Here is a 272,420-nt window from a genome sequence, read left to right on the forward strand (position 1 = left end):
TGTGTCCCGTCTGCATGGCAGAGCAGGCGCCGTATTTTCTACTTGGCACAAGAAGGCAAAAATGTCCCAATGTCTCAATCTCCACAGCCCAAAGGCCACGTCTGAGGGCTGCCTCGGCAGACTGAGACATCTACGAAAGTTCACTTCCTTTGCTGCACTCAGGAGCCTAGATGCAGAAAATATTTTTTAAATTTCAAAATATAAAGTGTGTGTTAAGTAAAGACATTTCCTTTTATGAACTAGCAAAGAATATCACTAAGGAGATAAAAATGAAGCACGTTGATTTAAAATTTCAAATAGAGTTTATGAAAACAAAGTATTTTATTTCTTCTAACCCAGCAGAATAGATGCCCACACCTGTAGTCATTGGACATGGAATTCTGGGGCACTGGAGATGTGTAATATTAGATGATTACGCCAATAGCTGGACTTTGAACTCCACAGTTATTATTAACATAAAAATTACAGTGTGACTAATAATTAGTACAGTCAATGTGGTAAATACATTAAATTACAAATCTGTACATTTGTACAGCATCATTTTACAAGTCAATGTTTTGAGACGCAACTATCCAACTTGCATCCAAACACTAAATGCTGCTGAACAAAAAAGTCTACAATAAATATTCCCTCAGGTCAGTGGGGGAAATGATTTTACTCTAAGACTCTGTGTTAAAATGAATGAGTATAGGTTTAAACTCCTCATGTGGTTATTGAAACCTTGTATTTTGAAAAAGAAAACTTATATTTTAGACAAAATTTAGTTATTAATTTAAAAGGTAAATGTTCTCATTATGCTAACATTACTCAGGGTTAGGTGACCCGCAAAATCATAACTAGGCTGTTCTCTGCCCCCTCAAATTTACTTAATAGTTAATTTTTAAGTGAACCTTTGATAATTACAATTAGGTATTTTTCTTTGCTTATTTATGTATATATTTCTATTGTACCAAATAAACAACTTCTATGAAAAATGGACACACAGCTCTTTTCTAAACAGTACAGCTGAATTGTCCAGTAAAACATTTTCAGCCCATTTGCAACTTTAAAGTCAAACTGCTGCATATTTTGAATACAAGTAGCATACAGTGAAATGTAATAGTCACTATGTTTACAAAAACCGAAAAAGCCATTCTCTTACTCAGGCGTGCTGGGACTGGAGCCAGGAACCTTACGATGAGAAGGCACCATGTTTTCCTAGCACAGTTCCTTCCTCTGTGACACTGACGAGTGACCAGGGAGAGGTCTCGGGGCTGCACGTGGCACTGGGGCAGGGCTTCCCCGTCTGCCATCCCACTCTGCGGCGGGTTCGTGGCCACAGCCTGTCAGCTGGAGCTGAAGTCGGGACAGCTCTTCCCCGGCAACGGGGGCTCCTGCTGGAGGGGGTAAGCGAAATACTGGGGTGACACCAGGAACCCAGACGGCTGGACCAGGTGGACTGGGTGGCCCGTGGTGTAAGGCGGGGGCGGCGAGGGCGCCAGGCAGCCGGGCTCGGCCCTGGCGAAGGAGAACCTGCGGATGGAGCCCCCGGTGGAGCTGGAACTGGTGGCCGTGCTGGACTGGCGGGAGGGGGCCCTGGGGCTGGTGGAGGTCAGGATCATGGGCAGGGTCTCCGTCTGATAGCTGCGCAGCGAGAAGCGGATCGGCTGCTGCGAGGGCTCCTTGGGTCTCAGGCAGGTGCAGCAGTAAATCGCCACGACGGAGCCCAGGATGATGAAGGCGATGAAGATGGAGCCCACGATCAGGAAGGGCACGTAGACGGGCTCTGAAAGGCAAAAACACACACACAGGTGCTCGGAGGCAGGGCTCCCCAACTCCGAGCTCGGCTCGAGCAGCTGAGGGGCCAGAGGTTGGGTGTGAACACTTGTCAGCTCCTCGGAGCCTGTGACCGGTAACCTCCGAAGCTGCTCCTCGCGGGGAGGACGCAAACTGCCACCGTAGCCTCTGCTAGCAACTCGCCATCATACGGCACAGCTGCAAGTCAGGAAAGAACAGAATCCAGCCTCCTGTTCGTGCACTGGAGGGAAGGGGCGAGTTTTGGGGGTCACTCTAATGCTGGGTTTAAATGCAGGTTTTAGTAGTTATACCGTGGCAGAGGCACCTCGGGCTCTGACCCCTCTCTAGCCTGACAATCCATCTTCCAACCCAGAGTCTCTAATCTGAGCAAAGAGAACCCGGCCTGTTAAATAAGACCCCCAGGATTTTGTAAGACTCCAGAAAGAATAAAAATCCATCGTGGGCCCCAATTCACTGTGTCTCTTACTGCGTCACAAATTGTCAGCTCTGGGATGCTTCCTTCCCTTACTCTTCCACACCTGTCTCTCAACTGCCACCCCAGGTCTGGGAAGGGTAGAGAGATCATGACGCAGCTCTGGGGGTTGGTGGCCCCAACTTTCTGCGAGAGCGTCCCTCAGACAGAGCCCACGCCAGTTTCCTTCCCTCTCTACGAGCCAGAGGTACAACTTCCCGCCCCAGAGGTGACCCCTGGGCTGTTCTCCAGGTCTGTCCCCTGGAGAGCCACGCAGGGATGTCGCCGCCAGCGTGGAGGGAGAAGAAATGTCCTCCTGCGCTGACCAGGGCTCCACCGTGCGCCTGGCTCTTATTCGTAACTGTTTCAAGTCTCGGGGAGGTCCTGCAAGGCGGGCATGGTAGCTCCACTTTCCAGACGTGGAAAGCCATCAGGGAGGCTCTGACTTTCCCAGGGACAGGGGCCGCCGAGTGACAGGTAACCGTCAGCACCTTCTCCCCCGTTGCCCACGCCAGCGTGGAAGACAAGAACGTGGGGAACGAGCCCCATCCACTCGCCCTGTGCGAGCTGCTACAGAATTGAGAGGCCCAGAGCAGTGACTGGCCCCAGGTTACACCAGGGGCGCGTCCCCGCGGAGACTGCCCCTCGCCCACGCCGTCCTTGGCACCAGAGCAGAGCAGGGCCCGGGAAGGGGTCCCCGCTGCAGACCGCGCGCGACCACACTCACTCCGCACAGGGCAACCGGGCGGCGCAGTGAAGCGTCTGTGATTGTCTGACAGGCCAGGACGAGAGTTCCCTACTTTCCACCTAGTAGTGTCTTTTCTCCAGAAACTACTTCTCGAATCTTCTAGCTCGGATCAAATACCTCGAGAGTCTAATGAGTACTAATGAAAATACAGCCCCCTCTCCTCTGGTTATCAGTGTGCTGGGAGGGGACATTCGGGCACCTCTGAAGATCCCTCCAGCCCCCCTCGCCTATCCTGGGGACGGTCCTTGGCCGGGGAGGGTGATTCGATGCAGAGAAATGAAAGGAAGTTGGAGAACAGGGCAGCGGCTTAGAAACGCTACCAAAGCCCCCCCCCCCCCCAAAAAAAAGGGGCAGAAGTTCCTTAGCCTTGGGGGACTACAGACAAACGCAAACGAGAGTCGCATTCCCCAGCCGTCGCACTTCCCGAAGCCCCCGAAGTGACCAGGGCACCCTCGCCGCCCCTAAAAATCCATATTTAGCCTGGCGCTGCCCCCACGCCCTTCTCCCGGGAGGTCCAGTGTCCTCCCCAAGGCCACCAGGTGCAGGTCCCACACTCCTCGCTCTCCCTGGCAAACTTTCCCTTGGGCCGACCCGCGGAGACCGCCTGTGGCGGGAAGAGGGACTGCAAAGGAACAGGGGGTCCTGCCCTGAAACGCGACCACCCGCTCCTCCCCATCCCCCTAGACCCGGACAGGCCTGGCGCGCCCTCCCGCGCGCACACAGCTGCGGGCGGCGGCGGGGCTCTGCGCTCACGGGCCGCACTTACGCGCCGGGACGCCGGGGTGCTCCAGCTCGCCGCGGTCGTTGGTGCAGCCGCCCTGCTCCAGCCTGGCGTCGGCCGCGGCGCAGCAGTAGCGGAGCGCGCAGGAGCCGCAGCAGATGGTGGCGTCCAGCGTGTCGAAGTCCTCTGGGCACTGGAAGCCCTCGTGGTAGTGGCCCTGCACGTCCACCCAGCCGTGGCAGTACTCCCCCGACTGCTGGGCGCCCGCCGGGCCCCAGCGCGGCCAGCCCAGGAGGACGCAGAGCGCCAGCAGCACCCGCATCTCCGCGGGGCGCGCGGGCGGGGACGCGGCGGGAGGGAAGGGCCGGGGCGCGGCTCCCGGCGCACCGCGATTCCGCCTCCCCGGGGCGCGGCGCGGGCAGCTGGCCCCCGCAGCCGAAGCCACTCCCGTGCGAGTTAGCAGGGACCGGGGCGCCGACAGGGGCTGCGCTGCAGGCGCCGCAGGCCGGGGCTCAGCATGGTGCGCAGGGGCGAGCTGGCGAGGGTCCGCGGGAGGCGCCGAGTCTGCTGCCGGGGCCGCCGCTGCCGCCCTCCGCCCGGCTCATAGCGCTCCCCGCGCCAGGGGCGCGCGGAACCCCCGGCCACCGCCCGCCGCGGTCCTCGCGGGGGCCATCGCTCTCAGGGCTGCCGGCTCCGGGGCCGCACAGCGTCCCAACGCGTGGCCGTCGCCGGGTCTCGAGAGGAGCCCGAAGAAAGAAGAATTTGCTCCCCACGTGCGGGTCCCCGGGACCCGCGGCCGCTCCGCCCCCGCCCCGTGTGTCGCGGGAGCAGGAGTTTGCCCGGCCGCGGCCAAGTGCAAACGGCCGCCCGTTGCTGACAGCTCTGCCTGCGAGGCGTCCTTTAAAAAGGAAGAGGGAGGAGGAGACCACGAGGTCGAGAAAGAGTCCGCCCTCCCGGCCGCGCCGCCGGCACGAATCACCGCGGGTGCCGCGGTCCCCGCGCCCCGTGTTGGCGCGCCGTCCCCGCCTCTCCGCGGCCACCCCGCCCAACCCGCCGTCGGGGACTGGATTCTAAACCTGAGGGGGCGAGGCCCTGCCCCCACCCCACCCCCAGCTCGCTCACGGCCGGGAGACCCGCAGAGCGAGCTTAGGGGCCGCCAGCTGCCCGCGTCCATCCACGCGCGTCGGCGCGCGAGTGGAGACGCAAGTTTACGTTTTGTGGATTTCACAAGAAATGAGCGCGGTGACTGAAGCTTGTCGAACAAGCTGTCTGCTGCTGCGCAGACCTGGACTTGCTCCCGAAACACCGGTGCCAAAGGCTCGGGACCAATTAATTGCATGATGATTAGGGGGCGCGCACGTTTGCACTGAGCTTTCCGCAGGCGTTTCCACTTTTCCTGGGGGGGCCCAGCACCGTTCCCAAGGACGCACACTGCACCCTCCTCCCCGCCGCCGCTCACCTGCGCGCCGCCGCCGGGGGAAGAGTCGCCCGTCACCCCGCCAGCCGGGCCAGCTCGCAGAACCTCAAAGAGCACGACTTCTGCGTTCACGCCCGCAAAGGAAATAAAAGAACAAAATTAATGATCATTGAGCAGATCTGAACTTCTGTTCGGGCAAAGAAACACATTTATTTAAATGATGTGTCCCCTGGGGGCGATCTGCGGGGCGCAGCGCCTCGAGCGGCCTAAGTGCCTCGTGAAGCCGGTGTTATGCGAAACCGGGCCAGACTCGAGCATTTATTTTTACTGCATCCTGAACTTCCTCCCCTCGGTTACCGGGACGTGCCAGTGTGCTCCGTGTCTCTCGGCCTATCTGTCAAACACGCTGATTTAGACGTTGGCGAGTCGAGTGGAACAAAAGGAACAAAGTGCTCCGAGCACAAGGAATACAAGTGCTTTGATCAAAAGCATTTATCACGCCCGCAGCGTCCTGATGCTCTGGGTCGGTTCTAGAGAAACTTCTATTTTAGCTCTGCATAAAACAATCTCTTTTTTTTAAATCTGAGTTCAAGTATATCCCAAGTAAAGAATGACTTCCGACTTCTAATTTTCATTATTGGGATTATCAAAACAAATGTCCAACATTTCCCACGTTAAGTGAGACTGTGGAAATATTTAACTTCACTGCTCTCTTAGAAATAGGTATTTCTCGGGACAACAATACGCTAGTAAGTAAAACCGAATTAAGTTGGAGCTTTTACCAACAAACAATGGGACAGTTTTTTCTTGACTTAAAAAAATGGAAAATTGTTTTGTAGAAATTTCTTAGGTACTGAGCTTTTATTTACCAAAAAAAAAAAAAAATGTTCTTTCCAGGTTTAAACTTTTTTTTTTAAACTTAGTTGTTTTTTTAAGGAGTGTTGTTTGGATTGTAAAAATATCTTGGGCAATTAAGGGGAAAAATCATTTAGAACCACAGCAAAAATGAGATATGATGATTCTAGTAAGATGATAAAAACTACAATGACATGTTTACTGCTAATAACTTTCCCAGAACCACACCTCTTAATATTATTTTTCTTAAAATGTAGAGGAATTTCATGACATCATAACTGCATAGAGTTCTGCAGCAGCTACAGCAACCTTTGCTGGTCCCCCCAGGGTCAGGCTGCTCTCATTATCCAGCTGTTCTTTGATAGCATTAATATTTTAGGGGGTGATTTGTTGGCGCTTACCTCCCATTAATTACACTGTCCCTGCCACAGTGGAATTCTTTTCCTTGGGACACCAGCAATAATTAATTCCCTCATTCAAAGCCCCTGTCTATTTGACTTATGTAGGGGGCATTTCACCCAAATTTAGTTAGAGGGTACTTACTGACGGAAAGTAACAAAACTTCCGAATTACTTGATCCTCTTCACTCTCTCAAACCCCGGTCCGGGTTCCAGGTGCCTTTAAACCCACTACAACAGGCAGCTCCCGGAGTTTGCGCAGGGGAAAAACGTTTGGTGTCTTGTCACAGAAGATCTCCTCCAACTTTACACTGACAAATTTTAACTTTCAAAGTGATGCTCTGAGAATATGCTCTTTGATGGCGGTGAAAGAATATTCACCTCTTTTTAGGTTCATAAACATCCAAAGTTTCTGTCATTCTGACAATATTTTTAATAAAATAGTAATAAAGGAAGATTTAAAAGTTCTCACAGACCCTCCCCTCAAAGACTCTAGGAGAGGACGTGGAGATAGAAAATAAAGTCTACGGTAACTGGGGTATTATGAAGAGGCTTTAGAAATTCTGTATTTTTCCTTACCTCAGCAACACAAATTTCGTATTTTGGTGAAGAACGCAGTCATAAGAGACCATTTCCCCAGCCTGCACTCTCCTGTGGCCCTGCCTCCAGGAAATTCTGTAGGAAATGAGTTCAATGATATGATGTCTGGGATTTGCTTTAATAAACACCAGCAAGAAGGAGAGAGAAAGAAAAACAGAGACAGAGACAAAGAGAGACAGAAGAGAGAGGGAGAGACGAAGAACGAAAAGAGGAAGGGAGGAGGAAGAAGAGATGGCGTGCAGTGGGGACGAGAAGACGGATCGATGGAACCGAAACAACTGGCAACACGTTGGTAAATGTCGCTGGCTGAATAGAACTGGTAAAATAGAAATGCAACCTTCTCTATTTTTATGCATGAATAAAAATTACACAGTAAAATATTTTTTAAAAAATTGATAGGAATTGGTAGCAGCAGGAAACAAGCACTGGACCATATATACACTTGTCTGCATATATATGTGTATATATATATATATATATTAATTTTTAGTTTTCAGGTACAGGGTCTCACTCTGTCACCCAAGCTGGAGTGCAGCAGTGTGAAATCAGAGCTCAAGCAGCCTCAGACTCCTGGGCTCGTGTGATCCTCCCACCCCAGCCTCCCGAAGCGCTGGGATTACAGGCATGAGCCACCGTGCCCAGCCCTGGTCCATATTTTTAAACTTTATCCTGCTCACTTTTCTCTTCTGTATTCTTTGGAGCACAGCGAATGATTTGAGAAAAACAAAAGCGGAGAAGTGAAGGCAAAAGGAACCACAGGGACACAGCAGAAAGGGCTGGGAACGAAAATGTGCTAAGGAAAGGCGGGTGGGGGTAGAGCAAAGGAATGCAGAAAAAAACGAGAACAAAAAAGGACAATTCCCTTTGACTATGGGAGTCCACTCCAGCTCACTTGCATCGGTCCCAGAAACAAAACAGAAAACAAAAAAGTGTCTCAACCCTTCCTCACGTTCCTCCCTGGAGTGGTCTGTTACCACTAACGTTTCTTTAATTACTTTGCGCATGACTTAATGGAATTCTCCTCCTGGGATCCTGGATCCCTGACCGTGAATCCTATTCCAGGCCCCTGTCAATCTGAGTGACCCCGAGGGTTTTTTCTCAAATTTGCCGTGGCTTATATTCACCCCTAGGGAACAGCAAGGTGCCCAGAAGTGCGCTCTCTGGCCAGGCCCTGCCCCTGCCCGGGACAGCGGTGGCCTTGGTCTCTTCGTTTATCCCAAGAGGGGATTGGACCAGGGCCCTCGGAGCAGGTTGCTCAAAAGGTCACGAAATACGTGGGGACCTTGTTGGAATGCAGGGTCTGCAGTGGGACCCGAGAGTCTGCATGTCTAATGAGCTCCCGGGTGACGCTGAGGCTGGTGGTTGGGGGACCACACTCTGAGCCCCCTGGCCTTCCCCTGCCCTGTCCCCCTCACAGAGGAGGGGGGAGTAGAGCCACAGGGCCGTGCCCCCCAAAGCCCGTGTCCTTTCCGTACTACGCCCTGGGCCCTGGGTCCCAGCACTCCCACCCCAACAGCCCAGAAGTTTACCTTATGGACGCTCTTCCTGGTTGTAAGAGGTTCCAGGCGGGGAGGTGTTTACAAACTTGTCACGGGGCTGCGGTGTCCAAACAGGGATGTGGGAGCCCCCACGAGACACAAGGTGGGTGCAGGGGTGGGGAAGGCGGGCGGGGACGGGGGTCAGACTCAGGCTGGCGGCTTCGCCTTTTCCTGCCCTGGATTGAAGACGTTCGAAGGGACCTGTTTCCCAGCACGTCACGGAGACTCTGTACGTAATCAAAGAGGCGATAAATGAGTGATTGAGTAAATGACAAAGTGGACGTATTTCTCGGTAATTCCGTAGTGTTTAACCACACCTTGTGGTTTTGTGTTCTGGTATCTGTCTGCCCCGCTGGTCTGACCTCCTTTGTCATCATCGCACCCTGGGACCTGGCGGCGTGGCTGGCACACAGTGGGGGCTTAGTAAATGCTGAATAAGTTACTGACTGCGAAGGGTGCGTGACTAGTTGAGCGCTCCTTGTGACCGAGTGACAGCCGTTTCACAACTGCACAGAACTGCGGCAGAGGAGAGCAGAGTGAATTTCCAGGGCAAGGGGTGCGGGAGTGTCAACTGCTGATGGTTTAGCTGTAACAGCTCGTCAAGAACCGTCAGCGCCGCTCGGCGCTCGGCAACACTGCCCGAGTGGGGCAGGCACGGCCTGTCCCCGTGGAAACAGTGGCAACACCTACCTGTCGGAGAGAACAGGGCTGCAACGCAGAGACACCGGCCAGCGCAGGAGAAAGAGCCCTGCGAGGGTGACTCGGGCGAGGCTGGGCTGAAGGACGCCTCTTACCGGCCATGTGACTGTGAATAAGGTCACTTCAGCTTGCTGAGCCTCAGCCTCTGTGTCTCTAAAATGACGGGCGGGAGGGAATAATCCTCACTTGCGCGGATTGAAAGGATTGTAAGGACTGAAAACAAAACACCCGGTAAGGATCCCAAATAAAGCATCTAGTCCGGCCCGAAGTTAACGCTTCACGACCAGTAGGTATGACTGTCACTCACCACCAGCTGATTTGAATCTATAGTTCAGCAATCACAGCTAGTTTCCTGCTAACCAGAATGAGCCTATTCCCTGATTAATTTGAGTAGATTATTTGCAATTCCCCATCTTCATTCCCTCCTTCATTAAAGGTGCCCATTTGTAACCCCTGGCAGTGGAACGTCGATTATTCCTTGTCCCAGGTGTTCTCCTGGGACACGCCCAAAGCCAGGACAAGAGGAGGATGAGGGTGGGTGTCAGACGATCCCGGTGTAGGGACAGGCTCTGCGGGACAGACCTTATGGCAGCTGCTTTTCTCCAAGGTGTAGCCCCAAGCACAGGTGGGCATTTAATAAGTATCCGATTAGTCTGTGAGTCCATATTATGTCAGTAAAGATGTAATTTATTAACGTGGGCTCCTGGCATCCTTCCAGCACATGTATAATAGAATGACATTTTTCATGCAGAAATATAAATTAAATTAATTGGCACCCACATTTAATTGAAACTTCCTTGACAGTAGATGGATTCTCCCCCAACACCACCCCTTTCTCAGCAAGGGGCATTTCCTGCAGCCTGCAGAGAAGCCAACCCCAATTCCCGGGGCTCCCGGGGGAGCTGGCTTTCAGCAGGGTTTAGAGCAGCACGAAAAGTGAGCTGACCCTGGAAAAATGGTAAGTTCCTGCGCATGTGGTCTTTTTTTTTTTGGTAGGGAAAGGATTTTTTAGAGGAGAAGGAATACACAGAGGAACTCCTGTCTTTTGTCTGTCTTCCTACTTCCCTTTTCACCTTTGCCAGCCCTAACAGAATGCTTTGAACATTTTTAAGTCACCTTGAAAGTTTGTTAATCATACAGAATTCTTTCGAAAGCTGCTATGTAATTCCTGTCAAAGGGACCTTTTATTTTAATTTTTCTCCTTCCGAAATAATCTGCGTTTGGTTAGCTCTGTTGGTACCGCCAAGGGCCAAGGAGGCAAAGGTCCTGATTTCCACTCCTGCGTCTCGGGAACCCAGAAGGCGCACTTGACCTTGGCTTGCAAACGCCTGCTGTGGGTTAGTCAAGGGCATCGGCCAAAAGATTTGGATGAAGTAGACACAATCAAACACGCAGGGTGGAAAATGAAGTCGATGTTACGTACTCCCACAGTGAATGGGCGAACAGTGTTAATTCTGCAAACAGTGACGGCAGCACTTAGCATCCAGCGTGCCCGCCATCCTAAGCTCAGAGCTGTGCTTTGGGGATTTTTTATATATTTTTTATTTATATATTTTTAATTTCAGAATATTACAGGGGTACAAATGTTTAGGTTCCATATATTGCCTTTGCCTGCCCGAGTGAGAGCTTCAAGCGTGTCCACCCCCAGACGGTGCGCACCGCACCCATTAGGCGTGAACATACCCATCCCCTCCCCCTCCCACTGGGGGTTCTCCCTGCTTTGTGTGCTCCACCGCCTGACTTTGTGGAACCCCCACTCTGCAATCACCCCCCACTTTGTGCTTCTTTGATGTACTTTTCATAATCAAGGACAGAAAGAGAACTTGTCCTTAGCAACTTTTCTGGCTTCTTTACCTGACTTGGCTTAAAATAGCACCGCAGTCGTGGCCGTCCCCAAGGCGATCGCAGCTCAGCAGCCAAAAGCTGGGACTCAGTAGCTCTGGGGTTTATATGCCACGCACTTCCCCCTGTCTTCCTAAAAGACACAAAAGGTTACAAAGTCTGGTACTACATTCAGGTTACTTTATTGATAAGAGAATGATTTATCCCCCACATGGGGCCTATGTTTCTATATCGATCTACCCCCCGCCAATTTTTCTCCTGGCCTGAGCAGAATTCTTCTCCCCTTATCCTAATAATGGCACCCCAATTGCTCCCATTCCGTGGCCAGCCATGGTGGGGGACGGCCAGCCATGGTGCTCACTCCTGGCCAAGGGCTGGGCCCGAGACTGCACTGGAGCAATAAAATTCCTCACCTCCCTGGACTTTGCGATTGGTGCAGGGGTGAGCACGTGACTCCGGCGACGTCCTTCCACGAGCTTTGTCCTGCGGACAGTGATGAGGGAGGGGAGGGTGTCTCTTCCTTTTACCGTGTGAACTGTGGGCATGTCTGCCCGGGGCGGTCAGCACGCGAGCCTGCCTGGAGACGAGCCCGAGTGGGGACGAGGCCGACTCGGGCAGGCGGAGAAGCAGAAGGGACAGACCCAAAGGTGTGGCCCGGCTGTGATTGCAGGTGGCACCGCCGTGGTCACCCTGTGATCTGACTCCACACTCACCTTTGGCTTCAGCCAGTCTGGGTTGGGTTTTGATCACGTGGAACCGAAAGCACCCGACTGTTATGATAAATATTGTGGGAACAGCTTTAATAAACAACTGCTCCCTGCCGGTGGGGAGGGACCAGTGACAGCATCTGGAACTATCTCAGGAGGGGACAACTGTTTCACTCACCTCATTAGGGCCTGTAGGGCAGAGGGTTGCAAGCTTGGGTCACAACACATCATGAAATCAATTTAGTGGGACAAGAAGGACATTTTTTTAAAAGACTAGAAAATAGAGAGTCCATCACACACAGTAAAGGTAAATTCGATTTCATGACATTTTGTTTCAGACGTATGTGTAAGAAGATATGTTCTTGGTTGTTAAATAAAATATCTTTTTTGCTGAGGGGTATGATCAAAACATTTGAAAGTCACCGTTTAGAACAACACTGCACCACAACATTGAATAGAGCAGAAGGCTCAAAAAATGTAGCACATTGATATTCATATGTTCTAAAAAAACAAAACAAAACTTTTATCCATTAAGTGCTGTTTTGTCCTTACCTGGCTAGGCATTCACGTGTGGGAGAGGGGGATGGGGCTCATGCTTGGAATTGAAGTAGTTAATTAAAGGTGCACCAGACTCTCGTAGTTTAAGATGCTTCTTTGGAGTCATTCGTCCAGGTAGTTCAAAGTCCCTCTCTCTAGCAGGGCTGTTTTGTCCCCTGATCTCCCCCGGGTGTAGGGGTGGGGGGAGAAGCCGCTGACACCACGAGAGGACGGGGCAGGGGTCTGGCCGGCACCTGCTCCTGTCCGGATGCTCACGGTTGCCGGGCGCCCGTCTGACCTGGTTTCTGGGATGAGTCCACTGGAGGAGTCCGTGTCCGTGGACACTGGGTTTATCTTCTAGGTGTGGAAAGAGCCCATGACCTTCCTTCCTCGCTGGCCCGCCGTGGCTCTCGGGGTGGTGCTGTGGATGTCTCCGTCCCCCCAAGCCCCTGCCACAGCTCTAGCTTGTAAGGAGCAGTTGACCCCTGGTCGCTGGCCGCAAGGTGAACCCCACTCGGCCCTGCCGGTCGCACCCCCCGCCGTCTGTCGCACCTGCCCATACAGACAAGGGGACCTTTTAAATCCTTTCGTAAGACACAGGAGCCTGGAGAGTTCCAAAGGGCGGGCTCCGTCTCTCTCTCTGCCCGTCCACCCCTCAGCTTCCCCACCTTGGAGCAGGGCCACACCTCATGGCTGTCCACCCCGAGTCCCCAATAGAGAATGCAGCCAACCCACTCTGCTTTTGACTTTACCCTGAATTCTCTGACACCGTCCCGTCTCACTTGGACTTGGAATAGAGTAACCAGAACACACCTCCCAGTTGCTTCTTAAATGTGTACCCCTCTTTGAGCCATACTCCACCGTGGTCGGCAGGGCAGGCTTTCCCTTTCTTCCCCTGGGTCAGGGACTTCCCTGACATCATTCGCTGCGTTCTCTCTCCCTGTGACTTACCATAAACCCAAAGTCACACAGGCACAGCCCTTAATATAAAAGGCGAGCTTAAGCAATTAGGAAGATTCTCACAACCATCGTCTCTCTATGAACTTAAAAGAGAAATGCCCCCCGGGTAGCCAAAACCTGGGCATTTACCGTTTCTTTCTCTTTCTTTCCTGCTTTAGCAAATCTTGAACACCTAGCGGTAAATGGAAACCCTTGGTTGAATAGAGGGAAGGTTATGAAAATTGAAATGTATTGTTAAAATTATTGACCCAATTTAATAAACATTATTGTTTCACAAGATTCACTTAGGTTAATAATTATCATCACGTGTGGCGGTCACATAGGTGTGAATAAATGCTTAGTGCCTGTGCACATAGACCCACACACGCACACATACACTTGGTATTTCCACCATGAGACGTGGAGACAGTCGTTCACCGTTATTTGTAAGAGTGGGTGTAAGCACAGAAACAGCCCCACCTTTCCGTCCAAAAAAAAAATTTCTAGGCAGAGAACAAATAAAATTTATTCTTCTAGACCAGTAGTCAGTAAACGTCTTCTGCAAAACAGCCAGATTAATAAACATTTTAGGCCTTGCTGTCCATACGGTCTCTGTCACCACTACTCGGCTCTGGGGACACCACGAAAGCGGCCGTAGATGCTACGTTAATGAACGACACGGCTGTGTCTCCACAGAGCTTTATGTCTGGACACTGAAATCTGAATTTCATGTAATTGTCAGTGGTCCCAAAATGTTATCCTTCTTTACATTTTTTTCAACCGTTTAAAAATGTAAAAACCATTCTTCACTTGTGGGTAATACAAAACAGGCAGGAAGCTGGGTTTGGGCCCACAACCCATAGTTTTTGAATCCCTGCCCTAGATCCCTTTTTTAAAATTTGTATATTTTAATTTCTCTCTCCTTCCTGCTTATTTATGACGCAAGTTAACATAGCAACGGTGGCAACCAAGGTCAGGTCTGACAGGCCGACTCTGTCACCACACCCGGCACGCTGGTGCTTAGGGGAGAAACAGCGTCCCCCGCCCGAGAACGTGGCCTGGGCACTTTGAGTGACATCTTCCCAAATATGCAAGAGACATTCAGTGGCCCGAAGAAGCTGGGGAAGACCAGGATCACGGTTCTTTACGCCTCCTCACTGGTCCCCTGAGTTTTCCACCGGCTGAGCCCTGTCCGGCAGAGGCCAGAGCGAGGAGGACGCCTGGTGAATGGCAGGAGGACAAGGTGACCTGAGACGGCCTGCTGAGGCCCCCACCCTCGCAGGGCTGAAGACATTCCCGCCAGAACAACACCTGTGACAGGTAGTTGCAACTAATGTGCTTTTGCAAGATCCGTAAGAAGAAAAGTGAGCCCACGCGTGGCACCGAGGAAATGATTCAAATTCCAAGGCTGAGATCCGATGCTTCAGCCTCCAGGCCACGGAGGGATAAGACAGGATGCATTCAGAAAAGTTTGTGTCGCAATCCATGTAGGAACTGCTTAGTTTAAATTAAAAAAAAGTGTATGATACCATGAGAAAACGTTCCGATCCAGATAGTTACAATATGCATTGTTTGGCTGTCTGGGACCTTCGGCTTTCCAGAACAACCTACTCCCAGCAGGTCTAGGGCAGCCTTATTTTACTGTGAATTTGCCTTCTGGGGGATTTGTCACCGTCCCTGGGAGGACAGGATTTGTGAGAGTCATTTATGGCCGTGTGTGAGGTTCTGCACAACTAATTTCTACATAACACTATTTTTGTTACCCAGAGAAAATTCTAACTAAATAAACCTGTGAAATATAGTTTCCACCAGAATTACCCCAGCCCTCAAACCCCAGGCCGTCGCTCATTTTCACATTACATAATTTAAGTTAATTGAATGAAAATAGTCTAGCATTCGGATGGTATAGCTACACCTCAGAGGTTTCATTATGAGAAAGAAAAATAAGTTATTCACACAAGAAACACTCTTCTTAGGAGAGAACGTCATATAAAATGGCACTAATGAGTGAACATTGAGCATTTTTCTAATTCATTAAAGGTAACTTTGTGACCACTTTTCAAATTTGCATCCGGTCAGGTGGTTTCTGAAGGTTAACAAACCACACAGTGCCCTAAATATAAAGGCCACAAAACGGGAGTTAATTTTATATTACACTCTTTGGTGTGGACGGTCTTTCTGAATCATTTTTAAGTTCGGACTCTGTGTCAGGTACCGTGGTGGGCATTTGCCAGGTGTCACCTTGTCTGATTGTCACGTCACCCTGTGAGAACACTTGAGTGACTTGTCCCTGGTCAAACAGCCAGATCTACTGACCGCACTCTGGAGTCCTCCTCGGCTTCCGTCTGAACCGTCCCCGGGGCTGTCCGTCCGCTACGACACGGCTGCAAATGAGAGCGACAGGGAAATAGTCACTTCATCAATCTGCTGTTTTATTTATGTGATACAAAAATTGCAGTCGAAGGCCGGGCGCGGTGGCTCACGCCTGTAATCCTAGAACTCTGGGAGGCCGAGGCGGGTGGATCGCTCAAGGTCAGGAGTTCGAGACCAGCCTGAGCGAGACCCCGTCTCTACTAAAAATAGAAAGACATTATATGGACAACTAAAAATCTATATAGAAAAAATTAGCCGGGCATGGTGGCGCATGCCTGTAGTCCCAGCTACTCGGGAGGCTGAGGCAGGAGGATCGCTTAAGCCGAGGAGTCTGAGGTTGCTGTGAGCTAAGCTGATGCCACGGCACTCACTCTAGCCCGGGCAACAAAGTGAGACTCTGTCTCAACAACAACAAAAAAAAAAAAAAAAAATTGCAGTCGAAAGGTTTCTCTGAATAAATGATCTTTTCTGTTTTTTACTCAGGAGACCCAACATAGTTGAAGATTTAATATATTGATTAGTTTCCACTTGGGAAGCCCAGGCCCCCACACAGTTTGTGGGTCACTTGAGAGATCTGCAGGAGGCTGAAGACTCGGGATTCTCAAACGGCCCCTTCACGCTGAGCATCACACGCACCTCCGCCCGGCTGGCAGTCCAAGAGTGTTAGTGTTGCAGAGAGAGTCATTCCACAGTTTCTTTTTTTTAATTAAAAAGCTCAGATTTCTGGGATCACGAATTAATTAAGCTTTCATCCTTGGATGGTTCTTTCTGCAATTAAATATAATTTTTTTCAGTAATAGATGGGTTTCTACAGTGTATTAAAATCGACTTTGGGGATTTCTTATTTCATTCCCACTTGTGTAACATTCAGCTTTCACAAATGCTGTGGGTCAAAAACTAATGGGCTTCCAGACCAGAGTCCTTACTTCGGAGAAAGAATACATAGACTTCCAAGCAAAGGGATATGATAGCTTGTAGCTAGCAAGAGATCATTCTGCCCTGGGAGAGGGCAGAGAGCACTCTGAAAAGGCCGTGAGGTTGGTAACGCTGGAGCAAGGGTGCATGGAACACACTGGAAGGAGAGATGAGACCCGTGCACCAGGCTAAGGAATTTCAGTGGTAAATGAGTCACTGGTGAATTGCAGAGTGTGTAACCGGCGATGGAGCCCGGGGAGGGCCCCCATTAAAGAAGGAAGAAAGACGCCCACAAAGACAACTGAAGTGTGTACTCAGGAGAAGAGACGGTGGAGAGAACGGAGAGAGTATCTAACGCATCATTTAAATATTTAGCGATTTACGTGCGTACGTTTGTAAGTTCACAGTGACATTATTCTCAAGAGATTCACCGATAAGCCTACTGGCAAGGTTATTTGCTGTATCAGCCATTCCAGGACCTGAGTAGACCTCACCAGCCTTCCAGAGAGGCCCAGACCAGCCCTGCTTGGCTCTTCCGGAAACCTCAGCGGCCGGGCTCCCGGAGGAAAAGAGAACCAGGAGGGAGCAGGAACTTTGGGATCTACTGTCTTGCTCCGCTGCCCCAGGGCCCGGCCAGCTCACACGCACCTGCTCTCTTGCCTGTGAACAGTCGCATTTATCTGCAGGCTGTTTCCACGTCCAAGTTTCCACAGAAACTTCCTGATGAGACCATTAAAAAAAAAAGTGGCAAATTGTGAGTACCTGAGTGACACTGTGCGTTCGGGCTGTCACCGTGTCTGTGCTGTGCGTGTCTCTCCTGCTGCGGAAGCCGCCAGGCCTCCGTACGACACTGTTGTCTGAAAACACGTCCACTCGCTTCCCAGACCTGCGGGCGAAATAACGGGCGTGGGAAATTATGAACATTACGACCAACTGTACAGAAACTAAGTGTCGTTGGAGTCGCAGCAGGAGCACTGTTTACATGTGGGCCCTCCAGTAAATAGTCTACCCTTGCTGTCTACACACAGTGTCGGGCTGCGTGTTTTCTAGCACACTGCGTGTTCAGGATGGGCCTTGTTGCTTTCGGTCCGAACACACTGCAGCTGCCGCGCGCGGTGTTTGCTCTGTAAGCATCACGCGAGTGCCCCGGTGTGTGCAAAACGTCTTCGTTTTTACTGCCGTGGGGGGATATGGGTATCCCAGGGGTGCGGTCCCCAACCCCCGGGCCGAGGCCGGCACCGGTCCACGGCCTGCTAGGAACCGGGCCGTGCATCACCACCTGAGCTCTGCCTCCCCAACCCACATCCGTGGAAAAATTGTTTTCCATGAAACCGGTCCCTGGTGCCAAAAAGGGTGGGGACCGTTGTCTCGGGGAGCATCAGTGAGCAACTCAACTTCTTACTGCTCACAGCATTTTCATAACGATAACCTGTGGGTATTTTCTTTCTCTTACCTACAAGTCAGTCTCAGTTCCTTTCCTTTCAAGGTCTGACCTAAGGAAAGGGCCTAACTTAGAGTCAGAATTTAGATATTTGCAGTAAATAAATACATATGAACGGGCTTTAATAATTCGGCTATAAAATTTGAAGCAGTAAAGTGTATTCCTGAGGATTTTATTTCTTCTCCTAACCAACACTTGAAATTAAGAATTGGATTTTGCATTAATGTTGTCTCTATATAAACTCAGATGGGAAACAGCATGGTGCCATCTGTGGGTGGACTTGGGGTATTGCTGGTCTCTGCAGGACTTCAGATTTGGAATTTTCATTCATCCATTCCAGTACCTGAAGCACTTATATTCCGAGAGCTACACTAAGTACTATTAAGATTAATAAGACATGATGACCAATCAAAATTTAATGGAAGAAGTTTGCCATTTATGTTCTATTCCAAAATTCTAGAATTTCACGCACTTGTGCTGCAACCCAGATAATTGTCTATATGTCAGGGAACTACGTACAATTCATCGTGTTACTAGTGTTATTCCTAGTAACCCTAAAAACAGATTTGGTAATCCTAGAACACTTTGATCACAAAGATTTTGACATAGGTATTCCTTTAAAATTCTTAGCATTTCTTAATGCTAATGAAGTAAAATTAGAATCTTCCTGTTTGTTAATAGATATTTACAAGGTGATTTATTTAGGCCAAAAACTTAATAGAGAATCCAAAGCCAGTGGCTACTTAAAAAATACGTTTCCCTTAAATGAAGTCTTTCCTTGAACCCTCACATTCCCCGGCAGCCCCCCGACCCTGCTCCTCGGCAAGCCCAGGCGTCTTGCAGGACTAGTCTGTAACTGACGCTCTAATCCTCACCTTTGGCATCAACTCCAGTCCGTTTTCTGTGCTCCCCCCAACGGGTGAAATTAATTTAAATACTATATTTATTAACCCAATATATCGAACGTTCTATCTTTTTAACATGGAATCAATTTTAAAAACTACTAATGAGGTATTTTATCATTTTTGTACTAAGTCATAGAAATCCAGTGTCTATTTTACACTTACAGGACATCTCGGTTGACATGCTACATTTTCATAGGAGATTATCCTGGATCGTCAGGGTGTCCCCAAATCTAATCCCAAGTGTCTTAGAAGAGGGAGGCAGAGATGACACAGGCGTGTAGGAGGCAGCGCGGCCACGGAGGCAGAGATGGGAACGGTGGGACCATGGGTCGAGGACGGCTGACAGCCACCGCAAGTTGGACAAACCAGGGAACGGATTCTCCCCGAAGCCTCCAGAGCCAGAAGGTACCGTGAGACAATGTGTTTTGTTGTTTCAAGCCACCAAGTTTATAGTCACGACAGGAGCCACGGGAAACCACTGCAGCTCGGATGGACAAGGCCACAGGACGCATCCTGAGACGGGGACAGGGTCCGCAGAGCCATCGTGAGCACAGAAAGGCTGGTGTGAGTGACAGCACTTTCAGGGAACTTAGAAAAGACCAGTTTCCACGACACTGGAGCACGGGCAGAGCCGTGGAAGAGACGCTCTTCCTAAGCTGCCTCTTATAATTTCTCCGAATTTCTAAAGAAACACTTAGTTCAAAATTATCAGAAAGCTTGATACAATATGCTGTTTCTACGGCTTTCCTCTATTTGCTTTCTGTGAAATATAAACAAACCACATAAACTAAATATGTAAAAAATAGCAAGTTTAAATCTCATGTATACATTTCTCCTCCACTGAAAGGCAATTTACATAAAACACAAACATAAACAACATCTGTGTATATCTCCAGTAATATATTAAGTGACGATGATGTTCTCTTTAACCAAAAATGTACTTATGCATTCAAAATTACCATTTACATGGAATTTTGGGGGGGAATACGCATTTTTTTCCCCAACGGAAATTACCCTAATGTGTTTTAAAATATGTAAACATGCCCTAGATCTATCAAAGTGGTATTTGTGAAATATCACACATGTTCCAAGCTTACCCAAGTAATTATATTTTATAGCTTTTAAAATGGTACGTATCTCTGAACACACACTCACACACACACCACACACACACACACACACACACACACTCTGCCTGTGTACACTCAGTTCAGAGCTGACAATAATGTTTGTGCAATTCCTTCTTTGGATGATTAAGACATTGAGAATTCCAATCACCTCTTCCAGGAACAAAGCATGCCTCTGTTGCTGGTGGCAAAGTGGCACAGGTTTTGTTACACACTGTCTGAATCCGAGGGACCAAACACCTTACTCGTTCAGGTTTCTGGGGCCCATGTACAGGGATAGCAAAGGAACAGGCTTTGGGACAGCAGTGCCACCACCACCCACAAAGCCATCGTCATGGGGTGAACAGCCTCTATCATGGATGGTATCGAGTTCAAAGGTGAGAGTCTTCTTACCTGCAGTACTCCTCCTGTTTAAACTGGATTTCCTCCATTCTCTTCCATCGCTCTCCACCTACCCTGTCCGAGTAGGCCACCAATACTCTTCTTCTCCAAAGACCGTCTTCTTGGCAGAGGCCGGGCACTGTGAGCTCCCCGGTTAAGCACGTGGGCTCTGAAGCCACCTAGACCTGTGTTCAGGTCCTGGCCTCCACCCTTGTCATTGGGGTGACCTGGGGCAGGTCACTCGCCATGTTGGAGCTTCAGTTTCCTTACCTGTGAAACGCGGAGGGTACTAGAGTGAGACTTGCTCTATGTTGTTATAAGGCTTTAACAAGCCATTAGCACAAAATATGTATGTGGTGTGAGGAAGGGGTCCAGGCGCCTCCCCTCTGTTCCCATGAAGACCCTGTGCTCCATGCAGAACATACCGGCAAGCTCATACATGGCAAAGGGCTCAGGGCGCACCCAGCATGTGGCTGTTCCCTCTGCATCCAGCCCAGAAAGGCACCTTTCCTGGAACTGCTTAGCTGTAACCTCAGTAGCCCTCAGGGCTGCCCCCAGTTTTCTGCCTTTCAAACTCCATGGGACGGGGGTCGGAGCTGGCTGTGGGGAACAGACACGTCGCAAGGGGCTGGACCTTGCGCACACGCTCACTCTAATCTTGCCACTGTCAGTAAATGTTGTGCTAGCTGAGCCTGTCGTGCGTTCTGTCTGTCCCCAGCGGTCTGAATTGTGCACCGGTCTCTTCCCTGGACGGTACTTACCTGCATCTGACCGTGGCCACACTCTGGTATATTCCATGACACACAGCCTGACCACCCACTGAAACGTACAGTGACTATCAAACAAGCGAGAGCTGGTGACGAACTACGTCACATCAAAATGGCATCAGTGACAAGAAATGTCACTGTTTTTGGTGCCACTAATAAAAACATGTCCAATTATGCCATGACATGTCATTGGTTTTAAGACACATTCTGATGTCAGAGATACCAAAATGTGAAAACAATTTGCAGCCTCGAATCCAGGAAATGCAGTATTTTCACAAGAAAAATGGATATGTGCATTGTAAAAGCACTTAGCGCCCTGTATGATTAAATAGGAAAAAAATGTTATTCTATGGATGCAGAAATGCATTTAAATATTGTCTGCATGGGCTTGCAGTTGGCATCGGTTCCGAAAGTCCCTCTAAACTGTCCCTGCGTGGTCACTTCCCACAGTCACTTACTGTCATCTTCATATATTCCCATGTCGTCACTGACTGTTCATACAACCAACATTACATCTCCCTTTGGACACCTTTTATTTAAATAACCTCCACGATTGTGCCCTTCCTTGCTCTACTTCTACACGCACCTTCTTCCTCCTATTTCAGCGGCATTCAAAGACCAGAATCTCATTTAACATAAAAATAAAAATAAATTCTTGCAGTAAACACAAGTCACCAGATGACCAGCTTGTCTCCCAATGCTAGAATTTGTTCCCTGTGATCAATTCCAGGGACTTCAGCCTTCATTCCGGGGGTCTAAGCAGAGTGGACAGGGCCCCCATCTTCCCTTCCCTGTCCCCAGCAGGGTCCCTGCCAGCTTCTCTCGGGGCTGCTTCTTCTCAAAGGCACCCCCTTCGCTAATAGGGGCTTTTCTGGGCAGTGGTTTTGCTTATGATTAATTATCGTGAACCCAGCCTGGACCTTTGGCTTTCTGGCTCTTAGCTGAGTAGCCAAGATATTTCTCTAGACCGAGATAGTTGGCTTCAGTTCTAATTAATGATCAGACGTTATCAGCTTAGTTTAGACTGTTTGCTCTCTGACTTCTTGGCTGGATAGCCTAAACACTTCCCAGATCCAGAGGGCTGGCTAAAATTTATGTCCCCCTTTTTGGCACTGTCTTGATAATGCTGATGCTTTCCCGGATCTGGAAAAAAGATTTTAATTGTTTACGGTCTTGATTAATGGGTTTGCTGTTGCTTTGATAGTCCATCATTTATAATGATAAGAAACCGAAAAAAAAAACAAAAAAAAAAAAACAAATGGGCATTTCATATTGCTCTTCTGGGATGTTTTGGTCAATCCTTTTTAAGGAGTTACTGTTTTGTTTCCTTCCCTGTTACTATTAAGTTAGTAATAATTTCATTCTAATTGAACGTTAAACTACTATTTCTAACTCGTCTCTTCCTGCAGGATTTATCATGCCGTAGAATTTCACACTGTTGTTTCAACCAAGGCCTTGCTCGGAGGCTTCTGGTTGTGTATCTGAAGTCAGCAGCCCACGGAGACAGCTGGGTTTCGGTTTGCTCGCAAACACGGGGCGTTCTTATCGCTTTTGTATCATCTCTCACCGAGCTCAGTGGACCTTGTCTTCTTACTCTCCGTCACATAAATGAATCCCTCTCCCTCCACAATCATTCTTTGGTTAATTACCTCATTTGGCCAAGTAAATCATCCCCATTTAAAATGAAACCCCAAGTTCGTTTTTACTAATAAGTTTTATTTCTGTGTATCCACTGGCTGTCTAAGTTCTAGTTCATGTCAGAGGTTCTTCTCGATACCCAGCTGTTATTTATGAGGCTGTTACTGCTGTGAATTAATACACCACTAACCTAACTAGATGCTTCCAAACACTTCACCTAAATGGAAACCTATCCTTTCTCTGCTACAGTTCTCTGTCTCTGCTTTCTTTGTTACCAAAAAGAATGAAAAAAGAAAAAAACATAGAGTATTTGAGTGAGGTGATAGTGTCGATTTCTTTTCATTTCTAAACTAATTTTTGCTCATCCAGTTTCATGTGACACTTTCTTGACAATGACACCAAAAGCCACAGTTTGCCGCCCGTTAAGTTTGGTGCCTTAAATACACTGAGCCCTGGCCCTGCAGGGGATGGATTTCTGCGTTCTGTTTCAGCTCTGTCTATACATATATTTTCTGTTTGCAGACATTTCACACATGGTAGAAAGCATCTCTCATTAAGTTCACCAACAACTTCCTTTTGGGAGAAACTCTAGGGTTTTTCCCTCCAGTCTGGCTCTTTCTGACCTCTCTGCTGCGACTGGTCCTCCTCACCCACCCTCCCTCCCTCCCGAAGCCGGTTCCTCCCGTGACCTCCACGCCCCTGCGAGGCCCCGGCACCCCTCCCTGTGCGATCGCTCTTGCTCTGCCTCCTCCGCAGGCCCCTCTGCAGCTTCCCGCCCTCCGATCCGAGACCACCCCAAGGCTGTCTCAGCCTGTGGCTACTCTGTCCCCCCACGTCCCCCTCTGGGACGCGGAGCCGTCACAGCTGTGACCAGCACCTCCTACGATCGACTCTGTCACCTCCGAGTTCTCTCCTCCCACCTGAGTTCTGCGTCTCGCTCCTGTTTAGAGAACTTCCTCCTGGATTCCCTGTATCATCTCGTATCTCACTTATTCGCTTATTCAACGGATACTTATTGCATATCTAGGGTGTGCCAAGGACCGTGTCAGGCCCTGCAGATAAAATAATGATAAAAATACGCCGTTTCTGCTCTCAAAGAGCCGGCAACTCAGTGGAACGTAAGGTAAGGACTCTATCAGATTATTTGCAAAGCCAAACAAAACAAACAAACAAAAAAAATAATTAAGAAAAAAATAAATTAGCCAGGTGTAGTGGCTCATACCTGTAGTCCCAGCTACTCGTACGCTGAAGGGGGAGGACTCCCTGAGCCCAGGAGTTCGAGGTTGCAGTGAGCTATGATTGTCATCCAGCCTGGATGACAAAGCAAAACCCTATGTCTTAAAAAAATAATAAAAAATTTTAAAAAAGAGCCAAATGATAAAAGAGCCAAATGACAGAAGAGAAGGAGACCAGCACACACAAGAAAGCAATGGAGCGGCCTGACAGTGCAGCCCACCCTCCGGCTCCAGGGCTTGCGACCCAGCGTCACCCATGGCTCTAAGGCTGGAAGGGTCTGGTCCATCTGCAGACAGAAATCTAAACACAAACTTCAGAAGATGGTACAAGAGGCTTGGACTGCCCCCTCTGAGTCTCACCTTGAACTCTGGTGTTCCTCATTTTCCTCTTCCCTCCACAGTCCTCGAGGTATTCTTGACTCTCCTCCTTCATCCCTGGCTCCTCCTCCTCCTTGTCTGCTTTTTCTCTTTCCTTCACCCTTCCCCATCTTCCTCCTCCTCCTCACTTTGGCTTCCAGCGGGAGTGAAGCTGGAGCAGGGCGCGGCGTGACCTGTGCTTGTGAGACAAGAATGGAAGGAAAAGCACTCGGCTGGTGGACTTCAGGGTGAGCCATCTACGGACAAACAAACCTAATGAAACCGATGTGAACGTCACCCAACATCACATTATTTTAATAAATCAGATTAAGTCTGACTCCCAGGCCCCACGCTCTACGATGGGAGAAATTTAATTAAAACAGTTTAATCAGAACAGTCGAGAAGACGACAACGCAGTCTAAGGGTGCAGCTTTTGAGAATCTGGCTTGATTAAAAGGGCATTTGGAAATTAAGTCAAGGGGATCCTGAGACGCCCTGGGTGACCGGGTCCTGACGGGGGGGGGGGGGGTGGAGGGAGGGGGGCAGACTCCGGCTAGGTGCTGGAGACACGTAAGACAGGACTCGGGGTCCCTGGATCCTCACCGGGTCATGCGGCTCATTCCTGAGCCCGGCCGCCTGGTGCCGGCAGCCACAGTGGAGACTGCGGGTGGGAAGGGACAGCTTGTCATGTCCCTGCAGTACGTGCATCTGCCTGGTGACAAGCTGAGAGGGGTAGACTGGGGAAGAGACCCTGCGCCCCCCCCCCCCCCACTCGCTCCTGGACCACTGGGAAAATCCTCTTCCACCCGGACCTCCAGCTGCTCCTGGCACTCTGAGCTCACCCCGTGGTCACTTGCTGTGTGTTTACACATTTGACAAATTCCTGACGTCCCGCCCTGGTCAGAGTAAAGAGCTGCCCTTTCCTGCTACTCTATAATTAATCTGAAAACTCTTGTCCACACGCGTGCCCACAGAACCACTGGGCTGTCCCACGCGTGATCTTTCAGGACTCTGGCCGAGGGGACGCTACACGACAAAGCCTCTCTCCACCTCCCATTGCACAGAAAACAGTTTTGTTCCCGGGATTTCAGTGGAAGTTGACACGAAATGTAATTCTTCATTTTAAGAGAGGGAAAAAAAATATAAGTAGATTAAGAGCTGACTCATAATTGTGATTTACTTCGGCTTTTTAATTCGAACATTTTAATTGCTTACTTTACAAATTGAGCTTTAAGAAAGTAAAATAATAAAATAAGATTTATAACTTTGCCTCCACCTTCAAAGGGCTGTGCTTGGTGATTTCTCTGAGACAGAGAAGCCATGAGCCGCTCTGCTTCCATTGCTCTTGCCCACCTTCCTCCTCGTCCAGTTCTCTTTTCCATCCTGTGTCGCCCCGAGTGAGCCCTGGAGATCCTGCAGTGACTTTTCATACATGTATCTGAAACAAAATGCAGAGGAGAAGGTACAGGGAGCTGGAGACGGAGGAGTCGGCTCCAACTCCCGACCCGCGGGCAGCTCAGCCAGCAGCCCCCCCCCCCCACCTACCTGAGACGGGGGTTCAGCCCTTCCGGCCTCCAAGACAGAAGCCACCAGCTCCCGCCTGTCACAGCCCCCCCCAGCACCCCGCTCGCTGCCTTCCTCCCACTCACTAAGACTCGCAGCCCTTCCCCAGCCCGACTCCCTGGCTGCCTCCTTCTCAGTTTTCAAGCTTCCCCTCGAATTTCACCTCCTCTAGGAGGCCTCCCTGGCAGCCAGAGGGGTCTGTGTCCCCCACCCGGCTTTTCTCTGCCAACGTCCTGCTGGTTCCCCTCATGGCTCAGGTCCTACTTTTAATTGTCTCATTTATGTTCCAGTCCTTGCTTTTATTTTTTGTCTGTCTGTGTTTTTTCCCTGGCTCTGTCTCCGGCTCTGTGAGGGTAGGGACTGCATGCACGGTTTTGGGGACGATACCTGGAGCACGTCGGCACTTAGTAACACCCGTTTAGTGACGGATGGCTGGGTGGCCGCGCTGTCCTCTCCGGAGAGACCCAGCGTGCCGACTGCTCCAAGAAGCACTTCCCTGCTTCCGTTCCAAATTCTGCTCAGTGAGAGCTCTAGGGACTATTTCTAAGGTCAGATCCAGGGAAGTCGCCCCAAGGAAAACTCAGAAGGACACAGTGAAACAATCCCTGGATTATTTTTCTAATGAAGGGATTGACTTGGACCTCAGACTGAATCAGGTGTCCAACACAGAGAGAGCACAAAGCCAGCCACCCTGTGAACCAAAAAATAAATGACTCACAAGCCACGCATGGGGACCCCACCCACTGGCTTCTGCCCGCACTCGCTGGCCAGTCCTACCCGCAAGGATGGTAAGAAATGTCATCCTTTAGCTGGGCACAGTGCTGCCTTGAATAAAATCAGTGTTCTATCACTATGAAAAGAAGAGGAAAATGGATACTGTGTAACCCAGTGGCTCAGAGCATGCATCAGAATCTTCTGGAGAGCTTACTAAAATACACCAGTCCCCCCTGTACCCAGGGGGATATATTTCAAGACCCCAGTGGATGCCTGAAACCGCAGAGAGCACCAGACCCTGTATACACTATGTTTTTTCCTATGCATACATACCTATGATAAAGTTTAATTTATAAATTAGTCACAATAAAAGACTAAGAATAACTAATCATAAAATAGAATAAGTATAACAATACTCAGAATAGTGCAAGATTTAAAACTTATATTTCTGGAATTTTCCACGTAATATTTCTGGACTGCAGTTGACTGTGGGTAACTAAAACCCCAAATAAGGGGGGACCACTGTATGGATAGCTGCACCCCCAGGGGTTCTGGCTGAGTAGGCCTGGGGAGGACCCTGAGAATTTGCAGGTCTAACCAGCTTCCAGGCCACGCAGGAGCTGCCGGTTTGGGGCCACACCTGGGGGACTTGGAGAACCGCTAGCGTTTCCCTCTAAGCCAGACACACATTTTGCCTGCAAGTGTTGACCATCTATTTATTTTAACTTCAGTATGTTATTTTACTAGCAAAGCCCCAGACTTTTTACGCTACCAAAGAGACCCTTCCCATCAGAGAGGTAGGAGGAGAAAGAAAAGCAGGGTAAGGAAGAGAGGAAATCAAGTTTTGTCACAAGCATCATGGCTAGAAATCCGCTCCTTGCCACCATTTGTGAGCTAGAACGTGTGAATGGTGAGTGGAGTTGAGAAGGGGACGGGGCGTTAGCAGCTTTCAGGATTGATGCTCAAGCGAGGGAAACAACAGCTGAAAACCAACTCCGCGGGAGGTCTCGGAGGATCAGGGACCATCCTGGAGGGCACAGGGCAGGCCTCCCTCTGCCGCTGGTGGTGCTGGATAGCTGGGTGGACTGACCCTTCTGCAGGGAGACAGTGGTATAGACGGGTAGCAGACGGGTGGGAGGAGAGCATGGGGTGGAGGGTGCCAGCGCTGGCAGCCACCCTGGGGTCAGCGTCCGACAGCCTCGGCCCAGACTCCCCTGTGCGGAGGGCTCTGCTCTCCCCAGCCCCATCTCTCCCTTGCTTTCTCCTCGATTTTTGTTTTTCAGAAACTTGCTGAGTGAAGAGAGGAACAGAAAATAATTTTTGTCTGTGCCTCAGCATAGACAAAAAGCAAGCAAGAAAGAGATCTACGAATCCCTGGAGACTGAGTGTGGTAGGGAGAGAGAAAGACAAAGTTAAAGGGACCCGAGGGAGAAGTGAAAACTTGGGCCAAAAAAGGCAGAGGCCACTTACACTGAAGTGCTTGCCCCTCCTGGGGCTGTTTACCACACACGCTCGCTCTTTCTTGTCGTCGGGGGAGTTTCTGCGTTTTATTTTATGGTGTAATTCCCACACAAACCGTGCTCCTGGCGGGGTCTGATTTGAAATGATGCTCTGTAGTTCCACGCTGCTTGGACGTGTGTGTGTGCACGCGCGTGTGTGTGCGTGTGTGTGTGTACATGTGTATGTGTGTGTGTGTGTGCGTGTGTGTACATGTGTATGTGTGTGCGTGTGTGTATGTGTGTGTGTGTGTGTGTGTGTGCGTGTGGGCACATTTCTTTAAAATTGTTCATGGTCAAAAGGAGGGGACAGGGGTCCCTATTCCTGCTTCCTCTTTTTAAGGTTTGGGCCCCCAGAAGGCATTAACTAGCATTTCTAAATTCTACATATTTGGAGAAACACTGCATGGAAAATAGAAACTCAAAACTTATCTTATTTTAATTGAGTTGCAGCGTAATTCAGACCTTGAACTTCTTCCACCCTTCAAAAAGGCCCTTTAAAAGAGGAGTCTTGCAGAACCCAGCGTGAGCTGCAGAGATACGCAACGCGGGCCACAGACGGGACCCTTAGCTCCAACAACGACCGCAGGGGTGGGCGAGGAAGCAGAGCTGGGAGCAGGAAGGGGACTTGGCTGACGGTCACCAGGGGGACTTCCTGTGTCTGTGCTGTGCCACCGGCACGTTTTAACCATCCCTGTTGTGCTCCCACGACGCCACCAGCCTTTTGTAAGTTTCCGTAAAGCTCTGAAATTTCCTAAATGTTTGGGCAGCCTGAGCTGTCCTTTCTAATTGACGGAGACAGTTCCCACTTCGTGTCAGACATGGAGCCGGAGGTCAGGTGAGGAGGACGACGAGTGCAAACGCCATCTGTCCCGTCCACAGGGACCCTTAGTCTGGCATGAGGGGTCCGGGGTGTCCAGAGCTGGGACTCGGGGTATCAGGAGGGGGTCTGGGGAGAGTCGCCCCCACCTGAGAGGAGTGTTCACGGAGGACTTGGCTCTTGGCCCCGTGGAGAGTGACTGGGACGTGACAGTGAGCGGGAGTGACGCGGGGAGACGGCCACCCACGCGGGGACACAGTGCAGGGCGGCTGTGACAGGTTCGTGAGGGACAACAGCGTTCAGCCCACTGCAGACACGATCTGTGCAGGGCATTAGTGACAGAAGCACCTTGCCGGTGGCATTTAGAAGCAAATTTCTTAAAATCAGGAGCACGCATTCGTTTTCTAGAGCTGCCACGACAAAATACCACAGACCAGGGGACTGAAACAACAGAAATTGATCTTCTCACAGCTCTGGGGCCATAATAGCCAGAAATCAAGGTGACAGTGACTCAGTTTCCCCCGAGGCCCCTCCGTGGCCGGCAGGTGGCCGTCTCGCTGTGTCCTCACGTGGCCTTTCCTCTGCACACACGTCCCTGCTGTCCCTTCCTCTCCTTACGGGGACACCAGGCGTGTTGAATGTGGGCTCCCCCCGTCTGGCCCCCCAACCTGGAGCAGCTCCTCCAGACCCTGGCCGCAAACACAGCCACACGCTGGGTACGGGGGCCAGAGCCTCCACACGCAGATTGGGGCAGGACAGAACTCAGCTCACAACAGACCACTGCTCCACACGATCACAAACCGCACACTCCTGCTTTAAGACAGGTAACACTTTTGCAAAAGCTACCAGGCATCGTAAGAAAGCTTGTTAGCACATGTTACACCTTACTGTCCCCCGCGTTTTCTAGGAAGCTTTCGTTCAAGCAGAAAGGTTAAAGGTAGAGATTTAAACACTCCAGACTTGAAGAAAGCAATCCCGCCTTTCTGCTCCAAGGCATTTACCCAGGGGAAATAAAACACGCGTGTCTACGTGGAGACACCCACACAGATGTCCACAGCAGCGTTACTCATAACAGCCAAAGCGTGGAGACAACCCAAACATCTGTTTATCAAATGGTGCACAAAGAAACAGAATGTGGCACATCCACACAGCGGAAGACTGTGGGGCCGTGAAAAGGAACGAAGCGCCTGGAACGCGAAGCTCAAAAAGCCAGAAGGAAAAGACCACACATGATACGGCTCCATTTACGTGAAGTGTCCGGAAAAGGCAAATTTGTGAGACAGGACAGCAGTGGCTGCCTGGGGGCTGCGGGAAGGAATGGAAACTGAGGCACGTGGGCACAGAGGAGACTTTGGGGGTGAAGGAAAATTTCTAAACCCGAATGGTGATGACGGTTGCAGAAGTCTATGAATTCATATCTAATTATACGACTACAGCAGGTGAATTTTGTGGTATGTAAATTGTATGCCAATAAAGCTGGAAAATGTTAATGTAAAGATATATAAGAGGAATGGAAAAATGACAAGAAACTAAAACGAATTTCAGAAATTTCCTGTAATCACAAAGGGGAAGCTCATTCCTTCCGTGTGCAGCCGACAGAAGGAAAAGTCTACGCCGTCCCAAGTGAGTCGCTGGTTTGCTCGGTGCAGGGCAGGAGGAGGGGAAGGTTTGCGGCTCGGGGGTCCTGTGTGCCGATTCCCGGCCACTGACTAATTCCCGGTGAAGTGGGACAAGCGGTAACATCCCGAAACTAACCCTGGCAGGGCCCTCAAGGACCACCTCGTGCAAATCTCTCCCTTAGCTGAAGCTGGAGTGGAGACTCAGGAAGCTTTATGTAACCGACTCGCTCAGGACACGGAATCTGGCGACGGCCAGGTTGAAATCTGTCTCAGGTCTGCCGACTTCTAACCCAGAGTGCTCCACCGGGCTCTGTCCCTGCCTGTCCCAACCTCCGTCAGCCCCGGTTGTCTCGTCTGCAAAATGGGAGCAGTAATACCTGCCCCGGCCTGTTCCACACGCGAAGATCAAATAGGATAAATGACATGGAAATTTTCTGAAAAAGCAGAAAGTCCTGTCCTAACACAGAGCGCTGCTGGAGCGGCATTTACAGGGCAACTGTGAGTCTGTCAAGCCCAGGATCCGGACCCCAATTCTGCACGAATTCGCTTCCAGGGAAACCCCTCGCCTGCCCCGACGTGGACGTCAGGAACCGCTGGCGGAAGCTGCTCCCCGGCAACACAGGGGATGTTGGGGGAAGTCTTGGCACCATTCCCTTCGTTTTCCAGAACATTCCCTCATGCCAGAACACCGTTGTCTTCCTGCTGTCCATCCATGACACTTTAATGAATGTGAAGACAATGAAATGTAGTCTGTGTGCATTCAACTATGAGTCCTCAAGTAACAACGACGAAAATGAAGATTCGGTTTAGATATCTATAACCTTAAACTTATTTATTTTACCCCCCTCCTTTGGAAACTTATCCATCCCTGTTGAGACTCTATAAAGGGCCCTCTGTGTCTAATAACACCTGGAAATCCCCAAGACTGTAAACTAAGTAGATTCTGGAGTGTAGTCATCTCTGCTAAGGGCTCCCCTAGACCTAGCCCCTTCCCGGAGCCCCTCATTCCCGGAGCCCCCCTTCCCGGAGCCCCCCACCACCCACACGGGGCGGGTCTCCCTGGGAGCCCAGCGAGCCCGTCCGGCCCGGGGAAAACACCAGGTGCAGAGCCCAGCCAGAATGTGAACTGGGAAAACACTTATAAATCAAGCAGGTCCCAGGGAGTGAAAGTACAAGTTAGCAAAAAACAGCAACAAAGTAGCTGTGAAATGTTACATCAGACCGACTCAACGCAAGCTAATTACAGCGGCCTCTCCAGAAAGCCAGCAGGGAAGCCTGAATGATGAGTCAGGAGAAGGCTGGACCGGCATCCGGACCCCACTTCCCGTCCCTTGTTACACTATAGGGACATTGGCCCTGCACCCCTGATGTACGCCACCAATGTTTTTCCCCAGTTGTCAGTTGTCTCATGACTTTGTCATGATATTTTTTTTAATTTCCCCTGCAAATATGTCTTGTTTGTATGTAGTTCAAATTGTCAGTCTTGTCTTTTGCTGCCTCCGGATTTGGAGTTGTATTTAGAAAGCATCTCCTCACAACTGTGCTATCGAGAAAGTCACCCAGGTTTTCCCCTTACATTGGGGGTTTCATTCTTGATCCATATGGAGTTTATTCCTGCCTGTGGCCGTCTAGCAGTCCCCACGCCATTTATTTAAAAGTCCATTTCCCCCCACCATGACTGTAGATACCACCTTTAACGTGTACTAAATTTCCACACACATTTGGGTCTATTCTTGGATTTCTAGTCTATTGGTCTGACCATCTATCCATATACCAGTATGACACTTTTAATTATAGAGGCTTTATAGTACGTTATAATATATGTTAGGTAGCTCTTTTTTCCCAGTGCTTTCCCAAATATTCTCGCATGGTTTTTTAATTTTGTTCTGCTTTTTAAAAATGAACTTTAGTATCAGCTTATCTGGCTCCAGAAAAAGGTTTATTGGTATTTTTTCTGGGTCCACATTAACTTAGGAAGAACTGATATCTTTATCATATTTATGATACCAAGTCATTCTATCCAAGAACAGGGATATTTTTCCATATGTTCAAGTCTACTTTTATGCCTTTCAGGAGTGTTTTAAAGTTTGTTTTTCCCCATGTAAAATGTGCACATTTAATGTTAAATTTACTCCAAGGTATTGTATCCTTTTTTCTTTTTTCTAAAATTTTATCCACCATTAAGAGTCCTATGACTAAATATTGTATCTTTTCTGTTCCTGCATCCCATTACTTTTTGAAGCCAAGCTGATCTGCCCACTTGATCTCTGGTTCTAAGTAAAGAATAATATATTCTTTTCCACCCACATTTTGGTTTTCCTTTGCCTGGTCCACTCGTCTCCTTGTCAGGATTTGAGGGTATCTCTAGTGACCATGTTGGAAGAACAAGAGACAATTGCAGGTCTAGGGTTTGAGGCAAGGTGCCATAAGACATGTGGTGAATAAGATCTTCAGGTCTTAGCAAGAAGAAATTTACATACGTCCGGGGGCAAAGATAGGAAGTTACAGGACTCACATATTTTAAAATCTGAAATTGGATTTAACTGGTCTGCTTTTCTCAGTCAAGTAAACTCCATCAATCTTTGTGACACCTGGGACAGTCCCCTAAGTCCTCCCTTCCCTTCTTAGGCCGATATAACACAATATACTTATGAGTAATAGTGTTGAGTTGATGAATCCCTACTATAAATTCTCCTTTCCTAATATTTCCCTAATACTTTCATGATCCAAACTCCACGTGGCCATAAGAACCTCTGATAGATAGTTGTCTGTGAGACCAGGTTAGAGGCAGGCCCTGTGAATCACGACCCACTTCTCAGACTGAACATTTCTGCCCAATTTCAGACTCAGGGGTGTCTAGCCGGTTTACTCAGGTAGTTGGTGCGTGGTCCTACCGAGATCGAGATCACTGGTTGGATTTTACTGCAAACAAGCCGGCTCTCCTCTCCCAATGCCTCTCTTCCTATGGTGCTTTAATCCCTTGGACCCAGAGAGGACTGAGGGAGAAATCTGGGCAGGGCACAGAAAACGCAGTGTTGAAAAAGCAACTGGAGACCTAAAGCAGTTGGAGACTCTCAGCCTTTGGCAGGAATGGGAAGACAGACCCTGGGTCCTTTGCCTGTAAGACCTCTTTCTCCACCAGTTTCCCCGCTGAACTCCTAAACACTCCTCAAGGTCAAGCTTAGCCAGCACCTTTGGTACATAATTTTTCACGAGATCCCTCTACCTCTCAGAGAAGTAACTGCTCCCTCATCTGTTTTCCCATTAAATTTTAAGCATGCTTCTATTATCATTTTAATCACATTTTATTACAGTTCTATCATTATTTGTTTATATCTCCGTCTACCAACGAGGCTTCAGATTCCTGTAGGGCAGAACTGTGTTTCATTCATCTCAGTAACCTCAGGTCTAGCAATTTAATTGAGCTAAATTGACCGGAGGAAGAGATCTGAACTTCTATTTTCTAGTCACCGCTTGAGATCTGTGAGTCACAGCCTCGGCAGGCGGCAGTGGTGTAAGTATCACCCGGTTCACATTTGTCGCAGAGACCCAGGCTAGAGCTCCCTGGTGAGACTGCGGAACGCACCCCACAGCCTCTCTCACTTCCAGCCTATTAGTGAACCCTTAATTAGGAAAATGGGAATTGTTATAAGGATTAAGGAAGACGATGCAACTAAGGCAGCTATTAGTAAAATATTAGTAATGGTGTTACTGCACAGACTGATGAGAAGGGTGGGATGACAGCTAGAGCCACTGAGGCAAAGGCGTTCCCTTGACGGGCTGTCACGCGATCCAGCCACAGTTCTGCACCTTTTTCCCACCACTGCATGTGACACGGGAGATACCGCATGAGGGACACAGGCCCAGGGCCATCGCTCTGGACTGGCAGATTACAGGTAATTTCTGGTGCATTTGCTGGGATTCCCTATCTCCTTCCTGTCTGTCTCGAGAAAGCAAACTGGAACACCCGTGAGTCACAATGTCATGATTAGAAAAACAATACACCTGCTCTTGTCAGTTTTTTAATAAAAAAACTCAGGTTTTCATTATGACTAATGAAAACTCAGTTCTTCATTATTCTCATAAATTACTCCAGCACACCTTTGTGCACAACAGCGTTTTGTAAAAGCCAGTTGCTAAGAGCCACCGTTATAGACCCTGAGGGGTGAAGGCTGACCATTGTCACCCTGTGAGATGTTTGCAAACTCTGCTACTCACCATGACAATTATGAAAAGTGGGCTCTGTCACACGTGCCATCGGAATATTCTCAGGGATCATGGTGACACAGAATGAAGCTGCTCCGTCCCCCGAAGGTGTGCTCAAGCTCAGCGTCCTGGCAGGAAGGAGGTACAAGTTCAGAAGGAGAGATTGGAGAGAGTCTGAGGAAAGGACGATTTATGAAGACAAAGGCTTGGCCAGGACTAAGGAGAACCAGCGAGGGACGGTAACGCGCCCAGGGTCTAGCACCAGCCGGAAGCCGCTCGAACCTGCTTCCCTGGGCTGGGAGGGGAGGACGGTGGCTCAGTGGCCCAGAGAGAGCGGCAGGAGGAGGCTGCCTGGCAGATGACAAAGCCACCGACAAGCCCTAGCCCAGCAGAAAGTGGAATAAAGAGCCAGAGGAATGACACGTCAGGGTCTCTCCCCTCCTGCACGTGCCGCCCACTGGCCACAGCCAGCTGGAGCCCAGAGGGCACAGGTCACAGGTGCAGCTCCTAACGGCCAGTCTTGGACAGAGGGCAGGGTGAGGGACCAACAGAAAACATCCAACACCGACGTCAACTAGCTCTTTTCCTCTGATGTCACGCGCTGGATTCTATCCTATTTTTTATGTACTGGACAAGGTTTGAGTCATTTTACACTTAGTCTAAAGGAGAAAGCTTTTTTTTTTTTTTTTTTAAATCAGCAAAGCTACAGACAACTAGACTCACAAGTGTGCAGCTAAAGCCTGGAACGACACAGCTTCATCCCAAACCTAAGCAGAAGGAGATCTCGTCACACCTTCCCCAGGCCATTTTAATTCAGTTTCTTGGGAAAATTCTGAATGTCTCACTCTGTATGTCTTCATTTTCAGACTATCGATTGGGCAGAAGGTAAAGATAAAACGTAACAGAATTTAAACTGAAGGGGAGGGAAAAAGCCAGAAAAGGAACAGAGATATGATAAGGGGATTTTTCTTCCTACCCTCTTCCTTTTAATTCTTGTGCTCACTCGAGAGGATTCTGATGGTTGACGGAACTGAAAGTCTCGGTACTCACTCTGCTCCAGCTGGAATCTCTCCTGGAGAAATGAGCAGAGGGCGGACTCACCTGCCCCCTCGCTGGGAGGTGGGGCCTCCATTTGCATCCAAAGCTAACTCAGCTGAAATTTTTGCGAGATACCAAATATTTACTTTTTAAAATTACATTTTTGAATGTTAGAATAATGTATACATGTTAATTATAATTTGGAAAATGCAAAAATATAAAAAGAAGAAAATAGAATCCTTGAATATCCTCACCACACAGTGGTAACTGCCCTTAACATTTCATTTTCTTTTACTTTCTCTACACATAGACTTCCCAGGGAGGTATGCCACACTGTGTACGGTTTTGCACCCTCTTTTGTTATAATTAACATTACAGACAAGAGTCTCCATGTCATTAAGTAAATTTCAAAATAATAAAATTTGAAGACTACATGACATGTTACACACGAATTCTATACCCCGATGCATTTAGCCATTCCCTATTATTGAACATTTAGGTTTTTCCCATTTTCTTTATGGTAAATAAAATTGCCGTGAACACCCTCATATGTAATCATTTTTAATGTACAATAAATTTCTTAGAACAAATTTCTAGAAGCAAAGTTACAAAGTTAAACTTTTCCTTTAGATTTTGCAATACTGCTATCCAAAAAGATTATACCAACTTACATTCCCACCCACGGGGCAGAAGAGGGCCTGCTTTTACAGAACTTGGCTGACACTGAGTGCTGGAATTTATTTTTACCTCTGTCAATGGCATTTTGTTGTTAACTGACATGTCTTTGTTCGGTGAAGTTGAATATTTTTTTCACACGTGTAGGCTCTTGAACTCCCTTCCTTGTGAATTGTCCGTTTCTGCAGTTTGGCAGCTAAACTTTCTTCCAAACTTTTGTTCCTCTCCTGAGGATCACAAAACTTTGTACAACTTTATTCCAATTCACTGAGTGTTTTCAGATGGTTGGTTGCTTTTAACAGAGTGAGTTGGTTCCAAAAATGTCATTTTCGTTTGGTTTTTGACAGAGAAAGGCTATATGTTCGGTTGAATGCTGCCCCGACTGTTTTCCAAAACCATAACTAAAGTTATCTTAATTGTCTCTCTGAATATATTAAAATACACAGTAGCCTACAGTTTTCAGTCCATAAATCCAAAGCTCTTGGAAACAAGTTTCTTTTGTGGGCCTCTCTAGGCCTAATTAGGACTATATGATCCTTTTTAGGTACTGGAAGAGTGAGAAAAAACAGTTTGGCCAAGCACAGGCCTTTTGCCGTGAGTTTTCAACTTGATGTGAAGCCCAGAAAAGTCGCTGCAAATGTGTGCTGGAGTGTCTGCCCGCTCTCCCGCTGCTTCTGTGGTGGGTGATGATGAGCCCCTTTCCATGCTTGGGCACACCTTGCTGCGGCTGCTAGAAGCCAGTGATCCCAGAGGACGGACCAGGAGAGTCGGTGGGATTTAAGTGCATGGAATCATTTCCCGTTGCGAGTTGACCAGTAACAGCAACTAGGATCTGTTCAGTGCATTTCACAGAGCACTTTCTCATCCCCAATCCCACTGGATTCAGAGACAGGGTCTTGCCCTGTTGCCCAGGCTGGAGTGCAGTGGCACAATCATAGCTCACTGCAGCCTCTCCACCTCTGAGGCTCAAGTGAGCCTCCTGTCTCAGCCTCCCAAGTAGATGGGACTACAGGCACGAGCCACCACACCTGGCTAATTTTTTATTTTTTGTAGAGATGGGGTCTCACTATGTTGCCCATGCTGGGGTCCAACTCCTGGTTTCAAGTGATCCTCCCACCTCGGCTTCCCAATGTGCTGGGATTACAGACATAAACCACTGCACCCGGCCTAGGTAACGTTTATAGGTAATCAGTGTATATCTCAAGTTCATGATTAAAATTTCCTCAAGTAATTCCAGTTACAGGATTTTAAAAGTTTTTTTTTAATAAAAAACTTTTCTGTACTTTTATTTATCACGATAACATTTCCTTGTTCTGAATAAAATGTTTATGGGGGAAGATGGGGGTTGAGAAGGCCATCTTCATCAATCCAAAAACTGGTTACTTGATTTCCTGGGATTTCTTTCTCTCATCATGCCCGTTTTTAATTTGTAAAAGTTACTGCCTCTACTAAAACATAAATCTCTCCCTCTGATTTACCAATTTCCCCTCAATTTAGTTTTCATCATGCTAATCTGTAATCAAATAGCCTCATTGATATCTCAGTTCATCCAGCTGAGAGAAAAGATGTATTTTAAATCTGCTGACATTGTTTAGCAAAGAAAATATAGCACACCTCTGCACATTTTTTGAAATTCTGAATGATTGTTATAAGTAACACAACATTTCAACTTAATGCCACAAATAACCTATAGATATTAATATAACCACTAATAAATGTGTTTCAAAGATTTGTTAGCAACCAAGCAGACACCATTAGCTTTTTTTGATGAACACACAGAGGTTAAAATGGATTCATTTACTGACCTGTAACACAAAATGTCCTATTCAGAGATTTATAATACTAATGTCAAACCTACATTCATCAAAAAAGTGTTTTGGCACTTCATCTTTACCCAAGCATTGTGCCAAATGCTCATGATTGTCAAAAAGTATGGATTTTTCATCACACATAACAATACGGTGTAGAAATGGTTCTCCTTGGCCGGGCGCGGTGGCTCACGCCTGTAATCCTAGCATTCTGGGAGGCCGAGGCGGGTGGATCGCTCGAGGTCAGGAGTTCGAGACCAGCCTGAGCAAGAGTGAGACCCCGTCTCTACTAAAAATAGAAAGAAATTATATGGACAACTAAAATATATATATACAAAAAATTAGCCGGGCATGGTGGTGCATGCTTGTAGTCCCAGCTACTCGGGAGGCTGAGGCAGGAGGATCGCTTGAACCCAGGAGTTTGAGGTTGCTGTGAGCTAGGCTGACGCCACGGCACTCACTCTAGCCCAGGCAACAGAGTGCGACTCTGTCTCAAAAAAAAAAAAATAAATTAAAAAAAAAATAAAATTATAAAAAAAAAAAAAAGAAATGGTTCTCCTTTATGTCGTGACAGCAAAGAAAGGCAAGCTTCCAGATGATTTCTCTTCTGATGCTCATTGAATTCATGCAGAACCCGTCTATCCAGCTTCTCTACCTCGCCCATTTGTTTCCAATGGTCCAATATTGTTGGAATAGTAACGTCAAACCTTGCTGCGAATTCTCGTGTAGGTTGAGATGGATTCGTTTCCACTACAGCTTTCAGCTCATCATTAACCACCTTGGTCTCAGGTCGCCCACGTGGCTCATTTTCAAGATTAAGATCACCAGAATGGAACTTCTCAAACCATCAAAGTATTGTGTGTTCATTAGCCACATCCTTCCCAAATGCTTTGTTGATATTTCGAGCTGTCTGCACTGCATTGGTTCCACGATGCAACTCATATTCGAAAATAACACACATTTTTGACTTATCCATGGTTTCATAAAAATTGCTCTAAAAAAATTTGAGAGATAATCACAAGCCACAATGTGCACTTGGAAGACTGAGGGTGTACCATCACAATAAAAATAAAACAAGAAGCGGCAAAGTGAAATGTCCGAGATACCAATTGTCAAAGTTGGTACTTAATGAAATTGGACATTTCATACTTAATAACATAAATGTTATAGTAATAATGACCATGATGATAGTAATGACAAAGACGTTTGAGTTCTAAGGCCCTCTGAACCTAAGATAAAGGAAGGTCTAAGAAGTTTCTTGTACCAGGTATATGTCCTCATTTTACTGAGAAAATGCATGGTGAGTGTGTTTGTTTCCTAGCACTGCTATCCTGAGGTGCTGGGTGGCTTAAACACCAGAAATTGATCGTCTCACTGATCCGAGGCCGGAAGTCCAAGGTGAAGGTATCAGTAAGGTTGGTTCCTCCTGAGTGCTGCTGGGGAGAACCTGGTGCAGGCCTCTCCCCGGCTTCCAGTAACTTCTGGCATTCCTTGGACTGACTGCGGATGGCATCGTCCCTGTGTCTTCATGTCATCTTCCCTCTGCACGTGTCTGTCTCTCTGTCCAAACTGTCCCTTTGTCATCGTCATACTGGAATTAGGGTTCAACCTCCGACCTCACTTAACTTGCCCACCAGCTTTCCAAACAAGGTCACGTTCACAGGTACTGGGGGTCCGGACTTCAACACCTTTGGGGGACACAACGCAATATATAACAGTAAGTGAAAAGTGTCACTGAGCGTCTCCCAGGGAAACCCTGGGACAGGCTCCAGGACGGAGAGGGAGAGGACGCCTCAGCCCGGCCAGGTCCGCGGAAGGAGGGCCGGGGCTGTGGTGTAGACACAGGATCAGCGCAGCAGCCCGGGAATGCTCCGTGTGGAGTGGTGGCCGACTCAGGAACTGCGCTTCTCAGAAGTGAGGCAAATCACCCACCATTTCACCCAAACGGATACTCGTGTACTGTAAGCTCTGCACTTTTTTTTCCAGAGTTTGCCTTATTTCAGAACATTAGCTTGCCTCCTGGCCTGAGAAACATACGCGTCTTAAGCAGATATTACCAGTTCTTCTTTCTGGCTATCAGGATCCTGAACGGATCGTCGTATCCTTCGATCCCTACCAGTGGTTTTACAGCACCTGGGGTTTCAGCCATTTCTCCGAACTCCTCAAAGTGAAATGAATTTTATGTCTAGTTAAACGTCTGAAACAAGCACATACGCCTCGCAGCACTTTCGGAGGGTGAGGTCACCATGAAGTCTGACAAATGACGGGAGGGCGTCCCGGTTCTGCCTGAGCTGGGAATCACGCACTGAACAGTGCGCGTGACCTCTGGAAGGAAACCGACTCCCCCTGGCGACCCATTCACAACCGGGAAGCAATTTCTCCACCGGGACGGAAGATCATCGCTCCTGGGGTTCCGCCAGGGCTGTCGTGAGCCCGGCAGGGGGCGAGCTGGGCTCCCTCCCGTGGGCAGAGCTCGCCCGGCTCCCGCCGCAGTTCTGCAGGGGAGATTTCTCTGAAATTAATTTGTCTCATTTCTCAGGATAACGCTTTGACTCTCAAAACATCACAACGGGCTAATTTCATGCAATATTTTAAGCGAGACCAAAGCTCAGGTTTCTAACAAGCCAGTGGATAGAGAAGCCATGAGCAATTGTTGTCCAGCAGCACTAAGATGACAAAGGGTCTCGCCTGGGTCCCTTCTCCCCCTGGCCCGGCCGCCGCCTCCTCACCTGAGCCTCCTCACCCTTCAGGCTCCGCTGAAATGTCTCTTCCCAGAGACACCTTCCTCGGCCACCCCCGTCTTCATTAATCTTGATGACATCATCCTGGTTATGTCCCTCACAGTGTGACTCTGTCTCCGTGATTATTATTTTTATTTGGTCTGTCTTCTTCCCTTGAATATGAGCTTCAGGAGACCAAGGGCCTCGCCGGTCCTCTTCTCGGCCTCAGCCCCAGTTCTGAACCCGCAGCTGGCGCACAGTAGGTGCTCAGGAAACACGTGTCGAGTGACTGACGTTCGAGATGCCCAGGCGGGGACCCTGCGCTGCCGGAGCCCTGGGGGCTGGTGTCGGAGGTTGAACTGAGCAATGAGATGTTGACCCGAATAATACTATTTTCTTGAACATTCACTCTGGCCTAAATAAACAGAAGGAGGTCTGAGGAATGGAGACGCCCTAGTGAGACCACAGGCCCGGAGGGACAAGCAGAGAGACTGCGGTCACCGCACCCTGACGCAGAGCCACCCAGCCTTCAGCAGAGCCCCAGCCAGCCCGTGGGCCTGTGAGCAATAATGACTATTTATTGTCTAAAGCCACAAGGTTTGGAGTGGTTTGTTACGCAGCAATATCAAACCTTCACAGAAGCTGGTACTACAACAAAATCCTAAAATACGTGGATTTGGCTTTGGGCCCAGGAGGCCGACAGAGGCTGAAGTAGCAAAGGAGCCGTTTACAGGCAGCTGGGAGAGTGTGGTTTATGTTACGTGGTGGTAAAGCGTCTGTTAAAACTGTCGCCTGAATTTACCTGGAATCTGGAACCCGTACCGAGGGCACCCGTGGGCCTGGGCGTGCAGCTGCCGGGCAGGAAGTCACAACGGGAAGCCGCCGGCACACGGGACTCGGTAGAGCCTGGGGAAGACCTGGCCAGACCGCAAGCAGCTTTCAGAGGGGACAGAGAGCACCCGAGCGAGCTGGGTTGGAAAACCATAAAGCCGTTTCTATCCCCAGCCTTCCCGGCTGGTAAAAGCTCTCCAGTAAAATACAGCCTGAAGACAAAGACCAAGCCAGCGGTCTGGCCATTAAGATACAACTTGGAGACAACCAAATCCTGGCCACTGCCAGTTAAGCCAAGTCCGAATTCCAGAGGAAACAAACTGGCAACTGGGAAAGTGTTTCTCAAGCTATGGCAACGCTTCAGAATCACCTGCGCCCTGCAGAAGTTGCTTAAAGAACTGGATGACACAGAAAGACCAAATTCCTTCCATTCGCATTGACTTACGTTGAAGGACACAATTTCTCAGCACATGTGTCTGGTATAAACACACAAGAAAATAAAAGAGATAAAATTGAAAAAAAAAAAACACTTTATGAGTTTTCTATGTATCGTATCCCAGTCCGGGCTTGTTAACACAGATACCTGGGCACCACGGCCAGAGAGTCTGATTCAGTAAATCTAGGAAAGGCCCCAGAACTCATACCTTGGACAGGACGGCAGGTGATGCTCTGGCCTGAGAAATCCACCCGCTGGGCGCCAGCCTCCTAGAGCCTCGGGGGCGTGGTCCCACGAGCTGAGAGGTCGTGTCCTTGAATGTGAGTTCACGGGAGTGGAAGGAACCGGGTCCTTCTGTGTCATTCAGCTCCTTAAGCTTCTAAGGGAAATGCTACAGTGATAGAGTGGGCTTTTATCTAAGCCAATTTTCAAAGTTCTATCAATTGAAAACTCAATTAAATCCTATTACAATTTTCTTAAACACGGAGTTAAAAACCATCAGACTTTCATAAAGATTGAACCCAGGGATTATAGTCATTCTCAATGCTTGTAACAGTTTCTAAGAAGACTTTCTCAAGATTTATGCATTAACCACCAACTATACAAATGATGTTTTCACTAAAGCATACTCTGTTCAATCTGACATACTCAGAAAGATGAGGGAAATTAAAATACCAATTTCAATACACTGCTACCAAGATAACATTTGTTATGTACTATAGTTTATATATGCAGGTTTGGTCCAAATCTTGAATTACTTAAATCCCTAAAACTCTCCATAAGGAATGTAACCATAGGAAGGTAAGGGAGAGGTTCCTGTTTGGTCTTTTTGACCACATCTTCGACAATCTTCTTGTATTTAGTCATTAGAAAAAATTCATTCCTGTATGTAAGACAGAGATGTATTTCCTTGCCACCTTTTAATTTTTAGTTTTTGTTTATTTGTAAAACTCAGAGAGTTTGTTGAGCGTAGGATTGGCAAAAACACTTTCTGGCCTTGAGTATCAAGGACTGGGACTGTTTGAAACGTAAACAGACCTCCGAGCCCCCGACTTTCTCCAGGCCGGAGCATCAGGAGAAACTTGCTCCAGACAGTCTTACAGAAAGGGGAGCAGAGTCCAGCCGGGCACGGAGAGGAGGGCGCGGTGGCACCGAAGACCGTGGCAGGCAGAGCGGGGGCTGAGCACGGGCGAAGGCCGGTGCCGAGGGCGGCTCCTGCTCTCAGAACCACACCGAGAGCAACCGGGCCGGGCGTAGCTAGAAACACGGCTCGCAGGACCCTGGACACCACGCCGAGATCTAATCTTATCCCGAGAGCAGCAGGGAGTCACGCCACTGAGCCACTCGGGGACTTCTGCTTTAGAAAGAGCGTTCCTGCCACATTATGGAGACGGACTGGGAGAGAAAACCAGCCTGGAGGCAGGGAGGCCTTGGAGAGGCTGCGGCCAGGGCTGAGGTGTGGGGGGCTCGCGGCTGAGCTAGTCAGTCTTCGTTTGGGCCCCCAGACCCACCCTGTGCTGCCTCTGCCCTACTCTGTGCACGAGGAGGCTGAGCCCAAGGCCTGCGACCCCCGGGCCGCCTTGCCGTCCGGCTGCAGCTGGGTTTGGCCAACAGGAGGTGCAGACAGGAGTCCCTGGCGAGACCAGTTCTCTGCCACACGCTCTCTGCCCACAGCGGCCCCTGGGCAGCCACCGCCCACCGTGGCCTCTTCCCTCGGCTCTGAGCAGGGCTTGGGAACACTCAGCCCTGGGGGTGGTGACGGCCGTCCCTATTCCTGCCGTCCAGGTGCCCGGGTCTCCCTCGCTAACCCCTTGACCCTGACCACACTTGTCACTCAAGTCTCCTCGTTTGAACCGTCTGGTGGGTTTTGTTTCCTACAGGCCTGGCTGGCAGCTGCCCTCACTTGGGTAGAGCTGGTGGGACGGACAGAGGAAAGGGCCGGACAGCCGCTGCCCTGGGGCGATGACTGACAGGGACGGTGGCAGGAAGCTGCGGGTGACCCCGGGGGACCGGCGACGTCCTTCACGACTGAGATGCTGCTTCCTGACCCTGGTGGGCTTGGGACAAACCACGACTGCGGTGACTGTAACTTGAACATTAGTAAAAAAATTGCTTTTTGCTGGCATGCTTCACTTCACTTAAGAACCAGGGACTCTCTAGGCCTATTTAAAAGGTTTCCAGAAACATCTGTCCTCGATTAAACGACAGATACCACTTACAGACCACGTGTGTTTTCGAGCGTTTCGGAGCAGTAATGAATCAGGCAGATGAAAAAGCGCAGACCTCATCTTTTTATCCAATTAAGAGAAACCTCTGCAGGTCGTGGTCACCAAACTGTTTGGTTTCGTTGAAATGCACGGTGATGAGTGACTGGTTTTATATCTTAGAAAGTATCAATATTTACTTTAAACTTACAGTTAAATTAAAGAAAAACAAAACAGATCAGTTAACTGTCACAGAGTAGGAGGAGGCTGCCATTGGGCTGCTACCGCGGGCTCCACAGCGAGGAAAGAGGCGCCATGGACTCCGTGCTGCCCACCGGCGGGGGCGTTGGGGGCTTCCCCTTCGTGCTCTTGCTTCTCCGTCTTCCCTCCGTCCCCACGTGACGGGCTGGTTCCCACCCCTGCGCTTGGCCCGTAAATCCCAGACTGGCTCCTGCCTCCGTGGCCCCTGTCTGTCACTTGCCACCTTAAAAGTATCAGGCCGAACACCGATCCCAGGAAACCCTGCCAGGTGTCGCTGTCTTCCTGCTCTGCTCAGCACCAGGAAGAGCCGTTCGCACACTCAGTGTGAACGAGAAGGATCTTCAGGTAATTGAATCATCGCAGTCTACAAAGTCGGAGGTACACTAGTCGCTGGCCTGTTTTCCAACCGACCTCCATAAGACACCAGGGAGTCACCGAAGCTCGGGCCGGGGGAGGTGGCAGGGGCCACCGAGGCTGAGCCACGGCCTCACCAGCCAGGAGACTGAGGGGCCCAGGGCTGGGTGGAGCCGGAAGCCGAACTTGCCCTTCCAAGCCCTGGGCCGGAGCTCTCTGGAGTTGCCGGGTGGGTCTGCACTTTTGGCCTCTCCTCTGCCTCCTCCTTAGCAGGACAGCTCGGTCGCGAAGAAATCTCGGGGAGTGAAGCGGAGCAAAAACAAAAAATATCATGCCTGCTCAAAGTTCTCCCTAGATAGACTAGAACTGTACTAAAAGAGATAAGTAATCTGAAAACACCCCATAGGAAAACCAAAATCCACTTCCTCCTTCCATACTGTAAAAGCAGCACACACTCACTAAGAAGCGCAGAGAAGAAAATTAAAATAACCCATAATCGCATCACCCACAGGCTTAACATGCCGCTTCATTTCCTCCAAGGAGGTTTTCTGAAATCCATGTGTGGTAAAAAAAAAAAAAAAAAAAAAATTAACTCTATATATAAAGGAAAAAAAGCTTGACATTTCAATTTTGAAAATTCCAAACATTAGAAGCATTATTGTACTCTGCTCAAAAAGTTATAAAATGGAGTGATAGAAAAGAAAAAAATAACATCTCACAGCGTCGGGGACAGGACGTAGGTAAATTGTTGTGACCACTGCAGTGACAATGTGTGTGAAGTGTTTGGCAAAGCACCTGCAGCTTGGGGCGCTGTAACTTCTAGCCATTGCAGTAATGAAGAGTCACCCCCACCCACACACACACACCCTCCATGTCCCCTCCTCGCAAGGCACACGTGCACACACACACACACACACGCACACACGCACACCAGGGTCTCCGAACCTCAGAGAGCGCTGGTGTGTGTGCCAGGCACGCTCATCTTCCCAGAGCAGCCGGCACGGCCCCTCCGTGTGAATCAGAGAACACCCCCCCACCCCCCGCAAATGCAGCCCTGTGGCCAGGCAGGGATCTGAGCCACTTGTCCTCCTGGCCAGGCCATCTCATGGTGGACACCGGCCCGTGTGGCCTGAACGGGGGGATGGAGCCCACGACACGCCCCCTTCACCAGCAACCCCCCCCCGTAGCTACTCCTCCCCCCCTGCAGCCCCTCCTGAAACAGCATCAAGAGCAAAAAGCCTCAGTGCAGCATCAGTCCACGCAAACAGGCGTTTGAGGGGGAGTAAGGAATGTCACCTACGCATTAGAATCATCCAGAATGTCAGCGCCCAGCCAGGATCCACTGTGAATACATGATTATCTCATTTAATCCACCTGGCACCCTTGGGAGTCACTTTTATTATTACCCCCCTTGTAGAGATGGGGACACTAAAGGCCAGAGAGGTTAAGTGACCTACCCAATGTCACACAGAGTAAGTGGTGGAGAACATCAAACCCAGGCATGTTTTACTGCCAAATCTATGTTCATAACCATTAGCCAGGCACGTCACAGCTAATATGATCCAACTTCCCAACGGTTAAAACAAGAGCTGCTCAAAGCAATCAAATATTAAGATGTAATCAGATATTATCATAGTTATACAAAGAATACTGTGAAGTAAATAAAATACGAATCAATATATTTATCAAAAGTGATCAAAGTATAATTAGGATGGGTAATCAAATCAATCAAGTATTAATATGCATTAGCATTTTCAACATCCAATTATAGAGCACATAATCAAAATATAATGGTGACAGGGCTAATAACAGTCACTCTTTAAAACTGCTCATCTAAAACTGTGACATTCTTATCCAAACAGAGGCAAATCCAGACCCTTATAAATCTTATGGGTATCACTCAGAATCCTTCCCTGGTCCCACAAGGACCCCTGTAATGAGAGAGCTCACATAATTTATCTTTTAAATTTTGAGACTGAAAGAGGACTCTATTAATAGTTACATCAGGTTAATAGCTGATGTAACTAGCAAACATAGCTACATATTTACCTGTAATTGTACTTAAGTTACCTATAAGCAGCTCCATTCCCAAATTTTTAAAAATTCAACCCAAATTTTAAAAGATAATTATTAAGTCCACATTTTGTGAACTCATGGTAGATATTAGAAATACAACAGGCAGCAAAACATCACTTCTAGCCTCATATTTCCTATTTGGAAAAACAGACATATAGATATTACAAAATTAAACTACAATGCAATAAGCTCCACATTGGGGGCAAAATAGAATGCTCTGGAAGCAGAGAGAGAATTGTTGCAGTTTTCTATTGCTACATAACACACCACCCCAAAACATAGTGGCATAAAGCAATAACAATTTTATTATAGCTAGTGATTTTGTGGGTCACGAATTCAGACGGGGCTCAGCTGGGCGATTCTTTTGTTAATCATAGCATCAGTGGAAGTCACTCAGTGGTGTGCATTAGATGGGTAAGCAGGTCTGAAGGGGACGCGACAGCCCAGTCATATGTCTCGCACCCCGGCAGAGAGAGCTGGAATGCCGGGTCTGACTGGAACTGCCCACTGGAGCCCCACCTGTGGCCTCTCCAGCATGGTGGCCTTGGGTACTTGGATTTCTTACACAGCAGCTCAGGGCTCCAAAAGCAAGCGGTCCAGCAAACAAGGTGGATATTGCATAACCTTTTATGACCTGGATTTAGAAGTCACAGTTTTACTTCCACCACGAGCAGTCGTGAGCGCACAGGGACTCAAGGAGACATGACAAGATCCCCACTTCTATGGACTGAGGGTCGAATAATTTGCAGCCTTATTTTATTTTATTTTTTTTTTTGAGACAGAGTCTCACTCTGTTGCCCAGGCTAGAGTGAGTGCCGTGGCGTCAGCCTAGCTCACAGCAACCTCAAACTCCTGAGCTCAAGGGATCCTCCTGTCTTAGCCTCCCAAGTAGCTGGGACTACAGGCATGCGCCACCATGCCCGGCTAATTTTTTCTATATATATTTTTAGTTGTCCATATAATTTCTTTCTATTTTTGGTAGAGATGGGGTCTCGCTCTTGCTCAGGCTGGTCTCGAACTCCTGAGCTCAAACGATCTGCCCACCTCGGCCTCCCAGAGTGCTAGGATTACAGGCGTGAGCCACCGCGCCCGGCCTGCAGCCTTATTTTAAAATCACCTCAAGAACCAATGCTAGGCTTTGAGGATAGGGAGAAATATTCTTTAGCTGAAGGCTGAGTAGGAATTAGCTCCCAGAGAAAGGGCAGAAGGATGAATGGAGTTTTGCAAAGGCCCTCAAGACGAAAGAAAGCGTGGATTATTTAGGAAAGTGGAAGTGGAGAAGCAGGGGGTATAAAGAGAGAATGGAGAGAGAATTTGCACTGAACAAATGCACCAGGTGATGCTACTGAATTCAGAATCTAGCTGAATTCAATAGCTTCTGAACCACCCTAGTCTGTCTGGTTCAGAATGTGGCACATGAATCTGTCCAATAAATGTGAATGAATGTGTGAGGTGGGTTGTTTCAGTTCTCAGGTGGATAAAGACTCTCTGAGCTTTGTTCTAGATGGGCTTGGATACTTAGGTAGCTCTAGCAGGCATCCTCGTGGAAGTCCTTTCAGCTTTTGAGAGCAAACCCTACGTCTACCGGGCTAAGGACAGAACAGAACACCGAGGTCACAGAAGACGGGTCCCCTCACCCAGTCTGTAAGAGCCAGGTGAGGTGTGTCGGGAAAACAAGCACCAAAGCTGAGATCTAAAGCATGAAAAACATTAGCCAGGCAAAGCAGTGTGTGTTGGCTTGGGGACTGCGTTCCAGGTGGAAGGGACGGCATGGGTCTGGAAGCGACAGAGAGGGAACAGTGCCCTGGAGAGCTGCAAGTCACTCAGACTGCAGGACAGATCCGAAAAAACCTTGTACATTGTGTGTGCTGAGGAGTCGGGACATTTTCATGAAGGGCAAAGTGGAGCCACTGAAGAACTTTAAGCAGAAAAATAAATCCATGATGTGATGCACATCTTTAGAGGATCTTTCTGGTTGCTGGAGAATGATTTGGGGACGGGCCTGTCTAGAAGCAGGGGACACAGTTATGCCATTTGCAGTGTTGAAGTCACACTGGTTCATTTTTATGTCTTCCTCGCTTCACAATCTGCAAATGTATGGAGTCATAGAACGCAGGGGTTGAAAAGAGCCCTGAAAATCACGCAGACCCGTGCTTGCCCTGCAGAGCATGGCGCAGGCCGACAGACTCACCCTCTCCCTGATCCCGGGCTTGGAGGGAGGGGAGGGGAGGGGAGGGGAGGGAAGGGAAGGGAAGGGAAGGGAAGGGGCGCCCCATCACGGGGCAGGTGGGGGGCAGGGCAGAGCTTGGGAAACAGCCTTCTGGTGCAGCCACCCACCCAAGCGGGGGTCGCCTCCCCTCCACCCTAGTCTGATCCAAGCAAAACACACGCCTTTCAAAACACAGGGAAATGTGGACCCAGAATGTGCTTTAACAACTCAAAAGCCAATTACGGTCCATCCAATCTGACCATAGCCGATTTCCTCAGGTGGCCAAATGCAAGGTCAAATGGCCAGAACACGGCGTTCCCAGCACGTCCCCAGGGCTGGCTGCTCAACCGCCCAAGAGTTAAGCACTCAAATCTTTTAATTTCCCTCCCTCTCCTGGTAATTATAAATATGACACTGCAGTGAACTACAGCAAACTCCCCTGGAGGTGAGGGTTCACTCTCCATTCACAAAGGAAACAAAAGGAAATCCTCTGTATTTCACTTTCCCCACATGTGCGTGATTTTCACTGATGCCGATCTCAAAAAAAAAAAAAAACAAAAAAAAACCGAGGTATTATTGCTGATGAAAAAATCTGCACGTCCACACTCGTCTCTCCGTGTAAATTCCGGCTGCGTTTGCACAAGCTCTGGATTCATGCAGGGTCTGTGAGCGCCCTCTGGAGGAACTTCGTCTCTATTGCGTCTCCCGCAGGTGAAAAGGGCATTATTAGAGCTGCTCTTGCTCCAGCTGAATTCTAAAAAGCATCGGTTTCTCAGGATATGTGTGCAAAATGCAGGTCCATTTTTGGCTTCTCTTTTTATGCATGTGGTTTGCAATTCAGAGCCAAAGCCAGTGCTGCTGGTCAGAGTAAGAGCTGGGCAGGCCGAAGTGTTCTGAGCATCATTAATCATCGAGAGGATGCTGCTCTGGCTGGGGAGACCAGGGCAGAGGACAGCTCAGCCTCCTGGGAAGATTCAACCAGAAAAAAAGCCTCACAAACGCACGGTCCTGGGCTGATGAGAACCATTATTGCCAGGAGGTGAGTCTCTGCGACTCCACAAAACGGCCTCACCGCCCTTTCCCTGAGGTTGCACAACCACTGCAGGCCGCCGATCGATACCATTCGGGCCACCAGCAGCCCACTGTCCCTGGGCAGGTCACGTAACTGCTTAAAACGAAGGCCGAGGAAATCCTGGAAATCCAGGGTCAGCAGTTGTGATTTGAGGGGGACAGAAGCCTGTAATTTCTCGATATAAATGCCCTTGGAGTGCTTTGTTTTCTGCAAACGGGATGCTGGAGATTGAGGACAATTGGGTTACACCAAAGTGTGGAAATTCACTTCAAATAGATGAATAATTCATATGCATGGAGTGGCTAGAAGTATGCCGTATCTTAAAGTCACTCACGTCCTCACAAAAAGTTATTTTTTTATTTACAGAGTATGTGTTTTTTTGGCATATCACACTGAAAATATTTGAAGGAAGCTCCCTAGTGACTCACCTTAATGCAATACTGCGTAAATTCTCATTAAAGTGAATAGAAATTAGTGCGGACAATGAACCTTGAATTAAGTGGGGTGGAATGGTGCAATTTAAAAAAAAAAAATTAGGCATCTAGATGATACAGAGATAGCAGCTGCTTCAAATCATGTCGATCCCGGATCTGACAATGCTCCTTCCTGTGGGTGCAGAGAAATGAGAAGTGCTGGGAGCCAGGAAAACCTGGGTCCACAAACACGAAATGGGGATTTTATTAAGTTTCCTTAGCTGGATTTCTGTAGTGAGCCCCCATGCCACCAGGGGGCGGAAAAGCCACCCGAGTCAGTTCCGGTTCCTTCTGGTTTCTCCACGCTGGCACCTAGTGTAGACGAAGTGGGGTCGCACCCTGCCAGGCTGGCATCTGGTCTTGACTTTTTTTTTTTTTTTTTTTTTTAATGGAAATCTTTGTTTAGAACCACTCTGGATTTTCTGATGGATCAGTGGTTGTATTTAATGCACGTAAAGACAGATCAAAGGCAGTTTCGACTCATGACATTCACTCAGGTATTACTGAGCCCCTCCAGATAACAAGATAAAAACATGATGCATTTGTCTGGGGCATTTTAGCGTCGCCAAACTGTGGTCTTGCACGTGGCAGCGGCGCGTGCAGCGAAGGGGACCCTGGAAGTGCGCTGTGGCCTCGATCTCTGCCTCTGCGCTCGCTGCACCCTCCGAGACCCCCGTGCCCAGCCCGTCCTCAGCCCGAATCCCCCAGGGTCCTTCCGGGAGGGCGGGCTCCCCTTCCGTGGGCTGCTCCCCTCCCGAGCTGCCGAGGCGCCCCAGGTCCAGCTTGGGGACGCACACACCGCCCCTCGGGGTCCCGCCCCACCTGGAATCACAGATCGCCGTGCACTTGGACCCGCACCCCCTAAAACTAGCGGGCTCCTGTTCCCACCTGATCTCTGCCCCTGGCCCACCTGGTCCCTGTCACCCCCACCTGGTCCCTGCCCTCCCCATCCTTGCCCCCCCCACCTGATCCCTGCCCCCCCACCTGGTCCCTGCCCCCCCACCTGGTCCCTGTCCCCCCCAATCTGATCCCTGCCCCCCCACCTGGTCCCTGTCTCCCCCACCTGGTCCCTGCCCCCCCCCCCGTCCCTGTCCCCGCCCACCTGGTCCCTGCCCCCCCACCTGTTCCCTGTCCCCCCCGTCCCTGTCCCCCCCAATCTGATCCCTGCCCCCCCCACCTGGTCCTTGTCCCCCCCCCACCTGATCCCCGCTCCCCCCCTTCCTCGCAGACCCACGATGTCGCCTCGCTGCGGCTCCTTCTCCAACGCCGCTGGGACTGGGGCAGCGGGTTCGCCTCGCCCTGAGGTACCGGGTTTCCTGCACCGAGACCCCCTGGGACCCCCGTAACACCCCGTGCTGAGATCGCGGCTCCACGCGATGCCGGGAATCCAAAGGCTGCAGGAGTCGGTGACGGTCACGAGTAACAGGGAACACCGGGCGGAAGCGCGCACGGCTGCAGCAAAACTGCGAACCCGAGCTCAGCCGCCGACGCCCCCAGCCTCGGTTCCAGAAGGGAAAATGGCGCCGACCACGGAGGGGTGTGTAGAAGGTTAAAGGTTAAAGGTTAAACTCCCAACCGGGCCGCGCCGGGCCCCCGCTCCGTCACCCGGCGCCCTTAGGTAGCAAAGAAAGTAGATCTGCTCTCGGGCGAAGAGAAGGGCAGGAGGAGGAGCGCGAACGACGGACGCCTCCCCGCGCCGCCATGGCCGACAGGCACCCTGGGAAATCTGAGCGAGGGAGGCCGGGAAATGTCGCCGTGTAGCCCGGGGACAAAGGCGCAGAGTGACCGGGCCACACGCAGGACGTTCGTCACCTCAGGAAGCGGGTCCCCGAGGCCTGCTCGGCCACACGGGCGCTGGGATGACGCAGCGACAGCCGCCGGGTCGGGGCGTGGGACACGGAGCCGGACGGGTCCCCAGTGCCTGCTCCTGTCACCTGCGGGGCGCAGGCCCGAGATGGCGCCTCTGTGACCCTCTCCTCTGGGCGGCCTGGCCGCCATCACGAGGCCCCGCCACCCACTCCGCCATGCCCCTTCAGAGCGACACTTCCTGATGTCACCCATCTCTCACGCGCTATCTCGCCCAGCCAATGAGACGATAATTAAAGAATTTCCCAAAGCCCTGTTTCCTGATGTCACGGAGCCATTTGCTTTTCTCGCAGGCATCTATTAGCCTGTTATTTCCATTTAGCCTATTTGTACACAGCACTCCGCTCCTCCAGACTCTCAAATTACTGGTTTTTATGCTTCTTCCTTCGCACTTAATGCAGTTCATAAATTTCACTCTAAAAGTTTAGGCATAAATCACACTAAAAGCCCGAGTTGCTGAAGAAAACCAGCAGCAAATCAGGTTGGGAATATCAAGCCACCGGCATCAGTCCTACATTCACACACTTCAAATTGTGTCCCCCACCATTATTTAAATGTCATTGAAACTTTTCTTATAACTTTCCTGACTTTGTATCAAGCTCCACACCAAAAAGAAAAAAAAAAAAAGGAAATTCAAAATATCACTAGATTTTTTGTTTTGCTTGTTATGCCATACTTTCCCGAGGGTACGCCTACCTCTGTAAGGAAACAAATGAAAAAAGGCGCTCCTAAACAACCAGTGCCTACTCTCAGCCAAGGTAAAAGTCCTAATTTCAAGGTGCTCTGGAAGGAAAAAGAGGTATACAGACAGTGTAGCTCCAGTACTCTGTAAATGAGTGAGGTTGATGTCAGTAGCTTTGAGGTGACATTTGGCTGACAAAAGGCAAAACCGTTTTTTATCATCAGTCCCTCCGGATAAGAGGGCAAACCCCCTGCTGACATAAGGCCCAGATATGGACCTTAACCCTCTTGCCCCAGTTGCATTCCATGATGGAAATTTGGTCCCATCTCTTAGAAACAGATGGATGAGCTTCAAGGAGCTCATTCTATGTGGAAAGATTTTTCTTTATTGGTAAATAAATATTCCACCTGTGAGATGCAGAGCATTAAAATTAAATGTCAGTGACCATTCTGTGGCTCCCTTTAAAAGGCAGGGAATTTCTCTTAGACAACATAATAATAATCATCAGCACTTTTCAGCCTCAAAGCAATTTTTGGACATTAACTAATCAATCTGTCCAACATCCATGTGAGGTGGATGAATAAAGATCATTATTTCCATCGCGGAGGAAGAGACGGAAAAGGTTGAGTGGCTGAGGCTCCGCCGAGGTCAAGACCATCCTGAACTGAGTCAGGAGACCCCCCTTCAAGGCCGTGCTAGCTTTGGGGCCTCAGGCAGCAGAACAGAGGCCACAGAATCAGGAGCCATTGCAGTATTCCGAGTGAGACTTTCGCTCGCCCTCCAATGGTGAAAGTGATAGAAATTAAAGAAGAGTCTGAATACTTTGGAGGACCATCAGGGTAGTAGTCATTTGATGTATTGACTCATTCACTGATTCATTACCTGACTCACTGACTCAGCACCTGGCTGAAGACGTGCTGGCTAAAACAGCAGAATTGATCCGTTTGCCACGTGTTGAGTGTCTGCCAAGAACTGTGTTAGATTTGGGCAACGCTAAATGACAAGGACACAACCCCTGCTCTCGATTTCCTAATCTCTGACCCTGGGATCAGGAGAGCTGCTGGCCGTCCCCGAGACTGTGAACTGGCATGAGTCCCGCCCCGTGGCCCCCTCTCTCCAGTCCATCCCTTCCTCCTTGTCACCACTGCAGCTGCCCTTGCTCGGGTCCTCGTCATTTCTGGCCTCTGGTCTCTGTCCTCAGATCCTGTTTCTGTTTTGTTGCTGGAGTATTTTTCTACACTTCAAGTGATGCGAACATGCTCTTGCTTAAAGGCCTTCAGTTACGGTCCATGTGTTCCAGAATAAAGTCCAAATAAGGCCGTTCGCTGTCAGGCTGACGCCTCTCCCTTTATCTCCTCTTCCTTGCTCCTTACGCTTTGGCCATGGGGAATCGCTTTCCGTTGCCTGAACACAACCTGATGGGTGTTTTGCCTCTCTGACTTCGCACACGTTTTTCTCTCTGCCTAAAATGCCTCCGCTCCACCTCTCTGCCAGGTCGAACTCGAGAACTGTCATCCTGCAGCTCTTATTTGCTCTTCCCTCCTTTCTGGGCCATCGTCCTGGACCTTCCTAGGCAGAAGTCATCACTCCTTGTGACCATATTACCTTATACCCACACCTGTTGAAAGTATGAGTATCCTTTGTCAGATGAGGACTCAACTTATAAATGTCTGCAAATTTTTTCACCTAACAGTCTCTGTCCAAAGCAGAAATCCATCAGAATAAATCTACATATTTAGGCTACATGCGAATGCAGGCAGGAAAGAGCGCAGCGCCCTGCGGTCGTATGTCAGCTGTTCTCCCAAATAAGACCCTACCTCAAACTTTCATTTTTTTCATATCATGCCTTATCACTCTCAGACATCCCACTCTGTGAAGTGAAAATGTCTGCCAAAAATGTGTCAGAGAAAGCAAATGAATGTAAGTTACCTGGAAAAGTCCATACTCAAGCAGTGACAAAGGGTATTGAGAAAGGTGAACACACAAAAGGCCCAACTTGGCCATGGACATATCTCCGTCCACTTTTCCTATGCATGAGTCAATGCAGAAAAATTCTGAAAGTGTTGTTGGTTCTTAAAAGCTTCACTGGACATGACGTGGTATCTTTTCAGGCTAGAGAAATACAGCGTACAGTCAACAGACAGCCACAATCAAAGTGGGATGCATTGAGGCCATGTTCTCTGCAACAGAAGCAAAACGTGCTTCATATCCAGTACTCTTCAGACACTGTAAAGCCATAAGGAGTTCATTAAGTGCTAAAACATTAGACAATTGGTGTTTAAAATGTTTTATATGTATATATATTTTAATATATATGTTAAACCAGAAATCTTTGGTGGCCAATTGCGTAAGTGGTTACAAAGCATGTTGAGAGATTCTTGGAGAAATTGGCTGAGATTTTTGGATGGGTTGCAGACACATTATTTTCTGATTTAAAACAATAGAGCACAGGTTCCCTTACCTGAAAATATGCACTCCAACAGTTTTTAAAGATTAGATTTGGACAAGGATGCCCACCTGTGCTTGCATGGCTGTCTTCCCTTCCTCCCTAGAAGACCGTGAGCTCCCGAGCCAGGGACGTGTGTTTTGTCTATCTTTGTGGCTCCAGATGTAAACGCAGTCACAGCACTCAGCAATGCATTAATACGAGGGATGTGTGGATGGGTGGGTGCTCCATCTGCAATACGACTGGGTGTCCATCCCCCGGAATCCACCAGCGGACTCTCTGCCTCCTTCTGTCCTCACAGCCAAGAACGTGACTTCACTGTCTCCCTCATGACATGACAGTGACGGAAGCAAAGATCTTGGAAGGCTATTTTGAGAGCACATTTACTTAAATGTGTTTATTTACTAAACACATTTATCTAACTGGGCATTAGATAAACGCAAGTGACTTAACAATTGGTGCTGATTGAATGGAAATAGAAGCCAAATCCCACAAACCATCATGCTCACTCTTACTCCTGATTTTTGCCCTTAATGCAGTTTAGAGTGAAAGAGAAATTTTCCAAACTATATCCTCCTCTTCCCAGAAGAAAAATCAACATGGTTCCTTTCCAACCCCCGTTAGGAGAATTCCTCTTTGCAGTATCAATTTCCCAATAGGAAATCACGTTTGCTCTCTGCTCGGGATTGTCTTGTAGTCACCTATAGGTTCTGAGCTCTGTTAATCATGCCTGCAAATCAATAACCACAAAGCCGAGGGCCATGCCACATTCTCCAACAATTGAGTATTTGTAAACAAAAATAACAAGATCCCCCAAGGGATGCTTGGGTTTTTTAAAAAAGTATTCTGTAGGCTTTTTTTTTTTTTTTTTTTTTTTTGTAAGAATCCCTACTCCCTACTATATGAGCTAAGAATCCAGACAACGGCTACTAGGAATCAATATGTACTCAGATTGCTCCATCAATATGCATGTTCATTTATTCCCTTCAAGGTTATCTTGGCTGTTCAGGGCAGATGCTCATTTTCTCTATTATAGTTGTGCCCTATGAGACAGGTGAAAGGAAGACCCTCTCCTACAAGGACATCATCCCGTGTAGTTGTAGCCCTGAGAATTAGGCAGACCTCCCAGTAAGAGGGGTGAGAGCTCATGGCCAGTATCCCACCTGCTTTTCTTGTTTACTGAGGGAATTTAGTCTGTGTTTATTCAGGAGTTTAATCTGTGCGTTCAGGAAGCATAGCCCCTTCCAGGATTTCCCCAGTCATTGAAGCATGGCAGAACAGGCCACCCCACAATACGCCACTTTGGCATGTGGAGTATTTTGAGCTAAGAGCACTTAAAAAACAACAAGGGCAAGAAGGGTGTGCTGACCCTCCCCTTTTTCTTCCTGAAAGCAGAAGACAAAACTCTCATCTGGAAGATATTTTGGATATACCAGGAGAAAATTAACATTCTTATCATTGTACGGCCGAAGATATTTTTCCTTCCCACTCTTCTGAAGCCTCGATCATTTGAGTCTATAAAACAAACTGACAATAGACAGATTGACAAGAGAAAAGGCATAAAAACGCATTATGTGTATAAGCACAGGATTGATACAAAATATGAAAACTCAAAGAAGGGCCACATGACTGAAGGTGTGACAGTAATGGAGCCTGGAGCCCCGGAGGGAGGTGGGGACAGTTAGGGGACGGGAGGGGAGGACACACGTGTTGAGCGAAGGCTGTCCTGTTGCAAGAATGAAGTCTCTCGGGCAGCAGCTCTCCGACAGCAGAGACGGCCGCCTGTGCTAAAGCTGCCCTGTCGGACCTTGTGTCTTCTCTCCCGTGACTTCATCCTTCCTAGATCCAGATAAGAGAACCACAGAGAAAGCCTCTGCTTGCATACCCTGCTTGCTTTACCAGTTCGGGTAGATGTAATTTTTTTTCTTTCTTTAATGAAAGGAGAGTTTTTCAGAGATATTTCTGTCTGCAGTTTCTCTGAATAACCAACTGAAAATATGCCAAAAAAGTATATTTTGGGGTGGCATATTTTGGTTTCCCACATCATCAAGAACAGGAAGTGGAGACCGAAAAAATTCTGCACAAACAGACCTCGTTATAATAACTCTCATCTTCCTTTACCCTCCTCCACATAGTTTTGTTACTTTTCCAAAATCGCATTTCTTTGCTCAAGGGAACATACATGCTTTGCCACTCTCTGGGTCTTCATCTCTTGACAAGCGCTCCCATCACATGTGAAACTTACGTTAAATCAATTTGTTTGCTTTTCTCCTGTTAATCTGTCTTATGTCCGTTTAATTCTCAGGCGCAGCCAAGAAACCCTTAGAGGGCAAAGGTACAATTTTGCCTCGCTAATGTCAAGGCCATCAGCCATGCAGGTGAGGTACAAGCGTAACCATCTTCACCTGTTCTCTATCAGAGGACTTGGCCCCCGTGCACATAATCAGTCAACCGTCACTGCGTGAATGAAGTGCGCTATGTGGAGAGAACCTGGATTCAAAATGAACCTTGCTGTGTGCTAAATGCATGTGACTTGACTTCTCTGAGCCTTCGTTTCCTTATCGTGAAAATGAGGACAATAAAAGCAGCCATATTTGGTTGTAGTGAAGGGTAAATAAAGGAAGTTTAATAACGTACCCACACGGTGCCTGGTAGATAGTCGGCAATAAACCAAACTTTGCAACCCAAAAGATACTTCTTTGGTATATTCTGATACGGCTATTCAGGGATTACAGACAGAAATAGCTTTGAAAAGCTGTCTTCTGGGACGAGGTTTGCATCTGCAGAGGAAATCTACACTCGTGAAGTAAACAGCGATGCCAACAGGCTCCTCTGAGACCATCCTACCTTCCTTATCTGGATCTAGGAAAGACTAACTCACAGGAAAAGAGGACCCGACACTCTTAAAAATCTGGCAGAGAAACTTGTCATCTGTTCTTCCTGAGGGTGGCTCTGAGATTACCTGAGAGATTTTCATCTGCGTAACAAGACAGCCCCTGCCCACCGTGCCTGTCCTCCCGTCTCCCTCCGCAACCTGCAGCCATGCTCCAAGCTCTGCTTCTTTCTGCATGGTATAAAAAGTTTAGTCATCTGGCTTTCCTTTGAGTCTCACATTTTCAGGACTCTTGTGTCCATGTACACACTAATAAATTTGTAAACTTCTTTTCCTGTTACTCTGTCTATTGTCAGTTCATGTCAACAGACTTAGACTCAAACCTTCAGAGGGGGCAGGGATTCTCCCTGCCTCTGCACTGGCCAGGGTGACAGACAGGTTTTAGCCAGAGTGCCAACCAGAACCAACCGTTGGTGACTGGTTAGAGTGCCGGGTCAGGAAGGAACCAGAGGCCATCAGGCCCCTGCACGGAAGTAGCTTTGGTGCTTTGGGCACCAGAAAGGGGGCTGTGGTCCAAGATCCATGCATTCTCTGACCCTGTAGTAGGTGCTCAATAAATGTAAGCTATGATTGTTGGTTATATACATCACCTTACATTTAGAAACAATTTTCTAGGTTGCAGGTCTTGAGGCACAAGGGAGGGATCATAAACTCTTATTTTTACAAAAGAAACAAAGGATCAAAGAGGTTAAGTATTATGAACAATAACTTGATCAAGGTCACCTAGTTCATAAACCATAGAGCCACAGCTACTACTACTACACTACTACTACTACTAATAAGCCATGACAACCCAAAATAAGTGACTGAGGCAAAGATCTCAATCCATGGAGGCTTATGGAGCCAAACTTCGAGGATGAACCCGGGCAAAGCACAAAGCCCAGAAGCATCAGGACCTGCTCTCCTGAGCGGGATGTGGAACTCAGTATTTAAGGAGACAGAGGACACACAGAAAGAAAAAGGAGGAGGGGGTGGGCGGCCAGGCGAATGGTTACATTCTGGTGAGGCCGTAATTAGGGCTCAGTAAGTCTACATTTTACACAAGATGTTTGAAGAGATAAAGGGAGTAAAGGAAGAATCGGTTACGCAGATGTCTCTGGGTGGGTGGAGGAGCGATTGATCTCCTCTTGTCTCTGTTCTGCCCCTGGGAAGAGAAACTCAAAATCGACATCATCAGCCTGGCACCCAATAGACTGTAGTTTTGGCCTACAGACCCGAAGTTCCAGTGTGCATGTCCTTGTTCACAGGAGGCCAGCAAGGAATCTCCTTACCGTCACCTCCCCACGCAGGGTGGGCTCCGCTCTGACTCACTTTCTCTCCCTCATTTTCCTCCTTCCCTAGGAAAATTGAAAGTTGCCTTGATCATAGCTGAGATATATGGATTTCATTTTTGCAGACCTGAATCAAGATTTTGAAGTGAAAAATTACATATAATTAAGGACCTGTGTCTTACACTGAAGGGCAATGCGCAACATGTATCAGAAATCTTTTTAAACCAAATGTTTTTTGTTCCAGCAAATCTACTTCCAGGAATTAACCCTAAAGAAATTATAGCAGGCATAATTTTTTTAAACTAATAAACTTTTTTTAAGAGCAGTTTTAGGTTCATAGCAAAATTGTCCCCCGACTCAGTATGTCCCCTACTGTCCACATCCTAAACCACGTCGGTGCATTGGCTACAATCAATGAACCTATATTGGCATATCATATTCACCTGAAGTCTAGTTTCATATTAGGGTTCGTTCTTGGTGTTGTACATTCTTTGGGTTTTGTATGATGACACGTATTCATCAAGGTAGAATTATACAGAATAATTTCACTGCCCTAAAAATTCTCTGTGCTCTGCCTATTCACCCTCTTCCCCTCATCCTTTTCCTGTCTCCATGGTTTTGCCTTTTCCAGAACATCATACAGCTGGAATCATAATCATACGGCATGTCGTCTTTGCAGATTGGATTCTTTCACTTAGCAATATGCACATAAGGTTTCTTCATGTCTTTTCAGGGCTTGATAATTCATTTCATTTTAGCACTGAATACTATTCCAGTTTTGGGAATTACCACAGTTCATTTATCCATTTTCCTATTGAAGGACATCTTGGTTGCTTCCAAGTTTGGGTAATTATGTATAAAGTTGCTATAAACATCTATGTGCAGGTTTTTGTGTGGATATAAGTTTTCAACTCCGTCTGGGTAAAGACCAAGGAGCTCAGCTGCTGGATTGTATGGTATGTTTAATTTTGTAAGAAACTACCAAATTGTCTTCCAAAATGGCGGTACCATTTTGCGTTCCCACCAGCAATGAATGAGAGTTACTATTGCTTCACATCCTTGCCAGCATTTGGCGTTGTCACTGTTTTGGATTTTGGCCATTCTAATAGATGTGCAGCAGTATCCCACTGTTGTTTTAATTTGCAATTCCCTAGTGACACATGACATTGACCCTCTCTTCACGTGCTCATCTGCCATCTGCGTATCTTCTGTAGTGAAATGTCTGTTCAGGTCTTTTTCACATTTTTTTAAATCGGGTTATTTGTTTTCTTATTGTTGGGTTTTAAGTGTTCTTTGTATATGTTGGGTGACAATCTTTTAACAGATATGTCTTTTGCAAATGTTTTCTCCCAGTTTGTGGCTTGTCTTCTCATTCTCTTGACATTGTCTTTTGGAGAGCAGAAGTTTTTAATTTTAATGCAGTACAACATCAATTCTTTTTTCCATGGATTGTGTCTTTGGTGTTATATCTAAAAAGTCATCTCCATACTCAAGGTTATCTAAGTTTTCTCCTATGTTATTTTCTAGAGGTTCTATAGTTTTTCATCTTACATTTAGCTCAATGATCTATTTTGTGATAATTTTTGTGAAGGATGTAAGGTCTGTGTCTAGATGCATGTTTTTGCACATGGATATCCAGTTGTTCCAGCACTATTTTTGAAAAGACTATATATACTTAAGAGGCCCTAGAGCTTATAATATATATTCACAACTTAAGAGGCCCTAGAGCTTATAATATATATTCACTACTAACCCAAGTCCACTTTCAAATAACACTATGAGGGGTCTTCAAATGTTCACGGAAAATATGTATTATGAAAAAAATTATGCATGTATTTCAATTTTTTTTACACCAAAATAAACTCATACTAACTTTTTATGACACGGCTGAAGAGGATCTAGCTTGAGGCACTAAGAAGGACAGACATCAGTTTGAAAAGAGCCCCCATCACAGCAACGTGAATTCTGCCAACATTGAAGGAAGAACAAACACCAAATTTATGGGGAAGTTTGGGTGGAAGAATGGCAAAATCTCGGATGCTTTATGAAGTCTATGGGGACAATGAAGCAAAGAAACCGGCAGTTTACAAATAGATACTCATTTAAGAAAAGGCGAGACAATGTTGAAGATGAAGCCTGCACCAACAGAACATCCCCATCATTTTCCAAGAAGAAAATTAATCTTGTTCATGCTGTAATGGAGGAGGACTGATGCTTAACAGCAGAAACAAGAGCCAACACCACAGACACCTCAACTGGCTCAGCTTACACAATTCTGACGAAAAATTACAGTTGAGCAAACCTTCCAGTCGCTGGGGGCCACAACCGTTGCACCCAGATCAGCCGCAGACAAGAACAGAGCAGACCTTTCAATGACAACTTTAAACCAGTGGGATCAAGATCCTAAAGCATTTCTTCAAAGAACTGTCACAGGAGACGGAACACGGCTTTACCAGTACGACCCTGAGGACAAAGCACAATCAAAGCAGTGACTGAGCAAAAGGGGACCCGTCAAGAGCAAAGGCCGTAGCAACAGGTTTTTGCGACACTCAAGGCATTTTGCTTATTGACTTTCTGGAAGGCCAAAGAATGACAACATCTGCTTATCATGACAATGTTCTTAGAGAGCTAGTCAAAGCTTTCGCAGAAGAATACCCAGGAAAGCACCACCAGAGAGCCCTTCTCCACCACCACAACGCTCCTGCTCATTCCTCTCACCAAACAAGGCAGTTTTGTGACAGTTTTGATAAACATCATTAGGCATCCACCTTACAGTCCTGATTTGGCATCTTCTGACATTTTATTGTTTCCTAATCTTGAAAAATCTTTAAAGGGCACCAGTTTTTCTTCAGTTAATTTTGTTAAAAAGGCTACACTGATGTGGTTAAACTCCCAGGACCCTCAGTTCTTTAGGGATGGACCCAATGGCTCATTATCATCTCTTACAAAAGTGTCTTGAACTTGGTGGAACTTATGTTGAGAAATAAAGTTTGTATTTTTTATTTTTACCTCTTAATTCCATTTTCCTACAAACTCTTTGATGTCTCATATAACACTTCACAAGTAGTGCAAGTACCTTATAATAACCAAATATTCCTAATTTCTCCCTCTCATCCCTTGTATCACTTCACTTATACATAAGTATGCACACATAAGCATACATAATCATTGTTGCAATTATAATCTTGAACAAACTGTTATCTGTTATACCAATTAAGAAAAATACATGGTTTTTGGTTTTGATTTTTTTTTTTAAGAGACAGAGTCTCACTCTGTTGTCCAGGCTGGAGCCCAGTGGCCCAATAATGGCTCATTGTAAACTTGAACTTCTCAGCTCAAATGATCCTTCTACCTCAGCCTCCTGAGCAGCTAGATCTACAGGTGTGCCCCACCATGTCCGGCTAATTTTTTTTTTCTTAGAGACGGGGTCTCACCATGTTGCCCAGGCTAATCTCCAACTCCTGGTCTCAAGTGATCCTCCTGCCTCAGCCTCCCAAAGTGCTGGGATTACAGGCATGAGCCACCAAACAAAAACAAGAAAAATAAATATTTTTATTTACCTTCCCTTTATTCATTCTGTGATACTTTTACCTTCTTTATGTGCCTCAAAATTTCTGACCTACATTATTTTCCTTCCCACAGAAGAACTTTTAACAATTTCTTGCAAAGGCATACTGGCAATAAATTCCCTCAATTTTTGTTTATCTGGGAAAAAAATATTTCTCCTTCATTTTCGAAGGATAATTTTGTAAGATACAGAATTCTAGGTTGTTGGGTTGTTTTTCCTCAATTCATTAAATATTTCACTTCACTCTTTTCTTGCTTGAATGGTTTCTGAGAAAAAGTCAGATGTAATTCTTATGTTGGCTCTTCTTTAGGTAAATTTTTTCCCCTCTGGCTTCTTTCAAGAAGATGCAGCAACTGAGGCCAGTAGCCCAGGAGCTTGTCCCTGTTTTCAAACACCAGCCTGTGTCTGCAACCTCTTTTTTCCTAGCACATCCTGGGTTCCTGTGAGGGCAAACCCAGACGTCCAGGGAGAGCCAGGATGTGACTTAATCATCAGATGTTCCTCACATCATTGGCTCATGTTGCTATTAAACTTCAGTGTTAGGCCGGGCGCGGTGGCTCACGCCTGTAATCCTAGCACTCTGGGAGGCCGAGGCGGGTGGATTGTTTGAGCTCAGGAGTTCGAGACCAGCCTGAGCAAGAACGAGACCCCATCTCTACTAAACATAGAAAGAAATTATCTGGCCAACTAAAAATATATATAGAAAAAATTAGCCGGGCATGGTGGCGCATGGCTGTAGTCCCAGCTACTCGGGAGGCTGAGGCAGGAGGATCGCTTAAGCCCAGGAGTTTGAGGTTGCTGTGAGCTAGGCTGATGCCACGGCACTCTAGCCCAGGCAACAGAGTGAGACTGTCTCAAAAAAACAAAAACAAACAAAAAAAAACTTCAGTGTTGATGTTAAATATGTTATGCCTGTGTATCTCATCTCCCTAACTAAATTATAATTTCTATGAAATCAGGAGCATATTGATCTTTTTCCTTCTGTGGTAGTTAGCAAAGTGACTTATGAACTTACATGAAAGCTTCACAGTATTTATTGGGTAAAGAAATGAATGAATAGGGAACAAAAAATATTGAATACGAATACCTTCACTCTCGTGACCTGATTGTAATATTGGCACAATTAGAATGGAAAATACTCAATAAAATTTTGAGGAAGTGAATACATTACAAACTCTTCTGTACGCAGCAGGTTTATGTCAACAGTGAGAGTCACACTGTTGAGGACACAGATATAGATTTCACTGAGAAGTAAAACTTGAAGATTAAAGCATAGGAACAAACCAGGCAAAGTTTTTGACAGAAATGAAATCAAATATTATTTGCAAATCTTCTCCAAATCAGCCTGTTTCTTTCCAACATTTTCAACTGAAACTATTAGGATTAGAGTAGGAAACAAGGTTATAAGTCTTGAAGCACATGTTCAAGTCTGACTGCAACTCAGTCATTTCAAATTCTCATTTGTGAAGGACGAGTATAGAATAATGAGACTGATATTTATGAATGGCTTATTACAGAATCAGTTTTGTTGTTCTACAGCTGCACATCACAGTCTCAAAAGATTTTTTTAACTCGAAGCAACGGCAAAGGATCGATATTCAATCAGTCTGTGCAGAATATGATGATGGATTTGAGATCACTAGAGTCTGGAATAGTTTGATGCCAAAAAAGTCAATAAATCTCATTTATTCATTCAACAAACATCTATGGTGTGTTTACTGTGCACTAGGCACTGAAATATAAAGATAGAAGACGTAATTCCTCTCTTGAAGTTGCCACAGCTGTTGGGAACTCAAGTGAGTTACCAGCCAGCGTCCACACAGGGGGTTCAGTGTCATGGCGGAGGTGGTGTCATGAGACCACGCCGGACGGGACCCGTCCCAGACTTTGGGGGTGTCAGGAAAGGCTTCCTTAAAGTGGCGAGAAATGAGGAGCACTTTGAAGGATGGATGACTGGCTAGAGGCGAGAGGAAGAGGAGGAGAAAGCGTGCCCTGGGCAGAAGAGAAAGACACGTGAGAGGACACCAGTCTGCAGTAGGGTGACAGCCACCTCCCTGGAAGGCAGGCAGAGCGCAGGGAAAGTCAGGAGAGAGGAATGAGGAGAAGGCTAAGAAAGTGGGAGGCAGGCCGGGCGCGGTGGCTCACGCCTGTAATCCCAACACTCTGGGAGGCCGAGGCGGGACGATCACTCGAGGTCAGGAGTTCGAGACCAGCCTGAGCAAGAGCAAGACCCCGTCTCTACTAAAAAAATAGAAAGAAATTATCTGGACAACTAAAAATATACAGAAAAAATTAGCCGGGCATGGTGGCGCATGCCTGTAGTCCCAGCTACTCGGGAGGCTGAGGCAGGAGGATTGCTTGAGCCCAGGAGTTGGAGGTTACAGTGAGCTGTGATGACACCACTGCACTCCAGCCTGGGCAACAGAGCAAGAGCCTGTCTCTAAAAAATGGAAGTGAATAAAAGGACAATTACAAGAAATATTTTTCCACCGTATGTTTTTGGCTTCCAGCATAATGTTTCATTTCATTATATTTGATCAATAATTTGTAGAAATAAGATGAATCTGAAGTTAAGACATACAAAAGAGGAATACAAATGCATTTTTTAGAAGGCTGCTGTGTTATATAGAGCTGCATAATTGTGTAATCAAATTTTCATGTTACATAGAGTGACTTTTTAATTTTGTCATTGGGATGCTTGTTTTTCAGGCCATTTTGCTGTCTTGGTGGTAAATTTGCATGCCATTTCATCTGGAACTGCCAGACTTCCTCGGAACAAGATATATCAGGTATGTTAAGACATGATCTAATATATATTGGGGTGCGTTAAACATGTGAGTTCACACACAAATGTACTCACCACTTATTGTACCACTATAGGTTTGTATCCTACAAACACAGGAATTCTGTAAAGTCTATTTCATGAGATTTCCATCAAAAAATGAAAATAGGTGTGCTGTGTTTATAACTGCATCTGTTTTACCATTGCGACTACAACTTAAGTTGCATGAAACTCCTGTTTTGACTGGCATCGCTGAGAACTGAATCCTCTACTTAAATCGAACATATCCAATAATTGGAAGAATTTTCCACAGACTGGTTTCTGGCTCTGAATATTTTAAATCAGTTTTTCCTCCACTAGCCCAACCTACCCATGCTGGGTGCCAGGGGACATGTTCGTATTGCAATTCTACCCCTGGCCCTGGACTTGCATGTCCTGCTACTAGTCAAGCCAGCACAGTGGAGGGGGGAGTAGGAAGTCGTCAAGTCATGTTTTAATTATAGGTGGACCAGTCTATTCGTGTGCTTTTGGACTTGGGGCCAAGTACCAAGGAAGATGGCTTTCCTGAAAAGACATGCCTCTCACTTTCTTTTCTTTTCTTTTTTTATTTTTTTGAGACAGAGTCTCGCTCTGTTGCCCTGGCTGGAGTGCCGTGGTGTCAGCCTAGCTCACAGCAACCTCAGACTCCTGGGCTCAAGCAATTCTCCTGCCTCAGCCTCCCAAGTAGCTGGGACTACAGGCATGCGCCACCATGCCCGGCTTTTTTTTTTTTTTTTTTTTTTTGTAGAGACAGAACCTCACTCTGTTGCCGAGGCTGGTCTTGAACTCCTGGCCTCAAGCAATCCTCCCACCTCAGCCTTCCACAGTACTGGGATTAGAGGTGTGAGCCACTGCGTCTGGCCATGTCCTTTTAAATATTATCCACCACACACACAAAAAACCCTACATGAGGTGATAAGTTCATTAGCTGGTTTGTGGGAATCATTTTACAACATATATTATACACATCTCAAAACATCATGTTGTCTTCAGTACATATATTCCATTTTTATTTGTCAATTTACTTCAATAATATTGTAATTTGTAGTAACTTATTTTGTAATTCTAAATAGATGCTCACTTTCATGCCTAATTTTATATGATTTTGTATTCTTCTTTTTTTTTTTTTTTTTTTTTTTGTTGAGACAGAGTCTCACTTTGTTGCCCAGGCTAGAGTGAGTGCCGTGGCGTCAGCGTAGCTCACAGCAACCTCAAACTCCTGGGCTTAAGCGATCCTACTGCCTCAGCCTCCCGAGTAGCTGGGACTACAGGCATGCGCCACTATGCCCGGCTAATTTTTTCTGTATAGATTTTTAGTTGTCCATATAATGTCTTTCTATTTTTAGTAGAGACGGGGTCTCGCTCTTGCTCAGGCTGGTCTCGAACTCCTGACCTCGAGCGATCCACCCGCCTCGGCCTCCCAGAGTGCTAGGATTACAGGCGTGAGCCACCGCGCCCGGCCTATTTTGTATTCTTTTTTTAAAGACGACTCCCAAATTTCATAAGCTTCAGTTTCCACAAAACTGGGTCTGCTCCTACTATCTAGTTACTGTGATGCTAATTTGTCACATCCAATTTGCTGCTCACATCAATAAATATTTAATAAGTACTTATTATGTGCCAAGCACTGTGTGAAGTGCTTAGAAATATTTGCTTTTCAGAGCTAGTCCCTTATGGAAAACCGTTAGAATATTTTCTTGGTGCATCTGAGCAATGATGCGCACATCTAGAATTCAGTACGTTAGAAATATTTTTAAAACTGTGGATTCCTTGGAAACACTATTAACTACAGGAAAATATAAAGTGGAACTCTGTGGGCTTTCCTTGCGTTTTCCTCAAAGGTGGAATTTTTCTAGGTTGTATTATATGCAAACCCACCTTTTTGCAACTCAGTTTGAATTTGACGGATCATGTCTAATGGCCTAAATTTTCTTGAAAAACTAGATTAATGGAATTCCGGGATTGTGCAAAGGTTAAATATTACATTTTTTTAAAAGAAGTACATGTAATTAATCAGTCAGATATCACTTTCATGCAAAAGAAATTTTAATTAAAAGTTTGACTGTATTTACACATGATAGTGTTTAATAGTGGCAATACAATTAGAACATCTTTTCTTAGTAAAGTTTATGTTTCTTTTTTACATAGAGTCAACCCAGTTTTCAGAATATAGTATTTTCCTCTCTCTCTCTCTCTCTCTCTCTGTGTGTGTGTGTGTGTGCGTGTGCCTCTCGGGGACTTTAGAGGGCTAAGGTGATTTGTCTTGTTCCCTAGTCACCCTTCGTATCTGAGCAGCACCAAGCACGTAGTACACACTCAATAATTACTTGTTGGATGACTAAATGAGCCATTTCATAACTTTCTGTTCAGGAAATAGGAGAGTTTTCCACCCTCCCAGCCAGAAACCTTTGGTTGTTCCAAAACACTAACTACCAGATCTGTCGGACTGTTCGTTTGTTTTCTTCCTGCCTAATGTCAGCTTTCTAAGCATTACTCCGACGCAGGGTGCCTGGGTAATGCATGTGCATTATGATGGTTTTTCACTCTCTGTGGACGTTCAGTTCGCAAATGACAGCCTTGCGGTTTTGTAAACATCCAGCTATTTGCCCCTCCACATGTGTGAGTTTCAGCAAAGCCTCATAATGCAGCATGATAAGTCCTGATTGTGAAATTCCAGCCACACAAATAGTGATGGAGGCTTCAATTGCTTTAACAATGCTAATAGCTCCTTCCTGGGGCTCAGTAGCTTCTGGCTGAAGTACTCAGGGTTTGACTATAGCAGACGATCACGACCTTATCAAGAATCCCCAGGGTCTGCACTGCTTTCCTTCTGGACAGAAAAGATCCCATTAATTCTCAAATCAACCACACCTCATTTTCCTTTCATTTACATGCTTTGTGACTCTTCCTCTGCTTCACGCTTTCCGCATCAGAGCACTGACATAGTGACCGTGTTTCCCGATCCCAAATTTAAATTCATGTTCTGACAAATTATACTTTTGTGAATTTATTTTTAGAAAGCCCCCAATATTAGAAAATTAAATTTTATGAGCTGGGTGTGGTGGCGCATGCCTGTAGTCCCAGCTACTGGGGGAGGCTGAGGCAGGAGGATCACTTGAGGCCAGGAGTTCAAGACTAGCCTGAGCAACATAGTACGACCTCGTCTCTAGAAAAACATTAAAAAAAAAAAAAAAATAGCCCAGTGCAGTAGTGAGCACTTGTAGCCCCAGCTACTCAGGAGGCTGAGGTGGGAGGATCCTTTGAGCCCAGGAGTTCAAGACTAGCCTGGGTGATATAGTGAGATCCTATCTCAAAAACAATTAATTTTATGAGTTTCATATTTAACCATCACCTTTTACTGATAAGAGTAAACATACATAAGAATAAATATAAAATTCTGCAGAAAATTACAGACGGGTTAATACAATTTTCTGGGTTAATACAAGTTTTGTCTTGTCGTTTTCCTCATTCCTGTTGAAGCTGATGGCAGGGTTTTCCACTTTTGTGCTAATTTGTAAAAATCAACTTGTAATGTCAGAATTTGTTCTTTATTTTGTTCAAACATCTCTTGGAAAGTTTGGATTTTATACCAATTTCTTTAGTAATGCCCAAAAGTTGTTAGCAAAAACCATCTGATGACCCAGAGTCATACCAGGTGGTATGAAATATTGGAATAGTAATATTTTTTCCATGAAAATCTTTCTAGAGAATTTTATTTTCTTCTGCTCTTCTTGGTAAGTGTATAAGTAATAATTCAAGATAAGGATCTCATTTTTAAAAGTCTTGATAGTAACAAAAAATAAAATATCCTAGAAATTATTCCATGCCTTCTTCAAATCATCCTTTTTAGGGCCTTTTAGCAAGTATTTTATTGTGGTTTTTTTTTTGTTTTTTGTTTTTTCAAATAAAGCAAAATTGCTAAAGGCTTTTCAATACATGACTCTAACAGTAGGTAATTCAATTTCTATTCCCTTATCAGTTTTGCTAAATTGCCATCAAAATGAATATTTAATATTATTAGCAATTTCCTTCTGAAATTCTTTTATTTTTGGAGTAAAACCATTCCCATTTTTATCTTTCTCTTCAATCCTGATTAAAATGCAAAGATTCACATGGAAAAATATTCTGCCCTCTGTTTTGGAAAAAGTGTCACGGAAAATTGCGATGGCATTGTTTTGATTTAGTTTCTTTGGAAAATGTCTTGACAATGGAACTTTTTCAGCTGATAAAAACCAAGCGTGTGATGGTTGAAGCATTATTAGTATTCTTCTGAGAACAGGCATCTGTATCAGAAATCTCATGTTTGAATAGAACCAAATTTGTCTGTGATAAAATCGCGTGATTATTTCGGTGTCTTCACTCCTACTATAGAAATGTAACAAATTTTGAATAATGTTACAATAACAACTTCTATATCAATTGAAACAATCTGATGAATTATTAATACAATTGTTGCAAATCTCCACCAGGCAACTGATCCCTCCCAAGATTTGATGGTGCCATTATTGGAAAAGAATCTCAAAGCTGCCGTTAGAAATATCGGATGAAAAAAAAAAATATTGGATGACACACTGACAAGATAATCAACAAGCCTGCCGAGGCTTCGCCCAGAAGAAAGACGGTCATTTAATTGGCCACGTGAGTCACCTGGAGAGATGTCATCTTCAAGCATTTTCACACTAATTTCAGTGTTTTCATTGCAATATCTTATTAATTATTTGTGTACCAAGAATTATGTCAGCATATTCAGGAGAGATTTTGTATTGGTAGCACGTGCTGGAGAGGCAGCCTGGCTAGTGTCTGGCTAGTGAGGGAGGACACAGGGTCTGGGATCAACTTACTGGGGTTCAAATCCCAGCTCAGCCGCTTACCGCTCGGGAGATCTCGACCAAGTGACTTCACCACGCTCTGTGTCTCGGTTTCCCCAGCAAGGAGGATGTGGCAACAGTGTCTTTAGAAGGTTACTATGAAAATTAAATAAATTAATATTTGTACAGTGCTAGAACAGCGGTTGGCGCATTTAAACAGCTGTTGAGTACGTTTGTGGCCAGACAGATATATTATGATCCTAAGATCTCATGTCACACCCGATGCTATAATGATTTTTCTTGAGCTTCTAGACTATGGTTTTTTTCCCACAGTTGTTAATCTTGTTATTTGTGCTGATGAAAATCTGGATTTAAACAATATGAAAATTAGCCTAGTTGTACAATCCAAATATCTAAAATTATGATTGTGCCTTGTGATAATGAAAAGCCATGGTAGTTTTTTTTTTTTTAATTCCATTTCAGCAGAATTACAGTTTCAGTAAAAGTAAAGAGCGTGCTGATCTGTGATTGACGGGAGCTTGAGGGAAACAAGCGCTTGAACAGATAAATCCACGGCGGCTGCCGCCGGCATCCGGCATCCGCAAGCAACCGAAGACGACTTTGGGCAGCAGCGAGGAGACACTGGCCGGGCTACATTCGGTGAGCACAGATGTCCCCAGGTCCTTACGTGGGGGATCCCTTAGGTCAGCGACCTTGGGCGTCTGTCTGTCCAGGGTTAGATGCCGCCAGTCATGGGAGACAGCTTGTGAGAAAAGGCTTCTAGTGCCTTCTATCCCAGACAGTTTACCCATCAGCTCCAGCATTGCTCCATACACTGCAAAGCTGCGTCACCCGGCTCTGACATCTGGTTCTAGAAACCATTTGCCAGCAGGCTGCCCATGCCAACTCCTGTTACTTTTCACAGGTTGATCAGGGGATGGCAAACGGTAGCCCACAGGCCACACACAGCCTAGTGCATGTTTTTCTCCCCAGCCCACAAGTTAAGAATGGTTTTTACATTCTCAAATGGCTGAAAAATAATCAAAACAAGAATAATACTTTTGTGACAGGTGAAAAATTATCTGGTGGTCACATCTCAGGGTCCATTTGCTGTTTTATTTGAAGACAGATGGGACAGACAGAATTCTCAGGTGGCCCCGATATTCCCACACCCTGGTTACACTCTGTGTAATCTCTGCTCCCCGCAAATGAGGGCACCACTGTGAACAGGACAGGGTGTCACTTCTGTGATTGCTACCTTGGATAGCCAAGGGGAAGAGGTTTTGCAGATGCAGTTAAAGTCCTTGATCAGTTTACTGTGAGATAACCACAGGAAGATTATCCTGAGTGGGCCTGACCGAATCAGGCGAGCCCCGAAGAGATGGGTTGGGCCCCCCCTGAGCCTCCTGGGGGTCTTGAACACGCAAGCTGCCAGGAGCCACACAGCTGCAAGGAGACGGATTCTGCCGACAGGCCCTTGCGTTTGGAAGACGACCACAAGCATCAGATGAGACTGTCCTTCCCGACGCCTTAGCAGCAGCCGGGTGACACCCTGAGCAGAGGGACCCAGTTACGCAGACTCCCGGCCCACAGAAACTGTAAGATCATAAGCGTCTGTTGTTTTAAGCCACTAAGTTTGTGAAACTTTACTGTACAGCCATAAAAGCCATACAACAGCCACGCTCATTTGCTTAGGAATTATCTATGGCTGCTTTGGGCTACAACGGTGGAGTTGAGCAGCTGTGAAACATATTCAACAGAGCCCATAAAACATAGACTATTTGCCAAAGACGTTTGCAGACACCTAGGTTATACAATCATGACCCAGCATCACACACACAACCATCTCGCACCTGTCTAATCAGCACGTCTGTGGCCGCACACAGTTGGATGAAGGCTGCAGAAATAGCAGATTTATTGCTACAAGCAAAGTTTATCTTACTGATATAGGTACAAAAACCACAGGCAAATTGTGATGCTTCCTCAAGGAGAGAGATGCCTTTAAACAGTCTCAAGAAAAGCCTCCTTTTCTAGTCCCTGTACTCATTTTGAAACAAACCAGAATTTTATAATTAAGTAATTCTGAACTTCAAACACCTTTAAACTACAAACAATAACTACGCTGACGATGCAGGAAACGCTCAGCATTGCTACCACCTCCGGCTGCAGCCGACTGCCCGACGGCCGCCGTGCCGGGGCTGTTCCGTGAGCTCACGTGGAGACGCGAGCTCACACTCCCACACAGCCACGGACACAGTCGCTGCAGCAACCGCCCATGTCCCAGGTCACCGCCCTGCTCCTGCACCCTGCGCCCTCCCCTCCGTGTGACGGTCCAGCCAATGCATTTGTTCAGGAAACATTATGGGATGTCTACTGTCTGCCATATGGGATTCAGCTGTGACCAGGACAGGTGTGGCCGCTGCCACACACTCGTGATCCAGTGGGAACACGCGCGCTCGGTAAGAAATTACAAGTGGAGGAAGGGAGCAAGTGCTGTACGAACGCACCCCCAGGGGCCTGACTCAGCCAGGGCCCTGGACGTCTTCTCTAAGGATGTGCTGTCTACGCTGTGACTTAGGAATCTACGGGAACACTGAGCCGGCCAGTTTCTAACCCAGTGGGAAACCTTTGGCAGCGAGGTTGTGCGTTGGAACCATCTGGGAGAGCTTGTTTGAAATCCTGACACCCAGGCTGTAAAGAGATCAGTTAAAGCAGGATCTTAGGGCTGAGAGCAGGCAACAGCCTACGCATTTGTAATCTTTCCAGTTGATGCCAGTGAGCACCCAAAGTGACAGCCAGGACACAATCCTCTCTTTCTCTTTCCCTCCTGTTATAACGGAGACTCCCTGCCAAGCCAGAGCAAATCCTTCCTAAATATTCTCAATATGCTACCCCCTCCCACCTTCTCAGGAATCTGGTGATGATCTCTCGTCTCCTCCTCCAACTTCTCCTTCCTCTTAGCACTTAATCAGGTGCAGGTCTCACCTACATGGAAAAAAAAATCACCCATCTGCACCCCACCCCGGTCCCACCCACTCCCTTCAGGTACCTCCCTTCCCCTCTTCTCTGTAGCCAGACTTGCTCACAGGATGTCCACACTGTTTGTCTGCTCCCCTGTTGTCAGCCTCCAGCTCCTGCTAGGATTATGGAGGACCTCTTTGTCAATAGAGAGCGTGAATCTTTTTCAGTCTTCGTTGCACAAGATCTCTCTGCGGCATTTGCCACAAACAGGCAGCCCACCCCCTTCTCAGAGCAGCCTCTCCGCTTGGGATTCTCCAAGGGTCTGGACTGGTTCTTCTTTGCCCACCCTCCCCGCCTCTGTTCTTTCCATGATGATCTTATTCCCCAGGAGCAGCAAGTGCTGTCCATGAGCTGCTCAACTGCCCACCTGAGCGTTTGTCAAACTGTGGTCTCTGCAGGGCCTGGGAGCTCAGATACCGGAGCCCAACTCCAGACCTGCTGGATTCGAGTCTCTCAGAGCTGGACTTGGGAATCTGAATTTCTAACAGGCTCCCCCAGACGAGCCTTATGCACCTCGTGTTTCAGACGTCCCGTTCCAGACCCGTCTCTCCAACTGCCTGCGGGATGTTTCTAGCTGGGTATTTTACTGGTATCCTAGATGCACAATCTGTGTGATGCACATTCTCAGTGCTCCCTAATGTCCAGCTGTCCTCCTTCCGGGGCACACACAGGACGACACCTCAAGCATGTCCAGCTGTCCTCCTTCCGGGGCACACACAGGACGACACCTCAAGCCCTGGTGCGGCTGTGCAGTCACATGACCAGCCCTGCAGGGTGGCCCGTGAACAGGAGTGATGCCCCCTTCAAGAGTAAATCCTTTAGGCTGCCTTTGAGCAGCTTTGGCTGCAAGTCAGATAAGAGCAACCTTGAACCGAGTCCGACCTGTCCTTTTCTGCCATTTTCACACCTGATCGGGCCCAGCCCACCTACGCGCCGCCCCCACGTCCCCGGGGCAGGCGTGGCTGGAGGATCGCACTCTGTCCTGAGGGTCAAAGTGCACCCCACAGTCCTTCTCAGCCTGGACTTCGGCGGCCACTGCCACCCAACCAGAGCTGGCAGACGCGTTCCAGCCCATTCGCCAAACCTGCCCGACACCAACTTTTCGGAAACGACTCCGAGTTAAAGGAATCCGAAAAGCATAATCAGTTTGTGCTCCGCTACTTTTCACAGCAGAGAGGGTATGCACTAAAAATGAAGAATATTGCTGGGCATCAGCCCATCTTGCTTAAGGGTTTTATTGTTTCTGTGGTTTTCCGACCTCACATCTCTTGTAAAGTTTCCTCTCTGTTTCCAAAGTGTCCCTGACTCCCCCCTCTCCGGCCCTCCCAGACGGGGCCACCCAGCCCCGGGCCGGCCTCTCCACCGCGAGCTCCTCTCCCCGACCGCAGACCCTGCAGTGCCACTACCCACAGGGCCACGACGGAGCTCAACCTCTGCTAGACGTGGTGATTTACTGTGTGAATTATACGGTTATTAGGACGGGTGTCAGGGAAGCCGCGTGATACATGTCACCTGGCGGCGACGGGCCGGAGGAGCGGGTCTGTCTGGGTGATTTCTGACGCTGCTTTTAACATGTGTCAATTATTCTCACGGCCGATCATTCAAAGCTGCCTATTACCTTCTAATAATAATAACAGTATTTTTCACTTAACGTTGCACCTTTCACCAGAGGATTTCAAAGAGCTTTGCAAACGTTCATTGACACTTTACCAAGTGGGCAGGTCGTATATAAATACCGAGTCTCGTGTCTCCAAATAGCAGCCGTTAATAGTTCCCTTGACATCACACTCGGGTCGGGGCAGAAACTACAAGACACCACATGCATGAAAAGTCACGCGTCATCGTTGCCGGTGTTTACTGGGGACCCCCGGGGCTGCCAGGGATGAGCCTTATTCTACTGTCTCTTCGTGTGGGGGACAGGGCTGTTCCCGCCTCTTGCCACCTCTCCTCGTGTGAGCAAACCCCTCTGCCCAGACATGGTACGAATTCTGGATCCTTTCAGCCTCCTGCTCTTACAATCCCTGCTGAGAGGAGCCTGTCTTTACGGGGGAAACTCTGCTTGTCCTATAGGCAACCCTGAGGCAGGAACCCCTCGCACCTTTACCACCATGCTCGGGACAGGATGGAACAGCTTCCAGCACAAACCCAGGGGCCAGGACAAACACGCGTCAGACCCCGGGTACGGGGAGTTAGGACAATGGGAATGGGCTTGGGGGTGAGCAAGGCCCACCTGAGGGGTCCTAAGATCCAAGGTCGCGGGTGCCCCCGTTGAGCAGCCGGTGGAGAAAGACGGAGGAGGGAGTCGCCCCGAAACCCTGCTGTCCGCAATGTGCCTGCGTTAGAAGATGTAGTTAGCACCGGCACCAACAACCTACTCCGTACGTCCCTCTGCCTCTCTCCGTGAGTGTGGGGAAGGAAGGGACGGCTTCACCGACCCCTGCATCCGACAAACATCTGGTAACCCACTCTGGACCGGTTTCTAGGCGCTGGCGTGGGAAACAGGCAAAAACGTCTGCCCTTACGGAACTTACCTTCAATGGGAAGATACAGACAATAAACAGCAAACATCATTTCAAAGAGTGAATGACACGATGTCTGAGGAGAGACGTGGGAAATGAGAGCAGAACACAGGCGTTCAGAGCCTGGAGGGGAGCGCGTTTGACATGGGGTGGTCAGCATCGTGTCACCGAGCAGGTGACATTGGAGCAGTGACCTGGAGGCCAGGGATCAGCGAGGCAGCCACGGGGACAAGGTCCAGGCAGGGGCAGGGATGAGACGGGTGCGGGAGGAACCGCAGGAGGCCGGGGTGACAAGGGTCCCCACGCCGAGGACGCCGGCCCTCCCCAGCACCCACGGAGCAGTGCCTGTCCATCAGGGCCCATTCAGGGCCTGCCTCCTCCATGAGGCCGTCCCCAAAGACTGCAGTCCACAGGGGTCTCCCCACTCTCGGGGAGGGTTAGGGTTAGGGTTAGGGTTAGGCCCCTGCCCACGGCCGAGGCCACAGTTTGCAAGTCAATTTCCTGACGTGGTCGCTGACGGCAGCAGGCTGGGGTCGGGGGGACGGGAGGGTGCAGGGTGAGGAGGCTCCAGGTGATCACGACTCGTGTGAAAGACGAGAGCTCGAGCCTCAGACACTGGGGGACAGGTTTGTAAAACCCGCACAGGGCAAGACGCAAACAACCCTGGTGCCCCAGGGAAGAAAAACTGGGCAGCAGAGGAAAAAGGAGAAAAGAAGATTTTTGTCAATTTTGTGACTTTGAAATCAGTTTTTAAAGATGAAGGAAAAACAGGCAAGAGAGACTGTCTCAGTAACTAACAAGGGCGGAAGGAACTGACAGATGTTTCCCTCTCGGGTGGGTTCTCCGAAGTCGCAGAGGAAATTAACAGCCCGGACCACCTGCAGCGCTCGTGAGAAGGATGTGGCTTCGCTTTGCAAGTGGACGTCCTCTTCCCCGTCCCCTGCCGCCACCCAGGAAATACACGTGGAGAGTCGGGGAGAGCACCTGCGCTCTCTTCCCCTGCCATCGTCCTTCCCCGGACAGGGTGCGTCTGGCAGGAGCAGGAGAGTCACGGGCCCTATGACCCAGGACGCCGGGCCCCTCTGGGGAGCGGGGCCAGCTTCGGCCTCCCCCTCTCCTTTGCACCTGCCCCGAGATCTGCACGGAACTGCACGGGTGACCGCGTTTCCTCTCCCAGCTGGTGACCAGCCAGACGGAGCCTCCGGCAGGTCTCAGCCTTCCCGGTGTGGGCTGGGAACGGCCAGGTGGGGACCGGGAGGGAGAGGAGGTTCTGTTTTGGAGGCAGGGAGAAGGCCTGGCCACATCCCCAGCCTCACTAGTGACAAAGCTGATCAGCATCTCAACAGGACGAGAACCTGCAGAAGAGAAGCGTGATTAATTAGCACCCTCAGACTTCCAACACAATCCAGTTCTCCCGATAAGAAGGGATCTTACAGAAGTGCCTAAGACATTTAAACATTAAACACATCTGTACCACTGTATCTGGTGATAAAGACGAGAAAGATGAATCTGGAATCGACAACCATTTTTCCAAGAAACGGTGGCAAGTTTTATGGCTCTATTGTTTCATGCAGTAAGATTTTCAAGGAGACTTTTCCAACTAAGAAATATTCCATGTTCTTCATTTTAACAAATGAGAAGTAAAACTATTAAATATATATGTGGATGCCCTTGGACATTTTCAAACTGATGTTGCGCGTTCCCTGCGGTGTGGCGCCGAGGACACGACTTCGTCTCCGTGGTGTTTCCGGCAAAAACGCCTGCCTTGAAACAAATCCTAAGGACACGATCAGACAGACAACGGAGGGACGTCTTACAAAATAAGGGGCCCGTATTCCTCAAAAATGTCACCGTTATGAAACAGAAAGGCCAGTGAATGGCTGGAGAGTAAAGGAAGCTAAAGATACACGACACCCAAATGCAGCCTGGAGTGGAAAAACACAGTCGCCAGAAAGGACACTTTAGGGATAACTGGCAAAATTTGAATATGGACTGTGTATTAGATAACAGCCTAGATCAATGTGAAATTTCCTAGATTTGATAAGTTCACGATGTTGACGCACTTAATGTTCTCAGGAAATATTTGCTGATACCATCGTGATCTCCGTAATTTACTCTCCAAGGGATCAGCAAAAAATAAATAAAGCATATTACAGATCGTGTATCCTATCACAGACATGCACAGATAGAGCAAATGAGGCAAAACACCAGTAACACTTTGCTCTGGATGAAGATAAGATGACCGTTCATTTTATCTCCCTGGCAACTTTTCAGTAGGGCTGAAAATTTCCAAATGAAAGGTAAAATTTTTAAAACAGAATCCTCCCCACCAAGATCCTATAATTATGTATTCTTGAAACTTTGAGAGAGGATTAAATAAGTCTTGAGGATGCCGTAAGAGATAGAAAATAAATCTGTGACAAATCCCTGTGTGTCTCGGCTCACTGAGGTTGTGACTGAGGTCACCGCACACGGGGACGGAACCGTGTGAGCAGCTATTTTCCAATGTGCACGTCACGAACAGGCCCACCCAGCGTGCAGTGGTGGCCCCCAGAGTGACGCTTGCTCCAACCGGCTCCGTTCTGGGGCCACGGGCAGCCTTCCTCACCTTCCATTCCTCCTCTTCCCGTCTCTGTATCCAAAAGACACCTGGGTCTTCAGAATGGCAGAAGAATAAAAAAATAAATATTTAAAAATCATCCCCCACTCAGACTCACCTGGATCACAGATCGTGTCTTTGAAACACGTTCACGCTGCTCTCAGGTCTTTGCCATAGCAACAGACGTGCATAAATCCACTCTACGACAAGGCCTTTTGGTTCTACCAGTTTAAAGATACTTGCTTGAAAAGGGTCCAAGACAGACGCGCCGTGTGCCAAACAGTGTCACGGTGGAGTTCCCATGTGGAATCGTGACCATTTCCTACAACTCAGCCCTATCGTGAATGTCAGGGAACTGGCAAATCCTGTGTTAGCTGAACGGCCACAACACCTTCACCTCCCCCTCCTCCCCCTCCTCCTCCTCCTCCTCCTCCTCCTCCTCCTCCCCCTCCTCCTCCTCCTCTTCCTCCTCCTCCTCCTCCGCCGCCCATTTACGAGCCGAGGCGACCCTTACGGACCCTCAGCCTGGGTCCGGTACTGCGCTCTGTAACCACCGTCTTACTGGGTCCTCACTGCATTACTAGGTATAAGGTATGATGATCTCTATTTGACAGACAAGGAAATTGAGGTGCAAACGGTTAAGTCGCTTGACAAGGACACACAACTTGTTAATAGCAGAGCCAGAACTTGAACCCGGATCCACCTGACTCCACGACCCAGACCTTGGCGTCACTCCACACCTGCGTCCCCTCAACTCCAGGCACCCCTGGATTCCATCAGACCAATACGAGGCCATGCAGAGACCCCAGAACTTCAAGAAAATGCTAGGATGAGCCAAAAAAGAAAACAAGGACATTTCCTATCATAGCAAGAATGAAAGACTCTTCTGTTAAACCCTGACTTTTCTGCCTGGATCACTTGAACTTCACACTCATAGAAGGGAAAAAAAAGGCCAACATATTTTATTTCCATTTGTTCTCTTCCTGAAACTTTCGTGGATCACTCAGGATGATCTTTTGAACCGGAATCAAGTTCTTCTGCAACTCACCCGAAAGTTCAAAATGCCTGTTTCGTACAGACTGCACCAAAACCTTCACAACATAACTCACATGCAAAAAGTACAACACTGAATATGAAAATCTGAAATACATACTACATAAGGAATGCTAGTAAAAAGCCAATGATATTTTAAAGATATTTTAAAGATTTAGTATTTATCATTGTAACACAGCTGTTATGTTTGATGTAGGAAGCTATGAGCTCACTTCTGAATCAACGCTATCTTACCGCTTGCTGTTACATTTATGCAATGTTGCCGTGAACAGAGCGGAGCAGGCCAAGCCTATTCCCAACACAACTTATAAATAATGTAAGTAAATAAACTAAGCAAATCTTCTTGAAGCAATACATTATTTACCATGCCTTGTTGCTGAAATATGAGTTTAAGTTTTGGTTACATATTAATGTAAGAGCTTCGCCTTTCCTAGGTCTCCCTGGGGAGTGAAATCCTAAAGCTTAGCTCAGAGTTAACCTTGCACATCTTCCCAACTGTTAGCCCAAAGCCACGGTCCTCTCCAGAGTCGGGGACCCAAAGCCGGACAGAGGAGGCAACGTCTCCATCAGGGGCCAGGTGTCAACACTCTCCCAGGAAAGGCTGTCAGCACCGCGGTGTGACCGACCCAAGCCTGGATCCCACAGTCTTCGGCCAGTTGGGTTTTGCAAAAAAAAATCACTACGCCAGGAAATTTATCTCACTGATCAAAGCTACTTTCACTCCCATATCTCATACTCCAAGTGGGAATCACTTACCCTTTCTTTAGGTTTAGAGCGTATTTAATGGTTCATTCTCTCATTCAAATGACAGCGACTGGCCCTACCAAGGTGCCGTGTCCCACCCACGCTGGGACATCCCAGTGGAACACGACAGGTCAGAATCTCCTTACAGAGCCGACACTCACGAGAGAGCAGAGAATTAGACAGCAAACAAGTAAACAAACAAACAAGGTGATTTCAGCAGTAATGAGGAAAATACAGCAGGGTGATCTGAAGGGGTCACATTAGAAAGGGAGGTTAGAGAAGAAAGTGACGTTTCAGCGGAAGCCTTCTAAAGTCAGACTCGCACTTGTTTAATGAGAAAGAGTATCATCTCCTTGTTTCCTTTTTGTCTGTTTAGTGACAGCGAAGGTCACTGATACACGGGGAAGAGCAGTATAAACCCCGAGAGGAAACATTCCCGGTTACCCGGGGCGGAGTCATCTTGGAGGAAGGAGACAGGAGCCAAATGCCGCCGCCACCCGCACAGAGAGCAGCGATTCACGGCGATGGCTGGGGACAGACCCAGTGGCAAGAGTTGCAGGAACCATTCTGGGGGGGTGGGTACCAGGGATCATGTCATGGCAGAAATGGGGTGAACTGAGAGACGACTGGCCGAGCAGGGAGAGGCTGACGATGTCCTGCCTTCGAGGCCGACCACGCGGACTGTGTCCCCATCTCCCTTCATCCCTGCGTGATCCCGGCTTGGTCCCTGTGGTCTCACCCTCAGCCCCAGGAGCCGGGGTCGGGCTCCTGTGAGCAGTTTGCCCTCATCTCCTAGCCCTGCTCGGACAGCTTCCAGCTCGGCCGCTCGTGTGCCGCCCCTGACAGGTTTAACTCTCTGGAGTCAAAAGGCCAGAAAAGGTCTCCGAAGGTGCCAGTCAATGTTCCGTCTCTAAAGAGAACAAAGGACCAGAGCGCCGAGGACAGAGAGGAAGCGCTGGGGGAGAGGACCAGGCCCCAACTCGAGTTTGCGAAGAGGGCGAGGTGGACTCTTCACCTGCAGTTCCGGCACGTTCGCTGTGTGCGGTCAGTGGCCTTGTTTTCCTGACGCCTGACACTCATTCCAAGCTGTCTGCACCTGTCCTCCCCATCAGACAAAATACCTGCCCCCTCAGCCAAACATCAGGTAGAAAAGATCGCAATAAATGAACTCTAAGTAGCCAAGGACTCAAAACAGCCTAATATTACTCACGTCCCTTACTGAAGACTCACCCATAGGCTGGAAGCAGGTGGCGGAGGGAGGGGACGGCTGCCCCTGCCAAGGACACTAAATGGGCCATTTAAGGGAAGGGAAGGAGGACACAAGAAACTGACTTTTTTTTTTTTTACTTTTGATTGATATATATAAGAATATTGTGCTAATCATAAGCACACAGGTTGATGAGATTTAAAAAAACTGAACACACTCATGTCCTCGGCTCGTAGATGAAGCAGCTGAGGGTGGCCAGCACACTCCCCTGTTGTGTCCCTTCCCGTCACCCCTGTCCCCAGGGGCAGCCACTTTCCCAAAACCTCTAACGCCATGGACTGGGCCTGCCTGTTTTTGACCCTCGTGTGAAGGAATCACTCGTGCTCTTTCCTGGCTGGCTTCTCTGGCCTCGCGTTGCGCGTGTGAGATTTGTTAGTCATCCATGCTCCTTGCTCTACAGTGTAAGAAGTCATCTTGTAAATGTCCATATTTGACCCTCAGGACTGCATTTCGAGCACGCTCAAAGAGAAAAAAATATGAACTCATCCCCAGAGTAAAATTAACTCCCTGGGCTGAAATCATTTCTATTTTGCTCATTGAGCACCAAGCTCATCGTGCATTCTCTTGGCCTGCCTTATTTAATTTGAAATTTACATCTGAGCTGCTCTCCACACCAGGACGCAGACAGATGCGTTCGAGTCACAACCCTTCCCAGCACCAGAGGAATGAAGCCAAACTGCTCTCTTGCTCCAGTTTTATTTCTTCTATCACAAGTCACTGTGCTTGAAGACACTCCAAGAACAGCTGCCAGAGCCCCGTCCTCCGGGAAAGTCACCCACTCAGCCAGCCAGTCAGTCGCTGGCATTTGTCCACGGGCTGCAGACAACAGACAGCGCTTGTGATCGTCATCTAGACGATTCTAAGCCTTGCAAACACATCACACAGGGGCACAGGCTCCCGCTGCGCTCTGATCCCTAAGTGTACGCTCCGTCCGTTCTGCCAGCTTGGCCTGTCCCAAATAACCCACCTCCGTCACACACCTGGGGAATACTGGCCTTGGACCAAGGGGCTCCCAGCTCTCCCTGGGCTGCAAACCACACCTGAGCTTTGCTTGCGTGACGGCAGGATGTAAAACCAGACGGGGAGAAGTTGGTGTCAGTTTGCCGAGTCCGGCAGGACGTGGTCGTGGTCAGCCTGTGAAAGTTTGTTCACTCTGTGTTTCAAAAGCCAGAGTTTAAAACAGCAGAACATTTTCAGGGTTGTTGATACTTAGGGTTCATTACAATAGCCTGTAAAACCATCAAGCGTCTTCTAAATTGGAACAGGCTCAGCGCCCCTCGCCCACGTGGGTGGAGGAAGAAGGGCCCCAAATTCTACGCTGGAAGACGAGAGGGTCTCCCCACATCTCAGCATCACAGCTGTGACCGGCGTCCCCGATGAGATGCTTGCCAAGCCCATTTCTAGCTGACTGACACCAGGAAAAAATCACCAATGTTTCTGTATTTTCCATATATCTAAACACCTTATCAAAAGCTCTTATCAAAGCTAGTATTTTTTGAGTCTCTTGAGTTGCTGTGTCTGGTCATATCACCTGCAAATACAGCAATTTTATCTCTTTCGATATTTATACCTATTATTTACTTTTCTCATCTTATTGCATTAGCTAGTACCTTCAAATCAATGTAAATAATTACGGTCACAGAGGGGAGCCCTGTTTTATTCCTGATTTAAAACAAAATAACTTCATCATTTGAGTGCTTATGGTATTTCCTTAAAGAATTTGATAATCTCTTCAGGTTTAAGTAAGACTTCCTAGATTACGACTTTGCTTACAGTTTTATCAAGAATGGCTACTTAATTTCACAAAATTATATTATGGCATCTAATGATGTAATCCTATGATTTTCCCCCCTCTTTTAGTTTGTTAATTTGAGGAATTATCTTGTAGATTTTCTGATATTAAAATAACTTTTTTTACAACAATAAATCCTACTTAGTCACGGTGTGTCATTTATTTTATACAGGGCTAGATTCAGTAAACTCATGTTTTAGTTAGACTTTTTGCAGCTGTATTTGTAGGTGAAATCAATATATAATTATCAGATTACTTAGCTTCATACCTAGCTTCATAAAATGAATGCAGGAATGTCCTTTCTTTTCCTATGGCCTGACATTATTCAAATAATACAGGAACTTTCATTTTACTTTATAATAATTTAGAGAGGAATTATTAGATATTATTAGAGAAGGCATTATTCGTGTGCACCTTTTAAGCCTGTCAAGGGGCTGATGTTCAGAAAAGTGCGTAACTGGATTAACGCCAGGCAGCCACCACGGGGCACAGCTGGCGGACACTGCGCTGCTGATTCCCGGTGCGTGGCTGGGTCCACCGTTCACCACGTCACCTCCCCCGGGATGACCCTGAAATCCTGACCTAAACACAGGTGGGCAGAAATGCCCCAGCCGGGAAAACAGAACACAGCCGCCCTTTGGAGGACACACAGCAGGGCGGTCACCAGCCTTGCGAAGACGAGCTGTGAACTGCGATTCGAGATGGCAGGTTCGCAAGCGGCAACCGAGCTGATTGTGAAAGTCTGAAGTGATGACAATTCGTGCACACCTATTCCTTTAGAATTCACAAATAATAAAGTTAGAGACGTTAAATCATTTGTCAAAGGCTTTATCCGAAGGATAATGAACCACCCCGTAAAACCCTTTGAATTATGATCCATAGGTTTCCACCACGGCGTTTATCAGTCTTACTGCGACTGTTTACGTATTTGTGCTACTTTGCTTTGTCTGCTGGCCCCGCGCCCCAGCTGGGACAGAAGCAGCTTGGGAGCACGGGCCACGCTGTATCGTTGTTTTACCCCCAGGCCCGAACACTGTGAAAAGACACGCAAAGCACTTTGTCCTATGATTGAAAAAATAAGTGCCACACACCAGCTCTACCCGAAATGCCCCCTGCTTGACTCCCACGTAGAAAGGCCACCACCCGCCACCCACCCTCCGGCTGGCCCCGTCCCACACGGGTCGGGAGCCGGGCTGTTTGCTGCCGCCGCTCTGAACACAGAACGTGCTGAAGTCTGAGCTCTCCTAGCAATCTCAGACAATCTCTTCATTTGGCACTGACATTCTTTTTAAAGGCAAATCAGTGTGAACTCCCAATATCCCAAATTAGATCAAGCACACAAGTTCGAATGAGTTGGCCGTTAATTACTCGCCACCCCAGGCCTAAGTTTGAAACCACCAGACCCCATTTTTCACGGGGCTGACACATCCTGACGGCAACATTTGTCAGGAGGCCCCCCTTGTATTTCGCCTTTTTCCTCCATTGTTTCACCGAATTAACCAAAGCAATATTAAATAAGTTGCTAAATACAGGTATTAGTTCATTTGTAGCTAATTATTACAGGTAAATGGTGCAGTGAATGAAGCATCCTACACCCTCCCCCTCCTGGCTTCTTTTTTTTTTTTTGTAAGCTTTTGTGATGTTCTCCAGGTAAATTCCATGCATAATGTAAGAGTGGCAATGTTGTTTGCATAATAAGCTATTTTCTACCACAGAAGCAGAAACATTTTATCGCTATAGAGAAAGCTCAAATTATGAATACATTTTCATATAAGTTGATTTATGTGAAAATTACAAATAAATGCAAAGCCAAGCTGCAAGTGAATTGTTTGTTCCCAGTTCAAGGAGTGGTGTTATTTGAAATTAAAAAAGAAAACAACCCCACTGCATCCTGCTAAGAGAAATATTTTTAATGTTATTCAGATTGAAGCACGTACCATGTGGTCCAAGAAGGAAAAGTCTTACCCGGTCTGGCAGCGGGACTTGAGGTTGCAGGAACTCACACAAACTTGTCTGCTGGTTTCTGAAACCATTTTATCTACGATATTATGTATCTATTTTTACTTGAACTTGGACTACGCAGATTCCCAGCAAACTGTATAATTATTTGTTTCATTAGTCGGAGGAAGTTGGGAGAAAACATGGCGGCCCATCGCCACCTCTGCACAAGGAAAAGCTGAATGCGTGCTGAAGGCACGAAAATGGTTTTGTGCAGGACTCAGAGCTTCTCAGACACCTGCACGGCTCACAACGTGGGATGCACATTTCTAGTTCCAGGTGGAAGCTCAGGGAGTAGAGAACTTTCCTCGCTAGAAGCCCCCTGACTGTCGCACCAGGGACACTGTTTGGCATCCAGGTGGCTGATCTGGAACAAGATTCTCCATCTAGCCACAGAGCTCTGGCCAGTGCCTAAGATATGGAGGAAGCAGCTTTGAGGGAAGGGAGACGGTGCCACCTTGGACATAGTCAGATAAATGCACTGTGTTCAGCCACTTGCACAGCACGTGTTCATTGTATCCCTCGCCCTCTAACCCTGCCAGATCGCTCACACCCGGGCTATGACTGCAAGCTGCTGCCCCAGATTCTGCCTACTTGTGCTTGAACTGCTGCCTGCCAATCTCTTATCTTTCAAATTCTCCATTCGCATCTCAGATTTTGCACCCTCCACAGGTCCCAAACTAGCTCCCTGGACTTTGGGGTCTTTTCCAGCTCTTCTCTGCAGCTGCCCAGAATCCGGTGATGCCCAAAGCCTCCAGGGAGACTCTCGTGTCTGCCCAGCCCACGTCGCTGAGCCCCCTCCGAACAGCCCCACCCCACAGGGGAGGCCACGGGAGTGGCGTGGACAGCTCATGTGAATATCGCCTGAGAAGTCTTATCTCCACCGGCTGTTTGTTGTCGATTCGCCGACCTGTCAGGGGAGGTTCCACACGTGGATCTGACTGTTTGCAACCAGTCTCGTCTGTCACCTCTAGACCAGCAAGATCTGCTGCACGTTGTGTGTGTGTGTGTGTGTGTGTGTGTGTGTTTGGCAATTATCTTCCAGTTAAAGCGGAGAAAGAAACCACATAACGTGACCAGGCTTGTCAGATCAGAAAGCAGAGCCGTCCAGTCACTGGGACCCAGACTCAGGTGTCAAACGCCCACCCAGGGTCTCCGTCACACCCATCCTGTTTATATTTCTGATTTGCATGTGGTGGGTTGATTCTGTGCTTTCTCTCCAAGACTTTGCTGGCAGCCTTTGTAAAAATGTGAAGATAAATAATGTTTGGGTAAAACACTGTCTTAATCACATTGTCCTGGATTTTCACGTTCAGGACGCCGACGGGCAGGGAGGAAACACGGGTCCAGTGTTTCTGCACCATCTGAATCTCAGCCTGGCAACAAATCTCACACTGAGGGCTTGAGAGTCAGGAGCCTGACGCACATGATCTGTTCCATCTCCTCCTCGTCCATTAATCTCTGATTCTATAAACAGGCCGAGAATAATCATATTTCTCTTTGAATTAGATGGGAAAAAAAACCTCACTCGAACAAATACCACCACATAAGTCTGTGTCCCTTGCTAATTCAGAAAGATAAAAGATAAAGGCCTTTTAAAAGGACAAATACAGTGTGATTCCACTTATATTGGACACTCAGAGTAGTCAAATTCATGGAGCCAGAAAGGAGAATGGTGGAGGCCAGGGGTAGGGGAGAGGGAAATGGAGAGTTATTTTTTAACAGATACAGAGTTACAGTTTTACAAAATGAAAAGTTCTGTGGACAGAGGGTGGAGACGGCTGTACGACAGTGTGAATGTGCTTAGCGCCACTAAACTGCATGCTTAAAAATGGCTAAAACGCTACATTGTGTTATGTTTATTTTACCATATACAGAAAATAATAATAACAAAAGAGATTGATTGGGCCACATTTTAAAAGAGTAAAAATGTGGCCGGGTGTGGTGGCTCACGCCTGTAATCCCAGCACTCTGGGAGGCCGAGGCGGGCGGATCGTTTGAGCTCAGGAGTTCAGGACCAGCCTGAGCAAGAGCGAGACCCCGTCTCTACTAAAAATAGAAAGATCAGCTGGGCATCATGGTGCAAATCTGTGGTCCCAGATGCTGGGGAGGCCGAAGCAGGAGGATCCCTTGAGCCCAGGAGTTGGAGGCTGCAGAGAGCTGTGATGATGCCACTGCACTCTAGCCCAGGGCAACACAGTGAGTCTGTCTCCCAGAAAAAGAAAAAAAAAGGAAAAAAGAGTAAAAATGTACCTCTTAAAAATATCAGATGTTTAAATTTTAATAGAATGACTATTGAATCATTGCTGTAGCACTGTTAGCACCTACTGTACGCCTTGTCCTCTGGCAGAGTCTGGAGATACCGTATTTATTAGAAGAAACAGACACGTGCTCTACCCTCGTGGAGCTGGGAGCCGGGGGCAGAGAGGGATGAAAACCCGTTATAACGTGATGAGGGTTTTGAAGGAAAAGTGAAGGCTTTACAGGACGGGTTAGCGGACGCCTCTTCTAACAAGATCTGCAGGACTGGGAAAGGCTTTCCTGGGGAAGGGGCGTTTAGGCTTAAGCTTGAGGGATGAAGGAGAGTTCACTAGAAGAGAAGCTTCTCTCGGATTTCTCAGTGTACCATCTCCCTGCCACGGACTGTCCTGGGGTCTCCGTGCTGCTATGATGCTGGTTACTGGCAGCTTCCCGGAGGCCAGACTCCGAGGACAAACGGTATCTGTCCTGTGATTCAGTCCTGGACGCCAAAGGGAGCAGGCTCAGATACTGGGCCAAGGTCAGCAATGAAAGAAACGGCATCTTAATCTCCTGCTCTCCCTTCTCTTCCCATAGCTCTACAGGGAATAACGGAATTCTCTAAGGGCCCAGTAAGTTTTTTTAAAAATAAGGTTAGAAGAAATTCTAAAAAGGCAAAATGCGTTTTAGTCCTTTTAGCCAAAAGTTGGTCATTAGAAGTTCAATAATATGTCACATATTTTCATCTATGTTTCCAGACCCTCATTTCTACCCATCAGCCAGTTGATCTTAGATTGACAGAAATCCCTAATGTCTACGTTATCCCAACAAATGTCTAAGTTTGCAAGCAATCTCCCCCTGCCTCAGCACACACACACACACACACACACACACGCACACACTTCTCCCTTTCCTTTAGCTTGTAAACGTCACAAAGGTGGGGCCAGTTCCGTTTTACTCCCTAATGCATATTCTCAGGGGTTCCTACGACCTCACAGGTGCTCAGCACATGCCTCAACTGGGTCCCCCTCTCGGCCTCGGCGTCTGCAACCCCCGTCACATGCAGCCGCCCTGTTCTCGTACAGCTGAGAACCAGCGTGGGTCCGGGAGTCAGGCAGACCGAGTTCCAATCCCGGCTCTGCCGTTTACTAAAATATGACTTTAGGCCAATGACGTGAATACTCCAAATGTCAGCGTCCACCTCTGTGGAACAGGCACCAGGGCGCCTCTCGGTGACGTCCAAGGAGGCAAACGGTGACGCACGTCCGCGGCACACAGGCACACTGTGGTGACACACAGGCACACTGTGGTGACACACAGGTGTCAGCTCCTCTTGGCAAACGCACAGTGCGGCCACTGAGGTTTAGTGCCTCCCCCTAGGGTGTGGCTCACATGCTCCCTAGGCTTTATTTTAAGAAAACCGAAAAGGTTAACTAGTGGAGTTACTGAGGCTGGGGCTAAATCCTGGTTTATCAGATCAACACAAAGTCCTGCACCTCTGGGAAGGGTCTAAAAATCAAATCCTATAGGACAATAAAAAACAAACCCAGCCATGCTTCTCAAACTTCAGCGTGCACAGGAACCACCCGGGGATTTGGTTAAAACGCAGGTCCAGAATCCCCTGGGGCCTGGGCTTCTGCGATCCTCACGAGCTCCCGGGCGCCCCCGGCTCCTGCTGTCTGCAGACGTACACTTTGAGGAGCAAAGGCTTGAACCGCTATGCGAACCGCGGGGCGTCGTTATGCCAAGGACCACACTATTACTATCATAATGAGGAAGCGTCTCTTTCTGTGCTCCCTGCAATGATCTCCCCCAAGTACGGTGGTTTTCCTCTCATGCCTTTTATTTATTTACTTATTTATTTTTTCAGACAGAGTCTCACTCTGTTGCCCGGGCTAGAGTGAGTGCTGTGGCGTCAGCCTAACTCACAGCAACCTCAGACTCCTGGGCTCAAGCGATCCTCCTGCCTCAGCCTCCCGAGTAGCTGGGACTACAGGCATGTGCCACTGTGCCCGGTTAATGTTTATATATATATTTTTAGCTGTCCAGATCATTTCTTTCTATTTTTAGTAGAGATGGGCTCTCGCTCTTGCTCAGGCTGGTCTCGAACTCCTGACCTCAAGCGATCCTCCCGCCTCGGCCTCCCACAGTGCTAGGATGACAGGCGTGAGCCACCGCGCCCAGCCCTCAATGCCTTTTAGATGCCACAAGATCCTTCTTTGACTCCAATAACGAGCATGATCGATGCATCGGAATCGGGACCCCCAGCCCCTGCCTGGCTCCGTGAGCTCAGCGCCTGGCTGTCTGCAGTTTTCTGCTTTTTCTCCTCCCCAAACCGTGGTCACGTCGGCGAGCCAGACTCACATCAAAGTCAATTTGAATTCATTTCGTACAATCTCAACACATTCTAGTTCAAAAGGCTCTGCTAACTTCAAAAATAATATCCATTACCTGGTCGTTGGAGGAAACCACTCTCAGGGTATCGCGCCCGCCACCCCCTAATTTGGTAATTCTATCAGGAAAAGCAATTAAGTTTGTCTGACATGACTTGTTTTTATAAATCCACGATGCTTACTGCTCTTAATTTAATTCTCCTCTCACCACTTATAATTTCATTCTCATCTGACAGTTCATATTTTCTCTCTGAATGATTTTTCCCCCCTTTATGTTGCTAATCACAGAAAATGCAACGAGTAACATCAGCCTTTGGGTAGAACGGAGACGGGGAAATGACAGGCTTCCCTGGGGAGAGAGGAATCTCGCTCCCCGCGGTTTCCAAAGCCCCAGCGCCGTGTGTGGCACCCAGAGGTACCAAGTAGACACTTGGTGTCCGGCAGCAGGACAAGCACCGCAGAGACAAAGACGACTCCGACCCAGGCCTCCCCCCTGTGGCACACTGGTGGGGAAGCAGACATTTAAAGAAATAATTACAAAGCACCTGGAAATAAATATGATCCTGTAACAGGATTTCCAGAGGCTGCACCTTACAATGTTATTGTATTTTCAACGATGGAAAAACTTCCATTTAAAATGCCATCAGCAGTTTTTGTCATCTTGACCTGGATTGCCGGTGATGATGGACAAGTTTTGGTGGCACAAACGAGGCGCTTGTCGGCCATCCTGGAAGCTGAGGTCGGAGGGACATCGGGGAAGAGAAGTCACCTGGGCGGATCTCGGAGGATGCGCTGGGCTTAGAGACAGGAGGGCAGGGACTCGCTGTCGCTAAGTGTGTCAACAGTGATGGAAGGGATGGGTCCGACGGGGCAAGGCCAGAGGGGACAGGAGATGATCCCAGGGGTCCAGGCGACGGCAACAGGGTCTGGAGCAACGACTACACCAGGAACAGCTGCCACGTGGTGTGTGTGCCATGTGGTGTGTGTGCCACGTGCCGGGCAGGAGCCAACACTCTGCAAAGCACTGACTTGCTGAATTCGGAGATCGAGGGCAACAGAGAGGAAGGTGTTTGAAAGACATAAAGGAGGCGGGATCAATATCCAAAGTGATTGGACGCGGGGAGGGGACAGAGAGAGGAAAGCAGGATGGCTTCCCTGTTTTGTGACTTGTAGATGGCAGTGGGTTTTGTTTTTTTATCAATTTAGGAAATCGGACAGGATATAATTGGAAACTGAAAAGAAAAAAGTTAGGGGAGACTTGAGATGGAATATTTTTGGGGGGGTCAACATGATGAATTCGATTTCAGACATGGGGATGTGAGGGGCTCCCGGGACCGCCAGGCAGAGAGGGACAGCCGGATAGATGGGTCTGGGGCCCGGAGCAGAGTTCCTGGCAGGCGGCAGGTTGGGGGGTTTCCCGCATACAGACGGAGTCAGACGGGGGCCCGGGAGAGACAGTGCAGGAGAAGAGGGCACCAAAGAAGAAATGAAAAATACCAACATTTAACAGGTGGGCAGAGAAGAAGCAAAGAGGCTCAGAAGGCATCTCAGAGCATAATGCCCAGACAGCCACAGGAGAAGGAAGATGTAAAAAGAATGGAACAGTCTACACTGTCCAGTGCTGCTGGCTCGAGGCGTGTTCATTAACTGTATTCTGGGGAAAAAGGCATCATTTATTCAGGCGACACGTGGAGTCTGCCTCCCACGCTGCGATCCTTACCGCACGCGTTCTTGCCCTTCGGAAAATACGGCAACAAGACGAACCGAGAGGCACCCTCTGAAGCTGTGTGTGCAGACACGTTTAGCAGTTAAAGTCTGCAAAACTCAAGAAGTGTCACAGAAATCAGCAGCGTTACGTGAATGCCAGAAATCTGCTCAGACGCACAGCACTTAAGAGAGACGAGGGTCCCCGGGGTGTCCTTTGCTGATTAGGCCACACTTGGGGTTCAGCTCTGAGCGTTGTGCTTTGACAAGGGCGTAAATCACCCAGACACGACCGCCGGAGAGAGACAAAGACGACGGAAGAACTTGAATCTGCAACACGGAGGCAACGGCCGAAAGCGGAACCCCCCAGTCCCTGCGCCTGGGCATCTGCTGTGCCCCACGTAGTTCCAGCTCTTCCTGGGGCCGGCGGACCCTCGGCCCCTCTGCAGGGCCTGGGACAGCCGAAGACCCCGTGCCAGCCAGGCCTGGCCCGGCAGCCTTCACAGGGCGAAGCGCCATCCACACGCAGTGGGGTCTGGGGTCACCTTCATGGTTCCCCAGGGAGGACGCACCTGCTGGGCTGGGACACGCTGACCACAGACAAGGGGACGCTCCACCACCCGGGACATCTGCCCAGGCCACCAGCCAGGGGGCCGAGGAGCTGTTGCTGACGCAGTTTGTACTCCAGGTCCCCAAAGAGCAGCGTGTCACCCGGTGCTGCCACCTAGAGGTGGGGTGCGGGGGAAGGAGACCGGGCAGGGGCTCCACTGAATGTCATTCCAGGGCCTTTCCAGAGCCTCTTCCTTCACGTTGCAGCACACATCCCCAGGCGGCCGCAGAGACCCAGCTCTCCCCCCACATTCTCACTTCAGTTCTCAGAATAACTGCAGAATGTGCTGGAAACACGACATCCTGAGCTAAGGAGGAACTGTCTGGAGCAGCCCGGGGTCTGCTCCTGTCCATCCTAAAACAGGACGTCCCGCAGTGTCTAGCTCAGCAAGTCCTCCAGCCTCCAGGTGTAACCCAGCACGGCCTGCTCTGGGCTCCTTCGGCTGCAGAGTGAGGGGGAGACACGCAGGACGAGATTCCATCTGTCCCGTGCAGGTTTCCTGAGCCTTGAGGGACCAGCTCACCACGAGTCCTACGCTTAGTCTCTTCCAACCGAGAGATGAGGAACAATGAAATGGGAAGAGGAGGCACTTCCTGAAGGGAACAGGACCTCAGTCCCCGCCGTCACGGAATTCGGAAGCCACCGGGTTGCACAGACGTGTGTTGAACGACCAATGTGAAAATACGGGGAGGATCGAATGGGTGACACGTGCACAAGGGTGTTATCAGCTGTAATCAGGACACACGTCACACGTACGGCACGCCAGTATTAGCAGCAGCGATCACGGCATTGTCACAGAGCAGTTCCCGATCCAGACTAACTTCCCCGTAATGAAGAGGCGTAATCTCTCTCTCTGATCATCTGAGTCGCGTCTAAACCGTGTCTGCTTCTAAAAATCATCATTCTGTGCAAGCCCCTGTTTGCCTTCAGCTGTGCACTGATGTTCTAACCCAGCTTGGTCTGTTACATAATCCTCAGCCCCCTGCCCCCATTCTGAACGTCTCTGTTGTTTGCGGCCTTTGGCTTCACCAGAGCTTGTCTCAATGGTCTGGGTCCTTTCAACTGGGCCTCGTCAGAGATCACGCTTATTGGAACTCTCTGCATTTTACAGCTTCCATCTCATTAATGCCAGCACTAATTTGTGGTCCAATCCAACACCACCCCCGTAAGATCTGCATGGATACACACTGGATTTCAATCTGCCATTCAACAAGCATGAAGTCCTTTATGTTCATTATCAGCCAATCACACAGCCCCGGTTTCTTTTCTCTGCATTTTCTCCGTAGCAAAATCATTTGGTGACTATCCTAAAGCAGTTGCTCGGCGGGAAATATTAGAAAACACAGTGATGACAACAACAGCCTCTTCCTTTTCTTTTAGCAAATGCCACCGTCTCAACCTGGAAACTCCAGTTCAAAGTGAGTCACCGACTTGTTTGTTAAAATCTTCCTTCCCTAAAATAGCTCTTAGCCTGGAGTATCTGAAATACCTTGTGGTGTATCATAACATGGGCCTATTTTCTCGCCCTTAAAGGAGCACCAGGACCGTGGAGATGCAAACTCACTTCTGCTCCGGCAGGGAATCGGACCAGGCTGCCAAAGCTAAGCAAAGCGAGAGATCCGACACCACGCGCCAGGGTGACCTTGCTCCAACGCCCGCCATTTTCCTTGCTGAACACTGGGGTGTGGGGTCATTATCACGGAATTCTCCTTTGTTCAATTCACACGGTTAAATGATTTCCCCTTCACATCACTGCAGCCCATGCATCATTACCAAAAGTGCCTCCGTCTGCCGGAATATTCTGCATTTCCTGTTCCAACAGAGGCCGCCTCCTTCAAGTTCCTCACCTAATTTTCTGTTCTGCAACAAATTTCAATCGCAACATTGTTTCCAGCAGGCTTGGCTGTGCACAGTTTGAGGTAAGTTAAAACCAGGGTGAAAGTCGGTAAATAACGGAAATAACAAATGGCAGAACATCCAGTTCAGCAAAAAGATGTCGCGAATGTCCAAACGGGCCATTTTTTGTTTCCCCTTTTAAGGATCAAAGACAGAAAATCTCAAAAGCGAATCTTTTCTCACACAAGAAAGACCTGAGAACCACGTCCTCCCCACCCGCCGCCGGGCCCTAGCTGTGCGTGCTGGACGCTGAGATGACATGTGTGTGCAGAGGTCCTGGGGACTGTCCCCACGAGACTCCGTGGAGGGAGGGGAGGGAGGCGGCAGGGGGAGACACGGGGCTGGGGTGCGTCACGCCAGGTCTCGGCCAAGCCCTCGAGAGGTCTGAGCAGGACGGGCCCTTCAGAGCTGGCCAGGGTCTGGGCAAGGGCTGGGGTTCTACAGCTCAGCGACAGCCAGTCACGGGATGTGGGCCACCCCCAAGAAGGGGGGAGCGAACTTGGCCAGGAGTTCTCTCCATCTGACGGTATCATTAATGCCCGGAGAGAGACAGCAGAACGGCCGACGACGTTCCCAGCAGTTAAGGGTCCTTCAGTCCTAAACCAGGGGGATCTGAGTGATGCAGCACAGCTTCCAAGACTCATGGGGACGTCTATGAAAATACTGATTAGCCTCTTTAAGCTATAACAGGTTCCTTGAGAAGATCTTTTGCCAAAGCTATTTAAACTGTGGCCGGGCACGACAGCTCACACCTGTAATCCCAGCACTCTGGGAGGCCGAGACAGGAGGATCCCTGGAGCTCAGGAGTTCGAGACCAACCTGCGCACAATTAAGACCTCCGTCTCTGCTAAAAATAGAAAAATTAGCCGGGCGTCGTCATGGCGCATGCGTGTACTCCCAGCTACTCGGGGGGCTGAGGCAGGAGGATCGCTGGAGCCCAGGAGTTCGAGGCTGCAGTGAGCTGTGATCAGGCCATCGCTCTCCAGCCTGGGCGACAGGGCAAGACTCTGTCTCTAATAAATCAATCAATTAATTAATGACTTTAAAAAATACAAATTTGGCTCCTCAGTTTCCACCAGAAAAGATCATGTCTATGGCATTGGTTTGTTAGTACTGTGTGGTTCACAAGTGACAGAAATCCAACCGGAACCACAGTAGGAAGACAGGGGGCTTACGGTCAGGTGCCAGGACCAACGCCGGGACCAGCGAAGGCAGACACAGACTCGCCCTCCGCCAGTGCTTAACGTCAACATCCTCAGGACCTTCACCAGCTCTGAGCCGAATAGCCAATGAAGGGAAAGGCTGTAAAATAGGAAGGAAAAGGAGGACGACACCAAAGAACCGAGCAAGACGACCAGGAGCAGAGGAGGCTTCAGCTGCAGGCTGGGAAGGGCGGAGCTGTCATCGCGGAAACGCTGCGAAGCCGGCGACGAGGAGTGTGGGGTCTGCAATGGGAGGAAGATGAAAGCCACTGAGCAGCGTCGGACGGGTCAACTCCCCGAAGCTGGAATCATCGACGACGGTGACAAGCGTGGGGTGACGGGGAAGACGGCTGGCTGTGGACAAAAGTCTCCAGCGCGTAGGAGGAATCGTGGACGTGCTGCGAGGTTAAGGGGCAACCTCTGGCCAGGGCAGCAGCAGGCTGCCCCCCGCCCGCCACGCCGGCCCGCAGCACCGAGGCTCCAGCCGGTCTCCTCTCCTCTCACGCCCGCGAGGCGTCTCGGGAGACAGGCGGTGGCGGGATACAGAGAAACGCAGCGTGGACGTGTCCACCCTGGCTCCAAGTAAGGGGGGCCAGGGAAGTCAGGTTACCATGGGAACACTCCTGACAACTCCTGCTCCCCACGGAAACTCCTCGTCAGGAGACACACGGGCCAGGTACGGCTGCGAGACCTGCCGATGGCGGTGCCCTGCCCGGGAGGGAGAGGGGAGACAGAGACAGAGGGACAGGAGAGGAGAGGAAATGTGCATTACGTCATCACCTACTATGTGCCATGCTCTCAGGCTGCGCGCCATGTACATCTGTGCAGGCTGCACACTGCACAAAGCAACCACACTCAAGTGTAGGGGCCAGGGATTTGCATGTTTATTCCGTCAATTTTCTGGCAGACGGCAGTTAAGTGTTTCATTCTGAACATCAGTATATTAGGACAATTTTCTAACAGGCAGAAGTCAAATCACTTGAGGAAAGGGTGGATGTTTACATTCCCAGAAAGATGCCATTTAGGCCAGCAGGGGCCGGGATGGCCACGATGCCAGATGCTTTCTGTCCCGTTATTGCATTTACTCAATACGCAACGTTATAAAATACTAATAAGAATTTCAAGATGAAGGAAAAGCAGCTCAAAGAACATTCCTGCCGGTTCCGAAATCCACGTTTCCCCTCCACAACGCTGCCTCTCGCTACAAATCTTATCACGTGATTCCGAGCGGGAGGCAACACTAACACTAACACCAGCTGCGCTTTTCTGCTGCCTCAGACACCTTTCTAGAAGCTTCCACACACGACAGTGAGGTAGGTCTCACTAGCTCTGTGCTAACGATGAGGAAACGGGCCCAGGGTTCAGCGAGTCGTCCCCCCACCCCTCACTCTGTGTGGACACGCCTGCTTCCCACGCCCACTCTTCCCAGAGTAAGCACAAAACAGCCGGTCTCCTGTTTACGACACTATGTACATGCCTTTAGCACAATCAACATCATCAAAGATAATTCACAGAGTAAATAAGGTAGCAATTGTCTGATAATGCATGTGCTCCCCAAAAATAAATAAATGGAGATCGAGTCCGAGGTAAGCAACAGCTTCATCGCCCTGAATCAATTTCTAGCTCTTCCTGATGCACATAGTTTTTATTGGATTGACTTGTGAATTTCACCCTAAAGATTAATCTGCCCTCTATAAAGAGGCTAAGAATTAATATTCAGCCACGATATGAATCTTTTTTCATTTTCATTTTAGTGGAAATCAATTTGTTAAACTATTGTCGAGGGCGATTTGTTACTTGCTCACTCCCACGTTTCTGCCCAAGTCGAGGTATTTGGAAGTATCTGCATAAACATTTTCTGCCAACACCGTCAAGATTTATGTGGGCTACTTACTGTAACTGTTATCTCTGGAGCACTATGAATTATGCCTTGGGATGTTGGATTTTATTGAACTTACGTAATGGAGAAGTGATCAGTTAAAAACAAACCCTCACAATGCTTTTTGTCTCCAGCAGGCAGTGTATACAGATGGCGTCTACACTGAAGAGATACAGCCAAACAACTGGATGTGGCCCCCTGAACGTCACCTTGTCTGGTCGGCAGGTTTTTCCTAGGGACGCGGAGCAGAACGCTGCCCTGAGGACACCGCTCGGCCAAACCCTGAGAACCGGGATTTGTCCGCAAGTGTCTGTCTTCAGTCTCTCCCTGTCACTCTGCTGGTTTGCTGGGGCTGCTGGAACCAAGCCCCACAACCGAGTGGCTGAAGCAACAGCCATGTGTGGCCTCACCACGGTTCCGGAAGCCGCTAGCTGGAAGTCGAGGGGTGACCTCTGTTCCGGGCCTCCCTGCTCGCCTCGGCGGTCTGCGGGACTGGCTTTCCCGGGCGGTGGATGCATCACCGCGCTCTGGCTTCCTGTTCCCCGGCCGCTCCCTGTTGGCACGTCCGTGTTCAAGCTTCCGCTTTTATGAAAACTCCATTCGTTCAATGAGGGACCCAACCTAGTCCAGTGTGACCTCATCTTACCCAAGTACACCTGCAAGGACTGTTTCCAAACAAGGTCACATTCTGGGCCACTGGGGGTTAAGATTTCAACATACAAATTTTGGGTGACGCCATTCAACCCAGAACATTCTCATAATCCCTCAATATACGCGCACTCTACCATCTCCCTTCTGATAAATAAAGTCACGAGTTGCTCGACAACAGGGATACGTTCTGAGCGATGCATCCTTAAGTGATTTTGTCACTGTGCAAACATCACAGAGTCCTTGCAGAGCCTAGATGGTACGGCCTGTCAACGCCTAGGCCACGTGGCACAGCCTTCCGCTCCCGGGCTACACACCTGTGCAGCGTGTCGCGGGACTGAATACCACAGGCAACTGCGGCACAGTGGCAAGAGCTTGCGTACCCAGACGTACCTAAACTGAGAACACGCACAGTAAAAATGCAGCGTTACGATCTTATGGGACCCCTGGCATGTATGTGTCCCAGTTTCGATCAGAATGTCATTATACGAAGCACAACTGTAAAAGTAAAAAACAGTAACACTGACTATGACTTGATTCCTTCTTCCCTTTCATAGCCAGCTTCTCCCAGAGAGTGTCGTCTCTCTCTCTCTCTCCACCCTTCATTCCTGAATCCGCTTCAGTCTGGTTGGTGTCACATGTTCTCAGCAACGTCACCGACAACCGCCTAACTTTTAAACCATCTGACTTTTTCATCCCAATCTCGCCAAACCTCTCTGTGGCTTTTGAAACTCACGTCCTCCTTCGGAAACGGCATCGGTCCTCGGGGTCAGCATCACCGGCTCAGATTCCCTCCCCCTCCCTCCCCCTCCCCCTCCTCCTCCTCCTCCTCCTCCCCCCTGCCTCCGAGCCCCTCTGCATGTCCCCGGGAGCCCTCCCGGGACCGTCTCCTGCCACCTCCGTCCACTCAGCCACGCTGGTTCCCACCCGCCGACGTCCCAGGCCCAACAGCCGAGCGCACGCCTCTCCCGCGCGCTCCAGAACACACCGAGGGCTCCACTTCCCAGCTCCTCCGTCTGCCCCGACTCACCTACAGTTCAGAGTGTTTAAGTGGTGACCTTCCTCCCCCACGACCTCTGCATGGGAGATGGTCCCGCCGCTGACCCAGGGGTCCTGGTCAGAAACCGGGGAGTCACCTGGCCTCATGTTCACCCCGAAACAGACTGCCACGCAGAACTCTAACACCTAACACGCCTGCCCACGTGGTGCACGGCGCAGAACAGGTTTGGGGAGGACTCCCTGGGAACCGGAAATTCGGATTGTTCTCGCAAGGACAGACACAGATTAAGCTGCTCACGGCCACCGGAGGACTAGGTGGCCTTGCTGTGTCCTGCCTCCTAGAATCTCACCTCTCCACTGCGGTCCCACCTCCTCCGTCCCTGGCCCCAGACTCAGCCTCCCCCCGGGGCCGCGGCCGACTCCTCCCTGAGGCGCAGTTAGCACCGTGCCTGGGACCAGGGGCCTGTTAGGAGACCGCAAAAATGTTTTAATTCAATTTCTTTTAAAGTCAGAAAAAATGAATACAATCCAGCCTGGATTATACTGATCTATATACCAATGCAATCGTAAAATGCACTTTTGAGGTTTTTTTTTTTTTTTTTTTTTTTTGGAGGAAGGGGCCACCAAAGCCAAAGTGCGTGGGCACAAAGCAGCTGGCTTGGCTGGCCTGGCCCCCAACCGCCACGCCAGGGCCCTTCTCTCAGCCACAGAGACGACACATAAATTAACTCACACGTTCACACGGCAACACCACAGACTGGTCACGTGACCGGGTAGCCGGCCAAGGAAGATTGGCTTCAAATTTGTCTACAGCCAAAAGACAAAGCCCTTTTAAAAAAAATATTGACTCTTCCCTTTTTCGTAAGTGTAAAGAAAATACATGAACGTTGTAGAAATTTCAGAGAACACATAAAAATTTAAAGATAGAAATGAATCACCTACATGCCAGAAATAACCACAATGAACAACTGATGTATTTACTTCTTGTATCTATGCGTGTGTATCTATAATATTTTAACAGCTTTGTTGAGGTATAACTGATACGTATTTTTTCTTAATCAAAATTAAGATCATCTTTGTTTACTTATCGTTTTGTCATGAGCAATTTCCTGTAGCATTAAATATCTGTGATCGTTAATGCCATCATTGACATTTTTATACAAAGATTTCTGTCCATATTTCCAATTATTTCCCTAGGTTAAAGACTTGAAGAGAACCGACTGGATCAAAAGCTATGAACACTTTTAGTTTCTGCTGGACATTGCCACATTGTCTTACCCGAAATGCCACATAACCCTCCGATCCTGGGTCCCAACTTCCCTCTACCTCAGCCAGGACGAGACACCAGGCTCTGTGACCTCTGAGAGTCGGACGTGCAGAAAACCGGGATTTCTTTCCTTCATTATGCATGTATTTGATTACTCATGACATTAAAGGTGTTTTTTTAAATAATTACCAAATAGTTATGCTTCTGTCACCAGGATGGCTCTGGCAAAGCAGATGGAAAAAACTTTAAGTTTCCTTTTTCTGCTCTTTTCTTTCTTTTAATGACTTCTCTTTAGTACTCATCACGAGAAGCACAGCCACTCAAAGACACCAGAAGGCCCAAATGCCGAAAAAGCCACAAGACCCCTGCCGGACGCCACAAGTCCTGACCTGCCCAGTGACCCTCAACTCACCGACGTGTCATCGTGACACTGTAGGTCACACCCAAGGGGGGAATCACCCCCATTTTCTCTATCACTTCTTCAGTGAACTTTCTGTTCCTGAACTTAAATTACGATATTGGGGTGATATTTTCTATTTATAAGGCCTCTCTATATAACACTAACTAAGACACTACCTTTATATAGATTACACATTTTGGTCTAAGTTTATGAATCTTTCAATTGGGTATTATATCTTCAATCATATAGAAGTTCTTAATAAAAATTTAATAAAATCAATCAACCCTTCTAATTTCTGCTTTAGAGTTATGCTTTAAAAGCTCTTTACCATCCTAAGATACTTATTTTTATTTCACTATTTTAGGAATTTTTGTTTTTACATTAAAATCTTAATCCACATAGAATTTATTTTGATGTCAGCAGGGAGGAAATACTTTGTCATTCTTTTTTCCTGAGTAATAAGAAAATTATACAAAAGTTATTTTTTGAATAATCTACCCAGTCACTCCCTCCTTGATTCTGTCTCTCTTTACTAAATCGAAGGTGAGTCCATTTCTTGACCTTCCAGTCTGATTTATCATCTGCTGCCTAATTCCTGGCCAAGCACTGTTTTAATATTTGTAAACTTTCAATGTGCTTTAAAATCCTCTGAGCTAAAACTCCACTTTTTATCCTACTTTTTAAAAATTTTGCTGGTTACCTGTTGCCTTTGTTCCTTCAGAGGAAGCTGGGGCAGTAGAGAGACAGACAGACAGAAACAGAGACACAGACCAAGAGAAGGCAGAGAGAGGACCCCGAAGACGAGATGATTCCAGGCCTATTTCAGTTCTGCCTCGGCTGGATTCTCTCCAGCTGGAGAACTTCAGATCCATCTGCATTTACTGAATCCGCTGGGACCTGAGCACACACTTATAAATATGTAGGTTCCTTCCCCTTTAGTGTCAATACCCAACTTTTACTCAGTTACACATTTTTTATGCTTTAGGGTCCAAAGAATATAGACAAAGCTTCCATGGTTTCGGAACTATGGAATAAATGTATCAGAGCAGTGAGCGCCCTAAGAACCAGTATTCCTAGATTTCTCCACTTGTTGAGAAGGAAAATGTCTTTAACAAACATATAATCAGGAATTCACACCCAGGGACATACCTTGCTGACAAGCACCATTTATATGATCTTATGGAGAACCAAGTCCTGAAGTTCCATTATGTTATTGAAAACAACACATTTCAAGCAGCAAACCCTTCCCCAAAAGAACAGAGAGACGCTGGGCAGTTAGAGTCCCACAGTCCGGAGCATCAGAGACAGTTTCGGTGTGGCTGCCAAATGCTGGGCTTAAGTAGACAGAGGATGTGACATTTGTCTCTTTGCACCTAGATCTAGATTCCGCTTAATCATTCCAGATAAACCTCCGTTCCCATCTGCAAGATGCTCCCTGCAGCAGCCACAGAGCTGGCCGGACGCTGAAAGACACCCCCCCCCCGCCCCCACCCCAGCTCTACAACTTCTTGCTTTATGATGCCAAGTTTCACGTTCTGTAACTCAGTTTCCTTATCTATGAAGGGGATAAAACAACGCTAAGTTTTCGGATTGTTGGAGATTCAAAGAGTAAATGCAGCCAGAATGTTCAGTATGGAGCCCAGCAGGGACTGAGTTTCCTACAAATAATCACATATTTGTCTGCAGTTTTGAGTTTTAAAGGAATACTATTTTTTTTTTTTTTTTTTTTTTGAGACAGTGTCTCGCTCTGTTGCCCGGGCTAGAGTGCCGTGACGTCAGCCTCGCTCACAGCAACCTCAGACTCCTGGGCTCAAGTGATCCTCCTGCCTCAGCCTCCTGAGTAGCTGGGACTACAGGCATGCGCCACCACACCCGGCTAAGTTTTTCTATATTCTATATTCTTTTTTAGTTGTCCGGTTAATTTCTTTCTATTTTTAGTAGAGACAGAGTCTCGCTCTTGCTCAGGCTGGTCTCGAACCCTGACGTCAAACGATCCTCCCGCCTCGGCCTCCCAGAGTGCTGGGATTACAGACGTGAGCTACCGTGCCCGGCCAGGAATAATAATTTTTAAATAAATCACTTTTTAAATTTTTAAATAAGTTACATTTAAAACAGAAGACCCTGCACATCGTTGTCACTCAATAAATGTTGGGCAACAATTTAATAAGACAATAATCCTCCACGATAAAGAATTTAAAAATCCATGAAAACTTCTTACAAAATAGTAATTCTTAAAAATTCACACATTCACCTTTTTTTCCCGTTTACCTAAGTAACACAAAGGGAAAGCAGCAAAAATGACAAGTTCCATTACAAATGGTAAGTACATAAACGGTAATTTGCAATGTATGTTTTTAAACCTCGGCTGTGTGTTACATAGGCCACCCCCGCCCAGACCACACGCCACGTCCCTAACGGATTCTGTTCTCATCCTACTGAAGAGTATTATGAATGCACAGCTAACCCTGGTCTCTGCTCTGTCCTTTCTCTGTCCAGCCAACACAGGACGACGGCCCGGCCGAGTCTCCCCCGCCCTGTCCTGTTTCCATCTTTGTCTCAACAGAGCGACAGTTAAAGATACTCATTTCCTATCACTTTGATTCTTCCACTTTCCACTCATTTTTATAACCATCACAGGCAACATAAAACACAAGTTTGTAAAGCAATGGAAATGTTTCTTTAAAAAAAAAAAACCCATCCAGAAGCCCAATATGCAAAATAGATCAAAATGCAGCTGCCCAGACTGAAGGCAGGTGGGAAACCCGGACCCCTCTAGTGACAGCCACCCCCAGCCCAGCAGCAAGGTCCCTCACCCCTGAGATCTCTCGAATAAAACATAGATCACGTCACATCCTGCTCAGCCCCTCCAGCGGTTCCCATCACACAGAGACTAAAACCCAAAGTGTGCGTTGCTCAGCTTGCTCCGGTCCCCGCCGGCGTCTCCGTCCTTTACATCCTAACTAGTTTCCTCCCAGCAGCCGCCAGCCGTCCCTGCCGCCACCATGACGCCCCCGACCTCTCTGCCTCCAACAGGACAAACATCCTGGTCCCTGAGCCCCTTTGCGTTGGCTGTTCCCTGGGTCTAAAACGCTTCTGCCACAAAACCCCGCGGCTCCCTCTCTCATTTCTTTAGTGTCTCTGAGGTGTCCTTGGCCGCCCAGTCCAAAGCAGAGTGTCCCCAACCCTGTCACTCTATCGCCTCCTGGTTTTTTAACTCAGTACTTACTATTATAACACATCTCTCTATTTAGGTAAATTCCTGCTTCTGGCCTGTGTCTCCCACTTCAGCGTGAGCTCGGGGTACAGTCTGCCTGTCCACCACCAACTCACACGCGGTCTGGGACGCACGGCAGGCGCCCAGCGGACGGACGAAGGAGAGGTGCGCACAGTTCACCAGGCAGCTTCGACCGTCCGTGACGAAGGTGCCAATGTTTGTCCGGGTCAGCACAGGGGCACCTTGTTTCACGGGGCTTCGCTCCACTGCACTCACAGACCCTGTGTCTTCACAGATGGAAGGTTCCAGCAACCGGCCTCCAGCAAGTCTACCAGCGCCATTTTCCAACAGCTTTTCCTCATTTCACATCTGCGACCCATTCTGGTAATTCTTGCAACATTTCAAACTTTTGCATCATTACTATATCTGTTCTGGTGATCTGTGATAGTGATATTTGGTGTTACTACTGTAATTATTTTGGGGTGCCACAAACCACCCCCGTGGAAGACGGAGAACTTAGCCGACTAACGCTGTGTGTGTCCTGACTGCTCCGCTGCCCGGCTGTTCACCCACCCTTCTCTTTCTCCTTCGGCCTCCCGATTCCTTGAGACAACGATATTTGGAATTAGGCTAATTAATACCATTACAGTGCTCCAGTGAAAGGAAGATTCACACATCTCCCACGTTAAAGCAAAAGCTAGAAATGATTAGGATTAGTGAAAAGTCCATGTCAAAAGTCAAGATTGGCAGAAGGTAGACTTCTAGTGCCAAATAGTTAGCAACGCTGCCAATGCAAAGGAAAAGTTCTTGAAGGAAATTAAAAGGGTTACTCCAATGAACATACAAATGACAAGAAAGCAAAGCTGCCTTATTGCTAATATGAAGAAAGTTTTAGTGGTCTGGACAGAAGATCAAACCAGCCACAACATTTCCTTTGCCAAGGCCTAATCCAGAGCAAGACCCAAACCCTCTTCAATTCCGTGAAGGCTGACGGAGGTGAGAAAGCCGCAGAGGAAAGCACAGGTTGGTTCACGAGGTTTGAGGAAAGAAACCGTCTCCATAACCTCAAAGTACAAAGCGAAGCAGCAAGTGCTGATATAGAAGCCGTAGCAAGTTATCCAGAAGATCCAGCTAAGATCATGGATGAAGGTGGCTACACTAACAGCAGATTTTCAATGTACACAAAACAGGCTTCTATGGGAAGAAGACGCCATCTAGGACGTTCATAGCTAGCGAGAAGACGTCAATGTCTGGCTGCAAAGCTTCAAAGGACAGGCTGACTCTCTTGCTAGGGCTCATGTAGCTGGTGACTTTAAGGCAAAGCCAGGGCTCACTGATCATTCCAAAAACCCTGCGGCCCCTAAGAATGGTGCCACGTCTATTCTGCCTGTGCTGTATACATGAAACAACAAAGCCTGCGTGGTAGCCGAGACCGACTGCTCAGAAAAAAACATTCTTTTCACAGTGTTACTGCTCATTGACAACGCACCTGGTCACCCAGGAGCTCCGATGGAGACGTGCAAAAATATTACCGTTATTTTCCTGCTGGCTAACACAGCATCCATTCTCCAGCCCACGGACTAAGGAGGAATTTCGACTTTCAAGTCTTATTGTTTAAGAAACACATTTCCCCAAGACCACAGCTGCCATAAACTAGTGATTCCTCTGATGGATCTGGGCAAGGTGAACTGAAAACCTTCTGGAAAGGATTAGCCATTCTAGATGCCATTAAGAACATCTGTGATTCGTGGGAGGTGGTCAAAATAGCCACATTAACAGGAGCTCAGAAGCAGCTGATTTCAACCCTCACAGATGACTTTGAGGGGTTCAAGACTTCGGTGGAGGAGGCGGCTGCAGATGTGGGTGGTGGAAATAGCCTCCAATTTTGAAAGAAGTTCCACTTTGGGTAAAATGCTACCAAACAGCATTGCACGCTGCAGAGAAAAACTACGGTGCGAAGAAGAGTCAACCAGTGTAGCAAACTGCCTTGTCCTCCCGTGTTAAGAAATTGGCACAGCCGCTTTCAGCAAACACCACCCTGATCAGTCATTAGCCGTCGACGCCGAGGCAAGACCCTCTATCAACAAAAAGATGAGGACTCCCTGAAGGCTCGGGTGATCGTTAGCATTTCTTAGCAATAAAGTTTTTTTGAATTACGGTATATTCATTGGTTTTTAGACATAATGCCATTGCACACTTAACACACTACAGCATAAACACAACTTTCGTGTGCACTGGGAAGCCAAAAAATTCACATAACTTGCTTTAGTGCAATCTCGGCTGCGTTTTGGTGGTCTGAGATATGGCTGTGAAATTCTATAGACAAATGTGGGAACAATGTCAAAACCAGCATTAAAAGGTGACACCGAAGGTATCAGATAGACAATGCCCAAAAGTACAAGTTGCTGGAACATCCAAATTTTGTGTCTCAGGCCTAGATTCAGGAGGAGCAGGGGTGGGTGTGTGGGTATATGATGAAATAGATCCCATAAATGCAGATTATTTCCAACCACAGCTTCAGGAGGACGTGAGAGTGACGGGGACACAGGCTATGCTGGGCGAGTCTTCCTGCATCCCCCAGTGCTGTGTCCTTGGGTACAACAACTCCTCCAGGCCGCAGACCCTCAAACAGAGGAGGCCCCCAGCTTCCTGCTTCTGCCCCGCCCCCTGCCAGACGGGTCACATCACGCGAAGGTCTGGATGTGTGCGTCGTCCCGACATTCACACGCTGAAATCCTGAACTCCAGGTTGATGGTACCAGGAGGTGGGTCCTCTGGGAGGGGACTGGGCCGTGGGGACAAAACTCTCATGAATGGGATGCGTGCCCTTATAAAAGGATCCCAGAGCCGGGCATGGTGGCTCACACCTGTAATCCCAGCACTTTGGGAAGCCAAGGTGGGAGCATTACTTGAGGCCAGGAGCTTAAGACCCATCTGGGCAACACAGCAAGATCCTGTCCCTACAAAAAAAATTTTTTTTTAACTAGCTGGGCATGGTGGTGCATGTCTGTAGTCCCAGCTACTCAGGAGGCTGAGGCAGGAGGATCGCTGGAGCCCAGGAGTTCAAGGCTGCAGTGAGCTATGATGGTGCCACTGCACTCCAGCCTGGGCAACAGAGTGAGACCTTGTCCCCCCAACCCCCCCAGAAAAGAGAGCGAGACCACAGTGAGAAGGCAACAGTCTCTGAACCAGAAAGTGGCCCTCACCAAACACTGATATTGGACTGATATTGGACTTCCCAGCTTCCAGAACTGTGAGAAATAAATGTTTTTGTTTATAAGCCATCTAGTTAATGGAATTTTTTAAATAGCGGCCAAAATGGCCTATAACATGTCAGTTTCCAGAAACAGTTTATGCCCACGAACAGGATATTAATTGTGCTTATCGCCGAGCTGCATCTTCCAGGCCCAACACAGAGTCTCCGGCCTGGAGTTCCTGGGCACCGTTCCTATGCGAGGTCTTTTTCCCTTCACCTGGGCCTCGGGAGCCAGGGTCTCCTTACACCTACACGGGCTTCGCCTGGGCTGACCCAGCCTCCCACAGCACGGCGCTAAGGACCAGTCTGAAACCACACACAGAAACCACAAAACTCCACAGCTTTAGCAAAGGACCAGATTCTAGAAATGATTTAAATCAACCAAACAAAATTAGACACAAAAAAGCTGCTCAACCAGGGAGTCCTGGCGTTCCCGTTAACAGTCACTTAACACACGTTTTTCCCAGAGCAGAAAGCAGGCGGAAAGAACGGGCTATCCTGGACACGGCCACAACCCACGCTTACGGTGGCATTAACGTGCTGGAGTCTGCCGTGTTACTACTGATAAATACAAGCTTAACAATCGTATAGAACTATAGAACCCTGGACGTTAAGAAACTCTGAGTTGTTTCCCCTGCCCGGAACATTCTTCTCCTCTTTACGCCTAGATAACTCCCACTCACCTGGCAGGTCTTAGCTCCTCTGTGTGTCCGTCCTCAGGGAGGCCGTCTCTGGCTCCTCTCGTTGTGGGCGTCCTCCTCCGGCGTCCTCAGTCCTCCCGAGGTGCCACCGTTCCCTCCCTGGACGGTTTCAGAAAACCTGAGCTTTGCCCGCCGTGCTCTTAACTCACCTGGAACCCACGTGCATTTACTGCCCAATATCCGCCTCCCTAGAGATGAGCTGCAGGTGGGAGGAGGCGGTTTCTGTTGCCCCCTGTCCCACCCTCGACGTCTAGCGTGAAGTGACGCTCAGTGGGCTTGGCGAACACAGGCGTGGGTACCCAGCACGCAGCCTGCGCTGTGCCGGCTCCCCCACGGGCACCCACAGGAGCCCGGCTTTGGTAGGTAGCAGGTTCCACTACACAAGAAAGCAGCAGTGGTCCCTGGGGCAGGTGTAAGCCATTTTCTCGAGCCTCCCATTCCCAAACCTCCTTCACGGGATCGTTCAAATTCTTGCAGTAGCAACTGCGGGGTGGGCAGGACCCTGGAATCTTGGCCTTGAGTACTGATCAAAACTTGACCTTAACATTTTTGAAATGGTAGGAATGGTAGAAGTCAGGTCAACTGTGATTCCAAAGCTTCAGACAATCAACAAAAAAACAACCGAAAAGAAAACCCCCAACAGTGCTCTCCCCAGAGCACCGAACGCAGCGGAGCCCTCACCCGCCCCCACCCAGGCTGGCTGAGCGCAGCCCGGTGTCAGGGCTCAGAGCGTTTCCTCTACGTCTCCTTCTGCTGTTTCCTTCTAAGTTTGCCAGGAAATCACTTTGCACGAAGTGACTGGATTTGTGGCAGGTTTCAGTGCCAGGGAAGGGGCAGGACACCGAAGAGGTGACTGTTACCCACCTTGTTTATCTCCCACTTGACCGCAGGCTGATCTCCCCCCCAGGCTCGTTCTCAACTCACCTCTGCCCGGCGTGGAAAGCCCTCAGGACTGCGGGGAGGCAGCGGATGGAGAATGTCAACGTTTTGCCACTGGGGCCCCCACGCGAGCAGCGTTCCTCACGGCGACACTTGTCACTAAGATGCCCCCACGTTCCCCCCCTGGAATCCCCGGCCGACCAAACACAAATAAATAAATCGGCCACAGGAAGGGGGCAGCGAGGTCACCAGGTGGGGACGGGCCAGGGTCAGATGAGAACAGTGTTTCCGGCACCACCTCAAAGACCTGGCACCTGCCAGAGGTGCCACCGTGACAAATATGCAGAGTGTCGTCTGTCACCGCAGGAATCACCCGAGCAGCTAAAAACAGAAACTCGCCCGCACCGTCTCCCTCCTCGGGGACACAGAGCAGAGAGCTGCACGTCCACCTCGCTTCCTTGCCGGGGCGTCATCCTCGGGCCCTCGCGTCCCGAACGCCACGCTTGGCTGACACTCACCCGCTCTGGCTTCTGAAATACGGAATTCCACAGTAATTTTATTTTTTGCCTTTGATCTTCACTGTTTTGCTCATTTATCCATAAACATGAGCTACTGAACCTACTTTAAATTAAATAGCTAAGGGTAAAGTCTGAGGCTCCAGACAGGACTCGCCCAGGAGCCCGGGAAGGAGCTCACTGAGGACATGCGTGAAAACAATAAACAACTTCAACTGTCTGTCTTTGGAGACCTCCCCGTACAAGACTATCTGACGATGGCCCATGACATGATTTATCCTGCTGCTCGGGTTTGGGGACAGAGATTTATCCAACACAGGGATTGTCCCGGGTGTGGACGGTAAAAGGGCGTCTCGTGATGTAAATGTCATAAATGTCCTTCTTCTGTCAAAACACTCTCTCTCAGGATGCGATGTGCATTGGATGTCGGGCCCCGCAGAACCTCACGCTGAAGTTCAGTCCCCAGTGTTGAGGTGGGGCCTGGAGGTGTTGGGGTCACGGGGCCAGACGCCCCACGAATGGCCTGGGGGCCTCCCACGGTGCCGCGTTCATGGCTACGTGAAGCATGAGCATCTTTGCTCACGTCCACTTGGGCAGGTTCTGCCACTGGCTACTAAGAGAGTCCTCGTGACTCTAGGATGCTCTTGGTGGGAAAACCAGTAATGAGATCAAAGACGACTGTCCTTGTCCACTCTTTAAAAGGATGCGTCCATTTCAGAACGGTCCTAGAAACCATCACAGGAAGGAAAGAGAAAACTGTTGTAGATTTCATTCCAAAGACAGAACGAGAGGGCATCAAGCTTCTTCTGAACAGCCCCAAGGGTAGAACAACGGGCATCCTCCTGAATACACCCCGGACACGCCCACTTCCTGCCATGTCCCTGCGGCCACACTGGTCCTGGTGGCCTTGGCTCTCCTCTGGCCCCCGGCCAGCGCCTCCTAAGGTCACTCGCGCACTCAGCAAATGTCATTTGAGCCTCTACCGTGCAGCAGCCAGGCACAACCTTGGGTGCCCCGGACTCAGCGGAGAGCAAAGCGGACACAAAGCCCTGCCCTGCAGGAGGCTGCACCTGGTCAGGGAGGGTAGACAAGAAGCAAATACATGGCATGACAGAGGGGGCAGTGCTAGAAAGGAAAAGACATGAGGCTCATGTGTGCGTGCGTGTGTGTTTGTGTGTGTGCATATGTGTGCATGTGTTTGTGTGCGTATGTGCATGTGTGTGTGTGCATGTGTGTGCATGTGTATGTGTGTGAATGTGTGTGCGTGTGTGTGTGCTGTGTTTGTGTTTGTGTGCACGTGTGTGCATGTGTAGCGGGACAGCCAGGGTCACAGCGGTGAACAGGGCCACCAGCTCAGGCCTCACTGAGAAAGGGACACTTCAGCAAAGACCAGGAGGAGGAGAGGGAGGCGGCTATGCAGGTCTCGGGAAAGGGCATTTCCGGAAGAAAGAACATTGAAAGCAAGAACCCTGGTCCAGGAGACCAGCGAGTCTGAAGCAGGGCAGGGGTGGGGTGGGGAGGCAGCAGAAGGAAGGAGGTCAGAGGGGCCGGGAGGCTGCGAACCGTGAGGGGCCCCAAGTCATTTTACTCTAAGGAGGAGGAAGACCAGGGAGGGCAGAGTGGAGACATGATTATATTTTTAAAAGATTACTCAGCTGTTGTTTTGAAATAAATTGTCTCCCTGCTGCCAATCTGATCCTCTAAAGTCCATTGTCAACAGAGCACAATGAATTTTTTAAAACACTGTGAAATGACCCAGCCATCCGCTCCTGGACATTCATCCCCCAAACTGAAACTTATATCCACATAAAAACATGCACATGACTGTTCGGAGCAGCTGTGTTTGTAACAGCCCAGAACCTGAAACAACCAAAATGTCCTGGAACAGGTAAATGGTTAAGTGACCTGTGGTACATCCACACCACGGAATACTACTCTGCAACAAGACGGAACAAACTATTGATTCGTACACAGTGCGATGGAGCCCAGAGTCATTAAACAAAGAGAAAATCTCAAAAGATCACGCGTTGCACAATTCCATTCTCATAACTGTAGTCACGTGAGGTGCACCCATGGGAGGACACGGACGAGGGTGCCTGGGACGTCTCTGCACCACCTTTGCAACCGCCTACGAATCTGTAATTGTTTCAAAATAAAAAGGATTTTTTTAAAAAGCATTGTATAAAAGAAATTGCGTTTCGGTGGAAAACTACACACTGCCTACCTGTAGCACACCCTGCTCAGTTATCCGATCATCTTGGAACTGTTTTTACAAGTTCTGAGCTCCTACAGTTTGGATAACGGACAGACGCCCACATCGTCCCGCGTGGCGGAGACTCCCCGACCTGCGTCCCCCTGGAAGCCCACTGACACATTCAGTTCAACTTGCCTTTATTCCACACCAATCTGTGGTTTCCTGTGAACACTTCCAGGGCCCTGAGTACGTTCAATAAAATCTTTAACATGTGTTCATTTTCATGTCTGTATGAGAGTCACGATTTTACCTTTTCTGAAAATCTCTTTTAAGAACATAAATCAGCCCTGTCACTTCCCAGATTAACGGCCTCCAATACGAGGCTTCCCATTGCGTTTGGAATAAACCCTAAGCTTTTCCCCAGACGGGCAAGGCCCTGCGCCGCCTGGCCCGGCCTGGCCCCGGGGGCCTCAGCTCCTCACCCTGCTGGTGCCCAGGCACTGCCAGCACCCGCCATCTCTCTGTGCCCGGAACGTCCAGTTTGTGCCCGCCCTGTGGTCTCGAGCCCGCCGTATGGCTCTCCCAGGGGACGGCTTTTCTCCTGAGTGAGCTCTTCGCCCAATTGTGTCACCTCAGAAAGGCCTTCTCAGCTGCTCTAACAAAAGCAACACCCCCAACCCTATTTTCATCACACTTATTTCTATCTGAAATAATATTTTTGTTAGTTACTAGTTTATTCATTTATCTGCTCCCCTCCCCAATTGCATAATAGCAGGACCTTGTAATCTGGTCCACCATACATCCTCAGTGCTCAGAAAGGCACCTGGCGCATAGTAGATGCTCGATAAATACTTGTTCAATAAATACCTGGGTGAATGAAGGGTCTGGAGGTAGCAAGATTCCCAGCACTGGCAGAACTGAAGGCTGGTTTGTGCAACCACTTGGCAGGTCTGCCGAAAAGCTGTGGGCACAGGCTCGGCCCCAGGACTCAAAGACCGCTAAGGTCCTTTTCTGGTTCTATGTGTCTATGATTCTGTGGCCCCCACACCTTTTTTTGTTACGCCGCGGGAAAAGCAAAGGAACGTTCCTTACTCATTTTCCACCAAACGAGAGCCTGCACACGCCTGCTCCCGCCGCAAGATCATCTCAGCATTAAAATGTTGAAGCTAATCAGACATTTAATTTCAAAGTGGAAGGTCATTATCTTGTCACAAAATTTTATTCCAATTACTTTTTTTTTCTATTATACGAAATGAATTAAAAGTAGCACAAAACATTGGGAGATCAAACAGTCAATCAGAAGCTCATTAAACATCATTGAAATTGGTGCAATAAAAAGCATTTCCCATGGTGGAGTTATTATTTAAAAGCTATATTCTGGATGGCTCAAGGAATTGACATGCTGCCAATCAAAAAATCACCCTGTCCATAAATAGCCACTTGGCTTTTAAAAGTTCACCATCTTTTTTTTTTTTTTTAGATAAGAGTAAATAGCGAAAAAGATGTAAAGCTTGGGTGTAATTACCATCCTCTCTGCCCCTATGAGACCCCCAAGAGAAGATATCAGCAAAGTCACCATCTGATTATTTATTAATAGACCATAATTTAGAGCAAGATGCTCACAGACTACTCCCAGTGAGTTTATAAACACTTAAATACATTTACATACAATACTCAGTTAAATACAATCCCAGGTGGGGATTGTGGCCAGTTACAATTTTAAAGTTGCATTCAACTCCATTTTATTTTCAAAGGAGTGATTATTTAAGTACTTCATTTCTCCATGAACTCAGACATAGGTGACTACCCATATGAGGATCTGAAAGCTGATCATTTTAAAATGTCTAGTATTTTCCCTTTGGAACGCATCCCCCCCCCCCTTTTATTTTTTAGCTAAACCACTAATTTGAGCATTCAGTTCTATAGAAATGACCACTTTTTGATGTAAAGGATGATAGGTCCTTTTAGTTGGTTAAAACATCATAACAGAAGTATTGTTCCCAGCCTCTTAAGGTGTCTAAGTGGTGAGGATGATATAGATGAAAAATACATAAGCAGAAGAGAAAGCCGCCAGGTACAGGAAATTATTTCTTCAGTGGAAGAACTGGAGGGTTTCTCTCCTCTAAACTCCCCACACCACCACCCCAATTTCATTTTAAAAGCCAAGACTTATTGGTAAATTATCTGGGAGTAAAGTGGGAGGGAAACAGTTCAGGGCAAAATCCCGCACTGCTTTATAGAAAGGAAAGTGTGGGGAGGTTTGTTATCATTTATTTCCTCCAGTATATCATTCAATTTCAGCTGTCTCCTGTCTCAGAAGTAGCTCCCATTTCTCACTTATGTGCCTGAGAAGCCTCTCCCTGGCATCTCCTTCTCTCTCTGTCTCTCACCAGCATTTCATTATTTCTTAACTGTCCCTCTCAGCCTCGTCTCCCTTTTTCCTAGTGATCCACGTGTCCTCATTTAGCAGTTTTCAGAAGCCAGGGAGAAACGTTGCAAATAATGTTAAATATGATTAATATCTTGAATTCCTTGAAATATGACATGCATGAGTTACAATGAAACCTCTTTTATTTCCCCATGAAATGCTTTTGCATAATGAGAAAGAAAATGTCCTCTATGCCCTAATCAGCCCTGACAGTTCCTGGACTCCCAAATACTTTTATTTATGGCATTATTTATTTCATCTCTAATAAATGGATGGGGGGGGGGGGGACACAGGGCCATCTGAGGAGGCTGCAGCAGAGAGGGAGACAACCCAGGCTGGAGGAACACAGAAGCTGAACCGGCAAAGGAGAGAGAGAAAGCGTCCAAGGGGAGGGAGATCTGAGGAAGGAGAGGCCACAGACCTGAACCCCCAGAAGAATAAAATGGGTCACTTTCTCAAGACCAAAAGGGAAGATCTGAAAAGGAAGCAAACTTCAGAGTGTAGAGATGAGGGTCCTGGCACGGCGAGCACGCAGAGCTCTGACGTGGAGAACAAAGAGTGAAGGCTGGAAACCAAACCTGGGAGCGGGTCTGCTGGTGTTGGTTGGTGCTGGCCCAGAGGAGGCAGGATCTGAGACAAGGAGGAGCAGACAGACCCTCTGCTCCAAGGAGTGGCTGGGAGAGGCCAGGACACCTGGCCCCCATGGGGGACCCTCCACCAAACCGCTGAGATCTTCTCTCATTCAAACAGTCACTGAAACTGTGCGCCCCAGAGACCCTTGCCCGGTGGCGCCAGTTGCAGTGAGCGGGGACTGGGCGATGAAGGGACAGTTCTCAGGTGACCTTGGTCCTGCACGTGCACAAGCATATGCATAAAAAGGCATTATTGGAAGAAATCACCATCCCAAAGGGGGCTGTTAGCTCATTTTCTCCCCTCAATCCCGCAGCACCGAGCTGCCAGAAGTGAGATTTGGATTCAAATAACCTGGACGCATCAGTGCAACTCGGCCACAACCGACTTTGGGCGATGAATTCCCTTCAACCCCACAGAGCCTCGGTTTTTTCATCTGTAGAATAGGGGGAGATGATGTCGTGCGCTTCCTCAGGGCTCCTAGGTGGAACAGACGGAGCAATGCAACAGTTCGGAGCTCTGTGCGCTGTTAGGGTCAGCAGGAGCTCAGGGGCCACAAGCTCGGTCGGAGCAAGACCCCAGCGCCGCGCAAACACCCCGCAGCCACCTGGGCCAAGGCCTCGGAGAGGTTCTTTCCGGAAGGCTGGGGAGCAGTTCCTGACTGGTAGAAAAACTTGCTGTGATGCACACACGCACTCCGGCAACCCTGTCCCAACTACTGCCACCCCCTCTGTGCAACCCCGAGAGTTTGGGGTCCTGCGGGAGACGCCCAGGAGTCCGTCTCTGAAGTTGGACCCCGCCTGCAGCAGCAGAAGCCTCGAGTCCACAAAGCTGCACCGAAGTCTCGCCCCGGTCGGGCCCCTCCCCCCCCCGCCCTGTCCCCACCTTTTTCACCTGTCACCAGGGCGCCTTCCGGGTCCTCGCTCTCCTCCTCCCTCCCCCGCGGAGGCGCGGACCCCGCGGCCAGGCCCCGCCCCCGCCGTCATTAGCAGATATTACCCTAAACACTTGCTCTTTGCCTCCGTGCTCCCTCCAGGCATTGGCGCGGCGGGCTGTCAATCAGCGCTCGGCGGCAGCCCCCCGCGCGGGGGCCCGGCGATGCCAGCCTCGGCGACAGGCGGCGGCGGCGGCGGCGGCCACGGCGCAGACACACGCCCGCCCAGGGGCGCGCACCCGGGCAGAGCCGGCGGGCGGGCGGCGCGGGCACCCTCGGAGCCCGGCGCCCGGCGGGGAGGGCGCGCGGCCCGGGGCACCGGCCCGGAGGCGCCGGATGGAGGAGGAGATGCAGCCGGCGGAGGAGGGGCCCAGCGGCCCCAAAATCTACAAGCAGCGCGGCCCCTACAGCGTGCTCAAGACGTTCCCCGGCAAGAGACCCGCGCTGGCCAAGCGCTACGACAGACCCACCCTGCTGGAGCTGCCGCCCGCGCGGCCGCCGCCCCCGCCGCCCTTCGCGCCGCCCGCCGCCGTCCCCATCAGCAGCAGCGAGCCGCCGCCGCCGCCGTTCCCCGCGCAGAGCCCCTACCCCGCCGCGCCCGGCCGCGCCGCCGCCTCGTCGTCGTCGCCGTCCTGCACGCCCGCCGCGTCCCAGGGCCACCTGAGGACCCCGGCGCCGCCGCCCGCGTCCCCCGCCGCGTCCTCGTCCTCCTCCTTCGCCGCCGTCGTCAGGTACGGCCCAGGCCCGGCGGCCGCGGGCAGCAGCGGCGCGGGCGGCGACGGCACGAGCCTGGAGCTCAGCGCAGGTACCAACTCCGGGCGCAACTTTCCTTCCCGCCGCGGCCGGGGGTCGGGGGGACCCGGGGAGGAGGAGCCGGCGCCGCCGACCGGCTGCCGCGCCCCGCCGGCCGGGAGGGTCGGGTGGGAGCGCCCGGGCCCCGCGCCCCGCGCCCCGCGCGGACGCAACTTTGCGGGATGCGACGGCGCGCGCCTAACAGGTGGCTCCGCGGCGCGGGTTCCGCGCCCAAGACGCGCGGCGGTGGCGGGTCGCGGCGGGGATCGCCCGGGCCAGGGTCGGGGTGGGGGCCCGCGCCCTCGGGTGACAGTCGCGGCCGCGCGGGGAGAAGCCTCCGCGGGGCGCCTCCTTTTACCGTTGGCTGCTTCCCTCTTTTCCTCCGAGTTCTTCTTCCCTTTCTCCTCCTCCTCTCTACTCCTGTGCCTCTGGTCCTCTTTCTCTGCCCCTCTCGGATGCTCTCACGCTGTCGCGGTCCCCGCCGGTGGCTTTCGGGCTGTTTCTTTTTCCTTTCTCTGTGCGCTCGTGCTCCTCGCGCGCTCGCTGCCCCTGCCGTTCCCCGCCCTTCCCCACCCGAGTCCCAGCCATGAGTGTGAGCCACCGGGCCCCTCCGCGCCCGCCTCGCCCCTGCGGTGTCTCCGCGCTGGGACGGCGACATCCCACCCTCCTCCACCCCCTAGAGCCGGGAGCGCTCGGCTCCCGCCGCCCACGTCGCCGCCCTGGCCCGGTCCCTGGGATGCTGAGCACGGTCCTGCCCCTCGCGCGCGTCTCGCCCGCGCCCCGCGGAAACGCCTCGTGGGAGCGCCCACCCGAGGGGCCGAGGCTCTCTCTGTCCCGAGTCCCCAGTCCCTCAACAGCCCCCAAGAGCCGACCTGCTGCCGGTCTGCAGGGAGCAGATGACGGGCTGGTGCGGAGGTCACAGCCTGGGCCTGTGCCCGAGAGTGCTCGGCTCCCCGAGGGCACAGCCAGGGTTGTCGTTCATCAGAACTAAAAGTTCCTGCTCAGGCCTTTTATGGCACTTTGGGGCCCCCAAATTCTGCACATCAGTGAGTCTAAGGCTCCTTTTCCCCCCAAGGAAAACAGAAGAGCGTTGTCTCTAGATGAGTTCTAGGTGCCTCCGCTCTATTCTGTTGTTTGTCAATGTTTTGACACATGAAGGATGGGTTTTGAGAAAGAAAATCTAATCACAGGTTATGGTGAAGGCCGGATCTGCCAGATTCCTCCGATTTGCAGATGCCTGAAGGTCTTGAGTGGGCTCCTCTGTGGGCTTCCTCGTTGTCTGTGGGGTGCGTTTTCCCAGTTGCTCTTGGGCCAACGTTCCATTGTGTTTTCCATTCTTTGTCAGGCTGTGCTCCCCCTTCGTTCCCCTCCTTAGTTTTCTTCCGTCTCCCCCCTTCCTAATGGGGTTCGTGTTCTTTCTCTCTGGGGTCGGGGTCTTGTTTCCTCCTAACCTACTTCTTGTTCATGCCCATGTTTATTCCCAGGCTGAGTTTTATTTTTTTATGTTGATTTCCAGTCATTGCATCCTTTTCCCATTTCCTATATTTCGGTTTCTCCTTTGCATGACCTCAGTTCTACCATGTTCACTGGGTTTTTTCCTTTCTCTGTATCTGCCCAGTGCTGTCTTTGATCTCTTGCTTTCTCCTCAGTCTTGCAGACCGTCTTTCAATCTTTACTTCCCTTTATACACCATAAATCTGCCCCCCAAGCCCAATTTCACCGGTAGTTCCAACCTGCCCTGTCTTCTGCGTTGCTTTTTATCTGCACCAGACACTTGCTGCCCTTCCCTGCCTGGCCTCTCCCTCCGCTCTGGCCGTTCTCTGCCGCCTTGCATTCCCCTGCAGGTCTTTTCCCCTTCTTACCTGGTTCTAAATGTTCTTTCAGTGTTTCTTCTAATGTCCTGTTTATTTTGTCTCTGTCCCCAGGTGGAAATTCTAACATCACTGAACCTAAAGGAGTGAAAGGGGGCTTTGTTGATGCCCCTCAAACTTCCCTGTATTTCCTCTTATTCTCAAGGCTGCTAAAAAAAAAAAAAAAAAAAAAAGAGGCCTTGAGAGGGTAAACTTGGTAACACCCAGGGCTGCGAGGCCTGGATGCCTCGCGCTTGCTGGAAAGATGGGAATGGGACGGAGGGTTTCTTCCATGCAGTGGGGAAAACAGTCTGGGGGCAAAATAAAAAAAAAATTTTTTTTTGGTAGACCTGGACATCTTGTATTGTCGTCTTCATCCTCATCACTGATGGACAAAGCCATCTCCCAACAGGCACGGGGATGTGAGTGGCCATCAGAGGGACAGCCACCTGAAGAGCTGATTGGTTCTTTGAGAAACCTGTGGTTCCACTTCGAGCCAATGAGCACGTGCGCCCAGACCGGGGCCATTTCAGCAGCTGGGTGGGGCCGGGCGGGGGCGGCGCTTTGCTTGTTGCACCCGCAGAGGTGCCACCGCGGTGTCTCGGGCCACCTGGCACACTGGAAATAGTCCCAGCGTCGGTGTGATGACGTGGGTCAAGGAGAGAAGAGGAGACAGTTCTCTGAGTGCCCAGAGTAAATGCAGTGAAGAGATGAAAGGGCTGAAGTGACTCCTATTTGCCCTGAAGGGCCATAAACCACTGAGAACAGAAATATGTGATTAAAAATAGATTTTTTTCAACATTCTTATAAAATCTCATGAAGAGTATAATTTTCCTTAAAAGGGGTAATACACCACGGTTTTAAAAGCATATTTTTCCTCTGTGGGAGGCTTAGAGTTAAAGCCCACGTCGATCTTGATGTGCAGCCTAAATTTGGCATCAGGAAATGGGAAATTGCATCTTTAAGCAGAGTACAATCAAAAATGAATTACAATAAATCCTATATAATTGCATAGGTCATTCTCTTTAATGAGATTTTATTAACCTGACTGTCAAGCTTCTGAGTCAGGCAGATATTTTATCTTCTTCAACTGATAAAAGTGTCAGCTATAAACCACCATATAAATATTCATAAATCTACACATCTGTGGCAGCGTATCAGCATCATTCTTTTGGACATTAAAAGCATTCTAATTACTTTCTGTCTAGCAGAGCTGAAATGCTGCCTGTTATAGTATGTGCTTGGCAGGCATGATTGCTTTTGTTTGCCGTCACAAATAGCAGCATCCTATTTTATATACCGATGGTCCAGAAAATATTCAGGGATTGACTGAGCAGGATGAATATTAGGAAGCACCATCTGGTTTTGATAGCACCGAGTATATTAACTCATCTGTTAATTTTTGACACATCATTGATTTATTTATTTAGAAAAATTGCATCCTGTTTTGCTGTGTTGATGTTTGCCATTATGAAAAAAAAAATTGGATGGCATTTTTTTTTTTAAAAGGCATAGTTCACTGCTTTAAGACAAGGGTGAGATGCTTTCATTTGCTAACTCCTGTTTTCTATGTCATGAAGTCCTCTCTTAAAAAGAAATTAAATTCGTGTTTTAAGGAAATCATCTATTTTGAACTAGTTAGAAATCCTTTGGTAGGTATAATATATGGATATATGATAGTAGGTCACTAAAAAAAAATTTCTGCTTCTGCATTTTTAATGTTAATATATTTCACCCTTCGCTGGGCTAAAATCAAAAGGTTACCACTAATCTTGACTACTGTGATCTCCTTCACAGAAACAGAATTCTCTCGGGGACCTGCCATGATGGGCAAATTCCATTCAAGGCTCTACTTACAAAGAAGGGCTGTAAAGCAGGGAGACTGAGCTTGATTGCTCACTTCCCATCCCTCTTCGGATTCACTTATCAGATTTAGGACGGATTAAACCACTTACATTCAGAAGAATCTCAAGAAATGAATTTTTTAATTAAAAAAAATAATCACGGGTTTAGATTTTGGAGTCGGACGAGGCACAACTTGCAGCATGTCATCTCCCAGTAGGCTGCACAATAAAGCAAAGCGGATGAGGGGGAGTGGTCATTTTAGAGTGCCTTGGGGTTCACTGACAGTCTGTGGTGTTTCACTGCAGAGAAGTTAGGGATGAGGCAGACAGTTTTAAAGCCCTTCTGTAAACTGTTGGCTTTGAATTTCCCTGCCATCGCTGGAGTGTGGCATTCTTTGACTAGAAAAAAACAGTTAAAAAATCAAAATACATGTTCACACTTTGCTCAATTAAGAATCTCGGATCAATAGCCGTTCAATTCTGTTCATACGAAAACAGAACTTTTCTTATTGGTGATAACGGCATCGCGCAGCACTTGCATTTCTGATTATAGTCTGTCTAGGAAGCTGAAGTATTGCCGGCCGCAGTATGTATGAAGTGGAAAGATTTGCTGTTTTCCACCAAGTGTAACGATAGTATTTTTCATTAAACTCTTCCATATATCAGTGTTAAAATACTATTCAAATATTTCAAGATATTAAAAAGAAAAAAATTCAACTTTCAGGGTTACAGCTGCTGTTTTTGTATATGTCAATTCTGAGAACAAATGCAGAATGAAGCATTTAACAAACTGCAGGCAAGAACTATTTGATGATTGCAGCTATTTGCTCATGTTCTGAGTGTACTTTAATAGATTATCTTCATAATGTAGTATATTACATAATGATTTTTTCTCAGCATGTTACGAGTTTATCCTTCAATTAAGGAAACAAATCACACTTGTCCCTAAGTCAGATTTTTTTCCCTTAAAATCTATGCTCTAATGTGATTTATCAATATGATTAAAACTACTGAGTGTTTTGTAGGACACTAAACAAATACATTGGTGTGATTCTTTCCAGGCAATTTTATTTTAGCCTTTCCTTTCATGCTGTGTCCCTTTCATCAAGGTTATGTTAAAGGTGTATAGGCTGTAAATCAATTGGGACTATGCTGATTAAAATGCAAACAGTAAATACAACTCCAGGTCTTGAATGGGATTATAGGATTAAAATGAATGAAAACTGCTGTTGTGCTAGAATTGGAAATTCCCAATCAATATCATCCTTTGATTTTACTTATAAAAGAACAAAAACCAAGAAGTAAAAAAATCAGAGCACAACATCTGAAAACTCCCCCTCGTATGGTTCAACTATTTACTTTCTTGTATATTTGGTTTTGGTCATTGTAAAGAAGTGACACCCCCAAATAGTTGTGGGACTCAGGATAAGAGTCAAATGCAGGCCCACATACTATATATCAAATAATTAAAAAAGATAAATCAAGCTAACAAACTGTCAGGAAAGATAGGTTTTATCCATCTACCTTGACGAATGCACCTTCCTAATGACGAGGTTTGACTTGGGAATTCACAGCCAACCCGCGAAGCGTCATCTTCTGCTTGGGGGGCCCAGTCCAGACTTCAGGCTGGGCACCGTGGTCTGTCTCTGGGCTGACGGGTCAGGAGAGACCAGCGCAGGTCCTCAGAGCAGACTGAGTAGGGAGCTCCTGGACCTTGGGTCCCTTGCTATGGGAAGAGGATGGGTGGGGTAGGTTCAGGCAGGGGTCCTCCCGCTCTTACAGGTGGGGAAGTCCCACCCAAGAAGACGACGGTCCTGTGGACTCTCAGGCTGCCTAGGGGGGTCTATGCTACCCCCTCCCAAGTCAAGTAAATCCAACAATTCTCTGAACTGAGATTCTCTGTGTGCTTACCAGAGTTCCGCCATGTCTGCAGTGGCTGTTTCTTAAGGCAGCAGCTGCCCTCACACTCGGTGCAGTTCACGGTCCCTCCTGGACAGAGGAGATCTGGCTTCTGTGTTCTCACCTGCGGTTTTTCACAGGGATCCGGGAATAGCGGCATTTTGTAGATTTGGGGGATGTGGGAGATGCTTCCTGTGTGCCCCGCTGCGGGCGTTACACACACGTTCTTAGTAGAAAGTTGGAAAAGGGCACTTGGATCCTCGCCCCTCAGTGCCTTCGCTGCCTCATGAAAGAACAGTGAGAAAACAGAACAGGGAGCACCGCGTCCCGCACGCAGGTCTCTCGAATCGCGGTCTCCTGGCTCCCGCGTCCTGGAGTTTCTGGAGGGTTTGTCACTGCGTCTGCATTGGCTCGTTGTGCCCTTGAGCCCCTCACCATTTTCTATTTTAAAAGTTTCTTTTTTCCTCCAGAAAAAAATGCAGCTGGTCAACGTTTTCAGGGAGAGCAGGCAGCGAGCTGCGTTTCCACCGTGAACAACCGTTACTGGCGTCTGCAATCTCCGGTGTCTTGCTTGTGGCCATGATTCTGGGTTGGGGGGAGGAAGTAACAGGCCTCCTCATGCCCCTGCGTAAGCCCCGGAAATACCCCTTTCTGCGGTTACACTGGCCCACTCTGGGGGTAGTCAGGAAGGAAGAGAATCTACCTCCTGACATTTAGCTTTAGGGTGAATTTTCAAGACCCTCAGCCTGACAACATGAAGTCGCATTTCCACAGTTTGGATTTCTTTTCTTCTCCTTTGTTTGTTTTTGCAGTGAGTTGATTGCTTTCTGTTTGCTTTTTGCTTTTCACTGCTTGACAATTAATATGCGTCGGAATTCACGTGTGTGGGCTCAGGGCGCCCACGCCAGGTGCCATTTTCGGAGCCCGGGAGGTCGGGGAGGAGCCGCCGCCGAGCCTGCCGTGAGACTGACACGGGCTGGCCCAGACACTGGCCCTGACAGGGAATCCAAGTTAACAGATAAATTAACAGAAAGCATCGCGCACACGGATGCTCGGCGGCACGTACGGCTGCGTGTTGTGCTCATCCTTTGCCGCAGGCCCAGTCTTTGTTTTACATTAGATTTCCAGTGAGCTCTTCAGAAAGACTTATCTTCCTTCTCCAGTTTGCATCTGGGAGCTACGTACTCGGCAGGGATTGTATCAGCTGATTAATAGCAAGGGCACGAGGGCACTCCAGAAATAGAAGTAATGATTGCTTTAAGCCCTGCTATCAATGAGGAATCGAGTCTGCCGCGGCCGGCTCGATTCATTAGAGTAAAGATATTAATGAGACCGAAGGTGTGAGCTCAGACTTGTGCAGGCCAGCTAATGCCACGGAGAGGGGCTCTCCACACGGTGCCCAAAGTCACAGTCCAGCCACTTCTTAGCGTAAGGGACCGGGGCTGACTCGTCAGGCAGCCCGCCAGGTGCAGAACAGCGAGGAGCTGTGTTCCAGCAACAGTGGAGTCACTGTGTCACCTTGGTTGATGACAGGGAGTAGAAATACACACTTCTAACATGTTTGAGTGTTAAAATTGAGGCCCTTATTTATCCCTTGCCTGTGGCCGTGGGTCCCTGACGTGTCCTTTCGTCTGTTTCAGAGAGTCGCATGATCTTGGACGCCTTTGCCCAGCAGTGCAGCCGGGTCCTTAGCCTCTTAAACTGTGGAGGGAAACTTCTGGACTCCAGCCATTCTCCATCCATGATTTCTTGTGTGAAGCAGGAGGGCTCCGGTTACAGTGACAGACAGGAGCAGTGTCACATTGGGAAGGGGGTCCACAGCCAGACCTCGGACGGTGTAGACGTGGAGATGCAGTATATGCAAAGGAAACAGCAAACTTCTGCCTTTCTGAGGGTTTTCACGGACTCGCTACAAAACTACCTGCTCTCGGGGAGCTTTCCGACCCCAAACCCCTCATCGGGCAGCGAGTACGGCCACCTGGCCGACGTGGACCCCCTGTCCACCTCCCCTGTGCACACGCTCGGTGGCTGGACCTCCCCGGCAACATCTGAGTCCCACGGTCACCCGTCCTCGTCCACACTGCCGGAAGAGGAGGAGGAGGAGGAGGAGGAAGGCTACTGTCCTCGATGCCAAGAGCTGGAGCAGGAGGTCATTTCGCTGCAACAAGAAAACGAGGAGCTCAGGAGGAAACTGGAGAGCATCCCAGGTATCCTGCCGTGTGGCTTGCAAGACCACTGCCGCTCTGAGTCCTGCCGGCTGGGTCTTGTTCTGTCTGTGAGTCTGTACTTACGTGTGCGTACATTTATGTGCATAGTTTTTTTCAGATAGTGATGTAGAAAAGTTGAAAAACAGGTGTGCACAGAGGGTCCCTAGCCTGCCCAGTGCCAGCCAGCATTTCAGGATGAGCGACTGGCCTGTCCTGTTTTAGCGGCAGTGTCCTTGGGTACAGGATGAGGACTGTAGTCCCACTGAAGGATGTCTCCATCAATATAAAAGTAACTCCTAGATGTGGTACATTGGCATTGACATAGGCCAAGTGCTATGAGCTCAAGTTTCCTTCAGAAAGTGGTCTTGATCCTTTAACATGGCTTTTGTGTTTTTAAAACTTTGATGTATGCATTTTATTAGTGATAGAAATGAAAACGAAACGCTACTTTCAGAGGCAGGACCCAAGTAGTACTGAACTAACGGAATGGCCTCTTCTGTCCCATTACTTTTCCTCGCCTCCCTCGTTAAGTTTCAACAGGTGTAGCCTCTTTCTAGCGTGCAAATTCCCCTCCATTAAGTTATTAAGAACCTACAAATTAAAACTAATAGGTCAAAGATAGACTAGTAATTAAGCTGGCCCCAAACTATTTGTGTCCCTGGCTAAAAATGAGGCATTTCCTGCCTCTCGGAGACGCTAGATTTTGAGAATAGCGAAGTCATTCATTTCTATGCCGAGACCACCTCTGGGTTGCAGAGTCGTTTTTTTTACCATTTGGAAAAGTACTGATCTCACTTTTCTCTCTGAATTCATCCCTGTACGTCTGTGGCTTACAAAGGACATCAGGATAATCAGGCAGGACATTATCTTTAAGCCCTTTTAACCACACGGCCCATTGGTAAAAACGTTTTGAGCTTGTACCCACCAATCTACACATTTATTGGTGAATTACATACACTACTATACTAATATATTGTGTTCAAAATAAAACACACATAATAAATTCTAAAAATTTAAGGCTGATACATACATAGCGTAGAAGTTACGTTCTTTTGCTAACTCAGTGTCTTTGTACCACCCGATTTGGCAGCTGATCTAGAGAGACGGAAATGGCGCAGGAACTTACCCACTTGTTTGTCAGTGCACACAGGAGACAAAAGCAGAACCAAGTGCTAAGAATTGCCAGATCAGAAATTAATCTTCTTTTCCTCCTTTCGTTTAAAAGAACTGCCAAAATAGAGCCGAGGTTTGGTTCAGAACTTTCTGGAGTTAGACTGAGTACAGCTGTCCGGTGGGGGAGAAGCGGGAGTTGTGGGGAATCCGTGGTCTCTCTGCCGTGGCGCCCCGGGGCTGGCTGTAGCCGCGTTTCCCGAGTGGGGCCCGGGGGCGCCACGAGCCCAGAGACCGCTGGTTCCGAGTCAGAGCCGGGCTGCGGCTGAGCTCTGGCACCTCGCGGCCCCCACAGCTCTGCGAGCCACGGCCGCTCACGGGCTTTACCTCAAGCGGGTATTTTCTGTGCTTACTCCCTCTCCTCCTCTGTCTCCGGGGCGAGAACAGCATCCTGGAGGTCACCCAGCGGCGGAGACTCACTCAGCCATTCGGAGCCGGCGGAGCAGCCCGGCTTCTGCCGCGCGCAGCAGTGCTGCTCGGCCTCCCCTCGGGCAGGAGTTGCCCCGCGCAAGGACAGGGACACGGACGTCCAGATGATTACTGTCTAATTCCCAGTCCTCCGTATCTGGCAAGCTGTATGTCCTTGCCGTGTGCTAAGCAGAGTGGGGGCTCAGTCCCCTCCCACCTCCTGCCCCTGTCCCAGGCCGGGTGCTGCGTCCCAGACACTCCGCGTGGCCCTGCCCCTGCTCACTGTCCTGCCCGGACAGACAGACAGACATGCCGCCGTTTCTTCAGCCCCCTCGATGATCAGACATTGAATGACATCGGTTCACATCAGGCTAATGGCCAGTCCTGCCACTGTAACTATTCCAGCCTGTTGACAGTCCCTCCCATGAACTTGAACCAACAGCCACTTCACATGGAGAAGCATGATGGCATTAAGCAACACAGATGGAAACCAGTTTCAAAGCCAGTTTATCAATGATGGGTAGAGGAAATAACACAAAATGAAGGAAATCTTAGCTTATGTGTGGTTATTAATCACCTGTGTGCGTGACCTACGGACACCTTAGTATTGGGAAACAGGCTGAAGTGTCACTCGCAGAGGAAGACCTGGTCACAGGGAGACGTCCCTGCCCTCCTGCCTCACCTTCCGACCCCACGTTTGGCTAAACAATAACCCACACCGTGGGTGATCACCCACAAGGCCACCTCTCTCTCATTAGCTGTGCACCTCGGCTGGGGGAGGATCTGTCATTTGTAGACGCCCACTGGAAGGAGAGAGCAGGGAGCGGCGCACTAGCTTTGCTTGTCATGGGAGTGTTCTGTCACGTGGTGACACTCCGGTATGACTGCAGGGGACTTTCCCTAAGCTGGGTCACTCGCGCTGGTCCCAGTAGGCCCCCTTTGTTCTAGAACTCAGTACCTTGGCATGGAAGGACCTGGGCTTTCTTCTGGAAGAACCTACCCTGTGTTGAGGGATCATCTTCTTACAGCCAACAGGACGCTGGGCACAGAAAAGGCCGCGCAGCGGTCAGAGGAGACAAGGTTGAAACGGAGACGGTGCAGGTCACGGCCAGACGCGTCTCCCTGTCCCCGCGGCCTCTCCAGGGGAGCGCTGTGCAGGAACTCCGCGGTTCCCGGTTCACTCTCTGTTCCTGAAACAAAGCCTTTATACCGGGGAGCAACTCTTGCAGTGAGAGTTAAAAGGAATAAGCCCGCCAGTCTACGAGAAAACACAATTTCACCCGAGCAGCTAAGCACGGGAAAGGCAGGTGTCAGACCTTCCCCAAAGGAAAGAAGCTGGGCAGAGGCGTTAGGGCCACGGTTACTGTGTAATTTGTGAAATATTCAGCGGAGTCTTTCTACGATCGGCTCCGTGCAAGCCCGTCTCTAGGTTTTCAGAGTCACTCACAGATGGCGACAGTTCGGTATCTTGTCCCCGGGAAACAGCATTAGCATGTTCTCTTTTCTAGCGGGTCATCACATGAGAAAATGAGAGAGTCTGTTAAAAAGTGACATTTTTTAAAAAGAAAGTGAAAATAGGTTAAAAGAAAAAGGCCACAAAAGGAAAAGACACTTGGATCGGGAACATGAAGGGCTGAGAGGTTGTTAACAGGAGGAAGACAGTGGGCAGAACTTCCCAGTGGATGGACTGTCAGCTCAGCGTGGTCACCTTTATTTGGCAGCTGCCTGTGGCCAACCCTGATTTAGGAGAACTCGTAAAGGAGGGTAGAGAGAAAATACCAGATTTCATCTCATCTAAGATGCCAGTGGATGTAAGACACGCCAATCTTTATGTTCCACCAAGAAAGAAGAACTCACAATGGCACATTATAATTATCTTTGAACACAAAGTCCATAGATATTACATATGAAAAACTGTGAGTCTTAGAATCATAGAATGTAATTTTTAAAAAATTTCCAAAGTATTAATAAATTATAATACATTAAAATAACTTGCAATTTTCCGAGTCCTTAAAAATAGAAGATATATTTATTATTAATATTTTTAATAAGTTTTTTTAAAATTTAAAGTTTACAACATGATGTTATAGGGTATATAGATAGTAAAAAAGTTACTGTAGTGAAGCTAATTAATATACCCATCATCACACACAGTTACCCATTTTTTTGTTTTTGTAGCAAGAGTCGCTAAAAATCTACTCATTTAGCCTGAATCCCCCATACAGCACAGTTTTATCCTTACGTTGTACATGAGATCTCTAGACCTGTTCATCCTACATATTTGCTACTTTGTATCCTGACCTGTATCTCCCCATTTGCCCCACCCCCTGCCCCTGGCAGGTGTTGTTTTGTTCTCTCTCGTATATTCGAATGTTTGTTTTTTTAAGATTCTGTACATGGGTGAGATCTTGCGATATTTTTATTTTTTTGTGTTTGGCCTATTTCACTTAACATACGTCCTCCAGGCTCGTCCATGTGTGGCAATGGCAAGATCTCATGCTTCACTCACTCCTGTTTAGGTCTGACTAATCTTCCAAAACATATGCAGACATATCACGATTTCTTTATTCACCTGTCTGTTGATGGACACCCAGGTTGTTCTGTATCTTGGCTGCTTTGAACAATACTGCAGTGAAAATGCCACTGCAGATAGCTTTATGGGGTGGGGATTTCACTTCCTTTGGGTGTTTGCCCAAAAGAAGGATTGCTAGGTCATGCGAGAGTTCTGTTTTTAATTTTTTTAGCAACCTTTGTACTGTTTCCCATAATGGCTGTATGGGTCTACATTCCCACCAGTAGTGTACGACCTCCCTTTTCTCCACACCTTTGCCAACATTTGTTATCGTTTGACTGTTTGGTAACAGCCATCCTCACGGGTGTGCGGTGGTGTCTCACGGTGGTTTCGATTTGCAATTCCCTGGCGAGAATGAGGTTGGGCAGTTTTTCATATACCTGTTGGCGATTTTTATGTCGTCTTTGGAGAAATGTCTCTTCAGATCTTTTGCCCATTTTTGAAACTGGGTTGTTTTTCTACTATGAGAACTCATACACATAAAGGACGCATACAATCTGAGTTGCATGGGTTCTTTATAGATTTTGGATATTAACCCCTTAGGAGATACATGGTTTGCAGGTATTTTTTACAATCCACAGGTGGCTGTTTCATTTTGTCAATTGCTGTGCGGATGGTTTTTGGTCTTGATGTGGTTCCCTTTATTTACTTTTGCTTTTATGTCCTGAGATTTTGGTGTGATTTCCAAATAACTATCGTCAGGGCCAACGTCTAGAAGCCTTTCCCCTGTGTTCTTTCTCTTCCAGGAATTTTATAGTTTCTCGTCTTACATTTAGGTCTTTTATCCATTTTGAATTGATTTTTGTGTGTGGTGTAAGATAAGGCTCTAATTTCATGCTTTTGCACGTGGAAATCCATCTTTCCCACATCATTAATTAAAGAGTATTGTTGATATTTTTACAGGACCTTGTGTTTTCTAAACAGTACAGTTTTGATCATCTCAATTTATCCTCGTACCTCCATGGGGACACAGCAAATATTAGTATTGTCCCCATTTTACAGACCTGGCCAGCTGAGGTCACCTGCAGACCTGGGGTTGTCATCCAAGCCCTCTGGCTCTGTATCTGGTCTGCCACCCTCCCCTGCAAAATACCCCCGATGCTCGTTCACCGTGGTTATGTTTATAAAGCCACTGTGAACACCGAATCGGCCACCGTGGAGCCAGGACTCCTAGGGGAGATACAGAACCAGGTTCCTGACAGCCCCTGCTCACATTTCATCAGCGATGACACACAACCTTATTTTACGGCTGTTTAAAGAGACCTTATTTCATATTTACTGTTGGTTGACTAACACCGAACTCACCACCCACAGCACCATAACTCATCCCCAGTGACGCTCACCTAACACACCTGTCTTCCCTGTCAGGCGTGTCCCAGCCTTCTTGCCCTTGGGGGCACCAGACTGCACTTCAGCACCACAACTGGGGCCATTTTAAACTGTGAGGTCACCGACAAAAAGCACAGAAGTACGAAAGACGCAGCACTAAGTAGGCTTGACGAGCTGAAAGAGACAGAGCATCACCGAGTTCACCCTCAGCTGAGAGTTTTCGACGCTCTGCGTGTGTCTGTGAATCACGGGGAAGGCGTGACGGATGCTGACTGAAGGTTACCAGTGTACTGAAGAAGTGAGCAAGTTTGCACGTATCGAATTAGGATTGACTCTGCGAGCTCAAGAGGCAACAAGCTGGAGAACTAACCCTGGATCACGCGGTTCTGGTCCTATTAGTCCACAGTTGTCATTTTCTAAGTCAGAAGATTAAGAGAAGATAAGTCCATGGTGTCAGTTTTTAGATAACAGGAGTTTTGCAAGAACAAGAAGCCCAGAGTAGCTGCGGTGTAGACGTGCACTACCACCGCCCCCACCCTCCAGACCCAGACGCACCCGCAGGACCTGCAGACAGACGCCCAGGTTGACTTCAGATCCCAACAAACTCATGGATCGTACTTCACATGGGGGCCCTGAGGTGAATGAAAAGAACTAACTACATTCCGAGTGGAAAATGAGAGCGAGTAACGGGGACAGAGGAATAAAGAACTGGGTTCTTTCACCTGGAACGTGGTGAGTCGTCACCGCTCTTGGCCGTGCGTGGGTGGCACTGAAGGGGACCGAGCCATGCGGGGTGGAGAGAGTGGATTTGCCGTGGACCGGGGCTGGGTTTGCTCCTGCTGTTTGGTGGCTGCGGTTTCTGGCAGATCTCTGTCATCGCTCCGACGCTGCTTCCCCTTCTGTCCGGCGAGGCCAGTAGCACCGCGGGAACGGAGAAAGTACCCTGTGCAGGAGTGGCAACTGCGTGCCGGCAAGGCCTGGCGCGTGATCGGCACACGGCAACTCGAGAAAGAAAGGGAGCCGTCTGTGCCTAGCAGTGCAGGCATCTTCAGCGGCTTCCTGGATGATAAGCGGTGTTACTACCTTGCAGAGAGGTCACCATTCAATTAATTAGTCAGGAAGCTCAGATCCATCCATAACTCATCGCTCGCCCCGCTCCCCATCGGTCTCCACGCCCCTGGGTCCCACCTCCCACCCACCCACCAAGCGGACCCCTCCTCCCTCTCCCCGCACGCCGGCCTGTCTCCTACACCGAACCGTGGCCGGAGCTGCGACATCCCGCCCACACTCCAATCTCCACCCAGACAGCCCGGGGCACCCCCTCCGAACAGCTCTGAGGGCTTCACGTGGTCCGCGGAATAAATTCCAGCACCTCCGTGTGGCACACAGGGTCTCCATACCTGGATCTTTTCCCGTCCGATTTTGGAAACTCGACCCTCAGTGCCCACCAGACACCAAGTGTTCCGGCCCCAATGGACGGCGTGTGATTCTCTGCGCAGCCAGATGCTCCTGTGCCTCTGGTCTTTGTCCGTTGTGCTATCCCTTCCAACCTGAGAACATACTCTCTTCTTCTCCACTTGAGAAACTCCTCTATATCCTTCAATACCCCATTCTGGTGACCCTCCTCTGTAACAAACGTTTCCCCCTGTTCCCAAACAAAATGAACTGCTTTTCATAGTCTATCCTGTTCTGTTACAGTTGCCATTGTAGGAAGTTTTCACTCTTTGTATGTCTGTCTCCTGATGTCCTGATGACAGGCCACGGGAGGTCCCTGAGCGCAGAGACTAAGTCAAAGTCCTTTTGTCTCCCCAGTTCCCAGCCCACTGCCAGGCGTGTTACAGCATCTACACATATTAATTGAACTGAATTAAATGGCAGCAGGACATTGTCATTGTCAAAAGCACAGCCATATCCGTGGGCTGAGTAGTAACTTAAAGCTCATCGTTCATTTCTAGGTATTTACAAGTCAGGAGCTTATACTTTACAGAGTTGGTGTGCACAGGACACTTAGAGATGATTAAGCACACAGATGGCTGTGGTTGTCAGAGGACAGTAAATAATTTCAGTTTTCCTATAAAATTGTATGTGATGTATTCTGAGATGTTTTGAGTCTTTGAAAACAACGGTATAGCAAGGTTGATTAAATAATGATTGATCTCATACTCTGACCTTAAGAAAAAAAATAATTACAATGCTCGAGGACTGAGAAGAGATTTTTATGCAACGATCTACGGTGAGAATTAGGGACCCGAGACCCAGGCATCCTTGGCGTGGGCATAGCCAGGGTCTGAGCACTTTCCTCCGGAAGAGCCCAACTCAGCGACCACTCAGACGGCAAGACAGCCAGGACGCACGGTCCACAGGGCAATTCAGTGGCTTCTGTGAAAACTTTACTAGACTCTTCGTCTTAAAATAACAGCAGCTCACGTTAGGCACTATTTATTGGGTGCCTTCTGCTGAAACGTGCATTGTGTCAGTTAGTCTTCACCGTACCGTAAGCAGCAGGTCATTATCCCAGTCTCACAGGTGAGATAGCGCGGCGCAAAGAGGCTAAAACTTGCCCAGGATCACATAGTTAGAGTCGGCATCAGTACATACGAAGAATTACTTTACCACTAGTTCCCGAGCCTTTGGGTCAGCAGACGGATATATGTATATACCAGTGTGATCCCAGGACGTCTTAAAGGCCCCGTCTGTGTGGAGTCAGCGAAGCTCCCAGGCCCCGATGCGACGGCCGCGCGGCCTGGCCGGGTCTTCCCGGTTTTGAGCAGCACCTTAGTCTAGATCTCTCAGGTCAGCCGTCCCCAGCCTTTCTGGCACCAGGGACTGGTTTCAAGGAAGACAGTTTTTCCATGGACAAGGGGAGTGTGGGCAGTGGGGGTGGTTTCAGGAAGATTCAAGCGCATGACGTTTATGGTGCAGTCAGGCCTCTCTGCTCATGACCTGTATTTGCAGCCGCTCCCAGCACTAGCATCACGGCCCCAGCTCCACCCCAGCCCGTCAGGCATCAGACTCTCACAAGGAGCCGCAGCCTCGATCCCTCCATGCGCAGCTGACAGCAGGGTTTGTGCTCCTGAGGATCTAACGCCGCTGATCCCACAGGAGGCGGAGCTCAGGTGGTGACGCCAGTGACGGGACGGCTGTGAATACAGACGAAGCTTCGCTGGCTCACCTGCCACTCACCTCCTGCTGTGCCGCCCGGTTCCTAAGGTTCCTGACAACCATGCCCGTACACAGCCCCAGGGTTGGGGACCACAGTCTTACGCACTTGATGGAATATTTATAACCCAATCCTCTCAATTTTTTCTTTATTGACACAAAAGATCTTTCTACTTTATTTTTTTCCTCCACTAGGTATTTTATTCTTTCCAGGATTATCTTGTAGGCATTTAAAAATTCTGTTTCATAGAGAGGGAAAGGTTATAAATATCAATGTCAGGATAGATACTAGGTATATTTTGAATACCTTTATAACTTCCCTTCCCTTTTTTCCCCTTTCTGTAGAGATGGGGTCTCACTATGTTGCCCAGGCTAGTCTTGAACTCCCAGCCTCCAGCAGTCCTCCCGCCCCGGCCTCCCGTAAGTGCTGGGATCACAGGTGTGGCCACAGCTACCGGCCCTCCCTTCCCTTTAATGGAAGCTTCTACGGTTTTGGTTCCTCATTCATTTTCTCATTAAGGCTACTGGATTCATCCAACTTTGTTTCGCAGAACGGACAAGGGAATGAGGGAAACCCGCCCACCGGGCCTGGGTGGCAGTTCCTCCACCCACGAGACATTTCGCAGACACACCTGTCTCCATTTCCAGGTTGATGGATTATTGTTTTAACAGAAAGTATTTCACTGGGTTCTGCTGCTTCCCTGCATACATCCAGGCAACTGTGCAAAGAGCCCTGGTCAAGACTGATGGGGTCGGGGTGGGAGGGCTCAGGGGAGGGGCCAGGGAGAGGAGGGGACTCAGAACCCTTGTGACAGTGGCTGCGTCAGGCTTTTTAACAACTGGCCCAATGTGAGCCTTGTCCCCCGTCTTCTGATCATCAGCCTGGTGCCCAGACATCAACGTACAAGACCCACTTGCCTTAAATAGTCTCCTGCAGCCCATAAATGCACATGGAACTCTATTTTCTCCCAGCACACACGTCGGCTGGCTGGGATCACGGCCGAGCTCTGCTGCCTCGAGGCTGAGTGTGCCCAGAGCGGACAGTTGTCCCCGGAGCCCTCTGAGGGTCGTCCAGCCCACCCGGAAGGGTCCACGAGGAAGGGGAGACAACAGTTATGCAGACGTTTTAAGAACAACGTTTCAATCATAAAATTATTACACCCACTGTAGAAACTTTTTACGATACTGGTTTTTATAAGGATGACGAAAGACAAAGGTCATCATAACGACCCTAATCCCACGACTGAAACCGAGTAATTGTTACAGATTATTCTCGTTAACACTGTGGCTTATTTCTTTCCTGTCTCTTTTTTGTGCACGTGATTATTCTTAGCACGGCTGAGGTCATCCTGAGCATTCGGTTTTGTTTGCTGCCTTGTAAGCAGTTTTGTGCTTCATTTAAAAACGTTTTTCATACGCACCTTCATGACTAAAATATAGGTAAGGGACCAGAAGTTGTTCATCCAAGTCTTAGTCGATGGGTGTTGACAAATTTCACTGAAACCTCCAAGCCGGATCAAGGTGACGCCCTGCGCGCGTCACTCGGCAGAGCAGCGCGGGGGACCCGTCGCGTTGCATCCTCACCGTCGACTGTGCAGAACAAAGTGCTGGTTTCCACCCTCATCCTCAGCCCGTGTGAGAGATTCGGACACAGGACTTACAGGAAGTCCCAGAGGTCGGCCGGCGAGTGACAAACGCAGACCTGTCTCCGTCTCCATCAGCTTCTCCAGTCTCCAGCTTCTCCCCAGCAGTTCATGCCGAGTGTCAGAAAATGCATCGCACTCTCTGTGGCCTCAGTTAAGCGGGCTGGTGAGACTGGGGGCACGGGACAGGTTTCAGCAGACTCTGGCGTAAGAACAGGCTGCTTCTAGCGGATACATGTGGGACTTCCCTGGTGACCTGGAGGTTCGGCAAATGCTGCTCCAGTTTAAAGGGCAGATTCGAATGGCCGTGCAAGACAGGCCGGGACACAGCTCTGTAAGGATGGTCACTGAAGAAAACACTTTCGTGGCCAGGAGATTTTCCTAACCTACTTCTACTTCCTGTCATTCAGATTCTTCAAAAGGATGTGGATGTCGTTTCTGGTTTGTTATGTTACCGTGTGATGTCTGCTAAAAAAAGCCCAAAGCTATTAGCAGCACATCAAGATGATAATTTCTGCTTGCTGCCTTAGAAAAAAATGGTGAGAAAAACAAAATGAAGAAAGCTCAATTGGTGATGCTTTAAAATCGGGGCTTAAGTTAAATATTTATTATTTTCTTTACTGTTGCAAATGTATCTTAAGAAAACACCGCTAAGAAAGACAGTGGCAACAATTTTCATCACGACCTTTAAAAGCAATTCGTTAATACTCCTGAAAGGGCTCTAATATAAATCTTAGGATGTGGGCCAGGCACAGTGGCTCACGCCTGTGATCCCAGCACTTTGGGAGGCCAAGGGGGGAGGATCACTTGAGGCCAGGAGTTCGAGACAACCTTGGCAACATAGTGAGACTCTGTCTCTATGAAAAATGTTAAACATATGCGTAGGCATTATTCATGCAATGGTACAAGAGAGGTCAGGCTCTATGATGAGTCTACAAGAAGCAGCCTCAAAAAAAATAGTGCAGTAGTTAATGAAATCTATAACCACAGGGATCAGATCAATTGAGCAGCTTAAGAAGTGAAAAAATGGGAGACTTAGGGTAAGAACTGTGGTCAGGCGTGTTCCTGTTGAGAACCAAGTCTAAATGGTACGGAACTCCTGCTTACCGAAGACCCAGGGATGAATCTGTCACTAAAAAGGAGTATTAGATTATTGATTAAAAGCTATTAAAACAGTAGTTTTCAGTGCTTTAATTTTAAAAAGCATCGTTGGGTGCTAATGCTACCACCCGAGTCAAGCAAGACAGGCCTGTCCCTTCTGAGTTGCTCCTGATCAGTGTTGTTGACCCAGATTCATCCTGGACTGAGTCTCACTTCAAAGTTCTCAGTGAATTGTGCTGAGCCTAAAAATTCTCGCTAAACCATAGCATCTGTTCTGTATTTACAAACTGAAATAACCACGGATGTCAAGTGAAAGAAGATTCTATTTCCTTTAGAAACATGAATCTTTTTTTTTTTTTTAGAAGTTTACATCAACAATCTTTTTAGACAGCAGAGTTTTTTATTTTCCTGTTGCGGACTAGCTAACGTGCAACCGTTGCGCTCTCTCCCGCCCAGTGCCCTGCCAGACGGTCCTGGATTACTTGAAGACGGTCCTGCAGCACCACAACCAGCTCCTGGTCCCGCAGCCGGCCGAGCAGCCCACGGAGGTAGGTCTCCCGGGAAAAGGTAAATGTCGCCCACTTGGGATTTCCCCAAGAGGAAGCCTCTCGATCCCTCGCCTGTATCCACCAGAACAGACTGGCCAGCGAAGCGTGCTTCTGAGTGTCTGAGGTTCACGGGTCCGTGAGCTGTAAGTTTACAATCTCAGCAGAAAGGTCATGTGTGTAACTCAGAGATTTGACTCTGTATTCTGGCTGGCAAAGGAAAGAGAAGATGGCAACTTGAAGAGCCCGGGCAATTCTTCCACCGTTCCTTTGGCACCGAGAGGCCTGAAATGGGAGACACTGACCTGCCACTCCCTGGGGCCGAGCCGGTGTCCCAGACGCCCCTGGCTCTTGGCATCCTCCTCCCTCGTGCTCTCAGCGCTCTGCCCCTGACTCCCTGCAGCGGATTCTTTCTTCTCCATTCTTCACGCTGCAAAGTTCCTTTTCTCAATTACAGACCCAAACGGAACGTCATATGCTCAGGATCCTTTGCTCCCTAGAATTAAGTCCACATTTCTTAACCTGACATTTCTCTCATACAAAAAGTATTAATCCAACTGAAAAGCCCACTTCCTCCAGGAAGCGCTCCTCGATTGCCACTCTCTGCCTTGTGCTCAGGTAGCACATTGCCCGTAAGTCTCATTCGGAACTAGCCTTATTTAATGGTAAACATGCACCTGTGTCTTCCATTTGACTGTAAGTCTGTGAAGACGTGAACTGTGGGTTATTCATCTTGGTTTTTTAAAAGTGACTCAATAGAAGTTCGGAGTTTAATAACCTGTCAGTGGCTATTGGAAGAGACTATGCAATCAGAATCCCACAAAAATATAAAAATAAGGGAACTATCTCCGTTCCCACTGGATAGGAGGCTGTCTAAGCCCTTATTGCCCATCATCATCATCATTACTATGCTATTTTTATTGTCATTTCGGCACATGAGCATTTTCTCACTTTTATTATTTGTCATATTTTATTTCTATTAAGGATGCTAAAACGGGACTATAAATCTCATCCATAGCCCAGAGAGCATTCTGAGTTGTATTTTGGGATGCAAATTACTTTTTTTTTCCTTTTGCTTGATGAAAATTACCTCAAATGGTATTTCCACGTTTTATGAGACCAACATTTTATGTAGAGCTACTGCACTGAGTGGACTTTTCAAGGGTTTTGAGAAAACTTTCTTCACCTGTCAGCCCCTGCTCACGAGCCCCCACCATCCCGGACTCCCCGGCCTCAGGGCCACAGCACAGGGTCGCGTGTGGGTGACTCCGGGCCCACGGACGGGGTGGGAGGGGACTTAGCTCTCTGGTAAACAGCCGTGATCCTGGTTTACCAGGTGAGCTCACACACCTGAGGGAAAGGTTTTTATACAGCGTTAAATAAACAAACGGCTTAAAAACCAGCTGGACACTCCCTTTCTAAGACGGATGAGGGTCCTTCAGGGACCGCAGCTAGAGGGTGACTTTACATTACGGATGCTGCATGTCCCCTCTGCAATGCCTCTCCTGTGATTTTCCCGAAAGTTCTGTAATTTGCCAAGTGATACTTATCAGAAGCTCTTCAGTGTCCCAGGGCCACAGTGGCAGGTGTCTCGCTGCGTCCGTCAGCCGGCAGGTGTGTCCGGTGCTGGCCCTGGCAGTGGGGTTTGCATGAATCCGCCGGAAATCCCGGCCCTATGCGCTTCCCTTCCCGGTGGGAGACGGGTGGTCTCCTCACCACTGACCAGCAAGCCAGGATCTCTGCTTTGACAGGAAGGCGCTGGAGTTTAGAGAAGTTGTCACTGCTCAAGGCGGAACCCAGCGCCCGGGTCCGGGACAGCCTGGTCCCCCTGCCCGTGGGGACGGGAGGCTGAGCGCGCAGAGCATGGGGCAGGCGCCTTGGGCTGGGGCTCGAGAAACGGTGGCCGTTATTATTAAGGCTCTTCCACCAAGTATTGTCAATGGCTGGTGGTTCTGAGCAGCCAGCCCAGGGTCCTCTGGCCCAGACCCTGCCGGCTGCCCCGAGGGCCGCGGGGTTGGGGGGTCGGAGCCCTCAGAAGCCCTTCCCTCCCGGTGCACGGGGATGCTTCTCCCTGCCGCGTCCTCCTTCCTCCCAGCCAGCGCTGCTGTCCTCACCCGTGGGAAAGACCCACCACTCCAGCCGGGAGTCCTCCCGCCCCTGGGTCTCGCACACGCTGGCCGCGGTCGCCTGGCCCGGGTTCCCCGGCTTTGCCACCTCCCAGCACCGCCGGCCCTCTGTACACCCCGCCCCCTCCTCCTGCGGGCGCAGCGGCCTGGGGACCTCCCCTGGGGACCTCCCCTGGGGACCTCGAGGCTCCTGTCCACCTTCGATCGCCGCTTGTCCACAGGGTCCCCCTGCGCACAGAGCCCAGGGCTGGCTCGTGCTCCCGATACTCACGGTTTACGCCGTGATAACTCAGTTCTTCGTATATTACAGATGGGGAGACTTGGGTCTAACAACCTGGGGTGACTGACTCAAGTTAACCTCGTAAGACACGGAACCAAAATTCAGTTCAAACCCAGCCTGACTCTAAACTCAAAGCACAAACCGCGCGCCTCAACTGCTCCCTTAAAAAGGGAAACCAAGTCACACTGTTGCCAGTTCAAGAAAGGACGACTACTGTCGTGACGAGTCCCCATGTGTGTCACCGAGTGACGTTTCCCAGCCAGACCGGCCGCTGCTTTCCTGCTGGCTCCTATGCCGTTTGCCCGGCTCGCTGTTTAACTAAAGAGAGCACTTTTTGAGATAAACCCCTATCAGACCCAAATGGTGCCAAATTTATAACCTGTAGTAAATTTTTCGTTGTAAAACCGAATGAGTTTTCCCTTCGTTGTTTTGTACCCCTTAATTACTGGGGAAGGAGTACATTAAAGCTGAGATCACGGGTTAATTAATTTGTCCTGGACTGTAGAATTTTATGGATACGCAGAACTAAAGTAATGGTTGTGTAGGTGCAATTGATTAAACATGGCTTATAAATTTTACAGAAATCCCCATAATTAGTCCCACTGCAGCTATTTAGCCTGGGAATTTTAGAGCAGACATAAATTATGAAGGTGAAAAGTAAGAAAAATTTTGAGTTGACAGAGTGGCATTTGCAGAAGCTGTAATTCGAGGAAACCTGTTTCACATGATTGTTAATGTTTTTTTCAGTTCTCATGATTCCCCCTTTTTAAGATCTGCTTTTCAGTGGTCTCCATCGTGATTCAATGACTGTCAAGGGTCAGGTGCGTTCAGCAGAAGGAAGGCCTCACTCACACAGACCACCAGCGTCACTTCTAAAAGCACTTAAAAGTAACCAAAGAATGAAGAGACCTGTTTGATCACACTCTTCAAAGCCATTTTTGCATATTTTAATAGACTGCAAAGGCAAGTTGCAGGTTATATTTAAATAGTGCTCCCTGTCATTGGATCTTGACACATTTTAACCCACCTGTTAAAATGCAAGTTATAAATAGCTCCTCTTTCAAAGGTGTTCATTAGACCTCATTGGCTCTTGTGATAGAAAATGCAAATGGAATCTGAACAGTGCCCGTTGGGAGGCTGAGCAATTACCTGTGCTCTTCCATACCTGGTTCCTTGTCAGCATGGCCACTTGGTTGAAAGGCAATGTTTGCCTTTGAAATGGAGATGGTTCCGGCTCCCGGCTGGCTGGCTGGGGAGGTAATGAGGAGGTGTTTTGCTCTTGCAGGGAAGCAAGCAGCTGCTGAACAACTATCCCGTCTACATAACGAGCAAACAGTGGGACGAGGCCGTGAATTCTTCGAAGAAGGACGGGAGGCGGCTCCTCCGATACCTCATCAGATTTGTTTTCACGACCGATGAGCTTAAGTACTCGTGCGGCCTTGGGAAAAGGAAAAGGTCAGTGCAGTCAGGAGAGACAGGTCCCGAAAGACGCCCTCTGGATCCAGTTAAAGTAACATGCCTCCGAGGTACTGCATCCTTCCGCTCAGTGTCCGCCATCCGTGCTCTCATTTCACCGCAGGGCCGCGGCCCCGCTCCAGTGTTCAGCCTCACTGCATTCTGATTCCTTTCCGCTGGGACCCCGTAGGCTTCATGTGGCCCATCCGCTCGGTACCCAGAAGCCCCTGTAAAAGCCTTCGTTTGCTTTCGCCTCCTTGCTCTCACCCGACGGCACATAAGCATCGCATAGCACCTCATGTCTCATGCTTTGAATTCAGCTTTCCTTTGCTGCCAGAGAAGCCCACCTCCGGCAAGACTGGAGCACGGGGGGGCGCTCAGAGGAAGGGAGGATGTGGAATTTCTTTCTTAATTAGTAAAATGAGGTCTCATTTCCACGTCCTGTCCGGGTACCTCCTCAAGAATACTTGGCCCAACTCCTTAAATTTGTTTAGGATTAATTTTCCTTAGTGCCTAAAATACATCTTGCCCAGTAAGCTTTTTTCTTTTGGTTAAAAAAAAAAAAGAGCCTTTGCATTAAAAATGCTGCTTAGATGTTACGCTTGCATCAGCGTTCACAGTGATGACTTTGCAGCCGGGCCGCGAGGCAGCCAGTGGGGGCAGGAGGGCGTCGGGAGGGACCCCGTGACCCCGAAGGGGCAAACAAGCACAGACTCAGACAAGCAGAAACACTACAGTGCCAACACACACACGGTTTGCACCTGAAAACACCATAGCAAGAAGCTCCAGTAGTAATCTATACAGTCCAATAGCAATTCCATTGGTTGGAAAGACTTAATGTTGATTTGCTCTGGGTAGGGATCAAAGCTTTTCCTGGTGAGGAGATCACAGCTAAAAACCAATAGCCATCGAAAAGACCGTGGTTACTGGGAAGATGCTGCAGTTCCGTGCTCCCTCCTGGGGCGCCCGCGGGGACTGTGCACCAGGACACGCCTGAGCTCACACTGGGACTCGTTAGCAGCTGAGGTCCCGGTGCAGCCCGGAGTCTGACCCGGCAGGGCTGCGGGAGGCACACGCTGTTAATCGCTCCTCCTCAGGGGGTCCTGATGCAGGTGGCCCACACGTGCATGTGGAAACCACCGGAAACACAAATGCCAGGGTCAGCTAGGCACGAGTGCTCCCCAGCACCTCCTACTGGCCAGCCCGAAAATCCCGTGTGCTCAGAGTGACAGGGCGGTGGAAGTGTCCAGGGTCGTCTCCATTCCCAGCATCCTCAGAGCTGGCGGGTGTCTCACCAGGAGGCGGGGTCCAGCCTGGATTGTATGATCGCGAGGAAGTTGCCCTGAGGCTTATAAAGGAGCCAAGAGAAGGGGTCTCACCACGGTATTATTTTCTAAAAATTTTTACCCAGCATTTTACATGTTAATAGCAAGTCAGTGAAACTGAGGCATTAAAATACGTCCCAGAGGACCAGGCCCGCTGCTGTGGGAACAGTGCTGGCCGCAGCCGCCCCTGTCACGCTGACGCTCACGCAGCCCAGGCTGCCCGCCCAGGGGTCGCGGTCCCCAGCTCCTTCCTCCCTGGGGCCACAGCCGGCCCTTGGGTGGGGGACACACACGCGAGGAAGGTGACTGGAGGTGCTGGAGGCAGCTGGAACTATCCCCTCTTCCAGGCATGCTCACTGCTTTTTGGTAAAATTAAGTCTTTAGAGATCACATTTAAAAAACACTTGCCAACACCATGTACAGAAATGACAGGAGAAGTAACTATAGCGCATCCGGCAACATTGTGTTAAGAACATGGATAGCTTTTCCCAAGTACACGCAGACGCCTTCTCACTCGGTGAGACTGTTACTGTATCGTACCCCACCTTCGCATCGGTAGCCGGGTGGAGGTAGCCGGGTGGAGGACACCGTGCTAGCGATGCTTGCGGAGCTTCTGGAGATAGGTGACATGTGAGCAGGTAACAACACGGGTTTGAGACCTGCTCCTTAACTTCCACCAGTCATGGAGCATTCCAGGTCGTGCAAACCAAATGTCCCTTTCATTTCAGCAGTAAATGTGCCTTAGAGGGTCACTCTCTCACTCACGCAAGTGTGACTTTTGCCCATGAGAAGGACGTTTGTGTGGCGTGAGCGGGGCTGAACAAGTGGCATCATCATGGCACTGCACTGGGTTTCCCATGACGCGTTCCTGCTAGAGCTTATGTGACGAGGTGTAGGCAGCCTGCCCTGTCGTCTTCTGCAAAAACCAGCTGTTGTTCTCTCTCTCTGTCCTCGTGTGTGTGTTCCCACAGAATTCATTAGGATGCACTGCACCTCCAACCCCGACTGGTGGATGCCCTCGGAGGAGCAGATCAACAAGGTGTTCAGCGACGCGGTGGGTCACGCCCGGCAGGGGCGGGCGGTGGGGACCTTCCTGCACAACGGGGGCTCCTTTTACGAGGGGATCGATCACCAGGCTTCGCAGGATGAGGTCTTCAATAAAGGTTCCCAGGACGGATCCGGGGATTAGAGGACAAAGTCTTCTCGCTGTAGCAGCTGGTCTTCTCGAGAGTTCCAGTTGTGAGTGTCCTGTTACGTCACCCGAGAGTCCAAAGCATGTCACTCTGTCACACTTTATACGTTCCCACCTGCCACAGTTCCCAAATAGAAATCCATTTTAGGGTTGTTTGGGAAGTTCATGGCGCCTGTAACAGACTTTGGGGATATTATAAAAAGAAAACACTACGTTTGATTTTAAATGATGGCTGGCCAGATGGGGAGGGCGAAAGAACAGGTGAGCTCCTCATCTGTGCAAAGTCTCCATGCTCTGCTTCCCGGGCAGAGGTGATCCCCAGGGAGTGTGGGGTCAACATTCCTGCCCACGAGAGACGGTAGTGACATGGCGTTATTGTAAGGGACAAGGGACAAGCTTTCTCTTATTTTAACTCAAATACGTTGTCGTTACGTTTTCCAAAGACTTGAATTCATAGTTCTCAGCAAAGACACAGGACAGACGGTAGTAACATCATGTGCCGTCTCTGCATTAAGTCTCTTATGAAAAAGAAACCAGAGACCAGAGGCCAGCTCAACAGTGATTAATTGGAACTGTTATTTTTATGGCAAAAAAAGCAAAAAACTATCCTACTGAGTTGATCAAGAAGGCACTATCTGATCTCTGCAGTTTACAAACAGTAACGGTTTTTCACTGCGTCAGTCAAGAAACATCCAAAGATCCAAAGCCATTTTCACATGCACAATTCTGTAGGTTCACAGACCCACAGTTTCCATCGCCTTAAACTGGGCTTTGTTGGCGCAGTGCCGAAGTGGTGGGCTGAACAATGAGGATTTCAATCAGTTAGTAGTTTGGAGCACTGAAGACCAAACAAGCGGTGTGACCGATGGTGTTCTCGGAGTTGACCAGATGTTCTGGCGTTGTACACACAGCTTCAAGGCCATTCTGACAACTCTGCAATGGGCTCGTCAGTCGTTTCTGCGAAATTCGAGAGTCTTTCTGTGCTGAGTTGATTTTTAGAATTTGTGTGGAACTTATTTCCCTTTGTCACTGATGGAAACATTTCTTCCCCACTGTGTGTGCCTCCTTCCCCCAAGTTCCCCTGAACTCCAGGCTCTGGCTAAGCTAACACTGTGCCACACCCACCCACGTCCCCTCGTTTAACGCGTTGAGCTCCACACGTGATCTTTTCCTTATCAGCAAATGCTGTAGAGGTGCTGGACTCATCCTATCCACGGGCTTTGGGTTTGGGTGTCAGGGGCAGCTTTCTTGACCAAACGAGTCCAGGTTACTACCTTCTTTGTACAGCAAAGGGCTAAACGGGCAGCGTTTACTGAACGTCCTAATGTCATCCACAGATGCGACTTAGGGGTTTTCAAAATTGGTTGGAGATTCAAGTTTATGAGCATCCATTTGTAATGGTTTTTTTTTTTTTGCCATATTTTGTCAACATAAAATCATAACTTATCCTTTACATTCAGTAAGCTGGTAGCTATATGCAAAGTCCTAGAAATGGGTCCTGTGGCTTTTGTTATGATTATTAGCTTTCATCCATTGAGAAGTTTAACGTTTATGGAGATGGTCGTTTGTCAGATCTGTTCAATGATATAGGAAGAACTGGCATTTCAATCCCATTTTGGGCAAATTAATTAAAATTTAGAATACAAAATGATACAGGCAAATGTGATGTTGCTTATGGCAACCAGGAGATGAGTATCTTTGGCTATTTAGGGAAGAAAAATTCTTCTTGAAGCATTTTTACAGGTCTGGGAAATCAATGTCTTGTGCGATTCTTTGACGACATGAAATCGTTGCCGGAAGAAAAACACCACTGTGGCCTCATCTGTCTTTCCATTTTGCCTTTTTTAAACTTTGCATCGGCCATTAGTTATCCTTGCTAAAAAGAAGTACGTTGTCCTTTTCTTCTGTAGCAGCAACTGACCACTCTTGTAGGAAAAACAAACTTGCAGCCCCCGTCGTCCTCCTGGACGTGTCAGGGTCCCGCGTGTCTCAGCGTCATCCTGGAGCCCCGTGTCCTGCCGTGTTCCCTGAGGTCGGCACTCGTTCTCCGTAGCCGTGCCCGGCACTGCTGGGGGGAGGGGACAGGACCCTGTGGTTTAGGTGTCATTTCATCCACGTGGAAGGTGCTGGGCGAGCCGTGCACACGAGCTTTGTTCCAAAGGCACCTTGCTCTCTTCCTCCCATTCCAGGTGAGTTATTTCTCCATCAGCTCTTTCCTAGTAAGCCACAAATTCGGAATATCAGGACTGTTGACCATCTCTTTTGCACGTGGGGAGACCAAAGCACGCAGGGATGATGTACTCGGCATCACGCGGCCCCTGCCACCGCCCCCCTGGGTGCAGGGCCTCAGAGCCCACCCTCCAGGCAGACGTCCGGTCTGCGTTTCACTGTCCTGTGATCGCTGGGTTCCTCTAGCTGAGCCCCCACCTGGCCCGGCGCTAACAGCCGCGTGGGCTCCGATCCAGCGTCAGCGCAGACACTGCGCCGGCCCCTCCCCTCAGCACACGGCCACGCTGCGCCTGGGCTGCACGGTGCAGGCTGCTGTGTACCTGGGTCCACAGTGGTTGCTTGGACGGTCACCTGAGTTTTAAATCAGGGGCTACAAAGGATGCTCATTTATTTTTCGGTCAGGCCCAAGCAGTCTCTATGTAGCAAGGTTAAAAGCTTGGATTCTGTCATTGTTCTGTGAGCCTCCGGCTGACCCCTTTGGAGACCTGAGATGTTGCTTATCTTCTTGACGGGATTTTCTACATCTTTATCTGGCAAATGGACAAACTGCTTTCATGGTGAGAGACTTAGTCTCGTATCAGCTTTTAGACTCCTCCTTGAGTCACGTAAGCGTCGGTGTGAAGTAGATTGAATTAAAGCAGCCCGGGATGAACCGTGCTCCGTGTCAGGGTGAGGGGAGGCAGGCGCAGGGCGGCCTGACAACAGAGACCAACCGTGGCGCTGCTGTCAGTCACTGGGTGTGGCCCACAAGCCCAGCTGTCAGAAGAGTCTGTACCTACCAAAAGGGACAGTGTCTTGGTGTGTCCTGTGTTTTCCAAATTAAAATCAGGTCGCAAAGGTCATGCTTTTCACAGTGAACTGAAGCCCCAGCCTCAGTTCCAGCGGCTGCAGATGACCCTGGAGTGATGTTTTGGGACTCAGGCCAGGACAGGAACCTGCGAGGGGGAGCAGTTACGAAAGTCGCATTTCTCACTGTCTGGTTTGAACGGTTCATTGTTCAAAATCTCACAGTGTAACCTTAGTGTTCAATGCTTTCAAGAAAAACTATAAACATTTCCATTTTCTTTTTCCTTGAACGTATTTCCTAGTGCCCGTAAGCCCAGGCGTCACTTTCTTGGTGTTCCCTGTTCCACCACGGCATCTGGGTCACTGTCACCATGGTGCCGTGTGAAGCTTCACTAGAAACGTAGACGATAATATTGGAAAATATCAAAATAGTGGAAAATTGCTATCATCCCCTTTGGTGGAGGAATTGAAACATACATGTAGCTACTTCACAGCTGTAATCAGTGGGTGACTTTATATTCCGAGTCGTCCCTTATCCCTTCATCAGGGATAAACTCATTGGCATAAGAGACTTCTTTATCGGGATTCTAAGGAGATATAAATTATAACCATCTATTATTCGATCCAATGCCTCCATGTGGCATCAGCTGATACCGATAATGCTGACTGATAGAGACAGAATGGCTTTTTAAATCCAGCAACTACTCTTGTAATATCAGATGTTTACCCAAAATCTGACACTAGGCCGTTAAACTTGGGAATCTACGAGTCGATGATTTCTACATTTCCCTGCCACTTTTAGTGGCTTGTGCCTCCTTTCTGTGGCTCCCAGAAGGTGTGCAGAGCATCGCGTAAAGATGAGAGGTGCAGTATGTTCAGAAACGCAGACATACATTACCGTCATCTGGACTCGTCATTCAGTATACGCCCTAGAATTCAAACCTAATGCCCACTGGCTGCCTCCTGAGTTTCTTCTTCGATTTCAGTGATTTTTTAAAAATCCCATTCTTGAATAACTTCATTTTTAGAAGAGATTTAAATGTATAACTTTCTCCTCCAGTGCTGTGTCATTTCACAGTACAGATCTGTGTTAATTTTTGACAGCTCTTACATACGAATTTTTAGAAACGGAACAGAAAACGATTTTGCGCATATGGTGCACATCTTGCTGGTGTATGTTTAATGTGGTGACACTTGCCAAAACTGTTGGGCAAAACATGTCAGACGGAATACTGGAGTCAGAACTCCAATGTAAATGTGTCTAAACAGCAGCCTGGATCATGATGATGTATTTTTGTAAACACAGTGATGGCTTCTTTCAGCCATCTGAGTGCTGGATAAAAATACCCACTTCACTTGGAGTAAGGCAGGAAAATGTCGCCCAGCTGACGGCCTCTCAGACTCACTTGCATTGTCGGTCGGCGGCTCTGGTCCTTCTATTTATGCTGGTTTTTTAGAGGCGAGGGAGGCGCTGACATCAGACCCCATGGAGTGCAAAAACAATGACCCACCGATACCTGCCTTCTGAGTGTAAGATGTAAAACTTTACCGGAGCTACTGACATACCAGAGACCACTCTGACCCCCCCCCGCCCCCCACAATATAGTCAATTGCAGGCAACACTGAGAGGACTGGACTTCTCTCATCTAATGCCCAGGTTGGTCAGTTGGACTTCTGAAGGCACGAAATTCCCAAATACTTGCAGTAACTGTCACTTAGATTAATTTTCCTCATAACCATCCATAGCTGGCTGATATAAGGGCTATGTATTTATTAAATCACAATTCCCCAAATTATAATGAAAATGCATCTGCTAGGAACTCATTGAAAACCTTCTCATTCTCAGAATAATTGCACCAGTATAAGGGGCCGGATATGTCCTGGCCACACTGGAAATTACTTGGGCCCATTCAGAACCACTTACTGCAACAATAGTATCTGTAGCTGATACACTTACTGAGTTCTTGTGTGGCAGTTACTCTGATAAGCACTTTAATGCATCCTCTCATTTTAATCCTCACGACTACCCTAATGAAGCTATTATGTTATTATCCCCATTGTATTAAAAAGGAAACTGCCCAGCTAATAAGAGGATCCCTCTGGGCTCAGCGAGCAGAATGAGCAGTCCAGTTTTTCCCAGTAGTCAGAGCACAGTTCTCCAAGCCCATCAACACTTTGGAATGGATTTTTTATTTATGCCATCAATGGGAAGTTAATATGTGTGTCATTAAAAAGTACTTCTAAAGTATGTTGACACTTAAGTAGGAGCGTAAAAACCATGTATCTTCTGGGAACTGCCCAGATTTCTGCGTAAGGCTTGACCTATGTAAGATCCTATGACGAAGACCATAAAACTTTTTAGAGAAGTGGGTAAAGTAAAAGCACTAGTTGATTCACATTTATGTCACAGGTCCCCAGGACAGAAGTGCAGGGACATGAAGGCAAACACTTGAACTCAGTGAAGGGACATCTTCGGGGACTCCTGGATGTCAGAATTGGCTCTGGGCAGTCGTTGGCCAATGTCCCACTCACTTCTCACATTTGTAGTTTTTGTAGCCTTAGCGGTGACACATCTGGTCTGGAAGAGTCTTAATTTTTGATGTCACTGTGAGGACTGTTGTGAAAATGTGGTAGGAAAATACAGTGATCTGTTGATCCTTTCCTGTGGTTTTGGCTTGAACCTCCTTTTGGCTGTGTGTAAGTTCAAGAACATGCCAAGGCCACGCGAGGCCCGGCTTGTGCTTCCTGGGAACAGGGCGTGCCAGGGGTGGGTCATGACACCTGCAAGGTCCCCGGTCCGGCGGGACCCCGCCCCCAGTCTAAGCATTGCCTTCCTGTATCTCCTCTCTCAACTTCATGTAGCAGCCTGACCCTGGGGCCAACTTGCCTTTACTCTGTTTTCTATGATGAATACTTGTGGAGAAACTGTGACAAATCCATTGATCCCAATATTTTTATTGTTGGAGTCTTGTTGATTCTCTATGAATAATTTCTATTTGTACTGTGTAGAGGTAACACCCACTAGGGATATGTTAATAAAACCACAAATGCATAGTGTAACACAGAATAGCAAGATTTTTTTTGTGAACAATTTATATAGAAGAGTAAGTTGTTTTTTAAGTGTTAGGCTCATTTCTTTTAGGAACTTAAAATGTTACAAGAGTTTTTTAAACATTCAATATTTTTAATTATAAGAGACATTTGTTACTAGAGCCAATTATTTCAGGTGTTCTAATTGGAGTATTGATTTTATTACCTCACATACCTCTAGAATGCCACATGTTCTGTTGGAGATAAAATTGCACAATAAATGTCAAGTCTCTGTTAAGTGTTTTAACTTGCTTTTTGCGTCTTTCCAATTCATCATAAGCTTTCCTCGTTTTTTTGTTGTTGACTGATTGATTGATTGATTTGTTTATTTTGGGTAGAGGCCTTTTTCCCTCTGAAGCTAAGGCTTCTCTTGTTGTCTCTGGATGCCAAGAAAATGTTGCATGCTTAATCCAAAATACAAGATACTCCGTTATGTCAGGGAAGTGACCAAAAATCATCCAAAAATTCATTTGACCGGGTGTATGAAAAGTACAGCCAGTGATGATCTGGGAGTGACATGTAATCCAACAGGATTTCTGTCCAAGATTTTGCACATTCACACATAGATACACACACTTTCCACTCATAGTACCATTCCACTGGGAAGAACAAAACCCTCTAACTACTAATCGTGACCTTTAAAAGTGAACAGATACTGATTATGGTTTGTGAACAGATCTGAGTACAAAAGCGAAACAGCTGTGGCTAAATAAGGTGACATGGCTGTGACTTCCCACTTCTAATGATTACACAGAATTTAACGTAACTTATGGATCAGCAAAACTGAATAAATGTTATTTCATAAATCAGACCAAGTAAAAACTAAGACAAACACACTGTTTCATTTTAGGGAAAATATAAAGTTGCCTGATTTTTGCCCTGGAAGATGCAAAGTTTTAGCCAGTAGCTTTGCATGGCAAAGCAATACTTCCATTCAAATAATTTTGGTTAGAATTAGAATATCAGTTAAAATGAAATTAAAGTTATTTTATTACTTCAAAGCATTAAAAGAGGATTATTAAGTAACGAGCTGTTGGATGTTTTGCAGCAAAGCATACACAGGGTAAAGCTACCAATCACAAAAAATGTTAGAAACAAGTTCAGCCAGGCTGCGGGATGTAAGGTCAATGTACAAAAATCAATTATATTTCTATACACTAGCAGTGAACAGTCTGAAAATGATATGAAGAAAACAATTCTATTTACAGTAGCATCAGAAGGAATATAATACTTAGGAATAAATTTAACCAAGTAAATGCCAAACTTGTACACAGAAAACTACAGAATATCGTTGGAGGAAACTTAAGAAGACCTAAGCAATGGAAAGATAGCCCATGACGATGGAACGGAAGACTTAATATTGCTAAGATGCCAGTGATCCCCCAACTGATCTACAGGCTCAATACAATTTTTTTCAAAATCTCAGCTGGCTTCTCTACAGAAATTGACAAACTAATCTTAAAATTCATACGGAAATACAAGGAACCCAGAAAGCCAATAGAAATAAACCCTCACACTTACAGTCAACTGATCTTTAACAAGGATGCCAAGACAATTCAATGGAGAAAGAACAGTCTTTTCCACAAGGGGTGCTGGGACAACAGGACACACCCCCTAATGCAGGTGGACCCCTTCGTGCCTCAACACCACACACAGAAATGACTCAAGATGCGTCACAGACCTAAACCTTCTAGGAGCTAAGACTATAACACTCTAAACACGTTAGGAGTAGATCTTCATGACCTTGCCTTACGCAACGGTTTCTTCAATAGGACACCAAAAGCTTAAGTGACAAAAAATAAATAAATAAATTACACTTCGACAAAATGAAAAACTTCTGTGCTCCAAAGGACACCATGGAAAACGAAAAGCCACGGAATGGGAGAAAACATTTGCAAATCATATATATCTGATAAGAGACTGATAACCAGGATATACCTTTAGAACTCAACAATGAAGACAGACAGCCCAACTAAAAACGCTCCAAGGAATATACACAGATGGCTGGCCAATAAACATGCGAAAAGATGCTCCATGTTAGGGAAACGTAAATCAAACCACAATGAGGTTTCACTTCACTAAATGGCAAAAATGAAACAGACAGATGATAACAAATGGTGAGGATGTGGAGAGACTGACACCCTTAGGCACTGCTGGTAGGAACATGAAGTGATGCAGTCACTCTGGAAAACAGGTTGGCTGCTCCTCCAAAAGTTACTCCTAGAGTTATTATATCACCCAGCAATTCGATTCCTCTTATAGGTATATACCCAAGAGAGTTGAAAACTTGCCTACACAAAAACTTGCACACAGATGTTTACAGGAGCATTATTTATAATAGCCAAAAAGTGGAAACAACCCAATGTCATCAGTTGATGAATGGATACCCACAAAATGCACACCTACATGGTGGAATATTACTCAGCCATGAAAAGGATCATACTACGACGTGGACGAACCTTGAAAACACGCTAAGTAAAAGAAGCCAGACACAGACTATTATATGAAATACACAGAATAGTCAAAATACTATGCAGACTATTCTAGGTAATGCGGTGTACAGTTGACATAATTAAGAAACCAAGTATGGGATGACGTCATCCCTTTTACATTGATTATGCATTCGTGTAATGTCTCTATCAGGAGCCTGTCGTGCCTGGCAGAGCTATCAGGCAACACGGCCCAACACCAAAGTAACACAGCCAATCGCTGGGTAACCACTTGAAGAAAAAAATGACAAAGAGGTATTAATTATGAGAAAATCCCAAGTTCCACTGGGGAACTTGTTCCCCCAAATAAAGCTGTGTTGGAAAAGCTGCATCAGGCATAGAATGAGAGAAACCACATGCAGCTGAGTCTGCCACACAGGACAGTCGATTCGACCATCTCGGCCAAGGACACGCCAGCTCAGAGAAAGACTTATCCACGCGTGGCTGGGTGTCCTTACAGAATCACTTTGTTTCTTCTCTTTGCCTTTGCCCCCTTCTGCTGCTAAGCTGTTGTTCCGACCTCGGCAGACGCCGCCTGGGTGATACACACCAGCCTCTCGGCCGGAGAGAGGAGACGGACGGACGCTGGGTTTGACAAGGGTTTGGCACAGACGGCTGGTACGGAGGAACGGGCAGGGGGAGACTGGAGCCACAAGGAGGATGCAGTGTCGGACCCAGCGCTGGCAGGGTGCTGTCGGCCCGCAGGGGTGAGGAGAACGAGTGGTCGGCGGCGCTGGCGTTACAGGGCTGTGTGGAGAGGGCCCCCTGCCAAGAAACGTGGTCTCCATGTGGGGACATGCCGAGAACCCACAGACTGCAGGGCGGGAGCCGGGGGGGGGGGTCAACGTCCCAGCCTCCCTCTTCTTTCCTCCTCCTCTAGCTGAGCACAGCGGCAAACCAAGGGGCCGGAGACCCCCTGCTATGTGCAGGTCAGCCCCCCGGACACGGGCCGGGTGGGAGGGGATGCAGGGAAGACGTCCATCAGCGCAACTGACGGCGGCACAGGCGGACAGTCCAAAGAGCCCATTTGCTCTGCCTCACTGACATCCTGACAGCTGACTTCTTTACATTGACTCTTGATTCTTAACAATTTGAATAGTCAACAGTTATTAAGTCCTTGTGTTAAGTGCTTTACTATCATTGCATTGATGCTTCTTAACAAGCCTGAGAGGTGAGCCCAAACACTATGCCCACCCTACAGATGGGGAAACTGATGCTTAGAGAGGTGCCCAAGGTCACAGAGCCGGCGTTGGTGATGTGGTGATGCCAGGTACTGACCCAGGCAGTCTGACTCCACAAAGCCTGTGTTCTACCCAACCGTGGGTCTTTGCAGGTAGTATCTACAAGACTTTCAAAACTGAGAAAAAAGTTGCAACAATTAGGCTGATAAAACAGTAACTATCTCTTACGTCTACCCAGCTCTGGCTGACCAGACTATAATTTCACCTCTCAGTTTGGCCTGGGGAGACTGCTGCTCAGAATCCTGGGAAGGCGTACACAGGAATATCAGAGCAATTCCTGGGTCCCCAGGGGAAGCCTGGTTCTGAGTCGGTCCCGACTCCCCAGAGACACAGTTTCAACCCCTGAGCCAGCTGCCTTCTGTGACCACCGGTCCTGATGTTTAAGAAACACACCGGCATTTTGTCAATTAACAAATAATAACGTCATGTGGAAAAAACGAAATATGCTTGTAGCTTTAAATAAATAACTCATATGCAATAAAATATGTCTAAAATAGAATATCTTAGTCCTTGTACTTATCAATGGCCAATTTTTCACAAACTGGGTTAAATTATGGCTTCAGAATACATCTTTAAAATAAACATTCGTTCCCACTTCACAAAAATTTTATGGACTAATTTTTTTTTTTTTTACTTTACTTTCTTTAGTATTAAAAATAAAAACTTGTTGATGCATGAGAATACTGAAGAACAGCACGAATGAAAATGAAATACAGTCAGGCACTACCTACCGATGTTTCAGTAACGACAGACTATATATTCAACAACGGTCCCAGAAGATTATACACTGTATTTTTACTGTACCTTTTCTACGTTTAGATATGTTTAAATACACAAGTACTTACCACTGTGTTACAGTGGCCTGCGGTATTCAGTAAGTAACATGCTGTACAGGTGTGCAGCATGTAGCCTAGGTGTGTGATACGCTGCACCATCCAGATTCAGGTAAGTCCACCCTATGGTGTTTGCATGCAGGTGAAATGGCCTAATGACACATTTCTCAGAAACGTCCTCATCCTTAAGCAACACACGGCTGTATAACAAAGAGGCTACGTGGCTGACTAGAGCAGAGGGACTAGAAAACGTAACTGGAGATACCGGCTTTTGTTAAGCCCAGAGTTCACTTCCCAACTATAAATGAGGGTTAAAACGCTTTCTGCCAGATTATGGGAAGAAACTCAGACTTTGCAAAGATATTGGGAACAGGAGTATAAAAATGTCTTCTGGTCTCTTTTTCTTGTACCAATGACAATGATTCATTCTCCTTCCTGGCAACACAGAAGCATTTTCAATTCAACTGAAAAACAAAGTAATTGTGTTTGATTGTGGCTTGTGTTGTGTTTTCTATTAACATTTTGTGCTAAATAATCACCCATTCAATTTCTGGTATACTTTTGGATGGACTTTTTTTTTTTTTTTTTTTTTTTTTTTTGCAGAAGAATGTCAAAGCCAAAACTAGGCACTCGGTGTGTGAAATATATGATAGCTTTAAAATTGGTAGATTGGGGCTTTTTCTAATCCTTTCACATTTCTCTTTAAGGGTACATAATGGGGAAAGTCCTTATGAATCTATGGGGAACTATAAACATGTGTTTAATGAAGAAGTTTATAATCCTGATGAAAAGTATAAAGGAAGCCATTTCTTTGAAGTATCAGTAATTGACTAAGAAGTTATGGATAGAAGGAATTTAGAGATCTTCTAACTCAGCAGATAATTACTATCACTTAAGGAAAAATAAGGCCTAGAAAATCCTAGTAACCTGCTCAAGTTTATGTAGCGATTTACTAGCAATGCCTGAATGAATATCAAAATAATATTGTCCCCTAGAACCACAAGGTTCTTACAGCCCCTTGCCTAAATTTCTTATTGGTGTCTCCCTTTTTCCCTTGGCTGCCAGGAAGCCCAAAGTTAAGTTATATAAGCTATTTCTCAATTGCAGCTTCCTTTAGCTCAGTTTCTCTGACAAGCTTATTGTCTACCACTATCAGCCACCTTTTCCTGTTCTCATCTTTGCATTTATCTTTAAAAGTTTATTGTAACAGTGATTTCTTATTAGAAGCTACCTGTTTCCACTTGAAAATAGACAAAGTATAGATAAGAAGTTTATCACGATGCGTCCTGGAATACAAATTGTAGTATTCAAATTCCTAAGCTAACCTCAGAAATAAGACGTCTCCCCCATCCCTCCCTGCCACCTACCCCGACCCCCACAAGACACGAACAAAAACATTTCAAATTATTTGTTTCAGCTTTTCTGGAATCTATATTCTGGACTATGCCGTCACTTTCCCACAGGGGTTCTGTTTCTTTGGAATGAGGATAGGAGTCTCATGGGTAAGGAAAAGTGAAGAACTTGCTTCGAGGTGAGGATATGTGACGTTCAGGGGACCTGATCCTTCGCTCCCTGGGGTCCTGGCTGGGAGCCTTTGGGCAGAGCCAGCCCCGAACAAGTCTACGCTGACTGGCAGGAGCTGAAAGGAGAAGTAACAGAGAGTGGGGAACAGCTGTGGCTTTAAGCTACTGAAGTCTCAGGGCTAATTTGTTACTGCAGCATAATTTAGTCCATTTTGGCAAATGTTACAAGAATGATTCTAATCTTTTGGGTCAAGACCAAAACTAGGGAACCTCCCCCTAGATGAACATACACTCAGGAAATTCCAAGAGGTTCTGGAATCTCCTAAAGCTTGTCTATGGTCCTCATGTTAGGAACTCTTAATCCAGAGTTCTCCTCTGTGCAGAATCACTTGTTCCCTGACAGCTTATCTTACAGTTTTTCTTTTCTTCTTATTAGCCCTTCTTGGCTACACAGAAAGGTATCGTAGTCAAATATACTATTGTAATATGTTAAATGAAATGCCCAAATTTTTAGTCTAGAAGGCTGGTATCAGAAAGACAAATGGAAGAGCCTGTTCCAAAAATGAAAGTTCCACTATTAAAAATCCTTATTGAAATGAAGCAGTTTTGCTCTCCCAAATACCCTAAAAACTAATGCATATACCCTCTCAAAATAATGCCAAGTCTTAATCTGGTGTCTTCTTTAATATTAAAAATGATATGCTGAAATTATACTAATGTCTTGATAAGGAAACCGTTTTTAAGGACAATTTTTCCGTGCTGGAAGCAATCCTTCCCACTGTCACCCAGACAAGCCCGCCTGTTTACACTGCAAGCAGGCACATGCCGCAGGCTCCGCCAGGACCCGGTCCCCGCCTGTCCTGCCTCCGCCCCTCCCCTTCGCTGTCATCAGAAAAGCAGACGGAACTGTCTGAGCCTTTGCTCTGTGCAGTGACACCTGCGCAGGGAGCAGATGTCTCTAGTGCCTCGGTACCTAGGTGCCTAATCACAAAAATCCTAAGAGAGAACATTTAAAACGTGGCCACTTAAATTCATTCATAGAATAAAGCAATTTTTACAAACAAGTGACCGTAAAGTAATCCATTGCCTCTGTAAAGTGTCTTTAAAATCACTGTTTTCTTGTCTCGTCCTGCTCTTGTTCTTACCCAACAATGGACAAAAACTAACTTCAGTTCTTTCTCCCTTTTGAGCTACCTGAAGCCAGACGCCTATTTTATTTCTCTCTTTTACAAAACATTTATTGAATGTTTCCTATGCAAGTGGTCAGTCCTGGGCCCTGCCCCCATGTCCCCAGTTCCTTGTCACTGGGGAAACGATGGGACATGTAGGAAAAGTAGTGTGATCTTTGAGAACAAAACTTTCATTCCAGCTGCAGCTGGTCCCGGGGTTCAGACCAAAGGTCTCTGGGTGGAGAATTAGAAACAGCCCCTGTAAGACCAGGCCTGGTGAGACAGGACGTGGTCCTCCAGCTGGTCCCCGGCCTGGCTCCTTCTCCCAGGAACAGCTGGTGGTGAACGTAGGGGCCCTGAGGGTGTCCTTACAGGCTGTGTGTCACACTGCTTACAGCTTATCTTGCAGCTTTTAAAAAAATGATACATACCCATTTTTAAAAATGGTCCACACCCATTTTAAAATGAAGTACCTGAAGTGAAGGTTTTTTTCTGGAGTCTTACGGCTGAAGTCTGTGTTATAAGAAGTAGTTCATAGTAAATCTTCATTTTTAAAAGTCATCATTCTTCAGGCAGTGGAGGAAAGGATGAATAACTTTCAAAATAATTGTAGGTGACAGCCCTTCTTACTCAAAGACTACGCTGGAAATATCTTGTGAAAAACAAATCACTTGTACCAGAAATGAACAAGTGGAATGTGAAATTAAAAATGCAATACCATTTATATTAACAACCCCTCAAAATGAAACACTTAGGTGTAAATCTAACAAAATATGTATAAAGTCTATATGAGGAAAACTACAAATCTCTGCTGAAAGAAATCAAAGAACTAAATAAATGGAGATATATTCTGTGTTCATGGATAGGAAGACTCAATACTGTCAAGGTGCCAGCTCTTCTGAACTTGATCTATAGATTCAATAAAATTCCAATCAAAATCCCAGCAAGTTACTTTGTGGATGTTGACAAACTGATTCTGAAGTTTATATGGAGAGGCAAAACACCCAGAATAGTCAGCTCCATATTGAAGAAGAAAAAAGTGGGAAGATGACACTACTCAACTTCAACACTTACTATAAAGCCGGAGTAATCAAAACAGTGTGGACAAAAGAACAGACAAATAAATCAATAGACAAACAGACCAACAGAGAGCTCTGAAATAGACTCACATAAATACTGTCAACTGATCTTTGGCAAAGGTACAAAGGCAACACAATGGCAAAAAATAAAGTCCTTTCAACAAATGGTGCTGGAACAACTGGACATCCACACGCAAAAGAAATGAATCTAAACACACCTTATGCCCTTCACGAAAATCAACTCGGATCACAGAACTAAATGTCAAACACAAAACTATAAAACTCCTAGAAATAACATGTCCGAACATCTAGATGCTCTTGGGTTTGTTTGGCAATGACTTTTTAGATATGACACCAAAGGCAAGATCCATGAAGGAAAGACTGGATAAGCTGGACTTCATTCCAATTAAAATTTTATGCTCTGTGAAAGACACTGTCAAGAGAACGAAAAGACAAGCCACAAACTGGGAGAAAACATTTGCAAAAGACATAGCTGACAAACATTTGCAAAACAGTGTTATTCAAAATATACAAAGAACTCTTAAAACTGAACTATAAAAAAATACCCAATGTAAAAAATGGGCCAATTTTGCAATTTGGAAAAGAGGAAGTCAAATTATCCCTCCTGCTGATGATACGATCTTACATATGAAAAATTCTAAAGATTCCACCAAAAAAACCTCTTAGATTTGATAAATGAATTCAGTGAAGTTTCAGGATACAAAATCAATGTACAGAAATCAGTAGTGTATCTATACTCCAGTAACAGTCTAGCTGAGAACCAAATCAAGAAGGCAATCCCATTTACAATAGCTAACCAGACAAAAAAAATATGTTTAGCCAAGAAGGTGAAAGATCTCTATACGGAAAACTACAAATCACTGATGAAAGAAGTTGCAGATGGCATAAACAAATGGAAAAAACAGGCCTTGTTCATGGATTCAAATAATTAATATTGTTAAAATTATCACACTTCCCCAAAGCAATGCAGATTCAATGCAATCTCTATCAAAATACCAACATCGTGTTTCAAAGAATTAGAAAAAGCAATTGTAAAATGCATATGGAACCAAAACAGAGCCAAAACAGCCAAAGCAATTCTGAGCGAAACGATTGTATGTATGTACGTATGTTATGTGTGTACTGAAACATCACATTTGTACAATAAATATGTACAATTATGTGTCAGTTAAAAACTAAACTTTAAAACACAGGCAGAGATGACTGTCTTTATTAAGGAAAATGTTAATTCCAGACTTAAGTTTTTAGGAATGTAAATGTTCGAGAGGATTGTAGCTAAGCTTAATTGGATGGGAGATGGGTATTAAGAAATTAAGTAAAGAAAACTGAACTCTAATCTGGAAACACTGCCAAGCCCTGAGGGTCCCGCTGCAGCACAGGCCTGTCCTCAGGACACAGCGGGTCCCAGGCCTCAGAGGGGTGGAGGCCGCTGGACCCCAGGAGGAGCCGTGCAGGGCTGGGCAGTGAGGGACCCATGGAACAGGTGAGGAGGACACAACTTGTGAGAGCGATTTCCTCCCCTCTGGAGGGCCACACTTTCTGCACTTTAGAACACACCGAGAAAGTCTGTATCAGATATAACTGCCTATAAAATTTTAAATTGCTTCAATCTGAGTTTAACAGCCACCTTTCCTTCTCTTACCAAATCATCTTAAAGCTACATCTAAAATTCAATAAGAAAAATTACAATAAAAATGGGTTTTAGAGAGTTTTCTCAGATTTGATATTTCTACTGAGAATGGGTAAGTCACAATTCAGAACTCCGGCAAGAAACAATATCTTGAAGCCACAATTATGAGGAAACAAGTTAAATATACTGAACCACCAGAGACTCTCTATATTCCATTTCGAAATCGGCACGACACTCTTATCCATTGTGATTCTCCAGCTCCAGCAGAAATGTAGCAAAGTGGAATTTATTTCACACTGAGGGCTAGAGGAAATTTGTTTTAACACCAGAGAAAGGGTCCTCAGGAGGAAAATGCAGTCTGATACTCCGGTTAGAGTAGGATTATATTAACATAATCAGACATAGCTGTAGTTATCAATTAAAAAATCAGGAGCCACATACTTGTGTCCTTCCTGTCCCTATTCCCAAGGACACTCTCCACTTCTTTTTCTCTGCACCTGGCCTTAAAAAGGGCCCTTCCTCAGGGAGGTTTCTGCCCTCCCCGCTGCCGAGCCGGCTATGAACTGTCTCAGTGCCCGGTGACACCGGCACTCAAAAAATATGTGTGAGTGAGGGTAACAATTGAAGGCTGTTTTTAAATTTTCTTTTTCAGTTTTGCCATTTAAAAGGAAAACTGTCCTAGTCTTCTCTAACAAACATATTGTTTTTATGATGATCCACAGTGAGAGCAAAAATCATTTCAGATCACATAAACAGAGTTAACCGAAGACCATGCTGAGTTCCCACAACTACACCCTATTACTAGAGTTGGAAATCTCTTAGGGAGACTTTTAAAGTCTAATGGTATTAAACAACAGTTCTAAAATAATATTAAAAAACCTGTTCATCTTCAGTCTTTTCCTTTTAAAACTTTCAGTTCTCATCTCCTTTTGAAAGAATTAAAATTAAGATTCTAATTCAAGGATTCTCATACCTTGGTTTTATGACACTCTAATGTTTTCAGTTATCTCAAGATTGAAGAATTATTTGTTCTTTAACTTTTTTTTAATAAAAGACAAGTTTATTGTAGGAAATCTGTAAATGACAGAAAAAGAGAGAAAAGAAAAATTACCCATGTAAGAACACTGTTAATATTTTGTGTATTTCTTTTCAATCCTTATTCCTATGCAAACAAAACTGAGATTATTCTGAATGTAGTCAGGTATCCCATTTTTTCACTAAAAATGAATCTTAAGCACTTTTTAAAATTAAAAAGCTAGTACCTGTTTACCAACATACGAACCTTAGTAGTCACACCTTAAATTGCTGGGTATGTATTCTGACATTTTCCTCTATCATAAGCATTTTGCCATATTATTAAATATTATGCAACAATGCTGCCAAAGACTGTCCTGTATTCCGCCTTACAAATAGGCCATAGTTTAACCATTCTCCTAAATGTTTTCTAATTTCCTCATACTGAAGCCACTCTACTATTAGGCTATATTCCTAGAAGTGGAATCACTAGGTCAAAGGGCAGGACTATTTTCCAGATTCTTAACACCCACTGCAAAAGCGCCCTCCACGCAGATGGCCCTAATCACACTCCCATCAGCAGCGTATCAGAGTGCCTGTCTTATAAAACTGGGTTTGCTGTGTGAAAATTAATATTAACCCACGTAAACGATAATTTGATACGTACATTATTGCACTGTAATCATTTGTATGGGCCCCTTCTGGCCAACTAACCACACCGCGAGTGCGTCAACAGACTAAGTCTCCGACTTTTTATCTGTATAGTCTCTAGAGACCAGCACCATGCACGGCACGTTCCTTCACTTGTTCTGCAAATATCTGAATGCCGACTGGGCATCCAATGCCGTTCTCGTCTCTGCAGATCCAGCTCTCAGGGAGTTTACACTCTGGTGGAGATAACAGAAAGTGAACGAGGGTAAAATTACGGTATGCCAGGTCGTAAGTGCTATGGCCTGAAATAAAGCAGAAGAGGACTGGGGAGGGGGTGGAGGGACGGGGAGGGTTCGCTGTTTCATACAGGGCGGTGAGCAAAGACCTCACTGATGAGTAACATGGAGCAGATATCTGAAGCACGCTGTCGCAGGCATCCGAAGGGAAGAGTATCTCAGGCAGTGCAAAGGCCCCGAGTCGAGAGCATGCTTAGGATTTATGAAACGCAGAACGGAGTCCCCTGTGGCTGGAAGAGTGAAGGAGAGCAGAGCAGTAGCAGACCATGGGATCAGAGAGTAGGGAGACTCATCGTGGAGGACCTTGTGAGCCTTGTCATTTGTCTGTCATTCTGTGACAAAAAAACCCATAGGAGGTGTTTGAGGAGAGAAATATAACCGGACATCTTTTCGTAAGACCCCAAGCTGCTGTGCTGAAAATACCGCGTGCAGGCTAGGACCATGCAGGAAACCAGTGAAGAGGCTATTTCAATAATTCAGGCAAGAAATGATGATGACTGACATTAAGATAATAGAGATGATGGGAAATGGATTCTGAATATATTTCGGAGGTAGAACCAGTGGATGTTGCTGAGGTCTTGAACGTGCTTTGCATGATAAGCAGAGCAGGCAAGCATGAATCCAAAAGGTTTTGGGCAACTGAAAAGATGAAGAGGCCATCTACTGAGAAGGAAAAGACTGTCGCAGGAAGTTTTGGGAAGGGGAAGTGAGGTAACTGGGAGTTTTGCTTTGGATACGTTGAGTTTGAGTCATCAGTCATCTCCCAAGTCTCAGTGAGGCTCAAACTGCACTGGGTATAGGTTGGTTGCGTTTCTGTTTCACGTGTTTTTTCGTTCAAGGATCTATGCAGAAAGTACAGCCTCTATCTGGACGATGCCATTTTCATAGAAGAGGGAAAACTGCTATGGCAGAATCATGCAACAGCTCTTAGAACGTCCTCTCCGACATGGCAGGTGACACCTGTGCTCACATTCTGTTGACCAAAGCCTGTCGCATGGCTCAGCCAACATCAGTGGGGCACGGAGGCATATTTTACCCACAGGGAGTTACTGCACGTCACGTGGCAACGGGATGATCATACAGCAGGGATGGCCAGTGTTCCCACTAAGGGCAGTGAGTAACTGGGAACAGTCGTGTCATCTTCCACCCCACCCGAGTGGAGATTTCAAGGAGGCAACTGGACATACGAGTCTGAGATTCAAGGTAGAGAATAAAGGTTCCAATAAATTACATTTTTTTAAGTCATGGCATGAATCACTCGGCGAATGAATACAGACGAAGACAAGACAGACCCCTGGGAGAGACACGCCAGTGTCTGCAGGGAAGGAAATGAGGAACGACCCACGGAAGAGACTGAAAAGGAGTGGCCACAGAGGTAGGGGGACCCAGCAAGCCGAGTCCTGGAAGCCAAAGACTGACTGTGTCAACGCTGCCGACAGGTGGAGTGAAGTGAGGATTTAACATCGACCGCCGTACTTAGCAGAGGGGAAGTCCAGGACAGAGTTAGTGGAGAGAGAGTTACAAAAGTCTGACTGGAATGGGCTTCCGAGAAAACGGGAGAAAAGTAAAGAGAGGCAGCAAGTACAGACTCTTTCTTTGAGTTTTGCTGAAAAGGGAAGCTGAGAAATGGGAAAGTAAGCGAAGGCTTTTTTTGTTTTTAGGCTTATTTTGGCGTGTGGTGAGGGAAGGCTGCTGTTTCTTTTAGTCTGTTTTTCTAAGATGGGAGAAACCACACCATGTCTATAAAAATCCCGGAATTCTGTAGATCTTATACATCACCAAACGTAGGAAGCCTAAGTGAACCTGGAAGAGCAGACACAGATTAAGTATGGGCATTGCCCAGGGTACTTCGGTTACTAACAGTGGACTCAAATCAGAATCCCAGCATCTCCTACGCTTGAAATTTCCTGCCCATAGCTGGCCCATGGTGGGTGAACAACTGCTTGGTTCTGATCCAGGTAGGCCTTGATGGTCACAAGAAGGACAGAGGCCACAGCCATGAGTAACTCTGCTGTCCTGGTTATCAGAAGACGCGACGATCAGGTGCGCCCGGAGGTTGGGGACCACAGCCCTAAACAATACAGTCTAACTACTGTTTACACAGCATTTCCATTGCGTTAGATATAAGTAACACAGAGATGACTTACAGTGTATCGGAAGATGTGTGCAGGTTACACGCAACACTAACACCATTTTACATAGGTAACTGAGCATCCTTGGATTCTGTTACCCAAGGGAATCCCGGAATCAATCCTCCCCAGATGCCAAGGAATGATGATATTTTAAAAGCTTTTGACTATTGCCAGTTTCCATATGTTTCCCTAAATTTCTTTCTTACATGGTTCAAATCAATGACTGAACGACTGATTTAGGTGAACTAAATATCATCTTCTGGATGTGTCTGTAAGTAATGATTAAAAGTAAATCTCAGAAGTGACAGACAATGCCCTGTCTTCCGTAAAACCTCGCTGTTCCACGCCCCCACCTCATCCCCCATCCCAAGCAACCCAAGTTAGATCCAGCTAATTGTTCCAACCACTGAAGAGAAGTAATTTGCTCATTTTATAATACAATGAATACTTCGTATCTACTTTCTATACAACGTTACTTCTGTTGGGCTCTTCTGTCTAGCAGAATGCCTGTGAGTTCCAGTCCTGGCTCTGCCCCTACTGAGTGGCCTCAGACACGTTAAACTACTCTTAGTTTCCTCATCTGCAGAAAATGTGAGTAACAGTCCTGCTTTGCTGGCTCTTTGTGAGGATTAAATGTGTTAGGACTGTAAAACAGAACCTGGCATAAAGAGCTCAAGTTATTCTGTTGATAGCTGTTATAATACCAAGAGGTATGTTTTTACTTTTAAGTCTATTTTAAAACCCTTAAAAATGTTTATTGTAAACCCTTAAAGATACACACAATTCTGTATCTTGCTATGCAAATTATAAACTATAGTGCTTCTGTCTTTAAAAGGTTTTCAATTTGGGGAGGGAACTATATCCTCTCAAAACACCAAATTACTTTGGTTTAGTTTCTCACGAAAAAGAAATACAGTTGGAATTCCTACAGGATCAGTATAGAATTCACTATACTTGGATCACAGTGCAGGCTGGCTTCAGGGTGTAGTTTTTGGTGTACCTATGTTTTGTATTTTTCTCTAAATATACTCTGTAGACACTTCTCAAAAGAACTAGCCTAATTAAAATGTTTAACTAGTAATTAAAATGTTTAAGTAATTTAGTTTTGCCAGAATGTCCTAATATATATTACTAAGTGATAGAACTTCTTAGATTTTTGTTTTATCTAACACATGATATATCAACAGCATATTAATAAGCGTTCCCTTTATACTGAAAATTGATTATAAAATGATTAAGAGCAATTATAGCTTGGTTTTGTAAAACCAAAAAAAAAAAAAAAACCCTACAAACTAACAAGCACACTGAATAAAACAGAATTCTGTTCAAAAACATACGCATGATTTTTAGGGTACAATAAATCAGATTATATTGTTTAGTTCTTAGCACATAAGGTAAAATCCCAAATAACTACGTTGCTCTTATTTACATAAGACATTTACTAACGGAAAAAGCATCCTGAGGGACCAGGACCACCTTAACCTGCCAGCGAAATCAGACAGATGAAATATAACGTAATAAACATTTTCTTTTTACATAAAACCACCAAGTCTAGGGATGCAGGTAAACTGGAATGCAAATGCAAAGGCTGTCAGACAATCTTCTACATAAATGCCTTCCACAGTTCCATTTCAGAGACAGGGACGAGGGATTTAGGGGAGACAATCTCTGAATCAACATTTTACCTTCAAGTCTTTGCTTCAGTGACTTCTGACAGTTTGGCAAATTGGGGGTCATCGCGCTCAAAAGAAATGCTGCCAAAGCTCGGCTAACGCCGTCCGAGAGGATGGTATGGATTCCAAAAGCCTGCGCAAATGTCTGCAGTTCCCAGCATCTTGCTTCAAAATGTTATCAGATTGAAAACTTAAGCCATTCTTTAGACGTGTAATTTTAGCAAAGGATTGTCTAAATTATGAGATAATTAAGGTAATACTGAAAATCATATACCAAAAACTCCAGTCTCACGACATCCTGTTGTTCTGGGTGATCTGGGTGGGGGTGTGCAGAGGGGGACGTATACAGGGATTGACTTTGCTTCTAAAACTTTTTGAAAATTTTCCAATCTGATCTTATCTCACATGTTCCCTCCTGCACGTTCAGGAACCCACCTCGTGAGAATTAGACACGAGGCCACCAACACAGTCCACGTAAACACAGATCTCCCCTCTCATTCTCCCACTGCTCTAGGCTGACCAGGTGCCCCTTACGCAGGGCGGCCGCCACCTACAGCCCATTCGAAATCCACCGTAAGCTGAAGCTGAATACAGGTACAGACGCTCTTCAACATGTAACAGGGTTACGTTCCGATAAACCCATCATAACGTGGAAAAATCACTACATTGAACCATCGTAAGTCAGGGACCATTTGTATACCTCACCTGTGACAGTCCCCAGACTTTAGACCCTTGACTGTTCCTCCTCTCTGTCTAACATTACTTTCACAATTATTCTACAGAGAATATTTTCCTTGAAAATATGAAGATTTATATGCTTAAATACTCAAATGTTATGCACCAGAGACAAAGAAACAGTAGTTTAGAAAAAGAAAACAAGAAACCTGAAAAACTAAATGTTATCTTATTTTCAAAGAAAGAAGCCCAAACACCCTAGTTTCAAAATTCAAATTTGACTCTACTCTAAAAGAGGAAAAGTCATACATTTCCAAATTCCATAGAAACATTCAAAATCCTAGATGTGTTGCACTCCTTTATGTCAAATTTTATATAAATGAATTTCAACGTATCAGTGCAGAACAGAACTAGAAAGAAAAGACACCAACATAAACCTTCAATTATTATTTAAGAATGTTATGAATTCAACCAAAATCAGATTAGAAAACTCAAAGAGATATCAGAAATTGGCCTTTTTAAGGAAATCCTAAAAATATTTACCATTTGGAATAACTTCTATACATCAACCTTGAGAATCTTTTTAAAAATCAGTTGATTATTCTTGTCTAGCTCTGTGAAATTTTTCTGAGTAATTTCACTGGGAGGAAACTGGATTCAATTTGTACTTTCCCATATGGTAACGGAGTAACAACCGGCAGGCAAGACGGCGGAGGGAGAGAGAAGACATAAAATACAGGATGAATCACCATGGGTAAAACAAATTTTTTTAAAGTAGGGGTGGCTGGGCGCAGTGGCTCACACCTATAATCCCAGCACTTTGGGAGGCTGAGGTGGGAGGATCACGTGAGCTCACGGGTTGGAAACTGCCATGAGCTATGATCACACCACGACACTCCAGCCTGGGCAACAGAGTGAAACTGTCTTTAGGTAAAAAGAAAAAAAGAAAAAGAAAAAAGTAGGGGTAAGGAATTTGAAACTGTAAGTACAGAGAATCAAATTATATAAACATATAAAACAAATTTTTCTATCTTAAAAAAAATAAAATTAGAATGCTATTTTACTTAAAAGGTATAGCATGCAAAATGCTCTGTAACAGTGAAAAAAAAATACACCAATGTAAATTCTCACAATTTTCCAGTAAATGACATTTCTGGATCAAAAATCACCATTACAAGCCCTTTAATCAAAGATTTATTTTTTGTTTCCAGCATTACAATTTGCTATAATTCATAAACTTCCATCTCAGTAAGTTTCACGATACCTCACACAGGTGGTTGGGTCCACATGTTAAATACTCACTTATTCCAGCAAAGAGACCACCCGGCCGCCATTCTCACATGACCAACGCCTATGCTACCTGAACGTTTTAAAGTGCAGATGAGTTGTTTGATGGACACAGGTATGGTTTTTCATTGTATTTTCAATGACTGAGACTTGCATGTTTTTTCACCTTGATAACTTATGGTCATTAGAAAGCTATTTACTTACATACTATGCTGTAGCCAATATATCATGCTAAATGCCCCTCGTAACTGCAACAAACTCACAGACACACTATTGACTATATTATACAAAATCAGGACCATAAGTTTCAGTGTAAGAGATTTACTTGTCTCTATCTTAAAGCAAGAAATATCTCACAGTTCAGATTTACATAAGTAGTGCCTCTTTTTAAATAAATTAAAAATAAAATGCTATCCTGTCTGTAAAAATTATAAATATTTCTAGTCCATTTTACAGAATGTTAAAATGGTCATAAATGTATTATCTCCCAGTAAATAAACATTATGGCACTGAAGCCAGTTTAAAAAAAAAGTCATCACACTGGCCCATGGAAATATCTAGGATTACTTTATATCTCTTAACGTTAGAAAAAGTAAACAGAATAAGGGGAAAAAGCCAGGAAGAAAAAGAAATTTTACAAAATGGCAACTCCTATGACCTAAAAGAGTGTACAATAATGCCTGCATCCAACTCAGCAAACTAAGCCATTTCTGGAATGAACGTTTGTGGATGACTAGGTTACGGAGTGCTCTTCTCAGCACTCAGGTCAAAATCACAGGGGATGGAGAAATAATTTCCACATTTCATAAGGAAAGACAGACTTCGAAACGGATGGACAGTTTAAAAACCACATACCAAGATTTATCCAGAATATTCAAGATTGGCATTTTGATGGAGTGAAATCTTCAGTGGCATGAGAATTAAAAATCACAATCCTGTGTGGACGCCACTTACTGTTACCAACGTGAAGAAAGGAAACATGATTGCAAAGTACAACACACACGGACAGGCTAAAATGAGAAATTACGAACAATTTTAAGTAACCAAACTGTTCCCTATGGAAGCATAAAAACATGATTTTCAAATTGATTCAACCTGAATGTGTCTCTTAGATGTAAGAAGCAGATTTCATTCTGTGGCCTGTTGAACTGCTCTTTACACAAAATATTTCCTCCACCTTAAAAAAAAAACAGGCTTCTGAGTGGCTCTGACGCCTCCAGTGTGGGAGAGGAGGACACGGGCTGTGCAGAGTGGCTGTACGTACTTGTTTCCAAGGCCTCCACCACGGTGACTCATCCCACCGAATCTAGAGTATCTCCAAATCTACGTGTCGGATTTCAGGATTTCGTTTCTGGAAGGAAAAATCACCACCACGTTATTCACAGCAAAATAAAATCTTCTGTTTCTTTTTATTCCTTTTCATCACTAGAGCCACTGAAAACATATGGTCAAGCTATTTCACTATAGCGTACCAACAAGAGGGATATTTGCATAAGAAACAAGGTACGATCAGTAAGTGAGCAGACACACTACAAACAGTTAACAGTCCCACCTCCCTGAGTTGTTTCATGTGCTCATTAATACAGAAATGCACTAGTTCGTGCCAAGCATTCCAAAGCACTGAAAATATGCTTTAAATGTGGTGAAAGGAAAATTACTGCAAAACAATAATAATCAGAAAGAGTAAACTGATAATCACTTATTTTATGTGCTTCAGCAACAACCCCTACAGTCTTGAGCCGGGCACCGTGCTAGAAAAGGGAGCTATGATTATTAAATAAGACTCTGCTCCTGACCCTGAAGGACTCAAGTTAAATACCCGCCTACAAATTAAAGTAGTAGAGCCGATAATAAAAACAGTTAAACTTTACTGAGTACGTGCTCATGCGTCAAGTACTGTGCTAAGGGACTTTATGGGGCACACATGCATGTATGTTTTAAAATCCTCATACTAACCTAATTATTATTTCCATTTTACATATGGGAAAACTAAGGTTTGGCGACATTAACTACCCTGTGCAAAGTCACACTGCTAGTAAGTCATGGAGGCAGGACAGATTCCAGCCCTGACTCCAGACCCCAGGCTCCTAACTGTTACAGTGCACTAAATAGGAACACGGGGAACAAAATGAGAGAGCAATCGCTTTTGCTCATGAGATCCAGAAAGAGTCCAATAACGACAGACTCTCTAAGCTACGTTTGAACATGGGGAGTCTTCCAGACAGATGATGAAGAGTATCTGGACAGAAAAACCAGCGTGAGCAAAGGCGGGGAGCCCGGGAAGCTCGCACTGGCCCGACAGCAGAGTCAGCACAGAAGCTGCAGAAAGGGCAGGGCCATGACGAGGCTGGAAACAGCAGCAGAAAGCAGGTTTGTAGAAACGTTACGTGCTAGCTTATGAAACTTCAACTGAACAACAACAAATTCCATCTATTATCATATGCCTGCTCTGTGCCGGCCACTCAAGCAGACAACGACGAACAGGAAACAGTGTTTGCCAATGGACATGTGTCTAGAAGTGAGGTGATACAGGTAAGTGGGCAATTATAATACTCTTCTACAGACTACAGTAAGAGTTTGGGGTTTCTGTTTCTTATGAGTACACAAAGGAAGGACACCTAAATCAATTCGAGGGGAACTAAAAATGTAATAAAATGTAATATAATAATGTGAGAGTGGAGGAGGAAAAGGTGCATATAATAGAACTAAATCTGCAGCCATCAAAGAGGAGATAAATACTGTTAAATCAAGAGGAGCAGCATAAGACTTTTATGTAGAAATATGGCAATAAATAAAAACATACTAAAAGTATTAAAACTGGTTGTCTCTGAGAAGTATGATGAAGGAATGAGCAGGGTGATACTTGTGTTATAATCTTTTCAGTTGTTTGACTTCATAAATCTTGTGCATTTGATAAAAATTGCAAAGGTAAATCAACAAGGGGAGAAAACGCTCCTGTAAGTGATTCTGATAATCAATCAGGATGAACAATTCTAGCTGAAAAGTAACATCCTAGAACTATGTTCTTATTATTTGTACTCAAGGAATTCAGCTATAAAACTAAAATCTGGTACGATACTGGAGTTCTGCCCCAGGCAGGACTTTCCACCGAGTGGACACAGGGATTCTTCTCACCACTAGTGCTGCTCAGGTGGGCCTGGCTGCTCTCCTGGACCCTAACGTGAGCACGGTCAGGGACCCCAAACATGGAGGGCACACTTTTTCCTCAACTTTTTCTTTATTTGAAACTATTCCCTGTCTCTAGAACTCCTTAAATTCAATATGGAATAAAACACCATTTCTCCAGGCACAAATGAAACTCAATCTTATTTTCCTACTCCATTCAACCCCTACATATCCTAATCTGACTTGAAAAATTTAGATGTATAGGGGAAGTCTGACATTGTTCTATTTAAAAATCACTATATAACAAACGTATACTAATAAAAACTTTATCTCAAAGAAAAAAACCTAAAAACTTAATTTACTCTGCTTTTTAAATCACGTTTTCAGAGAGAAAACTCATCAAATTTGTATCATGTATGTGCACAATACAAAGCAGACACACGTTTCCTGAATGAATAAATGAATAAGAGAAACAGAGTTAATGTTTCTTAAAATTCAGTGTTTACTGCCTAGCAAGATACCACGTCCTTGGTAGAAACTGATATTTGTTAAAAACAAAACAAAACAAAAAAACAACCTGAAAATCAATAATTGGTGTCCAACTTACAATTTTCATTCATTTATTCAACAGATACTGTCAAATACACTATATCCCATGCACTGCTCTATGTCAATTAGATTATTTTATGTACCAGAGAGATTTTATTCCAATACTCATATATAGAGAAAAATCAAATTATATAATTTATTTTCCAATGCTACAGACTTAAGAAAATATAATAGGCAGATGCAACTAGAGAAACAAAGACAAAGTAAAGAGCAGAGCATTTAACTGGAACGTATGAGGAATTTGCAAATGCTATGGCAGCCTCCTAATTCCAGTAAAATCATTTCACTGGAAACACAGAAACCTTCATAGAGGGATAGGGGAGAAGGGTTTGTCTACACTCTGATGCATAGAAGTAGGACAAAAAAAATTTATGTTAACAGTTCAAAGAACTTCAAAATAATAATAAGGTATATTTTATAATTCTCATTTTGTAATGAGAATTTAAGAATTAGTCTCTATTAATTTTAACACCATTACTTAGAACTATGCAAGTTCTAAAATTTTGAGCCAAAAGTATCATCTATTCTAATACTCAATGGCATTACTCAACAGAGATGGCTATACTGGTGTAGAATTATATTAATGAGTGTGACCTTCCAAAGTAACTCAATAATAATTAAAATTTAAACTTGGAAGGCAACCACGAGATACTAAAAATGTGAGCTTATGCCACTGTACAAAGTTTTGTGTCCAAAAGAGAATCAGCTTATTTTCATGAATATGAACCACAATTGCATTCATGCAATTCCTTTTGGTTTGGTACCTCAACTATGAAGAACTTTCCTTTGACTTAAGATTAATAATACTTTATCACTTTAACCAGAGATGTTTCCACCTCAATGTATGGATTAAACTTAGCTTACTGGTTTGACAGACTTATATAATTCAAAAACACTATTAATGATTTAATAGCATTTAGTTTAAATATAAAGGTAGCTAAACAAAAACAATAAGCTTATCCGATTGTGATAAGAATAAATATAGTTGAGAATCACCAATTTGGTAATATTTTTTTTTTAGAGACAGGGTCTCACTCTGTTAGCAGTGGTAGGATCATAACTCACTACAACCTCGCATTCCTGGGCTCAAGGGATCCTCCTGCCTCAGCCTCTCGAGTAGCTGGGACTACCGGTACATACCACCATGCCTGGCTAATTTTTTTTTAAATTTTTAAATTTTTGTTTGTAGAGCTGGGGTCTCGCTACTATGTTGCCCAGACTGGTCTCAAACTTCTGGCCTCAGCTCTTGTCCTTTGCTAAGAAAGAGCAAGGTTCCTAGAAAACTTTCAAAATACTTCTAATTTAAAAACAAACAAACAAAAAACCTTTTATTTTAAAGACTAAACAGGCAATACGGAATAGTGGTTATAAGTGTAGAATTTGGAACTGAATAACAGTTCAAATCACAATTATCCTATGTCCTTGGGTAAATTATCCAACTTCTCTAACCCAATCATTTTCTTGCTTATAAATCCCTACACCTGGGGTTCCTGAGAGTGTGGAAGGCATGTGATGCACTCGGTGTCCGATGTAGAGTAAGTGCCCCAAAGTTGGTTATCATTATCATGTTATTTTTATGAATACATCTTACTTTCAGTTCCTTCTCAAGTCTATCTACTTCAGCTCCTAAAGTATCAATAATATTTTCTCCATGTTTAAGCATAAAAGTCTCTAGCTCTTCAGGAGTTTTCACTTCTTGAATTTCCTATAAAGAAAATGAAAGCAAGAACAAATTAATTTCTAAAAAATTCTTGACAATTCCTTTAAAAAAAATTTATAACAAACACCATTAAATTTAATGGGAAAAAAAAAAAACCAACTTTAAGCCATAGGCAATGGATTAGCTATTTCCAAACGCTACACTAATTTTGCACTACAAAATTAGTAGGAAGAGAATAGACTATTCAAGAAATGGTGTCAGAACAATCATTTTCTTGTGAGGAAAAAGTATTAAATCCCTACCTCAGACTATTAAACAAATAATTCTAAGTGGATTAAAGACCTAAGGGTAAAAAGCAAACCACAAAACTTAGAAGAGAATATTTTTATGATAATGGGATATGGAAGGATTTTTCAAGCAAGATAATAAGAAACACAGAGGAAAAGATTATAAATTTGACATTAAAATTAAAAACCACATTAAATCTTCTGTACAACCACAGAGTGAAAAGTCAAACTAGAAAAAGGTATTTGCATATGTATAACTGTGGAAGAATTAGTATTGAGCATATTAAAAATAAAATGCTTAAAATCTGTCAGAATAATAAAAATTAACTAAAAACAAATTAAAAAGCAAGAAGCAATGTAGACGAAATTCCAGTGGTCAATGGACTTCAATGTTTATTAACCTCACTACTCTGAGAAATAAAATTAAAACAAGATACTATTTCACACCTATCATTTTTTAAAAATTTCAAAACTTTACCAACACAACCAGGTAAAAATATGAAGCAACAGAAACTCTGATACACAATGGTGGCAGTTAACCTGACACACTTGAGAGAACAATCTGGCAATTCTCCAGGGAAGCTGAAGATAAGTACACTCAATGGCTGACCTATTTTAAATCTAGCTATCTATACACTACCTTACAGAAACTTTTGCACAGTGCACAAGGAAACACGTATGTGAACACGGAGAATGCCACCATGGCACTGTTTCGTAAGTGTCCATCAGATAGAGACAGGATAAATAAATCGCAGTATATGCACAGGATGAAATATTATATAACAATGAAAGTAAATTAACTAGAGGCACATAAATTAACATGGAACAATCCCAAAAACATGCTGTTAAGCAAATTGTAGAGAGATACATACAGTACAATACCATTTATACCAATTTATAAACATTCCAAATGCTACATATTACGCTAAAAAGTGCTGAAAAGTATAAAAATCTGAATGGAAATGATAGGTACCAAATTTAACATAATGTCTAATTCTAAGGCTAGAGAAAGAAGAATAGGATCTAGAAAGAGGCAACAGGGGCCTGAACTGTTTTTGTCATGATTTACTTCTCTAGACCTTAAACAAGGTCAAAACATAACATGGCAAAATGCTAAGATTTGACAAAGGCCAAGCAGTAGCCTCTGTGCTATTCATTGTATTATCTTCTGTAAATTCTCTTTTATTCTTAACAAAAAAGCACGGATTCTGGAGTCAGATCTAGATTCCCACCTGACGCCATACATACGGCTCTGCAACTCTGGGCAAGTTACCTCATCTCTCTGTGTCCCCATCTGCCCATATGCTAAAATGAAAATGTCATTTCTTTACCCCACAGGGTTGCTGACGGCAAATTAAATAAAACAGACAAAATGCCTGGCACTTAACAAGCACTTAATAATAAGTTTGTTCTTCTGCTATCTCCTCTGAACCACGCTATAGTAAATAAAAACGTCTGTCAAATTTCGGAACCTAAGAAGCTGAGAGCTGAAGTGACTTTAAGATCTGTTAAAAAAAAAAAAAAAAAAGATTTTTTGTTTGCTTTAAAAGTAAATTTTCTAACCCTCAGCCCCTCAGCTATATAGGAAAATGATAAATACATAAACTTACTTGTAGCATTTGATCAAAATCTTGTTTTTCCAAATACGATCTTGTAACAACTCGTCCATCGAAATCTACTTCTGCCTTAAATCTTACTTTACCCAATCCCAGATCTGTGGCTTTGACATCATGAATTGCCCTGCAATCAACAACAATACACACAAATTTATACACATGCATCACATACGTACACACGTATATACTTTAATAGCACAAAGTCTAGAATTCTTGTTTTTTTTCCTGCTAGTGATGAAAAATGGACTAAGATGGCTTCAGAGCATTCACCATTAAGTGCCACCTAACACTTTCCAAGGTTTGCTGTCCATTTAGATTTCTTTGCATAATGCCATATAAAGGCACAAGCTTAACAAATGTTATTTTATGGTAATTTGTATACATATGAGTTATAAAGCTTGGGTATTAAAAAATCATTAACTCAAAATCGCTTTTCTAAAATGTTGTGTTATCTCATAAACCTTTTTTTCCCCTGTATCTACTTAACAATTTCCTAAATACCATTCACAAAAGAAAAATTTTTTTGATAATAGTGATTTAGAGTATACTAATCACTTTTATGTTCACTGGCTTCTTTAAAAGTCTTCACACAGTGCCATGAAGTTCTCTGGTAGAATGAGGTTAACGATATTAACAGCTACCGCGGGGGACCTGCTAGTGGGGATACGGAGCCAACACACGTGCACCAAACGCTCAGTACACAGCACCAGCCACAAGGCAGGCGTCTCAGGGCGGCTTCCATCACGCCGTAGGGTAGCACCCTTACTTTACAGGTGGTAAGACGGGCCCAGAGGGGCGCCCGCGACCTGCTCAAGGTAACCTCAGTAAACTTGAAAGGACAGAAGTAATACAAAGTATATTCTCTGACCACAGTGAAATAAAACAAAGCAGTAACAGAAATAAATTCGGGAAACTCGCAAATACGTAGAAACTAAACAATATACAAAAAGAAATCAAAAAGGAAATAAGAAAATATGGTAAGACGACTAAAAATGATAAAACAGGCCAGGCACAGTGGCTCAAGCCTGTAATCCTAGCTCTCCGGGAGGCTGAGGCAGGAGGAGTTAGAGATCAGCCTGAGCAAGAGTGAGACCCCATCTCTACAAAAAGTAGAAAAAATTAGCCAGGCATGGTGGCGCATGCCTGTAGTCCCAGCTACTCGGGAGGCTGAGGCAGGAGAATCACTTGAGCCCAGGAGTTTGAGGTTGCTGTGAGCTAGGCTGATGCCACTGCGCTCTAGCCAGGGCAACAGAGTGAGACTCTGTCTCAAAAAATATATATATATAACATACCAATATTTATGGGATGCAGAGAAAATGGTACTTTAAAAAAATATATATATATATAGCTACAAATGTCTATTACATATAAAATATATATTTATATATAAAATAAATATAGAAAATATATATATATAGCTACTAATGTATATTAAAAGAAATATATCAGAACTTAACCTACCATCTTAAGACACTAGATGTCTTCAAAAGAGAAAACTAAACCATTAAAAGTTACTAAGTCTGGTACTGATTTTAAGAATGCCCAACTTCTGAGTTGGGTGGAGACAGGGACGGCAGGTGGGGTGGAGGGAGAACATTCAACTTCTGATCTTTTTTAAGAGACTGGGACTCACCATGTGACCCAGGCTGGAGTGCAGCGGCTCTTCACAGGCACGATCATGGTGCGCTACAGCCTCGAACTCCTGACCTCAAACAATCCTCCTGCCTCAGCCTCCCAAGTAGCTGGGCCTACAGGCACGTGCCACTATACCCAGCTCTGAATGTATAATCTTGATCTAATGAGGTAACTACTTCTCAAGATTAAACATACAGGGCATAGAATATAAATCTAGTAATCACTAATATGTTGCATTAATTCAGATATATAGGTCGTTTTTAAAAGATTTAAAGATTTCAAGTATAACCCAGAAGAAAAATGCCTTCTTAAAGTTTGAAAAAATATATATAGCTAGTGGAAAATTAGGATTTCAGAAGTTTGTTCTTTTACTTTGTTACAAAACTATAAGGCTGCTGAACTGCTGAATTTCACTGAAAAGTACTGTTAGAACTCTCTATCTCTTCTGCTGATTATTTCCTAAGTCTTCAGTTCTTTAGTCTTACACAATTTAAAAGATAAGGAAAAAAAAAATTTTTTTTTTTTTTTTTTTTTTTTTTTTTTTTGAGACAGAGTCTCCCTTTGTTGCCCGGGCTAGAATGAGTGCCGTGGTGTCAGCCTAGCTCACAGCAATCTCAAACTCCTGGGCTTAAGCGATCCTCCTGCCTCAGCCTCCCAGGTAGCTGGGACTATAGCCATGTGCCACAACGCCCAGCTAATTTTTTCTTCTATATGTATTTTAGTTGGCCAGATAATTTCTTTCTATTTTTAGTAGAGACGGGGTCTCGCTCTTGCTCAGGCTGGTCTCGAACTCCTGACCTTGAGCGATCCACCCGCCTCGGCCTCCCAGAGTGCTAGGATTACAGGTGTGAGCCACCACGCCCGGCCAGGAAAAAAATTTTTAATAAGCTAAAATGGAGTCTGTTTTCAAAAGAAATATACGTGATATTTAATTTGGTAATTTTTCCATGAAAAAAAATCTTTCAAAATATGTTCAATTAGTAATTGCACTACGAATATAAGGTAAATATAAACATTAATATAAAGGTTCCACATGAAGTGTTTTCACATTAAGGAGCCAACTACTCCTATTACATCTGACTGTTCCTTATTCTAAAAAGTTCAAATATACAGAACTTAAAAGGAAACTTTTAAGGAGTTTCCTAAATTCCTATTCTTGCTTCCCTCTAAGATTATAATTCTAGAAAGAAACGGATTTTAAAAAGTTCTGAAGGCCAGGAACCCCGAACTCCCTCTGGCAGTATTCACAAACCGAGCCTCTCCCGTTTCCGGCCCGTCTGCGGGGAGCCTGGGCAGCAGCTCCGGGCAAGGCTGACCTGACGGACGGGTCGTTCTCCAGGAGCTCGGTCAGCCGCTGCACCTGCTCGGGCTGGATGGACCGCCCCAGCAGCGCCTCCGTGTTCGTGTAGATGAGGAAGGCCGAGACCACGCCCAGCAGGGTGCCCACGCCCAGAGAACCCAGGCTGTCGTACAGTGGATTGCCTGAACAAAGCACACGGGACACCAGGAAACACGCATCGCTGTTATCCCAAGGAGCGTTAGAGCAAAGAACCAAAACTAGTAAATCAAGGCGCTCAAAATTTATTCCTAATTCTTTTAATTACTCCCTTTAATGACTCCTGATAGTTTTACTATACTACAAAATGGGGATGATACAGCTTGCTTCCTATTACTTAAGAGTATTATTCAATTTAACTGTTTCAGATGCTTTTTGCATCCGCTCAGTACACAGGTTCGAGACACCACGATGACATAATGAAGGGTACATTTCCTTTAGATTTATCAATAGTACTTTTCCTACACCAGACAGACAAAATAACTGAAATCAAAAGGTCAAAGAAACCACCATTTTTTTCTTATTTTGACCAATGCTCTGTGAGAGAATTAAATTCTACCAAAAATAATACGAGTGACTCTCTTCTCATTCAACCAAAGACTATATACAGTTAGTACCACTCTAGATACAAAGGAGAGAAATTAATTCGTTACATGCTATGAGCGCCTCAAGGTAGGAGTTCTCAAGCGTGTTTCCTGGACTGGCAGCGTCAGTATCACTGGACAGAAATGCAGATTCTTAGGGCTCATCCCAGACCTTGTGCCTCAGAAACTCTGGAGCTGAGGGTTAGTACTCTGCGTATTCCCAAGGCCTCCAGGTGACTGGAACATTTGCCTTAGACTGTTGGGGCTTAGTTCTCTCCCAGAACCAGTGAGAAAGGACGGTTTACTATCTATGAATGTACGGGCAATATTTATACAGCAAACACCAATAAATATTATTAATATATTTTAAATCTTCATAGTAAATTTTACACAGTATCTTTTTATTCCAAAGATGAAATACCATGTTATATTTAACTATTTTAATGCTTGATAAAACATACATTTTGCTAAAAAAATCTTAATTTATATACTAGTTTTATTAACATTTAGTCAAAATTTAACACTAAAAAGTAAACTCATTTATCCACAGTAAGTGTTAAAAATAACCCTTTGTAAAACATAATCCACTAAAAGGTTTGTAATTATTGGGCTCAAAACCAAATATAGTTCTTTAGAAATCCAGAATTATTTTTATTTTAAAATATACTTGCATGTAAATAATACTACAGAAATCACAGGAATATTAGCTGGAAGAAAACACTTTTTAAAGAAAACATTTCTTGGTGTGTTACTCAATGTAATTTAAATAAATTAGTTAACTGAACAAAATTTAATTCATGTGAAACATAAACATATTTTTATAAGTTCAATTTGGTTTCTAATATTATGTAAAATAAAATAAATCTACTAAAGGTTGACTTATGCTCACTTCATCAGGACATACAGTATAATTGGAAGGATAAGGAGAAATTCAGCATGACCTCTGAGCAAATGACACACAAATTCATAAATTGTTCTGTATTTTTTTAAAAAGCTGACGTAAGTCATACTTTTCATAAGCCTAAAATTTTGCTAATAATTCATATATGAAAAGCATCTAAAACTATAAGGTCAACCAGAAAAACAATACTTTTTACAAATATTTAGGATCATAACGAATATTGGAGAATGCTGATTCAACAGTTTTAAAATTTGTGTTCAAAATGAGAAAGACTATTCGTACTTCACACTATTTGAAGAAACAGTGAAGAACTGTGGGAGCTCGTCACCTAAAATTATTTTGAATATATAAGAACAAATGGGGAAGGATGAAAACAGTTCCAAGAGAATTCCAACTTCATAAATTGAGTCTTTTCATACCAAACGGTTCTTTTGCTTTAGAACATAAAAATGAAATGGAGTTTCTGTCTTCTCGTTTACTTGCATTGCACTGGCCCCAAACACTTAACCAGCTACCAAAATGAGGATGGAACCAACGCACAGGGAGTTAAGGAAACAGGAAGGCAATGTTACTACTGGCAGCAAGAGTGGAAAACACAAATGAACAAGAGCCACAACACTCAGTAAGTCCTCACTGAACACCGTCAATACATGTTCTCGGAAACTGAGACTTTAAGAGAAACAACTATATGTAATGAAACCACCATAAACAAGAGTTGTTACTACAGCATATTTCTGGTCACAAAAACATCATCAAATTCTTAAAGAACCAAAACACTTCTAGTATTAAACATTGAAATATATGTGAGATATACATACATTTAATAAAAACTGATAAAAACTAAGCAAGATAATTATCTGCCCAATTTTTGGTGCCTCAGTGAGTGAGGTGATCACAGTGGTGGTGGGTTAAACCAAGCAACAAATGCTTGCGCAGCAAAAACCGCAAGGAGCACCCACCGCCATCCACGTTCAGACACAACACAAACGCAGGGGCTCCCTGAGTTTGCTGTCATGCATCTGTATGACTGTGGTCTACTTTGTGAATTTTTATTTGACAATGATTTTTATTTATGCAACTATTTTCCAACCAGCTTATTGCAGTTCAGGGTCACAGGTGGCCAGACCCTCTCCCAGCAGCTCAGGGCACAAGAAACCACCCCCAGCAGGACGCCATTCCCTCAGGGCACACTCACACCCAGTGGCTCACACTGAGACAGGCCAATGAAGCTAACACTAACATGCACAGCTCTGGGATGGGGGAGGGAGCTGGGGTGCCTGGAAAAACCCCACACGGACATGGGGAGAACATGCCAACCCCTCACAGACATGGGGAGAACATGCCAACCCCTCACAGACACGGGGAGATCATGCCAACTCCACACAGACAGTGACCCCAGCCAGGAATTGACTGTTTTTTTCCATCAACCTTATAATGAAACGTTGAATGAAACAGTGTTATCTAAGGACCTGCTGTATATTTATTTAGAACTTTAGAGTTTATTAAAGTTCTCTCTCATACTATCTTAATTAACCTGTGAAGTTACCAAGGCAAATATTATCCACACTATTACAGGGAAAGAAAGAATTTAAAGTTCAGAGTGACTGCATAATTTATTAATTCACAGCTAGAAAGGTTTAGAGGAATCTTCTACTAACAGCCTTTCTTATTTCTAATTTACAGAAATTTCTAATTCAAAGAAACTTGAATGAATACTTTCACTAAATGTCTTATACAACCAATGATTAGTATGGAATTAACACTGAACAATCTATTGGTTTAATATTATTCAATGAGGTAAGAGAAAATTCCCACATATTAAAGAATTATTTAAGTAGTACAAATAAATCACCTGTAATTTAAGAAATACTCACCTGTTATAGAAGTAAGACCCATGCAAGTGGCTGCTATTATCACTCCCAAAACGGCTGCAGTGTCTTCCAATAACACAACATTGGTACTAGGATCACGGCTTTCCATTACTTAATCATGGGGGGACAGACAAGAAAAGAAAATTTCTGAAATCTTAACTTGGCACTATCAGGTAACATTTTAATAAGTATCCACGTAAAATCAGGATACAAATTAAGATAAAAATGTATGAGAGATCATGATTTTAAAATCCCTGTTCAATGTAAACACAATTGCTTGGCTTAAATGTCAACAATAATTTATATATAAAGTCAAATTGCTTTCTCAAGTTATAGACGCATCTATAGAAATACAGTGGTTCACTTAAGTCAAATCCAAATATATCCATGTTCAAACTGCATTACATTTACATTTCTCCTTTTAAAAGAGCTGAAGTATATACATACGTACGAGCCACACAGGGACCTAACAGTGAGATATATTTTGTACACATCTAGTAGGAACAAAGCAATAGCACTAGGTAATTTTAAGCAAATAAAGGAGACGAAACAAACACTTGGCTTCTAGAATACGTACCATACTTGTAAAATGTCATTCCTTTGGCCTGAGCGCTCCTACGAAGCTCATTTACGGCAACAAGAAGTGTTGCTGGAAGAAAAGCATTTATATTAGCAAGGCAGAAACTTCGTGCCTCTGAATGTCAATAAAGACAGCATCTCAAAAGGAAAGTAAACCAGCACAACATTTTAACGCCAGGGCTGGCAATCAGGAAAAGTCCCACATTGACCAGTCATCAAGAGCCCAATTAATCATGACAATAAAATGAATCCCCTATTTCTAAACCATAACTAAATATAATTACTATAACAACATCCTTAATGTATTGAACAGCTTCCATTGGGCAGGAACCACACTAAGCATGACCACGTTTGATCCTTCCACTCTTTGGAGGCAGGTGGTGCTATCAACATCGTACAAACCATCCAAGATGAGGGGCCCCGTAAATACATACGATTATGACTGACCTGCCAAGTCAAAATAATATTAAAAAGTACTTCTCCACTCCCACTGCTTCACTTGACCAAAAAATAAATAACTAAATAAATAAACGCAGTTGCATACTGATATTAGCAGTTCCCCGTCACAATACTGCTCTAGCTGTGTATTTCAGAAACTCTGAAATATTCATATTGCAAAGAGAGCCTTCTGATTAACACTACCAAAACCTGCTTTTTAAAAATTCAGTATAGGCCGGGCGCGGTGGCTCACGCCTGTAATCCTAGCACTCTGGGAGGCCGAGGCGGGTGGATCGCTCGAGGTCAGGAGTTCGAGACCAGCCTGAGCAAGAGTGAGACCCCGTCTCTACTAAAAATAGAAAGAAATTATATGGACAACTAAAATATATATATACAAAAAATTAGCTGGGCATGGTGGCGCATGCCTGTAGTCCCAGCTACTCGGGAGGCTGAGACAGGAGGATCGCTTGAGCTCAGGAGTTTGAGGTTGCTGTGAGCTAGGCTGACGCCACGGCACTCACTCTAGCCCGGGCAACAGAGTGAGATTCTGTCTCAAAAAAAAAAAAAAATTCAGTATAAACTGGCTACAGTGGCACATGCCTTTAATCCCAGCTACTCAGGAGGCAGAGCCAAGAGGACCAATTGAGCCCAGGAGCTCAAGGCCAGCCTGGGCAATACAGCAAGACCCCACCTCTAAAAAAAATATTAATATATATAAAATAAAAATTCTACATAGTTATGTTTATATACTCCATTTCAAATGTTCTGAGCATTCTGACATATAATACTCGAGAACAAACTTTCCCCTGTCCTCAAACAGGGGTGGAGAATCTACAGCCTTCTAGATCCTTAAGGGTGGCCTTTTGACTGAATCCAAATTCTACAGAACAAATCCTCTGGATTCCGCCAAAAGGCCACACTTAAGGATCTAGAGGGCCGTTTCCCACCCAGACTCATCCATTATACAAACAATCATAACATACTATATGAAGACTTTATTCCCTAAAAGTAGACAAAGCTTAGATTCCTATTCCCCCAGTTTTCTTTAATCAATGGACTGCTGAATATGTTACTAAATTAAGAATAAAGAGATACTTTGTGACAGTACATACCTCCTTCAGATACCAATGATCCTGCTAAAATACAATATGCCTAGAAAATAAATATTAAAATGAATCATAAATTCAGTATTTCACTAAACAAGTACAATTGTTCATGCATAAAGTCTATAATGTCTAAACAACACAAATTCAAATCTAAGCCAGACAAGAAGGATATTAACGGGAAACAACGCCAAAGAGGACAATGACATGAGTGAACATTTGACATCTGGGCTGGGGACACCAGATGCAGTAGGACCCACACCCATGCTCAAGTTAACTTCTGGGTTTTGCTTGGATGCCTAGTACTAAGAGAATCCTGATTCAGAAAGATAAGTGGTTATAAATAGTAATCAATTACTTTTTCTGGTAACACTACTTTCCTTGCAATTCTAGGACATTCTTCAATTAAATAAAGATGGCAAGGGAAGCTTTATTCCAAGGTTATACAAATAGTTAACTTAGCAACATAAATTTTTAAAAAATTTTAATGAAATTCAAGCCAAACATCTAGAGAATTTTCAACATACCTTTTTGGAATCCTAGGCTTTCCTAAAATAGAGGTTTGAAAATTTTCTACCTAGTCCAACACTCTTAAAATTCTTTTAAGGAAACTGAGATCTTCCAAGGTTAAGTGATTTGCCTGAGTACACAGAAGTGATAGCAGAGTAAGAACTAGAAATGCAAGCTTTCTAGGTTCAATTCTAGGCTCTTTCCACTGAATCTCTCAAAATGAAACCGAACTAAAAGAGTAGCTATACTTCCCAGTAACTATTTTTAATCCTTCCATCCTGAAAGTATTTAAGACACACTCATCACCCAATAAAAGGCAATAGCATGTATCGGCCAAAGACTGCAAAATAATATCTAATAAACATAAACTGGTTTACGGTGTGTTGAATCTATTATTTATTTAACAAAGTGCCATCGATTAATAGAACCCCATTTAGTTACTAAAAGACACAAGAGCTTCTAGAAGCTTGAAAACTTAGACACAATTGAAAATTTAACTATTAATAATTACTTAATCTGTAGCTCCAGAGACTGCTTTGCCTTTGTAGAGTGATGACGTACAAACTGGACGAATGCTAAGACAATGAGTAACTATGAACTGGCCAAGCCTTTCCGGAATGGAGGCAATACATTTGTCTGTTTAATGATATGCATTGTGGGAAGAAACTTAGCCAATAAAAACTGCAGGAAACTAGTGAATAACAAATGTAAACAAGCCCAGTTTAACAGACGTGCCATCATGCAGATGTGTATGGCGTGAGGGGAGGTTAAAAGGAGATGGACTCTCTCCGGTTCTGGCCAGGACCCACAACAGAGACGCCCCCACATCCCACAATGAGGCTGTATGTTATCCTCGTTCTTTGACGTCACTATGACAAAGGCATTCTACTCTACTCAAGCACTGTGTCACATTACTTCGAAACTGAGGAGAAGAGGAGAGGAGAGGATTACCCATAGAAGGGATTCCATTGGCTGAGGGTGAAGCAGCCCCATGACCCCATGGTACCACGACAGTCCTGCACCCATCATGAAAATACCAACACCACTAATGAGCGAAGAAATATAGCGCATGTTTGAAAATCCATACCTGAAAAATAAAAAAGAAGGTAATACAGTTTTTAAGGAGTACAAAGGGTTTCCTTTACAAAATATATGCTTAATAGGTCAATGAAAAAGACAACAAAAAAAATCTTAGAATAATCACCAAACTCAAATCTAATCAGAAGAGCAATCTATAAAATGGAAAAAGACTGCAAGTTCTTTGAAAACATATAAAAATAAAGTGAGTATCATTTGAGGTATTTTCTAATCCCTTTTCCATATAGTCTATTTTGGTTTAGTAGAGCTACTTTACTATCAAGTACTACAGACGCTGGTAAAATTAATCTTTTTAAAAAACGCATTCAGATGCTGAATGGGGTAACATTTCAATTTCCTTGTAAGGCAGCTTCTAATTGAGTATTTTAGTCCTTTTTTGCAGCCAATATGTGATTTATATTACCTATAATGTGATGCTTGACAATGAACAGTTTACTACATATAGTTTATTGCTGGTTCTGAATAGTTCTGAATAGCACATAGCAACTATCAACTATTACTAGAACTGAGAGCTTCGCCCAAAAGGGTGTTTGATTTTAAAATCTCAATTATTTTCAAGTATCTCTGGTAAATATGTACATTGTTTCATATTATTGTAAGTACCAATACAATGCTCAGCATTAAAAGAACTAAAAAATACGACAACTATAGGAGGAAAAGAATCACTCATTCATAAAAACATTTCCTGAGAAATTTACTCCCAAACTCAAACTCTGTGGCACCCTTCTGGGAGACAGAAATTTAAGCAAGAATTCTTAATCAAACTGCTGTTTGAATCCTGGGGAATTCCCAGTTCATACATGTGATAATGTGACAGCCAGCTCATTTAGAAAAATTTACTTTCTTCTAAAGTTCCCCCCCAAAGTAATATAGGATATATATTAATTTAAGTTAAAGTAAATTAAAATCTAAATTAAATGGCATTAATTTCATCTCAGGTGTTTTCAAAGAATTTGTAGGTTCTTATTGAAAATTTTAATTGTGTAGATCCACACTGAGCGATATGATAAGCTACTAGCCACATGTGGCAATTTAAATTAAAATTAATTAAAACTGAATATAGTTTATAATTTAGTTCTTCAGTTGCACCAGCCGTACTTCCAGGGCTCAACAGCCCCGTACAGTGACTACCGTATTGGACAGACACAAACTATTTCCATCGTTGAAGAAAATTCTGTTGGGCAGCACTAATGTTATAATTAAAAATATCTTGAGAAGAAATCTTTACAACCTAAAATTTAAAACTTTGACCCTCTGTTTTTAAACCTTTGGTATAGAAAACTGGCTAAGAAAAAAAAGAAAAATTCTAGAAATGGTAATTAGCAGACTAGAGAACCAGCTATTGTCTATACTAGCTGGCTGATAGTGATAGGATATTCAAAACATTATTATTTATAAGTTAACAGTAGTTCCTTGCTTTCAAGTAAAGAAAGGCATTTGTAAACAATAGACTCCTTTACAGAAATAACAGTGCATTTTTTTGTCTTAAATTGATCAAATTCTATTACTGAACAGAGTTAAAAAACGACGCATGTGGCATTCAAAGTTTTAGATGATTCTGTCAGTAGAAGCAACAGAAAAACATCTCTGTGTCAAACAGTAAGTACGGTGCTTGTTTCTGCAGCACACGGACTAAAACTGGGAAGATACAGAGAAGATCAGCCCAGCCTCAGCGCATGGATGACACAAGTTCGTGAAGCGTTCCACATTTAAAATAATGGGCATGATTCAAAATAATGTATTTTTAAAAGTATACTCATTTTACAAATAAATTAGAAATATTAACAAAATACTATTTCCCAATCACAATAGTAAGATTAAAATAAGTATGTATTTTACAGACGTTTTCACCAAAATTTTAGACTAGGCAGCCTATGGGTCTAAATCTGGAATATAAGTTTCCCTGGACCAAAATAAAACAGACTTCTAAGATCAAAATATGTGCTTTATGTTATCAAATATGGAGAGGACAAGATCTCCATGCTGTGTTACAAAGAATACAAATAATTTAAACTCCATTTTCAAATTATACCTTGAATTTACTTTGACACAGCGGTGAGTCCTGCATTTTAGATACCACAGTAGAAGAAATGATCAATCTTTAACAAACTGCAGATATATAAATTGCAGGAGATTTCTGAAATTCAGTTGCTTTTATTTCAATGACTTGTCGCCAAAACAAACAAAAACAAAATAAAGGCAATGTCCTTACGGATGAGAAGGATCTGGTGTTTGAACAGACTTACTGATGCCCAATGCTAGTAACCCCTGTGGAGAAGAGGGAAAAAAAGGTAAATAAGCATTAGCAAGATGGCAGGTATCAAATGGTATGGCCAACCTGGAGGGTGTGAGCTGACAGTGACAAAGAAACACTTAACATATGTGCATGTCCGATGGCCCAGCAACTCTGGATTCTAGTTTTACCTGAGAAAAATAAAGACGAACCCAAAGGGCTCAAAACACCATTGTTTATAATGATGAAAAACAGGAAGGGAACATAAATATCCATTAATTGGGAATGGTAAAGTAAGTGATAAACCATGAATTATTTCTACAGCAATGTAAAAAAACAGGGTGAGGGGAGATGTTTCTGTACTGATGTGAATAAAGCTCCCAGATATGCCATTAAGTGGAAGGGCGAAAAAAAGCAAGTTAGGAACAGTTTATGTTTCATAGTTTTTATAAACTACATATAATGTAAAGCACAGGAAAATGTCCGGAAGAACACACATTTAACTATGTTTATATCTCTGAAGACAGAAGGAACATTAAGGTGGTCTATAATAGCTGATTTTTTATAGGAATAAACAAACTTATTCCTCACTGGCAAAAATGTGCTGATTGTAATGGTTGCTATTTTGATTAATACAGATGTATCTGAGCCTTGTTATAATGATTTAAAATTCACGATCCAAAACCGCAATTACTTTTGCACCAACCTAATGTAAGTGGAGTTTATTAAAATTTCATTCTCCATTTATTTGCGGATAGTAGAAACATAACTGATTTCTGCATATTAACCTTCTACACTTATTGATTTTGAATGTTAAACCAACCTTACATTCCTGGAATAATACTCGATTATGATACATTATCATTTTTATATACAGCTAGACTCAATCTAATTATATTTTAAGGATTTTTACATCTATGTTCATGAGGGATTCTAGTCTGTATTTTTTTTCTCTTGTAGTGACACTGTAAGTTTTGGTGTCAGGGTTATGCTGGGCTCATCAGAGCAACTGCAGAGCATTCCCTTCTCTGTTTCTGAAAGTCTGTGTACTACTGGGGTTACTTCTTCCCTAAATGTTTGACAGAATCCTCCTGATACTGTCCCAGAGGTTACAGAGGCTCCCTTCACTGTTTTTCAGTTTTTCTCTCTCTGTATTTAGTATGGCTGTGTTCTGTTGTTACATATGCAGACTCACAAATTTTTTTTTTTTGCAGTGTCTGATCTGCTGTTACTGCTATACAGTGAATTGTTCATTTCAGATACATTTTTCAGCTTCATTTGGTTCTTTTCTCGTACTTTCAATTTCTTTCTTCATTGTGTTCACGTCTTCCTTTTCAACACATAAACAGAGTTGTGACAGCTATTTAACATCCTTGTCTGCTAGCTCCATCATCTGTCAACTGAGTCTGATTCTATCGACTGACTTTTCTCCTGGTTAGGAATCCGATTTTCTTGCCTCTTAGAATGTCCAGTAGTCTTAACATTGGAAGCTAAACACTGTGAATGTTATACTGAGTGATTTTAGATTTTGTAGTCTTCCTTAAAGACTTTGAGGCTTTGCTCTGGCCAGTCATTAAATTATCTGCAGATCAGCTTGATCCTTTAGAGCTCTTAGGGAGGTTTGTTAGGGAAGATTCTAGAATTACACTAAGGATAATTTAGCCCTGCCACCAAGGTGAGCTTTCTGTTGGCCTAGGTAATCAATGAGGACTCTCTCAGGTCAGCTGGTCAGAATGGGAACGTATCCCACCCTGTGTGGACTCCAGGAATTAATCAGTTTATTGCTCAGTTTCCTGCTCTGGTGGTTCTCTGCCCAGACTCATGCCCTGATATTCGGCAAAGACTAAACTCAAGGAAATTCCTACGTAGACTTCTCCAGCTTTTTGTCTATGTCTCCCTCCTCTGTGGAACTCTGCCTTGTAATTTCCAGCCACCTGAATTCAGACCCCCTCAATTCTGATCTGTCTTTTCAGCTCAATGAGACTGTTACCTCCTACCCTGCTCCACTAACCCAAATGTGCCTCCAAGCAAAAAGCCAGAGAGATCAGAGTCCAGTCATCTGTCTCCCATCTCTCAGGGATCACGGCCTTATTGTCCAATATACTTTGTCTAGGCTTTTACTTGCTTACAGCAAGAGACTAATTTCAGCCCCTGTCAGTCCATCACGGTTAAAAGCAGTTCTATACATAATATTTTGCAACTTGATTTTTGACTCAGTTTATCATAGTTATTATTCCAGGTCAGTAAGGTCAGTACAAAGCTATCTACCACATTCTTTTAAACCCCTGAATAGTATTTCAGAGGATGAACACTTAAAAAATTGTCTTCAGTGTTTTAAATAAAAACTAATATTGAAACTAACAACCTCATACATATCTCCTTGCCATATGTAAACATTTCTGCATTTCGACTTTCCTATGTTCAGATAAGCTTTCAAGAAAACAGAGATTATACATTACATATAATCCCCATCCCCTCTCCCCCTAGCCCACACCATGACTGACTGGTAAATTATTATACAGATAGTAGTTATTAAATATGTGTTGAGTATAAAAATTAAATTCAAGGCAAAGGTTATCAGTACTAATGGCAAACAGCTGTCTTCTTTCCTTACCTTTACAAAGGGTTTTAATCCATTTGATAGTGAGTTAGGTGAGTTCTCAGGTTTAATTTTTAATTACTATTGCTCTCCTTGCTCCTTATCATTCTATTATTATTTTTAACTTTGTCTTAAATATTCTTATTGTACGTCTCTTTCACTGCAGTTCTCCCAAATTTATTCTTACATAAGAGGAGTATAAATAAGTAAATACTGAAAAGGTATTCTCTTAACATGCCAAACTCTTTAAAATGTGAAATGATACAAAAGTAGACATTTTTACTGTATTATTTAAAAAGGCTTCGGTTTCTAGTATTCATAATTTAGGCCAAAGGGGGCTTAAAAGTTAATTTCATAAAAATTTTCCGTTTGCAAATTCAAGAAAGTAATTCAAACTACTGGTCTAATGTAAAAGCATTTGAATCACTTACATGTGACAACTTTATATCTTTTTCCAAGAAAGTAAATTCACTGGCTTTTACGGTCATTAAGAACTCGTATTTGGAGACCAAATTTCTCCTCAATATAAGAATCTCTTCTACAAAAGCCTCTACCCAAACGTTTAGTGACTGATAATCTTACACTTTACATTCCTTTGTTGGAAGTTCTTAAAGCTTAACAACCTGCTTTAAAATACCATCATTGTATTTTTTTGCACTTCATCGCTGAAAGATAACACAATTTTCATTTTCTTCCACAAGCCGACTACACGAATCATTCAGCTTTTAAACAGATCAACTTTTAGATTAAAGCCTAAGCTTTTATCCTCACCTGATTACAAGTATCAGACAATGAGTGAACAGCTTCTGAGAACATACTCGCTGAACCCGTGTAAATCCAGGCAAGAAATTTAAAGAAGCAGTTTAACCCATTGCTAGGAGAAAAGGAGAAAACAATTTAGGGTAGGTTTGGACAAAAATTTCTACCAAAAGCTTATTTAACCAACTGTATATACCTCTATACTAGATTCTGTTAAGAATAAAAGAATACTTAACCATAAAGAACATATTATACTATTTAGGTTACAAGAGTACAAATTTGAAAAATACAGATTACAGTACCACTAAGTACTCGAAGAGGCATGCTATGAGTAAGCACATTACTTCAGTGCATTTTCAAAACTGCTGAGCAAAGAGAGCTCTATGATCGGACAAGACGATATGCAAAGGGAATTCTGTTTCAGGCAGGAGTCTGCGCTAGACAGTGTCCGGCAGGCCGGCGTCAAGGCAGGTTTCAGTGAGGGCCTGTTCACTCGAGCAGGCAGACGCCAGAGCGAGGACACGTGCAGAAGCAGCAGTCTCAGCGTCACGGCAGCAGGCCAGAGGTGCCGAAACCGACATGGTTAACTCCGAGGAAGCGAACCGCACAGACTCCACCAGTAATGACCGACATGATTCACCTCAGGCACCAGACTGGCGACCTGGCATGTTCAACTGCAACCCTATTGTACAAATATAAACACCCTCATTTTATAAATGAGGAGACTGTACATCCCCTCTCCTCCATCTCAGATAATTTCTTGAAAAAATCGTATCTATTCTCGCTGTCTCAGTTTTCACTTTTTATTAAGTCTTCAATCCACTAAACAATTGCTTCTTGTCTTCCTTATCTCATTAGATTGTTCTTATCAATACCACCTACCATTCCTTGCTACTAAATTACTGGAAACATTTAACTTCTTGGAAGCATATGCCACTTTTCTTAAAACATTGTCTTTCCTTGGCTTCCATGATACTCCTGGCTTTCTTCCTACCTGCTCTCTACTCTTCCTCAAACTCATCTGTGGCTCTTTTTCCTCCACCCATTTCTTAAATGTTAGCATTCTTCAAGGTATTTTCCTGAGGGCTTTTTCTTCAATGTATGTATATTAAGAATAATACTTCAGTATATATCGTGTATCAGGTACTACAAGTAATTTACATACATTACATACATTCTTCTAATAAGGAAAGCTATAATCACTACCCGTTTTACTGGTGAGAAGAACTAAATCATTGACTATCTCACCTGGGTGCACATACACACCCCAAACTCAAAAATAAACTCATCATTTTCTCTGTTCCCACCTGTCCCTCCTTCCAACCTCCTTTCAGTGAATGGTGCGGTATTTACCCAATTGTCCAAGCAGAAGCCTGGGCACTATCGTGACCAGACCTTCTAAGAGCAACTTGGGCCTCTCCACGTCTCTCTGTTGGTACCACTATTCTAGTTATTCCATCATCATCCTTTCTCTGCATTATTCTAAATGCCTTCCTCTAGTCTAGTGCTCGCTCCTCCAACCCTTAAAGAATTATGTATTACATCTTTATATTTCCAGATCCCATCACAGTATCTGACACATGCTTTATATATACACTTAAAAATAACATGTAGCTTCAATTAGCTAGAAATATACTGAATGTTCTCAACACAAAAAATGATAAATGTTGGAGATGATGGACATGCTAATTACCCTGATCTGATTCACTGTATGTACTGAAACATCACTGTGTATCCCATGAATATTTACAATTGTTATTTGTCAACTAAAATTTTTTTTAAATAAAAGAACAAATTATAGAATTAATGCTTTCATATATCCTAAAATAATCATCAAAATGAATAAAAGGTAAATAAAACAATAGGAATCAAGAAGACAAGGAAAAAAGAGGCAAAAACATCAATTATGTTCTTCCAAGGTAAATGGGAGAAAAATAACAAGTATAAAGATATTCTTGGCCGGGCGCGGTGGCTCACGCCTGTAATCCTAGCACTCTGGGAGGCCGAGGTGGGCGGATCGTTTGAGCTCAGGAGTTCGAGACCAGCCTGAGCAAGAGCGAGACCCCACCTCTACTAAAAAAAAATAGAAAGAAATTATATGGACAGCTAAAAATATATATAGAAAAAATTAGCCGGGCATGGTGGCGCATGCCTGTAGTCCCAGCTACTCGGGAGGCTGAGACAGGAGGATCGCTTGAGCTCAGGAGTTTGAGGTTGCTGTGAGCTAGGCTGACGCCACGGCACTCACTCTAGCCTGGGCAACAGAGTGAGACTCTGTCTCAAAAAAAAAAAAAAAAAAAAAAAAAAAAAAAAAAAGATATTCTTCAGTAACTACAACCAGGTTCATTTAGTTACTCTAAAAACAACCTTGGCCAATTTGACTTTTGAAAAAAAGACTTCTATTAACTCCCATAAAAACAAGAGAGGATTTTCAGGTAGCAATTATTCTTAGATCTTAATCACATTAAAAATACACAGAGCACAAGACAGTGTCTACCTGAACTCATACTCTTCCACTTTATTGAAAATAGACTTATTTAACTCCTTCCTGAAACAACATAAACCTTGAATTCTGTAGCTAGCTAGCAAGTAATAAATTCATATATTTAAAGAGATATACATTAAAAAGAATACATTTCTATTTTAAAAGGCTTATTTTTCAATACTTACATGCAAATGGCAACCATCACCACTTTTCCTGGTCCCTTAAAGAACACTGATGCTGTTCTAGAGCGTGGCTGTAAAATAACAAAAACAGAAAACCTCCAAAATCTCCCAGAGAAGCACTATAATTGGTGGCCCAAAAAATTTCTCCTCTGTCAAAACTTCTGAACAACTAGGTTGACGTAATTATTTTTCTCCAGAATCTCTTCTTTAACACACTGACTGCCACACACAAAAAAACAGAAACTTTTCCTTGGGGCCACAGTGTTTTATTATGAAAACAGAATAAAAACTTCGAGTGTAATTGAAAAGTAAATATAAATAAAAAATGATAAATAAAAAAATTGATTTCTATTCATTTAATCCACGCTTTTATAATTAAATTGTCAATACTAATTGTAATAATAAGAACATCAAGATTTTATATGTGCTTCACGTGGCCCCAGGGTCAAAACTAGAGTGAGTTGAGTACAACTCACATGGCAGTCGATGTGCTAAAAAGCCTATCTGGGTCCTTTTCCAGAACCTTGCTTATTCTGCTTCCTTGTAATTCACGTCCTGCCTACTTACAGAAAGGATCTGAGTTGGCTACATAAAAACTAGTAATAAAGTGATAAAAATGCATTGAACTAAAATCCATACACTCTAAAATTGTTCCATTTCTTAACCAACTTCTTAGCTTTTATAAAAAAAGGAACAGCCAAAGCCAGCAAGTTTGCTGCTCTAATTTAACTCCTGACTGCTCTCTCAGAAAAAGAGCTCTGTAGTGAAAATAGTATGTTTAATTCCCAAACAGACCAAAACAAAAAAGAAAAAAACCAGTAGGGAAATACATTCCAGGAAATTTTCTCTTGAGCTAAATTTTCTTTTGCTGTTCCCTGAATATACACTTCCTTTGGCTTTTCTCATGTTCTTCCGTCTCCCTGGAAGGCCTCTGTCTCCCACTGCAATCTGAGTGTTACCACCCTCTTCTCCTGTCCACAGAGAGTCCTCCAGATCACCCACACAGACTCGCTCTGCTACAAATCTACTATTGCACTTCCCATTTCTATCACAGCACTTTATACATTCCGAGGTAATCTTGAAAGATCTGGAAGAAGAATGTTTCAAGCAGAACATGCAGCAAGTTCAAAGACTGTGGAACAGAAACAGCCTGATGTACAGAAAGGACAAAAATAAGGGCAGTGCAGCAGAAGCACTGAGAAAAGAGAAATGGCAGGAGCCGGGCCGGAGACGTACGGGCAGGGCCACGGCCCACCGGGTTCTGTAGACTACAGAAAGGATTCTGAACTGTACTCTAGGTCAGGTCTCTGCTTACAATTATCCAGTGACAATTTTAAGCAGAGACTTGACACAGTCTGATTTATGTTTTTAAAAGATACAGTTTATAATGTGGAGAAAAAACAAAAGGTGGCGAAATCAATTAGGAGGGATTCAGGTAAGAGACGATGATGGTTTAAAGTTTCAATAAGGAAGATGTTAAGAAGTTGTCACACTAGGAATCTATTTTAGAGAAAATGCCAGTGGGACTTGCTAATGGATTTAAAGTAGTAAGAGACCCACAAAGAATCTCGAACATTTGGAGGTTGGATAAAGAAGCAGAGTCCTTTGCAAAGGAGACAGAGGAGGAGGAAAAATTAAAAGAGTACAAGAGAAAAAAAAAAAAAAAACCAGGAGAAAGATCATCTTGAGCTCCTAGAAGACATGAGGTTCCAAGGAAGAGGAATACTTCCTACTGGTGGAAGACACTTGAATACTTCTTCCTTACTTTTCTGATTTCCATGAGGAGAGGTTTCTCCCCACCCGCCTCCCCACAGTGACCTCCTGCACACGGCCCTCCCTGCCTAAGGCCCCTGGAGATTGTCTACGTTTAGTGAGGAAAGTCAGCTGGAAAGTTTGAGAGAATTTTGGGCGTGCTAAGCCCCCTCCTTCATTTTGGGATGTGGGACTCATTCTGTTCTGTCTTTCCACGGCTCTGCACCTGGGCAATTTACTCAGTAAGTCCAAATAAAGAGTCTGAGTTCTAATGCACGAGCTTGGACCCTGGAGAAAACAGGGGAGGGTAATAAATGGGGAGTGAAGTTTGAGATTTTTAGTGGGGCCATGCTCTGTAAGACTTTGTCCTTAGCAGTCACCACAGCTTATGACAATTCCGTCCCCTGGCAGGCAGGACACCATGGTCTGGAATAAGCAGGAATGGGGCTCAGTGAAGGCGCAGGTGCTGTGAGCTGGGCTACTACAACATAAACTGGAATTCTATAGGGGCGAAGTGGCCTAATACTACAAAGAAAGGTGAGGTGAGATTTCATTTCAGGCATTAGGGAATCAAAATGCTGTTTTTGCATGTTTGCCATGTTTTTCAGCCAGCTCTGCGGGGCAGGATCTTAAAGAGCACTTCTTAAGCTCCACATGGCCAACAGAGCAAGGGGTGAGCTTCCAACTGTAAAGTGTTGTTGGGCCAGGCCTTGAAACGCAGCGAAACCAAACACCTCAAATTCTGCACTGAAGTTAAGAGATTGAACTGTGCAGGAACAAGCCCTGTCCATATGGCTTCAGCTTGTACTTAGATTTGTAAACTGTAAACTCTGATCGTGGTTCTAAATGTCTGAGTTCTACTATTTGTTGACAACACAGTGTGTGTTTTATTATAATAAGAGTATGCTGTACCCTTTGGTTGCAGAGAAAAACTCAATGAAATTAATACAGGAACAGTAGAAATGAATATAAATAGTAAACACGTGACACGTAAGCTGAGAAATAAAAGAAAGGTTTGAGAACTTATGGGAGGGACAAGACAACACCTGCTTTTCCTATTTTTATATATATTTGGAAATTTTCACAAAAAACAAGTTTCTTTTATATTAGGAAAAATATAGAAAAGTTGGATAGATTTCAGAGAGGACTACCAGGAAAAGCAGCATGAATTGCTCAAAGCGTCACTGGTCCATTTCAAGGCAGTACTATTACCGTGGAGACAAATACATTAAATGGAGACAAAGGTACTTGCAGTTCTCTAAAGGACCACACCAAGAAATACACAAAATGAGAAACACAAGGGAGGGCCCAAGAAGGTGGAAACACATTCATGGGGAAACGCAGTAAAGGGACAACGAGAAGTCAGATGTGAGAGGGTCGGTCACTGCTCTGATGAGAGGATGCTTTTGGCAGAGCCACAGCACCGGGACTTCATTTGCCTCATTACTGGAGTACCCATGACACAAAGAAGAGTATAACAGAAAAACAGCTGTCTGGGTCAGAAATAAAAAGAAGATGTTTAATGTCAGCAAACAGGATTAGCACTAGGTTTTAGAGAGGGAAGGCACCATCTTCAGTGGGAGAGCGGCATTCCTAAAAGAAACAGGGAACAACAGAGGGAAATGAAGACCAGTTTTATCCTATTCAAACAAAAAAAAAAAATAGGTTGTAAGAGAAAAAAGCTCTATTCAAAACCTGGAACCTCTGAAAGCTGAGGAGCATCAGTCGTCCACAGAGCTCTGATAACACAGACTTGAGAGGTCAACAGCTCCTGCTGGAAACTCTGGTGAGGACGATCCCTGCGTGAAACAGACGTGAAGGCCAGGAGTGGGTCTCCCCGCAGGCAGGGCCCACCAGCCCTACTTATCACACGGCAAGGGGCAGGGGCAGCTGAGGCTCCACCAGAAACACAGGGACCAAAGGGAAAGTGGAAATTAAGAATATAATGAATGGCAAAGAAAAGCGTATCAAATAAGATTCGACTGGAATTGCCATTATTGCCAATTTCTAAACTCTGCAAAAAGGGAGCAAGGTCTCAAATGCCACCCACAGTGAAGACCAGCCTTCTGCCTGGACACAGGATTAACTTCTGGATAGCTGGTCCCTCCCAGCCAAGTTTAAACGAAAAGTCAAGTCTGCTCAGAGACTGCTTGGCACTCTGGAGGGGGTGGTGACTTTGGCAAGAGCCATGTCAGTGGGGTGGTGGGGATAAAAGCCCAACTGGACTGGGTTCAGGAGAAAACAAGAGGTGGGACAGTAAAGGGAAACTTTATAGACTTATCCTAGTATTAATTTCCTTCTAGTAGAAAGGAAAGCAGAGTATTTTGGCTCATGTGTAGATAGCAAATTTGTTGATGAAAAGATGAGGTACTTTTGTCAAAGCACATCTAATTTTTCAATGAAGCATGAAGCAGAGTCAACAGCTGGAAAGTAAAGAGTGAGGCTGTAGGAGGTTTGGGAAGAGAGAGAGAGGTATGTGCAATTGCTGCTTCACAGAGTGCGAAAGTAAATGTACTCTGGATGGTTAGTAAGAATGTCAGATAATAGCATCCATTGATTAAAGATGTCTATGAAAAGGAGAAATCTTGCTAAAACCTGTGAAAATAAAGTCTTTTCCTTCTTCTATATCTACATGTTTAAGGTTCATAACACGGTTATGAATTTAAAAAAAAAACATATCCCAGTTTTTTAAATTTCAAGAGAATCAGATAGAAACTAATAGACTGTAACTCAATAAACTACCATGTGCTCAAGAAAACCTTGGATTACAATCACAAACATGCTAAAGTTTCACAACGGACTTGCATTAGGATTCTGCTGTGCAATGCATACACACACATTATTAGAAACACATCCTTACCTTGGTGTTTCCCAAGAAATCTCTATATTCTCTTAATATTTTTTGGTTTCTAAACAGCCCTGTAAGAAATACAAAATAAATTTAGGTCATACATATTCTTACCAGTTTAAATTAACAGAATTATTCACTGCAAGACTATGTTAAATGTACTCCACTAGCTACCAGCAAAAATATTTATTATAAGAATCTGGATTTGCAACTCTATTAAAAAGTGGGCAAAAGACTTCAACAGATATTTCTCCAAAGACGATGCCCAACCAACAAGGACATGAAAAGATGCTCAAGGTCACTAACCATCAGAGAAACACAGATGAAAACCACAATGAGAAGCCACCTCACAGCCATCAAGATGCCCACCATAAACGAGAACAGAAAACAACAGGCACTGGCAAGGACGTGGAGAAACCAGAACCTCTGTGCACTGCTGGTGGGAACACAAAATGGAACACCTGCTATGGAAGACGACACGGAGGTGCCTCCCAAAGTTAAAAGCAGAACTGCCAGATAACCCAGCAACCCCGCTTCCAGACATCCACCCAAAGGACAGAAAGCAGGGCTCACAGAGCCGCCCACACGGCCGCGGTGGCAGCACCGCCGTTCACAGTGGTCACCAGGCAACGCAACACAGATGTCCGCGGATGGATGAGCGAACAGATAAAACAAAATGTAGTACGTACAAACAATGGAATATTATTCAGCCTTAAAAAGGAAGGAAATTCTGTCACATGCTACAACATGGAGGAACCTTGGGGACACTATGCTAAGTGAAATCAGCCAGTCACAAAGGGGTAAATACTGCACGATTCCACTTATACCAAGTGTGTAAGGTATTCAAATCCATAGAAACAAAAAACAGAATGGTGGTTACCATGGGCAACCACCCATGGGAAGGGAAAAGGTGGAATAATGGCTCAGTGGGTACAGAGTTTCAGTGTTGCAAGCTGAGAAAGTTCTGGAGATCTGTTTCACAACAATGTGAATATACTTAACACTTCTGAACTGTACATTTAAAAATGGCTAAAATGGTAAATTTTATGCTATGTGTTTTTTACCACAATAAAAAAGAGGTTGAGGAGAATCTGGATTTGTAATGAGATAAAGGTGGTCTGATAAGATTCTCTTCTCAATATTACCTTAAAAAAATGATTTATTAAAAGCCCCAAATTTTGATTTTTATCCCAAAGTTTAAAAATATGTGAAAAAATATTTTCATGGTACTGTGCTTTCTGAAATTTTTGTACTTTAAATATTTCATTTAACGTATTTACAAGGTTATTCATGGTATCATTTTATTAATAATAGCAAAACGATAGAAATGACCTATGGGGAATGACTGAACAAATCACAGAACATCCAGAGAAATCGCATTATTACAGGAATGAAGGAAAGTCCCCATCTACTGCTACGGGACACTCCCCACAACGTATCATTGTTAAAAAAAGCAATAACGGAAAGGATGTATAGTATGTCTTATCTATGCAGGAGGAGAGTTTAATACAAATAAAACACATTTTTTATGTGTGCTTATTTTCCTATATTTAAAAAATGGAAGCAGGACGGTGGCCATGGAAGTCGGAATCCGCTAAGGAGTGTGCCACAACTCATCTACTGAATCAACTAGCAAAATTAATTAAAAAAAAAAATGGAAACAATAACCCCAAGCTAATTTTTAAAAGTTACATATGCAAGAGGGAGGGTAAGAGGGTGGAAAGGACAGAAATGGAAGCCAGACTTCTCCGAAATATTTTGTTCTGTAGACTTGACTTTGGAATCGTGTAAATGTTTTAAATAATTATAAAATAAAAATAAAATTATTCCTAAAACTCAAGAGCAAAATAAAACAAACGAGCCTAATTGTGTATCTATCTGATGGTGTATCCATATAGAGAAAAATTCCAAGTGACTTTAAAACACAGAAATTTCACTAAACATCCCTAGTGGGATATATACTGAAGACAAAAAGAAAGCAAAGCAACCTTAAATCACCCTGATAGAGGTACCATTAATACTCTCATTTTGAAACTGTGCTGTGTCCTCCATGTGTCCATAAACATATTACAGAATAAATCAAACATTACTTTATATTTATAACCAATATTTCTATTTATAATCAAATATTACATAATTACCTTATGTTAATAACTTAGGAAATGAGATTTTTAGTGTGAGAGAAAAGATTCAAAAACCAAACGGGAAAAAAACCAGTAAGTTTATGGGAATAACTTGCATATTTTCTCTATTGAGAACAGAAAGCAGTTCCTACCTCTACCCACCGAGGAGACCTGACAATATGCCGACCTGTTAACCGTGAGCACTTCCAGACCAGGTGTGGCGGCTCAAGCCACCTTGCTGGGCTACTGAACGAACCACCCAGAAACTGCAACTCTGCCTGCAGTCCTGTTTTCCTTTTCTGTTTTTGTGAAGAAATCCTGCTGTGATAATACTCGTTTTTAATTTTCTCCTTTTCTGACTTGCTTTCCTGTGAGCTGGGAGCAGCGTGGAGAGCGGCTGGCTGCTGACGCCAGCGTGCGCTGTGTTCTGACCCCCTAGCTCTAGAGCTGGGAGCAGCGTGGAGAGAGGCTGGCTGCTGACGCCAGCGTGCGCTGTGTTCTGACCCCCTAGCTCTAGAGCTGGGAGCAGCGTGGAGAGAGGCTGGCTGCTGACGCCAGCGTGCGCTGTGTTCTGACCCCCTAGCTCTAGAGCTGGGAGCAGCGTGGAGAGCGGCTGGCTGCTGACGCCAGCGTGCGCTGTGTTCTGACCCCCTAGCTCTAGAGCTGGGAGCAGCGTGGAGAGAGGCTGGCTGCTGACACCAGCGTGCACTGTATTCTGACCCCCTAGCTCTAGAGCTGGGAGCAGCGTGGAGAGCGGCTGGCTGCTGACGCCAGCGTGCGCTGTGTTCTGACCCCCTAGCTCTAGAGCTGGGAGCAGCGTGGAGAGAGGCTGGCTGCTGACGCCAGCGTGCGCTGTGTTCTGACCCCCTAGCTCTAGAGCTGGGAGCAGCGTGGAGAGAGGCTGGCTGCTGACGCCAGCGTGCGCTGTGTTCTGACCCCCTAGCTCTAGAGCTGGGAGCAGCGTGGAGAGAGGCTGGCTGCTGACGCCAGCGTGCGCTGTGTTCTGACCCCCTAGCTCTAGAGCTGGGAGCAGCGTGGAGAGAGGCTGGCTGCTGACACCAGCGTGCACTGTATTCTGACCCCCTAGCTCTAGAGCTGGGAGCAGCGTGGAGAGTGGCTGGCTGCTGACGCCAGCGTGCGCTGTGTTCTGACCCCCCAGCTCCAGGGTCACCGCACAGCAAACATAGAGCTCTGCCGTCTGACCCAGTCACAAAAAATCCATGCTCGACCGTGACTTAAAAGCACACGACTAGGTGCCTACTTTCCCTTCTTTTCTTACTGACGAGAGAGGTATGCGCTGACATGCTAAAAAACACACAGAATGTCACACACACAACACCTGTGACACTCGAAACACCGCTGCACTGTCAACCCTGTCACCGCAATCTGCAGTGCACCAAGCAATCGTGCCAAGTGACCAGAGTGCCTCAGTCCTTACTGGGGCTACTTGAGTCTACTGTTGGTAGGACAAAGGCAACATAAACAATAAATTATTGAGCATGGCTGTGCTCCAATAAAATTTTATTTGTGGATTCTACATTTAAATTTCATGTACCCTTCATGTGTCACAAAATATTCCTCTTTTGATTTTCTGTCCATCATTAAACATATGAAAACCACTCTTGGCCCGTGGACTATGCAAGAACAGGCAGCAAGCTGGCCTCGCTCCACAGGCCACGGTCTGCCAGCCTGGCCCCTGAGGACACATTCTACAGCACCAAGGGGGGCTTAATAAAAGCCAGTGACGTAGGCTGGTATAAGCTATCCAGGAAACCTTCACCTATTAAAACTGATTAGATTAAGGTCCGAAACGATAGCCAAAAAGACACAGAATCAGTAAGTAATTTAGAACTAGACCTGCTAGGAATGAGCAATATGCGTACACTGACCCTGATACGTAGGATGCCCAAGGACCCATGATGCCCTCTTTGGTAAAAGGAACTGAAACCAAAAATAGGGCGATGAAAAAGATTGGAATGGACCGGCAGTTAGTTCATACTGGAAGAACTAAATTTGCACGGCACTGTCAGGGAACTGTAAGGGAAGAATAAAGGAAAGGAAGAAATTCATGTCACTAAAATGCAATTAAGAAAATAAGGGCCTTTCAACAGTCACATCAGCCAAAACTTATTAACTCTTCAAACTTATCCCTTTCTAATAGGGGTAAAAATTAATGTCAGCCAGGCGCAGTGGCACATGCCTGCCGTCCAAGCTACTCGAGAAGCTGAGGCAGGAAGATCATGTGAGGCTGCCGCGAGCTGCGATTGTGCCTGTGAAGAGCCACCCACTCCAGCCTGGGCAACACAGCAAGGACCCCCGACCCCAAAACAAGTCAGCAACTGTCTGCTGCTTCTGAGAAGCCAAAAACCCTAAGATACTAGAATTCACGGACTCCTCCATGCTTTTCAAAATGCCAAACCGATGATTTAAAGAACTTGGATTTTGTAAGGATAACTACACTTACTCAACATCTAGATAATTTAATATTATATGTTCCAGGCCACGGGAATCTCAAATATATTCCGTATTCCTCCTAACATTTTCAACTTTGTCAAGAAAAGGAATCACTAGCAGAAGGTCAAGCCCTTTCTTTGCCAGAATTAAAGCATTTTGAGAACATCCTAGACGTTCAACCAAGTGGCAGCTGAGAGGATTATTAAGACTGACGGGTTACTGCAGGCAACGGATATGGAAAAATGGTTATGATTACACTGGCATCTGGAAACAGCAAGATGCACAACAACATGTAGAGTATCATCCCATCCCATTTAAGTGAAAAAATATGTGTATAAAAATTTGAAAATGCATTGGAAATAGTCTGGAAGGTTATACACAAAACTGTCAACAATGGTTCTCTCCAGGAGGGAAAATGAAACAGTATTACCGAAAATGAAAGAAGACTTTTTATTCTTTATATTTTTGTGTTCTTTTTAAAATCACAAGTGTGTATCATTTTTGTCATTAATAAATATATGCGTATGTAATTTAAAAATGTATCTAAAACACATTTTATATTACCCTAAATCTAAATTCTATAAAGGTGGTTTTGTCACTAATCCACTAGACTGTTAAGTTCCCTAAGAGCATTATTTGCATCTAAATCTGAAGCACCAAGCACAGCTTCTTGTTCATAATAGGTGTTTGATAAATACCTGCTGAATGAATAAATTAATGTGGTAGCTGAATTAATAGATCTGTCTGTACGAATGCATCTATTCTATCACTTTTATAACAAGTATAATCTTCAAATCAGATCCTAAGTTTTAATGGTCACGTGTCTTACAGAAACCACAAACTATTGTTTCTCTGACTTTCATTATCTTCAAAAACCTTTAGAGGAAAACAAAAGAAAATAGATTCTGTTTTTATCAAATAACTGAATTCCAAAATGGAAACTGGCATTCGCTGGAACACAGAGAGCCAAAGCCAAGAGGCGTGCACGCTCTGGAGAGCGTGCGGCCACTGCAGGCACAGATCTCGCCCCAGGTCACTTTCAATCAACTCAGCTTTAAATCGACTCTACTCACGCTCTCTATATTCTATTTCCGCTTCCTTGCGCAGTTTCTTCTCTCTGGCCAGAGCTTCAGGGCTTCCCCAGACTTCCAACGACCTGTGCAGACACACACGGTTGCCACGTGGAACAATTTCAGTCACTTTATTGCAATCACATTTAAATCTAAATGAGCTATAACTACATGAGAACCTTACAACAAAGCATAGGGTCCTTTCAGGAAAATATAAAGAACTTACGGAACTTTTCTGAATTAAACCTAAACAATAAAAGTCAATGGCAAATTTTCTTATAAATTATGACATATATTTAGTTAACTAGTACATACTAGTAAGCTCTCAGATAAACTAATTTGCAAAAACAAAAATAATTTTTAAAATACATCATTTAAAAAACTCTGAGTCTGTCTAAAATGTGTTATTAACCCCACATTTGGTTTGCGCTTTACAAGAACTGTGTTCTTACTTTGCTTCCACATCTGATCTCAAGTACACAGTAAAGGACTCCGTATCTTCATGCGGACTTCGTCGTCTAATTTTTCGAAGTTGTTCCAGATCACTGGAGAAAGAAACATGTTGAATTTATTCAGACAAGGTGCATACAGTTTATGTACTTAAAAGGATTACTAAGGGCAGGTAAAAGCAACTACAGTGATCCTCATCCTAGAAGAATAAAGATCTGTATTGCTTTTAAGATCGGTTTAAAGATGGCATTTTGTGTACAAAAAACTTCTGGAGTCAGTGGGAAAAAAAAGAATTATTCTTGATGCTCAATGTAGACATCGTAACATAGTATGTGGAGATTCAATTCCCTCCTCAGTGCTTGTATTTTATCTGCTATGGGCATACCAATGCCATCTTCAATGTATGAAAACAAGTGAAAAGTAGAAAGAACATGGAGAGTATCGTCCCTCTATTTAAGAATTTAAATTAAAATTTTACAGTCATATTTATTTATATCCAGATTAATACTAAGTGGTAATATCCATTCAAAGGTATCAAGTCATAAAAGGGGTATATGTCAATTATATGCTATTTAATTATTTTCCTTTCTCTTAAATTCTGAAAGGTTTATATATTTATCAAGTCACTGTTAAACAGTCATTTTATATTTAATCATGGGTCTTCCTAAGGAAGTTCTGTAACATCAATGAAAGGACTATAAATAAAAATCTGGTGACTAGCAAATGTCATTAAGTTCTAGAAATTAAACAGATTTTTTTAAAAAATGAACAGCCATCACGTTAGTTAAAAAGTACGGACAAGATATTACAAGATACGTATCCTCTCTGTCACTGACTCACACTAAATGAGCTGGGTCAAGTCACTAACATCTTGTATTATGTTTCCTTGCCTATTAATGTGGAAACCTGATCATTTAATTCACAAAATCTTTGTGAGAGCTGAATGAAATACTCTACGTAAAACAGAATATAGTTTTACATCAATGTTGTAATTGTTTTCTACTGTAATATTAATTATGGAAGACATAAAATTTATTATAGGAACATTTCTTGATACCATACCATAAAGGATATAATCATGACACAGAGTGGAAAAAGGACAGATCATCTGATTTCTCTAAATGGCCCACAAAGGAGGGAGAAAAGTTTAAATTTGTAACAAATATGATTTCAATAAATCTCTATGATGAGGAAATTAATAAAAGATATAGAAAGAAGTAAAAATAATTTATACTCAACAGGAACCATAGTTGGAGTGTGAACATAAACATAACCCACTGAATTACATACTCAACTCTGCTAGCCAAAAAAACAAAACTTCAAAAAGTCAAATGTAAAAATAGGCAAATAATCTTATTGATAATTCTGCCACATATCACTGACTTAACAATATAACTCCTAAGATGCTTGTGGGAGAGACAGATTTTGAAGAATTTGACCTTGTGAGTTTAAAAAGCTGAGAAAGACTGGAATTGCTCATTTTGGAGAATTCAGTTTAGTAACAATTTTAACATTTTTGACTGAATAAAAATATTTCTCCAATTTAGGAGGGAGCTGGTAAGAAATTTTCCACATATAAAAGATAGCAGGTAACACATTCTAAGAAATAATTTTTGGGGGGGTTATTTAGACAGGGAACACTACTACATTTTTTAAAAATTACTATACCTGGATTTAAGGCAGAACTCATTTATTGCTCTGACTCCAGTGATGAAATTATTCTGAGTGTACTTTGATCCATACTCCCTTTTCTTAAGGACTGCTTTAACTAAACCAAAAACAGGAAAACATAATAAATATGCACACTGAAAGTCACATTTGAAGATGAATATAAGCTGATACTTAAGTGGGTTCACTAATGAATTCCACAGAAAACTGATCTTTTTCCTGATGCATTGAATCACATCAAAAAAATAAAAAATTCTCCAGGTGCGGAATAGGATGGAATTATACTTGTAACCATCTAGCTTTTGTCTCCATAGCTGACCTATAACTGATGCCAACATGCCAACCCCTTGTCTAATGGTCATCTTGTATAGGTATTACTGGTTTGTCTAAATCATATTAATACAATTTAAATTGCTTAGGGTCTAAGTCAAAATAAACTGATGTTTCAATGTTCAGTGTTCTTCAAACTGTGAAGTGAAACCAAGATTTTATAAAAAGTGACAATACACAGTAATCAAAGAATATTGCATATAATTACAAATAAGTTCTTTTTGTGAAAACTTCTGTTTAGGTAATATATAATAAGCTATACTAGGTCACTAAGTATTTTTTTTTTTTTTTTTTTTTTGAGACAGAGTCTCACTCTGTTGGCCAGGCTAGAGTGAGTGCCGTGGCGTCAGCCTAGCTCACAGCAACCTCAAACTCCTGAGCTCAGGTGATCCTCCTGTCTCAGCCTCCCGAGTAGCTGGGACTACAGGCATGCACCACCATGCCCGGCTAATTTTTTTTTTTCTATATATATTTTTTAGCTGTCCATATAATGTCTTTCTATTTTAGTAGAGATGGGGTCTCGCCCTTGCTCAGGCTGGTCTCGAACTCCTGAGCTCAAACGATCCGCCCACCTCGGCCTCCCAGAGTGCTAGGATTACAGGCGTGAGCCACCGCGCCCAGCCTAGGTCACTAAGTATTAATAGTATTTCTTACATGGGTTGCAGTCAAAAAGTTTAAAGCCTCTAACCTATTTCACGCAATGTAACAAAATTGAAGTAAACTAAGGAACAATTTCATCAGCTAAAAATTATTAGAAGTTTATTACAGGTTATAGTCAAAATATTGCTTCCTACTAAATTATTTTTCTATTGTCAAGTATCAAACTGCTTATAAAAAGGCCAGAAATATCAGTAACAAAAATACCAATCTGGCATCAATAATAGTGAGTTAAAAACTATACAACATTGGTCTATGTTAATAGATCATTATAAAGTGAGACTTTTGGTCACATGATACAGATAAATAATTTGAGCAAATGTCTGAAGAACAAGAGCAAAATAACAGAAACATGTGCGTCCTGTTTCAAACTGTCACCTGGTCACTTCATGTTCTATTCTCATTTCTATTAATTCATAGTTTTCTATTCTACTTCTGAGTCGTAAGAGCAAATTAAGCCTAAACTTATCCATCACCACAGCAGGTAAAAAAAACCTCCTAAAGTAGCACATTAACTACGAGAATTAAATGCATATTATCTAATGAGAATACTTTAAAAATGAATTTCATTATAAAAATTAAAATCTTATCTGAAAAAAGTATATAAGTTCAGGTTTCTTTTTGCATGAATTTCAGGTCTCTAAACTCCCTCACTCCAATAACCCTAAAAATCAAAATCCACGTAAGCTCCTCGGGAGCCGAAAGGAGAACTACATCTCTCTTTAAAAAGATTGGTTTTTTAAAAAATATTAGTTTTTAAAAATTTCTTCAAAATAGCTAAAAATTCCTGTTGGCCTATCCCTGCCCAGATGATTGATGATGACAATGATGATAGCTGCTATCTCAACATTCATTATTCTTAATTGTGACTGTCTACAATGTGTCATCTTCAAAGCTACCCTAGAAGAGAGGTCTCGTTTCTAGCACCATCGTACAGGGGAGAACACTCGGGCTCAGAGGAGCAGAGTACACTGCCCCGGGTCAGACAGCTGGTCAGTGCGGGAGCCACAGAGTGGGCCAGGTCTGGCTGACGCCAAAGCCACGATACTCCTCACCACACACTGCCCCCAGGAAACCGCAGCCTGTCACACAGAGCAGCTCTACAGGCAGGAATTCCTTCAGGACTCAGTTACTCCTAGAAAAGGAAGTCAGACAGGAACAGCCAAACGCTACCTGGATTTGAGCAACAGCAGCTGAAAGGTGTTGGCCTCTTGTTCTTTAATCACATTACTTTTCTAAAAATGGCAAAGCAATTGATGATTCTCACTTGCCATTATTACTTTCTTTAGGTTCTTGGAAATTGTGAAAAAATGCAAACTAAACTTCAGTGGAAAATGTGCTTATAAATAAGAGAATAAATCCTATGGTCAATCTATTTAAATAAAAGTAAAAATGAACTATATCCTTAGAATAATAGCACTATAAAGCACTCCATATAAACTGTTATACATTTAATTCAAAAAATCATAATAAAAAAAGAATAAAATATATTTACCTCTTACTTGGAGAGGTTCTTGCTTAAGTGGAGCTTTGAGTTCTGCACCTATATTTTCTGCTGCAAAGTATATTAAAACAAGTTTACATTAAATAGCTGCTTTCATACAAACCTATAAACTTAATTAATATTAGCCAACTTAATTCACCAATGTATAAAAAAGATACTATATCATAAGCTGTGTTGGATTTATCCTAAGAATACAAGAGTAGTTAAATATTACAAAAGCTATTTATTCCCCTCATTTAACAGATTAAAGAAGAAAAACTATAGAATCATAGCAGGAGCTAAAGAAAAAGCACTCAATAAAATTCAAGATCCATGCAAATTCAAACCCTTTTAGAAAATTAGGACATAAAGGAATCTCTATAAAGGATAAAACAAACCTATAACATTGTATTTAATGGTGAATACTTAGATGCATACTTTGCAAGAATAAACAAAAACAAGAATGCAGTTAATTCTTCTACCTAAAAACATTCTAGAGATGCTATTCTGTGAGGAAAGCATGACTATTAAGTGGTTCTGGGACAAGTGCACAACCCTTCGCCCACCAAAAAAAAAATTAAAAGGAAATTAGAATCTACCTCCCACCAAAAACAAACAACAACTCCAGACAGATTAATTATTTAAATGTTTAGGCATTTACATGCCTCGCAGTAGACAATAGGGAATATTTTAACGGTATAGAAAGATTTCTTAAACAAGATAACAAACATTGCAAGGAAAATTGGATAAATTCTGCTAAATTAAAATTCAGAACATCTATTCATCAAAGAATCCCATAAAAGAAAAAGAAAAAAGAAGCCTCAACTAGGAGAAGATATTTACAACAATTAGAATTAACAAAGGATTAGTATCATCAAGAAAATGACAAACAACCCATTAGAAAACAATGGGCAGCAGAACAAACTTGCACACAGCTGAGTGAGGGAGCTCACACATTTAAGTGCTCCCGAAGGTAGAACTTGGGGAGGCCAAAGCAGTAGGGTCACTTGAGGCCAGGATTTTGAGACCAGCCTGGTCAACACAGCGAGACCTCATACGAAAAAAGTTTTGAAAATTAGCCAGGTGTGGAGCCTGTGCCTGTAGTCCTCGCTACTCAGGAGACTGAGGCAGGAGAATCGTTCGAACCCAGTAGTTGGAGGCTGCGGTGAGCTATGATTGCGCCACTGCACTCCAGCCTGAGTGACCGAGTGAGACTCTGTCCCTTATAATATTAAAAAAAAAAAAAACTTGCACAGAAAAGGAAATAGAAATAACCTACAAACGTATGAAAAGATGATTGCCTCACTATTAACAGAACCCAAATGAAACCACAAGATGACGTTTACAGCTACCACGATGGGAAAAATGAAAACATGACAATACACAGTGCGGGCCAGAGTGCGGAGCAATGGAAATGCATGCACTGCTGGTGGAAAACAGGCACAATTACTTGGTAAACAAGTTGGCGTCATCCAATATCATTTATGCTTGTGACCCAGCAGTTCTTCTGGGTCAATCTGTTTGGCTTCGAAGAACCCTTGCACAAGGGCACAAGGAGAGAGGTACATGAAGGTACAGAAAGCACTCTGTTCTGTTGCAACAACTGCAGAACTCGAACGCCCATCAGCAAGAAAGCAGATAAAGGAACCATGTTGTATTCACACAACAGTTCACGCAGCGCTGAATGACAGCAAACATAACAATGGCTACCTTTCTCATGGCCCTCGCTGTGCGCCAAGCACCACTCTGAGCACTTCACATGTATCAACTCATTTAACTCACACACTAGCCCTCAACAATACATGCTTTAATTACCTCCAAGAAAATTAATAAACCAGACACATACACCAATAGGCTAAATCCTAGCAACAAAATTTAATGAAAACAGTAAATCACGAAATCATACATATAATAAGCTATCACAACAAAATTCAAAAACAAGTAAAACTAAACAATTAAGACTACATACATACATATAAAGCTATTCCCCTTTTTTTTCACTTGGATACACAGGGCAAATGGAGATGTGAAGAGGATTGTAGGTTTGGAATTTATAAGATTATATTTCTGTTGTTTAATTTAACATACATACTTTCCTGTAAATCTTTCTAACCATCTGGAAAGCTAATCAGTATCTCATTTTATCTGTTTCTTGTTCTTCATTGTCTCTTTAACATCTAATCCCTTTCCTTCCATCTGGGTTTACTATGCATTTTACAGAAATAAATACTTTAATAACTAGTTTTTTTTTAAATGTGGGTACAATGGTTAGTAAATGACATTCATCTTTGTATGCATGATAATGCTCTTATTTTTGCCTTCACTCAAGAATGATTATTTAGGTCAGTATAAAATTCTAGGGTGCTATTTATCTTTTCTCTTACTTTTTCATGGATATTATTCCAAATCACTCCCCACTTTGAATTCTGCATATTATTGCAGATAAAAAGTCTACTTCAAAAGAGCAACCTGTGGACTGTGATAGCACTGAGTTCTCTTTGTCAGCCTTTAAGCTGAGTCGTTCCTTGTTTTGGTTTTTAAATCTGTGGTTTCTCTGTAAGGTGTCTGGGGTGGATTACTTTTTACTTATCCTGCTTAGTACTTGTGATCGGAGGATTCCTGTTTTTCTCAACTTCTGAACAATTCTCATCCATTATCTTTTTATATTATGTTTTTTTGCCATTTCTCTATTTTCTCTCTGAAATGCCTATTAAAGATAGGCTAGAGCTTCATGCCTCTTAAATACTCATTTTTTGGAAAGTCTTTTTGCCTTCCTATGTGCCTTCTGAGTGAATTTCAATTTACTAATTCTCCAACTGACTATGACTATTTAATCTATGAAATTTTTACTTTAGCGACTAAACTTTCATTTCTAAGATTTCCAGTTATCTTCTTTTCATATTTATTCATTCTGGTTTAATTGTGCCAGTTTGTGTTTCAAAACTTCTTGTTCTTTTTAATGAACATGAATCCTTCATTTATCCTTGTCAGGGTATTTAACTTATTTTAAGCAATTCAGGTTGTTATTTTAATTTCATCTGGACTTAATTCATATTCGTTGATTGTGTTGGCTTTCTTAGCATTAGGACTCTTGTATTTTTACATTTTGGAATTTGTAGCCTTATTCTGAATAAGATACACCCTTTCACTCTCCTCCTCATGCTCTTGTGCTCAGAGCTCCATCTGATCCCTCGATCCGGATCTCATATTGCCAGTGCAAAATTCCTACCCCTCAATCTAGTCCCCAAGAGAGCAAACAGCAGGTTCAGTTCCTGGCCTTCCTCTTGCCTCCCCAGGCCTGCAGTTTCCTACAAAGCAGCCCCAGACAGCAACTGGAATTGACTGTTTTCAGCTTCCTTGTATGGGAGTGGGTGGGTACGTTCAAACAGTGAGGCTGACTCCAGTACCTGGCTATTCAAACAGCACTTGGTACCCAAATGACCCACACTCCTGGCTGCCACTACCTGCTCACAGACCCAGGGCATGAATGCTTCTGTTCTATTTCTTGGATATAGCATGTCTTTTTTTTTTTTTTTTAGACCAGTTTTGTCTTCAGTTTTCTCTTTTTGTATCTTATCTATCACTCCAGTGAATGAGAAGCAGAGCGACACCTCACAGCATGCATTCCCAGGGCCATCTTGATCCAAAGTCCTACCTAGCCACTGACTTACCTTCTTCCAAACTTATATGAAGCAATTAAATGCCAACACACTAAGCACTAACAAAAGCAAAACTCTCTTCGAAATAAAAGCAAAAAAAATTTTTACATGTAATTTTTAGTATATTTCTTAACAATTATTTTTCAGTGAAAACTACTGGGAAAATGACTAAATATGGTACATTATGTTTCGATACCTAAAGAATGTGCAGAAAATCTAAAAAGGCTTTAACTATGAACCAAATCCTAAGTGGGTTATGGTGGCATACTGTATCACTTCTATTTAATAACCACAGCTTGTAACATCTGACACTGAAGAGTTAAATGATGATTATGATTTTATTTTTGTCTAGCTACACAACAAGCAAGTCTGAAGCATCTTTATCTATGGAATCTATATATCAACTGCATAACATTTTGCTTTAGGGAACAGCAGGGCAGAGAACAATGAAGGGAAAGGGGTGGAGTAATAAACTTTCAACACTCACCTAGTGCCCAAACAACTGAAATCTACCGTCAAAATTTCAGAAACAACCTCCCTTTCCACGATGATCAAAGCCATTCAACCAACTCACATAAAATGGGTTGCTCTAAGACAGATATTTCTGGATATTCTCACTACAAACTATCTAGATGTTACTAAATATAAAGCGTTAGAAAGCACACACAAGAATGCTAATAAATGGCTCAAGCATGTGTAAATACCGATTTGCACACCACCACCTTAATCAACTCACACTGCATTAATGGAGTAAAACCCTTACGATTTCAGTGAGTAACCACACATTCTACCCATGACTCTCTCTAGACGTTTGTTTTAAGCTCAAACCCTGGCTGTTTGCCACACATCTGCTGTCATTAGCAAAATTAAAACTAATTTTACTAAAATTTAAAACACCTGAATGCTACTTAAAACCTTGAGGATGCCTTAGCAAGTCTCTGCTTCTTAATGAGCAGTTCCTTACTTATCATGTGATTTGAATTATTCAAAACTCAATCTCAAACCACTAAATATACAAATTATCTTTCAATCAAGCAATTACTGGCTGTCTATCTGATGGCTAACAAGGTCTAATTTGGCCTAAGCAAATCGTGAAAAATTGAGCCCAGAATAAACCTGTCAAAAATAAACAATGTATTTCTAATATAAGAATATAAACTAACATTTTTACTCCAGTCAGCAGACAAAAAAGAAACTCAGTCGTGGATTTTAATTTCAAAGATTCTGTATAGTGGAACCAACGTTAAGTATTTTTGCCTGGGTCTATGTTCACCTCAGAGGACTATTATAACATATTTTACCCTTAATTATATTATTTCATCACCTGCTTCTTTTCCCTGTTCTATGTTCTAATAGACATGCTTGTTTCCAGAACTTAGGGACTCCCCCACACTCCTCGTTCCCTATCGTGTAATATCAGCCTCTCATCAGCATTTACCCCAGCAGCTCTCCATCACCACAGGACAAGAAGACACTGGCTAAAACTGCACAGCTAAGCCCAACGGGAGGAGGCGGCTTAGGAAAAAGAATGAAAAACAGACGTCATTAACATGAATACAGGTTCCTCGAGGAATCTGTAAATTCTTCTCCTGTGAAAGACACCCAACTAAATGAAAGACAGTCTTGCTATTTTTTAATATTTTTTGTAGAGATGGTGTCTCACCATGTTGCCCAGGCTGGTCTCAAATTCCAGACCTCAAGAGATCCTCCTGCCTTGGCCTCCCAAGCTGCTGGGATTATAGGCTGAGCCACTGAGCTCGAGTGTTCTTCAAACACTCGCCTGTCACCGTGTACACCTTGGTTTTTGTCCAGCTACTCTTTCTCAAGTCTCTCTTGCTCCTCTTCTCCACCTGTCCCATACTCATTTGGGGGATTTTATACTAGAAAATCTTACTTCCTCCCTTTAACACTCTCCCTGCACTGTCTCAAACACACCGCTGGCTTCAGTTACCATCTGTGTATAAACTGTGTATACACTCCTAAAGCTGTAGCTCCAGGTCAGAACTCTATGCACTCGCTTATTCACAAATATTAATCAAGCTCCCACTATGAGCAAATTACTGCTTTAGGCACTGAAGTTAATGCTGTCATGGAGCTTCCAAACAAGTGGGGGATGAAGGAATAAATAAAGTATCAAAAACATCCATCAGGAGTAAGACTACCTATGCAGAGAATTAAATCAGGGTAAAAAAGATGGAATGGGTGGCCACTTTAGAATGAGTGATTTAAAATGCTTCTGTGCAGAGATGACATTTAAACTAAGACGCGAATGACCAGAAGGGCTCAGCCAGGGGAGGAAGTGCACCTTGGAACGAGAAAGCAACTAGAGCAAAGGCCCCATGACAAGAATAAGCTTGGTATTTTCTAACGAACCATAAAGAGATTGCTTCGGCTGAAAGACAGTGAGCAAGGAAGAGAGCAGGAGAAGAAAACGGAGAGGAATGTAGGGGCTGCATCAGCTAAGGACTTTGAGAGCCAGAATAATGAATTTTTATTATCTTCTAGCAGTCTAGACTTTGTTCTACGGGTAAATGGAAGCCAACGAAGAGTTTTAATTAAGAAAGTGACATCTGTTTTTTAAAAAGACTACGCTGCCTATTTGGAAAATGGATTACAGGAGGGCAGAGTGGAAGCAAGGATGCTGTGGAGAGGACCACCGCAGTCAGCCAGTCAAGAGTCAAGACGTGACGTCTGGCACCAGGAGAGCAGTTATGTTACGATGTGCGACACCTGAACAGACTGGCAGATTCACCGGACACCCAACCGCCAACTGGTCACTGTATCAACTGTTAAAATATTTCACAGGCACCTACAATTCAGATGTCCAAAACCAAACCATCATCTTCTAATTAAAATATGCTCTAGCTTTGGTACTCCTAATTTTAGAAGTCAATGAAATCATCTACACAATTGGCCAATCCAGTAACCATTCACTGTCCTTTACTCAACCCTCTCCTTCAGCCCCCAAATTCAATCACTAAGTCCCAATTATTCAGCTCTTTAATCTCTTAAATTCATCTATTCCTATAAAAAAGCGTTGCCATTACCCTAGTCTAGACTCCCATTTGTATTACTGCTTTCAGTCTCCTTCCTTTGCAGTCTGTTTGCCATTTTGAAACCAGTTATCTTTATAAAATCTTAAATCTGATCAAATACTTCCCCAACTTCTAATACTCCAATTATTCCCCCTACCTACAAAAGAAGTCCAAACTCCCGAACAAGAGCTTCAGCTGACGACTGCCTACCTCCTGACCTTCATCGCGCGCACTTTCCACACCACCAACCCCACCAGCCCTCTACTCACCAGTCCAGGCAATTCACCTCCCGTCTGCACCATTCGCCACACCAATACCTGCTTGCTTTCTTGTCTCTAATTAGGTATCAGTTCCTTATGGAAATCTTCCCCAACCACTCAAGACTGAGTTAAACGCCCCATTCCGTGTGCTCCTGAGGCACTGTGGTCCCTCCGCATCTGTGGGACGCTGCTTCCAGGACCTCCCTGTGGATACCAGAATCTACGGATGCTCAAGTCCCTTATATGAAATGGTACAGCATTTGCATATGACCTGCCCACATATTCTCATATACCTCACATCATATCTAGATGCCTTATAATAGCCAATACAATGTAAATACTATGTAGATAGTTATTACACCATATTGTTAGGGAATCATGACAAGAAAAAAGTCCGTACATATTCAGTACAGACGCAATCATCCATTTTTTTCTCCCAAATATTTTTTGATCCTGAGTTGGTTGAACCCATGGGTGTGGAGGGCTGATGGCATTTACCACTCAATGTTTGTTTGCTTCATTTTCTGCTTTAGTAAAAAAGAGAATATAACTCAGAGAGTCCTTCTCATTTGCTGCCATAAAAGAAGTGCTCAATAAATACTTGTTGAGTAACTTAGTGAATAAATAAAGGACTTCCTTTAATGCTTCCTTTTAATGTACCTTGAACAATATCTTTTTAAATGCATTGCTAATCTAGCAAAAAACAATCAAAAGAGGGCAAAAACGAAGTGAAAGCAGAATCTCTACAGTACAAATGAGTACATCAAAGCCAAATTTCCTCCCAATGATTTCTGCTGAAGCTTGTATTCTTTGAGCTTATTTCTACCTTCACAACTGTAAGAGGCATGGAAGACCGGAGAATACGACTAGGTTCTGCTCAAAATGGGGAGGCTAACAGGAGACGCCCAGATAAAAAGCTATACACGTGGTATAACTGTGAACTAGAAACAGATAACACACAGAAAGGAGCAGCAAGGAAACAGGCCTGTCTCTACTTTGATGTTAACTAGTGGGGAGGAGCAAATACTCCCCTGAAATCCTAAGGACAACTCAACCCTCACAGATATGTACAGCCTGAATTCACAATGTGAATTTAAAGCAGAAAATTTAATTTAATATAGTCCCAAGTTGTGTCTTTAGCAGCTCACCAAAGCAAAAGCAAACCCTTCTAGGCAGGAAGGCATCTTCAATCCAGATAAACCTCAAATAGTTTCAAGAGACAAAAACTGCATAGACAATGAACAACTCACAGCAAGAAAATAAGACAAATATCACTAGGATGAAAAAAAAACACTACACATGCTAGAGAGAGAGTAAACAGAATATTATTAACTTTATGCCAATAAATTAAAAATTTAGTTTAAGTGAATAAATTCCTAGAAAAAAAGACAGAACTTACCAAAACTGAGTCATAAAGAGTAGTAAAATTAAAGAAATTAAATCAACAGTTTAATAGCTCCCATCCACAAAGAAAACATCAATTCAGAAAGTTTCACAAGTTCTATCAAACATTCAACGAATAAATAATGTTACACAAACTATTGCAGTACACAGAAAAAATGATTTTAAAAACGTACACATACCTGTTTCATCAAACGATGGTACTTTTTCTACTCTGAGAGATTGTGATCCTTGTCCTTTCTGAACATCTGTGGAATACAACTTTACTTGACTCAGGATACAAACGTATGGAGGACTGTATGAAACCATGTTTGAAAAGCTTCCAAACGTCACTAAATTCTGCCATTCTAAAAGAAAAAAAACATTTACATTTCAAATGAATGCCGAGATACACAATTGCCAAGCCACCCTCGCCACTGAAGGTGTTTCAACAACCCCCAGACATACAGGAACTACATTCAGTAAAGCAAAAATAAGGACAATATTCCTATTTTCTCTAATTTGTAAATTTATTTGTATGAAAACTTTTAAAATATAAAGTCAAATAAAATATCCATATTACTCAGCTGTTCTGAAAGGTGTCTGGCACATAATAGACACATTATTTTGTATGCTGACTGCTGCTAAAAAAAGAACGCTGGCACGTTACCTTTCAGAATAGAGGACCCCGGGAGGGAGGGTCGGGAGGGCTTCCTCCTCAAAATTATCCGGCGTCCTCCTTCCACTAGCTGGAGTTTTATTCCTCTTTCATTTCACAATCAATAAGTGAATTATATTAATCACTCACTCATGCTGTCACTGATTTTTTAAATCAGATAATTAGATCAACATTTGGTGAGATGCCCCAGTATATGGGGATTTTAATTGAGGGAAGAATAGAGGACTAATTACCAAGCACTTCAGCTGCTGCATCCGGGCTGACTGTGGGCTTTGGAGGCTCCAACACAGAAGGCAAATACATTCCACAACTGCACTGAGGTGGCAGAAAAGCAAATCTGTCTCTACTCTTCTGGGGACCCTCTTTTTTATTTTATACTGTGAGTACTAAGAATTTCCCTTTCTGAAAGAACTTGAAAACACTGTCTAGATACAATGCACACATTTTCTAAAGTTGTAGGTGAAACAATAAAATTACATCATTACAGATAGTCAAGTTTTTGCAAGAACGAAGGGCTGAGCATTTAAGGGGAAACTTTTCTAACTGCTTAATAATAACATTCCAAAAATGTTAATTCATGTATGTGCATGTAAAGATACATGCGTTCTGAAAGAAAGAAAAATCTTTTCTTAACGGCTCACAGAATTCATCAGGAACATAAGTTATTGTGAATGTTACAAACAAGTTGAAGAGCTTGAGGAACATAAGAGAATATTAAGTATTCACTCAAGTTTCAGGCTGGGAACTTCTTCTCTTAAAGAACTTCCTGATGTCAACTTATTCTTTCATTTATCTGGCAAACTGTTGTAGGCCTAGTATGTTTTTGGTCATTTTTGTCTATTTCTTAAAGGCTGAGTAAAGCAAGTAAAACAACAGATTTCTGCACATTAAAATATGCAGCCTACTAGCAAAATGAATTAGTGAAGCAAGGGTTAAAGCAGACTGTTCTAAGAAACTCACACTTGAGAAAAAGCATCTTCTTACTGCAGCCACTGGTGTTCCGACTTTTCAGCCCTACGCAAAGTACCTTTTGTAATTATTACTTTACAAAGACAGCACGCCACTAACACTTTTTTTTCTACATACCGATGAAATACTTTGAGAGTTTGGGCTAAAATGTTTAAAGACGAAGTAATTACTCCACAGTCTAAAAGTCCTTCCCCAGAAGATAACTTGTTTCCGTAACTTGATGCTAGATTTTTTCCAAGGTTTTCCTTAGTTTTTAAACTATTTTATTACAGAAAATTTCAAACATACGCAAAGGTAGAGAAAAACCATGCAACAAACTTCCACACACCCACTGCCTGCTTTCGATAATTATCGCCTCACGGCCAATCCTGTCTCGTCTGTACCTGTACCGTATCTCCACACCCTTATGTTAATTTAAAGCAAATCTCAGACATAAAATAATTTCATTCATAAATACTTCACTATGTATTTCTAATAGATAAGAACTCTCTTTAATACAATCACAACACCATTACTAGAAGTAAAAAAAATTCTTTAGTATCATCAAATACGCCTTCAAATTTCCAGTTGTTATAAATTTTATACTTTTCCAGTTTCTATGTGAAGAGATCCAAATAAGGTCCTCATACTGTTACTGATTGACATGTCTTTTAAGTCTACTTTAAGCTACAGAATGTCTTTCTTCTTTTTTAATTGCAAATTTTATGTTGAAAAAACCATGTTTGTCCTGAATTTCTGTCCTGGTAGCTTCCCTGTCTGATTTTTGCTGACTGAATTCCCACGAGGTTGCTTAACCCATTCTTCTACATGTTCCATAAATCAATGGACAGAAAGGCTTTATCCAAATCCAGGTTCTTTTTATGAGGACAGCGCTACTTGCTAGTGGTGAGGAGTCTTTCCTCAGGAACCCACAGTGTCTGGCTGTCGCTTTATTTGTGATGACAGCGTCTGCTGTTCAATGCCTACAACTACTTTTCCATTAGGTGGCAACAAAATGGCAATGTTCTCGTTTTATCCCTCCTTCATTTCTCAGAATACCTCTGCAAAGAGAAAATCCCCTCCATCTATCTGGCGACCCCGCAGGACAGTTCATGCAGGAAAGTTAGGCTGAATACTTCTCTCCCTTCTTTTACCAGTTCTCAACATACTAAGTTCATCGCCCACCATCCTGCAGTGGCAACACATTTTTGTGTATCATTACAGTTTCACAGATTTAAACATTACTTGATATATCTCAATCCATTTGCATCATTATCCTGATGAATGCTCAGACTGTCCCATTTGGGGCCAGTAGAGGTCTCTTCGAATTGTCTCCTAAGTCCTTTGGACATTAGTCTAGTAATCTCTGAATTTCCTTGCGAGCTGTTTTGAGAAGTCCTTAATTTTTAACTTCAATAGAATTTCAGGTATCAGCAACTTTAAAAGTACACATTTGGCATTAATATAAGATCGAAAATTACACGTATAATACATTACCACCTTTAACATTTTTTATTTTAAAAACGATACTGGACCACATTTGACTCAATAATACAAATATAATACCTAACACACGGCAGTAGAAACACAACGGTTCGTTAAATAATTATCGAATTTGTTAATTCTGATAAGCAAAAAGATAGTAAAAAAAAATATTACCCACCATTAAAACCCTTTCTTCACGGTGATTTCTAAAGTAATCTACAGATGGAAGATTAGTTCAGCACTTACTGTTCTACCGGCCTGGACAAGAACTTTCTTATCACTGTATGTACAAGGGTTGTTTCCTCATCAGGATTGCAGAGCTACTGGTAATATATCTTATCTCCGTCTAGCCACAACAACCAGACTTCTGTGCCTTTATTTTGCTGATATCACATCTGTAGCTCCTAATGACCAACGCTACTGATCACCACTTGCCCTCTCTCTCCAAGCTGGTTTGTCACCTACTACTGACTCTGGCTTTCAGAGAAAATCTGACACTTTTTTCAGATCATGAACAACAACAAAAAGAAACTCCTTTTCTCTCGATGCAAACTGACAATTCAGTCTACTGTATATACTGCTTCTGCAACAAGTAAAAACAAAGATTTCTTGCAGTGTGAATATATTTGTGGCTAATTTCAGGACCAGAGTCAACCCTGTAGCCTAGGTCTTACAGCTATCAGTCTCCTTACTTAAAAGACAATTTCCGGCCAGGCGCAGTGGCTTATGCCTATAATCCTAGCCTCTGGGAGGCCGAGGCAGGAGGATCGTTTTAGTTCAGGAGTTCAAGACCAGCCTGAGCAAAAGCAAAACCCTGTCTCTACTAAAAATAGAAAGAAATTAGCTGGACAACTAAGAATATATATATAAAAAAAAAAATTAGCTGGGCATGGTGGTGCATGCCTGTAGTCCCAGCTACTTGGGAGGCTGAGGCCGGAGGATCGCTTGAGCCCAGGAGTCTGAGGTTGCTGTGAGCTAGGACTGTGCCACTCCACTCCAGCCAGGGTGACAGACCAAGACCCTGTCTCGAATGAATGAATTAATTAATTAATACATGTCTATAATAAAAAGAAACTAAAAATATATCCATTGATAAATTACATGGGAGTTCATCAAGGTCTTGTTAACATCATCAGCACAATTTGTAATATAGTCTAATATTAATACATTAACTATTTCTAGTTTATTTTTAATCCTTTCAGCTAGCCAAAACTGCAGCAAAGTCTCTTGGCTCAAATCATCTGGCAAGCTAAAGTGTGACCTAGACAGCGTAGCTCAGGCTAGGGGACTACTGCTGATGTAATTTTTCTCCAGAACAGAGTAAGGAAAAGGGAATCCGTCTTTTAAGTGAGGAAACAGGAGGAGATGTTGACACATTCAGGACAGCATCTTGACACACATCTCTACTGCCTTGCCTAACTGTCGATATTTGCTTAGAAAAAGCAAAAACAGTAATAACACCTAACATACTAAGAACTCACCAAGTGCTAAATACTTTACCTATATTGCTACATTTTACACCTGAAAATCTATCTCAAAATCCATTTACTTCTCTCAATCTCTACTACTATCACGACCCAGCAGCAGCCTCGCCTGCCTGGGTAACTACAACAGCCCCCCCAGTGACCCCCTCATTTACACTTACCCTCCCCTTCCCAGTCCATTCTCCACACAGTAGTCAGAGATATTAATATTTTTAAATGTTGCCTTTTTTTAAAAAAGCCTATGGCCTAAATCTAATAACTTTCAAACTTCCTCTCGCATCGCCCACCCTGCCCCAGCCCAGCCACAGTTTTCTTTCTGCTCGTATTATAAATACCACCTGTCTGGTCTTCACATTCCTCTTTGCTCTGCCCAAATCGCTCTTTCCTCCAGGTCTCCCCTACCTGGCTCATTTTCTTCTTCCGTGCCTTGCTCAGTCATCAGCCTTCAGAAGAGCTGGAGTCCCAGACAGCACATCTAGTGAAGCGGCCCTTTCTAGCCCACCACCCTGCTTATGTCTTTTACAGCACTTCAGATATATTTCCTTATTTCTGGCGAAATGAAGGTGGAAACTGTGCCTGTCTTATTCAGCACTAAGCTACCAGCAACTACAATGCCCAGCGCCTCTTCGCTAAGTGATTCTCACTCACAAAAACCCTACGAGGCCCACGCTGAAGTTAGCTTCGTTTTATAGTTAAGTAAAAGAAATTCTATCATTAACTCGATCTAAATACCATAGAATCTTGGTGCCAGCTTGCCAAAATGGTTTTTAGTAACTATCAATGCTCTTAATTATTAATATTTAGAGGCTGGGGGGAGGATGTCTGTGGGAATAAAAGTTATACTCTCAGCCTACTTTTCTTACGGTATTAATAACAAAAACTAGCAGATTAGAGACAGAATAATATACAGAAGTTTAATTTCTATTTATTTTAAAATTACACTTTTATTAGTCTCATATTTAAGAAAAAGCACGTATCTGTTAATTAGGCATACAGTACTTAAGGAAGTATCTTCCCATCTCAAATTTTTGTCAAATGAGACAAGGTATAAATACGTGAAAAAATAAGTATGTGTTCTATACAAAGTCAAAGGAACTTTTTTTAAAACTATAAAGTCAAAGGAACGTTTTTGTAAAAAAGGATATACTTACTGTGGAGACTAAGTTCCATTTTTATTATTCAGAAGCACATGCTTACTGTAGGTATGCTCACTGTAGATCGCAAAGTTACTAAACGAACTTTTAGAAAAACCCACTGTTAATATCATAGCACGCAGTCTTACTGTATTTTTCCTACAGTTTTACCTAGCAATACATCAAGAATATTTTGCCATATCACTAATCTTCTAAATTATGATTTTTTAAAGAAATAGTTGCATATATCACCGGCCCACAATAAATGTACCATAATATATTCAGCTTCAATTCTTTGTAACTACAAACTACCAATTTATTACTATGATGAATTTCTGCACACATTTTAACATGTATCTGATCATTTCTTCAAAGTAAACCCCCAAACTGTTAGGTTAGAGAGCATAAACCTTTTATGTTCCCAATCAGTAGTAAGAGAGCTCCTGTTCTCCTGTACTCTAAAATGGGGTGTCATCATTATGAAAAACTCAGCCAATGAGACAGGCAGCGAGTAGCAAAACCCTTTACAGTTACTAATACACGTCTCTGCTTTGTAGAGAGCACGGAACATTTCTGCATTTTTATTGGCCACTTGAATTTTTTCATGAACTCTTTATTTCTTCTATTTTTTTCCTACTGGAATGCACACTGGTTTGTAAAAATTCTTTATAAATTAAGGATACTATTACACTAACTCTGAAACTACACTATCCAACAGAGTGGTCACTGTTTCTTAAGCATCTGAAATGTGGTCAGTCCAAACTGAGATGTGCTGTAAACAAAATACTAACTGGATTTCAAAGACTTACTACAAAAAAAAGAATGTAAGATATCTCAATAATTTTGACACCGGTTACACGCTGAAATATTTTGAATATACTTGGTAAAATATATTAGAACTAATTCATCTGTTTTTATTTTTTTTTTTTTTAGTATGGCCAGCAAACAACTCAAAATTAGATACATGGTTCTCATATTTCCTCTGGACAATGCTGTTCTAGAATATCTTCCTTTTTTGCCCTTAAAAGTGTTTCTCATTTTTAAGTATTCAAGCAATCCTTCAAGGTTTCTTCCTCTCCTTATTCTTTATAAGTTTTTCCCAGCCACACAGCCATTTTAAACTAAACTGTATTTCTTGACAAAGAAAAACATCAAAACAGATGATTTTCTTCTCCCCAAAAGTTCTTCAAATAGTCTTTTCTTCTTACATGCATCCAACTTAAACAGTACTCTTTTTCTAAATGATTTTAAAATTTTACATTATGGTTGCCCCTTCAAAAAAATGTGTCAGTATTACTGACACTAAATTTTCACAAACAGGTTATTTTTAAAACCTCCTGTTTTTAAAGTGTGAAAACACATTTTAATATTTTTGTAATAATAAACATCCCAAAGAACTTTGCAAAGTCATTCTGACTAGTGAGATAGGTAATTATTATCTGTGTTTCACAGCCAGATGAGACAATGAGTCTATAATTTTCAACATGATGACAGCTACAAAGAATAGCGACTACAAACTACACGATTTCAACTCCTTTTTACCAACACTTAAAGGGCAGTTTACGTTAAACTTAAAGTCACTGTAATTTCAGTGCAAAAATGCCAAAGTTGCTTGGTCAATAGAAGCAATTATGTCAGAAACTTAACTTGAGGATTTTGGAGTATAATAAAAGCAGATGACTCATTTTGTTTATAAGAGAATCAGGTAGGTATACTGTCAATATGAGAAAACTCAAGTTATAATTTTACATTACTATCAAAAAGCCCTGAGAACAGTGCTGTTAAAATTAATCCGTTCGAAATTTTAACAGCCAGTTTTTACATTTATTGCAAATAAAAGATACGAATAAATTCTAATTTATTTGCACAGCACAGTAGTTACTGTAGCTTATACTGCATAAAATCTTGAACGACTGCAACTTCCGACTTCTACTGGGAAGTCACAAACATGCTACAAGTTTTTTAAAACATGAATTTTTGAGAAATGTTTCCGTAAATATTCTTTGCACCGCCAAGAACCTGGGGGTTTAAACTAAGGGTAGATTTAATTCTGTCTTCTCAGGGTTATGAGTTCAATGTTACTTTGGAAACTCAAAGAATTGAACTTTGAATCAGAAGAAGCATGCTGACGGAGAGGGATGAAAATTCTAGACAACTACCTTTTTCCAGGTTACAGTGACAGGTGACACCTTTTCACTAAAAGGACTGTCCCGCGGAACTGAAGAGCTCCTTTGTTTTTCGGTCCCAAACTGGGGCTCAATGTCACTGCTGAGTAGCATCCCCCTTTCCTTTAGGGAATTTAGGAAAACAAGTTGGGAGTATGAGAAAAAGAGCAGGGCAAGAAAATCTCGACCAAAACAGCTAAACGAAGGGGAGTCGGTGACACAAGAGACCCAGAAAGGTCTCTTGCAGGGTCCGCGATTTCCGACCGCCGAGGTGAGTCACCGCCGGACACCGCGACGCGCACGTAACCCTTCGCCTGGCACGAAGCGGTCGGCTTCGGAGGCGCGTCCCGGCCCGCAAATGCTCGCGGGGGCTGTGCCAGGGCCCGGGGTTGGGGGACCTGGCAGGACCCCCGCAAGCGGGGCACGATGAACCGCAGAGGCCCGGAAGGAAGGCTCTGGGGGTAGGAAGGCAGGTGGACGAACCACCCCAGGCGAGGGCCGAGCCCGGCTCAGGCCCCCGGTTCGGTTCCGCGGAACCGGCGACCGGCGCGGACACTCACCCCGGCGGTCCCTGGCGCCGTGGGCCGCCGCCCTGCAGCGCAGCCGGAGCCGGCACAGCGAGGCCCAGCTGCACCGGTGGGTCGCGGCGGCGGCGGCCAAGCCCGGCAACATCCTGGCGGGGCAGAGGCCCCCACTCGAACGTCGCCTCCCGCCTCCGCGCCGCCGCCGGCACCAGCTGACTCCATAGACCGGACGCCGGCGAGGATGGAAGCCTGCGCCGCCACGGGCGGCCTCAGCGACCCGGAAACGGCGACGTCACTCAGCGCCGCCCGCGGCGCAGGCAGCGGAAATGACGTAACGCACTGAGCCCAAATGGCGAGATCGCCCCGCCCACAGAGGCGGATCCACGTGGGGGGCGTGGCTGCAGGTGAGGTTTGGCGTCGCCGGGTCTCCGGCGCTTTCACCTTTGCGCTCGCGTGGAGGTCAGCACGTCGCCTGCTTGCATCTTAGCAGCGCAGCCCGGGGGAAGCGCCAGCCTTTACCGGGGCTCTGCTCGCATTCCTTCCCCCGGCCTGGAAGCCTGGGCCGCGGGTTGGCGATGGGGGGACGGGGGAAGGAAGGACGCGGGTCTCCCGAGCCTCTCGCCCGTGGCCTGCCCGGACAGACCCAAGCGGAGGCCGACGTGTCCTCCGAACCTCCACCGCGGTGACAGCGTTCTTGTGACACCACTGTGTGGCCAGCACCGTGAAGCAAGTACACACTTTGACGTCAAGTACTTGCCCTGCTAATCTCTGAACGTCAGATTCTCGCCTGTGATATAAAATAAGAGGCTTTTTAATGTTCATGAGGTGTCAGGGTAAATGGAGGCGTGGAGACCGAAGCAATCTGCTCCCAGGGAGAAAGAAGCCGGAACAATACACGAACCTAGATGGCAAGATGGTGTAGCCTCTTGCTCCTGGGCTAGGAACCTGGACAGCACGTTACTGTACTGAATGCTGCAGGCAGGTGTAACACAATGACCTAAACACGTAAACACAGAAAAGGCACACTAAAAATATGGTATAAAAGTAAAAAGTGGCACACCAGTGTAGGGCACTTACATGAATAGAGCTCTCAGGACTGGAAGTTGCTCTCATGAGTGCTGAGTGAAGGCCTAGGACGTTACTGTACACCTAGCCTACACTAAATTTATAAAAAAAAGTATTTTTCTTTCTTTAATAACAGATTAACCTTAGCTTACTGTAACTCTTCATTAACTTTTAAACTCTTTTATAATAACATTTTGCTTAAAACATATTGTACATCTGTACAAAATATTTTCTTTCTTTATATACTTACTCTATACGCTTTCTTGTATTTTTAAATTTGTTATTTACTTTTTAAACTTTCTTGTTAAAAACCAAGACTCAAACACACAGGGTCAGGATCATCGATAGCACTGTCTTCCACCTCCACATCTTGTCTCACTGAAAGGACTTCAGGGACAGTACCAGGCATGGAACGCTCATCTCCTATGAGAACAATGCTTCTTCTGGAATATCTCCTGAGGAACCTGCTTGAGGCTGTTTGATTTAGGTGATTAAGTTTGAATATACTTTTATATGACTGGCAGCACAGTGGGTTAACACTAGCATCACCACAAACGTTTGAGTAATGCATTGTGAGACAAACTTAGGAGGGCTACATGTCACCAGGGGATAGGAATTCTTCAGCTTCATTATAATCTTGGGGAACCACCACCATGCAGTCTGTTGTTGACCAAAACGTTAGCCCGTAACTGTAGTGCCTTCCAATGATAATGGTCTTCCCTCCACTACTTCCTAGGTGCCTTGCTTATGATAAGAATCAAATCACTCCAAAATTCTGATATATTCCCTAATGAAGATAGAATTATAATTCTGGGCCATGAGAAGCACATTATAGATAAATTTAGTTTTGAGCATTTCATAGACTGTTTTTGCATCCTTCTTATGCATTCATTTGGGATAGTTTAGGAAGAACATATTTTTGGAAGAGGACTTTTAATCATTTACTGATTTTGAAGATGTACTTCTGGAGAGCTCTTACAGTTACAGGTGGATCTGATTTTTGCTAATAGCACTTTTGCTTTCTGTCCCTTGCATAAGCTCTGGAATTTTGAGAAAAAAAATTCAACTGTTGACACAAGGCTTTGTATTTTAATGAGAGAAAAAGAAAAATACTCTCTTAACAGGTCCAAAACTTCTGTTTTGCCTTACGAAGGTACTGACTTAAAATATGGTGACACAAATTTTAACCAACACTGACTCATCAAGGATGGCCTTGAGGGAAGTTCTTTAAATTCCAACAGTCCCAGAACCTCCAAAGGTAAAATGAGAAGCATAATATAATGTAAAATGTAGCTATTTGTGCAAATCTTTACATTGTACAAATACTTTCAAATACACTATCTCAAATAATCCTCTGCTAGCCACATTCTATAAATGAAGAAATTGAATTGAGGCCCGAGGAAACTAAGACTGTCCCAAGGTTGGAACCACTATTTGTGGACTTCTTGACATTACTCCTGAAAATGGTTTGACATTTGAGCCGCTAAGCTGGGTCCACAGTGTGATTGGCACACTTAAGTTTTTAAAATCTGAATTCTTTTAGGTGACTCATGTGCCTTCCAGCTCAGTCCAGGCTTCCCACTACTACTAATGGTCCCGTCCCTGACCAATTCACCTGTTCTTATTAGGGCTTCTGAATACATTTGTGTGTGTGTGACATTATCCCGAGTTTATTTTCCTTGGGTAATAGTATTTACATAGCTGAAAACTTGGGGTCTTGGCTATCTGTTTCTTAAGAGCCTTGATCAACATTCAATAGCAGAAAAAAAAATTCCTCAAAAGATTGCACGTGTCTTTGCACCAAGATGTATATAATCAGATTTACGAAGTGGTTAGTGATAACCCAAACTTGTTTTGTACTCTTCAAAAAGGCTTTTTGTATGTTCTATTTAATGGTGAAACTAAAAAGTAAAAATGCAGGGGATGGCTAGACAGTCTCTAAATTTAAAATTATTATATACAGAAATGAAACTAAAATGAATCAATTAACCAGTGTTAAGTTCTACTGATGTCTGTCGTAATGTATTGTTTCAAGGCAAAAGAAATGAGTATTTGGTGTACAGGTTACACTTTTTTTTTCTTGGGATGAGTTAGGAGATCCACTTACAAGAGAACCATTATTGATAGCCAAGAAGGCATTTACAAGAGAAGAATATCTCCTCTTATCCTTGCTCAAAACTTTAAGGACGTATGTAGGAGTACCTAAGACCACCCTTCTGAAGCTGGACAAACAGTAAATGTATGGAGGCATCTCCTAAGTGCTGAATTATTTATTCTACACATTTTTAAAAAAGAATAATCACCCGAATACTCAAATTATGATGGTATCCCAAAGAACATCCATGGGCTGCTGTTTTCTGAGACAGTCACTTAGAATATAAAATGTCCATTTCACTCAGTGAACATGATCTGAATAACGATTCTACTCCAATGATTTCCTTCCCAATTATCAGTCCGAAATTCTCACTGACTTGGTTAAAATCGTGAAAAACAATCCCTTTTAAACTTTGATTAGATGGTTTAGTGTAAAAGCCAACTAGAAATAAAATCAACAGTCAGCTCATTTCCTCCCCCGTAGATTTTTTATTACATGGAAAGGAGGGCCACTGGAATTATTGTATTTTTCAGAAAACTTGCCACTAGGGGGCAGTTTGCTTATAATTAAAATAAGATTCTACTGTTTTAACATTTGAGAATCTGATAATTACCAGTATAGAGAAAACACTCAAAGAATAATTTTATAAACCTGCTTCAAGGTTATTTGAGCATTTTAATTCCAAAGACTTAAAAGATACTGATGTTACTGAAAGCATATTAACACTATATAAATATATATTAATATTTGGTTAAATACAGTGGCCACAAAACCATTTTAGAGCTAGTGAACATAAATACCCGGATAGAGTTGTAACAAGTCTCCTTATGGATCCTTTGACTTTGCCACAACATTAAAAGACAAAAAACAAAAACAAAACCCTTCTGGTAGGTTATTACGACAGATATTTACTTTGAAAAACTATTTTATTCCTAACAATATACTCATATAATTAAAAACATAACTAAAAATATAAAAGAGCCCAAATTAAAATATTTTCCTTAAAACTGTTCTAATATTTTTGCAAGAAATGTTTCTTTTGATTTTATTTTGAAATTGAGGGCCGTCCTCAGGGAAAGGAAATAAAGTTCATATAGAAAACAGTAATTCAGAATAAGCCGAATAGTACAATGGCCCAAAAGGAAATTAGGTTTCTAGATGAAGTGGTTTAAAACAAAGTTACTTTCAAACACTTCAAAAGATGAACTATATGCTTAGAATATTACTAAACTGAACTGCCTAACAAGAACCTGATAATTCATAGTATCAAGAACCATTATTTCAGACTAGAGAAACCTGAGTATCTGACAGTATGAGTTAATGACAGAAAAAGGTAAAGAAATAACCCATTTTATTCTGGATCACTGCATGTTGACTTGAGTCTTTGGTTTGTTACTAAAATAAAATGGTCTACTACTAGTCCATCGCTAGTTAATAATGGTTGTAAAGCTCCAAATTTGAAGGCTTTAAAGAAAAATACTACAGAGTATTTTCTAAGAGGATATAAATTTAAAATTGTGATTAAATTCACCTAAATCCTACAATCTATTTGATATCCATTAATGGTAACATTTATTTCAAAGGTAATTAAGACAATGGTCCTAACATTAAATCTATCTTAATTTAGTGGTGCAGCCCCAAATTATTAATCCCCTTGTTTGGTTACCAGGACTCCCTCCCTTTGCAGAACCGAATTGCCCCATTCTGTTCTTGGTGAGCCTGCCAATCAAACTCATACCTTCGCATGTTTTTAAAGAAAAATAGTTCAATACACCATCTGTTTTTAGGCGGGAGAGAGGAAAGAGTGGAGAGGCAAAATCTCCCTTTGTATCACTCCCCCAGGAAGATGGAGGTTTTGACCTGTGTCTTCCTTTGAGGGCAGCAATATCGTGAGAGAGGTCTTCCCTTTACGAAAAAACACCAGAATTTTCCCCTCCCTTCATAGTATATTTATTGTTATGAAATCCTGTAAGCCCTTTCGTATCAGGGCATTACTCCTAGTCATTTCTAGTCACCCAGCCTGAAGGACCTATGTTAATTACTGCTAATTTTTTATATTGATCTTAAAAAGGATCCTTATCTTTTAGAGATACATAATGAACATTTTACTGGTGATGTAACAGGAGATATATAAACCAGGAAAGGGGACAGTGAGTGGGGGTGAGGACGGGGCACGGGGGGCCCCAGGCAAAGACTATGAGGGCTGGGTGATAACACAGGGGTTCATCACACTGTTCTATTTTCATGTATGTTCGAAATTTACCACAATTAAGATAAATAGAGTTTTAAGAAGACCTTAGCTGACAGATCACCTGCTTAGACTGATAATTCAAGATTCTGAGTGCACCACTTCCTTGAGAAGTCTCTCCATTCACCCAGCCTCAAGGAATGAAATATTTTTCCCTTTCCAAAGCTCAGAATTAATTTCATAAAGAGGTCCAAATATTTCTACGTGCTAAAGGATGGAGCATTATTAATCAATGTTTATGTCCCTAAGACCAGACCCCACACCGTTAAATCTTTAGGAAATCCATTTTCCTAACACCCTTTTTAATGGGGTTACCACTTTTCCCCTTATGTGGTCAACTCATTTACTAATTAAATATTTATTCACCTATCAGAACTGCTTTTAAACAAGTGATTTCCATAATGCCTCTTAGATTATCATCTCCAAGTGGACAAGGATTTAGCTTGCTTGTACAGCGCATTGCCTAGCACCAGCTGTTAAATTGCCACAGAAAACATGTGCCAATTCTGAACACCCAGAAGGGAAATATATTCCTCTACGTTATCCTGTGTTGACGGATGATTTTGGATATACTCTATATTGTGAATCATTTTACGGTTATTAAATAACTCATCCTCTAGGCTATGAATTTCACTAGATAAAAAAGTACAGAGGCGAGGAGACAGCTGAGACATCCGATGTAATTCTTTTCTTTTTTTCCAGTTAACACCTTAGACCACATTTTTCCCAGTTTCACATTAGACCTCAAAAATCACAGCGTTTCCATTATTTGTGATAGGCTAAAGGCAGTAGCCGTGTATCCAAATTCACCTTATTCTAATAATAAGCCAGTGAAGCTCAAAGGAAAGCTGAATTCTAACTGCAAATGTTCTTTTGCAAGGTAACATTTTAAAATCTGCTTAAATCCAGAGAGATTTTTATTCCACAGTTTGATTTTTACATCAATAAAATCTCAGATATAACAGTACAGATGAAGAAACAATTTAATTTGTATTGAAATAAATATTAGACATACAAAGCACATACAGTGAAAAAGGGTCACAATAAATTACAAGTAGAGACATTATTTTCCTCAATCACCAAAGAAAGCCCTTGATACTTCCAACTTCACACCATTTAATTTATCATTCCTGCTGATTTAAGTAGAACACAGAACAAGTGTGGATCCCAGGGCTTACTTCCACAGGTACCAGCGTGGATAATTACTACAGTGATCCAATTTGGAAATCAGGGGGGACCAGTGAAGCGCTGCGTGGAAGAAAGAGCGAGTGAGGTCCTTTTTCCTCAGTGTCAGCAGGCTATGATTACTGTGTTTATTAGATTTTCTTGAAAGGACTTCACATTTTCTCAAATATGCAGGAGAACTGTATTTCCCCTCTGAGCCCGACATTAACATTTATGAGCTTTGGTCTTGAATACAGGGAATGATGAATTTTTCAATTTATTTTATAAATTTATACATTCTGTATAGTATTGGCCTAAAGAATTTAACTCCCTAACCTGGACAATATTAGATATTAAAAATCGATTCAAGAAAAGTTACTAAGAAATGCTGACATACTATATATACAAATTTTTTGTTCAATATATCCCATTATATAAAGCACCAGAAGTAATGCATTTATAAATCAAGCAGTTTTTACGACTGTTTCTAATCCCTGCAATCCTTGTACATTAGTTCCAATATAGACACATCATAAATGATACCTGTCAAAGACTCTGCCCATTTGGTCTCAACTTACAAATAGGTATGCAGGCAAAAATTAACATCAAAAGGAAATGTTCTATCTTAAAGTTACAAAGGAAAATAATAAAAGTTTGGAATTAAACTGTCATGAACAAGAAAAAAAGGTTAGTTTCAAAGGGCTGAGCCTATCAAAAAAGTAGCTTCAGAAGGCTAATACAAGAAAAAATGAAATGATTCTTAGGCCCTTCTTTGTCTTGGAATGAGTTAATTGTTAGATTCCTGAAAAGATATCCATCTATAATATTTTCCTATTGTTTTCTAAGAAAGGAATCTGCTTTAGATTTTAAAAATACTGTATTTCTTGTCAGATCAACTCAAAACTCAGTGCAGTTCAGATTTCCTATACATACAAGAAGAGAAAGACTATATAGTTAATCTTACACACAAGAGTATGTTCCTTCTAAAGAACTCGCCTGAATACCACTTTAGAACCTAAATATTTCCTAGATAATCATGACCAGGAAAACTCTCGAACTTTTGGCAGCTCCTTTGTTATCCTCAGTAGCAGACCCAAAAGCTTTCTAGCCTAAATGTGAGAAGATTGCTCATTAAAACAATCTTTGGAAGTAACTCCTGGATTTACACAGGTCTGCCTTTGGTATACTATCTGTTGAACCACACTATTCATAAAGCCTCTGTGGAATTTTAATCCTAGAGAACTCCAGTGAGGTCTTAAGAGAAACGAGTCGTTTCTGGACTCAACCTTAATTTTCAAATCTAGGTACCACTCCTGATACAATATCCCAAAATTTCAATCTGCTTCTATATTATGGTGAAGAGTCTAAAGTTTAAAAGAGGTTAAACTGGCTTTAAATAGTATTATCTACAAAATGATGATGAAAAAATTTTAAGTATCATTTTTCTGTCCACCTGAAAATGAAGAAGAAAGAACAATTGTGTATTGGTGTGCTTGCGTGACTCAGGCACTCACTCGGTACGAAAAGAAAAACCAGGAGGGACCATGATCTGAATGACGCCACTCCCAGTGTGGCCTGTTTTCCTGTTTTCCTAGATAGCATGTATCGACAGAGTACTTCCTGTGAACATCGCAGTATTTGAAAAGTGCACTCATGGCAAATACTTACTAAATATTTGTTCGATATTGAATGATCACACGTGTAAAAGGGTCATGAAATTCAGATCCTTGGTTTCATGGCTGACACAGCACTTTGGGTGGCATTTTACCTTCCAGCACAGCGTGGAGACGGGGGGCTGCCTGAGGAAAGGGGGCCACCTACCGAGTATGAACACAGCTGTCTGGGGCTCCCTTCTCCCTTGAGGGTTTCATTTCTGACTAAGTATCAAAATTACTCTAATTTGGGTGGCAGCTTTGAGGCTAGCAGATCCTAAGGAGATTTAGGGGTGGGGTAGAGGTGTTATTAATAGAATATCTATATTAATCAAAGTAAATTCCTTAGTGTTAGTTAAGGGTCTTTACCTCAATCCCTCAAAATTAATTTTATTCATTCTGATCTAAAACCTTAAAAAAAAAAAACTCTCAGTTCTACTTATTATAATACATATATACTCATTTTCCTTTCCAGAATAAATAATATTCAGGTCCTAAATTTACAAACAATCTGAATTTCTTTCTCAATCTTTAGGAAGAAGTATAGATAGCCTTGCAGTTCTTAGTTATATAACAGAACCCATTAATCTTTCATAACTTCTAGTTTTAATATTAGCTTCCCTCTGTAAAGGATATTCTTAAATATCCAAATTTATTATTTTTTTTAAAGTTAGCTTTCTTTCTTGCTTTCTTCCAGGAGCATCTACCTCGGTGCATTTTATTCCAAGAAAATTTAAATACAAACTGTATTTACGAAAGTTTTCCTTAGATTGATGTTAAATAGAGTTTAAATTAATAAGGAATCAGGTATACAAAAGAAATATAGAATCCTTGATAGAGCAAAATAGGTTTTGTATGAGGCTTCTATTTGTTCAAGAGGGTTTACTATTTAAAAGTAGCAGAAGAACAATGGCACTATACCACTTCTTGAAAAATTAAGTATTCTGGATGTTAAATCAACTTCTTTTAAACCTGCAAGTAAAACCAAGTTCAGCTGTGCAGTGAGAGCTACCTTCTCCTGCGACATTCATTCTATGCACCGTTACTACAGATCCTTAATGTTGATTTGATGGGTGTACATGTAACACTATCATTTCAGATGCCAAATCAGCTGGTTGCAAATATTCACAATGCAGAATTTGTAACAAGTTCATGCAAACTAAACATCTAGAAATGTTCAAATTGTAAAATTTACTTTTTCATGAGTTTAAGAGTATTTTATTTATATATTAAGCCTTCTTTTAAGAAACAAATCTGTACTTTCATTCAAACATGAGTGTATCAGAAATATAATCCTGCTGTGTGATAAAAAGCCTTGATTTAAAGCAGAATGTTTTATATTGTAATAATTTTAATGTTAAAATTCTTTTTGTTAAAACCAACATGAATTATTTTCTTTAGAGAAATTTTTTTGACTAACAGTAATTTTCAAAATAAAGAGGAAAACCTCAAACCAAAAACACACTTACGTAGATCTTTAAAAGTAAAAGACAATCATGGTAAAAACAGAGCACACAAAAAGAAAATAAAAAACGGAAAAACTGGTAAAATTCAAATAAGCTTTGTACTTTAGTTAATATTATCATTGTAGGCTTAATTTCTTACTTTGCATAAATATTCCATAGTTGTGTAAGATGTTAACTTAAGAGGAAGCTGAATAAAGGATATAAAAAACTGTACATTTTTGAAACTCTTCCGTAAAAGATAAAAAAAATTGTAGGAAAAACACCCTAATAACTTCAAAACAAACAGCTGCCAAAATTTCCTGATATAATTCAAGACTCCATTCTTAAAAACATAATTAGAAATCAGTAGTACATTTACTTAACATTGTAGTCACTTTATTGCTCTAGAAAGTTTAGTTTTTAAAACCATCAGATTACAGATATAGAGATAATGAGGTCAGCCACACACACACAAAATCAACTGCATATTATGAGCTGCTTCTCCAACTTAGTGGATAAATATTACAAAAATACAAAAATAGTTGGTTCTAGTTAAGGTATCAAGTAGAATTTTTCTTGTAATCTATCCTAAGAATATCATCTTTCTATAGATTAGGAAGTGGAACAAAACAGAAAACTGATGTTACTGTTAAGTTACTAATGAATGTATTTGAGAAATCCAAATTACATGCAGACAGAAGAAAATTGGTTACAAAACCATTGCATTACTCTGTACTAAAATTGTGCAATTTTTAAACATTTCCAATCATGCAACAGTAATGAGGATCAGAATGAATTTCATAAGAGTTGATGGGAGCTCAATGAACCGGATTTAACACATTATACAACCCAAATCACAGTTGCATACTACATCCAATTCCCCGAAATTTACCTATGCATCACAAGACTGAAACGCACACTAATTCCCCACAGCTCCTGCCCCAGTCCCATTCCCAGTCAATTTCCTTACCTATAAACCTTTCCAATTACACTTTTAAATCAGATTTCATGGATAAATATGTAATCTACAGGATACTCTTCATTATTATCTCAGAACAGACACACATATAGTCAGATGCTCAATCTTCATTTACATTCCTTTCAAACGGCATCTGAACTGCTGCAATTGTCTACGAAAATTCAAGCCTGGGAAACCGAGAAAATTGGCCATCAAGAATCTGAACTGGGTAATGCTACAAACTATACTACTACTAATAATTTATGTGTCCACATTTGTCAGGGAAGGATTTCCTATTTCAGAAATGTTACTCAATGGGTCTATGAAAGGAAAGCTGTGTTACTGGTTTCTGATATAAAATGGTTACATAACCCCAAATGTATTTATCCAGTTGGATAAAGGCTTACAGGTTAAGCCTTTTAAAAAATACTCAAAGCCACAGAAGTACTTATGGAAATAAAATTTTAGGTCATAGCAAATGATACATGTAGAATTCCTCTTATAATGGTACATCCAAAATAAACCTGTCCTAACAAAGCAGCACAAAATCAATTCAGTAACAATTTGAAGTGAAACACAGTGGGAAGCGCTTCTGTTTAAATCATTAACCAAAATTACTATAAGGAAGAATACTGTCTCAAAATTTAGTGAATTCTCATATGTTAATATTACCATAACAAACTCATGCCAAATATAAATTCAGGTTACTAACCAGGTTGAAACAAATTTTAGAGCTATCTTTACAAGAGAAATGAATGTATTTCATGATATAGGCATGACAGCATCTTAAAAAAAATGTGGTACATTTATCACTAGATACAAATTTCCTTAACCATTAGCAACACAGCATAGAAAAATTTACTCGTAATTTTTTAAGCTTGATTCAACATGCCAGGAAAATGATTATTTTTCCATTGAGATGCACTTATGTAAATTATGTAAATCGGATTGAGGTCAGTTGAACACCTGGAATTTACAACCCCTCACAGAAGTACCAGCTGCTAATAATGTTTATATTATATCTATAGCTTAACTGGATGTTCGACTACGCAACTGTTGGTGCCAATCTGCTTATAAAGGCAATGCTCTGGAGACAAAGTCTTCGCACGATCAGTGGGCAAGCGGGCTTCATGATTATGTGTTCAACAACAATCCTCAGTTCATTAAACAACGTCCTGCAAGATAAGAGTTTTCTTTCAGAAACACAAGGAAAAAGCAACATGTAGGCACACCCTGTTTCACTGCACTTCGCTTTACTGCACTCCACAGATACTGCATTTTTTTTTTTTAACAAATTGAAATTTAAAATGCTATTCCAATGAACACACAAGTAAGAAATCAGAACAGACTTACTGCTGATATGGAGAAAGTTTTAGTGGACTGAATAAAAGATCAAACCAGCCATAATATTGCCATTTTTTGACATAATGCTATTACACACTTACTGGCCTATGATATAGTGTAAAGATAACTTTTATATGCACTGGGAAACCAAAAAAATCCATGTGTCTTGCTTTATTGTGATATTCACTTTATTATGGTGGTTTGGAAACGAATTCACAGTATCTCTGAGGTTTGCCTATGATACTAAGCAAATGCTGATAAAGCAACTGACCCTAGCCATTAACGAATTTGAAGAAGTAAAAGAGGCCGGGCGTGGTGGCTCACGCCTGTAATCCTAGCACTCTGGGAGGCCGAGGTGGGCGGATCGTTTGAGCTCAGGAGTTCGAGACCAGCCTGAGCAAGAGCGAGACCCCATCTCTACTAAAAATAGAAAGAAATTATACGGACAGCTAAAAATATATATAGAAAAAATTAGCCGGGCATGGTGGTGCATGCCTGTAGTCCCAGCTACTCGGGAGGCTGAGACAGGAGGATCGCTTGAGCCCAGGAGTTTGAGGTTGCTGTGAGCTAGGCTGACGCCACGGCACTCACTCTAGCCTGGGCAACAGAGTGAGACTCTGTCAAAAAAAAAAAAAAAAAGAAGTAAAAGAAATAACTAGAATGCATTGTACAGAACACACAAAATACACACAATGAAATTCTCAAACTCAACACCTGTGTCTCTTTTTGGGTCAAAACTTTCATTTAACAAAGGCATTTAATAAATGGCTATCTCTGAGGACTGAGTTTATGGATTACCTATTTTATTTTTCTTTACAGAAGAATCACATCACATTTAACTTAGGCAAATTCAACTAGTTTTTAAAAAGAGAACAGGAGAAAATACATAATTTGGGCAATCCCACTATTTCTTTAAGTATACATATTGTCTCTCAGAGATTTCCTCATCTGTAAAATAAGAACACGTACTTCATAGAGTTGTGGTGAAGTTTACTATTATTATTGTTTTAGAGACAGAAGCTCACTCTGTTGCCCAGGCTGGAGGGCAATGCTGCAATCATAGCTCACTACAGCCTCCAACTCCTGGGCTCAAGCGATCCTCCTGCCTCAGCCTCCCAAGTAGCTAGGACAGCTGCACACCACCATGCCCAGCTAATTTTTATAATTTTTTTGTAGAGCTGGTGTCTCAGTAAGTTGCTCAAGCTGGTCTTGAACTCCTGCCTCAAGCAATCCTCCCAGCTCGGCCTCCCAAAGTGCTGGGATTACAGGCATGAGGCACTGCACCCGTCCTCAGTTGTAGTGAAGTGTAAGTGAGACAACACAGAAGATGCTCCATAAATGTTACTTCTCAGATCATTCTACTAATTAAAATGACTCTTTTTTTTTTTTTTTGTCTTCAGACTAAAGCCCAACTCCTCAACCTAACATCCAATACCCTCCACAATCTGGTCTCAATTTAATTTTCTGCCTCATTTCCTGCCACTCCCTGCCATGGCCCCTTCCATCGAGTTACGTTGCATGTTTGTGCCCAAAACAGTGTATGTACTTTGCCTTTGCCTACAAGGTACTCTTTATTACACATTGTGTACATCACATATGCATTATACGGGTTAGCATACACAAAATCATGTATACTGTAGTGTAACTTTAAGTGATTTCAGGAATCAAGGATAATTTTAACTATTCACAATTTCCACCTTATGTGCTGACTCAGCCTGCGTAAAGGTGTTAACTCCTGCTCTACCTTTCTGCACCCTGTTTTACTTTTATGGTTAGAAAAAAGAAATCTACTTTTTAAAACAAGAATCTAATATGCTTTCACACAAAGACGGGAATAAAATTTGGAAAGATGGACATGTATCCAAACACTTGCCCTTCTTGTATCTCCTATCTCTGTGACAGCACCATCACTCACAACTCTTAGGTTCCAGGCTGGAAACCTGGAGGTCTTTATCTTACTCTCCTACCCCGAGCCCTGGAATCCTAACCCCTAAATATTTTTCAAATTTGTTCCCTTTTTCCTTAATCACTGGATTAGTTCAGGCTCTGGATTACTCTAATAGTCTCCGAATTGATTTATCTTTTTCTCCTCTTAGTCAGTCTGCAATCTATCTTCTAGAATATTTCATTATGGGCGTTGCCAACTCCTCCATGTTATGCTCTTCAAAGGCCCTCCCTGCCTCCAAGTAAGATGCAAACCGTGCCAGGATCCAGTCCTTTCCACAATCTACCCTTCTGGGCACAGATCACTGTCATCTCTCTGTGCACTTCCTGAGCTCAAGTCACAGTCAACACCACTGGCTGCCGAGCACTTCCAGGCCCTCGTGTGCCAGAACTCGGGCTCATTCTTCAGAAGGAACGAGGCCTAATGGGGTCAAGAGCTCGTCTAAAGGCAAACGGCGATGTCTGTTATTGCCGGACCTGTCACTGGCACAGAGCAAGTCACAGACTTCCTTAACGCAAGGTTGATAACAGAACTTTCAGCGATGATAAAAATGCTGTTCATCTGTGCTATACAATACAGCAACACATGGCTTCTGAGCATTTCAACTGTAGTTAATGTGACTCAAGAACTGAGTTTTAAATTTTATGAATGTTAACGAGTTTAAATGACCAGATGTGGCCAGTGTGCTGCGCTGGACAACACAGCTATAAACAATCCACACTAGACATCTACGAAGGATGATACCATCAACTTGAAGGTAAATATCACAAGTGAAAATGGCACAAACTGTGGATATAGACGGCCTTAAAACCTTTAAACAAAAGAAGTGTAGTACAGAAAATGTAGTGTTACAGCCTGTTTATCAATATTTATAAGCGCAAATACTTTCCATTTCCTTCTCACTGTTTCGATTAAAATGTGTGCTTATGAGAGACCTTTGAAAATGTTGATTAGCACATTTTTGTGTTATCTTCATTCACTGCTATCCTTCCTTTCCCAGTCTACTGAAAACTAAATTTCCAGATAAACTGATATGATTTAGAGATATGTGGAGAAAATGGAAGTGGAGAAGGAAGTACAAAAGCACAGAAAAATAAATTTGCTGATGAAAAAAATGGATTTCAGGGCAGAGAAGATAATGTCTGAAATGATACATGGACCAGAAAGAAAAAAAGCAAAAAGTCATGGAATCAAGCAAAAATGAATGTTAATTTACTACCAGGGACTTGTTATATTTCAGGAAGTATTACAAAAAGACATTGTCTAAAAGAGCACAAAAACATCCTGAAAGGAGAATCAGATCATAGAATAAGGAAGATAAACTACTGAGAACTTCACAGAGTCTAAGCATTTTTAAAACACTACTTCATTTTACCCTTAGGAGGTTTCTCCTCCACCAATGAAGAAATTCAAATTTAAGTAACTTGCCTAAAGTCATACATCTACTTAATGATGGCCAGCATTCAAATTCAGTACTTCTTACAGTACTTGTGAAAATACAGAGATCGTGTTAATACATTCATTGGATTTCTGGCTGAATTGCATTAAACTTGAAAATAAAAACTATGTCAACATTAGTATCTGAGTAACATTTAGAACGCTATTAAAAACAGCTAATCAGTTTAGTTTTACTCTAGCTTTTGAGATCAGAATGCATAAGTTAGTGTACTTTGATGTATTAATTTAAGCCTCCATTCCTGAAAACTACAGTAATTTCCTAAGCTATTTCTCTGCTTCCCCATTTTTCTGCTCCAAACTATTCTGCACAAGCTATCAGAATAGTCTGATCATATCAAAACCATCATTGCCATATATCTAAAATAAAAATTCCAAACTTCTTACCCTAAAACTCAAAAAGATTTATGATATGGCTCCGACATGCCCTTCTAATCTTAGCTCCACCAACTCACCGTCAGAATCTCCAGGAGCGTCAAACAGGTCTACTCAGTGTCACTCAACTCCTGCTCCTACTGTCTCCCTACCTGAAATGCTTTTCCCTGTTCTTACTGTCTATTCAAAGGCTTTACTCCTTCCAGAACAAATTTAACCATTTTGTGAAACCTCCCTAGCTCATCTATCTTCTGGCCCAATAACCTCTCCCTTCCGTGGACTACAGTATTAACACAATAAAGCCAACATGGTAATTCACCATATATTGGCTTGTGAATCTGTTTCCTAAACTACTACTTATTATTTGACAAATGTTTTTATTTCTTCAACTAAGAAAGCTCCTTGAGAGTGGAACTTATGTCATACATAGTTTTAAATTCCCAAAGCTTTAGCAGTGCTTTAGAGGTGGTCAAGCTAACTCCAGTCTTAGTTTCTGAAAAGAAATACGAACACCTCCTCATCAACCCCAGTCAGTTCTAAGGCCTCGAATTTAAATTTACAAAAACACTGCTTCCTTCTAAATTCTAACATATTAGCTAAATAACTCTTAAGAGTTATAAACACTGTACTTTTATAATACTCTCAACAAATAAAACAGATTTAAACTAATCAGCTTACCGACAATACGGATTTCTTCTTGAGGAATATCGAAGAGTAAGGAATCTATAGTATATAAAAGGCTGGAGCAAACTTCCTTGGCCACTGAAATAAACAAATATAAGAGTGCTAAAGATACATTATCAATTCATATGCACACTCTCAAAACTTAAAGGCAATTCAGCTGGAGAATTATGTGTACCTTTGTTCATCAAATGATCACAGTCATAGCATAGCTAAATCCAAGTTATTCTTTAAAGGGAAATGAAAGAAAGTATATGATTGGTAAAGAGTAAAATATTATTGTTTAATTTTTATAAATGTATTCATGTATGTGCTACTTATGAATTTTTTCCTTTTTCACATCAAACTGGTAACGTGCCGAGGTCAAACAAGGTTTGAGGGAGGCGTATCTCAAACATGAGGGTGAAGACCAATTGTCACACTTATGAACTACAAAAGGATAAACTTTTGAAATTTTACAAAACTCAATAAATCAGAAAATGACACATAAATAATTCCATAATTGCCACAGACAATTAATGAAATCAAGTTTTAAAGCTTTGTTAAGATATAAAAAGTGGTTTATTTTATGTAAACAAAGAAACAAACCTGAATAAAATTATACTGGCTCACTGGAAAATCTGCATAGTCTACATTAATTAGTGTTCTTGGTTAAAAGTACCATTACAATATCCCAAAAGTTGTAGGTGTATATATTTACATATCTATGAAATTTCAAGTCTAGAATTCTTCCCTGAGAAAAACTATCTGGATTAAGACATTCACTGAAATAACCACGAAGACAAGGCCACAACCACCTGCTGTGGACAGCAAGGCAGGATGACTAGGCACTCTTACTGTGTTTATTCAATGGACTCCATACGCAACTACTTAAACTCTTGGTTATCAAACCATATAGGAACTTTTTTAAAAAGCAGAATATAAAACTATACATATTATTACAACCATATTTTAAAATTAATTTTGGAGGAAATATATTAAGATGCTAACTGTGGTTTTTTAAGCTAATTTTTTAGCCTTTTCTTCTAAATTGTGTGATATTACTTTCTCAAAACAAAAATAATTTACATGATTACAAACTTATGACTAAATGCCATATCCATTTTCTCCAAAAAATAACTTGACCGATTTTAACTTTTTAAAGTGCAAATATACACAATACAGAAAATATAAACAGAAAATATTCACTTAGAAAACCAGTTCCCCATCATCCAAGTTAGCATCTTCTTCAAAGTTACAGCACAATCTCTACAATACCCTTCCAGAAATTTATGTACACAAGTGTATATAATGACTAACACTAAACAGTGCTCACTTTATAACTCAATGAATCTGTCAACTCTAGGAGGGAGGTGGTATCATCATTCCCATCTATCACTCCCAAGAAACGGAGACAGAAACCCATGTCCTTAGGCATGCATATACCACCCCAAAACATAAATGGGAAACAACCAACTTCAATTACATTTGGGGATCATCCCGTATCACAACACATAACTTACATCATCCTTTTTACAGCTTCAAGTATTCCATATATGCTTCTACCATCTCAGAACAAAGTAGCGATCCCTACTAAATATTTGGGATCGCTCCAGTCTACGGTTACAAATAAAGCTATAATGATCATCCCTTTCAAGGGTAGCATATAAAGAATAGTAATGATTTAAGATTGTTTTTAATTTTATTGTTTGGGTTATATTCAAGTTACATATTTAAAGCATTAATAGCTTTTCCCATTAGGAATTAAATACAACTTTATAAGCTAATATAAATTTGAAAAAAATAATTCTCTATTGAAATACTTCCGATAAATTCTCATCTCCTTTACCATAATCTTAAAAACCAAGATAAGTTTGTACATAATAAGTGTTTAAATAAAATGTTTAAGAAGCACAATTGAATTAATGGACCAAAATGAAGTTTCTGTATGAGTTTGCATGGCATCTCAGAATTTCATCAAAATTATCTTAAGCTGACTTAAGAGGAGCATAATAAATTACTTTGGTTATTAAACAGAATCTGAAGGTTTCAGAATATAGACATCAATTACACCCATGTGAAAAATGAGTTTTGGTCTCTACCATTTTAACTTTCATCCAGTTTCACGAAACAAATCATAGAACCTGGTATGACCCTAGAGCAGGATTAAGTGACCCAAGAAACAGAAAAATGAATCAAAAACTAAGGGTGCCAAAAGTTCCTTTTAGTAATAAAAGTTTGTGTCAGGATCACAAAAGAGAGAGGAGACCAGACCTATAAATTATGGAGAAAATACTGGAATTTAGATCTTGTCCCCTTGTCCCAGATTACATCAGCCTTCTACGTGCCTTCAGCTTCCAGGCTGATAGAAGACTTTCATTAAAGTTTAGGGTGAATGCTTCAGAGCTAAATAATTTACAAATACAGCTGCATCAAATCCTGTATTCAGCATTCATGGACTGCAGGTGGAAGGATTTTAGGCATTTACGTATTTCAACTGACACTAGTTTTTAGATGAAGGAAAAAGTCTCAGAAGGCTAAGTTAATGGTCAAATCAACTAAAATCCAGGTCTATAATACCCAGTAAAAAGTCTTTCCATTCTATCATTCTAGAACTCTATTTAGATTACATTTTCTAGTTTGGGATCCCCACAACTTAAGCAACATGTGACAATCCTGGCATTCTCAGAGGAAAGCATTACTTAAAAGAATGGAACAGATAGATTTATAAGAAAATCTGTAAAACTCTGTCCTTAGTTTCGAAAGAGACTGCTAAAGGAGTAACTGTCAGGCATATGAAAACCTTACTAGCAAACCAAAGCAATGCACACGAAAAATTATAAAATACAACTGTACAATTAATAATAGTTTGTCACAAATGAGCACGTTTATGGGAAACAGGTAATACATTTTAAAGGACAATCTGGCATGGTCTATTAAACACAAAACGCACCTAATTTGTGCTCAGCAAAATCAGTTCTGGTATCTAATGTTAAAGAAAACACTGGCACATTAAGTATGAGCATGTAAAAAGTAAACTGTTTACTCCATCAATATTTGGAAAAGTAAAAATATGGAAAACCACGTTCATCACCAGGGGAATAGGTAATAAAATGTAGCACAGCCATATGATGGAACCCTACACAGCCAGTAAATGAAAGAAACCAGAACTGTGTATGCCAACACAAACAGGTAATGAAAACATACTGTACTGCGTGGAAAAAAGCAACCTTTGATGTAAAATAAAAACTAAACAAATAAACTGAACCCCACACCCATGACCTAATACGTATGTTCTACAGATCTGTGTAAGTATTTTTAAAGGACTCCACACACGCACACACATGGAACTCTTGGCCTTCTCCTGGAAGGAGAAGACAGAACTGCAAGTGGGATTTATAGTCAAGTGATATTATAGTTTTTCTTCGTAATGTCCTGTTACTTGTAAAACTAAAAATTGAAAAAGCAATCACCCAGGTAACAATGTAGATTATTTTAAAATTTAAATGCAAGAACATCACGTAGATGTCAATGCTATTTTAATGTTCTAATTTTTAAAAGGAAGGTTTTCTTTATTCGTGTGTTATAACTAAGGTACAAACAAAATAAGGAGACAATGGCGGGCAACTATTAACACAAGACCATAATTTTTTTCCCTAGTATAAGAAAAATCATCTTAACAACAGCCGAATAGACTAGAGTTTCTAAGATTCTTTCAAAGGTAGTAATTTCAAAATGTCAAACAATAAATCACAAGGAATGATAAATAAGAAAAATTCCTAGGTTCACTATGTTTTAGTTTCTCTATTACAAAATGAAAACTGTTAGACAAGGTGACTGTTAAGATCCATCTAGCTCTACATGTTGATACCTACTTCAACAGATTTAAGCAGAATAAAACTTGAATTCATATCTTTACTATGTTTACTTAGTCGTCAGCCTTCCAAAACAAATGTATTTTTTCTTACCTAAAGAGCATAAAAACTGTAGCAGGCATCAAGAATATTTCATTACAAGCAATGAATTTCAGAATATTTTGTTGATTAGCACTTAATTTGTCCAAAACAGATCTCAGCAGAGGTAAACTATTTGAACCCCTTGCCTAAAACAAAAGAAAACAAACATTAGAAATAATGAAACATTTTTCATTACTCAATTATTTTCTTTCTTTAGTTAAATAGAATACCCAAGAGGCAATACAACCAAAAGCCAATTATTTGGAAATGATGGTATAAAAGTTTACAAACTATTTAAGGACAAAATGTTAGTGTATTTTCTGCTTTGTTTTGTGTAAAGACTTAACAAAAAAATAACCTTAGTATTAAAGTACTTTTTATTCTTATTTTATTTTTCTTAAGAAACATTAGATTATTTCACCAAAACGTGGTGGTTATTTCTCTCCAATCACAACAAAATCTGACTATGCAGTAAATAAGGTTAAAATACCTGTGACTCGTAAGCTAACTAATGGTAGAAATTAGAGTCTATTGCTGTGACCAAAGAATTACAGGGAAAAAGAAAAAGGCAGAAATCTGGATATTTTAATTCAAATTTCAGCGCATATGCAGTAAATATACTTGGCACACTAAAGATAGGCTTAATGTTACAAATTAGCAATAAAAAAATTGGGGGGAAAGCACGAGCTCTAAACATTAGTGTAAAAGAGATTCAGCACACTCTAATTATCTGATATGTTAGAATTAAACACTGACAGAACAAGAGATTTCTGACAACTCATCACATTTAAGAAATAAGAATTAAAAAAAAAATAAGAGATCTATTTCAAACTTCAAAAATTGTTCCAGGGATTTGGGAATAATTTTAAGGGTAATCCTTTATCTACAAAATATAGCCATTTGTGAAACTTCAACAATAAAAATTTCTAAACTTAAAACTTTCAAATCACTAAAATATTTTTAACAAGTTTGTAAGAAATAGAGACTTTTTGTGACAAACGCCAAAATGTCTTAGAAGTCAAATTCATGTCAAAGATCTATAATCCAGGCATCAAAGAAAGAGCATAGTTTTACTTACATCAAGGACCTTTTTCGTATACGTGGCAGCGTGAAGCAAAGAGAATAACAAGACTGGAAAGATACTCACTGAAGAAAACAATTAAGGAAAACATTTAAAAGTCATCAAGTACTTTGCAAAACATGCGAGGTACCATGTCCAACACGCAGATCTCAAACGACATCTGCTAAAATAAATTTGGTGCAATGGCTTCTGTTTTACTGATACACTTTAAACCAAGTCAAGTTTTGCTAACTGCAAAGAAGTGATTTATTTCATTTTCTAAAACTCACTGTTTTTTTGATGAAAAAATTAATAGTGAAAAAAGTTGCATTTATTTGTTGGTTAGTAAAACATCATAAACATTTGCTAAATTAAATTGAAATCTAGGCCACCTCAAAGGCTTAAATATGGCTTTTAACCCCACAATGGCCTTCCTAGCCACCCTCAGCCTTCAAACACAGAAGTCGTCTTTTACAGCTGTTTTACCAATCTCAACTGCTGAGGAAAGTCTGAGGAAACGGTTTCAAGAGTGGTTCCCAAATGTTCCTCAACTAAAGAGTTTATTTCCTTCCTACCAAGACCCCATTACTGAGTTACTGTACCTATCAAGCTGTTACAATTCTGTAAATTTATAAAAATAAAAAAGACAATGTATATTTGGCTTTGCATATTGTCAATTGAAAGTCTCATCAGTTTGTTTACAGACACAAGCAGAGAATCTTTATTTTTGAGTCCAACTGTTTGGCTTTAGGCCATGAAAAAATACACAATTTTCATTCAACTTTTTGAAAAATGGAAATTGCTCTAAAGCCCCATTCTCTACCCCAATATCTGCCAGGTAGATTAAAAAAAAAAAAAACTTGTCAAGTATTTCCATAAAATGATATAGACTGTCAATCAATCATGAATGGCAAAAATACTTGTCCTAAAAATATTAGCAGTTTCTAAGAAATGAAGCATTATATTTTGCTATCCTAACTGAAGGGCTGACATGACAGGAAGTGGCTAACTGACATAACACAATCTGAGTATCAAATTCATTATAACCACAACTCATTTAGGACCCAAAGGCTCCTAGTTTCCAATCGATGAGTAAGACATAGACTTATACCCCAGTGTTAGAAGAACTCTAACTCTCTAATAACATAGTTCTCCAAATTAGTACCCTGACCAATTCTTTCCCACCATTCACAAGAATTAAGAAAAATGCCAACTTCCTGAGTGGAGATCACATATATATATATATATATATATATATAAAAGTTTTCAACTTTTTAATGAATCATAGACTCCTTTGAAATTGATAAAAGCTACAACCCCCTCCCCTAAAGTCACTGTGCAACTGCTCTTGCTTAAATAATTCAACTTGAACCTTGACACATATCCAGACTTGAAGCCTGATTCAATAAGAGGCAGTGCTGGGTAGTGAAAACAGAACCCTGAATTGGGAGCCAAGATACCTGGGTTACGCACCTGGCATGTAACTAACCTCACTTTCCTCGGCCAAGTTTCATCCTCTATCAAATGATTAAGTAGAGATCGAAGCTAAAGATCTCTAATGAGTCATTTATCTCTAACAGTCTATAGTTCATAAATCCTTGACAAAAAATTCATAATCTTAGCTTTCAAAGTTACTTTTAAACTACATATTTAGAAAAGAGATTAAAAGTCTACAATATAATCCCTACATACCTATCATTGATAAAGCAAGGACAATAGATCACTTTTGTAAGAACAAAGATCAAAACACAAGTTTGTAACATTACTGTGGGCCCACCTTGATTTATTACCATAATACCCAATTACCTTATGAATCGGATTAGCATTTCTTGCCAATTATTAGTTTGTTATTCTCACTGCTCACTACTTTCCCCTGTAAGGATTTAAGGAATATGAAAACCTTCATCTTCAACATTTCCATGAAAGAGGGGCCAGCAAATACCTGACTGTATAGAAAAGGCAGAGAGATGGTTCTCACTGGTCATGAGTGTCATCTGACGCGACCTCAGGACTCACTCAACAGTGCTGAGCACCTGACCTGTGACAGGCACTGCCCCAGAGCTCAGCATTAATGTATTCCATGTACTCTACCTTAATTATCTGGAAAACACACTTTCTGTCATTTCTATTTCTCCCTCCAAAGAAATTTTAAGCTACTAAAAGGCATAACCAAAAATCTCTGCATAACTTCCCATTATATCTCAGAAAGGCAAGAATTTTAATACTGGCGACTGCAGATCACCTCAGTGATTGTGACCAACAAATGCTAGTCAATCCAATGATATCCCAAATAGATGTGATTATCATTTACAGTTGCAGCACAATAATCATTTAGAGAGTTTTACCTAAAAATGAACAAATACAAATTATGACAGGATATTACAGACCCATGCACTGAAACATGAAAAATTTTATCCTTGCGTTTCAAACTACTTATATTACCTTGGTAAAGTAAGGAATTTAAACGGAATCTCCATATACTGTATAGATAAGTTACCCACATACAAATATTTTTAAACGATACTTCAGTGTTACTCATCCATTAATTGGAGATTAGTTGGGGCTTTTAAGTTAAAAAGGCCTTGTCAGCATTACTACTTATTACCCTGTATCCTTATCATTATATAACACAACAATTTTTTCAGAGTGCTGCAAAGATTAAATATGTCAAGTTCCCATATATTGGCAAAATGGATGCTCAAGAAATTTGTTTCCTCCTATTCTCTTTTCCTTAAGACTTACAAAAATCAATTGAAAAATTTCATACTTCACCAACATAGGTATTCTCTAAATAGGTAATAGTCTTAGAGAAATTATTTTATTGTGCTTTACATTATGTATAGTTGTACCACAGGTATTCAAAAGCTGTTAAAGCAGCACTTCTCAAAGCACAAAATAATTTCCAGAGGGAAAATCAACAGGAAAAAAAAAAATCAACAAAAAAAATTACCAAACACTGTGAACTCTTAGTTTCACAATGCACACTGGAATATCAAAGGGTCAAAGGTAAAGAATCCCATTTAAAAATGTTTAACCTAGTGTTTCCCAAATATACTGACCTGTAGACCTCTCTCATTCTTCTCCTCCTTTTTGGAATAATGCCCACTATCTTCCCACAACACACTTTTTAAATGTGAAAACGTATAAATTCCAAATGAGCTATTTAATTCTCATTAACTCCAGGGATTACCCATACGTGTCCTATCTTCTACTCTATCTACAGCAAATATTAATTTCTTTTTATTTATTAATTATCCCATTCTCTGCTGAAATAAGTTATTTCTTGGTTAATTTCTATTTGTTTCTAGCTCACTGGGAATTAAGAAAGCAAAGAAGTGAGGACCTCTATTTTTTAAAGAAAAGACATCTGGACACTTTTCCAAAGGCGATATAAATTAAAGAAAATTTTGAATATTAAAGTGAGTTCTGCATAGCCTTGCTTTGAATCTGAATTTTAAAATATCTACTCTTATAGAGAAGCTTACAAGAGGCAAGGACAACGATAGATAAAGTTTAAATTTCCCAAATCAGCTCTTCAAAGTTTAGACTTCATATTTAAGAGTCAGAAATTCTCACACATTTAAATGCAGTGCCAAAAACAAACCCAGGCTTCACGGAATGCCCTCATGGCTGAAATAATCAGAGACCTCCTGTATAGTTGGTAATCTCATTGCCAAAAAGGTAGAAAAGGATACTTGTAACGGGATAGGAATTGACAAAGATGAGTGAATACAACAGGTAGTGGCAGCTGTCTTCTAATAAAGCCTGGGCCAGGAATGCTCTGCTTAGCTGGAAGTGTGGCAACCTCTGGTGCAGCCTCAGCGCACTGGTAAGAGCATTTGCCAGCAGAGCACGCTGGTAAAAGCTCGCTGCTTCGTGCAACCTGCGAATTACCAGAGGACAGGGTATCGTGAGACATAAACAACTACCACGTCTCTTCCTCCTTTGTGAATTGCATCATAGTTGCACAACACCTAAATCATTTCATTGTCGATAGAAAAAAAGTACTTGAACTTGTTCTAAAAGCATAACTTCATGTATATGCCCAAATGAATTTCATAAAGCAGTGATTCTTCCTGTCAAGTTGAAAAAATTCAAAAAACATGGATTCATCTCATTCCCACACATCTGCTTTTTCCTCAGATTTTCAATGTGATGTTAATTTCACAAACCACAAAATACAAAATATTCCTCCAGCTGATGATAACAGTATTAGGTTATTAGTGTCTTAAGGTTGGGTCTTGTATTTTATTTGTCCCTAAGCCCTTTACAGTTTAACAGGCCTTACACCTTAAAGGCATCCCATACAAACTGACTGAACAACTGAATAGCAAACGCAGCAATGTAAACAATACATACCCAAGAAGAGGCAGAACAAACAAAGCAGAGCAGTAAACTGTGAACAAGCGAGAAAGCCACATTGCTGTGTCCAGTTTATTGGTCATCAGGAATTGCTAGGTTTAAAAAGAAAAATATTGTAGTAAACTAAGCCTGCAAATTATGCTTTTAAGGATGAAGACAGTGTAGTTTTTATTCCTATTCAAAATGCTTAACAACCTTGTAACATTGTTTTTTAGACCATTAAGTGAAAAGTCTAAGGCAATTAACTGTTTCATGTATATACTTAATGACAAGTCCAAGATCCTCCTTGTTTTGATGTGGAAAGCACAGGAAGCACTTAAAGAGAAATAAAGAAATATCAGTTGACATTTAAAAAAACAAAAAGACTTAATTAGGAAAAAAATCTGAACAAAAATTTAACTACAATTGTCTGTGTCCCTTCAACACTTAATAATGCTGGCTTCATCTATTTTAAAAGAACATTAAATAAGAACTAATTGCTCTCAAGAGAACCATAATACCTATTCTTAGAAAAAAATCTCAAATCCAAATAGGTAGGTCTCAGAGCTGAGTAAAAAGGCATCACGTAAAGCCAGTTTGGATTACATAAACCTTCTGAAGGAGAAATGTAAAACCATGGTAATAGTAACTATTGAATTCATTAGCCTTGGATGATTTGCCTACATACACAAGAGGCTGGCATACTGCAGGTGCTCAAAATACGGCTGTCAAGTATTAAATGTCACCTGCCTCTCTAATTATATGATTCTCTTTATCATCTCCAAGTACCCCCACAAGTCTTATTCTAGTTTCGGTGGCCCTAGATTCATCTTCCATATACCATTTTCTTCTCCATTTTTTTCCCATTCTGTCTTTCCCATTGTTGCTTTTTTCCCCAATATCTGTGTCCATAACCACTAAAGCAAGAACTTAAAGTCTGTTTTTTCATTAAATTGTGTCTTATATTCAAATTCTAAATTGCTTTTATATTTTTTGAGTAGGATCTACATAAACAATTTTAACATTGAGATCCAATACAAACACACGTGGGTATATAAAGTCAGCAAAGTTTTACAAACAATAAGCACCTTACTATGTGTGATGGCTTTCGACATTTTCTATTTAAATTTTTGAAAATAGCTGGTTTTCCACTAAACTGACTTCAAAGCTCACTAATAGCTGTACCTGAAGTCAAAAACATTGTTCTATGCAATTTCACTTTATTACCTTTTGAAAAATTTTGGGGAAAAATGCAAGCACATCTAAAAATTCACAGATGTTTTACTGCCTTGTCTTTTTAACAATATGCAGGTAATTTCAGAAATATGAAACCTGTGTCTGGTTCATTCTATCCAGGTCTACCATCCTGTGACTCCCCTAAATTTAAATGATTAGCAGTAATCAAGTGGAAGGATGAATCTAGCTTACTGTGCTCAGTTTCTCTACAAATATTCAAACTGTACATTAAAGTTTAAAATTTAGTTTTAGAATATTCTCTTTAAAATCTATTCGTTTAGGGTGTTTATTTTGCATGACATCACTGAGCTATGCATTTCATTTGTACAGTTTTATGTATATTACACAATAAAAAAAGTTTAAGTATACTGGTTTACATTTTTAAAAGCGAACTGCCCAACCACCATATTAATACACAGTTCAGGCAAAAAACATCACTGGCTCTTTGGGTGAAAAATTGTTGGGAACAATATATTTACAGTCTCAAAGCATCATGGCAAAGAACACTTTTTAATCACAAAAGGCGAAAAGGTTTCTTTACAATGGAGAATCAGGTGGACACCACCTTAACCAAACAATAATTTAATTCCTCACTGATGGGGTAAATCAACATAAAACGCATATTTTATATATATAAATGTATGTATATGGCACTAAGGACACAGTATCACTTAGATAACCTTTCTGACAAAATGTTTAACCTGAATCTAGTCATGAGGGGAAAAAAATTAGACAACTCCAATTTGAGGAGCATTCTGCAAAACCAGTAAAGACTCTTGAAAGCTATTGGTGTCTTGAAAGACAAAAAAGGGAGGGAGAGGTAAGGAACTGTTCTAGACGAAAACAGACTAGGGAGAAACGACTGGTAAATTCAATGCGTGTTTTGTGATTGAATCCGGGATGCGAAAGCAGCTTGGAAGGACAATTACGGGACTTTGAACATGGAATGTACATTAGGTAATATTTCCCAAATGTGGTGACTGCAATGTGGTCATGCAGAAGAATACTTAAGTATTTATGGATTAAAAACTAGAGGGCACTAATGCTCCGGGTACTGATAACTAGTTAGCTCCAGATCGGCATCTTAATAATAAAAAAAGTACAAAAGCGTTAATATTTCTCTCCATCAAGAAGAACAAAGTTAAGAAAAAAGACCGCTCCCTTTGCGTAACTTCGCTATAGTGGCACAAAGCGGGCAGAGACGCTGGGCCAGCGCGAGCGCCCGCGCGGGGCTGTCACCGCACACCTGCGGGTGGCACCTTGCAGCGCGGGGCCCGGAACAATCGGAGACCGAGGTGTGCGGAGAGGGAAAAGGGCCCAACTTCCCCGGCACACAGGTGAGGGCAACCTGCTCCCGACCAGCCTGCGGTCGCCCCGGAAACGAACCTGTGACCCCTCACGACCTCTTCCCCGCCCTCCGCCGCCACTCACTGCCCCAGCCCAGCGCGCCCCGGGCTCGGGACCGCCTCGCGACCCGCCCGCACGACTCCCCGCTTCCTCCCGCACACCGAGCCGGGCACTCACCACGGCGCCCGCCCCTTGCGGGCCGTTCGGGGTCGTCTCCGCCATGAGGAACTCGCACAAGCGTCTGCGACGCTTCAGTCGCGAAGAGAGAAGAGAAAAGGGACAGAGCGTCAGCGCCGGGGCCACGACCGGGGTAACCGGCTTCCCCGTCTCGTGCCACGCGCAGGCCCGCCGCGCCCTGACGGAACTCCGAGCCCGCGCCGGGAAAGGGCCCCGCTCGCGCCGGTGCAGCCGGCGGGACCGAGGGCGCCTGCGGCGGCCGGGAAGTACCTGTTCCGCACCGCCGAGATCAAAGTGCGGTTTCTAGAAAGACCGGAACGGAGGAGGAGCTTCGCTCGGAGGCCCTCAATAACGCCGCCTGCTCCAGGTTCCTGCCGGACCCGGAAGTGCTCCTTTCATTTCCGGGGGGAAGAGGCGGTGACTGAGGAGCAATCGGGGCGGTGCGCTGAGGCATGACGGGAAGTGTAGTTTTTCCCCGCGTGTCGGCTGCACCTGCCCTGCAAGCCCACTGGCTCCGGGAACTCGTAAGTGAGCTGGCCAGGCGACTTTTGCCTCAGCTCCGGCTCACAAGATGATCCCCGCTCCCCATTTCCAAGCCATGACCTCTCTCTGCTCCCCGATATAAAGGCCCCAGAAACATCTTCGCTCCCCGCTTCCAGGGGCTCCCTGAATCCTGCGGTTCTACTTCTAACGTTGATTCTTCCTGCAAGCCCCGACCAGGCCTGCCGCGCTGGCGCGGGGGATAACAGGTTGAGTATGACACAGACCGCAGGGGACAGAGACAGATAAACTGAAACCACCGCACAGTGCTTGTGTCACAGACACATAAGCAAGAAAACATTTTCACAGATTTTTAAAATTTGTTTGTAGTTCCCCTATGTTTCACGTTCCCAGGCCAGTGAGATTTGCTGACCAGGACTTGTCACTTTCTGCTGCATTTTCCCTTTTGAGTCTCTTTCCCAGAAAGGGCAGGGCCTCCTTGAAGCCACCTGATGACTACAAAGCCTCACACCCCCTGTTTGTCCGGAGGAGACAGGATCGGTGTCACCCACCGCAGGTCGGAGGAGACGGGATCGGTGTCAACCCACCGCAGGTCGGAGGAGACGGGATCGGTGTCGCCCACCGCAGGTCGTGCCCAAGGACCCGCTGAGCAGCCTGCTCCCCGCATCCTGCCTGGGCTGCGCACGAGGCTGCGAGAATGACCAGTGTTAGCCCCCAGCTCGTTATACTGCTAAAACCCCCACCCTGGGAGGGACTTAGCCGCCATTTTTGGATTATGGGATGTTTGTAATAGCACGATTTCTCACTGTGCTTTCGAGCCCTGCACTCCACCCCAAACGTGTAATGATGCTCACCCCCCTCCCCCCATTGCACCTCCAGGAAAACCCCTGACCTTTTTGGTTGGGCAGGTGGATTTGAGGCAGTCCATACCTCTCACCTCCCAGTTAATGCCTCTCCTGCAATAAATCCTTTCTTCTTTGACAATCCTGGTTGTCTCAGTAATTGGCTTTCTGTGCAAGCAACAGTGAACCCCCCTTGTGGGTTCGTTAGCAATTTAATCACAGGGAGCACAGAGGGGATTACCTAAATCAGAAAGGGTTTGGGGATATTGCTTGGAAAAGGTAATTCTGGCCCTAAATCTTGAAGGACAAGAAGTTGGATGAAAGGGGAAGGGATTTCAGAATAACAGAAAGTACATGAAGTAACAGGACAGCCAGAGGACTAGTTCAGTTTGACCAGAACGAAGATGCCGGTGGGGGCGGGAGAGGGGGGGATTGTGAAATATCTGGGCTAGAGAGGCAGGCAGGGGTGTGCTGAGAAGAGAATCTGAACTTGACACTGAAATCCAGAGAACCATGGTACAATTTTCAGCAGAACTGTGAGATTTCACTCTGGCGACAGGGCGGAGAATGATGCTCGGGGCAAGCCGGAAACTAAAAGCCAGGAGATTAGTGGGAGGCCGTTAGGTACATCCGGGAGAGAAGTGATGAGAGTCTGCATTGAGGCAGTGTTGTGGGGTAGAGAAGAGAAAAGATGACTTGGAGGTAGCTTCTAATCCCAGCTACTCGGGAGGCTGGGGCAGGAGGACTTCTTGGGCCCAGGAGTTTGAGGCTGCAGTGAGCTCTGATCATGCCACTGCACTCCAGCCTGGGTGACAGAGCAAGACCCTGTCTCTAAAAGAAAAAGGTTTGGTGACTGAGTAGGTACAGGTGTGCGGGAAAGGGAATGTCACCTGCTGAGATCTAGAGAAGAGGTATAGTTTTGTGTCACGTTAAATGTATGGATGATATTTTAATCTCCCCCTTTCATTGCATTTGTTTCTTAACAATTGGAATTTGTCTTCTTTATTTCCTACTGTATTTCTTCACTCTCTTCCTTGATCATTCTGCTGGGTAGTGAGATAACTTCTCAAATATACGTGGTGGTCTTAGGGATCTCTTGATTGCAACAGATATTAAGCCCAAACCGACTTGGGGGGAATAAAAGGCAAAATAATATGACTACTTTGAAAAGAACAGAGGTAGATGATGTTTCAGTAGGCATGACTAGATTCAAGAGTCCAAATGACATCAAAGAAATTTGTGTTCTCATCTCTGCTTCCCTCTGAGTTAACTTCATTGTCAAGCTGATGCTCCCTTAACTTTAGTCTGTATTCCACCAGGTTAGCAAGACCAACCTGTAGAAAGTGTCTCTTGCCCAATACTTTCGAATAATGATCCAGGTTTGACTCCTACTGAATCAGATTTGATCCCATAAACATTTGTAAACCAATCATTTGGTTTAAGAGACAGATAGGCCAGGCTTGGACCATTCACCCACTCTTGTTTGAATGGGTGATACCGAGGGGAATGTACTTGGGATTAGCCTTATCTGAAATTCTAAGTGTGTCGCTATAAAAAAAAGAATGTATGAATCCCAGGAAAAGCAAAAACAATATAATTCTACTACAATCATTATTTTTTAACTGATGCTTTTTATATTTTTGCATTTTTTTCCAGTGCCTGTCAATTAATTTCTACTTGATAAGAGTCAGGGTCAATTGCTAAGTGTTACCTAGCTTATTTTAATTGAAAGTAACAAAGTCCTGATGGAACACACAAACCCTAAAGCTGAAGCTGTTGCTTACCAAGAGGCCATTATTCCTTTTGGCTAGAAATTGGCTGATGGAGCAAGAATTGATTCCAGAGTAATTGATGGCTTGGCTCTCCCCCCCCCCCCCCCCCCCGTTTCTGAGGGCGATTCTACTGAACCATCAACTCATCAATTTGCTCATTTCTGCTTCCATCAGTGATTAATAATTCTGTGGTTGGATGGGGCATTTTTGCAATTGCTAAGTGCTGAGTCATTCATCTTATGAGGAATATATTCCTACTTTTGTTTGTTGCCTGAAAAGTAAGGTCCCTAAACTCTGCAGACATAACCTGAGTATGAGGTCCTAATTAAGAAATAAAGATTATTGGTACTTTTCAAAATTGGTAATGTAAGGAAAAATTTAAGACTTTGGAATGAACGCACTTTCAATGGAAAGCTGAAGATTCCGGGGATTATCTGATCCTATGTAGAAGCTTCTCTGTCTTTGACTAGGCTATTTTTAAACTCTACAATTTATAGAAACTAATAGCCATGCAAGTAATTCTTACGTAATATGCTAGTTTTCTATTGCTGCTGTAACACTTTACCAAAATTTGGTAACTTAAAATGACACAAATTCATTACCTTATGGTTCTGGAGGTCAGAATCCCACGCAGGTCTCCCTGGGCTAAAGCCACAGTAGTGGCAGGGCTCCCTTTCTGGAGGCTCTAGGAGAGAATTCATTTTCTTGCCCTTTGCAGCTTTTAGAGGCCACCCTGTTCGTGGTTCTTGAAGCTCTTGCTCCATCTTCAAAGCCAGCAAGGTTGTATCTTTCTGGCCATTTCTCCATAGTCAAAGCCCCCTCTCACTCTCTTCTGCCACCCTTTTCCACACTGAAGGACTCATGATTATTCATACATGGGGCCCACCTGGATAAACCGGGCTACTCTCCCTCTAATAAGGTCGGATGATCGAATTAATTCCATCTGCAACCTTAATTCTCCTTTGCCCTGTGATGTAACATATTCACAGGTTCTGAGGATCAGGATATCTCGGGATGGGATGTGAGACAGTGTGGCATTATTCTGCCCACCACACCTAAAGACATGCAAATAGGTTTTACCTAGTGGAGGCTGGACAGAGTTTTATACCTATCCACTCCCATATAAAAATCCAGTTTGGCTTCCGTTTGTAAATTCACTTCATTATTCCTTTATTTCATATAAATTTGTGGTCTTTGACGTCTCCATTGATCCAGTTTTAACAGCTTCCCCAGTTCCCTGATTAATGAGCTGTGTAAAATATTTGACATGTGTTTATTTTATATATAATATAAAATATTTTTTCATTTTATAAATATTGTGTATTTATATGTCATAATTTTACCTTTTTTGGAAATTTATAGGAGACGTAGCTACTGGGAATAAAATATGTACATATACACATATGTGTGCATGCACACACACACACACACACACAAGCAGACACACGATGTATTCTGGGATTTTGGAAACTGAGGATATTCTCCACTCTTCCTCCTCCTTATGAACTTTAACATGTGCAGGAGATGGAACTCTCTGGAACTGTAATGACTCCTGGTTTAAAGTCGGAGATCAGGTTACTTCTCCCTGACACTTGAAACTCAACTTTGTGCCACAATCCACTCAAGGGAATTATTTAAAGTCAGCTGTTCATCACCCTAACTGGATCTTAGAAAAATTTTGCAATGTACTTTGTTTTTTCTAGTTTTCAAAGTTTTGTTTATTTGAGTAATTTCAAGCATTATAACATTTGCTCTTGAAAGATAAGCAAGGGAGAGAAAATTCTTGGACCCATTTCAGAGTCTGGGACATTTTTTTTTTTCCAAGGAAAGTGGGTTTGTTCATAACCCTGTACAGCACATCAAAGCCCAAACAATAATATAAGGAAGGTATCAGGAAATTAATTCCACATGAATTGGAACTATTTCCGAATATTTGTTTGAATTATGATGATTTCTGGGGACACATGTTTTTAGGCTTTGGATTTCTGACAGACACACACAGACACAGACACACTATGCTGTAGCTAATATTACACATACCAGAACATTTGTATTATTATCCAAAAGAATCATATTACCAAGGAAGTGCATTCTTGCTTAGACATTAGTGGTTTGATTCTTGAATATGGAACTTTACTATGTGACCGCACAGCGAAGTAACTAAGAGCATGGACTTGGGTTCTATTACTTGCTAGCTGCGACCAGGGCAAATTATTCCATCTCTCTGTGCCTCAGTTTCCTCATCTATAAAATAGGGGGTATCACAGTGCCTACTCCACAGAGTTGCTGAGATTGGTAAAGTGCTTTCAATGTGCTTGTCAGGATTATCATCCCCTATAAGGATGACCAACAATTTGGCTCTAAGTTGCCCGTATGGTGGGGAAAGGTCACTTTGCCAAGTGATTGTGCCGATGATCGGTGGTTAAAGTCCTCTGTCCTCCACTCCCTGCGAGTCTGTGGACCACTTTCCCTCCCTGTCGTTCACGCAGAGTTGACCTCAGGCCCTGATGTCTGCATTGCTCGGTTATTTGAAAACAACATTTTCATGCAAGATTTTATTGAATGGATCTGATTTTGCATCAGTGTCAGTCAGTGTAGACTATCATAACAACATAACCAAACACCAGAGACTGGGTGGCCTAAAGAACAGAAATTTATTTTCTCACGGTTTTGGGGGTCTCACCTACACCTAAATCACTCCGAAAGGCTCCAGCTCCAAATACCAGCACTTCGGGAGTCAGGACTTCAACGTATGAATTTTGGAAGGACTATTCAGTCTGTAGCAATCAAGAAACCCAAGTGTCCCAGATTTTTCTTTCTTCTAGATGTTTGTAGACTATGATGGGGCCATGAAAAGAGAGGAGAGGAATGTGTCCAACCGCCCCCGAAACCTCTGTGCTTCTGCATGTGTCTTGCCCAACGTGATACTGCCTCTTCTTGTGGTTTTGCTGAGCCACATTCAAGCTTTCCTCTCAAATTGCTAGATCAAGATTTTCTTCTAAGAAATACTTTTAATAATATAATCAGAATTAACTGTACCATACAAATATTTGTTAATTTTTAATACCAAAAGAGTTAGTTCTAATTGTGTCCTTCCCCAAAAAGATACATTGAAGTCCTAACTCCCGGTATTTCAGAATGGAACGTTATTTGGAACTAGGGGTGCTGCTGATGTAATTAGCTAATATAAGTAAGGTCGCGTTTCAGTAGAGGGGGCCCCTAATCCAATACGACTGGTGTTCTTATCAGAAGGTGGCCATGTGAAGACAAGATTGGAGTGATGCGTCTACAGGCCAAGGAATGCCAAAGATTGCTGGCAAAATTAGCAGAAGCTAGAAAAAGGCAAAGGATTTCCCTGCAGGCTTAAGAGGGAGCCTGGCCCTGCCAACACCTTGATTTCCCATTTCCAGCTTCCAGAACGATGAGGAAATACATTTCTGTTGTTCTAAGCCACCCAGTTGGTAGTGCCTTGTTATGGCAGCCCTGGAAACTAATACATTGTCTGTCTTCTGGAATCGGAATGTAATAGAATAGTTAGAGGCACTTTATATGCTTATTTTGTTTGTATTTATCTTTTTTATTTCTTTTTCAAATATAGTGAGAAAACAAAAGGTGATCAGAATTTGCTATTTGTTTTTAAGATTCAAGGCTGGCAAAACGAGTTACAGCAAGTAAAAGCCTAACAAAGGTGAAGGTAAACGTATTGTTTTATTCAATCCCAGATGATAAAGGAAGCATTTGCTGCAGACTGTGGCTTGTTGCCAGAGGAGTTGCTGGGAAAACAGTGATAAGTACATTAAAAATGACATTTACAGCATCAACTATCAAATTATTTGTGGAATACATTTAAAATTAAATTTTAATTCCCAGCCCCAGTATCAAAGAACATTATTAATATTGCCTATATTATTAATTATGCAAAGTAGGTGGAGGGTGGCAGACACAGATAAATCAACACTTCAGATAGAAACTGCTCACTCTGAAAAGTCACTCTAAGAGGTGTCTTTGAAGTACTGCCTCACATGGAGGGAGAATATTGGAGATTCACCGAGATTTCGAAAGCCTTACACTTTATGAAAATCATTTTCAAGATTGAAACATTTCTTTACATCCTGTCACATCATAAAACAAAACATAGTCTCTACTGACTTATATGGAGAACTCCAAGAATGCCCAAGTCAGGTTCCCGTGTGTATAAGTAACCTCTCCGTTTAACACTGAAAACAGAAAGTCCTAGGAGAAGCGATGTGCAGAATAAGGAAGATCCAACTGAAGTACGACTAGTTAGTGAGCACCCGTTTATCTAGGCATGAAAGGGAACATAGACTACACAGTAACATGTTTTGCTACCTTAAAATACTCATTGATAAGAATATGCTGCAAAGATATGGTCAGGAGAATAAATGATACATTAATATAATACACTCTTCTTCACAAATTCTAAGGGAGTTACGATTTCCTCTTCCCACTAGACAATTTCGATCTAGCACCTATTATGTGCTGGGGATGCAATATTGAAATATGCAACCAATGTCTCTACTCTCACAGTGCTTACATTGTAGTAGAAGACACAAAAAATAAGCATATATTGTTCTATGATGTGTTCTATCAAGTTGCTTCCTTTACAATGGAAATGATGAATTTTATCATATGAAGAAGTGAATTTGGTCATTTCATTGAATTTCTAAATTTAGGGCCATGTTTTCAAGTCTGTCTCTTCTGTGATCATTATGGCAATAATGAGCGGGCATACAAAGGCTGTCCGGAAAGTAGCCAGCCGCTGTTAATAGTATTTTTCATATCATGTGGCTGGGTACTTTCCAGACGGCCCTCGTATACTGCTAGTGCAGTTTAGTTGTCAGCTTAACTTAAAAGAAATAACCATCAGTGTTCAGAATTCTTTTTTGTCACACTGAAGTTTTATTTTCTTCTTTTTTTTTTTTTAGAGATGAGGGTCTCACTATGTTGCCCAGGCTAACCTTGAACTCCTGGCCTCAAAGGATCCTCCTGCCTCAGCCTCCCAAAGTGCTGGATTATAGGCATGAGCCACCCAGCCAGGCTGAAATTCTTTTTACCTACAGTAAATGTAAACACCTGATTTTTGTTTTGGGCCTTCCTGTTCACATCACTCCATACTATTCTGCTAATGTTGAGTGCATAAATTTTGGAATCCAGAAAAGTCCCAAATGAACACAAATATAACAGTCCATTTTCCTGTAACAGAACAAGTGAGTCTGGGCCCTTCCTTTAACTCCTTCAGTTCTATGAAACGCCCACTGGGAGAAAACACCGTGGATTTGGGTCATTCCAGACAGGAGTCTCCTCATTTTCCTTACATTTCTTATTACAGCTGTTCTGCAGACTCCCAGACTTTCAGTCCTGGCTCCCCACGATCTACAGAGTAAGGTCCAAGCATTATCATTGAACGATTTAGGAGATTAAGACGATACCAACATTCAATCATCCATGCCAGATCACCCGGTCTTTATATACAAAGGGAAGGAGGGCTCAGTTCTGAAATTCTTGTGCGCTCCCTTCTCCAACGCATTGAAAGTATCAGTCCGGATTCTCAGTTGCAAGCAAGATATAGCAAATATTCTTTAATAGATTTCTGTTTTAAAGAGAAATAAATTGCATTAAAGAATATTGAACAGTTCACGCAGAGAACAGAGCTTAGAGAACACCCAGCCAGAGCAATGCCCGGATCATGCTCTGGAAATGGTCCCAGGAGGCCACCGCTGCTCTCCCGAATCCAGACACCGCGACTGGAACCCCCGCCACCGCCCACAGGGAACACGGGACACCGCACCAGCAGCCCAGCCGGGCTCTTCAGACCACTTGTACCCGCTGACCCTGGCGACCCTGGCGACCCTGGCGACCCTGGCGACCCCCCTCCGCAGGGTCTTCCCGGACACTGACGCTGCGCGCCTGGCGCTCGGTGCCAGGGAGGCTGGGCAAGTGGGTAGCTGACACTCCCAGACCCCAGGGTGGGCTCCAAGGTAGGCGATGCCTGGATGAGCACGCGTGTGCGGTAGGAATGCGCCTGAGACTTCTGCTCTTTTTATTACATAACAGCAGAACGAGCCAGCGAGGAGCAGAGGGCGACTGCTCTCCCTCCCTCACCCCTCCGAGCAGCTACATGCAACGACTTTGGAGCGACTTAGCGTTGTCCGGCCGCGCCCACCGCCTGGAGGGGCTTCTGCCGCTCAGCCACGGGCGTCACCTGCGTGCCTTGGCCCAGTGCCGCCTCCTTCGGGAAGCCTAGAAATTCATCTGCAAAGTGGGTTCATTCCAGCCTGATTCCCTCCCACAGTCCACCCTCTGGGCTCCCAGAACCTTCTGCGTGTGCCTTGCGTGGCGCTCACACGCCTGGCGAGGTCGGGGTTCGTCCACACTCGCAGTCCCAGTGGCCGCGCCAGGACCTGCTCGGAGGAGGGACCCACGCGGGAGTCAAGGCGGGAACGCGGGAGCTGGAAGCTGCGTGTGCTTCACGCTTGAAACGAAGACTGAGAAGTTCCGGCCTCGCCGTGAAGACGCGGCGTCCACGGGGGCGTCCCGCGCTCTCCCCGCCGCCCCCCGCCCCGCCCCCAGTCCCTCCGCGGCTCTGCTCCCTGTGCTTCTGTGCGACCCGAGCGCGGGCTCCGCAGCTCTGCTCCCTTTGCTTCTGTGCGGACCCGAGCGCGGGCTCTGCAGCTCTGCTCCCTTTGCTTCTGTGCGACCCGAGCGCGGGCTCCGCAGCCCACCTCCGACCCTGGTGCGGGGCGTCCCGCGCTCCCCCCCCCCCAGTCCCTCCGCGGCTCTGCTCCCTGTGCTTCTGTGCGGACCCGAGCGCGGGCTCTGCAGCTCTGCTCCCTTTGCTTCTGTGCGGACCCGAGCGCGGGCTCCGCAGCCCACCTCCGACCCTGGTGCGGGGCGTCCCGCGCTCCCCCCTCCCCCCAGTCCCTCCGCGGCTCTGCTCCCTTTGCTTCTGTGCGGACCCGAGCGGGCTCCGCAGCCCACCTCCGACCCTGGTGCGGGGCGTCCCGCGCTCCCCCCTCCCCCCAGTCCCTCCGCGGCTCTGCTCCCTTTGCTTCTGTGCGGACCCGAGCGGGCTCCGCAGCCCACCTCCGACCCTGGTGCGGGGCGTCCCGCGCTCCCCCCTCCCCCCAGTCCCTCCGCGGCTCTGCTCCCTTTGCTTCTGTGCGGACCCGAGCGGGCTCCGCAGCCCACCTCCGACCCTGGTGCGCGGGGTCCGGCGAGCGACCGTGCAGACGTCGCGGGGCTGTCGTGAGACCGCGTTGATGCATAGAAGGTGCGAGGCCTGGCACCCCTCACGCCCGGTCCTGGCCTGTGACTGTCACAGCCGTCTAGAGCGCAGAGTCCGCCCTGGTCGTCGTTTGCGTTGGTCCCTTCCCAGCCCCTCCCCCAGGGCCCTGCTCAGGGACGAGCCGCGTCTGTGAAGGAGGCACCAGGGAGTCGGGCAGAGCCCTGCGGTGCAATCCCGCAACAGCGGTGAGAACGCTGAGGAATCCACGCGACGGCGCTTTCCCAGGCTGCAGGGGCAAAGGTTAGGGCCAGAGTCCAGACTGATTGTCCTAATGTCAGATAAATGATCTTGGAAGGGAAAAAAAAGTGTCCACTTCAGTACATGGAACTTACTGGTTCATTTTGATGAGATACTACAGACGGCTTGGCTAATTTTGCCCCAAGGAAACCCGCACTCACCCGTTTACTCCTCTCTGAAAATGGCTGTTGTTCATCATACGCACCTTTCGTACGCACAGAGATCGCCAGGGATCTTGTTCAACCTGCAGGTTCTAATTCAGTAGATCTGGGTAGGGCCTCAGACTCTGCATTTCTAATAAACCCCCAGATGTTGCTGCTGCTGCAGGTCCGCGGACCACACTTTGAGTAGCGAGGATATGCAACATGGGCGAAGAGGGAAAAAGTGCATGTAACTTTTTTCCAATCATTGCAAAATGAACGGATGTCCAGGCCCAAGATAGTCCATTCTAACTTGAAATATTTCAAGGTATGTTTGGCCGTGGCAGGGTTTTGCCACCATGCAACCCTTGCACTGCCTCCAGTTGGGTGACAAACGGGAGTGGCCGTTTATGACTATATTACTATGCAGAAAGGAAAAATATTGTTTATCCAAACCTGCAGATGAATTAATCTTAACGAGTAAAAGCACTCAGCACACGGGGACAATCTGAAATTTTAGATTAGGTGGGTATTACAAATGGATAGAAAAGGATTAAGTTATATTTATTTTTTTATTTACTTTTCTCTTCTTTGTTTTTATTGATATATAATAGTTGTATAGGCTGGGTACAGTGGCTCATGCCTATAATTCCAGCATTCTGGGAGGCCGAGGTGGGAGGGTTGGTTGAGGCCAGGAGTTTGAGACCAGCCTGAACAACATAGTGAGACCGTGTCTCTACAAACGTTTTTGTAGAGTGAGGTGGCACATGCCTGTAGTCCTAGCTACTTGGGAGGCTGAGGCGGGAGGATCCCCTGAGCCCAGGAATTCAAGGTTGCAGTGAGCTATGATAGCACCCCTGCACTCCAGCCTGGGTGACAGAGGGAGACTCTGTCTCTTAAAAAAAAAAAAAAAGCAGTTGTACAAATTTTTGGATTTCTTTAAGTGTCCACTGCAGGCCACTGCAGTAGAATCATCTGGCATATTTGTCTAAAGGCTGGTTCCTGGGCGCCTCCAGATATAATGAATCACAATCTCTGAGGGAGATCTGAGAATCTGCATCTTTAATAAATAAACACCAATTCAAGCATTTCTTGTGCCATGAAAATGCAAAAAGCACAAATTTAAACCCTTCGAGGTCTCTGGTAAAATATATTTGGTGACTTCACAATACAGTTAATTGCTAATGCTGGGAGTGATGGTTAGTCCCAATCCTTATCTTCCCATAAAATACTCTGTGATTTCTACTTCGGTTTCTTACCTAAACCTCGCAGCAATCTCTGGGTTCACGTAAGTCTCCTTAGCATCCACTGACAAACTGGTCCTATTCTTGGTGCTTTTTATTGATACTCAGTAAATACTCAGCACATATAATATCACCAGATCAATGTTATTTCCACAATTTGGACACATAATAGACTATCGAGTCCCTTCCTCCACAATATAGCAAACATAGAGTCAGCTGGGTGAAGTAAATTTCCAACCAAAACCTACAGTTATTTACTTGGAAATATCACCCTCCCTCCCCCCCCCAAAAAAATCCTGAATTAAGGTTACTTCCATGGAAACCTAAGAGCATCTCACAGAGAAAGGAAAGTAAATTCATGGCATCGCTGGAATGAATACCGTCCTTGACTAAGTGAGTGTTCAGGAAGAACAATGGCCGTCTGGGGGTCTTTTCCAGCCCGGATGAGGTTGTAGTGTCTCTAGCAGGGGCACACGGAGCTATGATTGTATGTATAATTGTGTGGTATCTTAAAGGCATCTTCTGTGTCGTTTTTATCAGAGAACAGCAGAAGTTTACCAGAACCAAAAATACCTTTCTTCACATTGTTAAGAGGACTTTCATGCTTTTCACCCATTCTTTAGAAATGAAAAGCTAATGCCATGTAATCACAATTTCCTGGGATTCTGAAAAACCATTAAAGAGGCACATTGATGCCGTCTGAATGGAAACACTGTAGCACGTTTTGGATTGGCTCCGTTCCGGGGTTCTCGACACTCGTATGCTCAAATCAGAGTTCTCAAAGGTTTCTTTTGTGTCCAAAACACTCAGACGGTCTGATTTCAACCATGCATGTGCTTCTGGGTGAATGCAGATGGTAAGTTGTTTTTTTGTTGTTTTTTTTTTTTTAAGTTTTTTATTTCTGTAGTGGGGGAAAGGGAAACTTAATTAAAGCCTTTATTAATTATATCAGTAGTTCAGGCTTGACAATTATTAGAATTTCATTTCTGTATTGTGGTAAATGGATGCTTTAAAGTTGTAGTGTCAAATGAAGTGTTTTCCCTTTTTGATTCTAGAGTTACATTTACTAAAACCCAACCAAACACAGCATAAAACGAACTGTATTGGAAGCAGGAATAAGCAGGAAGATTCCTGGCAGTGATAATATTTAATTTAAAGACAAAGTAGCATACTGCATTACTAGCTATATTAGGCTGTGTTTTAAAACCGTGTTATTTTTAGGCCACTGACATGGCTTCTGCCTCCTCATATATTCAAAAATATCTCTGAAGTGTGTACTTCTATGTAGAGCCTTGAAACAATCTCCAAGAGCTCCGTTGTTCCCAGGAAAGTGGTTGTATAGAAAGAAAGCTGGTTTGCGGTGCACTCCCCGACATGGTCAACAGCCAGCATGGTTTATTACTGTGTATCGTGTACTGAGCATGTTCCGGGGGAGCCCAGTGTCGGGCATGCAGTGATTAAACAGTGTGGCACGAGGAGTGGCAAGGGTCCATGGTTCTGTGCAATAGGAGACCTGTTTTCGATCCTCCAAATAGGAAGTGGCCAGTCCTATCAGAAGGGAAATCAAGCCCTTGCAAAGACCATGCATTAACCTATGGCAGCAGTCGGTGGGGAAGTCAGAGAGCTGCGGTCCCCGCAAGCCAGGCACTGGGTGGGAAGCAAGTCCACGAGGGCCTCAGACTAGACGCGAGTATCTCAGCTGCACGGGAGAGAAACAGCCTGGGTCCCCCCAGAAAGGAGAGCTTCAGGACTGGGCACGGTCCCTGGCCACCCCTCGGAGGGTGAACCCACAGGATATTAGAGTTTGGTGTATAGGTCTCGTTCTGGAGTATGAATTCAGTGGTTTTCAGTAAGTCTTTTTTGTCACTGTCTTAGTCCATTCTGTGTTGCTTTAACAGGATACCCGGGGCTGGGTAATTTATAAAGAAAAGAGGTTTATTTGGCGTATGCTGCATGTGGCTGGAATGTTCGAGATCGGGCAGCTCCATCTGTAGAGGGTCAGGCTGCTTCAACTCAAGGTGGCAGGTGGGAAGGGAGCAGCGTGTGCAGAGATCACGCGGCAAGAGGGGAAGAGCGAAAGGGAAACCGAGGAAGCCGGACTCTTCAACAACCCACTCTCGGGAAAACTAATCCGTTGCCAAAGCACAACCTCGCTCACCCGGCTGGTGGAAGAGCATCAGCCTTCGTCTGACCCGAATACCTCCCACTAGGCCCCATGTCCCCACACTGCCATGTGGGGATGAGATTTCAGCGTGAGCTTTGGCAGGGACACACCACATCCAAAACAGCTGTGACCTCCATCCAGTCCCTCAAGGTATCATATATAGAAATATGAACCTGGTTCATGTGACATGACAAGAAATTTGCCTCAAAAGGATGGAACCAGCTATGTAGCCTCCCTGACTGCATTGGGGAGGGCCGGTTTTGGACTGAACACGCTACATGTGATTCTAGCATGTACAAAGAATCTTTTTTTTTTTTTTTTTGAGACAGAGTCTTGCTCTGTTGCCCAGGCTAGAGTGAGTGCCGTGGCGTCAGCCTAGCTCACAGCAACCTCAAACTCCTGGGCTCAAGCGATCCTCCTGCCTCAGCCTCCCGAGTAGCTGGGACTACAGGCATGCGCTACCATGCCCGGCTAATTTTTTATATATATATTTTTAGTTGTCCATATAATTTCTTTCTATTTTTAGTAGAGACCAGGTCTCGCTCTCGCTCAGGCTGGTCTCGAACTCTTGAGCTCAAACCATCCTCCCGCCTCAGCCTCCCAGAGTGCTAGGATTACAGGCGTGAGCCACCATGCCTGGCCTACAAAGAATCTTATATATCATCCTGAATGAAACGGTTTTATCTAACCAAATTTTGGTTGTGTAGGATCCACCATGGTTTTGTGAGAAAGAAAGGAATGAAAAAGAAACTCAGAGCTGAGATTTTTGAAAAAAAGATTTTGAACAATGCAAGGTCATAGAGAAGAGATATTGATTGCACCCCTAATCTGTACGGGGCTCTGGTAGGTGTCACAGGGGTGAGGGTAGCAGAAAGTGCTGGAAAGAGAGGGGGTGAGTTTGCCGTAGGTTAATTCTAGTCTGCTACATTGCGCTCTGCATTGATGAGCGGCGATGCCCAGAGGAGAGATTCTGTGGCATCCTGAAGTGCCCTGTGGCCCGCGAGCAAGGCTGCTGGGCCACTGGATTCAGAGCATGCTCTCAGCAACCCGATTACCCACGTGTAAGTTCCAGCCCCGTCATTTCCTAGCCGTGTGGCAGCTCTCAGTTTCCTCATCTTCACAAGAGTGACAGTGGTCCTACCAATCTCATAGGACAGGGGGAGTTAAATGAATTAAAACACCAGAAGTGCTTAGTATAAGTTGGATATAAGTATTGGCTATGAACAGTATCGTCAGGGACTACTGAAACCGGCATTCAGCAGTCCCTGTATTCCATTACCTGTGGGGCGCTAACTCTTTGCAAACGGTCACCCTGCACAAGTTACACCTGTGACTGCGACGTAACCTACCAACCAGAACTCACAACTCCCCAACACTCTACAAAAATGGAAATTGACTGTACAGATAGGACCAAGACCCCATCCTTATTCTTGAGGGTGTTCCAAGAAAATTGGAGAAATCTCAGATTTCTGTTTTTATTGAATTTGACATAGTATGGATTCAATTCCTGTTGTTCCTGAGACTATAATTCATAGTAACTGAAGAAAAATAATTGGGATTATTGCCGGCAGCGGCAAGGAGGCGGCTAGTTTTCGTGTGAGAAGTCTTGTCCACCAGGGGGCAGTCCAGTTACTAAAACCAAGGACAAAAATAAGAATAAATAAAGTCTGTGATGTTTTAAAAATTGCATTTTAAATTAGTTTTTCGGTTTCAATAAAACTTTTACCCGAGATACAACCACCTAGCAGAACTTGTCCCTGTCCCTGCCATCTGGCAGAGGGACGAGTGAGAGAGAGACTAAAGCAAAATGCAGTGCTGATCTGTAGTCCATGCTCAGGGTGGGACAGACAAGCGAGGGCCCAGGGGCTCCATGAAGTGACTCGGACCAAGGCTGAATTCACTGCACAGAGCGGGATTTAAACGGAAGAGAACTAGTGACAATTGGTGAGAATATTAAGGCTTCAGGTGCATGGTACATAGATGTGCATCAAAAGATGTTTTATATCTTCTGCCTCCTCTACAATGTGGTAGAAGCAGCGGTAGTTGTAAGAGCAGAACTAGGAGCTTCTTAATTAAGAAATGCATCCCTGGCCAGGCGCGGTGGCTCACGCCTGTAATCCTAGCACTCTGGGAGGCCGAGGCAGGAGGATCGCTCGAGGTCAGGAGTTCGAGACCAGCCTGAGCAAGAGCGAGACGCCATCTCTACTAACAACAGAAAGAAAATTATATGGACAACTAAAAATATATATAAAAAATTAGCCAGACATGGTGGTGCATGTGTGTAGTCCCAGCTACTCACGAGGCTGAGGCAGGAGGATCGCTTGAGCCCAGGAGTTTGAGGTTGCTGTGAGCGAGGCTGACACCACAGCACTCTAGCCCGGGCAACAGAGAGAGACTCTGTCTCAAAAAAAAAAAAAAAAAGAAAGAAAGAAATGCATTCCTGAGTTCAGGATTCCTGGTCCACAGTTTCACAGTTTGGCAAGTCTTAAGGACTTCATGTCTAAATAAATAAGTGACTGTTTCATATGCCCAGAACTGATATGTAGCTTTAGAATAGGGTCTTCTCATTGCCAGAATATAGAAACCATACTTAGTGATAGGACAGAACCAAACATTTTAAGCTCTGAATTTTCTCTGGATTTTGGTGAAGCTGATTTGGTAGATTATACTTCCCATAGCAAGGAACTAAGAGATGGATGGCGGCCGGGCGCGGTGGCTCACGCCTGTAATCCTAGCACTCTGGGAGGCCGAGGCGGGTGGATTGCTCAAGGTCAGGAGTTCGAGACCAGCCTGAGCGAGACCTCGTCTCTACTAAAAATAGAAAGACATTATATGGACAACTAAAAATCTATATAGAAAAAATTAGCCGGGCATAGTGGCGCATGCCTGTAGTCCCAGCTACTCGGGAGGCTGAGGCAGTAGGATCGCTTAAGCCGAGGAGTTTGAGGTTGCTGTGAGCTAAGCTGACGCCACGGCACTCACTCTAGCCTGGGCAACAGAGTGAGACTCTGTCTCAACAAAAAAAAAAAACAAAACAAAAAAAAAAAAAAAAAAAAAAAAAAAAGAGATGGATGGGTTCAAACATCCTATAGTTTGCAGTTAACCAGGAACCAGTGGAGTGTGGCAGAAAGATCAATGTCCTCAGTGTTCAAAGAGCCAAATGTAAATCTTAGTGTGTCTCTACTTTTCATTTATGTAGCCTCGGGCAAAATTTATATACTTATATATATTTATTTACATCTATATATATGTATGTAAGTGAGTTTTGCAAAACTCTGAAGGGCCAATACTTTAAGACATAATGAAGAAATAAACTCAGATCAGATCTATATGCTTTCCTCTGCGTGGAGCATGATCACATCATATATTTAGGGGGACTTACCAATCACAAAGCACTTTTCAATGCCCCGTCCTCTCCTCATAAGACATTCCTTAGATGGACTTTTTCAAGGGTTAAATGAGATGATTCACACAAGCACTTGGGGGATGACTAAGCATCAGAGCAAGCATGCAACAAAACAGCAGCTGTTATTGTAATTTGATCCTCACATCAATCCTGTGTGCTAGAAATTGGCATCTCCACGTTGCCAGATTTTTAAAAACCGAGGCCCAAGAGACGTTTTTCATCCAAGGTCACGTAGCTGGAATGTCAGAGCCGGGACTTGAGCTCATGCATGTTTTCTCGTCTTCCGGCACATGTTCCAGGACACTATTGACAATGGACATGAACAGTATCATAAGGAGGAGTTTGGGGTTTTCTTTTTTTTTTCTTAAAGAATATAGCAAAGTAGGAGCCCAGGTCGGACGCCCCACCCTCGGCTGTCCCACCCTCTGGTCCTGGCCTTGCGGTTTTGCTGACCCCGTGTTCTCCAATGCAGCAGCAGATAACAAAGGTTCTGAGCCTTCACCGAACGTAAGAAGGCCCTGGGAGTTTTAGCAAGAGCTGACGCTCGGACCTCAGAGCAGTCCAATTAAATCAGAACGTCCCACAAGAGAGTCCTTCCTCTTCCGCTCCACCCACGGTGAGTATGTGTGAATCTGGAAGCCAAAGCCAGATTCCCCAACTCCAAACGTCATGCTTTTTCTGTTCCCACATGTGAACACTATCAGTCCTAAGAAGGGGTGGGGGGCGCAGTTATAACTGGGCGCCAATTCCAGAAAGGCAGGAGTTTAAAATAAAACATGGAAGCTGCTCAAAGAAATGGCCTGCTGGGGAATGGAAGGCATGCAGGAGACGAGGTGCTGGAGCAGGAATCGGACTGGAGAGAATGAATAAAAAGGCAGGTACTGGCTCACTTTTCCGGACACCGAGGACATACGCCGGCATGAGTCACACCGCTAGGCGGAGTACAAAGGAAGAACTGGTACACTGGGTGACTGTCCGTGTCTCCATGGCAGCGGGAGAACAGAACTGATTGGCATGGCAGACCGTGGAACAGAGGTATGTGCCTCTGAGGCCGAGAATGGCTTGGTAAATTTTTTGTACTTAATAAAGGTGTAATAAAGACCCTAGAATAAATCTAAATTTGAATGTCTGGTAGAATCTATTAACCAAAACATTTTATTTTATTTATTTATTTTGAGACAGAGTCTCACTCTGTTGCCCAGGCTAGAGTGCCGTGGCGTCAGCCTGGCTCACAGCAACCTCAAACTCCTGGGCTCAAGGGATCCTCCTGCCTCAGCCTCCCGAGCAGCTGGGACTACAGGCATGCGCCACCATGCCCAGCTAATTTTTTTCTATATATATTTTTAGTTGTCCAGCTAATTTATTTCTATTTTTAGTAGAGATGGGGTCTCTCTCTTGCTCAGGCTGGTCTCGAACTCCTGACCTCAAACAATCTGCCCGCCTCGGCCTCCCAGAGTGCTAGGATTACAGGCGTGAGCCACTGCGCCTGGCCCCAAACATTTTACTAGTCAAGCTAATGGACATCCCCTTAGCCCAAATTCGCCTATGAGAAAATGCACGTCAGTAATGCCACATAATCCTGAGAAATGGGGGTCAAACTCTCCAGATAACTATAACACATGCAGGTCCCCTTTCATGATCTTCCAGCAACAATTCTCTAAGCCCTCTCCTCATCTCCTGCCCCCAAACACAATAGGCACTGCGTCCCCCGGGGTTTTGGGGTCAGAACCACTGTCCAGAGAGCCAAGCGGAAGCCTGGTCAGAACCGCCGAGGCAGCTCTGGATTTTAGAAGCGTCAGATCTTCCAGACTCCTGGCTGCTAGCGCTGACAGGGTTGTTGCTTCCCCTCAGGGCTGGCAGTGGGGGTGGAATCCCCCTCCATCATGTAATTTCTCCCCCAGATTTGGCAGCAAGTTCTCCAAATATGTCTCAAGTGGGCAACGTACAAGTTATGTCACTGTTTAAGAATATTTTTTTTCTTCCCTTTGCAAAACTGCAGCAAGAAAACTCCACTCTCTATCCCCATAGATATGTTTTCTGTCCCCAGGCCAGACCTCGGGTGTGGGGGCCCTTTC

The 272,420-nt window shown here is 44.4% G+C and overlaps 4 protein-coding genes, 1 long non-coding RNA gene and 3 other non-coding genes across 9 annotated transcripts; 3 read left to right on the top strand and 5 right to left on the bottom strand.

Moving 5' to 3' along the window:
* Positions 1–796: 796 nt before the first annotated feature.
* SHISA3 (shisa family member 3) lies at positions 797–4,570 on the bottom strand. Its single transcript, XM_069457524.1, has 2 exons — positions 3,763–4,570; positions 797–1,765 (listed from the first exon to the last, which is right to left on the bottom strand). The coding sequence occupies exons 1-2, from the start codon at positions 4,037–4,039 to the stop codon at positions 1,326–1,328; spliced, it is 717 nt and encodes a 238-aa protein (XP_069313625.1). The 5' UTR covers positions 4,040–4,570; the 3' UTR covers positions 797–1,325.
* An 11,751-nt stretch (positions 4,571–16,321) lies between these two features.
* On the bottom strand, positions 16,322–20,651 carry LOC138374941 (uncharacterized). Its single transcript, XR_011231409.1, has 3 exons — positions 20,404–20,651; positions 17,186–17,423; positions 16,322–16,390 (listed from the first exon to the last, which is right to left on the bottom strand). It is a non-coding gene; the product is annotated as an uncharacterized lncRNA (long non-coding RNA).
* A 5,087-nt stretch (positions 20,652–25,738) lies between these two features.
* Positions 25,739–224,456, bottom strand: SLC30A9 (solute carrier family 30 member 9). 2 transcript variants are annotated; one of them, XM_069458581.1, is made up of 19 exons: positions 224,247–224,456; positions 215,996–216,160; positions 207,471–207,530; positions 204,989–205,088; positions 203,323–203,415; positions 202,874–202,956; positions 197,236–197,294; positions 192,627–192,694; positions 189,969–190,071; positions 186,578–186,633; positions 184,219–184,354; positions 182,767–182,806; positions 181,215–181,286; positions 180,641–180,748; positions 177,262–177,427; positions 174,305–174,434; positions 172,339–172,452; positions 168,277–168,363; positions 25,739–25,826 (listed from the first exon to the last, which is right to left on the bottom strand). In XM_069458581.1, exons 1-18 carry the CDS (start codon positions 224,356–224,358, stop codon positions 168,319–168,321), a joined length of 1,710 nt encoding a protein of 569 aa, XP_069314682.1. In that variant the 5' UTR covers positions 224,359–224,456; the 3' UTR covers positions 25,739–25,826; positions 168,277–168,318. The 2 variants fall into 2 exon arrangements, with proteins under 2 accessions (XP_069314682.1, XP_069314681.1); XM_069458580.1 differs by lacking the exon at positions 25,739–25,826 and having other exon boundaries at positions 166,910–168,363.
* BEND4 (BEN domain containing 4) lies at positions 116,634–143,261 on the top strand. Its single transcript, XM_069458002.1, has 5 exons — positions 116,634–117,102; positions 124,323–124,889; positions 136,728–136,819; positions 140,508–140,748; positions 142,974–143,261. Exons 1-5 carry the CDS (start codon positions 116,634–116,636, stop codon positions 143,189–143,191), a joined length of 1,587 nt encoding a protein of 528 aa, XP_069314103.1. The 3' UTR covers positions 143,192–143,261.
* Positions 178,749–178,851, top strand: LOC138375169 (U6 spliceosomal RNA). Its single transcript, XR_011231430.1, has one exon. It is a non-coding gene; the product is annotated as a U6 spliceosomal RNA (small nuclear RNA).
* LOC138375166 (U6 spliceosomal RNA) lies at positions 185,974–186,078 on the top strand. The gene has a single exon (XR_011231427.1). It is a non-coding gene; the product is annotated as a U6 spliceosomal RNA (small nuclear RNA).
* A 9,580-nt stretch (positions 224,457–234,036) lies between the features above and the next one.
* On the bottom strand, positions 234,037–253,143 carry TMEM33 (transmembrane protein 33). Its single transcript, XM_069458448.1, has 8 exons — positions 253,004–253,143; positions 252,734–252,805; positions 249,992–250,086; positions 249,328–249,515; positions 245,651–245,718; positions 244,585–244,718; positions 240,635–240,718; positions 234,037–236,012 (listed from the first exon to the last, which is right to left on the bottom strand). Exons 2-8 carry the CDS (start codon positions 252,776–252,778, stop codon positions 235,883–235,885), a joined length of 744 nt encoding a protein of 247 aa, XP_069314549.1. The 5' UTR covers positions 252,779–252,805; positions 253,004–253,143; the 3' UTR covers positions 234,037–235,882.
* On the bottom strand, positions 240,977–241,078 carry LOC138375204 (small nucleolar RNA U13). Its single transcript, XR_011231456.1, has one exon. It is a non-coding gene; the product is annotated as a small nucleolar RNA U13 (small nucleolar RNA).
* Positions 253,144–272,420: the final 19,277 nt, after the last annotated feature.

Source organism: Eulemur rufifrons, chromosome 24 (assembly GCF_041146395.1).
Source record: "Eulemur rufifrons isolate Redbay chromosome 24, OSU_ERuf_1, whole genome shotgun sequence".
Lineage (NCBI taxonomy): Eukaryota > Metazoa > Chordata > Mammalia > Primates > Lemuridae > Eulemur > Eulemur rufifrons.

Bases quoted from the DNA above. Each gene is read 5' to 3' on its own strand.
- SHISA3 (XM_069457524.1), bottom strand. From the start codon at position 4,039: ATGCGGGTGCTGCTGGCGCTCTGCGTCCTCCTGGGCTGGCCGCGCTGG. The intron at 1,766-3,762 runs GTAAGTGCGGCC...TTTGCCTTTCAG, and splicing joins GCACCCCGGCGTCCCGGCGC to AGCCCGTCTACGTGCCCTTC.
- BEND4 (XM_069458002.1), top strand. From the start codon at position 116,634: ATGGAGGAGGAGATGCAGCCGGCGGAGGAGGGGCCCAGCGGCCCCAAA. The intron at 117,103-124,322 runs GTACCAACTCCG...CGTCTGTTTCAG, and splicing joins GAGCCTGGAGCTCAGCGCAG to AGAGTCGCATGATCTTGGAC. The intron at 136,820-140,507 runs GTAGGTCTCCCG...TTGCTCTTGCAG, and splicing joins CGGCCGAGCAGCCCACGGAG to GGAAGCAAGCAGCTGCTGAA.
- SLC30A9 (XM_069458581.1), bottom strand. From the start codon at position 224,358: ATGTTGCCGGGCTTGGCCGCCGCCGCCGCGACCCACCGGTGCAGCTGG. The intron at 205,089-207,470 runs GTAAATATATTT...TTTTTGGTTTAG, and splicing joins AGAACCTCTCCAAGTAAGAG to TTAAAGCAGTCCTTAAGAAA. The intron at 181,287-182,766 runs GTATGTACTGTC...CTTTTCTTCCAG, and splicing joins ATCATTGGTATCTGAAGGAG to CAACACTTCTTGTTGCCGTA.
- TMEM33 (XM_069458448.1), bottom strand. From the start codon at position 252,778: ATGGCGGAGACGACCCCGAACGGCCCGCAAGGGGCGGGCGCCGTG. The intron at 250,087-252,733 runs GTGAGTGCCCGG...TTTTAAACCTAG, and splicing joins CGCAAGGGGCGGGCGCCGTG to CAATTCCTGATGACCAATAA. The intron at 236,013-240,634 runs GTAAGCTGATTA...CTTATCTTGCAG, and splicing joins AGAAGAAATCCGTATTGTCG to GACGTTGTTTAATGAACTGA.